The 288,358-nt window shown below is 45.5% G+C and overlaps 2 protein-coding genes across 4 annotated transcripts; both read left to right on the top strand.

The window, feature by feature from the left end:
• Nucleotides 1–71,480: 71,480 nt before the first annotated feature.
• Nucleotides 71,481–185,297, top strand: TMCC3 (transmembrane and coiled-coil domain family 3). Of its 2 annotated transcripts, none has more exons than XM_030215069.1 (4): nt 71,481–71,861; nt 168,759–169,672; nt 181,604–181,739; nt 184,405–185,297. In XM_030215069.1, exons 1-4 carry the CDS (start codon nt 71,784–71,786, stop codon nt 184,705–184,707), a joined length of 1,431 nt encoding a protein of 476 aa, XP_030070929.1. In that variant the 5' UTR covers nt 71,481–71,783; the 3' UTR covers nt 184,708–185,297. The 2 variants fall into 2 exon arrangements, with proteins under 2 accessions (XP_030070929.1, XP_030070930.1); XM_030215070.1 differs by lacking the exon at nt 71,481–71,861 and adding an exon at nt 166,136–166,156.
• A 41,791-nt stretch (nt 185,298–227,088) lies between these two features.
• On the top strand, nt 227,089–287,356 carry CEP83 (centrosomal protein 83). 2 transcript variants are annotated; one of them, XM_030214604.1, is made up of 16 exons: nt 227,089–227,241; nt 236,145–236,413; nt 239,600–239,750; nt 242,341–242,433; nt 245,097–245,228; nt 250,708–250,959; nt 252,729–252,860; nt 258,050–258,164; nt 269,067–269,211; nt 272,545–272,694; nt 273,702–273,777; nt 275,948–276,105; nt 278,507–278,636; nt 280,327–280,430; nt 281,252–281,438; nt 286,542–287,356. In XM_030214604.1, the coding sequence occupies exons 2-16, from the start codon at nt 236,262–236,264 to the stop codon at nt 286,707–286,709; spliced, it is 2,145 nt and encodes a 714-aa protein (XP_030070464.1). In that variant the 5' UTR covers nt 227,089–227,241; nt 236,145–236,261; the 3' UTR covers nt 286,710–287,356. The 2 variants fall into 2 exon arrangements, with proteins under 2 accessions (XP_030070464.1, XP_030070463.1); XM_030214603.1 differs by having other exon boundaries at nt 236,142–236,413.
• Nucleotides 287,357–288,358: the final 1,002 nt, after the last annotated feature.

Here is a 288,358-nt window from a genome sequence, read left to right as displayed (position 1 = left end):
CTTATCATTTCTATAGCACTACTAGACCTGCTGGCTAAACTAGAGAAATACACTTCAAGAAATAATCAGTACAGTTTAACGGCTTAAAACCTACTGTTTTGTCACAGCCTATTTTTTGTATTAATAGGACAGGAACAGTCTCCCCAATTTAGTACCACTAAGACAGCCCTGAATACACTTGAGAAAGTCAAAGAAGTAGGTGTATTGAGGCTGTGAAATAGGACATTTAAGATTCATATGATAGAAGCACTTTTTATACTGTTTAGAAGGCTGCAAAGTGTGACAATATTATCCCCCAGATTCTACATATAAGACTGAGATTCTGTATATGGTCCTGAAAAAAAGCGCTGTTCTATAAGCTGCGCTTAAAGTTAGATGTGGTTTCTAGACTAGTTGCTTACGCTTGGGAATCACACCTAACTTTAGGCATGGTCATTTGAACTAACTGAAATGTGGTGCAAATGTACGCACCTAAATTGGGCATGTATCCCCCCCCCCCCATGCTATAAAAATGCGCATAAGTGCTAGGAATGCCCCCATTCCACTTATGATCCTACTATTTCTGCACTCCCGTTTTGAACTCACGCATAAAATGTAGGCGCAGATCCTGCACCTAAAATTATATTTCGATTACATTTAATTAGTGCCAATAATTGGTTGTTAACAATTAGATTATATCTGCAAATCGGGCATATGCAAATTTGCATTTGTCATTTTAGTGACTTTTAGGGGGTCTTTTACTAAGGGCCCCCAAATTTGGGCACCGTTTACTGAATCTGAATTTATACTCCTACAAACTGTGCAGTAATTTTCAAAAGAAGGGTACATGTGCACTTGAAGTTTGAAAATTGCATAAGTACCACACACACTTCTATTTATTCATTTTATTTATATACTAGCCGTTGAGCCCGTAAAAACGGGCTGGTATTGAGGTTTTCCTCCCCCCGCGGTCACCACCGCTCCCCTCCCCCCCGCGAAGTCGCCACCGCTCCCCCCCCCTCGAAGTCGCCGCCGCCGCCACCCCTCCACCTGGCCCGGGCCCTCTCTTTACTTTTGAACTTACACATCCATTCGCCGAACGCAGCAACGCACATCAGCTGAGCTGCCCCTTCCTTCTCTGCCTGTGTGTGTCCCGCCCTCGCTGACGTTACGTCACAGGAGGGCGGGGCCACAGGCAAAGAAGGAAGGGCTCACTGCAGCTCAGCTGATGTGCGTTGCTGCGTTCGGCGAATGGATGTGTAAGTTCAGAAGGGAAGAGAGGGCCCGGGCCGGGTGGAGGGGTGGCGGCAGCAACCTCGGCGGTGCAGTTTCCCTCTCTGTCCCGCCCCCCCCGTCATCACGTATTGACGCGGGGGCGGGACAGAGAGGGAAGTCGGTCACTCGCCATTTATATGTTTGATTTGTTACATTTGTATCCCACATTTCCCCACCTATTTGTAGGTTCAATGTGGTTTACGTCAGGGGCGTAGCCAGACAACAGAGTTTGGGTGGGCCTAGGCAAGAATTGGGTGGGCACCAAGTGTTCTCCCCCCCCCCCCCCCCAAAAAAAAAAATCTCAGCTGGTGGGAAAACACTTCTTTCCACCTTGGCAACAGGAATGCACTGAGCATGCGCAGGTGCCGGTGTCATGGAGAGTAGCGTTTTCGTTACCATCAGGGGGAAATCTTCAGCTGGCGGAGCCTGGGATTCCCACCAGTTACCACTAAACATGTGCTACTGTTGGGTGGGCCTGAGCTATAAATGGGTGGGCCCTGGCCTACCCAAGCCCACCTGTGGCTACGCCATTGGCTTACGTAGTTCCGGAGAGGAGGTTACGGACTCTGGTGTGATCAAATACAGAGTGGATAGTACAATTAATTAGATATGGTGTGGTTCATAAGTACATAAGTAATGCCACACTGGGAAAAGACCAAGGGTCCATCGAGCCCAGCATCCTGTCCACGACAGCGGCCAATCCAGGCCAAGGGCACCTGGCAAGCTTCCCAAACGTACAAACATTCTATACAATCAAGCCATTGTGACATCACTAATGAGGTTGGCTCTTATTGGTGGAATGAGCCACTATGACATCACAATAGGTTAAATCACTGCTCTATGTAATAAAAGTGAGCCAAGTAGAGGACATAAGTACATAAGTAATGCCACACTGGGAAAAGACCAAGGGTCCATCGAGCCCAGCATCCTGTCCACGACAGCGGCCAATCCAGGCCAAGGGCACCTGGCAAGCTTCCTAAACGTACAAACATTCTATACATGTTATTCCTGGAATTTTGGATTTTTCCAAGTCCGTTTAGTAGCGGTTTTTGGACTTGTCCTTTAGGAAACCGTCCAACCCCTTTTTAAACTCTGCTAAGCTAACCGCCTTCACCACTTTCTCCGGCAACGAATTCCAGAGTTTAATTACACGTTGGGTGAAGAAAAATTTTCTCCGATTTGTTTTAAATTTACTACACTGTAGTTTCATCGCATGCCCCCTAGTCCTAGTATTTTTGGAAAACGTGAACAGACGCTTCACATCCACCTGTTCCACTCCACTCATTATTTTATATACCTCTATCATGTCTCCCCTCAGCCGTCTCTTCTCCAAGCTGAATAGCCCTAGCCTCCTTAGTCTTTCTTCATAGGGAAGTCGTCCCATCCTCGCTATCATTTTAGTCGCCCTTCGCTGCACCTTTTCCAATTGTACTATATCTTTCTTGAGATGCGGCGACCAGAATTGAACACAATACTCAAGGTGCGGTTGCACCATGGAGCGATACAACGGCATTATAACATCCTCACACCTGTTTTCCATACCTTTCCTGATAATACCCAACATTCTATTCGCTTTCTTAGCCGCAGCAGCACACTGAGCAGAAGGTTTCAGTGTGTTATCGACGACGACACCCAGATCCCTTTCTTGGTCCGTAACTCCTAACGTGGAACCTTGCATGACGTAGCTATAATTCGGGTTCTTTTTTCCCACATGCATCACCTTGCACTTGCTCACATTAAACATCATCTGCCATTTAGCCGCCCAGTCTCCCAGTCTCGTAAGGTCCTCTTGTAATTTTTCACAATCCTGTCGCGATTTAACGACTTTGAATAACTTTGTGTCATCAGCAAATTTAATTACCTCGCTAGTTACTCCCATCTCTAAATCATTTATAAATATATTAAAAAGCAGCGGTCCTAGCACGGACCCCTGAGGAACCCCACTAACTACCCTTCTCCATTGTGAATACTGCCCATTTAACCCCACTCTCTGTTTCCTATCCTTCAACCAGTTTTTAATCCACAATAGGACATTTCCTCCTATCCCATGACCCTCCAATTTCCTCTGTAGCCTTTCATGAGGTACCTTGTCAAACGGGTGGAATCGTGCGGCGAGGGATTGAGTATTGTCCGTTTACTAGTTTGTTGTGTTTCATTATTCGGTATGTCTGTTCTGTGGGGTAAGCCTTTTTGAAAAGGTGAGTCTTTAGGTTTTTTTTTGGAAGTTGAGATGATTTTTCGTGGTTTTCAGGTCTTTTGGTAATGTATTCCAGAGCTGTGTGCATATGTAGGAAAAACTAGACACTTTTGTTAATTTATACTTCAGGCCCTTGCATCCTGGGAAGTGAAGGTTTAGGTACGTTCTTGCTGATTCATTTGTGTTTCTAATTGGTAAGTCGATTAGTCCAGTCATGTAGCTCGGAGCTAGGCTATGGATTATTTTGTGAACCAAAGTACAAGCCTATCTCCTTTTTTTCCACTGAAACAACCCATGCTCTTCAGAAAATACAAACATATCTGTGTTATTGTGATTCCCACCCCTCTCCCCAGTCCCTGCCTAGGGAGCACCTTCCCCAAATATAGAGAAAAGTGTGTTCATGAATCTATGTGCATCAATGCACATGGAGGGTGAGGGTCATTTGATAAGTGCTGTGTGTGTAGAGAAGCATTTTACACGGTTAAGTCAGTGCTGATGAAATTGTCCTGGAAAACATAATACCTATTTTTGTGTGATATAGCCAGCGGAGCAGGAGTGGGACTGGCACTTGTAAGCAGCTGTTCTTACAGCACAAACAAATGCAAAGTTCCTCCTGCCGGGAAGCAGATGTAACACTGTGTGAGAGCTTTTGGTAAAACAATGCTATAACAGTGCACTGTTATAGCATTGTTTTATAGTTTTATAAGTAATCCTATTTCAGTTACCTGTTATTTGTTTGCTGATTGCACCTTTTCTGTTCATTGTTCTAATTTTTCATGACAATAAAAATTTTTAGTTTATTGCCTCTGCTTGTCTGGACTAAGAATCCTGGTGGTTTGTGTGTTGGATCTGTGGGTGTTTTCTAGAACTGTGGGACCACTGGAAGTATGACCCCAGTAACCTAAAGAATCACTGGGGATAATCTGAGAGCGAGAAACTAGCCCAGAGGCGGTTGGGACCCAGTAGGTGCATTATTTGCCTGTATGAAATAGGTGCTATGGGAGTGCTAAAGTTACTATTCGTAGCCATTGAACCAGATCTAACCACAGCCTTGAATAACCTGACTGCCAGTCTAACGGCAACTCAGGAATGGGCAAAAAAACAACAAACTCTGCCTGAACCCTAAGCAAAACAGAGATTCAGTGGGTCCATAACACAAGTGGACAAATACCTGACTTTGAAGTACCTTTTGGGAAATATGGACTGCCCCTAAAATCACAGGTCAGGGATCTTGGGATACTGCTAGACTCATCACTCACTCTGATCCCACAAATTCAGGCAACCTTTAAAAATGGTCTCTCTCACCTGTGGCAGCTACAAAATCTCTCTCCATATATTGAAAAGACAAGTCTAACCACAGTAGTCCATGCCATGATAACATCACGACTAGACTACTGTAATGCCCTGTACACTGGCCAAACCAAAAAGAGTTTGTATCAGCTCCAACTAAATTAGAATATTGCAGCATGACTGAGACGGCTGCAAATGGCATGACCACATCACACCCTTTCAGCAAAAACCACACTGGCTACCAGTACCTTACAGGGCTAAATTTAAAACTTTGTTTGATTTTCAAGGTCTTCAAACAAAATGGGCCAGAATACTTAGCCATTTATACTCCTTTGAGACCTCTAAGGGTCCTCTCAAGGAGCATCACTATCAGTACCCTCAGGAAAAGAAATCGTGTGATGTGATACCCATCGATGAGCCTTCTCAGGAGTAGCCCCCAACCTCTGGAACTTACTCCTAGAGAAGCTACATCTAACTCGAGACTACCCCTACTTCAGGAAGCAGGTGAAAGCCTGACTTTTCTTCCAAGCCTTTAATTTATATGGAGATGTATTTTCAAAGCACTCAGTCTTTCAAAGTTACTAGTAACCTATGGAACTTTTTAAGTCTAAGCAGGGCCGGTCCTAGGGTCTCTGGCGCCCCCCTGCAGACTATGAGTTGGCGCCCACGCCCCCCGCCCCCCCCAGCATCTCCTTTCTCTCTTCTCCCACCCTGCCCCTGTCCAACGATTCTCCTTCGCCCCATCCCCCGCCGCCCTTGGTGCTTTAAATCTTTAATTTACCTCCGTTCCAGCAGCCGCGTCATTTGAAAGCCTTGCTCCGTCTCTAGCCTTCCCTCCCTTCGTGAGTTCATTCTGCAGACCCGCCCTCGAGGAAATGACGTCAGAAGGCGGGACTGCGGAACGAACTCACGAAGGGAGGGAAGGCTAGAAACGGGGCAAGGCTTTCAAATGACGCGGCTGCTGGAACGGAGGTAAATTAAAGATTTAAAGCACCAAGGGTGGCACGGTATGGCAGCGCAGTGCTGCAGCGGCGCCCTTGAAGGCAGGCGCCCCCCTGCGGCGCTTACCCCGCTTACCGGGTTTGACCGGCCCTGAGTCTAAGTGCTTTGAAAATGAGCCCCTATATAGTGACTGACGATATACTCATTCTGAACGGCTTCCATCCCCACGGGAACCCCGCAGAACTGCTTCAGTCCCTGCCCGAACCCAGCGGGTTCCGCGGGATTCCTACGAACCCCGTTCCTGTGCAAGTCTTTAACATATGATCCAGGATCTGAAGCTTTGCCTCCTCTTTCCTAAGTCTGCTGGACATGTGCTCTTTCCTGTTATGATAAGACGCTTTTTCCCCATGTTGGAAACCACTGAAAGTTGTGAATTCTTCCCTCTGAACAGCACCATTTCTCTTTCAAGGTAAATAGCATAAAAGGGATTGAACTTTAATTTAGAAGCAAACGTTTCGTCCTGCAATCAGCCTCTGCATGTATTTCAAAGTGGCTAAAATATGGAAATACATTGGGCTACAAGGCAGCAAAATCATCTCTCACGTGTGCTTGCAAGGGCAGGGAGCGCAAATTTCTTAGGGTAAAGGTGAGGTTGAATTTAGCCCTAGAGGGAACATGCGCTGTGTAGGTTAGAGGTCCCCAAATCAGGTCCTCAAAGGCTGAGACCCAGGCTGCAGTGAATACGCAGGCGATAGACCTGCCTGCACCTGCTTCCGTTGTCTTGCAGGTCTATTTTAAGCATATTCTTTGTGGATATGCTGGAGTGTTGAGTCTTTATTTTTTCATTTTTTTCCCGTTACCTCTTGCCATTCGGTATGAAGCCCTGTATATTCCTTGTTCTTTTCTCTCTTTCTCTCCCCCTCCTTCCTTGTATTCAGTTACGCTAGGGCAGATCTCATTTTCCTGCTTGAAAGGCTGCGATTTCCTGCCAGGCCTTTCGAAATGAGACATCAGAACTCAGCCAAGTGGCTTCTGTACTGCATAGGACAGAAATATACATTTTTCAAATACTTTCCGTCTTCACTTAGTTTCATTGGGGTAAGGCTGAGACAGAGGATGCGGAATATTTATTCCGCAGGTGCTCCACAGCCTGGACATTGTGTAACCTGTCAATATGTTGGGCCCCGAGATTCAAATCAAATGCGATACAGAGAAAGGCAAAGGACCTTGTTGAACTGAAAGGAATTATTTTGCTAAGATGAAGAAATAGTTCCCTTTGCTAACAGAATGGGCATCCTGGATCGTTCATGTGCAGCCATCTGGAGAAGGGACTTGGGTGCTTTTCAAAACTCACGTGCCACAGTATCTTTTGATTATCCTTATGTATGCTGCCTTTCCCCCAGGCCCCTGCCAAGTGCTACACTGTCAGGGAAAACCTGGATATAGTCTAGGATCAGGATTCTTCCATGGGGAGTAGCTTCAAGCTGCAGAATCCTCACTTCAAATTACAACCGAGAACAGTCAAGGTGTTACTCTAATGGAATCTTGGGCATCTAACTTCAAACTGAAGCTCAATAAAGAAAAAAACAAAGCTTCTTATAATAACCAATCCTCAACATCCCATTCCCCTCAAACAATTTACGATAGTCGACTTAACTTATCCCTTAGAAACCACCTTGAAAATTCTGAGCCTAACATTTGACCAATCCTTATCTTTCAAATCACAAATCTCTAAAATGGTTTCTAGTGTCTTCAATACGCTTTGGAAATTAAAAAGACTAAGACCCTAGTACCCCTTGCCAGTCAGGTTTCAGGATATCCACAATGAATATGCATGAAAGAGATTTGCATATAATGGAGGCAATGTATACAAATCAAGTTCATGTATATTCATTGTGGATATCCTGAAAACATGACTGGCAAGGGGTTCTCCAGGACTGGACTTGGGAAATGCTGCCCTAGGACTCCTGAAGTCCCCACCCTTTTGAAAAAGGGCAGCCCCTTCTCCATCTGATAAGACGTTAAAAACATCTGCCCGGTGTGCTGCGGCGGCTAAGAAAGCGCACAGAATGTTGAGTATTATTAGGAAAGGGATGGAAAACAAACACGAGGATGTTATGATGCCGTTGTATCGCTCCATGGTGCGACCGCACCTCGAGTATTGTGTCCAATTCTGGTCGCCGCATCTCAAAAAAAGATATAAAGGAATTAGAAAAGGTGCAGAGAAGGGCGAAGAAAATGATAAAGGGAATGGAATGACTTCCCTTTGAGGAAAGGCTGAGAAGGTTAGGGCTCTTCAGCTTGGAGAAAATGCGGCTGAGGGGTGATATGATAGAAGTCTACAAGATAATGAGCAGATTAGAGCGGACAGATGTGAAGCGTTTGTTTACACTTTCAAACAACAACAAAACCAGGGGACACAAGATGAAGCTAGAATATGGTAGATTTAAAACAAAGAGGAGAAAGTTTTTCTTTACTCAGCGTGTAGTTGGACTCTGGAACTCGTTGCCAGAGAATGTAGTGACAGCAGCTGGCCTTACGGAATTTAAAGGGGGTTTGGAAAGATTCCTGAGGGAAAAGTCCATTGAACATTACTAAATTTTTTTTTGTTTTGTGGTGGTAGGGGGAGGGGGGGGGGTTGCCGGGTTTTTGAAGCCTGGATTGGCTGCTGTTGGAGACAGGATGCTGGGCTTGATGGACCCTTGGTCTTTCCTAGTATGGCGGTGCTTATGTACTTATGATCCCACATTTTCTTGAACCCTCTCTGGAAAGTTCTCAGTTCAGTGAATATCCAATGCTTTACATGCCAGAGCCAGTAGAGGCCTCTACACTTACCCGGTCCAAAATAAGCTACTAGGAGTGTCCACTGAAAACATTTGGTTTCATGTTGAAAAGTGCATAGTTGCATTCAATTCATTTTAGTGTATGCATACCCTCATCATCTTACTGTCCCACCTCTCTCTCTCTGTCCTGCTGTTTTTCCTCCCCTACTCCACCCTACCCCACATGAGCCAGCATCTCTCCATCCCACTCTCCCCTTGTTCAGCACTTGCCTCACCCTCCCTTGCTATCTGGGTCCAATATCTTTCTTCTTCTTCCCAACTGCCCTCCCATCTAGCATCTAGCATTTCTCCCTCTCTCCCCACCACTCCTGGGTCCAACATCTTTCCCTCTACCCCACTGACTACCATCTCTCACTCTTGCTCCCCTCTGTTCCCAAGTCCTTCATTTCTTCTTCCATATCCTCCCCTCACTCCCAGTATGGCATATCTCCCTACCTCTAAAAACCCTCCCCTGGTCTACTTTGAAAACTGTTCCAGGAGACCCTCATGGTCTGCCACTTCCTCCTGTTCTCGCTACTCATTATCTGAGGTTTCCATGTCTTCCTTATATTGCATTTTGTGTGTGTGTGTGTGGGGGGGGGGGGGGGTCAACAGTGCATTAGTGATTCTTGTACACTACCTGCGTCTGATCCAGCGCTGTTTCTCTGTTGAGTTCCTCCCAGGAGTACCCAGACTGAAACAGGAAGTTGCAATGCATCAGAAGTTCTGATGTAACTTCCTGCTTCAGCCGGGGAGGAACATGGCAGAGAAACAGCGCCAGGGCAGACACAGTCAATGTATAAGAATTGCTGCCGCACTGCTTATCCACTCCCCCTTCAACAAAAACACGATGTAAGGAAGGCAGGGAAGGGAGGGAGACCTTGGATGGGGATGGTCCCTTGGAGATTTGGAGCTGAATGATACTTTCTCTATCCCTGGAAGGTTCCTTCCTTTCAAGATGGAATGAGAGAACTCTGAATTTTAATTGCATGTCCTGGTCACATGAAGTGAGGAATCAGCGTCTGGGAGGGCACTGTCCCTTGTCTTCCCTTTCCTCTTTTTCCCCCAGAAGGAAAAGAAGAAAATATTCTTAACCAAATGGATCCTCTTTTGTACAGGAAGCCAGAGCAGTTCCTTCAAAATCATGGTGCTATAATCTCTGCTCTTTCTCCTCATCAGAAGCTTTATTGGGGAGGAGTTACAAGTGCCAAAGATTTTTCCATGGAAACTCTTGATATAGGGCAGTGGTTCCCAAACCTGATCCTGGAGGGACTCCAGCCAGTCAGGTTTTCAGGATACCCACAATGAATATTCATGAGAGAGATTTGCATGCACTGTCTCTACTGCATGCAAATCTATCTATCGATTATACTGATTTAGCCGGCTTTAGGAGATCACTGGCCATCTCCCGATTTGTGTCGGAAGATGGCCGGCGATCTCTTTCAAAAATAAGCTGGTTAGTGACCTGCCCATTTCCTAAGGAGCAACATCGGGATTTGAAACTGGGACTCCTGGATATCAAGCCCAGTGCACTAACCACTAGGCTACTCCTCCACTCCATGTTATATTGTTGAATGGCATTTAAACAGTGGCTACCCAAATCTTTCTTTCTCAAAAGTTCATTTGAGATTTGAGATATTGCAGTTCAAGGGTAAGCCCCGACAGCAAAAATAAAAAGATATATTTCCAGTCACACCAGAAATGGTGCTTACTGGGGGTAGCAGTACCACTGGATCCTGTGGTGGGATGACAGTAGTGCTAGATTGGTGCATGCCAAAGCCGCGGTAGCTCTACCATGTCATTGTGAAAGGACTCCAAAGTTAGGAGCATAAAACCTTTGAATATTAGGCCTTTACAGATTACTAGCACTTTCATAGAGGTAAGTGTACAGTTATACACATAATTGCTAGAAAGGTGCCCAAGTGGTACTCTGTAAGAAGTGTAAGGGGCATAGTGTGTATATATAGGGTGTGTGTAAACATAGATGGAGCATGGGCGGTTGAATACCATCTGGTCCAGGTGATTTGCTACTGTATAGTTTGCCAATTTCTCCTATTAAATCTTCCTGGTTTTACTTTCATTAGTTTCAATTCCTCAGAATCAGCACCATCAAATACCATTTCTAGCATAGATATCCCCCTAATTACCTTCTCAGAAAAGACTGACATACCACTGGTAATATCCCTTTCTGTTTACCAGTGCCCTTTGTCATTGCCCACTCAACAGTTATTTTAGGGACCACACTAAGGGTGCTCAGTTGGTTTCTGTGAAATTTATTATTATTCTACTGTCCAGGCAATTTATGATTGTTCAGTAACTTTTCAAAGACCTTTTATCATTATTTCATAAATAATTTTGTTGTTTTCCTTGAGAATTATGAAGTTTGTCTCTGCCTTTGGACACAATATTAATCAATAACCATTTTTGATGATAATAGCAAAATTCGAGGCAGGATTTCAATTATAAGCAAAGGAGGAGGGAGTGATCTCTCCGTGGTGGTGGTGGAGGTGGGGGGTGTCTCTTCTCTACCCTCCTGAAAGCCTCTTCCCAGGTCTTTCTTTCTCACATCTTCCTCTATTGCCTTTGCTACTGTGGTGAAGGCTGGTCCCACATCAACAACCCGTTTTCAGCTAGTAACTTCCGCACATGGCCTTCCAGCTTTCACCTGCTCACTTACACCCACATCTGCTTCCTGTCACCATGGAAATCCATGCAAGGGATGGGATGCTACAGCACTTGTCAGCAGTTGAGGACTGGAAGGCTCAGCGTTGAAATTATGGGCTGATGAAGAGTTGCTGCTTTGGGGCAGGGCATGGCAAATGGCAGCAGTGGTCTGAAACCCGCCAACCTTTGGTGCTGGAGGGATTTGTCTACGCTAGCTATGCCAAAATTCACGCCTGACAAAATCTGACAGAATATTGGGATTTTTTCTGTGATTATGACTTTATCATTTCACACGAGCTGCTTTTCTGAACATGCCAGTTTTTGCTAGTTTGGATCTTCTGAGGTACTCCCCCAGAAAAGGAATTTATTTATTTATTTGTTACATTTGTATCCCACATTTTCCCACCTATTTGCAGGCTCAATGTGGCTTACATAGTGCCGGAAATGTGTTTGCAGAAATGTGTTTGCAGATCTCATTGTTGATGATATGCTGAAACTCTCTGATAAGTGTGTGACGGCGGCTAAGAAAGCAAATAGAATGTTAGGTATTATTAGGAAAGGAATGGAAAACAAAAATAAGGCCATTATAATGCCTTTGTATCGCTCCATGGTGTATCGTACCTCGAATATTGTGTGCAATTCTGGCCACCGCATCTCAAAAAAGATACAGTAGAATTAGAAAAGGTACAGAGAAGGGCAATGAAAATGATAAAGCGGATAGGACGACTTCCCTATGAGGAAAGGCTAAAGTGGCTAGGGCTCTTCAGCTTGGAGAAAAGACAGCTGAAGGGAGATATGATAGAGGTCTATAAAATAATGAGTGAACGTGTATACGTAAATCGCTTGTTTACTCGTTCCAAAAATACTAGGACTAGGGGGCACACAATAAAATTACAAAGTAGTAAATTTAAAACAAATCGTAGAAAATATTTCTTCACCTAATGTGTAATTAAACTCAAATTCATTGCCAGAGAATGTAGTAAAACAGTTAGCTTAGCAGGGTTTTAAAAAGGTTTGGATAGCTTCCTAAAAGAAAAGTCCATAAGCGATTATTAAAATGGACTTGGGGAAAATCCACTGCTTATTTCTAGGATAAGCAGCATAAAAATGTATTCTACTATTTGGCAATCTTGCCAGCTACTTGTAACTTGGATTGGCCACTGTTGGAAACAGGATGCTGGGCTTGATGGACCTTCGGTCTGCCCCAGAATGGCAATAGTTATGTACTTACAGAGTGATGTTGAGATAAGATAAAGTTCATGTGCTACAGCCACATAAGGTCATCGTACAACGGAAGAATTGTGTTTTGTCCATTCCGTCTTTTAGTTTTGTTGTGTTGCAGAGATCAGGCATTTATGTTGGGTTGGTAGGGTATGCCTTTTTAAACAGATACGTTTTTAGTGTTCTCCAGAAGTGTAGGCGGTCGTAAGTCGTTTTCATGGCTTTTGGTAATGCGTTCCACACTTGTGTACTTATGTAGGAAAAACTGGATGCGTAAGTTGATTTATATTTGAGTCCTTTGCAGCTTGGGTAGTGCAGGTTTATTTATGGAACAATATTAGAATATCATAGGTCAGTACTGATAAATGTTAAGAGATATGATAAGACACTTATTCCTGGATCTTTTGCAAGCAATATTTATATACTATCTTTCATTTTATAATCCTCTGCTTAGAAACAAGGAAGACTTTGTCTTGCATTTATGGGACCTGACTCATCCTTAAGTGCTACAGGACAGTGTACCTCCTCCTGTTTATATTATGGGGATTGTTAGCTATTTGGATTAGGCTGTGATGACAGAATTAACCAAGCAACCGCATCTGTCCAGGAAGCTACAATTACAGTATTAAGTAAATGTTCTAGTAGAAACATGGCCAGTCATGTAACGGGGAATGTCTGAAAGGCTACACAGAGGACTTAGGAGGCCAAATAGTTATGCAATAGCCATGCTTGTATTGGTGGCTGAAAAACCTGATCATGCTATGACTTTGTTAGTTTGGGCATGTTGGCTGCCAATATTCTTTTGCATTCATCGAAAAATTATCCTACTACTACTACTTATCATTTCTATAGCGCTACTAGACGTACGCAGCGCTATACACTTGAACATGAAGAGACAGTCCCTGCTCGACAGAGCTTACAATCTAATTAGGACAAACAGGACAAATAAGGGATAAGGACAAAGAGAAGCAAGATTCCGGAATCCCAAAGAGTAGCAAGATTCCGGAATCCCAAAGTCTGCTGTTACTACTACTTATCAATTCTATAGCACTGCTAGACGTACGCAGCGCTGTACACTTGAACATGAAGAGACAGTCCCTGCTCGACAGAGCTTACAATCTAATTAGGACAGACAAACAGGACAAACAAGAGATAAGGGAATATTAAAATGAGGATGATAAAATAAGGGTTCTGAACAAGTGAAAAAGGGTTAGGAGTTAAAAGCAGCATCAAAACGGTGGGCTTTTAGCTTAGATTTGAAGACGGCCAGAGATGGAGCTTGACATACCAGCTCAGGAAGTCTATTCCAGGCATATGGTGCAGCAAGATAAAAAGAACGGAGTCTGGAGTTAGCGATGGAGGAGAAGGGTGCAGATAAGAGAGATTTACCCAGTGAACGGAGTTCCCGGGGAGGAATGTAGGGAGAGATGAGAGTGGAGAGGTACTGAGGAGCTGCAGAGTGAATGCACTTATAGGTCAATAAGAGGAGTTTGAACTGTATGCGGAAACGGATAGGAAGCCAGTGAAGTGACTTGAGGAGAGGGCTAATATGAGCATAACGACCCTGGCAGAATATTAGTCGTGCAGCAGAATTTTGAACAAATTGAAGAGGAGAGAGATGGCTCAGTGGGAGACCTGTGAGAAGCAAGTTGCAGTAGTCTAAGCAAGAGGTGATAAGAGCGTGGATGAGTGTTCTGGTAGTGTGCTCAAAAAGGAAAGGGCAAATTTTGCTGATATTATAGAGGCTTTAGGGCTTTTTACCAGGAGGACCCTGAATATCTCGCTAATCATCGTATTCTAATCACCTCTGCAAGGCAAATGCAGTCTCAGCATCAGAATTTTTGGTGCCTTCCTTTGGTATTGTGTACACATCTTGAGACCACACATCAAACGGCTTCTTTCTTAGTCGCTTCCCCACCCCCCAGGGTGCAAACAGAAACTGCTTCTACAAAGTTTAAAAAAGGGACTAAGACCCTGTTTTTCATCAGAGCTTGCGAGGACACAGCATGTGAGGCTGAGTGTTGCTTACTGATTGACTATTCTACCTTCCCCCCTTTACATAGTAACATAGTAAATGATGGCAGATAAAGACCTGTACGGTCCATCCGGTCTGCCCATCAAGATAAACTCGTATCTGCTACTTTATATGTATACCTGACCTTGATTTGTCTTTGCCATTCTCAGGGCACAGACCGTAGAAGTCTGCCCAGCACTGATTTTGCTTCCCTATTACTGGCGTTCCCACCCAATCTCCACTAAGATTCCATGGATCCATTCCTCCTAAACAGGATTCCTTTGTGTCTACCCCACGCATGTTTGAATTCCATTACCATTTTCATCTCCACCACCACCCACGTGAGGGCATTCCACGTATCCACCACCCTTTCCGTGAAAAAGTACTTCCTGACGTTACTCCAGAGTCTGCCCCCCTTCAACCTCAATTCATGTCCTCTAGTTCTACTGCCTTCCTGTCTCCTGAAAAGGTTTGTTTGCAGATTAATACCTTTCAAATATTTGAACGTCTACATCATGTCACCCCTTTGTACCTTTCCTTTGAATATATTTAAGACAAATGAGGAACAAAACAAAATTGCCCTTCCTAAGGAGAGATATTCTGCATGCAGTCATGCTCTCTGGCTGGCAGCTGTGATGTATTCTTAGCAAAGAAAACAGGAATAACTGGGCAGGTAGGATGGTCTTTCCTGCCATCATTTGCTATATTGCTATATTTGGGGGTGGGGGGGGGGGGGGAGAGAAATCCACCTATCCAAGTGCAAAGTCTCTATAGCTTTGTGCCTAATTTTCAAAGGGAAACTATTTTATTTTATTTGTTATATTTGTATCCCACATTTCCCCACCTATTTGCAGGCTCAATGTGGTTTACATAGTACCGTAGAGGCGATCACCAACATTGATATGAACAAATACAGAGCGAGGTTGTGGTAGAGTAAAGTACATACGTGACAGATTTTCCTGAGAAAATTGCATGTGGGTACAAAGAACACAGACCTTCCATCTGCTTTATTGAGGGCAGAGGTTTGCTAGAAAACAACACAAGTAAAAATGGTTTATGGTTCAATTGTTTATTAGAGTTGATACACCACTCTTCATAAGGGTGCAACAATAATAATAACCATAGGAAAGGAACTCCAATCAATGATAGTGAAGGGAAGGAAGAGCAGGAATATGGGAGTACAGTAAATAAGGAATCCAACCCATGTGTATTGTTCTAATCCCACCTTTAAACATGCCCCCAGAAATAGTCCTATAAATTGTCAAAAACCACACGCACCATGCATCTCCGTGTGTGCACTTTTAGCAGGATTGCGTGAAGACAAACGTATAGCCTGTTGTAAAACAGGAGCAGGGCTGCATATCCAAATCCCTCCATGTCTAGAGGGAGCAGCCATTTTAGAAATCTGGAAAGGGGCAGAGGGGTGGTGGTGCTATTGAGAGAAGGTTGTGGTGTGCTGCTAGGTGGGTTGGGTTTGCTGTGTGTGTGTGTGTGTGTGTGTGTGTGTGTGTGTGTGTGTGTGTGTGTGTGTGTGTGTGTGTGTGTGAGGGATGCTGTTGAGAAAGGCAGAGTTGTTAGGGGCTGCTAGGTGGGCTTGAATTGCTCTGTGTGTGTGGGGGGGGGGGGGGGGTGTGCTAGCATTGGGGTGGGGACTTGATGAGGTGAATGCTGATATTGTGAAGAAACTTTGAAATTTACAGCTGCCCCATACAACAGGCACTTAGACATGCCATGGAGCAGGTGTAAATTCCAACATCCAGTTTTCCCAATGCATATTTGGAATCCCTTTGTGACTTAAGACATGTATGCTTGTACTGTAGTCCCACCCAGACCCCTCCCTCTCCCCGCCCTACCCACACTTCCTTGCCATCTAGATGTACTCAGCTTCCCCATGTCTGAATGGCCCTTCTTCTAAAATGGCATTTAAATGTCTCACCTCTCCAGACGTTTAAATGCTGTCATTTAAACACGGGGATGCCTCTAAATGAAAAGGCCCTAGCATCCTGTTGAACCGCAGAATGTAGGATGATCAGGTGTCACTGTGTCCCAGGAGACCAGCTGACCTGGACTAGAAGTTCATAGACGCCTGTCTCTTGTCTTACTAGTAACCTTAACAGAATGACATATTGCCATTAAACAAAATATGGTTATGCTTCATTTTCATGTCATGTATATGGAAATCTGATGTGACTCATGGCAAAACTTAGATCAATTTAATGTGTATACTTTTAATAGATGTATACAGGTTGGAAGTGGTGTTGTAACCCCTCCACTCTTGCAGGTGGCTCATTCCCCTGTAGCTCTATCTGCGGTGCTGCTCAACCTGGGGACTCTCACCTGCTGTCCTTTTAAATTCTAGGGATAACAAGTGGGGCATGTGGATAAATGAACAGTGAAAGTAATAAATTACATCAAAATATAAAAATTAAAACAATTAAAACCCAACATGGCCATATTTCAGTGATAGCCTGCATCAGGAGTATGAAAACAATTCAAAAAACAGCTTCATATCTGTCTGTCTGAATCAACAACAAATATATTCAGATTCTTGTCTCCAAAGTATAAATTGTAAAATAAAGGAAAACAGCTTTTAAGTCTCAGGCAAATCCATGCAGGAGACAAATAAATCACTGCCAGGAAATGGATGGACATAATCTACCCATTAGGTGATCGCTTTCACTTGGTAACTTTGCAACAGAAGACCTAAAAATGACCACCTGTAAAAGCAACATCTCTTGTCCCTTATACATGTACGAGCACTAAATGATAGATAATGGAACAGTCCTAAAACTAACATTGATTTGACAGTGGTAGAAGAACATGGATTTTATTTTTGTTTGGTTTTTCTGTATTTTATTTTGTGCTTGATGTTTGTATTGCATTTTATGGTTTTGGCTTAGTTGGTATTGTAGTGTGTTACAACCTGAGGAAAGGATGATAAAGAGACAAGAAGATAGAGAAATGTGTTTAAAAGTACTCTTTAACCCTGACCTTAATTTGCCATGCTTCTAAAATTTAGTGTACCCCATGGAATAAAAGTAATTTGGCAACCTGATCAGTTTTCTATTTCTGTAGCAACTACATCAGCATGCATGCTGATTGAAATTCCTGGCAGTGTTTTGAGCTGGCAGGCACAAGAAGCTTGTAAAGATAATTGCTTTGGTCAGTCCCTCTATATTCTTAGATGCAAAACTACAGAAGGTTTCTGAATATAAGTGTAGTAAAATTACAGGTCGAACCAGTGTTTTATTACCTTTAAATCCAATAGGGCTTGATCGATATGATCTGAATTTGGGAAGCTCATTGGAAATACAAAGTCTGAATGACCAGCATAGTAACATAGTAGATGACGGCAGAAAAAGACCTGCACGGTCCATCTAGTCTGCCCACGATAAACTCATATGTGTATACCTTACCTTGATTTGTACCTGTCTTTTTCAGGGCACAGACCATATAAGTCTGTCCAGCAGTATTTCCCGCCTCCCATCACCGGCTCTGGCACAGACCCCGTATAAGTCTGCCCTCCCCTATCCTAGCCTCTCAACCACCAACCCCTCTTCCCCCCGCCACCCAATGTCAGCTAAGCTTCTGTGGATCCATTCCTTCTGCACAGGAGCATGGTTTTATGTTCACTTCTTCTAAACTGGACAAAGCCTATCCATCCTCCTCTAATCATCATATCTGTGAAGAGCGATGGGACACCAATGTGAGAAGATGGTGTATATAAGTACATAAGTATTGCCGTACTGGGACAGACCAAAGATCCATCAAGCCCAGCATCCTCTTTCCAACAGTGGCCAATCCAGGTCACAAATACCTGGCAAGATCCCCCAAAAAAGTACAAAACATTTTATACTGCTTATCCCAGAAATAGTGAATTTTCCTGAAGTCCAATTTAATAATGGTCTATGGACTTTTCCTTTAGGAAGCCGTTCAAACCTTTTTAAAACTCTGCTAAGCTAACCGCCTTTACCACATTCTCTGGCAATGAATTCCAGAGTTTAGTTACACATTGAGTAAAGAAACGTTTTCTCCGATTGATTTTAAATTTCGATAATAACAGTAGAAGTAGGTGAACCAACTATGTGCTACAAGAAGGAAAATGAGGAAGAATGGGCAAAGGATCATGGGATGAATTTTCCTTACCTGTAACCTAATCCACTCTGTCTCCTCTACCTTAACTATGTATTTCTCTTCTCCGGAACTGGTATCACCATTTACGGAACTATGTAAGCCACACTGAGCCTGCAAATAGGTGGGAAAATGTGGGATACAAATGTTATAAATAAATAAATATGAAGGGAGGATAAAACATGGGCCAACATTACACAAAGGAGAGGAAAGTAGTGGGAAGAGGGAAGTTGGAGAATGGATTGGAATAAGATAGGTGTAGAGAAATGGGATCTACAGAACAAGTGATCATTGGGTAAAGACCTAGAAAGGATGGGGTATGAAATAGCTCCCACTGACTCTAGGGTATCTGCATTGCTGTCGAGCTCCTGCTGAGTGGATATATTTCTGCTGGGCAAGAGTGAATTTGTTGGATTTGGAAGCATCTGCATAATACAAAGACAGACTTGTAAGGCCTTGTTGAATGTTGATATTGGGCCACTCCACTGTTTGCAAGAAGTACCTCCATTTCAAGAAATAGGTGAAGACCTTGCGTTTCTAGTAGGTTCTTATTGGAATACTAGTGGAACCCAGCCTGTTTCCTCAACAATGAAACAGGCCCTAGAAAGGCTCTCTTGTAAGCGATTTTTTGTCTCTCCCCTTCCCTCCATGTCCAGTGATTCTCCTCTTCCCTGCTCTCGAATCCGTGTCCCGCATTTCTCTCCTGTCCTTTCCCCCCATCCCATCCCCATCCCATCCCATCCACGTCCATCAATTCTGTTCTGCTCTGCCCTGCCCTGCCCTCCCCTCAATGTGCCGCGATTCTCTCTTCCTTTGTACCTCATCGTTTTCTAGCTGGCCTGGCTGGCTTCCCTTCTGTTGGTAACATCCTGACTTCAGCTCGCCTTCAGCGTTCCCTTCCCTCTCACTGTTCTGCCCTCTGACATCATTACATTTTGACGCGAGGGCAGGGCAGTGAGGGGGATTGAAACGCTGGAGGCTGGCTGACGTCATGAGATGTTACGAACACAGGCAGCCAGACAGCGATGGAACGTTGGAGGTGCAAATTATTATATAGGATGTGCCTGACCACAAACTGTATATACCTTGACTGATATTAGCTGGTAGTCCAAAGAGCATACTTGGCACACAATATCTTTCATACTATTTCATTGCCTATTTATGTTCAATGCAGGGGCGTAGCCAGACATTTTGGGTGGGCCCAGAGTTAACATGGGTGGGCCCTTCCCACCCCTACTCCCTATACATGCATACAGTTTTTTAACCTCCCTCTCTGCCCCTGCATCCATCTCTCCCTCTTTCTTCCCTTCCATCCCCTCTGCCCCTACTCACATGTCTTCATCTTTCTCCCTCTCCTCCGCCCCAGATCAGCATCTGCTCCTCCCCCTTGCCCCCAGCCTGACATCTGCTTGTTTGTTGCTGAACTTCCACTCCCCCACTTCAGAGCCATTGCCAACAGCAATTCCTATAGATTCCTATGGGCAACCTGAGCCAGCTCTGCAGGCTTCCCCACCAGTGAAGAAATAGGAAGTGACATCATCAAGGGCAGGAAGCCTGCATGGCTGGTGCAGGTTGCTTATAGGAATTGCTGCTGGTGCCAGCCCAGATGTAGACCAGAGGGGAAGGGGGGTTCAGAGAGAGACAGGCAGATACCAGGCCACGAGCAGAGAAGAGAGAGAGAGGGGAGTGAGGAGTCGCCACTGAGGTGTTTTGGAGGACTCATGGGCCACTACACTAGGTGGTCCTGAGGCAGAAAAAGGTAGTCCTGTGCCCACCCAGGCCCACTCATAGCTACACCACTGATCTAATGGTAGTGTTTATTTATGTGGTCTATTTTTTTGTCGTATGCATTAGTTTTAAGGTCTGTGTGAGGGAAATTTTATAACAGTGTAGCTAGGTTATTAGTGCAGTAATTACCCTTCTCCATTGAGAATATTGACCATTTAACCTCTTTTTCTAGCTTTTAACTAGTTCTTAATCCACAATAGGGCACTGCTTCCTATTATTTCCTTAGGAGTCATTCATGAGTTACTTTGTCAAATGCCTTCTGAAAATCCAGAAGCATGTTTGCTGTGGATTCCTTTTCAGAATACCCAGTCAACCAGCCTAGCTTTATCTACACATTTATTCCCCCTTCCAAAATAATGGAGTGGAGGAGTGGCCTAGTGGTTAGAGCACTGGTCTTGCAATCCAGAGGTGGTCGGTTCAAATCCCACTGCTGCTCCTTGTGATCTTGGACAAGTCACTTAATCCTCCATTGTGAGCCCTCCTGGGACAGAGAAATATCCAGGTGTAACTCACCTTGAGCTACTACTGAAAAAGGTGTGAGCAAAATCTAAATAAATAAAGATCCCATTCAGAATCTCAAAGAATAACAACATTCCATGTAGAACCCCCAAAGAATATCAAGATTCTGGAATCCTAAAGAGTGACAAGATTCCATACAGAATCTCAAACAGTAGCAACATTCCATGTACAACCTTAAAGAATAACAAGTGGAGGAGTGGCCTAGTGGTTAGAGCACTGGCCTTGCAATCCAGAGGTGGTCGGTTCAAATCCCACTGCTGCTCCTTGTGATCTTGGACAAGTCACTTAACCCTCCATTGTGAGCCAGGACTCATTAATCCATGCCTATATAAAAACTCTGTAATTTTGTTCTTTATAAAGACAAGTTCCTGTGTTCCTTTATAAAATATTAGCACAAATTTTGCAAAGATAGCACCTAGATTGAGGGCACCAACATTTACTTCTGCTCAGAAGCAGGCCTAAATTGATGTCGGAAAAAATCTTCGCTGAGTGCTGTACTTTAGAGGGTATCGCAGATAACACTGGCTTTTCTTTTAAGAACTTGTCCAAAGACTTTTAGTGGAAAGAAGAAATAGGGAGAGATGCTGGTACATGAAGGGGGGGGGGGGGGCATAGGGACACAGAAGAGTTATGTTGAACAGGGCAAGAATAGGGACACAGATTGGGAGATGCTGAACATGGTGGGAAGATAGGGACAAAGACACAGATGTGATACTCGGTCGGATAGATAGAGAGAAGATGGATGATGGACATGGAGAGAAAAGGTGTGCCAAATGGACGAGGAGACCCTGGCAAGACAGTTAAGCAAAGAAAGAGGAAAGCAGAAACCAGAAACTGAGACCAATGGAATAAGAACAATAAAATAACCAGACAACAAAGGTAGAAAAAATAATTTTATTTTCTATTTATTAATTGGAATATGTCAGTTTTTGGAATGTGCATCTATCAGATCTAGTTTTAGACAAGGCTGGGGCCCGCGAGACAAACCTCACTCATTGGCCCTCAATCTCCAGCACTGCAGTGATAAATCTCCTCCTTTGGGATGGGCCACCCTTGGCATCTCTGGTAGTGCATTTTCGTAACTCTATTTATCAAAGCTTGCTGCCAGGCAACAAGATACAACAGATGTTCAACATTTCATAGGGTTCATTGTCGGTAAGAGACAATAATTTCCTGGAGCCAAAACCAGGCTTTTGTTACAGTCTGACTTGTTGCATGTACTATTGATTACAGCATGGGCTCTTCGCCGCACAGATTGCAGTAATAAATATTGTGAAGACTTTGCTTTCTCAGCATTGCATTTCTTTTCTTCTTACCTAGATTGGGCTTTCTCTAGGGAGTTTCTTGAAAGAATCACATTGGCTTTGTTCATATTTAGGTTAAGCTTCTACAATAAATGGTGTTATGTGCTGTAGTGACTTTAATTTGCTTTATTTTGGTACATATTAGAGGAATGGGGAGAGAGAGAGAGAGAAAAGCAACGTTAAACAGGCATAACATTTAAGGAACTGCTTTATCAGCTTAAGTCATTCAAACCAATAACACAATCGATTGACAGGAGTTACATTTATGGTTGTAATCAGTCAGGTCAGTTTTCAAAAGGAAATTATACTGATCGCAGATATCCATATATATCTTCAATCTGTAGATTTAAAAAACTTATATGGACATTATGGGGCTGAATATGTGACCAACTGACCCCATAGTAACCGTACATAATGAGGTTGGGTCCTGGAGTGGACCTGCTGTCCCGCTGCATTTTACATGACCGCATCAGCTGAATATTGGGTTTTGAAAATTCACAGTGCTCAAATGCTGGGTTGTTTCAGAAACTCAAACAACGCACTGTTGAGAATTACGCACAGTGTGTTTTTTTTTCTAGCGAAAAAGGTGCCGGTACTCAAATGCCAGGTCACCCTTCAGGGTTGGGGTGATCACCAAGGGACCCACCCCACAATAGCCAGACCCCCTGCAACGGTTGCGACCTCGGGGGGGGGGGGGGCTGGGGGGCCCTGCCCCAGGCCTGGCCCAGTCTCTCAGTGACCCTGCACCCGAGCTGGTGGGGATCCCCAAGCCCCACCAGGCAGAATTTGTGTATAGAGTCTGAGCTCTTTCATTAAAACTTGGGGACCATGGGTCAATTTTAGCAGACAATGGAAAAGGTGCCGGTACTCAGTACCCCCAAGTACCCCCTCAAAAAAAGCCCTAATTATGTATGACATGAAATAACATGACAATTGTTTCAAATGAATGCACATCCTTACTGTTTGGAATGCTCAAATTTCCTGGCTTACTTTATACATAATACATATACTTTATAAGGTGCCCTACCCTGAGAAATATCTTCACTCATATTGGATAAATCTATGTACGTCAGTGGTGTCGCCAGTCCTTCGAGGGAGAGGTGCCCTGATCCCAAAATGGATGAGCCCAAAATTTTGCCCCACCCAGCTACCTACTCTTTACCCCCTCCCTGCTCTTCATGCTCCCCTCTTCTCCGCAATGTCCAGCTCAAATTGTAAACACCTGAGCAGGGCCGCCGAGAAGGGGGGGCAGGGGGGGGGACAAAATTTCCCTGGGCCCGGGCCTCGAAGGAGGGCCCGGTGCCGCAGTCTCACCTGCCCTCCGCCTCCTTCCCTCCCTGTGTCCCGCCCTCATTCGACGTAACTTCTGTGAGGGCGGGACACAAGGAGAGAAGGAGGGCCGAAGGGAGGCGATCTGCTGCCCTGCTGTCTGCAGCGCTTTCACACAGAGGTGAGAGGCGCTGTGATTTCAATGCAGGGGGCCCGGCCCGGTGGCAGATGGAGGGTGGAGGGGGGAGCGGCAGTAGCAACCTCGGGGGGCCCCTGCCCCAGCCCAGTCTCTTGGTGTCCCTGCACCCGAGCTGGTGGGGATCCCCAAGCCCCACCAGCTGAAAAGGGCTTCTTCTGACGGCCAGGAACTCCCCTATGCTTGCAGTTGAGGGCATTTTCCATGGGCCTCTACCATGCCGTTCCCCCCTTGCATAAGTTCAGTTTTCTCACATGCATGAAAATTGGGTTGGGGGGGGGGGGTTGCAGTGGCTCATGGCAAGTGCCACCAACTACTACTAATAGTAATCATTTCTAGAGCACTACTAGACATACGCAGTGCTGTACACATTATATACAGGTACTTTCACTGTCCCTAGGGGGCTTACAACCTAAGTTTTTGTACCTGGGGCAATGGAGGGTCAAGTGACTTGCCCAAGGTCACAAGGAGCTACAGTGGGAATTGAACCCGGTGCCATGATCAAAGCCCATTAGGCCACTCCTCCACTCTACTCCAACCAACTGTGATTGTAAAGGAATTGCTGGCCATCAAAGGAGGAGACCCTCTTCAGCTGGCAACACTTAGCGATAAATTGCCAGCCATAGCAACAGTGCTGCAATTTATTTGGGTGGGGGGGCTGAGCCCAAAGTGGGTAGGCCCAGGTCCCCCAAGCCCCCCATAGCTATGCCACCGATGTACACACAGACTGTATGCAGATAAACTTATTATCCCAACAATTGTATAAAAGGCTCTTTCTCAGTGTAAAACAGGTTTACTTTTAAAATCACCTCCTGGGTCATCCACAGAAAGTACAAGTAGAAGATAAACAGGTGCTTTTGCAACTAGGTCATTTTGAGATACCTAGAGGGGCATAATCGAACGTGAACGCCCATCTCCATGGGCGTCTATCTCTGAGAACGGGTACGTGAAGGGGCGGGACAAACCGTATTTTCGAAAAAAAATGGGCATCCATCTTTTTTCCGATAATACGGTTTGTGCCAGGCAAATGCATCGGATTTGAGCTAGGCAGTATCGTTTTTCAGCGATAATGGAAACTGAAGGCGCCCAGCTCAAAAACGAACAAATCCAAGGCATTTGGTTGTGGGAGGGGCCAGGATTAGTAGTGCACTGGTCCCCCTCACATGCCAGGACACCAACCGGGCACCCTAGGGGGCACTTGTAACAATGAAAAAAAAATTTAAATACTTCTGAACGCCATAGTTCCCTTCCCGCTGAGCCCCAAAATCCCCCCCCCCCAAAACCCACTGCCCACAACTCTACACCATTACCATAGCACTTATGGCTGAAGGGGGCCACCTAGATGTGGGTAAAGTGGGTTTTGGGGGCGGTTTGGAGGGCTCCCAGTTAGCAGCACAAGTGTAACAGGTAGGGGGGGGGATGGGCCTGGGTCCACCTGGCTGAAGTCCACTGTACCCACTAACAACTGCTCCAGGGACCTGCACACTGCTGTGATGAAGCTGGGAATGGCATTTGAGGCTGGCATACAGGCTGGCAAAAAAAGGTTTTTATTTTTATTTTCTTAGTGTGGGAGGGGGGTTGGTGACCACTGGGGGAGTACGGGGAGGTCATCCCCCATTCCCTCGGGTGGTCATCTGGTCATTTAGGGCACTTTTTTGGGACTTGTTCGTGAAAAAAAAGGGGCCAAAAAAAGTGACTCAAATTCGCGCTAAAAACGCCTTTCTTTTTTCGATTATCGGCCGAGGGCGCCCATCTCTTCTTGGCCGATATACACGCCCCAGTCCCGCTTTCACCACGCCTCCGACATGCCCCCGTCAACTTTGCCCGTTTCCACGACAGATTGCAGTTGAAGACACCCAAAATCAGCTTCCCATTATACCGATTTGGGCGCCCACGGGAGAAAGACGCCCATCTCCCGATTTGGGTCGAAATATGGGCATCTTTCTCTTTCGAAAATAAGGCAGCTAGGCATCTTAGTAAAAAATGGTTTCTATCATTTTGTTTTGATCAGAACCCAAGTGGCCGCATCGCAGAAGTAAACATTCATGCTGTGTATTGAAGAAGCGCCTCTTCCGTCCCCTTGCCCTGCATCTTACGCAGCTGCTGTAAATGTAATGAATACACTAGAAGTAGAAGGAAGTAAATGCTAGGACTCTGTTCCTGCATCAGGAGAGAAGGAAGCATGCAATTCCCGTTTGTCATTCCTGTCAATCAGAACCCTTCAACAGCATCAATATTATGACACATCAGGGCATGTTCAGTAGTATCTAATTGTCTAATTATATGAATAACGAGATATTAAAAGGTATTCTAATTATTTTACATCTAACAGACGGTCTACTAACATAATTGACAACCGTGTTCAAAAGTAGATATAAAACTTTGAAAAAACATGAGGCTGTGTAGCACACTTATGCTTCCATCATATGGTCCTGTTTCCCCCTCCCCCGCGGGTTTGTGGAAGAAAAGCATTGATAATTAAAAGCAGGAAGTCAGCTGGCAATGGCAGCAGTGAAGACCTGATGTAATTAAAGGTTTTCCCCGTTTCGCATCTATGAAGAAGCCGCGTAGTCCATAGGCTCCTTTTCTAGTTCCGAAATACTGATGCCTTGACTTCCCCTCCCCCTTGCGAAAAGCAGCGGTGCAGTCAGGCTCATCAAACAGCTAATGCTGCTGCATCTGGGCATGCAATTTATTTATTTATTTATTTATTGTATTTGTACCCCACATTTTCCCACCTTTTTGCAGGCTCAATGTGGCTTACAGAGTATAGATATGATAATGTCGTTACATGATTTAAAAAACAGTCGATCATAAGCGGAGGTGAGAGAGGGTTTAGATGGAGAGGTGTTAGGTGAGGCCGTGTGAGAGGTGTTTTTTGGTGTACTTGGGTGGTTTAAAGAATGTTTTGTTTCTTTGAGGGTGACTTTTGTAGGCTTTGTTGAAGAGATGTGTCTTCAAAGCATTGTGAAAGCTGGTTAGATTGGTCGTTAGCCAGGAAGATCCCATCAGTAATGCAATGTATGCTGTTTCTGTGGTGGTCCCTATCCTAACCCCCAGACTCTATAACGGTCACCCAAATTTGGGCACAGATCCTAGATCCACATGCACTAGTTAATGAACCATTAACTGGTTGAAAGATAGGAAACAGAGTAGGGTTAAAAGGTCAATATTCGCAATGGAGAAGGGTAGTTAGTGGGGTCCCTCAGGGATCTGTGCTGGGACCTCTGCTTTTTGACATATTCATAAATGACCTAGAGAAGGGGGTAACTAGTGAGGTAATCAAATTTGCTGATGACACAAAGTTATTCAAAGTTGTCAAATCGCGGGAAGATTGTGAAAAATTACAAGAGGACCTTACGAGACTGGGCGTCTAAATGGCAGATGACGTTTAATGTGAACAAGTGCAAAGTGATGCATGTGGGAAAGAGGAACCCAAACTATGGCTATGTCATGCAGGGTTCAGCGTTAGGAGTCACGGACCAAGAAAGGGGTCTAGGTGTCATCGCTAATGATACATTGAAACCTGTGCTGCTGCGGCTAGGAAGGCAAATAGAATATTGGGTATTATTAGGAAAGGGATGGAAAACAAAAATGAGGATATTATTCTGCCATTGTATCGCTCCATGGTGCGACCGCACCTTGAGTATTGTGTGCAATTCTGGTCGCCGCACCTCAAAAAAGATATAGTGGAATTAGAAAAGGTGCAGAGAAGGGCAACAAAGATGATACAGGGGATGGGACGACTTCCCTATGAGGAAAGGCTGAAGAGGCAGGGGCTCTTCAGCTTGGAGAAAAGGCGGCTGAGGGAAGATATGATAGAGGTCTATAAGATAATGAGTGGAGCATCTGCTTACGCTTTCCAAAAATACTAGGACAAGGGGGCATGCAATGAAGTTGCAGTGTAGTAAATTTAGAATGAATCGGAGGAAGTTTTCTTCACTCAATGCGTAGTTAGACTCTGGAATTCGTTGCCGGAAAAAATGGTTAAGGCGGTTGACTTAGCAGAATTTAAAAATGGGTTGGACGGCTTCCTGGAGGAAAAGGCCATAGAATGTTATTGAATGGACGTGGGAAAAATCCACTATTTCTGGGATGGGCGGGACAAATTGTTTGTTCTTTTGGCCGCTGTCGGTGACAGGGTGCTGGGCTTGATGGACCCTTGATCTGTCCCAGCATGGCGATGCTTATGTACTTATGATCAATTATTGATGTTAATTGGCACTAATTAGGCGTACAGGTCTGCCTATGCGCTATCCTTTAATACTGGTGCCTAAGTTGTCTCGTATGCAACTCGAAAAGAGGACATGGCCAGGGGAGGGGGCATGTGTGGGCCAGAGGTATTCCAAAAATTTAGGTGCAGTGCTATAGAATAGTGAAATTATGCACCTAACGTTTGGCCGTCGGGCCTGAGGATTTACACCAACTTTTGGCAGGGATAAGTCCTCATGTCCAAAGTTGAGCATGGGAATCCGTGCTTAGTGCCACTTACTCAATCTGACCCTATGTCATTTCAGAGGGCATTTGGATCTTGGACAGTTGTTATGATATTGAAATAGACTAATGTTCTTCTGTATATATTTAGCTATTTTTGGTTTTATGATTTTATTGTTTGCATTTTACGATGTTTTATTGTAACCCTCCTGGAATGGTGGATTGCGATGGAAAAATAAATATATATTTTTCAAATCAGTATGTGTGCCTGAGAAAGCCCCTGTCAGCAGACCCATATATTCTGTTAGCAAAGAGGACCCACAGTAAATACTGAGCAGGTCCCATCAATAGTACTTGGCATAGAAGAGATCTGCAGAATAAGTAGCAGTTAAGCTATTACTGTGAAGAGCCTCATCAGCAGCAAAAATAATGAACATATTCAGTAGAGATTTTTGCATAGGCACCGACTTAGGAAAGCCCTTTTTCAAAAAGACCCCAAGTATTTGCACTGACCCATGAAGCACCTGCAGAGAAACTTGCCTTAGCTAAGTGAGATCTGCCTTAATGCAATACCACTTGTAATTCTCTATCCAGAAATGGCGATCGCCATTACGGCATAATGTAAGCCACATTGAGCCTGCAGATTGGTGGGAAAATGTGGGATACAAATGCTACTGCTACAACTACTAATAGTAATAATAATGGGGTGTTGACTGCGTGAGTGCTTATATATTAAAGATGTAATATATTGTAGTGACACCAGGTGGCACTGTTCTGTTTTAGTGCTTCATGTATTGACTGTTAGTTGCTTTCTGTTCATTGATTCTTCCCTGAGAAGATGCTACTCATTCTTTGTCTCAAGGAGTTACAAACTGAGAAGCCCTCTATACTAAATAAAATGTTGTCAGCACCAGTGTGCACTATTCAACAACGTAGCACACAAATCCATCTTTGCTAAGCTAAGTTCTTCTCCTTTCATGTGCAGAATTTTATTTAAATTCATAATTAATGATATGGGGGAGGGGGACTTGTATAAATTGTACTAAAAAATCAGTGCTAAAAAAATTGGCACTAAGCTGTATTCTATACAGGGGGTTCTGGGATGACGTTAGTCGATTCCCAAGCCTAAATTTAAGCACCTGTATCTACACCAGCCGAAATCATCTTTTCATTTTATTAGACTTATATCCTACAAAATTCAAATTTCAAATCTGGTTCTATGTGGCTTACACAAAAAATTATATTAATAGACAATATGATCACAAAGAACAGTTCAAGAGCATATAATATGGACAGAATAGAGCAACGGTCAAGACAGAAAAAAAAAAAACAGATGTAGCCCACTATCAGGTCTCATTTAACAGAAGAAATGTCTTAAAAGAAAGGTTTTTAACTTTTTATGAAACTTGTGGAAACACAATGAATATCTTTATGTAAAAAAAAATTCCACTAGTTGCATTATACTTGAAACCCACAGTAAGAGTTGACTTATAGACCCCCCTCCCTTTGCAACTCGGAAAATGAAGAACATGATAATCCGTCGTCCCCTCAATAGAATTGCACGATGGCAATTCTACTAAATATAACTGGGAGCTATACCATAAAGTATCTGGTAAACAAACACACAGATTTTAAAGATTACCCTAGCTCTAACTGGTAACCATTCAATGAATAGTTAAGCTCTGGAGCTCTTTGCCGGACAATGTGGAACAGCGGTTAGCGTAGCTGGGTTTAAAAAAGGTTTGGACAAATTCCTAGAGAAAAAGTCCATAGTCTGCTATTGAGACAGACATGGGAAGCAACTGCTTGCCCTGGGATTTGTAGTATGGAATGTTGCTATTCTGAGATCCTACATGGAATCTTGTTACTCTTTAGGATTCCAGAATCATGCTATTCTTTGGGGTTCTACATGGAATGTTGCAACTCTTTGAGATTTTGCATAGAATCTTGTCACTCTTTAGGATTCCAGAATCTTGCTATTCTTTGGGGTTCTAAATGGAATGTTGCTACTATTTGAGTTTCTGCATGGAATCTTGTCACTCCTTAGGATTCCAGAATCATGCTATTCTTTGGGGTTCTACATGGAATGTTGCTACTCTTTGAGATTTTGCATAGAATCTTGTCATTCTTTAGGATTCCAGAATCTTGCTATTCTTTGGGGTTCTACATGGAATGTTGCTACGATTTGGGTTTCTGCCAGGTACTTGTGACCTGGCTTGACCACTGTTTGGAAAACAGGATACTGGGCTAGATGGACCATTGATCTGACCCAGTACGGCTACACTTATGTTCTTATGCTCAGAGATTGCAACAAAGGAGTGGCATGACCATATCGTGACGCTCCACAGATTAACCGTGCAGCAGTGTTTTGCGCTGTTTGCAGCCTTTTTTAGAATTGTGTCCTTACACCCAATGTAAACAGCATTGCAAAAACCGATCTGGGACAGCACAAAACTCTGAACCGGAATCTGGAGTAAATGCCAGCCCCCAACTCATGACATTTCGGTGCTAACTTGGCACTGTTCTATATCACTGCATGCAAATTTTCAGAATGCCCCTGAGCTGCCCATTCCCCCTCCTCTGGCCACGCTCCCTTTTGAGTTGTAGGCTCTCTCGGTTCTGCCTTATTATTTTTTTATCCATGCTTTTTTTAGAACCCAGAAAAAAGTTGCAAGTCGTATATGCTCACATTAAAGAGAAGAAACAGGCACGAAATCCTCACTAATGATGAGCACAAATACTTACTGTGCCTGAATGTACGGAGCTTCAATAGGCTTCTGACTTATAGGCAGATGTAAGAAACTGAAAAGAAATTAAAACAATGAGAAACTCTATCCAGTTTCCTTTGTTCTATCAATTCACATAAGTTGTCTGTGCCATTGTATTTTTTTTTTTGGCCCTATTCTATCTCGCAGAAGAGGTTTTGAATCTTATGTCAAAATGGATTTCTGCTGTCAATTACTAACAACATTACTGATAACACATCGAGGGACTTGTGGGTTTGAAAGACAAGCACCTCACTGGTAGATGATAATTGGAGGGGGGGGGGGGGGGGCAGAAAGTGGAAATGAAGAAAGAGAAGGGAAAATTTCAGACCCAAAAGGCTGACAGCCCTCATCGGAGCACCTCGTTCCAGTAATCACTGCTTCACCTCTCTTGCAGACAAAACCTCTGTGACCTTAATAAGTGAAATAAACTGCCAGACATGAGATACACCGAGATCGTGAAATAATGAGACAGCTTAGAAGGATGAAAAGCCTTTTGATTTACAAGAAAGAGCCAGTAAGTCAGAGCAAAAGCATTCTGTCAGATCGGCTTTGTTAGATAAGGAGGCATATTTTCAAAGCACTTAGCCTTCCAAAGTTCCATAGAAACCTATGGAACTTTGGAAGGCTAAGTGCTTTGAAAATATGCCTCATAGTCTTCTGTCTACTGGCCGTCTGCACTTTTCTTTTTCTGAAAAATCTATTTGAAACGTTGACCCTTAAATATTTGTGGTTTCATAATATGTTTTTGTGTTCCTTAAAAATGTCCCAGGGGTGTCCCCTTTCAAAATGTATGCCGGTGGTCCAGGCCTATTGGCCTAAGATTCAGGGGCTCTTTTATAGAAGTGCATTGATGGAGCAATTCTATAAACCAGGTGCAAATATTTTTTTTATTACATTTGTACCCCACGCTTTCCCACTCATGGCAGGCTCAATGTGGCTTACATGGGGCAATGGAGGGTTAAGTGACTTGCCCAGAGTCACAAGGAGCTGCCTGCACCTGAAGTGGGAATCAAACTCAGTTCCTCAGGACCAAAGTCCACCACCCTAACCACTAGGCCACTCCTCCACTCTATGTGTGAGTTATATGAATGCACTGATATGCATATACAGTGCAATCCGCTTACGTGCAAGGGTCTGGGACCAAAGAAATACATGCAGTTAACCGGAGCGTGCACTTAACCATTGTGACCCAAAGAGGCTTGACATCTGATAAACATATGTATAGTACTGTTTATTATATGTACAGTATACAACTCTCCATTAATTGACGTTATACAGTCTCCGTTAACTGACATTAGGCTTACTTGAAGTAATCAGTCATAGTCCTCTGTACACTCTTGCGTCTGTGAGTTCCATAGACTACATCTGCCAGACGGTAAAAACTGTCATAGCACTGACATCCAGTGGCCTCCAGATAGGCCCGCACAGTGTTGAGACTCTCCAGCGCTCTTACAAAAGTGCCAGGAGGTTGTTGAATTTCATCAGCATGTGCCTCGCTGCTCATTTCATCATCTGTTCCATCATCAGCCGTTGTTGCATGCGTGTAGGCGCATACCTCGACATCAGTGCTGTCTTCAGCTGCTTGTAGATCGTAACCAACAGCTACGTAGGGATGGAACTCCTCTTCAGTAAAACCGGCTGGGATGTCAACCTCTTCATCTGATGCGTTTGCAACAGCTGCATCTGTTTCGTCCCTCTCCACATCCTTAACAAAGCTTGCCCGCTTGTAGCAGTTCACAATGGTTGCCTGTGAAACATGATTCCAGGCTTCTTTCTGCATATGTAGGGAATCTAACAGTGATAGATTACAAGCCAGTTCAACAGCACGTTTATCCTTGCCAGTCTGGTCATCTATAACGCTCATCAGACGACGTAGCACAAGAGCCCGGTAATGTTTTTTGAAATTGGCTATTATGCCCTGATCCATAGGTTGGATCAGAGAGGTAGTGTTTGGTGGCAGGAAGACCACCTTGACGTTAGACAGCCTGACATCACCACTGTGTGCAGCACAATTATCACAAAGCAACAAAATCTGACGCTTTTGTGCCCGCATTCTAGTGTCTAACTTCTTTAGCCACTGCTTCCAAATTTCCCCAGTCATCCATGAATTTGCGTTAGCCTCGTATGACACAGGAAGTTGCTTAACATTCTTGAAGCAACGGGGCTGTTTGCTCTTTCCATTGACGAGTGGTTCCAACTTCTCACTCCCATCCATATTGCAGCAAAGGAGGATCGTCAGTTGGTCCTTCGACGTTTTACTTCCTGTAGTTTCGGCTTGTTTGAATGCAAGTGTTCCATCAGGAATCGCTCGCCAGTTGAGACCGGTTTCATCAGCATTGAAAATGTCACGAGGTGCAAACTCGTTCAAGATGGTAGGAAGAACTGAAGCAACCCAATTTTCAGCACCAAAGTCATCAGCGTCTTGTTTTTCACCATGCTGTTTCTTGAATTTTATGTTGTTCCTCTCCTTCCATCTTTCCAACCATCCAACAGTAGCTTTGAATTCAGTTAGTCCAAGACTTTCAGCTAGCTGATTAGCTTCCTCCATAAACAGTGGACCACTGACAGGGAACTGTCTGCTCCTGACTTGAGAAAACCGAAGAAGAAGAGCATCTTCTACCTCCTCAGCTTTTCCCGCCCGTTTTCGTTTCCGGTGTGGATTTGTATTGTTTTGCCAGTCTTCCAGAAACTGATCTTTCTGCTTCAAGACACGTGAAATTTGACTGGGATTGACACCATATTCTTTAGCAATAGATGCTTGACTTTGTTTGTTTTCTAATTTTTTAAAGAACTTTTATTCGTTCAGCCAGTGTTAAAGTCTTACAGCTGCGCGACGACGACGTCTCCAGTGTACACTCTAACGACATTCTTTCGCTTCTTCTGCCTGTGGCAGTTAACCAACGAGATTTCAAATTTACCGCCCCTTTGTCACTCGCCAATCGGCTTCCATATTCCACGCTTGCGCTTATGCGGAGTCTTTCCTGCAGAGGAGCGGTCTTAAACCATGCATATAAGCGAATCTTGCACTTATCAGTGGTGCGCTAAACCGAAGTTTGTCCCCATAGAAAACGATGGTGCCAAAAACGGGACCGAAGTACGGCATGCAGTTAAACAGAGCATGTGCTTATCCGACGTGCACTTAAATGGAGTGCGCACTGTACATCAGTGTGCCACCTAAGTTATTCTGAAATTACCTACTTAACTTATATAGTGTGTATTTGCAAGGAAGTGTACATAGAAGTGGAGCAGTGAATAGGGGGACAAGATTCCCTCAGGCCCAGCCTCCAAGGGGGGTCCGGTGCCGGCAATAGAAAAGCTACTTTTTTCAGGCTTCCGGTGACAGGCACAGGCAGAAGGCTGGATTGGTCTCTTGATCCAGGGTGTTGGGTTATCGTGGTAATTGTGATCTGCAGCCACATCCTGCCTCCTATGTGAAATACTTGGCAGGAAAAAGTACCTGTGGCCAGCAGATCAGGCTGAGTGAGCAGTAAACTACTGCCATGTGGGGGGCCGGGGAAGGGGGCTGCAGTGGGCCCACTCTCAAGATCGTTTGTGCCGGGTCTGGCTGTCTCTCGGTGGCCTGGGGCAGATCATGGGCAGAGCTGACACTTGTGTAACTTATAGAGGGCTCCTTTTACTAAGCAGAAGTAATCCCAACGTGGGCTTACCACTCGCTATACAGGACGTACCGTCGGGCTGCGGTAAAAATGGCCTTAGAGCATTGGAAAAACCCACATAAGGGCGTAGTAAGGTCACTTTTTATCACAGCTTAGTAAAAGGACCCTCAAGTGATGAAACCTTAAGCAGGCCCTGAAATGGCGATTCCTCACAGGTACAAGAGAAAGTGCTGAATATTTTAATACGTCCTCAGCGCGGATCCTTAGCTTTGTGGTTTATAATAATTTCTGTCAATTAAAAAAGGTTTCATTTCCACTCCTTAGCTTGGTCATCAGAGAATTATCTGGAGTCCAAGCACAAGACCAGATATTGAATTACAATATATGATCATGCTTGCGTAGCAGAATACCCCACAGAGACCAAATGAATGTTATTAGAAGAACAAGCAGCTGGATACTAATGATTAGACTTTTAAACTAAAAATCTTACTCTGTGTCACTTAGAATTATTGACCCAGCCTTAGGCTGTAGTTTTAACTTTCAAACCATGCTGCAAGTTGTGATTCAGACATACCCATGAGTCATCTCCTATCACTCTCCTTTGATTATATGATTAAGGGGGTTTACAAAGCCAGGCTAGTGTTTTTAGCTCCCAGTAAAAATCAACTGGTGGTAAATACTGAGATGCCCATAGGCAGTGCCGCCGAGAGACTGGGCCGGGCCCAGGGCAAGGCCACCCCTGCCGCCCTCGCCGCTCCCCTCCCCCGAGGTCGCCACCACTCCCCCCCCGAGATCGCTGCAGCCACTGCTCCCCCTCCACCCCCCTTAGGTCGCTGCCGCCGCTCCTCCCTCCACCCCCCCAGGTCTCCACTGCTCCCCCCCTCCGTCCGCCACCGGGCCGGGCCCCCTGCATTGAAATCGCAGTCTCACCTCCGTGAAAGCAGCAACAGAACGCCTCCCTTTGGCCCTCCTTCCCTCCTTGTGTCCCGCCCTCACGGAAGTTACGTCAGATGAGGGCGGGACACAGGGAGGGAAGGAGGCCCGAAGGGAGGCGTTCTGCTGCCTGCAGCGCTGCTTTCACGGAGGTGAGACTGCGATTTTAATGCAGGGGGCAGACGGTCGATGACGGAGGGCGGGTGGGACTGCGGCGCTGGGCCCCCCCTTTGAGGCCCGGGTCTGTGGAATTTTGTCCCCCCTGCCCCCCCCCCCTCTCGGCGGCTATGCCCATAGGAATATAATGGGTTTCTCAGCGTTTACCGCAAGTTAAAAACGCTAGCACGGCTTTTAAAAAGACTCCCTAAGATTCCATGTGGTTGGTTTAAATGTATGAACATTTTCTAATATAGATAACGAACTTCCAGAGATAAGAGCTAATGCAACACAAACATGTTGGTATTTCACACCTTTCTCTTAAAATTTGGCTATTTATTTGGCGTTTGTTCAATGTATATTGGTATAAGGAATCTATTGCTAATATAGATTATTTTTCTAGTGTCTATATCCTGGCTTCTTCAACAGTTTCCTGGGCTCAAAGTGGCTCTTTCAATAGATAAACTAAGAATTTCAACTATTGCTGCCATTACCTACTTACCGGTATATTACACTGCTCATTTCCTCTCTGATAGAGCTTGCAAAAATGCGGATGTTTAAACATCTTATGCTAGATTTATAAATTCATAATCGCAGTCCCCCAATTATGGTGGCCAGATTTTGGTGCGCTCCTGAATTGCCCGTACAACGTAACTGGCTAATGAGCTGTTATCCATCAATAATTGGATGCTAACAGCCAATTATTGATGTTAATTGGCACCAATTAGGATTTGCACGCGCATCTGGCTGCACGCTATTCCATAACGCTGAGGGGCCCTTTTACTAAGGCACATAAGTGCCTATGCATGTACAATGAGCGTCAAATTAAAACTAGTGCCCGGCTACCACGTGCCCCGGGCAGTAATTCAAATTTTTATACGTATCCGATACGCACGGCAGAAAATATTTTTTTATTTTCTACTGTGTCGCGCTAACTGGGCAGTAATCGGCAGTGTACGCGCGCTGACGATTACCTCCCTGTTAACGCGTGAGACCTTACCGCTAAGTCGATGGGTGGCGGTAAGGTCTCAGGCCCAAAATGGACGCGCGCCAATTTTAATTTTGCCGCATGTCATTTTTGGCCAAAAAAGGCCTTTTTTGCAGGCATGCTGAAAAATGGGCCTGCGTGCATCCAATACGCGTGCCTACAACAGCGCAGGCCATTTTTTGGTGTGCCTTAGTAAAATGTGTGCGGAATGTTCAGAGGTCTCTAGTGTTCGTGTTCCTTGGTCGGCTGGCACCCGGGGTGGATCACCGCTGCACACTCCCTGATGCAGCAACAACCCCCTGCCCCGGGTGCAGCATTGTCGTTCCTCCCATCGCATCATCTGAAGACACCTCCCCTGGTGCATTGCCTCTTACCTCCTGGGGTACTGGGAGCTGCCGCACAGCTGTCGGCTCCGCTGGTTCCCTGCTCCCTCTACCCCGGAACAGGAAGAAACATCAGAGGGAGCAGGGAACCGGCAAAGCCGAAAGCCACGTGGCTGTTCCCTGTACCCCCCTGCAGCTTGCACCCGGGGTGGACCGCCCCCAGTATGCTGCTGGGTATTAATTGCAATTACACATAATACAAATTAAATCTTTATTAAACTTGCAAATATAAAAACACAAGCACAATCCTCAGCTGACCTCCCTCTGGATTATTTAATGGCACCAATCAAAAGTCCCAATCAAATTCTTCACTGCACAAATGCAGCAAATACAAATCCATATTCCAAAGGTTCCCTCAAAAGATGATACAACACTTGCAACATCAAACAGATGTTCAAAATCTCCCACAGTCCAAGTGGAGGAGTAGCCTAGTGGTTAGTGCAGTGGACTTTGATCCTGGGCAACTGGGTTTGATTCCCACTACATAACATAGTAACATAGTAGATGACGGCAGAAAAAGACCTGCACGGTCCATCCAGTCTGCCTAACAAGATAACTCATATTTGCTGCTTTTTGTGTATACCCTACTTTGATTTGTACCTGTGCTCTTCAGGGCACAGACCGTATAAGTCTGCCCAGCACTATCCCCGCCTCCCAACCACCAGCCCCTCCTCCCAACCACCGGCTCTGGCACAGACCGTATAAGTCTGCCCAGCACTATTCTCACCTCCCAACCACCAGCCCTGCCTCCCAACCACGGGCTCTGGCACAGACCGTACAAGTCTGTCCAGCACTATCCCTGCCTCCCAACCACCAGTCCCGCTTCCCACCACCGGCTCTGGCACAGACCGTACAAGTCTGTCCAGCACTATCCCTGCCTCCCAACCACCAGTCCCGCTTCCCACCACCAGCTCTGGCACAGACCGTATAAGTCTGCCCAGCACTATTCTCACCTCCCAACCACCAGCCCTGCCTCCCAACCACCGGCTCTGGCACAGACCGTATAAGTCTGCCCAGCACTATCCCCGCCTCCCAACCACCAGCCCCGCCTCCCGATCTTGACTAAGCTCCTGAGGATCCATTCCTTCGGCACAGGATTCCTTTATGCTTATCCCACGCATGTTTGAATTCCGTTACCGTTTCATTTCCACCACCTCCCGCGGGAGGGCATTCCAAGCACCCACTACTCTCTCCGTGAAAAAATACTTCCTGACATTTTTCTTGAGTCTGCCCCCCTTCAATCTCATTTCATGTCCTCTCGTTCAGCTCCCTACAGCTCCCTGTGACTCTGGGCAAGTCACTTAACCCTCCATTGCCCCAGGTACAAAAACCTAGGTTGTGAGCCCTCTAGGGACAGAGAAAGTACCTGCATACAATGTGTACAGCACTGCGTACATCTAGTAGTGCTATAGAAATGAGTAGCAGTTAAGTGGGTCCATCCAAACGCATTGTGAACACAGCAGCTCAAAAGAGGAGCCCATTTCCGAGGTCCAACCGGGCCAGTGCTCAAGTCATATAACTTGAATCCAGTTTCTCCAGGCTCAACACGATACTATGTTTCACCGAAAGGTGTCTTCAGGAGCTGGAACTGTGGGTAAATATTAAAAATGCAATAATATAGAACAAACTACAATAATCGTAAATTCACAGACTCCATAAACATGTACATCTTACCTCAAACTAAACTTCAAAATACTCAGACCACAATGCAGTGGAATAAAACCAGTGAGCGGCACAAAGGATGAGAAGCAGCAATAGGTTTAATTCAAAATCTTTGAGCCTTTCCTATATCCGTCCTCCAATATTTAAAAACATTTCTTCATGCAAGAATAGACCCCCCTGAGCTGACGAATATGTGTACAGTCAGGGAATGAAAGATAGCCCAGAGGTTCCCACTGATAGAAATACATGCATAGTAAAAGTGATGTGGATATAGTTTAAGGTATTATCTCTCTATATAAAACGCACCTCCAACATTCTAATGAAGCCTCACTTTCCCAACGTTGTAAAAGCGAAGTGGCTGAGATAGGCATTCCTGCTCTCTGTATCCATTTCCTGATTTGACATCACGTACTTCCGGGTTCGTCACAAGCAGAAGTGACCAACCACACGAGGTTTCTCGGCTTCAGAATGTTGGAGGTGCATTCTATTAAATAGGATTGGTCAGTTCCTTGAAGCACAGCCAGAGCTCAGCGTCCTGCACAGTAATGCTCAGACACCAGAGAGATAGAGGGGGGGGGGGCCTGACACCAGAGTGAGGGAGGGAGGGGGGCCTGACAGCAGAGAGGGGGGGGAGGTATCTCTGTCACTCACACACTATCTCTCTCACACACTCTCTCTCTCACACACTCTCTCTCATGGTCAATGTCTTTCTCTCTCTCACACACTGACTCTCACACACTCTATGTCTCACACTGTATCACATTCACTCTCTGTGTGTCACACAGTCACTCACACACTCTCTTGGTCTCATACACTCAGTCTCAAAGAGAGTCTGTGTCTCACACACACTCTCTCTCTCGCACACACTGTATCTGTGTGAAACACTCTCTCTCTCTCTCTCTCTCTCTCTCTCACACTGTGTCTCACATACGCACTTGCACACACTCTCATTCTCACACACACACTCTCTCTCTCACAGATACACTCGCACCCAGACTCTCTCTCTCACACACACACACTCGCACATTCACTCTCTCTCTCACACACAGTCACTCTCACATACACTCTCTCAAACATACACACTCCGAGGAAAACCTTGCTAGTGCCCGTTTCATTTGTGTCAGAAACGGGCCTTTTTTACTAGTATATTATATTACACCTTCCATCCCAAATTCAATTCCAACTTAACAACTTCTGATGTGCAAAGGGAACAAGGATCCACATCCTGTATACTGTCTGAAACAAGTCAAGTGGAAAGTTTAAAGTACTGCAGAAAGGTACTGTTAATTGGGGCTTTTGGAAAATACACTAAGGGCTGTGCTGAAAATTGGTTTCTAAATAGCTATTTGGTTAAATTTCAGCTAAAATCCAGCTATTCACCTTTAACTGATCGTTTCAGCAGAGCCGAAGCATAAGAAGGCTGAGAAACTCTCTCAAAAATCTGCAGAATGAGTGACACAACTGGAAGATGACCTCAAACACCTTTCCTTGTTCTAACTGTTTAACTAATCCCCCAAACCCCCGACTGGGCAAGGTAGGGTCACCTCTCTGCACTGCATTGCAGAATAGGATATGAAGTGCCAGACCTAGTAAGGAAGACAAATATTTCTCTCTCCTGCAAATAGAAGCAAAATCCAATATGCACTATAAAAATATTTACCGACTTATTTTCTTTGGTTGAAGAGGCTCAGTTTTAATGCTTTTGTTCCTAGCATACATACATTATTGTGCTGATTTTTTGCAGATGTAATTATAGTTAGCTCGTCCTATGCCATCTTGTGCATTGGGTAAAAACTACCCATGATAATCACCAGAGAAGTGACTTGTTCCATAACTCAATTTCACGCACCATTACTCGTATTATAGAATACTATGAACACAGGCACTTTTTGTGTAAGAACGCAGTGACTGCTAATTTTCCAAGTAAATATGAGCATTGTATTGCTTATAACATTGAGGAGTGGCCTAGTGGTTGGGGTAGTGGACTTTGGTCCTGGGGAACTGAGGAACTGAGTTCGATTCCCACTTCAGGCACAGGCAGCTCCTTGTGACTCTGGGCAAGTCACTTAACCCTCCATTGCCCCAGGTACAAATAAGTACCTGTATATACTATGTAAACCCCACAGAAAGGCAGCATATCCTTTTCCCTATTTCAGATTCTACATGGAATGTTGCTACTATTGGAGATTCTAGATGGAATGTTGCTACTATTGAGATTCTGTTGCTACTAATTGAGATTCTACATGGAATGTTAATGTTGCTATTCCACTAGCAACATTCCATGTAGGAGCCTGCCTTTGCAGCCGCGCAGGCTTCTGTTTCTGTGAGTCTGACGTCCTGCACGTACGTGCAGGACGTCAGACTCACAGAAGCAGAAGCCTGCGCGGCCACATTGGTGATCTGCAAGGGCCGACTTCTACATGGAATGTTGCTAGTGGAGGAGTGGCCTAGTGGTTAGGGTGGTGGACTTTGGTCCTGAGGAACTGAGTTCGATTCCCACTTCAGGCACAGGCAGCTCCTTGTGACTCTGGGCAAGTCACTTAACCCTCCATTGCCCCATGTAAGCATCATTGAGCCTGCCATGAGTGGGAAAGCGCAGGGTACAAATGTAACAAAAATAAAATAGATACTATTGGAGATTCTACATGGAATGTTGCTATTCCACTAGCAACATTCCATGTAGAAGGCTGCACAGGCTTCTGTTTCTGTGAGTCTGACGTCCTGCACGTACGTGCAGGACGTCAGACTCACAGAAGCAGAAGCCTGCGTGGCCACATTGGTGATCTGCAAGGGCCGACTTCTACATGGAATGTTGCTAGTGGAGGAGTGGCCTAGTGGTTAGGGTGGTGGACTTTGGTCCTGAGGAACTGAGTTCGATTCCCACTTCAGGCACAGGCAGCTCCTTGTGACTCTGGGCAAGTCACTTAACCCTCCATTGCCCCATGTAAGCCGCATTGAGCCTGCCATGAGTGGGAAAGCGCGGGGTACAAATGTAACAAAAAAAAAAAAAAAATTATAGTGTATGGGCTAAAATATCTGGCAAATAATGCCAGCTATTCAAACTGCACCCAAACCCTAAAATTCTTTATTTTATTTATTTATTTGTTTGTTTGTTACATTTGTATCCCTCGATGAAATACCAATGAAGGGAGGAGGTGGGTTTGAGACCAATGATTGATCTATGGTGATAGCTCTAACAGGAGTGTAGCCAGCAGTTGCGCTGGAATTTCACCCGTCTGAGGTCACTTCCCTTCTCCCACATATTATTTCACATCCCACACCTTCTGAGAGAAAAGAGCACCGGAGGCGGAGAGGAGGAAAGAAGGGCGGGGCTTGTGCATTACATCACAAAGGAGGCGGAACGAACTCCCCACCCCGCGTTCGGACTGTCTGGGGAGTGCAGCAGCCTGCTGGATTGCTACATTGCCGCTTTAGCAGTGCGGCTAAATTGGGTGTTCGCTTTCCCCTGAAGAAGCCCCTCCGGCGAAACGGATCTCTTGGGCGGGGAATCCCATTACCGAGGCTGCAATGAGCTAAGTGGTTTTTGGACCATCTTTGAAGTTGTGTGACTCACAGTTGATACAGCATAAAAATTGTTTATAAAAAAAATGTATATGTCCACATGAAGGGAGGAGGTGGGTTTGAGACCAATGATTGATCTATGGTGATAGCTCTAACAGGAGTGTAGCCAGCAGTTGCGCTGGAATTTCACCCGTCTGAGGTCACTTCCCTTCTCCCACATATTATTTCACATCCCACACCTTCTGAGATTAGACCCGCTACTCATAGCTTTGTTGCATTTACATTTGTATCCCACATTTTCCCACCTATTAGTAGGCTCAATGTGGCTTACATAGTACCGTATAGGCGTTCGCCAATTCCGGTATGAACAAATACAAGGTGAAATCGTGGTAGAATAAGATTAATGTGTGACAGACAAATTAGGGGATCTTAGAGAGGAAGAGTTAATTTATGTCCATTACGAGCTTTGGTTTCGTTGTGTTGCTGGGATTCAAGCTTTTATGTTGGGTCGGTGGGGTATGCCTTTTTGAACAGGTTTGTTTTTAGTGATTTCCAGAAATTTAGGTGGTCATACGTTGTTTTTATGACTTTTGGCAGTGCGTTCCATAGTTGTGCGCTTAAATAGGAAAAGCTGGATGCATAAGTTGATTTGTATTTGAATCCTTTGCAGCTTGGGTAGTGGAGATTTAGGTATGTTCGTGTTGATTCTGTTGCATTTCTGGTTGGTAGGTCTATGAGGTCTGTCATGTATCCCGGGGCTTCGCCGTAAATAATTTTATGAACCAGGGTGCAGATTTTGAAAGCAATACGTTCTTTGATTGGGAGCCAGCGCAGTTTTTCTCGGAGGGGGTCTGGCGCTTTCAAATTGCGTTTTTCCAAATATAAGTCTGGCTGCTGTGTTTTGGGCGGTCTGAAGTTTCTTCATGATTTGTTCCTTGCACCTTCATTTCCATGTGGAAATCAAAGCGTATTCTGTAGCAATACGCATAATTGGTTAACTAGCTATCAGCGCTGTTAATTGGAGGTTAACAAGCAATTATCACTAACTGGCATTAATTAGGATTTACATGCACAACTCGCTAACTGTATTCTGTAACGTGGTGCATGTAAATTCTAAGTCCCTTAGTTGAAAAGGGGGGCATGGCCATGGGCAGGGCATTTTGCTTTTCTACAATCTATGTGCATTATTATAGAATAAACCCACTCTGCAACTAATGTAGTCGTCAGGATTTACACCAATGAAAACATGGCCTAAATGGATGCAACCAAATGTGGTCACATGGAGAAGTGCTCGGCGTAATTCTATATACTGTGTGGGAATTTAAGTCTATTCTATAAAATATAGGCATAATGAGAAAAAAACAGTGTGTTTTAAGCCTGTAAAATGTATTTGATATTTTCCTGTTTTAATTATGTCCTGAACTGTATTTCTCTAGTTTGGCCAGCAGGTGGTGCATGTTTTATGTTAAAGCTGCGCATGCCCTCTATTAATTTCACTTAGTGCAGAAGTGAATCTACAGTACTGTGAGCAGTATATTTTGAAAACTTGTTGACAGGGCTCTGATTGGCCTGGAGTTTGTAATTACTCAGCAGTTGTTGCTGGCTGTTGCTTCAGTCTTAGCCCGGGAGAAAACTTATCAAGATACTTCCTAAACAAAGATGGGTATCATAGACCCATTGTCGTCTGCTAATTCAGGTTTCCTCCTCGGCTGAAGAATACTGTACCAGTATGAATAAAGACTTCCAGTTTATGAAATACTAATTCAATCACTTTTGTCCAGGCTCAAGTCAATTTCAATCTAAAAGTGTTTAATCCTGGAAACATTTCAAAAATATAAGGGAGACTGTAAATGACTCCCAAGAATATCTTTTCTTTCATTATAAATAAATACATGCCTGTCCCGTGATGGCTCTTCAAAAGAAATCCAATATTGTTTTTATAACCATGGAAACAAAAAGCGCTAAGTATGTTTTTTTCTACCTGCAGCAAAAAAGCCACTTCAGAAATACTCACTATTAGATAGCTGTGAGCTGAGAGTAAACTGCCTTTTTAGAGCTGAACCTCTTCCTTACAATTGAACTCTCTGTAATCCCTCTTCCAAATCTGAACTGGATAAGGGGATAGATCTGGGAGCTGCTGAGCCATTAGGTAAGCCATGAGGCTTTGGGGGATTTCTTTAGCATTCAGTGTGTGAGTTGGTGGGGGGGGGGGGGGGGGGGGGAGGAATCTTTAAGCCTAGTAGGACACTTTCTTGTAAAGGCACCTTCACACCAGACTGCGTTTTTCCCAAAACTAAAGGAGTTTACTAACATAGTAACATAGTAGATGACGGCAGAGAAAGACCTTACGGTCCATCCAGTCTGCCCAACAAGATAAACTCATATGCGCTACTTTATATGTATACCTGACCTTGATTTGTATCTGCCATTTTCAGGGCACAGACCGTAGAAGTCTGCCCAGCACTAGCCCCACCTCCCAACCACTAGCCCCGCCTCCCACTGCCGGCTCTGCCACCCAATCTCCGCTAAACTTCTGAGGATCCCTTCCTTCTGAACAGGATTCCTTTATGTTTATCCCACGCATTTTTGAATTCTGTTACCGTTTTCATCTCCACCACCTCCCGCGGGAGGGCATTCCAAGTATCCACCACTCTCGCCGTGAAAAAATACTTCCTGACGTTTTTCCTTGAGTCTGCCCCCCTTCAACCTCATTTCATGTCCTCTAGTTCTACCGCCTTCCCATCTCCGGAAAAGGTTCGTTTGCAAATTAATACTTTTCAAGGGACATTTGAGTCAGGCTGGCAAATGAGATATTTTAATAGTCAATCTCAATCTTGAATATCAGAAGCTAAGTACTAAGCACAAAAAGTGTCATGGTTCTGATATTTCCTTACGGTATGCAACCTGTACAGAACAAGAGATACAGAGGAAGTAGCATACAAGGAGAAAGTCGTACTAAGGGTTCCTTTTACTAAGCTGCGGTCAAAAGTGGCCTGTGCAAGGTTAGATACATGAAATTGGCACCCGCTGGGCCAGTTTTTACCGCAGCAGGTAAAAAGGCCTTTTCTAATGGGGCAGTAAAAGGCCATACGCTAAAATTAAAAGTAGGGCATGGCTATTTCCTGCCGGAGCCCTTAGCACCACCCGTTTCCTTGGTAGTAAGGGCTCACGTGCTCCTCGTGTGGTAATCAGGCAGTACATGGCAATGTGGCCGCGCTGCTGTTTGCCGCCAGGAACGCCCCCCCCCCCCCCATGGTAGAAAATAGAAAATTATTTCCTACCGCAGGGGACAGCACCAACCAACTTTGGAAGTACAGCTGACTGCTCGTGCTACTCTGGCAGTGGTGTCGATTTGGCATGTGCTACCCACACGCTAGCGTTACTGTGGCTTAGTGAAAGGGCCCCAAAGGCCGCTAACCGTTTTAGCACACACAGGAATAAAATGGCCTTCTCAGCATTCAGCGTACACTAATAGTTAGCACGTTCTAAATCCATTAGCACCCCTTAGTTGAATTCTGATAAGCTGACAAAACCACCTTTTCTTCTGGTGTTGTCCATTAAGTAAATGCAAATACTCAGGGGTGGCCCGATAAAATTTGACAGTTTTGTGAGTAGTCCGCCTCACGCACGCTAAGTTCCTATCTAAGGTTGTATCTGAGTTCCATCTGAACCAGTCGATTATCTTGCCAACATTCTTCCCCCGACCTTATGCCCATCCTAGTGAGGTTGCACTGCACACCTTGGACTGCAAGCGAGCATTGGTCTTTTACTTGGAGCGGACTAGGCCCTACGGACAGTCCACCCAACTTTTTGTTTCTTTTGATCCCACCAGGATGGGGGTCTCTATCAGGAAACACATTATTTCCAATTGGCTGGCAGATTCCATTTCTTTCACTAATGCCCAAGCTGGGCTGAAACCTTGAGTGTCATGTTAGGGCTCACGCCCTGATCGTGACTGAATAGATATGGATGGATTGGAGTGTAAATTTTAAGGGGCTTCGACGTTAGCTTCAGAACTTTTAGTACAAGAACAGTGCTGGGCAGACTTCTACGGTCTGTGCCCTGAGAATGTCAAGGACAAATCAAACTCGGGTATACATATAAAGTATCACATACCATGTACAATGAGTTTATCTTGTTGGGCAGACTGGATGGACCGTATAGGTCTTTATCTGCCATCATTTACTATGCTACTATGTTGTGAAATTTTATCATTTAGACTTCTCTGTTGATTTACTTATGAGTTTTTACACCACCAAGTTATTTATATGTATATTATATTTTTTCATGTATTTATGTTATTTTAATGTTCTTATATACATAGACTCCTGAGGCAGGCCAGTGGGCCGAAACAGCCGTGTCGAGAGTCGTTATTGCTGATCAATAAATCTTCTAGACCATACAGCATCATCGTTTTATTGAGTCACCTTTGCCGTCTCCTGCTTGTTATTATCTCTGCGATGTTTTTTGTTGTTCTGCATTTTGAGTTGGTTGGTGCTTGTGCCATACATTTGAACAGTAACCTGTTTCTCCCCAGCTTTTGCTGATTTGTTTGAGATTAGGACAAGACAAACTGACAGCAGCAGGATCCTTGTGGTCCAAAGCAGTTAAGGTAGCAGACAGTTTCTCCACCTCAGCAAACAAGAAACTTGACCTGAATTTGGAAGGTGTAACTGACTCACAGGAACAGGGCTGGGCCTACCTTTACACTTGATTATTGTGACCCACCCTTTCTATTCTGGTTGGAGCCTCCCTCTGCTATCTCTCCTCTGCAGCTGTGAGAAAAGTTCCTCAAGAAACAATAACAAGCAGTGGGAGAAGAAACCTCCTTCCTTTTTGGGTGTGATCTGTGCCCAACTTTTACTTTCCTTCCTAAAGTTCCCACAATGAGAAATATGATAGAGATATGGAAATACTTTTAAAACAAATAGGAGGAAATATTTTTTCACTCAATGAATAGTTAAGCTCTGGAACTCTGCCGGAGGATGTGGTAACAGCAGTTAGCATATCTGGGTTTAAAAAAAGGTTTGGACAAATTCCTGGAGGAAAAGTCCATAGTCTGCTATTGAGACAGACATGGGAAACAACTGCTTGCCCTGGGATTTGTAGTATGGAATGTTGCTACTCTGAGATTCTGTATGGAATCTTGTCACTCTTTAGGATTCCAGAATCTTGCTATTCTTTGGGGTTCTACTTGGAATGTTGCTACTCTTTGAGATTCTGCATGGAATTTTGTCACTCTAGGATTCCAGAATCTTGCTATTCATTGGGGTTCTACATGGAGTGTTGCCATGATTTGGGTTTCTGCCAGGTACTTGTGACCTGGCTTGGCCACTGTTTGGAAAACAGGATACTGGGCCAGATGGACCACTGGTCTGACCCAGTATGGCTACTCTTATGTTCTTATGTAGATATTTCTGTGGCATAAATGCACAGGCGGTGGGCTCTTTCAATCACAGGAGCCAGCTGTGTGAGTGTCACTGGATGCTGAGTATCCTCAGTATTGAACAAGTTTCTTTAATGTGTCCAGGGAGGAATAATTTGTAATGTGTTTGGCATCCTCTGGAGTGAGGGGGCATAGGATGAGGGTGACATCAGATAGACTCAAGAGTAATTTAAGGAAATAGTTGTTTACGGAAAGGGTGATGGATGCATGGAATGGCCTTCCAGTGGAGGTGGTGGAGACGAGGACTGTGTCTGGATCACTGGCGTAGCTACGGGTGGGCCATTCTTGCTTCAAGCCCACTCAGTCTAGTGGCCCCCAATACACCTCACTGGTGGTGTCTTATTCCTACTACTACTACTACTTAACATTTCTAGAGCGCTACTAGGGTTACGCAGCGCTGTACAATTTAACAAAGAGAGACAGTCCCTGCTCAAAGAGCTTACAATCTAATAGACAAGTGAACGGTCGGTCCGATAGGGGCAGTGAAATTGGCAGTCTTCACTGGCGGCTCAACATTTGCCCATCTCTCTCTGAATTCCCCCCCACCCTGTCTATCTTCAACTCATCGCTGGCAGCAATTCCTGTAGGCAACCTGCACTGGCCCTGCAGGCGTACCTCTACCATGTCCTGTCCTCGATGACATCACTTCCTGTTTCTTCACTGGCGAAGACATGTTAGAGGGAAGCCTGCAGGCTCGGTGCAAGTTGGCCTACAGGAATCACTGTCAGTGACAGCTTGGTGGTAGACCGGGGAGGGGGTTTTTCCGAGATAGACGGGTAGATGCCTGGCGGAGGGGGTGGGAAGAGGAGCACATGCCAGGCTGCGGGTGGAGGGGGACAAAGATGACGATATGTGAGTAGTGGCAGAGGGGATGGGTGGGAAGGAAGAGGGAGAGATGGGGCAGGGGATAGGGAAAGCTTAAACAAAAAGGATGTATGTACGGGGTGGGGGTGGGGGGAAGGGCCCACCCGAAATGGCAGGTCTGGCTACGCTCCTGGTCTGAATTCAAGAAAGCATGGGACAAGCACAGAGGATCTCTAAGGAAGATTAGCAGACTGGATAGGCCTAATGATCTTTATCTGCCATCGTTTTCTGCAATTCTATGTGTCTGTGAGTTTCAGATCCCAGACTATGTCCTATTTCCATTTATCTTTCTTAAAATGTCCTTAGCAAACTGGATTCTGAGACAAATGAGCACAACCTTAATCATAAAATCCACAGGCTGTCATACTCATCCCTCTTTTATATCAAAGCCAAGAGTGGCCTAGTGGTTAGAGTGGTGGACTTTGGTCCTGGGGAACTGGGTTCAATTCCCACTACAGGCACAGGCAGCTCCTTGTGACTCTGGGCAAGTCACTTAACTCTCCGTTGCCCCAGGTACAAATAAGTACCTGTATATAACATGTAAGCCACACTGAACCTGCTATGAGTGGGAAAGCACGGGGTACAAATGTAAGAAAAAGAAAAAATAAATTTTAGAGTTTGTGCTCAGACAACTGCCAAATCACATTTCAGGAGGGACACCAGAAGTAAAACATGTGTGTGTGTGTATGTATGAACAGGAGGCTGGTGGTGGTGGGGGGAGGGTTGCCTATCTTCTTTCCTCATCTCTTGTGCTTTAGTACCTCTCATGTACTTCCAATAGAAGCAGATTATAAGGATCATAAAACCTGAGGTGTAAATGAGAACTGACCCAAAGGTTCTGGAAGCCACCTGGAAGCTCTGTTGTTATGAAAGGTTCTGGATTCGTCCGGCAGTGAGGGGAGTTGTTAAGGTGTATTCTGGGAAAGACAGAACAGAGACACAAGTAAAAGAAAAACAAGAGAATAAAAAACAAATTTAAAAAAGCTGTAAAAAGTAGGAGCTGCCATTGATATTTATTGTTTTCATTTTATGCCATTCCCAAAATGAAAAGACAGAAAAAAAATATGACAAGAAACATTCGATTCACTGAAACAGAGAAAACCAGAAATTGCATATAACTTCCTCTAAAATGACTAAGAAAACATTTGTTCTCGTTCACCCCTACCCCGCATGACAACAGATTTGTCCAGAGAGCAAGAAAGAGGTAACACATCATAGTCTACAGCTTAACTTATTTTGGAACGAACTTCACCAGGGAGAAGCATTTTGGTCTATTTTATTTTCAGATGTGTGCGAAAGAGAAGACACGTCCTCCAGAAAATCAGAGGCCTCCTTTCCTCATGAATCCAAGCGATGTCAGAATTTATGATGTTATTTTGAGATCCTTCTACAGATTTATTTTTTTAATAAAAATATTATATATGGTCTTCACAACCATACAGACAATATCTCACATATTCAATTCTGTTCCTTCCCCTCTTTAAAATTCCAAAACTCTCCCAACCCTCAGCAATAAATTCCCCAAACCAGCAACACCTCTCACCTTATCTACATTTATTTATTATAAATGTTATACCAGATCCAATATGTGTATGAAAATAATGAAGGGACTGGTATAACATTTATAATTTATCAGTCTTTCTTTCACAACATCAGACAGTTTCTAAAACAGCAGGTAGCCAGGTGAGATTATAACTTAAATCATATCTACTCTGTGGTAACTGATTGAGCAACAAGGGGATATTTGTTTTTGGTGAAGTGAGTAGGCATGACCTAAACTTCAAAAAGAAGACCTACATATGGAGGCGTGGCCTAGTGGTTAAAGCACCAGTCTTTTGCAATCCATAGGTGGCCAGTTCAAATCCCACTGCTGCTCCTTGTGATCTTGGGCAAGTCACTTAACCCTCCATTGCCTCAAGTACAAACTTAGATTGTGAGTCCTCCTGGGACAGAGTACCTGAATGTAACTCACCTTGAGTTACTACTGAAAAAGGTGTGAGCAAAATCTAAATAATAATATATATGAACCCTGAAGATACTTTTTCACAAAGTGACACTTGGAGGCTCATTTTCACAGCATTTAGACTTACAAAGTTCCATAGGTTACCACGAAACATAAGTACATAAGTATTGCCATACTAGGAAAGACCAAAGGTCCATCAAGTCCAGCATCCTGTTTCCAACAGTGGCCAATCCAGGTCACAAATACCTGGCAAGATCCCCAAAAAGTACAAAACATTCTATACTGCTTATCTCAGTAATAGTGAATTTCCCCAAGTCCATTTAAAAATGGTCTATGGACTTTTCCTTTAGGAAGCCGTCCAAACTTTTTTAAAACTCCGCTAAGCTAACCGCATTTACCACATTCTCTGGCAACGAATTCCAGAGTTGAATTACACGCTGACTGAAGAAACATTTTCTCCGATTCGTGTTAAATTTACTACATTGTAGCTTCATCGCATTCCCCCTAGTCCTAGTATTTTTGGAAAGCGTAAACAGACGCTTCACATCTATCCGTTCAACTCCACTCATTAAAATAATGGCCGCTGAGGGGAGAGGGGGAAAAGGCGGCTGAGGGGAGATATGATAGAGGTCTATAAATTAGACCTCTATCATATCTCCCCTCAGCCACCTTTTCTCCAAGCTGAAGAGCCCTAGCCGCTTTAGCCTTTCCTCATAGGGAAGTCGTCCCATCCCCTTTATCATTTTTGTCGCCCTTCTCTGCACCTTTTCTTATTCCACTACATCTTTTTTGAGATGCGGCAACCAGAATTGAACATAATATTCGAGTTGCGGTCGCACCATGGAGCGATACAAAGGCATTATAACATCCTCATTTTTGTTTTCCATTCCTTTCCTAATAATACCCAACATTCTATTCGCTTTCTTAGCCGCAGCACACTGAACAGAAGGTTTCAACGTATCATCAACGACAACACCTAGATCCCTTTCTTGGTCCGTGACTCCTAACGTGAAACCTTGCATGACGTAGCTATAATTCAGGTTCCTCTTTTCCACATGCATCACGTTGCACTTAAACTTTATAAGTATAAGTCTAAAAGTTTTTTGAAAATGAGCCTCTCTGTGGGTCCCTTTTACAAAGGCGAGTAAGGTTCTATGCGCATCCAGCGCATGCCAAATCAGCATTACCACCCAGCTGCTGCGTGCCCCAGGTGGTAATTCTGAATTTGGCGCTCATCGAAAACATGCGGTAGAAAATATTTTCTATTTTCCACCGTGTGGCGCTTACCTGGCGGTTAACGGCAGTGGGCGTGCGCTGCATGCCTACTGCCCAGGTAGCGTGCGAGACCTTACTGCTAAGTCAATGAGTGGCGGAAAGGTCTCAGACCAAAAATGGACGTGCGCTGGTTTTTATTTTGCCGCGTGTCCATTTTCTGGCCCCTTAAAAAAGGCCCTTTTTCCAGGACGTGGCAAAAAATGTCCTGACGCGCGTCCAAAAGATATGCTCACAATGCCGCAGGCCACTTTTTGCCACGGCTTAGTAAAAGGGTCCCTGTATCTTCAAAAAGGTGATACACGAGGGAACCCAGCCAACAGGCTAGGTCAAGAATAGCTCTGAGCCATCTTCTGAGATTATCCATTGGCACTGTGCTGTGATGTTAGAACTAAATTAGGATTCAGAGGAAATCATTGACCTGTGTGTTGCTGAATTTAATAATGGGAATTAGTATCTACTAATCATTTCTATAGCGCTACAAGACGTATGCAGCGCTGTACTATTGAACATGAAGAGACAGTCCCTGTTCGACAGAGCTTACAATCTAATTAGGACATACAAACAGGACAATTAAGGGATAAGGACAAAGAGAAGCAAGATTCCGGAATCCCAAAGAGTAGCAAGATTCCATGCAGAATCCCAAAGAGTAGCAAGATTCCGGAATCCCAAAGAGTAGCAAGATTCTGTGCAGAATCCCAAACAGTAGCAAGATTCTGGAATCCCAAAGACTACTACTACTTATCATTTCTATAGTGCTACTAGACGTATACAGCACTGTACACTTGAACATGAAGAGACAGTCCCTGCTCGACAGAGCTTACAATCTGATCAAGACAAACAGGACAAATAAGGGATAAGGATAAAGAGTAGCAAGATTCCGGAATCCCAAACACTACTACTACTACTTATCATTTCTATAGCGCTACTAGACGTATGCAGCGCTATTAGACTACGCAGCACTGTACACTTGAACATGAAGAGACAGTCCCTGAGCTCTGTCGAGCAGGGACTGTCTCTTACAATCTGATCAAGACAAACAGGACAAATAAGGGATAAGGATAAAGAGTAGCAAGATTCCGGAATCTCAATGAGTAGCAAGATTCCGGAATCCCAAACACTACTACAACTACTTATCATTTCTATAGCACTAGTAGACGTACGCAGCACTGTACACTTGAACAGGAAGGATAAAGAGTTTCAAGATTCCGGAATCCCAATGAGTAGCAAGATTCCGGAATCTCAATGAGTAGCAAGATTCCGGAATCCCAAACACTACTACAACTACTTATCATTTCTATGGCGCTACTAGACATACGCAGCGCTGTACACTTGAACATGAAGAGACCGTCGCTGCTCGACAGAGCTTACAATCTAATTAGGACAGACAAACAGGACAAACAAGAGATAAGGGAATATTAAAGTGAGGATGATAAAATAGTACACAATTACATTCATAAAGAGGATCTAGTGTGAGGTTGTGCAAGTTTGACAAAATTTTATACCAGATTTTAACACACACACACACACACACACACACACACACACGACAATAAATACAGCTCGGAAGCCCATTAAGGCCAGAAATAATTCCAAGAGGCCCTTAAAATGCAACTGTGATGCATCATGATGGCAGTGATATTGATGTCTTTTACCATCACTTGGTAAAAGGGGCCCTTAATGATCCTATGTATGTATTTTTATTAAAATTCAATAAAAACTAAAGTTTAAAAAAAAGTAACTGCATTTGAAGGTTATAGGTACGGGGGGGGGGGGGGGGGGGGGGAACGAGGAGGTTACTTGCGAGGATGGAATGGATCTTAGTGGGAACAGGTTGGATTCCAGTGGGGATGGGTTAGATTCTAGTGAGGACTGGCAGGGATGGGAGACACGTCTGCCTCCTTGCAACTCTCTACTCCGTGGTTGGCCACAAGGGTTTGCAGACATTTGATAAACTGGCTCTGGCAACGCATATTAACAATGATCCGAACTGACCTTTCCATAAATATCTGCTGATTGGAACAACTCGACCAAAATACTTTCATGCTTTCCACTCAGATAAATTTAGGCAAAGAACATCTTTAGTCTTTGTCATGTTTTCTGAAATTCTGTATTTTTCAACTGTGGTTTTTTTTTCCATCAAGCACAGGAAGCACATTGTTCCAGTCCAGATAGGAAAACACTCAGGGAAAGCTGATTGATGCCAGTAGCTCAGGCCAAGAATTTCACTGGATAGTCTGTCGGCCCCTCTGCACTGAGATAAGGATAAAACTCCACATTCAGGAGCATACTCCACTATGTTTTAGGTCCTTGGCACTGCATCTGCACTGAGGGGGGTAATTCCATACGTTAGGCGCCTACCTGTAGGTGCAAACACGGAAGATAACAGTAGTTGGAGCCAGGGGCGTAGCCAGACCACGGCAGGAGGAGGGGCCAGAGCCCGAGGTGGGAGGGCCCTGTTTAGCTGCTCCCCTGCTGCCGCCTCCCCCCCCCCCCCGTGCAGGACGTAAGGCGTCAGAAACAGATGATCACACAACAAAAGCACCGGAGTCGACCATCGCTGAAGAAGACTCTTCGGCTGGCGGGGATTGGGGACCCCTGCCAGCAAACAAGGTACCTCATGATGCGGCGGCGGGGGGAGGGGGTGAAATGTAGAGGGGGCCAGGGCGTAATCTGTGGGGGCCCATGCCCCCATGGTCCCACGTAGCTACGCCAATGGTTGGAGCAGCTATAATTCGGGTTCCTCAAATCTTACGTTGCTCTATAACATCCTTAAGTCGCCGCCTGAAAAACCATAACACTGGTAACCAGAACCATCATCTATAGCTAATGTTTGTTACTCCAAAGGTCATGAAACAAAAATATAGAATGAAATATGGAACCCCCAGTGTTGCATAATATGATCACAAAAAGAAAGGGTTTCTCTATCATAAAATATTATTTTTATAAATGAGACCATATCAAAATAAATCTCAAAATAGTAAAAATTGCTGTTTATAAGTTTGGTTTTGCCAATGAGGTCTTTATTATTGCTTTATGTTTTATTTATTTATCTTTCAATCAATAAATAAAGAATCTATTTTTGCCTGCTCAAACACTATATGTAGAGAGATTACATTGTTAATTTTTTTTTAAACCACAGAACTGCTGCAAGAGGTGCACCTCTCCCACCCCATCTCTCCCCTCCCCAAGCTATCCAAACCTTTTTTAAACCCCGCTAAGCTAACTTTAAACGTGGCTTCTAGAATAGCACTTTTTTGGCACCATATATAGATTCTAGCCCATACTTTAGACAGGACCATTAATAACAGCCACAGAGCTGGTGTAAATGTTTGTGTCTAGATTGTTATTCAACACACACATAGTATTCTACAGCATAGCTGGATTATTAAAGCATTTGCTTAAATGCCATTGAAGTGGTATTTTCTTCATGCCTAAATTGACGAATGGCCCCTCAAACTCAGGCTTCCACCCCTCCAAAGACTGACCGTGCCTCTACAGCATCCCCAGCCCTGGTTGACCTGGGGAACTGAAGTCCAGAGGCATGAATTGAACCCCAATTCCTGCATGTGCAGTGCACAGTAGGTGTTGCAGAGAGGTTCATTTCTGTTTGCCACACATTGCACGTCGGTTCTTTCAGCTCCTTAAAAAAAACAAAAACAAAACATGTTTAGCCTTCCCCAGAGGAGTTATCACCGACTAGAAATAACCAGTTAAATCCCCCATACACGAACTTGTTTCTGTGTTGGGGGATTATCTTGTTGCTGTTTAGGGCTGAAAGGCTTAACTACGATTTGTTCCAGGTCTTCTGGAACCATTATCTGTACGAATGATATGCACATAAGCTATGGTTTCCTCCTATTGAGCATTTATCTCTTTGGAAACTAGTGAAATAGGCTACATCTTAGTTGTACATTGTTCAACTGGCTGGCCTGATTGTTTCGGTGCAAACAAACCTGGACATGACGCTTCAAGCGATTTTATTTCTCTAAAGTAGAGGAGTGTGGTAGCCGTGTTAGTCCACTCTTAAGGTTATCAATAGAAATCAAACAAAATAAAACATGGAAAAGAAAATAAGATGATACCTTTTTTATTGGACATAACTTAATACATTTCTTGATTAGCTTTCGAAGGTTGCCCTTCTTCGTCAGATCGGAAATAAGCAAATGTGCTAGCTGACAGTGTATATAAGTGAAAACATTCAAGCATTACTATGACAGTAAAATAGATACCATTGGAGATTCTACATGGAATGTTGCTACTATTGGAGATTCTACATGGAATGTTGCTATTCCACTACCAACATTCCATGTAGAAGGCTGCGAAGGCTTCTGTTTCTGTGAGTCTGACGTCCTGCACGTACGTGCAGGACGTCAGACTCACAGAAGCAGAAGCCTGCGCGGCCACATTGGTGATCTACAAGGGCCGACTTCTACATGGAATGTTGCTAGTGGAATAGCAACATTCCATGTAGAATCTATAGAAATCAAACAAAATAAAACATGGAAAAGAAAATAAGATGATACCTTTTTTATTGGACATAACTTAATACATTTCTTGATTAGCTTTCGAAGGTTGCCCTTCTTCCTCAGATCGGAAATAAGCAAATGTGCTAGCTGACAGTGTATATAAGTGAAAACATTCAAACATTACTATGACAGTAAAATAGATACTTGGAGATTCTACATGGAATGTTGCTACTATTGGAGATTCTACATGGAATGTTGCTATTCCACTAGCAACATTCCATGTAGAAGCCTGCGCGGCCACATTGGTGATCTACAAGGGCCGACTTCTACATGGAATGTTGCTAGTGGAATAGCAACATTCCATGTAGAATCTATAGAAATCAAACAAAATAAAACATGGAAAAGAAAATAAGATGATACCTTTTTTATTGGACATAACTTAATACATTTCTTGATTAGCTTTCGAAGGTTGCCCTTCTTCCTCAGATCGGAAATAAGCAAATGTCTCTGTTGATCACCCTCCCCTCACCTATCCACACCCACCCTGTTAGAATATCAATGATATGCTTTGATGTCCCCATGCATACTTCCGACCCACCCCCATCCTCCCACCCTGTCAGACTGTCATAGTAATGCTTGAAGGTTTTCACTTATATACACTGTCAGCTAGCACATTTGCTTATTTCCGATCTGAGGAAGAAGGGCAACCTTCGAAAGCTAATCAAGAAATGTATTAAGTTATGTCCAATAAAAAAGGTATCATCTTATTTTCTTTTCCATGTTTTATTTTGTTTGATTTCTATAGATTCTACATGGAATGTTGCTATTCCACTAGCAACATTCCATGTAGAAGTCGGCCCTTGTAGATCACCAATGTGGCCGCGCAGGCTTCTGCTTCTGTGAGTCTGACGTCCTGCACATACGTGCAGGACGTCAGACTCACAGAAGCAGAAGCCTGCGCAGCCTTCTACATGGAATGTTGCTAGTGGAATAGCAACATTCCATGTAGAATCTCCAATAGTAGCAACATTCCATGTAGAATCTCCAATAGTAGCAACATTCCATGTAGAAGTCGGCCCTTGTAGATCACCAATGTGGCCGCGCAGGCTTCTGTGAGTCTGACGTCCTGCACATACGTGCAGGACGTCAGACTCACAGAAGCAGAAGCCTGCGCAGCCTTCTACATGGAATGTTGCTAGTGGAATAGCAACATTCCATGTAGAATCTCCAATAGTAGCAACAATCCATGTAGAATCTCCAAGTATCTATTTTACTGTCATAGTAATGTTTGAATGTTTTCACTTATATACACTGTCAGCTAGCACATTTGCTTATTTCCGATCTGAGGAAGAAGGGCAACCTTCGAAAGCTAATCAAGAAATGTATTAAGTTATGTCCAATAAAAAAGGTATCATCTTATTTTCTTTTCCATGTTTTATTTTGTTTGATTTCTATTGATATTTCTCTAAACAAATCGGCTGTGCCAAATTTCCTTGATCCACTTTGATAAACTTCTTGCTAGTCTGGAAAGTGGTGCATTAAATGGTCTGGGAACAGCCTATTTGACAGGTTTGGGGGTTTTTTTAATGTAGCATTTTACTTATGGGAATTTAAGTGAATACTTTAGCGTGCTTTCGTCTCTCTGTATCTATTATTTCACCTCGCTATTCTGATTGCTTTTCTTGGGTGAATGGACAACGAACACACAGACTCTATTCAGTGAAATCTGCCATCCGGACACTGGTGTGATGGATCACACCTTTTTTGTTCGGTGCAGATCATCTACTCAATAGAGCCTGACTCTATTCAAAGACTGAATTAGCCGATGCATGCACAGACGCTTCCGTGTCCTTAGGACAGTCAGGCCTGGTTTTGTCCCACTGCATCCATGGGAGGTTCAGTTTGGATTTCCTTAAGAAGGTTTACAGTATTTCTTAGAATTCTTGTAATCTGGTTCTCTCCTCTCTAGACTGTAATTCCTTTCCTTTTCTCATATTTTTTTTAAATTGGAAACTGCCTCGATTTGCCTTATAGCAAGGCCAAATAAACCATAAGCCATACATCTCCATGAATGTTTTGGTCTGAACCCCAGGCTGCTTTAGCCTCTCCTTGAGAAGGCAGAGTGATCTTGCATGCAAGGACCCTACTATAACGAATAAAGGGATACAGCCTGATTATTTATTTAATGTATTATTTATTTGTTACATTTGTATCCTACATTTCCCCACCTATTTGCAGGCTCAATGTGGCTTACGTGGTACCGGAGAGGCATTTGCAACTCCAGTGAGAACAAATACAATGTGATGCTGTGGTAAGACAAAGTTCATGTGGCACATTCAACGGAAGAGTAGTGTTATGTCCAGTGTTGCCAATTACCCAGTCCCCAAACCCGCCCTAAAAGTTCACACCCCGCCCCTGCTGTCATCAACCCCGCCTCGCCATCATCAACCCCACCCCCATTGTCATCAGCTCCACCCCCGCCGTCATCAACCCCGCCTCCTCTGTCATCAACCCCGCCCAAAACGTCATCAAATCCCCCAAAACGTCATTAGCCCCGCCCCCACGGCCCGAAAAACCGCACAAAAAACAGCACAAAACTCCCAAAAATAGCCCAAAAAACCGCGACCCGCAGCGGACAAAAATTTCCCGCAGCGGGTTGCGGAAAACCGCCCAATTGGGCGGGAAAACCGCCCACCTGGCAACCTTGGGTATATGTCCATTATGTACTTTACTTGTGTTGCAGAGTTCAGGCATTTAAGTTGGGTCTGCAGGGTATGCCTTTTTGAACAGGTTAGGTGGTCATATGTTGTTTTCAAGGCTTTTGGTAGTGCGTTCCACAGTTGAGTGCATATGTAGGAAAAGCTGGATGCGTAAGTTGATTTGTATTTAAGTCCTTTGCAGCTTGCATAGTGTAGGTTTAGGTATGTTCATGTTGATTTGGATGTGTTTCTGATTGGTATGTCAATTAAGCTGAATGCCCCCCCCCCACTCCTAGGAGTCTTTTTACTAAGGTGCGCTAAAAAATGGCCTGCGGTAGTGTAGACGCATGTTTTGGGCGCATGCAGAATTATTTTTTAGCGCACCTACAAAAAAATGTGCATTTTTGGCCAAAAATGGACATGCGGCAAAATGAAAATTGCTGCGCATCCATTTTGGGTCTGAGACCTTACTACAAGCCATTGACCTAGCGGTAAGGTCTCACACGGTAACCGGGTGGTAATGGTCTACGAGCGTCAAATGCCACGCATCAGAAAATAAAAAATATTCTTCAGATGCACGTAGCAGATGCACGCCAACAATTGAAATTGATGCAAGGGCCATGTGGTAACCGGGCAGTAACTCCAATTTGGCACGCATTGGGCGCGCATACGCGGTTCAGTAAAAAGGCCCCCTAATGCTTTATGCTGCTTGAAGCAATGCGTACGACTGGTAGCACTGTACAAATGATTTGTAGTAGTAGCATTAGTGTGATTTCATTTGTCCTCTTGGGATGTCATAAAGAACCGGTCCATTCTGCTATACCTAACGAGTGCACCTGACCCGAACAGCAGAGGAGCACCAATTCTCATTCTCATGTAACTATTAGTGATGTGTTTGTAAGTGAAATGTTCACTGGAATGTTAATGCACAATCCAGACTTTGAAGATTGTTAAAAAAAAATCTCCAGTTTGTATTTCCAAGGTAATTTAGGTCCAGATGCGCAAAACCTAACACCGGCACTAGGAGCGATTAGTACCAGTACTTGCATGTATGTTCATGTGTGTAGTATGCACGAAGCCCTCCAGCGCAGGTGCTAATCGGTGCACTGAAGATCGGAGCAAAATTGTATTTAAATGCATTGTAATGGATTCAGATCAAGTGATCATGTATTCACTCCAATGCCCAGAAGACAGCACAGAAATTAACGCTGGCCTCTATGCCAAAAACACACCGCCAGGCTGGGGATGGCGTTCGGGTTTTGAGGCGAGGATTTCTTCTACTTTTTCACATGAAATTTCTGGGGTTTTTGGCTTCCTTTGAAAAGAGAAAGAAGCCTGTGTAGCCTTTAGTGCTGATAGTGAGGGAAAAAAACATGCCTACGAGGCCGAGCAAAGCTAGGGGTGGGGGCAGGTATGGGCACCTGTTTTCGTGTGCTTTGGTGTGAGCCTTTTAGGGGATTTAAACTGCATACATTTTGTGGGGTGGGAGGGCTTATATTTCATGGCATGGAGGGAGGGTGTCGATGTGCTCTTGCACTTCCTGTTTTCCCTGGCGCACAGGAGTTTCGCAGTAAGCGCAGCTCTTGTGCGCACGTGTCAGTCACATTCCTCCCCCTTGCTTTTGCTTTACTGGTGCATATAAAATTTGCATCCCATTTGCTTTGGGCATTGGGGATGTGCGGTCTTTGCCTCTAGCGCTGCAGTTCTGAGCATCGGAGGAGAGGAGGGGACTCCCTGTAGCCATTGTACAGCCTGGATGATAGCATTAATCTTGCTTTCCATCCGTGTGCTGATGTCTTCTATGTGTACCATCTATACACCGAATACTCTATAACAGGGCATAGCCAGACTTCGGTGGGAGGGGGTCCAGAGCCTGAGGTGAGGGGGCACATCTTAGCCCCCCCCCCAGTGCCGCTGACCCCCCGCCATTGCCGATGCCACCACCGCCAACAACAACTTTGCCCCCCCCTGCTGACAACCCTCTCAACCCCCGTCCCGCCACCAACCTTCCCCCACCGCCGCCATCGCCTACCTTTGCTGGCAGGGGACCCAACCCTCACCAGCCGAGGTCCTCTTCTTCCAGCGCAAGGCTTCGTTCTGTTTCTGTGAGTCTGACATCCTGCACCAAGCCTTGCAGATCAGCCAGCGGCCGCGTTGCTGGCTGATTTGCAAGGCTTCATTCTGTTTCTGTGAGTCTGACGTCCAGGACGTCAGACTCACAGAAACAGAACGAAGCCTTGTGCCGGAAGAAGAGGACCTCGGCTGGCGGGGGTTGGGGTCCCCCGCCAGCAAAGGTAGGCGACGGAGGGGGAGGGTTAGCGGCAGGAGGGGGGGTCGAGAGGGTCATCGGCAAGGGGGTCCAGGGTCAAATCCGTAGCCCCACATAGCTACGCCACGCCCTATAAAAATACTAGTAACTCGCCCTCCTAATGAAGTTGAGAGCTCATAAAGACTGTTACCCTTTTAAGTGCACTGTTGTCTTCCATAGACTTTATTTGCATCACCCACTTACACGTTAGAATCTCTCCAACATCCCCCAAATCTCCATTGTGATTCCTAGGTAGAAAGGGAGGTACACTTTCAATTATGTTTTAGAATCTTTGTTGCTGATGGATCGGCAGTGAACAGATTCATTTTCTGGTTTATGTTTCAACATTTTTATTGACCAACCGATACAGAAATAAAATTTTGCACATATGAATCTACATAGCCAATTGTCGTCTGTGATCATTATCAGCATCCAACATTATTTCCCCCCCCCCTTTTTTCCACCCTCCTCCCCCCACCCCTCTCTCCCTCTTCTTTCCAATGATACTATCCATTTGTTTACTCCTTCACCCCTCTCTCCCCGATCTCCCTCCTGGCTTGTATTCTGATAGCCCTGAGAGATCCCTTCCTTCCCCCCCCCCCCCCCCGCTGTCTTTTGACTACAGAATATGTGTGATCAGAATTATCTTTAACCTTCAGGGTGTCGCATTGTGCCAATTAAGTAGTAAACTACGTCCTCTAGGGCTTAATGCCTCCAAATAAGGACCCCATATCTGTTTAAAATTTGCATATCTCTTCGGGGAGCCCCTAGCCTCCCGTGCTTCCCATGTTGCTAAAAGGTGTACCTGATTTCTCCAGTGCCAGTAAGCCGGCGACTCCGGAGCCGTCCAATACTGCAGAACAGTCTTCCGCGCCACCAAGCTAAGCTTACGGCATAAGGTACGTGCCCCCACTGAATGTGTCCTGAAGGCCCTTTTTGTGTCCAATACATAGTGATCCCAAGTTCCCGTTACTGATGAACCTAGCATTCGGGACAAGAATTTCTCAACCTGTGTCCAGAAAGCCCTTACCCCTGGACATGCCCAAAATGTATGGAACAATGTATGCGGGGTTTGACTACATTTAATGCAACTCGCTCCTTGCGGGGAGCCTATATGTGACAACTGTTGCCCTGACATATATGCCCGCATGATTGTCCGATAGCCACACTCACGTAACCTTTCATCTGACGTAAGGGTTGCTATTCCTTTCAGCATGGTTCCCCCTTCCCAACCCACCAGGGTTCTCCCTGCCTCCTGTTCCCATCTACTTTTTATAACTTCATAATTCTTTACAGGAGGTCCCCGACGGGTCAATGCTTTATGAAGTGCCGACACTGACAGGCCTGTTGCTTCTGTTTCTTGAAAAAAGTCCCTTACTTTTTGCCCCAACCCTGTCTCATCATTTTCTGGTTTATTGCTACCAAAGAATTATTACATACATGCAAGAAGGAAAAAGGAATAATGTAACTCAAGTGACCCTGGTGCTCCTCGGAAAATTCCATCTAAAGAAGTGGCAATAGAAAAAGTAAGCTTGTCCTTGCCAAGCTCTCCACAAAGAAACTCCGCTTTAACTAAATATTTAGTATAGCTGATAGAAGCCTGGCATTTGCAAGCGTTGCCTTCCATGGCTTGCGACTCGGGAATACACTGCGCACTTTTCAAAGGTCGCTTCTCAGACCTAAAACAAAAGGTGCAGAAAGAGCAAAAAAAAATGAACTTTAGATTGTACTAGTCTGTCAATATGATAAGGATAACATATGAAATTATTCTGTATTTACTGTTTTGATACTGTATTTAAATTCATCTTATTGAATTCCTCTTGTTTATTACTTTACAGGGCCTGATGTTGACGGGGCTTAATGTGTTATAATTTCCATGAGAGCCATCGAGGCTCATTTTCAAAGCACAAACTTACAAAGTTCCATAGGTTACCGTGTAACTTTGTAAGCCTAAGTGCTTTGAAAATACACCTCCACCTGTTATATACAATCCTGAAGGGATCTTGGAAGAATTCTCAAATTATTTATGGTATAATATGGGCTTCCCCCATGGCTATCTCAATAACAGACCATAGACATTTCCACTAGGAACTTGTCCAAACCTTTTTTAAACCCAGATACACTAACCACTGTTTCCACATCCTCCGACAGCAAGTTCCAGAGCTTAACTATTCTTTGAGTGCACATATAAGTACATAAGTATTGCCATACTGGGAAAGACCAAAGGTCCATCAAGCCCAGCATCCTGTTTCCAACAGTGGCCAATCCAGGTCACAAATACCTGGCAAGATCCCCCAAAAAGTACAAAACATTTTATGCTGCTTATCCCAGAAATAGTGGATTTCCCCAAGTCCATTTAATCATGGTCTATGGACTTTTCCTTTAGGAAGCCGTCCAAACCTATTTTAAACTCCGCTAAGCTAACTGCCTTTACCACATTCTCTGGCAATGAATTCCAGAGTTTAATTGCACGTTGAGTGAAGAAACATTTTCTCCGATTTGTTTTAAATTTACTACATTGTAGCTTCATCGCATGCCCCCTAGTCCTAGTATTTTTGGAAAGCGTAAAGAGACGCACCCTTTACAGAATATTTATTAGGATTTATTTACTGCCTTTTTGATGGAATTCACTCAAGGCGGTGCACAGTAAGAATAGATCAAACATGAGCAATAGGCAATTATAGCAGTAAAAATATTCAATAGCGCTTAGTACCAAACTTTTCCAGTGCCCATGATTGAGCACGATTTATAGATTCCCCCCCCGCCCCCATAGTGCACATTCTTTAAGAACAGTATGCACTTGTGTTGAAATTCCTTGCAGAATGAAAAGCAGCTATAAAAAATGACATGAAAAATTTCTGGCTGCCCCTCTCTATCTGCTGTACTGCTGGGCAGACTTGTACAGTCTGTGCCCTGAATAAGGCAGGTACAAATCAAGGTAAGGTATACACATATGAGTTTGTCTTGTTGGGCAGACTGGATGGACCGTGCAGGTCTTTTTCTGCCGCCATCTACTATGTTACTATGCTGTGCCACTTCAGGCCATTTTACTGTTTTTTTTTTCACCGCAGGAGCTGTCTCAGCTGCCGCATCTGGCCTGGGCAGAGATTCTTTTCATGCATCACCATTTTATCAAAAGCATTTTACACATGAAGACCACCACTGAACTTTCCACAGATAACTGATCAGGGAAATGCTCTCTTTTCAAGTGATATTTCCAAAGAAAGACGTTGTTCTGCTAGCATACATCATTCCTGTAGCGCTACTAGACATTTGCAGCGGTGTAGACACACATAAGATAAGAGACAGTCCCTGCCCCGTAGAGCTTACAGGCTAGTTTGCTTTTTTTTAGTCACTTTAATCCTGACAAGTGAACATTCCCTGCCATTAATTGACATGTCGGCTTCCAGAAGACAGTAATGGTGACATTTTCTGTTGTAGCATCTGATGCAGCAGGTGTTAATTTAGGAGTAGCCTAGTGGTTAGTGCAGTGGACTTTGATCCTGGGGAACTGAGTTTGATTCCCACTGCAGCTCCTTGTGACTCTGGGCAAGTCACTTAACTCCTCCATTGCCCCTGGTACAAAATAAGTACCTGAATATATGTAAACCGCTTTGAATGTAGTTGCAAAAACCTCAGAAAGGCGGTATATCAAGTCCCATTTCCCTTTCCCTATTTGAGATTCTACATGGAATGTTGCTGTTGCTACTATTTGAGATTCTGGAATGTTGCTACTATTTGAAGATTCTACATGGAATGTTGCTAGTGCAGGGGTAGCCTAGTGCAGTGGCTTAGGAAGGGGGGGGGGGGGCGGGAGGGACGGTCCGCCCTGGGTTCACGCCGCTATTTGGTGTCGGCTCTGCTGGTTCCCTGCTCCCTCTGCCCCGGAACATGTTACTTCCTGTTCCGGGGCAGAGAGAGCAGGGAACCAGCGGAGCCGACGCAGCTCCCAGCGGCATGCACTCAGGGCGGAGGGCCGCCCACTTCCTACGCCACTAGGTAAGAATGTGTGCCAAGGGGGGGGGGGGGTCATGCTGCACCCGAGGGGGGGGGGTGTGCAGCGGTGAACTGCCCCGGGTGGCAGCCGCCCTTGCTAAGGCACTGGCCTAGTGGTTAGTGCAGTGGACTTTGATCCTGAGGAACTGGGTTTGATTCCCACTGCAGCTCCTTGTGACTCTGAGCAAGTCACTTAACCCTCCATTGCCCCAGGTACAAATAAGTACCTGTATATACCATGTAAACTGCTTTGAATGTAGTTGCAAAAACCTGAGAAAGGCAGTGTATCAAGTCCCATTTCCCTTTCCTTCATGACTGTTGGGGAACAGCCCTTAAGAAAGCAGGCACCATTTCTCTGAAATAAAGTAAAATGGAAATGCTCATTTAATCAGGGCCAAACTTAGCAAAATCCAAAACAGACTGGTCACAGTACAGTATCACTTGCACAGTAATGAGGCTCATTTTCAAAGCACATAGACTTACAAAGTTACATAAGTCTATGCGCTTTGAAAATGAGCACCAAGCTGTTTCTTTTCTGTTTGAAAATCTTGTGGTAAGAAAGATAAAATGAAAGAACAGGAATGTTTCCATCCCAGTTGCTTGCCTTGGGCCTTTGGATCTCGTCTAATCTGAACCGTCCACCTGCTTGAGTTAAAGCAGCTATTTTAACAGCATAAAACCGTTCCAGTTTCCTTTGCATATTTCTTCTCTCCTGGGATGTGCTACTTCCCCTTTTCCCCCTTCATTGACTGCATCTCCTCCTCATGCTGTTCTCTGAATGACTGAGCAGAGAAAACATCATTTGCTTTCTTCTTCATGACTCCTACACTAGCAAAGGAAGTTTCATGCAAAAGCCATTGTACACTAGGCCAAAAGGTGGTCTGGGAATTTTATTTTCTAATAAATACACCATTATGAAGTAGGAGAGAAATATCAAAGCCAATTTCACTGCAATGTGTTACACATCTTGTTCTTCAGTTTGCTGGAGGCAGCGTTCAGAAGCTTCTGTGGGTTGAATCAACATTGCCTGTTCTACCATATAGCAGAGGAAGAGAAGACAGTGAACGTTTTTTAAATGTGATATACAAGGCACTGATTATATTTAATATATTATAGAAAATTTATATACTGCCAATCTGAAATAAAAAAAAAATAATTTAAGACAGTTCACCATAAAATACATAACCAAACAAGGAAAAAAATTCATTACAATAAAAGAAGGGGGGGAACCCCCAGACCTTCCCTCTAGATTGGGGGCATAGCCAGACACCCAATTTTGGGTGGGCCTGGGCCCAAGTTAGGTGGGCAGAACTCCACCCTGTCCCACAAATGATTTGGTCTCTCCCTCTTATGCCTGCATGCGATATGGTCTCTCAAACATCCCCCCTTCCCTGCATACCTTTTAAATAGCAGATTTTCACCGGCAGCGAACAGCAACTAATACGCACTGCTCATGTTGGCTCCACAGCCTTCTCTCTGATGCAACTTCTTGTTTCCATATAGGCAGGAATACATCAAAGGGGGAGGCTGTGAGGCTGGTGTGAACAGTATGTGTCGGTCACTGCTCGCTGCAGGCCAAGATCTTCTGTTTACAAGGTATTCAGGAGGGACAGTTGTTGGGAGTTTTTGGCTGGTGGGGCTTGGGGAGCCCTGCCAGCCACATCATAGGTGTGCTGCTACTGGGTGGGCCTGAGCTCAAATTGGGTGGGCCTGGGCCCACCCAGGCCCATCCTTGGCTACGCCATTGCTCTAGAACCTGCCAATTTTCTCATGTTTCAAAGAAAGATGATAGAGGTTTGCTTAATGCTTTCCACCCTTATTTGTCAAGAATTTGTGGGAAGATGATTTCTTTAACTCACCCAAGAGTTCATCTTTCATTGCACCACCACCGAAGAAAAAAGATGTGGCCCTGAGCTGTTGAGACCCAGGTAGGGTCCTGCTTTCAGACTACAAGGTTGAAGGAGACACAGCTACAGCAGGGTGGGAATGCCCACAATAGAATTAAGTCTGTTTCCTTCCTTCAGTCTTGTAGCCACTTCTGAAGGAGGGACTTATCATGTGCTCCCCAACTTTTCTCTTGGTCCAACTAAGGGGCCCTTTCACTAAAGTATGGTAAGCAGTTCCCATGTGAATTAGCACCCTGCCACAGTAACCATTATATCACCTGAAAGACAACGGGTGCTAAGAAAGCACATAGAATGTTAGGTATTATTAGGAAAGGGATGGAAAACAAACATGAGGATGTTATGATGCCTTTGTATTGCTCCATGGTGCGACCGCACCTCGAATACTGTGTGCAATTCTGGTCGCCGCATCTGTAAAAAGATATAGTGGAATTAGAAAAGGTGCAGAGAAGGGCGACAAAAATGATAAAGGGGATGGGACGACTTCCCTATGAGGAAAGGCTAAAGCGGCTAGGGCTCTTCAGCTTGGGGAAAAGGCGGCTGAGGGGAGATATGATAAAGATCCATAAAATAATGAGTGGAGTTGAAAGGGTAGATGTGAAGCATCTGTTCACGCTTTCCAAAAATTCTAGGACTAGGGGGCATGCGATGAAGCTACAATGTAGTAAATTTTAAAACAAATCGGAGAAAATATTTCTTCACTCAACGTGTAATTCAACTCTGGAATTCGTTGCCAGGTGGGTTAGCTTAGCAGAGTTTAAAAAAGATTTGGACTACTTCCTAAAGGAAAACTGTAAGCTCTTTGAGCAGGGACTGTCTTTCTTCTATGTTTGTGCAGCGCTGCGTACGCTTTGTAGCTAAATAGTAGTAGTAGTAGACCATTATTAAATTGGAGTTGGGGCAAAACCACTGTTTCTGGGATAAGCAGCATAAAATGTTTTGTACTTTTTCGGGATCTTGCCAGGTATTTGTGACCTGGATTGGCTACTGTTGGAAACAGGATGCTGGGCTTGATGGACTTTTGGTCTGTCCCAATATGGCAATACTTATGTACTTATGCAACTGTATACCTTGAAACAGGGTGTAAATGAAAGGTTTATGAGCAGTGACAGGGCACGGACTGCACATTGCAGGTAGTGCAAGGTAATTTATTGTGCACTGTCACGGTTGTGGATAATGTGAATGCATCTGCACGCAGCGTGGGAAAGAATTTTTTGTGCAGTGACTATATGGGAAGGTGTTGAAAATACCCCAGTTGCTTGCATGGGTTTCATACTTACTATGCAGTAATCAATGTTTCCTTTAATCTGTGTGGAAGTCCTCTGCCCCTGTTCTTCTGCTGCTGGTGGTAGTAGTGATGGGGGAGGGGTGCGGTTGGTGGGGACAGGAAGGTCCCCTGAGATCATCCTCACTTTAATATTCCCTTATCTCTTGTTTGTCTGTCCTAATTAGATTGTAAGCTCTGTCGAGCAGGGACTGTCTCTTCATGTTCAAGTGTACAGCGCTGTGTACGTCTAGTAGGGAAATAGAAATGATAAGTAGTAGTAGTAGTAGATCCTGCAGAACCTGCCTCCCCCTTGCAGTTGGAAATGCCATATTGAAGTATTACCTTCCACAAGCAGGAATGCCAGGCGAGGATTCCCATGCAGCTTAGAGGAAAGGGTGCCTGGGTTCAGATCTTGGGTCAGCTCTTCAGCCTGAGGATTATGGTTCATAGGACCTTGGGAGACAGTCCCTAGTTGTTGCTCAGTGGTGACATCTATTGGCTTGACTAGAAGGTCACTTTAGCAGAGTTCCAGAGAGAGCTCCAGGGTCAGATGGCTGGATGGAGTTGGGCGGTGGCTATTAAATACAGGAGGAAGAATATCCCTGGGTAGTTACTACTACTACTACTTAACATTTCTAGAGCGCTACTAGGGTTATGCAGCGCTGTACAAATTAAACAAAGAAGGACGGTCCCTGCTCAAAGGAGCTTACAATCTAAAGAACGAAATGTCAAGTTGTGAATGAAGTTGTGAATGTTGCTAGTGGAGGGGTAGCCTAGTGCCGTGGCGTAGGAAGGGGGTGGGTGGGAGGGGCGGTCTGCCCCAGTTGCACACCGCTGGGGGGGGGGTGTCGGCTCTGCTGGTTCCCTGCTCCCTCTGCAGCGGAGCTGACGCAGCTCCCAGCGACGTGCTCTTGGGGCGGAGGGCCGCCCCCTTCCTACGCCACTAGGTAAGAATGTGCGCTGGGGGGGGGGGTCGTGCTGCAGCCAGGGGGGGTGCGCAGCGGTGAACCGCCCCGGGTGGCAGCCGCCCTTGCTACAGTACTGGCCTAGTGGTTAGTGCAGTGGACTTTGATCCTGGGGAACTGAGTTCAATTCCTACTGCAGCTTCTTGTGACTCTGGGCAAGTCACTTAACCCTCCATTGCCCCTGGTACAAAATAAGTACCTGAATATATGTAAACTGCTTTGAATGTAGTTGCAAAAACCTCAGAAAGGCAGTATATCAAGTCCCATTTCCCTTTCCCTATTTGAGATTCTACATGGAATGTTGCTACTATTTGAGATTCTACGTGGAATGTTGCTGTTGCTACTATTTGAGATTCTGGAATGTTGCTACTATTTGAGATTCACAAGGCACAGGATACCAAGTTGAAAATCTACTTCCTATTGGAGTTAGCTAAAAGGCGCAGAAATAAAATGGCAGGCTAAAGTCTCCCTCCCCCATCAAATAACCCACCTAGCATCTTTGCAGCTCCTGGTTCTAAAGGTAGAATGAGGACCCTTTTGAACAGAGGTGTCCAACCTCTGCAAGTCCGGTTTTTAGGATTTCTGTAAATAAATATGCATGAGATCTATTTGCATACAATGGAGGCAGTGTGTGTGAATAGATCTCATATATATTCATTGAGGAAATCCTGAAAACCCAACTGGATTGCGGCCCTGCTTTGGAAAATACAAATTAACACATGCGTCCAGCTTTTCCTACATGAGCACGCAGCTGTGGCAGGGGCGTAGCCAGACAACAGATTTTGAGTGTCCTAGGCAAGATTTGGGTGGGCACCAAGTGTTCTCCTCCCCCTCCAAAAAAAAAAAATTATCTCAGCTGGTGGGAAAATGCTTCTTTCCACCTTGGCAGCAGGCATGCATTGAAAACTGAGCATGCGCAGGTGCTGGTGTCGTGGAGAGTAGCGTTTTTGTTACCATCAGGGGGAAATCTTCAGCTGGCGGAGCTTGGGATTCCCACCAGTTACCACTAAACATGTGCTACTGTTGGGTGGGCCTGAGCCATAAATGGGTGGGCCCTGGCCCACCCAAGCCCACCTGTGGCTACGCCACTGCATTGCCATTTGACCTGAAAACAGTTTATGACCTAATTAACTTTCGTAAATCACTGAAGACTTATCTCTTCAACAAGGCATCCCACAATGATCCATAATAGGAACTGTAACGCATACCTGATTGCTTAATTTTATTATGTCATCCATGTTCTTTATGTAATACTAGCCGTTAAGCCCGTTAAAACGGGCGAGATTTCCAGCTACCCTCCTCGCCGCCACTCCCTCCCCCCTCCGCGCCAGGCCCCCTGCACTGACCTGACAGCGCCTCTCACCTCTGTGTGAAAGCACACGAAGGTGAGAGGCGCTGTCAGGTCAGTGCAGGGGGGTGGGAGCGGCGGCGGGGGGGAGGGTGGAGGTTGCTGCGCACAATGTTCGTTTTCAGGCTCCAGCGGCAGCGTCCGACAGTCCGTCTCCGTTTCCCTCTCTGTTCCGCCCTCTGACGTCATCACGTCTTGATGCGAGGCTGGGACAGAGAGGGAAGTCTCTACTGCGCATTTGCAGGTGAGTCGGTCACTTGCCATTTATATGTTTGATTAATAATGGTATCTTTTACTCTGGATTGGCGAATGCCATGACGGAACATTGTAAGCCACATTGAGCCTGGAAATAGGTGGCAAAATGTGGGATACAAATGCAACAAATAAATAAATAAAGACTGTTGCTTGAAGTAATAGCATTACAGCCTACCAACTCTCATTCTACTTCTTAATTTTATTGAAATTGATGTTGTTTCTTAAAATTCGTACCCAGTTTTAGTTGAAAAGCTCTCAAATTACAGCTTTGGACTCCGTTTTAAAAAGGAATCTCTCTCCTCCCTGTATTTTCCCCATGCCGAGGGGACACTATGATGAGGCCACTCCAGCAGAACCCGATCGATTTGGGGTTTGGGAAAGTAGCAGAGAGGCTCAACATCGGGAACCTTGAAACATTTTCGGGGTACCCCAGAGCAGTTTTACCTACTTCCACATTTTAGGCAGGAGGAACGGAAGTGAAAAGCTTCTCGAGAGGGGGAAGATCTCAGCACTTTTTGAGTCAAAATTCCTTTGTGTCAGGTTTGTTTTGATGGGTGGGTGGGGGAACCTTTACATTTGGCAGCTGGGACCTTGGGGGCGGGGGAGAGGGGGCGGTGCTTTCTCGGAGGCTTCCGAGAGACTCTCCAGAGTGGGGGAAACCGTCTGGCTCCGGCGCTGCTGCGCCTTCATCTTTCCCTGCTGGATCTCGTAGTTGCAACACATATTAGTGCTGTACTTAGCCTGGATCCGGTGTAGGAGCTGCAGCACGGGTCTCCCCGGCCCGATGGCTTCCCTCAGCACCTGAGATCGTCTTCCAGCTGCCCAGCCTTACCTGGAAATATGCTCGTGGGTCCCCTGGAAGAACGGCAGGAGCTCGGGGCACGGTGACCCGGGCTGAGGAAGAGAGAGGCACCGTCCCGGCTGCTCCAGGCTCCGCTGATCTCTCTGCCATCATGCCGGGCAGCGACACCGGGATCGCGGTGGACAGAACCTATTCGGACCCTGAGCGGCACCAGCGCGCCAAGCGCCGGGTAAGGACTGCAGAAGATCAGCTCTCCGGGGCGGGAGACGTAGCTCAGATCGGGCTTCCTAGCCGGGGGTGGAACCAAGCAGGAGCTGGTTTCAAGGAAGCACTTTCTCCGGCTGTGTTTTAGAGGGGCAGAAGGGGATTCCTGAAACTTGTGATTGACTCCTTTTTTGGGGGGGGGGAAGGGAGCTGCCCTAGAAGCTGGGTTTTATGTACGGATTATTTGCTTGCAGATATCTTTACCGTGTTGCTTTATTTATTTATTTCTGTTCTGCAGGGTGCAGGTAGCGAAAAGTCAAACAGCATGGGTCAAAACCTGGGGGGGGGGGGGGGGGGGGGGGGTGACAGTGCTGGAGAAGCAGTTTTTTTTTTAAATCGCAGAAGTCCCCAAAGAGGAAATTAACGCCCCCTCCCCAAGCCCCTGAGAAATTCGGAGCCAGAGATGCTGGCAAAACAAATCTGTTCTCCCTGGTGTGTTTCCTTTCTACCCCGCTTAGTACATAGTTCAAGCTCGCGTTTAAAGGGCGCCTTTCATTCTAGCTAGACACCTATTTTCAAAGGCAGTGAAAGACGCAGTATTTTGAATGCCGAATGTTTTTGAAGAGGAGAAACTTCAGATCACGCTGGCCGTGTGTGAGTGGGGGAAGAGAAATTCAGGCGTCTATAGACTTCTGATGTCACCCACGAGAGCTGATTCTAGGAAAAGGAACTTTTGAATAGGGAGCTGGGATGTGGCAGGAAATCGTGCAGCTACTGTGCTGTCTCCGATGAGCAGAGGAAAGGAAGGAACTCGGCTTTTTCAGGCTGGGTGGAGTGTATTCCTTTTGTGTGTTTGACTCTGGCTGTCAGTAGTCAGTTTTGCTGGAGTGCAGAGCTTGCAGTCATCAATTCTGTAGCTTTTCAGGGAAAGAAACCAGCAGCTTTCTTTCCAAAAAGCTTCTGCTCGAACCTCCTTACCTTCTGTAATGATGGTCGCAGCTGGACCTGGAATTATTAACGTCAGAGTTAGTCAAGAGTTGAAAGAGTTCTGACCTTCTGTGGCATATGGGGTTAGTTTATTGTTAACACGTTTGTCTGCTCTGTTAACTACCGGAGCAGAGGAGGAGCAAAGTTTTATTTGGGGGGGGGGGGGGGTAGCAGGGGCGTAGCCAGACAACAGATTTTGGGTGGGCCCAGGCAAGAATTGGGTGGGCATCAAGTGTTCTTAAAAAAATCTCAGCTGGTGGGAAAACGCTTCTTTCCACCTTGGCAGCAGGAATGCACTGAAAGCTGAGCGTGCGCAGGTGCCGGTGTCGTGGAGAGTAGCGCTTTCGTTACCATCAGGGAGAAATCTTCAGCTGGCGGAGCTTGGGATTCCCACCAGTTACCACTAAACATGTGCTACTGTTGGGTGGGCCCTGGCCCACCCAAGCCCACCTGTGGCTACGCCACTGGGGGGTAGAGGGCACAAATGATCTGTCCCCCACTCCTGCTTTTAACCCCCCTTCCAGCTGCTGTGCAGAGCAAAAAGGGGGTCATAAGAACATAAAAATAGCCATTCTGGGTCAGACTTATAGCCAATGCAGGTCACAAGTACCTGGCAGAAACCCAAATAGTAGCAACATTCCATGCTGCGGCTTCCCCATGTCTGTCTCAAAAGCAGATTATGGACTTTTCCTCCAGGAACTTGTCCAAACTTTTTTTTTTTAAACTCAGATATTCTAACCACTTTTGCCGCATCCTCTGGCAATGAATTCCAGAGTTTAACTATTCATTGAGTGAAAAAAATAGAAGAGAAAATATTTGTTTTAAAAGTATTTCCATTTTACTTCACCGGCGTCTTCTAGTATTTGTACTTTTTGAAAGCGTAGAAAAAATCAATTCATTTTTTCCGTTGTACACCACTCAGGATTTTGTAGACCTCAATCATATCTTCCCTCAGCCGTCTCTGTTCCAAGCAGAAGAGCCCTAACCTCTTTAGCCTTTCCGCATACGAGGGAAGTTCCAGCCCGTTTATTATTAGGTTCACTCTTCTTTGAACCCTTTCTAATTCGGCCAAATCTTATTTATTTATTTAACACATTTCCCCACTAGTTGTAGGCTCAATGTGGCGTACACAGGACCAGGCTACAGTTCAGAAAAATACAATTAAAGAATGTAATAGTAAAATAGTAAACATATAGGGATCAACTTGGACAACAAAGATAGTAAAAGTGAAAAAGATGATAAGGTACATGGATTTTGCTGTATCAAAGTAGAGGTACGTTAGGTTGGGTCAGGAAGGTAAGCCTTCTTAAACAGGGTGGTCTTCAATAATTTCCTGAAATTTAGATGGTTCTGAGTTGATTTTTAGGTAGTGTATTCCACAGCTGAGTTCCTATGAAGGAGAAGCTGGATGCGTAGGTAGACGACTTGAATTTAAGGCCGTTGCAATCTGGGTAATGTAGATTTAGGTAGGATCGGGAAAAACTGGAACGGCTTCTGGGTGGTAGGTCAGTTAGATTTAGCATGTATTCAGGAACTTCTCCCTAAATAATCCTGTGGATCAAGGTGCAGACCTTGAAGGCAATATGTTCCTTAATGGGGAGCCAGTGTAATTTTTCACGAAGGGGCTTGGCAGATTCCAATTTTGTGGTCTCGCTGTTGTGTTCTGTGCGGTCTGAAGTTTCTTGATTATCTGTTCATTGCAACCTGCATAGATTCCGTTGCAGTAATCTAAGTGGCTTAGTACCATTGATTGTATCAATTTGCGGGAAACGTCAAGGGGGGGAAAATGGTTTTGAGATACGACAACCAGAATTGAATGCAATACTCAAGGTGAGGTTGCACCATGGAGTGCTACATAGGTATTATAGTATTCTTGTTTTTATTTACCATCCGTGTCCTGATAATTCCTATCTCATGTTTGGTTTTTTGGCCGCTGCCGCAAACTGGGCAGAAGATTTCAGCCAATTGTCTACAATGACACCTAAATCTTTTTCTTGGGTGCTGACTCCCAAGGTGGACCCTAGCATCATTTAACTATGATTTGGATTATTCTTCCCAATGTGCATCACATTGCATTTGTCTACATCAAAGTTCATCTGCCTTTTGGATGCCCAGTCTTCCAATTTCCTAAGGTCTTCCCGCAATTTTTCACAGTCCGCATGTGTTTTCACAGCTTTGAACAGTTTTGTGTCACCTGCAGATTTAATCACCTCACTGGTTCCAATTTCCAGATTTGATAAAAATGTTAAATAGCACTGGTCCCAGTACAGATCTCTGCTACTACTACTTATCATTTCTAAAGCACTACTAGAAGTACGCAGCGCTGTATACTTGAACATGGAGAGACAGTCCCTGCTCGACAGAGCTTACAATCTAATTAGGACAGACAAACAGGACAAACAAGAGATAAGGGAATATTAAAGTGAGGATGAGTGAATAAGGGTTAGGAGTTAAAAGCAGCATCAAAAAGGTGGGCTTTTAGCTTAGATTTGAAGACGGCCAGAGATGGAGCTTGACGTACCAGCTGAGGAAGTCTGTTCCAGGCATATGGTGCAGCAAGATAAAAGGAACGGAGTCTGGAGTTAGCGGTGGAGGAGAAGGGTGCAGATAAGAGAGATTTACCCAGTGAACGGAGTTCTCGGGGAGGAATGTAGGGAGAGATGAGAGTGGAGAGGTACTGAGGAGCTGCAGAGTGAATGCACTTGTAAGAGGAGTTTGAACTGTATGCGGAAACGGATAGGAAGCCAGTGAAGAGACTTAAGGAGAGGGCTAATATGAGCATAACGACACTGGCGGAATATTAGTCATGCAGCAGAATTTTGAACAGATTAAAGAGGAGAGAGATGGCTAAGTGGGAGACCTGTGAGAAGCAAGTTGCAATAGTCTAAGTGAGAGGTGATAAGAGTGTGGATGAGGGTTCTGGTAGTGTGCTCAGAAAGGAAAGGGTGAATTTTGCTGATATTATAGAGAAAGAAATGACAGGTTTTAGCAGTCTGCTGAATATGTGCAGAGAAGGAGAGCACTTCCGTATTCACCCTACTCCAATGAGAAAAATGGCAATTTAACCCTACCTTCTGTTTTCTGCCCAATAGCCAATTTCTTAATCTACAACAGAACATTGCGTCATGTCCCATGACTCTTTTAATTTTCTCAGGTGCCTCTCATGAGAAACCTTGTCAAAAGCTTTCTGAAACTCTAGATACACTACATCAACCAGCTCACATTTATTGACGTGTTTATTCATGCCTTCAAAGAAATGAAACAAATTGGTGAGGCAAGACTTCCCTTGGCTGAACCCATGCTGACTCTGTGCCATTAAACCATGTTTGTCTGTGTGTTCTGTAATTTTATTCGTTATGATAAGTTTCTACTGTTTTTCCTGGCACTGCAGTCAGGCTTACCAGTCTCTAATTTCCCAGATCATCCTTGGAACCCTTTAAAAAAATCAGTGCTACATTGGCCACCCTCCAATCTTCAGGTACTATGGATGATTTTAACGACAGGATCACTAACAGCAGATCAGCAGTTTCATGTTTGAGTCCTTTCAGTACCCTAAGGTGCATGCCATCTGGTCCAGGTGATTTTACTACTCTTTAATTTGGCTCAGTGCACCTTCCAGGTTCACTGCGATTTTTTTTCGCTTCCTCCACATCGTCACCCTTGAAAACCATTGCTGTGCTCTAAGCGATTAGCTCGTGGCTAGCACGTGGGCCCTTACCACCTAGAAAATAGGTGTCGGTAAGTGTTTATGTGCTAATGGCCACGCACTAATGGGGAAATTAGCACGTGGCCATTAACAGGAATAATGGAAAATGGGGCTATTTTACTGCCATGCTAAAAGTGGCCTCAGTGTGTGGGGAAAGACCCGAGCTGGGGACAGCGCTGGTCACTTTTCAGGACAGCTTAGTAAAAGGGCCCCTAAATTTGGTACAACAGCCGGGATATTTTAATATCTGTGTATACAACAATCTCTCTCGATTATACAGATATTCTGTTATTGTTTTTTTTCCCCCATATGTGAAAATTTCATATATTGAAGCCTGTTTTCCCATTGACTTCCATTAAAAATCTGGAGATGTGCTCCCATGCACTTCCAGAGAGGTATTTGTTGCACTTCTGTATATAATAATAATAAAAACTATCTCCCGTGGGCTGGATGTTAATGTGGAACACTGTTTTCAGTTATTTTATCAGTCACGTTGGACTCTTCGCACTTTGTTTTTTTTTAGCTATTATTCGTGTACTTAATTTTTTCCTTTTACGAAATTTCCATTGTAGATTCTCTCAATTCCTTAAATCAAATTTAGGTTCTCTAGATGCTACATAATCAGATCCATTTCTTTGGTTTCCAATAATTCAGAGACACTTAAACCTTACATTTTCCTTACTATCCTGTCGCTTATTATAACGCCAATCTTTGTTTAATATTTTACTATTTGTTCTGTAGTCCTACTACAGCATATGTAAGCCACATTGAGCCTGCAACTGGTGGGAAAATGTGGGATATAAATGCATTAAATAAATAAAGTAAAGGTGTCTATTCCTTGATAAAATAGGCATCCAAAACCAGCCACATATTTGCAGTGCCGTAACGAGGTCAGCTGACACCCGGGGCGGGTCGCCACTGCGCACCCACCCCCCCCGGGTGCAGCACAGCGCACCCTTCCCCCTCCAGAGTGCACCCTTCCCCCTCCGGAGCTGCTACTTACGAGGGAAAGCGACGAGGAATGGGCGGGAGGGCCGAACCGCCCCAAGTGCATGCCGCTGGGAGCTGCGTTGGCTCTGCTGGTTCCCTGCTGTCTCTGCCCCGGAACAGGAAGTAACCTGTTCCGGGGCAGAGGGAGCAGGGAACTAGCGGAGCTGACACCCCCCCAGTGGCGTGCACCAGTGTTGCCATATAAAAAAAAAAATTCCCACCCAAAACAGCCCAAAACCCGCCCAAAAACTGCACACACCCCACCCCCGACGTTATCACCCCCGCCCCTTCCGTCATCACCCCCACCCCCGCCGTCATCAACCCCGCCCCTTCCGTCATCACCCCCGCCCCCGCCGTCATCAGCCCCGCCCCCACCGTCATCGCCCCGCCCAATACGTCACCTCACCCCGCCCAATACGTCACCAAACCCGCCTCTGTCGCCATTAGCCCCACACCCCGCCGGCCGAAAAACCGCCCAAAAGCCGCATGGAAAAAAAAAACAAGCCCAAAAAACCGCAACCCGCCGCGGGCAAAAGTTTCCCGCGGCGGGTTGTGGAAAACCGCCCATCTGGCAACACTGGCGTGCACCCAGGGCGGACTGCCCCCCTGCCCCCCCTCCTACGCCACTGCAAATTTGCACACATTGACGTACCCAAATTTAGACCTGTTCCAAAGATGGTGCAAAATTGTACGTGTGTTCCAAGCATATTCCCACCTACTTAATAAAATGTGCATCACCACGCCACCTCCGCTGTGCCCAGATTTCGTCCCCAGAAATGCCTACACGGAGTGCATGTAAAAGCAGCACATGTGTATATTTGATGAGAGCCCTTTTTCCACGTGGGAAACGCTTTATGCAATCACTCACCTACTTGTGAGCTTCTGATGAAATGCAGATTTACAGTCCCCCAAATTGGCGCCTTAAGTTGTGCTTGCTAATTTGGCTGCATGGCCAAATTGCGCACATAACTTAATTGATTAACAAGCCAATCAGCACTGATAACCAATTAGCAGCACTAATTGGCTTTAATTAGAATTAACATGCACAACTTTCTAGGTATATTCCAATGGCGTAGCTATTTATTTGTTGCATTTGTATCCCACATTTTCCCACCTCTTTGCAGGCTCAATGTGGCTTACAATACATCATGAATAGTGGAAATACATGAGAAAGTATATATTTAGTGATAACAGAAGGATTTTGGGTAACATGATAGTGATAAAACACGATAGTATTTTGACAAGCAAACATAGTAAAAAATGTTTAAGAAATATATAATAATTATATAAGAAAATATACATTTAGTAAGCTACGGGGGCCTGGGCCCCCTTAGATTTGGCCCTAGACCCCCCTGCCGATGACCCTCTCGACCCCTCTCCCACCGCCGTCGTCGCTTACCTTTGCTGGCGGGGGACCCCTACCCCCGCCAGCCCAGGTCCTCTTCTTCCGGCGCAAGGCTTCGTTCTGTTTCTGTTAGTCTGACGTCCTGCACGTACAACGTGCAGGATGTCAGAAACAGAACAAAGCCTTCACGGGAAGAAGAGGACCTTGGCTGGCCAGGATTGGGGTCCCCCGTCAGCAAAGGTAGCCCACAGCGATGACGGCAGCGGCGGGGGAGGGTCGGCGGTGGGAGGGGGGGTCGAGAGGGTCGTCGGCAGGGGTCATCAAAGTTGGTGGTAGTGCCTCCTCACCTCGGCCTCTGGACCCCCTCCCGCCATAGTCTGGCTACGCCCCTGGTATATACTATAACGTGGTGCGTGGAAATTCTAATGAGCGCAGTTGAAAAGGGGCACAGAACGGGTGCGTTGTGGGCATTTTAAATAAACTTTGCACACTATTATAGAATACACCCAATCTGCGCCAGACGCAGGTATTTCGGCCTGGTTTCAGGTGGCCTAAATGGGTGAACTACTATTCCCAACTACTCCCTCCCTATCTCGGATAGACTAAAGCTACTAGGTGTCACAATTGATCGGAACGTGACCCTGGATACGCAAATAAATTGCACCACAAAGAAAATGTTCTACTCGATGCGGAAACTTAAACGTATAAAACCTTTTTTCCCCCCAAGATGTCTTTCTCAAATTGATGCGGTCATTGGTATTAAGCCATTTAGATTACTGCAACGGTATCTATGCAGGATGCAAAGAACAACTAATCAAGAAACTTCAGACCGTCCAGAACACAGCAGCGAGACTGATCTTTGGCAAATCAAAATTCGAATCTGCCAAGCCCCTTCGTGAAAAATGACAATGGCTTCCCATTAAGGAACGTATTGCCTTTAAGGTCTGCACCTCGATTCATAGGATTATTTACGGAGAAGTTCCTGGATACATGCTAAATCTAATTGATCTACCACCCAGAAACAGCTCCAGTTTCTCCCGATCCTACTTAAATTTACATTCTCCAGTTTGCAATGGCCTTAAATACAAATCTACCTACGCATCCAGCTTCTCCTTCATAGGCACACAGTTATGGAATGTATTACCCCAAATCTTAAAATTAACTCAGAACCATCTAAATTTCAGAAAACTACTGAAGACCACCCTGTTCAAGAAGGCTTAGCCTCCAGACCCAACCTAACTTACTTCTTTGTTACTGCAAAATTCATGGACCTTACTATCTTTTTTTTCTCTTATTATCTTTGTCGTTTTTACGATACCTATATGATTATTATCTTCCATTACATTGTCTAATTATATTTTCTGAATTGTAACCTGCCCTATGGTTTTGTGTAAGCCACATTGAGCCTACAACTAGTGGGAAAATGTGGGGTATAAATGTGTTAAATAAATAAACTTAAATTTTACTTGCAAGAATAGTGCGTAGGCATATTCTATAAACTACTTGAGAAGTAGTTTATAGAATCGCGCTAACTGCACGGTTTCTCGGTGCCAAATTGTAAGGCTCTGTTTATAGAATGTGGCCCAATATGAACAGTTTTATAAAAGCTTTTCAATCCTTTACAGCAGGGGCATAGCCAGACACCCAATTTTGGGTGGGCCTGGGCCCAAGATGGGTGGGCAGAAGAACTCCACCCTATCCCACAGTGATCTGGTCTCTCCCTCTCTTGCCTGCATGCCATATGGTCTCTCAAAATCCCCCCTCCCCCGCATAGCTTTTAAATAGCAGATTTTCACCGGAGCGAGCAGAAACTAATACACACTGCTCGTGTTGGCCCCACAGCCTTCCCTCTGCTGCAACTTCCTGTTTCTGTATAGGTGGGAATACATCAGGGGGAAGGCTGTGGGGCCAGTGCGCAGTATGTATCAGTCGCTGCTCGATGCAGGCAAAAATCTGCTATTTACAAGGTATGCAGGAGGAACAGTTGTTGGGAGTTTTCAGCTGGTGTGGCTTGGGGATCCCTGCCTGCCAAATCATAGGTGTGCTGCTACTGGGTGGGCCTGAGCCCAAAGAGGGTGGGCCTGGGCCCACCCAAGCCCACCCTTGGCTACGCCACTGCTTTACAGATCCGTTGCTTTGAATGCCTACTTGTTCTGTGTTCTCAGATGAGTCTGTAGGGAATACAGCGTCTTTTTTTTATTGTTGAATTACTGATACATAAATTAATGTAATAATTAGTTAGAACACTGGCTCTTTGTTTCACTTATTCTGGCTCTGTAGTTAGAAGAGCAGAAGGACCTTATTGCCTCATGAGCTTGTTAGAGGACACTTAGAAGTCGTTTATGGCAGCAGCTGGGAACCATGTGGTCCATCTAGTCTGCCTGATTCATTCCCTGGTACAGTTCCTGCTAAATCTCTGATTTGTGCTTCACTTTATTCCAGGCTTCCTTGAACTCTCGTACTGATTTTCCTGCATCTTTTCCCTGGAAAAAACATTCCAGGCCTTGGTACCCTTTTGTTCCAACTTATTTTCTGAAGTTATTTTTGATTCTTTGTGTTTTTGTGTGTGTGTGTGTGTTTGGGGTGGTAGCAGTGGTGTGCTGGAGCGGGCTCTCATGGGCTCGCGAGAGCCGTTTGTTAAGTTTTTAAGAATTTTGGGAGCCGGTTGTTAAAGTAGGCCTCCCCATGGCTATTCTAACAACTGACTCCCAAAATGTAGGCTTGGGCCCCCTCCTGAATTCTCTTTTACTTTGCTGGCAGTGACGCTGGCCCCACCAGCCAAGTAAATAGACTGCTGCTGCTCCCTGCTCCTTGTTTCTGACTCTGAGCATCAGGCTGGGACTTTTCATGCAAGCACAAGAAGGTTCCATCATGCTGCTCAGAGCCAGAAACAAGCAGCAGAGAATGGTGGCAGTCCATTTATTGGCTGGTGGGGCTCGGTAAAGGTATGCCTAGCGTGCCCGCACAAGGGAGGGGAGAGAGAGGCATGTATTCCCCCCCCCCCCCCCCCCAAATTTCAGAGCCGGCTATGTCCGGAGAGAGAGCCTGTTGTTAAAAATTTACTAGCACACCCCTTTGTGGGTAGGGTGGGATAGGAAAAGGCATGGTGGTTTCTGCCTGCTTCTTTGGGCTTCCAGCTCACTGGGAGCCTGTGTTGGGACCCAGGGCCATGAGTCTTCATTTGTAACTGCCTGGGGATTGTTATACAGTATCTCCCTACCGACTGGCATAGCCTGGCTTTAATAATTGGCCCTGAGTGTAGTCACTAGAGCATTGCATGATGACTTGGATGGACTCCCCCCCCCCCCCCCCCAGCAGCCTTCAAAGCTGACTCTTGGAGCAGAAGACCTGAGGCATGAATTAAGTCCATGTCCTTTGAGGTGGCAATGTGTAGCACTCTGCAGTGGGCCATCAGGCCAGTCCAATGACTTCTGATCTTACCCGCCTGGGGCTTCATACAACTGATCTCTTGTGTTAGAGCTTCACATGGGACCATACTGAAGCAGTTAGATCTGCATTTAATCTGTTCTTTGTTGCTAGTCTTTTAAATAAAGTATAGGAAAATATTGACTTCATGTACCAGAAGCTAGGAAGAGAAACGTGTTTCAGGAAGTACACTTGACTGAGCTCCTTAGATGAAACTCTTGTTCTTGCATCATTAGTTTCAGTATCTTGATGGAAGTATTTTGGCTGCCTCTTCCATCGTTCCCTTCTTCTTTTATTAACAAAATGAATTTAGTGCTTAGGAAGGCTGTCAGGCTTACAGTCGTGGGACTCCTGGGTCCTCATTTATCTGCAGTACAGATACAATATAGTCAGGGAGTCCCTGATGAGATGATAAGCTACCATCCATGTCTATTCAATGCTTGTAAGGTGTAAATGAAGCACAGGGACGGGAATTATCATCATGACATTCCTCTCCAGCTTAGATGCAAGTAACCATTGACTCAGTTGGTAGTGAGTTCTGTGTATGCCATGTAAGCCCCTGAACAACCTGGGGATATTGTTTGATCGCTACCGATCAGAGCTCATTCATTCTCCTCATTGCTTTTTTTTTTCATTCAGTAATATTTCTGCTTTACCAAAATTAGGAACATTTTGAGTCTTAGGAGGTGAAAAACAGTGTAAGAGCGTCCGAACCTTTTAAGGGCAATTCTATAAGGTGGCCCTAAAGTTAGGCGCCAATAATGCGCACATATTTTAATAGCATATATGCATGTGATTGGCCCCAGCAGTGAGCAGTTACATATATTAAGTGCTAGGCACTATTCTATCAAATGGGGGAAATTCTATAAATGGTGCCCAATTCCGCACCCAGATTCCAGTACAGAAACTTGATCCAACAGGTGCCGGGCAGTGAAACGGGGCTAAACCAGCAGATTGGCACAAATACTCTTCTGTGCCCACTTATAGGATAGTGCTTAAGTGTACCTATATGCAGCTGCAAAAGGGGTGTGTCAGACCTGTGAGTTCTTGTACCAAGTAGAGCGCTGCCGAGCCCAGTACTCGGACCAGGTTCTGCTTGGCGGCCGGAGAACCCCGGGTTTCACATGCGCTGACTGCCGTTCCCCAGAGGTTGAGCCCCTAGGTGCGGGCGGCCTGCAGGGCTTACGAGATGGAGCAGGAAGCGGGGTGATGAACGTGACAGCCAGACAGGCAGCAGGCAAGAGAGTGATCCAGGTACAGGTAGAGTCAGTAGGCAGGCAGCAGACAGAAGAGTAATTCAGGTACAGGCAGAGTCAGTAGGCAGGCAGCAGACAGAAGAGTAATTCAGGTACAGGTAGAGTCAGTAGGCAGGCAGCAGACATGAGAGTAATCCAGGTACAGGCAAGGTCAGTAGGCAGGCTGCAGACACAAGAGTAATCCAGGTATAGGCAGAGTCAGCAACGAAGAACAAAGTAGAGGAAAAGCACACCACTGAGCAAGTAACACCTACCAAAGTAGAAGCCGAAGCATGGAGTCCAGGGAGAGCTCAGCTAATAAAGTGCTGGCGTCTGACATCAGCAGGGAGAAGGGGCACAGCCATAGGACAAGAGCAAGGGAAGGAGGAACAGGAAGACCAATAGGAGAGAAGCAAGGGAAGCCAGGCAGAGGAAGAGCAGACCCAGGTGGGTGGAAGCAAAGCAGTCAAGGAGCCTGGAAGCCAGGCAGAGAGAGAGCAGAGCCAGGTGCATGGAAGCAAAGCAATCAAGGAGCCTGCAGCCAGAGAAGAACTACACACACATGGCTCAGGGCTGTGCCAGTCAAGTGTGTGTGTCAACGGGACCCTGCGCAGCCCAAGGACGTTGCTTGCGTTGAGGTAGGGGACATGACAGTGTGTTCTTACGGGGGGAGCATGGGCATTCTAGAAGGTTCTGCACAATATCGTAGAATACTGTGGATGCGCACCCAACGTACACACCAGAATTTACACCTGTTTTCAGTTGATGTAAGTCCTTTGGACGTGGAATTCTGCAACGCATGCTCATCCCTAGTGTCCTTTATACAATAGCGCTGAGCCGATTTTTATCGGTGGCCATATTTGGGCACCATTTATTGAATCTGGCCCTTACCGTACAGCTGCATGGATGCGTCAACGTGGACGGACCATGGCTGTGTCCTAGGTGTTTTGCCTACTGACGTACAAGTTGTATAATTTGCGCACGTGACATGATGCTCTTAGGTGCACCGACATGCCCGCCGTTGAATTGACATAAGAGAACGCACCTATATTTTGGCACAATAATGCTGCTTTACGCCTGTATTACAAAACAGCTTAGGTGTGCCTAAGCTAGTGGAGTGCTGGAGCGGGCTGTCACGGGCTTGCGAGAACCGTTTGTTTTTTAAGAATTTTGGGAGCTGGTTGTTAAGGTAGGACCTCCCTCCCCCCATTGCTGCTTTAACAACTGGCTTCCAAAATGTGGGCTCGGGCCCCCTCCTGAATTCACTTTTACTGCGCTGGCAGGGATGCTGAGCCCTACCAGCCAAGTAAATAGACTGCTGCTGCTCCCTGCTCCTTGTTTCCAGCTCTGAGCAGCAGGCTGGGGCTTCTGTATGCAAGGGAAGTCCCAGCCTGCTGCTCAGAGCCAGAAGCAAGCAGCGGGGAATGGTGGCAGTCCATTTATTGGCTGGCAGGACTCGGCATCCCTGCAAGCAAAGGTATGCCTAGCGTGCCTGCATGAGGAAGGGGGGAGAGAGTCATGCGTTGCCCTCCCCAGTCCACCCCTGCCCCCCCCAAAAAATTGCAGGTCTTACGCCCAGCGAGAGAGCCCATTGTTAAAAATTTACCAGCACATCCGTGGCCTAAGCGCTGTTAAAAAAGATATTTTTCTTTTTATTCATTTTAAAACATTTTGTCTATTTTTAAGGCTGACATTGAAATGTAGACTCTGACTGCAGACAACACCCCTTCAATCTGCTCTGTTTACGTCCTGGTACAGTGCCTGTAGACCTAGGTGACCTCTGGGTTTCCTTTGCAGATTTGTAATTAAGGATCCCTGACTGTCCTTAATAACCACTTCCACTCTGCTTCCAGCACCGGCGATTCAGCACAGATTTCTGTTTTTAGACTTGCGTTTGATTGCTGCTTGAGGATAAATAGAATGTTTGTTTCTTGTTATCTGATTGGCAGGACACATGATGTTAAGGTTCTCAGCAATGTCCTACTTTTATAAATGTGAGCTGTAAATACCAAAAACTGGTAACAGCCAGCGTGGTTTAGTGGACTTTTGCCTCCAGGTATTGCTCTGTTTAGATCAGGGGCCTGAAACAAATGTAGATGCTCCAGTTGGGATATCAACTAGAAATAAATCAAACCCATCAAGGCTACTGGGAGATAAATGAATATATAAATATATTTGTTTTCTGTCTGGTATTTTCTCTCAATTGTAACTGGCCCTGTCGGAACATGGCATCAAGAGCCTTTAGTTCCAGATACTCAGGGATTCTCCCCCATTTTGGAACCAACTCACTCAACCCGGTTATTTCAGTGACGGTTCTTAGCTGGGGTCGATGCACTAGAGATCCTTCTGGAACCTTGCAGTCCTGGGCTCTAAGTCCTACCACCAAGTGCCATTGTTTCATGACGGATGGGCCTTCATCTCCTGCGGGAGCACTAAACACTGCCTGTTCGACATTCCTGTCCAACTTGGCAGCAACCAAACACTGCACAGTATTGTCACTGAGCCATCCGCCTGAGCTAGATGAATACTTGATGAGATGAATACTTCATTTGGCTCTGACGGGAACCACTGTATTGAAGATATCGCAAATGACAATATGTACTCTGATCACATGGCTTGTGTAGAGGCAGGGGAGTAGCGTGATCAACAGGACATTTCCAAACAAATCAAAGGAGACGAGAGATGGCAAAATATTCTTTAATAGTAGATAAGACTGGACACGGCACCGTGTTTCAGCGAACACCGCCTGCCTCGGGAGTCTTTGAAAAGGCTGTTGATGAGTAAATAAAGCTGAGGGAAGAGTTGAGTGCAAAAATTGCCAAATAGCAGTATCGCTGTTGATCACGCTAATCCCTTGCCGCTGCATTTCTTCTCATAGCGGATCCAGTTTCTCCACCCGTGGCTTTTTTGATGTTGTTTCCGAAACGATCACATGGCTTGTGTACCATAGTTTTGTGATGGGCCATGTTTGGTGGATGGGCATGAAATGCAGAAGTGATTTAAGAGGCATATACCTTCAACATATGTAGGAGAAAATAGCCTTATACTGGGGTCTATTTACTGAGCTGTATTTGAGGGTAGATTCAGTAAATGGTGCCTACAAAATCGGTGCCAAAACCCCCTCCCCCCCTCCCCTGTTTAAGTGCTATTCTGTAAGCTGCACCTAAAGTTCGGTGTGGTTTATAGAATAACGCATAAGTGTTATGGTCGTGCATAAATGTAGGCATGAACATTTGCCCCAATGAAAATTTATTTATTTATTGCATTTGTATCCCACATTTTCCCACACATTTGCAGGCTCAATGTGGCTTACATTGCTCCGTCATGGTATCACCATGACTGAATAACATATACAATTAGTAATTACATAAGAAACATAGGAACTAATAGTGTATAAAAGTAACATGTGTAGAGAGAACATTAATGGAATAACAGATGAGGCGGTACTGTACTAAAGTTCAAATGATGGATCATTATGGTATGTTCTATTAAAGAGGTGGGTCTTCAAGGATTTCCGAAAGTTGAGTAGGCCATGTATTTTTTTCATAGCAGTTGGTAGTGCATTCCATAGCTGCACGTGGAGCACCGCTATTCTGTAATTACGTGCATAACTCAAAGCCACACCCCTGTTCCGCCCCCAAAAGCCCTTGACTGTCCCCTTTCCGTGCCCCCTTTTTCAGGCTGCGCGTAACGTTTAGGCGAGTAACACCCAATTAAATCTAATCAGTTCCAATAATATCTTGTTTTTAAAAAAACGCCAAGTTTTGGCACTAATAGGTTTGTTATTCAGTTAAATTGCTCACGAAAAAATTTAAAATGCAGCTAAATTTGTGTGCACATTTTTTCATGACCTTTACAGAATCAGGGGATAAGTGTTCAGTGCAGTTTCTAATGTGCTTTTTCACTCAATGCAGTGAGTTAACAGTATGTGCTAAGCGTCGCTTGAAACACCTAACATGGAAATAGTGTGGAACTGCACCTTTATTATTTGTTACATTTGTATCCCACATTTCCCCACCTATTTGTAGGCTCAATGTGGCTTTACTGTTCAGAAACTAACACTGCATTAATGCAGTGCATCAGTGGCGTTCCTAGGTCTGCTGCCACCTGGGGCGGATCGCCGCTGCACATCATCCCCCCTCTCCAGCGCATCTCCCGCACCCCTTCTACCCCGTAGCGCATTGCTCTTACCTCCTGGGGCAGGGAGTACAGGGAGCAGTCACGCGGCTGTCGGCTTCGCCGGTTCCCTGACCCAGAACAGGAGGTAACTTCAGAAGGAGCTGCACGGCTCCTCCCTGCACCCCCTTTCAACATGCACCTGGAGTGGACCTCCCCCACCATTCTGCCCTTGGTATGCCACTGCGATGCACTTAGCTACTACTCAAGGAGAGAAGCTAATGGCGTTCTGTATTATCAGCTGGGCTATTAACATGTGATATTGACTGTCGCTCTGTGTTACCTGCACCACTACTTTCCCAAAGTGCTGGGAATGCCCCCAACAGTTAACACAGAGTTTTGCACTCAACACAGAGAGAGTGGTGGATACTTGGAATGCTCTCCTGTGGGAGGTGGTGGAGTTGAAAACGGTAACGGAATTCAAAAATGCGTGAGATAAACATAAAAGGAATCCTGTTCAGAAGGAATTGGATTCTCAGAAGCTTAGCGGAGATTGGGTGGCAGCACCGGTGGTTGGGAGGCAGGGAAAGTACTGGGCAGACTTCTACGGTCTATGCTCCGAAAATGGCAAGGATAAATCAAGGTCAGTTATACATATAAAGTAGCACATATGAGTTTATCTTGTTGGGCTTTCTCTGCCATCATCTACTATGTTACTATCCAGCTTATTTTCGAAGGAGAAGGGCGGCCATCTTCCGACACAAATCGGCAGATGGCTGACCTTCTCCTACGGCCGGCCAAATCGGTATAATCGAAAGCCGATTTTGGCCGGCTTTAACTGTTTTCCATCGCAGGGCCAGCCAAAGTTCAAGGGGGCGTGTCAGCATGACAGGGCATGGTTAAGAGATGGCCGTCGGCCGATAATGGAAAAAAGAAGGGTGGCCCTGACGAGCATTTGGCCGACTTGGTCCCTTTTTGTTCACGACCAAGCCTTGAAAAGGTGCCCGAACTGACCAGATGACCACCGGAGGGAATCGGGGATGACCTCTCCTTACTCCTCCAGTGGTCACCAACCCTCTAACACCCAAAAAAAAAAGTAAAAATCATTTTTTTGCCAGCCTCTATGCCAGCCTCAAATGTCATACCCAGCTCCATCATAGCACTATGCAGGTCCCTGGAGCAGTAGTGGGTGCAGTGCACTTCAGGCAGGCAGACCCAGGCCCATCCCCTCCTATCTGTTACACTTGTGGTGGTAAATGGGAGCCCTCCAAAACCCACCTGAAACCCACTGTACCCACATGTAGGTGCCCCCTTCACCCATAAGGGCTATGGTAGTGGTGTACAGTTGTGGGGAGTGGGTTTGGGGGGGGATTTGGGGGGCTGAGCACCCAAGGGAAGAGAGCTATGTACCTGGGAGCAATTAATGAAGTCTACTGCAGTGCCCCCTAGGGTGCCCGGTTGGTGTCCTGGTATGTGAGGGGGACCAGTGCACTACAAATGCTGGCTCCTCCCATGACCAAATGCCTTGGATTTGGCTGGTTTTGAGATGGCCACCTTTAGTTTCCATTATCGGCGAAAACCAATGTCGGTCATCTTTAAGGGCAGCCCAAATGTTGAGATTTGGCCGGCCCCGACGGTATTATCGAAACGAAAAATGGTCGCCCATCTTGTTTCGATAATACGGTCAGAGACGATGCCGCTTTCCGGGGCCGTCCCTAGAGATGGGCACCCCCGTTCAATTATGCCCCTCCACGTAACACACATTAGGTGAAAACCCTTATCAGAAATGTATAAATATATTAGGGTATAAGTCGTTCCAGGGTGATAAATTCAGCATTTTAATATTTTGTTAATAAAGCAGTATTGCATAGTGATAGAAACAGAGAAAAATGTAAGCAGATAAAGACCATATGGCCTATCCAGTTTGCCCATCCATGCCATCTATTCTCCCTATTACTCCCTTACAAATCCTAAGGGATTTACTGGTATTTTGAGAGAAAGTTGTTGGTTTTAAACATGAAAATATTTCATTCTCTTCTTGTGTTAGGGCTATAGAATTTCAATCCCATCAACCACCGAAACCAGGAAGTATTTTTCTAGTATCTGAAAACAGGGTCGCGTGAAGCAACAGTCACCAAACTGCTTCCTTCTAGACTACCTATGAAGGAAAGTTTCTGTACAGCACACAAAGAATGTATTGCCTATCTAGCTTTTGTGTCAATTTTAATCAGGATTTTGCATTTCAAAGACAAGGAAAGACCAATATTTTATTTAAAAAGTGGTGGCCCAAAACTAGACCCACACCTCGGAAATGTGGCCTCTTTTTCAGACATATTAAGGGCAGTATTTGGCAGCAGAACTCCTGCCTACTGATATCTATATATCTTATCGTTATGCGTATTTTCATCCACTTTATCTAAGTTGGACTGTTGAATACATGGCCCTAAACCTATAGGTCTCAGCATCTGGAGTCCTACACAGACCAGCCTATCTCTGACTGCCATCTTCAGATAGTCTCTGTTATTTATTTATTTATTTCAGTACATTTATACCCCGCCTTTTGCCATAGTGTTACGGCCCCAAAGCGGCTTACAATGAACTAATTAAAATAAATCAAAATAAATACATTACAGTTACATTTTAGTAATTAGAGTGGGAGAACAGGAGAGGAAGGGAAAAAAAGACAAAGATGATCGGCGAAAGTCTTGGCGGGCCAAGGGGAGAGATGAAAAACCAGGTTGACACAGAGAAAACCAGCAAGATGATCCCCAATTCGGGACTGCAGCAGGGCCCAGATGGAACAAGTGAAGTTGGAGACAAACATCCACAGCAACACAGCCATCAGAGCAGGAATTAAGATGGCGGGCCAACGGTCGTCCTCCGCAGCCTCAACCGCTGGGGCACTCCAGCCAGGGACCTCCATCACTGCAACTCCAAGGGAACAGCTGATTAGCGTCGAGATGGGGCTCCTCCTTCGCAACGCAGGAATGGAAACTGAAGGATGCAGCGCCGGAACCACTCTCGGGCAGGGAGGCATGCAGGGAAAGACACCAGAAAGGAGTCCAGCGGCCCCGGAAAGGAAGCCCGATGTACAAGCGAAGGGAAGCGCGATGTGCAAGCGGTGACCCGATGTAGCCCGGAATCAGCTATCAGCGTGATGTTTTGGCTGAGCCCGATTGTAGGCCAGATCTGCCTCAATGATCGGTCAAGGTAACGGACGACAACCGTCAGCGCGGTGTACAGTCTGTGGATCGGTGGCCGGATCTGGCCTGCTGTCAGCTCAATTTCTTCGCAGTAACAGACCCCTTTCAGCCCGAAATCAGCCCTACTGTAGCTAGCTATCTGCGTGATGTACAGGATGCACCGGTTTGGCTCTATTTTCAGTCTGGTGAAACTAAGGCACCCGGAGCTAGCCAACAGCGTGATGTTTAATCGGCGGCCATCTTGTTATCTTACCTTTTCCCTGTGCCTTCTCACTCTGTTCCTTCCCTCCTATTTCATGTCATGTAATTTCATGTAATTGTATTTATACACCCTTGTAAGCCACTTTGAGTCTGCATCCCTGTGGAAAAAAAGTGGGGTATAAATGTGCAAATAAATAAATAGGGGTGATCAATTATATACATAACGTTTATCCAAATAGCAGCTGAATATCACCACTCTCTGGATACATTTAGTCCTCAACCCTAGAATGTCATTACCCCCTCCCCTCCTTAGGTAAAATGAATACACTTTGGCAGTATTTCAGTGTTTACAGACAAAATGTATCCATGCAGCAGCCTGGGAAATTTAAGGCAAAGAATTTGTGTGATCAGCACTCCATGCTGGCTGTGTAAGAGGTTTAAATATTGACCAACTTTGTTTTTTACCTTTCCATTCTTCCATTTACTTGTATTTTACGTTTTATTCTTAAATCTGTTACACCTCTAAGCAATTATCATTCCCCAAACACTGAGAGTACACTAAGAGGGTCATATACTAATCAATAATACATGCTAATGCTGTTATTTACCGTTTTATGCGATCAATTTTGCAGCAGATACTGTGCAATAATGGTGTTAGCATGTATTAACCCTTAGAAATGATGCTTATAATGTCAGATCAACTCTTATGTTCTCCTTTCGGGCCATTGCTGAGTGGAACTCTCTCCCAGATGTAGTCCGTTCAGAATCGAACTACATGCGGCTCCGCAGGAAACTGAAGACCCTATTATTCAACAAATGTTAACCGTTACCTGCCTCTCCCGTCAATTTGCAATACATTCGGTCGTGTAGAAACTGAAGTCATGACCTTATCCTAAATTCATCCTTCTGCTCTGTAGAATCTCTTAACTCTGTAAACCGCCTCAAACCTCTAGTTGGGATTTGTGCGGTATACAAGCTGTAGATTAGATTAGATTTTTTTTAGCTGACTTGTAACCTCTCCTATCTCCGGTATCCATAACAAGTTTTTGGATTTGATATGTGACATTGAGTTGATGTCCACTCATGATTTAATTACATCTGTTCCTAACTCAAGTTTTACTAGTCTAACGTTATATGATGTATTTTATTTTCTGTTAGTATATTTTGAACATGTTCATGCTTTTCTAATTGTTATGTAAGCCACATTGAACTTGAGTTCTACTCAGGCTAATGTGGGATATAAATGTCATAAATAATAGTAAATAATATTGATTGTCCTTTGCTGTGTTTGGTCTTCAGTCTAGTGGCTAATTGTTGATAGAGGGGCATCATAGCTGTCATTATTGTATTGATCCATTACATTACTGGTATTCCTCTTTTGCGTTGAGCTTTGAGCATGACGTCTTTCTCTAATGATCTTTCTCTTCACATGATGTGTCCGAAGAAAGAAAGTTGAAGTTTTTTTGTTATTTTAAGCTTTCAAGGAAAGCTTAGGTTTGATCTCTTATAATATTGATTGATTTGGTCTTTGGGTATTCAGTGTTCTTTGCCAGCACTATAATTCGAAGGCAATGGTTTTCTTCATTGTCCAATTTTCTCATCCATATAATCTTATTCACAAAACCATAGCTTAGACAAATTGAATCTTTGTATGCTGAGATACATCTCTGCATTTGAAGATCTTTTCTAGGTCTTCCATTGATGTTCTGCCAAGAGTGATACGTTGTTGGATGTCTTGACTGTTTGATGTTTCATTATTGATTATTGATCCAAGCAGATTGAAGTTCTCCACTGTTTATATTGCTTCTCCAACAAGGATGAGCTCATAGGCGGTTGGTGGCCCAACTGTTTGGGGAGGCTAAAGGGGGCGGGGTTAAGGGTGGGGCCAGGGGTGGAGCTTAAATCCATAATTGTCTGATAACACACACAAAAATAAATAAATAAAAATAAAAGTCACAATTAATACCTTTTATTAAATTTAGATATTAGATATGTATCATATGCCAAAGAATAAAGTGGTTGCTCAAAGCATATGCTAACCACAATCGCTCAACTGCAAAACACTATGCACAACTTTGTGCAAAAACACACTCAGAACCTTACTGTACCATAAATATTACACTGGGCAGAGCCTAATACACCAATATACCACCCATATGGAAAATGCAGACCGTCAACAATATGAAACAAGGGATCATAATATCACAATTCTCATGTAGAAAAACACCCTAATTCATGTTTAATGTGGGATAAAATGCCATAAATAAGTAAATAAATAAATGTAAACTTTTAATGTTGAGCACCTGATTCTCAAAGTGGACATATTCCAAACACTATAATGAAAATAAAATGATCTTTTCTACCTTTGTTGTCTGGTTGTCCAATTCTGCTGCTATCTGTTCTCAGTGCAGGTCAGGAAGTCATCCTTACTCCCTGGCAACCCAGCCAACCCCCCCTCCCCCTGCTCTCTCAGCAGTAAGGTAAACAAACCATAAACCCATTTCTACAATTGGTTACACAAGGCTAGAGGGCTTTCACTGCAGCTCCTGCTGTGAGGATGGAGGTAAATCAACAATTTAAACTTCTCAGAGCACAGCAGGGGAGGCTTAGCCTGTCCAAGCCTCTTATACCGGGCGCCTATGGATGAGCTTATTGATTTTACCAGTGGTCGTGATTTTTGTCTTCACATTAAGGTGCAGGCCCATTTTGAGACTCTTCCTTAATTGATAAGCAGATGTTTCAGATTATCTTCACTTTCAGCTAGTAATGTGTTATCATCAGCATAGCAAAGGTTATTGACGAGTCTTCCATCGGTTTTGGATTTACTGGGCTGTAAAAATGGCTTCAAAATTAAACCAGTTTCTATCTTGAACAAAATAGTAATCCATTTTTGTTTTACCTACGCCTGAAATTGTCTGTCTGTTTCCCCTACTAGCACCTTTCTTTGAGTTTTGAGTGAAAATTAATCTGCCTGGTCTGAAGCAACTTAAAATCCTCTACAATCGTCAAATGAAATTCATGCATGCCTGTATTGCAAATAGAAGGGAACAAATGCCATTATGAGTGATATTTTTGATAAAGCCTTATGCTTGGTTGTGTACCATATGCTTATTATTAAGAAATTCCTGTAAACACCAAGGAGATGTGTGAACATTTCATGCTGCCTGGTTTCTTCTCTTGGTGCTGAAATTTGCATCTGCTTATGATAACTAGCCAGTGGCAGGGAAGCTTTCAGAATACTCTGTGATATTGCAGTGTGCTGAGTCCTCCCTGAGAGTACAAAGAAGGTATATTGACCAGTTTTTCTGTTGAAAACTAAGGGGGAAAAAAAATCCAATATCAGCTTTCAAAGGGTGGGGTGGGGGGAAGGATACGGCCATATGAAAAGTGTGAGCTCAGAGCTGGGGGGTTTCCAGCTGCTCTATTCCTTTTGGCAGGAAGGTGAGTGAAAGTTTTCTGACAGGTAGTCATGATTTTATAAGCTCAGGTTCATTGGAAGCAACTAAGTTGAAATAACTGGGTGCATTTACTCAGCTCAGTGTAATCAATACATTTTTAATATTGTTTATGTGGTGTTGTTAATACACAGAGAACGACTGTACAAGTTGCTTGATATGCCAGTGGATAAAGTCCACCGAGCTGTGTAAATCTGAGAGCAGGTCCAGTGAATGGCTTGCACGAGATAGTGGTTACATCAGGTGAATGTAGCAGATGTTACCAACTCTTCTGTAATCACCACACCTTGAAAAGTCCCCTGGAGGTTTCACCTGCACACCTGAGATGGAAGAGCAGGGAGCAAAGCAGTGCACTTGTACTTTAATCAGCAAATATAATGAGAACTGATTTTCAGGAATACTCCAGTGGGAGCATGGCAGCCTTTCATCAGGGAAATGAATAGAAAATTGTATTAGTCAACTTGGATATGTGGAAATGAGGGGGCGATATGGTAGAGGTCGTCACTCAATGTGCAATTCCTCTGGTATTTGTTGCCAGAGAATATGGTAAAAGCAGTTAGCAGGGTTTAAAAAAGGTTTGTATAATTTCCTAAAAGAAAAGTCTGTAAGCCATTATGAAGATGGACTTGGGAAAATCCACTGCTTATTTCTAGGATAAGCAGCATAAAATCTGTTTTACTCTTTTGGGATCTTGTCACGTACTTGTGACCTGGATTGGCCACCGCCGGAGACAGGATTATGGATACTGGGCTTGATGGGTCTTTGATCTGTCCCAGTGTGGCAATGCTTATGTTCTTATGTAAATAAGGGTTAACAAGCAAGTTGTAGGTGATACCTCTTTACTGGATTAACTTAATGCATCTTTGACAAGCTTTGGAGAATTATATTTTCTTCATCAGCTTGGTGAAGAAATAATGCAGCGGAACTGACCCAACGAGGAGGAGATAACTCTCGAATGCTTGTAAGATACATTAAGTTAATCAAGGAATGTATGCTGTTGTCTTTGGGTTTTTAAATTTGGTTGTAATATTCTTTGGGGCAGATAATCAAGATGGAAAGAAATACAGATAAAATAAATCCTACAGTTCCTCTAACAATGCAGACAATAGTCACAGGCTTGCAAATCCATCTTTATTCAGTCACGGAAAAGGGAATACCTACCAAACTGACTGAAATCCCCGAAGGTGTTACACCAGAGATTGTATGATTGTTTATCTTCAGTGCTATAGTATAATTGGAAATGAATGGTAGGTTTGGCAATTGGAAATTATGCACAATATGATATGAGATAGTGCTTATATCCCACTAAATCCCAAATCAAATGGTGGTTCTAAGTGGGTTACACATATTAAGGGAAAGAAAAAACAAAATTTCTATAGAATTCAGGCATAATATTTCCTAAATAAATAGGTTTTAAAATCCTTACGAAAAGCAGTGTAAGAGGTAACAGAATGCAGGTCTTCAGGTAACGAGAGCCAGAATGGAACAGCTTAGTAACCAAAAGGTTTTTCTAGAATTTTCTTATGCCCCGTTTTCAACTATGTGACTTAGAATTTAGGTGCACCACGTTATAGAATACATTTAGCGAGTTGTGCGTGTATGTCTCAATGCCAATTAGTGCTGATAATTGCTTGTTAGCATCCAATTAACAGTGCTGAATAAGCTAGTTATACGCATTGTTATAGAATGCACTTCGATTTCCTCGTGGAAACTGAGGCACCATATATAGAATCCTGGGAATGTGCCACTGTAAATAACCGGTTAGCGCCAAACTGAAAACTGGTTATTGTGGGGGCAGTGGCGTAGGAAGGGCGGTGGGAGCAGTCTGCCCCGGGTGCACGCCGCTGGAGGGGTGCAGAGAGCAGCCACACGCCTGTTGGCTCCACTGTCTCCCTGCTCCCTCTGTCCCGGTTCCGGCAGGGAGCCAGCGGAGCCGAGAGTCTCGCGGCTGCTCCCAGCAGCCAAGAATGTACCCCGGGGGGTGGGGAGGGGGGGTTGATGCGCTGGGGGGTGTCATTGCGCCAGGGGGGCCTTGCTGCACCCGGGGGGGGGGGTGCATCGGCTGGGTGGCAGTCGACCTAGGATCGCCGCTGTGTGGGGGAGTTCTGGGATGGGGTTGACAGTTGGTTGGTTAAGTTCCGCTATTCAGCACTTAACTGGCCAGGTTAAGCATATAAATACGACTGCATAAAAGTCAGTCCTATCTTTATGCGGTAACCCATAGCTGGTTAAGTGCTGAATATTGCACTTAGGGGCTTTTTACTAAGACGCGCCGAAAAATGGCCTGCGCTGGTGTAGGTGCGTGTATTGGACGTATGCAGGTCCATTTTTCAGCGTGTCTTTTTTTTGGGGGGGGGGGGAATGGACGTGCGGCAAAATAAAAGTCAGCATTTTGGGCCTCAGACCTTACCACTACCCATTGATTTAGCGGTAAGGTCTCATGCGTTAACTGGGTGCTAATTGTCAGCGTGAGTACACTGGTGATTACTGCCCGGTTAGCGCCACGTGGTAGAAAATAGAAATTATTTTCTGCCGTGCGTTTTGGATATGCGTCAAAATTAGAATTACCGCCCGGGGCACGTGGTAGCCAGGCGGTAGTTCTAATTTGACACGCTTTGCAAAAGAGTACTAGCATAAAATACAGTACCCCCAGATTCTATAAACGACTAAAATTGTGCGCGCAAATCAGCGTGCATAGCCAATTTGTGTGTGCAACTTAATTAACTTAACAAACTAATCAGCAATTGACCCCTAACAAGCATTTATCAGCACTAATTGGCACCAGGGCCGCCAAGAGACAAAAGCTGGCCCAGGGCAAACACTCTTAGGGGGTCCCAGCACCAAACGCAGGGGAGTAGCCAGCAGCCCATGGGGCGGGGACTTTGGGGCCACCAGCGGCGATCCTAGCCGGCATGACACCCGGGGCGAATCGCCGATGCCCCCCCAGGTGCAGCGCCCCCCCCCCCCCCGGCGAAATGACACCCCCTCCCCCGGGTGCATGCCGCTGGGGGGGGGGTGCCGCGGCGCGCGCCTGTCAGCTGACTTCGCTAACTTCGCTGCAACTCCCTCTGCCCCAGCCAGAACAGGAAGTAACTTGTTCCGGGGCAGAGGGAGCTGCAGTGAAGTTAGCGAAGTCAGCGAACTCAGCTAACAGGCGCGCGCCACGGCACCCCCCCCAGCGGCGTGCACCCGGGGCGGACCGCCCCCAACGCCCCCCCCCCCTTGGTACGCCACTGGGGGCCACCCATTCCTTTTTCCTCTCTCCCTGACGCCATTCCCTCCCCCTCCCATTAAAATTGTTACCCTTGCTGGCAGGGCTGCCCAAGCCCCGCCAGCCAAATAGCTCCACGGCCCGAACCTCACCTGGTGTAAGGAAGTCGGCAGCATGCTTTCCAACCACTGACGCCAGCACTTCTCACATGTACTCAGTTCATGCGTGCGAACTGAGGATGCGGGGAGTGCCAGTGCGGGCTGCTAGAAGGCATCCTGCCGACTTCCTTTCATTAGAGGAAGTTTGGGCTTTGAAAGCTATTTGGTTGGTGGAGCTTGAGTATCCCTACCAGCCATTCAAGGTATTGTAGTTGGGTGGGCCCGAGCCCAAAATGGAGGGGCCCATGGCACCGGGTCAGCTGGGCCCCCTTGGAGGCTGGGACAAGGGAATCTTGCCCCTCCCCTCAGTGGGCCTGATCGGCACTAATTAGAATTTATGTATGCAACTTTCTAAGTGTATTCTGTAAAGTGTTGCCCGTAAATTCGAATGTGTGGCTCAGAAAAGGGCGTGGCCATGGGAGGGGCATGTGTGGGTCATGGGCATTTATAAAATTACATGCACTGTTACTGAATACACCTGATCTTTGCCTAAATTAAGGTGTGAGCATTTACACCAGGTTTTAGTGGTTGTAAATGGTCATGCCTAAATTTTAGTCATGGGGACGGGCGCTACGCGTGTTCTATAAACTGCGTCAAACTTTAGGTGAGGCTTATAGATTAGTGCTAAGCGTGTTATTTTCGGTGCTGAATTTTCAAGGTTCCATTTATAGAATCTAGTCCTGCATTTATTCCAGCCATAGAGCTACCGTAAATCAGCCCAACTAGACTTGGGAAATAACGCTTGTAACTTCTACTATTCTATAAATTATGGGCTCCCTCGTATAAACGTCCACCTGCAAAGTGCTGGCTATTGAAGATATGCACACACTTAAGAGAGTAGGGCATATCTGGATTATTAATGTGTTTGTGGTCACATATATACATAAATAACTAGACTACCAGCATTTATGCACCTGCGTGCCTCTTAAATCTATACAGCTCCATATAGAATGACTTCCTAAGTTTGTAAAATGAACCAAATAAAGATCAAAATTTAGGCAAAAAAAAGTTCAAATAGATTGAAAACCAACCAAAGATTTTTGCCCTGTGCATATCCCTATTGGAGACTGTAGAGGTTAGAAGCCGTTTGGGGAAGATTTGCAAAGAAAGATTTGAGACACTTGCAGGACATGAAAAAAAACAAAAAACCTTTCAAATGTTTGATAGGTCTCAAAAACGTAATGGAAGGTGGACTATTATAGAAAAAGGGAAATTCAAGAGCAAGTAATGGGAGCAGGATGTGAAGGTTCAAGGGAAAAGCTTCAAAGTAAACAGGAGAAAATTTTGAGAGGATGCAAGACATTTGGAATAATTTGCTGGCAGAAGTAATGACACTGATGGCGTTCCTAGCCAGGATGGCACCCGGGGCGGATCGCCGATGCACCCCCCCCCCAGCTGCAGCGCCCCCCCCCCCAGCGAAATGACAACCCCCCCGGGTGCATGCCGCTGGGGGCGGGGGGGGGGGGAGGGCCTGTGGCGTGCGCCTGTCGGCTCTGAAAAGTTTGCTAACTTCGCTCATTCACTGCAGCTCCCTCTGCCCCGGAACAGGAAGTAACCTGTTCCGGGGCAGAGGGAGCTGCAGCAAACGAGCGAAGGTAGCGAACTCGGAGCCAGGCGCGCGCCGCAGCACCCCCCCCCAGCGGCGTGCACCCGGGGCAGACCACCCCCACCGCCCCCCCCCTTGGTACGCCACTGGTCGGAGAGAGGGTGCTGGGCTAGATGGACCTTTGGTCTGTTCCACTGTGGCAATGCTTATGTCTTATGTCTAAACATATTTGGGACAGACAAAGCACAGTGGTATGGACAGGTAATGGGAGCTGGGGCTTGAGTGTTGGCTTAGTCATAAGAAGCCTTAGAGGCAGTGGTGTACCTAGGTAGTTGACACCCAGGGCTGGTCATTTTTTTAGCACCCCCTCTAAAATCCAGTACTAGGCATACCGAGAATACAAAACACTCAGGACCTATAGAGCAATTCTACCATACCATAAACAGTAATTTCTACGAATCACACAAGGAAAAGGAAAGCATCTTAAACACTACAGTGAGCACTAGAACATCCGTCCTTGCGGAAATAGGAAGTTACATCAGAGCAGGGCGGGACACAGTGAGGGAAGGCCCGATGAGGCGATCCGCTTCTTTTACATGCAGACGCGAGGCACTGCGCCGCTGCTTCAGAGATTTTTTTTTAAAAAAAGGCAGGGTGCCGGGTGGCAGGGAGAAGAGGGCTGTCGATGGAGTTGAGGGTAGCAGGTGGGGACTGCGGCGCCAGTGGCCTTTTAGTGGGAGCAGCGAAAGCGGAGCTCCCTCCCTTGTGCTGACACCCGGGGCAGACTGCCCCCACTGCCCTGCCCTTGGTACGCCACTGCTTAGAGGGCAGAAAGAAAATGCAATCCATGGACAGAGTACGATAGCATGAGTTCATCAGACTTCCAAGATGGCCGAAGTAGCACGCAAGGGGAGCGGTCATGGTGAATGGCTAGTCCAACTGGTCTCCATCCTAACTGTGTTACGACGTGTACATATCCTCAGACTTTCTCCTGAGTTTTCCGAAATCCAGAGGCAAATCTGGAAGCTTGCCCCTTTTGGGGCAACTCCTTTAGAGACAGATGAACCGAATCAGAAATGTAGTACAGTATGGAGTGTTTATCCTAAAAAATCAGAATTCTGTATAGATGTAGATTAGGCTTACGAATGCTAATAAGCTGATGACTAATGAACTAGAGAGAGAGAGCTAGGTGGAACTTATCTTCAACCAAAGGGAGATTTGATCTGAAGTCTGAACAGCAAGAATACATTAGTGTGCCAACGTAGTTTTGGAGACGAGGTTGTCACATCCTGCCCCAGCTTATGATTAATGTTCCTCTGATTATTGGTGCTGCATTTAGCATATAATTACCTACCTAATTTGTTTCCAACAGTTCTACTGAAGACATACTTTAGAAAATTAGTAAGCATAAAGGTTTTATGTGTGCTGAGGATTTTTAATGGGCTTATCTTATTTTCTGTGATCGTTAGACTGCCATGTGATTTGATGGTAGAATATTCCTGTTTTTTCTTTTAATTATAATGATAATATATTCCAGAACTACAGTATCCATGAATAGTTTTCCATTTGCCTTTTAAAAATATCTTTCAAGTTCTGTATTGCATTTGCTCCCTGCAATATCCTGAGCGAGCTGGGCTCGGGGCCTGGATAAAGTGACACCACGCAGCAGGTTCGAGTGAGTGGAATTAACATTTATTAAAGGTACTACTACTACTACTACTATTTAGCATTTCTATAGCGCTTCAAGGCGTACGCAGCGCTACACAAACATAGAAGAAAGACAGTCCCTGCTCAAAGAGCTTACAATCTAATAGGCAAAAAATAAAGTAATCAAATCAATTAATGTGTAGAGGAAAGAGGAGAGGACGGTAGGTGGAGGCGAGTGGTTACAATTCAAAGCAATGTTAAAGAGGTGGGCTTCCAATCTAGATTTAAAGATGGCCAAGGAATGGGGCAAGACGTAGGGGCTCAGGAAGTCTATTCCAGGCGTAGGGTGCAGCGAGACAGAAGGCGCGAAGTCTGGAGTTGGCAGTAGTGGAGAAGGGAACAGATAAGAAGGATTTATCCATGGAGCGGAGTGCACGGGAAGGGGTGTAGGAAAGGACGAGTGTGGAGAGATACTGGGGAGCAGCAGAGTGAGTACATTTATAGGTTAGTAGAAGAAGTTTGGACAGGATGCAAAAACAGATAGGGAGCCAATGAAGCGACTTGAGGAGAGGGGTAGTATGAGTAAAGTGACCCTGGTGGAAGACCAGACGGGCAGCAGAGTTTTGAACCAATTGGAGAGGTGACTAAGTGGATTTGCAGGACCTTTCTTCTTAAGTGTGAGGGGCAGTGTTCTGTATACCCCCTAAGGTGTTAGGAAGGGGGTCCTGTTGAGTTCACAGGGGAAGGAGAAATCCAGTGTAAAATTAGTCTTTGAACAGAAGAATGTCCTCCTTGGCCTGCCCCTGCAGGACCACTGCATTCACTACAGTCTCTTGGTAAAACAGTACTTCTTGGCTCTATGCTGGCTTCCCATAGTTATCAGTACAGTTCTTAACATTTCACTAGTCAGCCTGCCTTAGGCTGGATCCAATATGCAAAGCTACAGGGTCCAAGCTAAACTTTGCTTACCTGGCTGTTTTGGTTCCAGTTCCACAGGTATGCAGTGAATATGTATGCGGTAGCCTTCGCTCCATCCCTCTGGGCCCTCTTGACCCCACTCTGGCCCTGCCTTTTATAGTTCCTGGTTTCGGCTCCACCCCCTCCTGTCTCACTTCCTCCCTGGGCGGGGCTAAGGGTTTTAAGGTGACTCGCAGTACCTAAGGGATTCTTCTTAAGGGTGAGGGGCAGTGTTCTGTATATCCCCCTCACACTCCCATTTTCAGTCCCAGGGCTTTACAGACCTTCCTGTACATATCTTGAGATTGCAAGCCACTGATGGGATAGTTTTCTTCCTTCTTCTTTCCTTCCGCATCTCCTCTCGCAATTCATCTCGTCTTATTCTATTTCCTACTAGAACAATTCTGTTTTATTTCTTTGGCTAAGGAATGCAACATTAGTTGTAAAGAAACACAGAAAGTATTGAGGGTGTGTCTGGCTCTGGTCACACAAATGTTGTCTATAGATAGTAGTACACACTATCCCCCAAATTCTGTATTTGGCGCCCAGATTAGGGTGTGCTACTGAGGTGCATATGCAACGTAATTGGCTAACAAGGTTGAATCCACCTTAAATAATTTGTTTGTCCTTGAGATAGTCTAAATGCCTGGTTACTTAAGTGCATAAGTTCATAAGCACTGCCACGCTGGGAAAAGACCAAAGGTCCATCAAGCCCAGCACTCTGACAGCGGCCAATCCAGGCCCCAAGAACCTGGCAAAAACCCCAAAATTAATAACGATCAATGGACTTTTCCTTCAGGAATCTATCCAGACCCCCTTTAAACTCAGCAAGGCCAGCTGCCGTCACTACCTTCTCCAGCAATGAGTTCCAGAGTCTAACCACATGCTGAGTAAAGAAAACCTTTCTCCGATTTGTTTTAAACCTACCACATTCTAATTTCATCTTGTGTCCCCTGGTTCTATTATTGTTAGAAAGCGTAACCAAACGCTTCACATCTGTCCACTCTATCCCACTCATTATTTTGTAGACCTCTGTCATATCACCCCTCAGACACCTTTCCTCCAGGCTAAAGAGTCCTAGCCATCTTAACCTCGCCTCTTAGGGTAGTCGTCCCATCCCTTTTATCATTTTTGTCGCCCTTCTCTGCACCTTCTCTAATTTCTTTATATCTTTTTTGAAGTTATTGTAATTTGTGTTCTATTCTGTACATTATTATTTTACTAGTAAAAGAAGCCCGTTTCAGAGCAAATGAAACGGGCGCTAGCAAGGTTTTCTTCGCCAACACCCCCCCCCCCCCCCCAGGCCAACCCCTTCATTGTTCTGGCATTGCTCCGCCCCCAACGTCATAACGTTTGACGTGAGGGCGGGGCCCGGAGCGATTTCCCCCCCCCCCCCGCCTCCCTGCCTCCCTCCCTGCCAACCCAGCGATCCCCCCCGCTTCCCTCCCTGCTAACCCCTTCGTTGTTCTGCCATTGCTCCGCCCTCGAGGGCGGGGCCCGGAGCGATTTCCCACCCCGCCTCCCTTCCTCCCTCCCTGACAACCCCTTCGTTGTGCCATTGCTCCGCCCTCGAGGGCGGGGCCTGGAGCGATTTTAGTGGCTTCACCACCATGAACCTTCGAACCTTTTTGAAGGAAGTCAGAGCTTGGCTTCACTGACGTCAGTGTCCTCAGAACGTTGAGGGTGAGTTTTATTATAGTAGATATTTGCTTTATTGTTTGTTTGTAAGCCACATTGAGCTTGAGTCTGTTTCGGGCTAACGTGGATTATAAATGTCAAGGATCAATAAATAAGTGCCGTATTCTATAACCTGCATGCACTTATCCTGGACACGCCCTTGGACCACTCATGCCCCTCCCATATCCACACCCTATAGAAGTTGCACACGAATGATTTCCAGAATACTGACTAAGGGCAGCCGCGTGCCAATTAACACCAATTAAGGCCATTTTGGTCTGTTTTTGCTTAAGAATAATTCACTCCTCAGTGTTAAATTGATTTGTGCACATTACTGACCTAATTCTATAATTTGCGCATGCTAATTTGCGCGCCGAGCATAAATTTGAGCATGCAGCTTTATAGAATTTAGGGGATATTGCACACTCTTCTACTGGGAAAAGAGGCACACTATTACTGACATTCGTTTCAAATGGCGAAAAAAAGGACAAATGATACAAAGAGGGATATAGCCGTGGGAGGGCCTAGGCCCCTTCACTTTTGCCTCAGGTTCACCCAACTGTCGTACTTTAGCTGACTCAGGGGAAGATGCACTAAAAAATCGTTAAAGCCCTTCCCTTACCGATTCCCTTAGCGCATCGGTAAGAAACGGGCAAGCATCAAGGAAAAGGAATGCAAATGAGCTGCTCGTTGTAGCTCACTTGCATTCTCTATTCCATCGGTAAACAGTCACGGTCGAGCACGTGCAGAGCAGCCAAGCGTTATGCTGGCTGCTCTGCGCATGCCAAATACGCCTCTGTGCTGCCCGAAAGGAAGACGCCGCGCCGCTCACCCCCTCAACGGCCTGCTGCAGGAAGGCTCCGATGCGGCTCGATCCTAGCAGGAGAGTGCAGTTGAGGACGTCCATCCAAAAAGACGTCCTTTTTGGACGTCCTCCCCCTCCCCTGCAACAATAAAAACGTCCTTTTGGACGTGCTTCACTCAGCTGAGAGACCTGGAAGTCTCTGAGCCAATCACAACGCATTTTGCACATCAGAAAAAAGCGGTCTTAGGAATTACAGCTAATGGTACTTCCTTTAATGGAGGTGGGATAGATAGGGGAAGGGGCTCAGAGGTGGAGGTATTGCAATACTCCATGAAATGGATGTCTCCTTGCAGACCTCCACCAGGGGTAATCTGAATGCATTATATCCTGTTGCCATCTTCTGTGCATGGCATTTCTAGTACAAAAGCTGGATCTGTATTTAAGTACAGTTGGTTTCCCAGACCCCCAGCTAGAAGATGTAAATATATAGCTTCTCAAATTGGGCTGAAATTCTGGCACCTTTTGCCAAAGAGATTTATGGATTTTATGTCATTTGCATGCAGATTGGACATTCTTTCTCACGGAGGTGTAAAATGGAATTTTACTGTACATGATGGGTTTCATTACTCCCTGTTCAGCACAGAGGAGAGCTGACAGAAGAATGTAACAGATGAGGAAATCTGCTTTCTGGGATTTGGTTGTTGAGAGCTTTAGAAGACTGCGTGGATGGTGCATGATATGTTTTTTTTTTTTTTTTGCCATCTGCCTTTCCTTTATGAAAAACTGGTATTGGTCTCCAGTGTCATAGTTGTTTTTTAACACCGTCTTTCTTTTCTTATTTTAGTCTCAAATGTCTGGTATAATGGCCAGAACTGTTCTGGAATTGAAAAAAGGCTGGGCCAAGCGCTAAAGATTGTTTGGTTAAAGGGAAGGGTTGGTGGTGTAGGCCTCGTGGTCCTTGTAACCATTACATCATGTTTTTTTTATTTTTTTTTTATTTTTTTTGCTTTAGCTCATCTGATATATATTCTGTCTGAATAAAGTAGGTTCTTTCTGGACAGCTTCTTAGCTCTCTCTGGTAATTCACCTGACTGCATACATCTGTAAACATTTTGGAGACAATTCAACAACTGGGTGCCTTCATTTAGGCCAGCAGAAGCCTATCCTTTAATGCAGGGGTGGCCAACCTCAGTTCTTGAGGGCTGCAATCCAGGGGCGTAGCCAGACAACAGATTTTGGGTGGGCCTAGTTAAGAAGTGGGTGGGCACCAAATGTTCTCTCTCCCCCCCCCCCCCCCCCCACCACTAAAAAAAATATCTCGGCAGCAGGAAAATTGCACCTTGGCAGTCTGCAGCAGGCATGCGCTGAAAACTGAGCATGCGCAGGTTGCCAGTATTGTAGAGAGTAGAATTTTGTTACCATCAGGGGGAAGTCTTCAGCTGGTAGAGCTTGGAACCCCCATCAGCTACTGCTAAGCATGTGCTACTGTTGGGTGGGCCTGAGCCCTAAGCGGGTGGGCCCTGGCCCACCCAGGCCCACCTGTGGCTACGCCACTGCTGCAATCAAGTCATTTTTTCAGAATTTGTCCAATGAAAATGCATGAGATCTATTTTGCATACAAATGGAAGCTAAACATGCAAATAGATCTCATGCATATTCATTAAAATACCAATATCTCCTGGCTAATACAATCTCAAAACAAAATAACCATGCCAAAACCCATTCACACATGCATTTCAAATTACAATCTTTATTACAAAACTCTTATACTAACAATTAAAACACTCTCAATTCCATCAACCTGTACTTAAAATTCTTATACAGCCTCTATTCTCTGTCAGGCACACTGTTTGGAGGTTTCCTAATGAAGTTTTAAGGAAACACGGCCAGTGTTGGGACTAAAAACAGATATATGGGACCAGTAGAATTTTAAGTAAAGGTTGATGGAATTGATGTCAGATATCCTATACTTCACCCGAAGATTTGAAGTTCTTCTAACGTAATGGAACTTGCAATGGATTCATGATTTAAAGGTCAGCGCTCCTAATTGGGCGCACGCCAGAATTTAAAACAGAGCCTTGAAATATTTAATGGACTTGGAACTTTCAACAGTTGTTTTTGGAGAAGGACATTAGCACATTGAGTATTTGTGGATGGGGTGGGATACCATGAGATCATTCAATAGAGAGTGTTTTAATTGTTAGTATAAGAGTTTTGTAATAAAGATTGTAATTTGAAATGCACGTGTGAATGGGTTTTGGTATGGGTATTTTGAGATTGTATTAGCCAGGAGATATTGGTATTTTGATGTACTAGGGCTAATTATTGAGAATCTAACCCTGTGTTTGGTATTATGCATATTCATTAGGGAAACCAAGGTTGCCCCCCCCCCTGCTCTAATGGAGCCTAGGTGACTAAGATGCCAGTGTAGTCCGGTATTGGCATGCCTAACACTTAGAAACCTGCAGATACACCAGCCCTAAAGCTGGCATAAGTGCAGGCAGCTAATTGCAGCAGGGATATTCTGTAAGTTGCATGTGTAAGTGGGAGCCCCGCCCATGTTCCACCCATGCCCCTCCCCTCTATATGCCTCCATGCAAATACATGCTATATAAGTTATGTGGATATTTGCATGGGTATGTGCATAAGTTCTAATATTCTAGACATTTACCCATGCAAGGGGTACAAAATGCAGGCACCTAAATTCTAGACCTGCCCGTTTCATTCTTAGTGTTGGAGCTAAATTCCTACAACCAGTAAATGGACAAATAGCTGGAAATACTGAACCCATGATGTTTTGTTTTCAAATTGTTGTTGTTATTTTGCAAGCATATGCTATTTATTATAATGGAACAACATTTCAATTTTTGTGGTCCTAATGCTATATTGTAACGAGCTCTTTCTGCATATTTACTAAGGAAACAAGCTAATTCAATAGTGCAGAAAATTAAAGGTCGGCGTCTGGATTCTAATGCACTGCAATCTCAACAGTTTTATGCTGCTGTTTGAAATAATGTTATATGTAAGCTTGGTCACAAACAACTGCGACTCAAAATGATCCTATTGGTTTGGCATTTGCAAACCTTTTAGCATACCGTGTACCTTGCTGTTATTTGCTCTTAATGTCGACGTGGCTAATACATGGTTGAGAGAACGCAGAAAGTTATTCTTCTGCTCTCGTTTGAAATGCTCAAGACGTGAGTGAATGCAGGCTGCGTTATTAATTCTTTTGATAGAGGTTCTCAGCATTTTTAAAGTGAATGAATTTCACCTACTCTTATCTATGAATGGTAAATATTAGCCGTAGGGGTGTACAGATCTTCAGAAATAAAGGGCCAATTTTGTAAACTGTTCACGCTTTCCAAAAATACTAGGACTAGGGAGCATGTGATGAAACTACAGTGTAGTAAATTTAAAACAAATCGGAGAAGATTTTTCTTCACCCAATGCATAATTAAACTCTGGAATTCATTGCCGGAGAACGTGGTGAAGGCGGTTAGCTTAGCAGAGTTTAAAAAGGGGTTAGACAGTTTCCTAAAGGACAAGTCTATAAACCGCTACTAAATGGACTTGGGAAAAATCCACAATTCCAGGAATAACATGTATAGAATGTTTGTATGTTTGGGAATCTTGCCAGGTGCCCTTAGCCTGAATTGGCCGCTGTCGTGGACAGGATGCTGGGCTCGATGGACCCTTGGTCTTTTCCCAGTGTGGCATTACTTATGTACTTATGTACCTCTTCCCGTACATGCCAGCATAATCATAGTTTCCATGGCTATTCACTAATAAAAATATTGTGTGCTGATTCATGTAGTAACTGCGTAGTGTGCTTTCCGAAAAAGGCCCCTACGTTTTTATTGCACAAAGTGTGACCAACAGAAGAAAGGAGGAGTTGATGCCCCTGTACAAGTCGTTGGTGAGGCCCCACCTGGAGTATTGTGCTTGGTTTTGGAGGCCGTATCTTGCTAAGGATGGAAAAAGAATTGAAGCGGTGCAAAGAAAAGCAACAAAAATGTTATGGGATTTGCATTGCAAGACATATGAGGAGAGACTCGCTGACCTGAACATGCATACCCTGGAGTAAAGGAGAAACAGGGGTGATATGATATAGACGTTCAAATATTTGAAAGGTATTAATCCGCAAATGAACCTTTTCCGGAGATGGGAAGATGGTAGAACTAGAGGACATGAAATGAAGTTGAAGGGGGGCAGACTCAAGAAAAATGTCAGGAAGTATTTTTTCACAGAGAGAGTGGTGGATACTTGGAATGCCCTCCCGATGGAGGTGGTGGAGATGAAAATGGTAACGGAATTCAAAAAAGCGTGGGATAAACATAAGAGGAATCCTGTTCGGAAGAAATGGATCCTCAGAAGCTTAGCACAGATTGGGTGGCAGCACCGGTGGTTAGGAGGCAGGGCTAATGGTTGGGAGGCGGGGCTAGTGCTGGGCAGACTTCTACGGTCTGTGCCTTGAAAATGGCAGATACAAATCAAGGTCAGGTATACATATAAAGTAGCACGTTTGAGTTTATTTTGTTGGGCAGACTCATATTTGGCCGAATAGTGATTTAAATTCAAATATGAATAATCTGGGGCTCTACTGTGCTAAATCCTACTTAAATACCTACTTGATTTCTGATTTAATGTTGCTTCTTTTATTTGTTATGTTAGCTCAATGCCCATTACTCATATTTGGTCGAATAATATTTTTTTAAATTATTTGTATTTGGCCAAATAGTCAAATATCCTATTCGGTACATCTCTAATTAACGCGTTGTCCGTTTCCTTCTGTGGAGAGGATAGCGCTTGAGTACTGATAGGACAATATCACAGTAGATGAAGAAGCTGATACCTCACATTGGAAAACCATCCCTTCGCTTTCGTAGCGCAGAATTTGTAGCTGTAATTGTAGCTTATTACTGGCACATACTCAGCTGCTCAGTAACATCTTATAATCCAACTTATAAAGGTTTACAAATTGCAGTGTTTTTGAAAGCGCGCATGACAACATGAAGTGCTCGTTAAGTGTTCTGCTTGAAGGACTGCCAGAGCCAACCGTAATATCTTTAAATGAGTATTCTAGTTTTTCTTTGAGAAAATAGTCAATGTGATGTAATCTGCCTTGTACTTTGTGCCATATTGAAAAGGCGGATAATAAGCTCCTGATGAAATGAAATGAAATTAAAAATGTACTGTTGTGTATTATTTCCATGTGCCTCTCCTGAGGGAGATAAGGCCTATGCCAGTCATGTCGTGGCGAAACAGAGCCTGCAAACCTCCCGGTAGTCAGAGATGTCTGTTTCTAGAGAACATTTTCCTCGCAATTAACTCAGATGCATTTTGTCAAGAAAACATTTGTTAATGTTCAAGTATTTCATTTATCTCTCGATTTTGCTAACATAATGCTACAAATTCAATTTCATGTCTCCGCGGTGAGTTAAGCAAGAGTTACCTTTATTATCTAAGAGCAAACGGCTCTGTAAATTAGTTTGTGGAATGAAATAAGGGGGACATTATTTTGTCATTACAAAATGCTGTGGAGAAAAATGCTAAACACAGGGTGGGCCTACCTAGGGTTTCCCAAATTTGAGACGATTGGATTACTAACAGCTGGGTTGCATGAGTGCACATCAGCCCTGCTGGAGGTTTCTATATGGCAGTGATTCCCAAACTGGGTTCTACAGACTGTCTTTGGGGGTTACTCAGGAAATTATTATTATTATTTATTGCATTTGTACCCCACATTTTCCCACCTATTTGCAGGCTCAATGTGGCTTACAGAGTGTTGTTATGACAAGGCCATGACAGAATAATGGATACAATCAAAAGTATGCAGAAAAAGGATGTGGAATTAGAGAGGGTGGTGTTAGGTAGGATAGATTGGGAGGTGAGTTTGTGTCTAAGATTTCTTTTTGTAGGTTCTGTTGAAGAGATGTGTCGTCAGAGATTTGGGGAAGTTACTTGGGTTGTCTATGGTTTTTAGGGCTGGGGGTAGCCTGTTCCATATCTGTGTACTTCTGAAGGAGAAGGTAGAGGCGAATGCCTGCTTATATTTAATTCCTTTGCAACTAGGGAGATTCAGGTTGAGGAATTTGCGGGCTGATCTCTTGGCGTTTCTGGGCGGGAGGTCCACAAGGTTAGCCATGTACAGTGGGGCATCTGCGTTGATGATCTTGTGTACGATCGTGCAGATCTTGAAGTCGATGCGTTCCTTGAGTGGAAGCCAGTGAAGTTTTTCTCTTAAGGGTTTCGCACTTTCGTATTTGCTTTTTCCAAATATGAGTCTGGCTGCGGTATTTTGGGCTGTTTGGAGTTTCTTAATAGTTTGTTCTTTGCAGCCAGCGTATAGTGTTGCAGTAGTCCAGGTGACTAATAACCATGGACTGGATTGTAGAATCTGTTGTACGAACATGTGTATATATATATTTGCGTACATTGAGGGTTCCTCGGGAGTTATTACTTGAAGCTGCAGTGGTTGCCGATCACAGCTCGCATTCATTTCAAATTGAATATTATAGTGTTCAAGATCTTATTTGGGGAAGCTGCTCTCGACATGACAAACATGGCCTTACAGGGTGCTATGACTAGGTATAATACCCGAAACCAACTTCTATTGTGTTCTCCAGACACAGTTACTTTAAAAGGCGATTAAGCATTTTCCCTCTTCGTTACACTATCAGATGGCCACATTGTGAACTCTTTCCCTCTATCACTGGGAACTTGTCGTTGCTACTTAATATTTAGGAAAAAACTGACAGCTTTTTGTTCCAGGATGTTGGTCTTGTAGCTTAAATTTCTAATTGATAGGGGTGTATTGTTTGTGACCTGTGTTACTTGTTAGTTATTTGCTTGTATTATAATTTCCTGGATATTTTGATCTGGTCTCTTTGGATGTAATCCACCCTGGACTGAGAGGTAAAGAAGGAAAAGAAGTCCCGGTGTAACATAATATAACATAAAAGGTTTGGGATCACTGCCACAGGGCTTGAGAATAACAGATATAGGTGGGATTTGTACACAGAAGGGGGGTGAGAAGAAGGCTGTCGAGAAGGGGGTCCGCAAGCTACAGCTTGTAGACTGAATCCAGCTCATGGAGCAGATCTTTCTGTCCTACCAAATTTCCCCTGCCTGTGGCCAGATTGGCTCGTGGAGCAAAGTTTAAAGCTTATGTTTCTAGGCCCACGTCTTTGGGCTGGGGGCAGGAGAGGCTGTGAAGCTACCAATTCTGTAGTGCTGGCAGGGTTCCCATCCTCCTGGCAGCAGGAGATAAAAGAGGCCTGGGATTTATTGAAATGCTGGTGGGGTTTTCACTCCCATCAGCGAAAGTAGAAAATCAGTTGTGTGGGGTGGAGGAAGGAAGGGGAGGGGAAAAGGAAGTAAGGAGGAGGAAGGGGGAAGGGATCACACTTGCCAGGGTTGCGGTTAAGCCGCCGAATTGGGCAGCTTTTCGGAAACGGCTGCGGGGAATTTTCTAATCGCGTGGGTTGCGGGGATTTGGGCGGGTTTTCGAGCGGCCGCGGTGCGGGATTGGGTGGGTTTTCGCGGCCGCCGATTGGCCGGTTTTCCCGCTGATGGGGCTTCTATTGGTCCAATTTGGTCCAATAGAAGCCTTTCGGGGAGGGGTTGACGTCAGGGGTGACGTCGGGGGCGGGGTTAGTGACATGGGAGGCGGGGTTAGTGACACGGGAGGCGGGGTTAGTGATGCGGGGGCGGGGTTCGGTGACGCGGGAGACGGGGGTTGGCTGCGGGCGGTTTTTGGGCGGGTTTACGGCTGGTTTTGGGCTGGGAAAATTTTTCCCAACTGGCAACCTTGGAAGGGATGGGAAGTGTGAGCATGAGAGAGGTAAGAAAGGGGAAGAGTGTGAATGAAAAGGAAAGAAAAAAATGGGTAAGGAAAGAGGTTAAGAAAGGAGAGAGAAGTATAGAGGAAGTTAATGTGTGGGAGATTTGGGTGGGTGGGTGGTACACTTTTTTTGCCTCACTCATACACACAGCAGGGGCGTAGCCAGATGGTCAAATTTGGGTGGGCCTGAGCCCAAGGTGGGTGGGCATGGAATTCACATCCCCCCCAATCTCCCTCTGGTTTGCTCCTCTCTCCACCCTTCCCTGCCCACAGACCCCAAATATCAAATACTTGAGCAGGTGGGGATCCCCAAACTCTGCACCCTGAAGATTTCCTCCTCCTCCTCGAGGCAGCTGGCAGCACTTGCCTCAAACGGATGCTGCTACCGGCTTGTCGTGCATGCTCAGTGCTTATGCATGTGCGAAAACTGAGCATGTGCAGAAGGGCCGGTCTCCAGGCAAGTGCCGTTGGCTGACATTTGGAAGAGCGCTGGTGCCCAAGGAGAGAAAATCTTCAGCTGGCAAGGTTTGGGGATCCCCACTAGCCACAGCAAGACTGTCACAATTTTGGGTGGGCCTGAGTCCAAAGTGGGTGGGCCCTGGCCCACCCAGGCCCACCTGTGGCTACGCCACTGACACACAGGTCCTTGCCATTCAAACACCCCTCCCCCTCAGGAGGCAGGTGCTGCAATAGGTAGCAGGTATTGTAAGTGAGCAAGACTTCCAACATCCAATATGTGCCATGCCAGTGGCAACCCTGAGCCTGTCTCCAACCTTCCACAGCATTTCAAATCGCTGAAAGGATCAGACTCCAACCTCAACAATACTTCCATGAGGCAAACCCAGTTGCACTAAGCAAAACTCAGAAGTACTTTCCTGGCCTTCTCAATGGCTTGAAATGTCTTATGTGGCTCTTGTCTTGTAAAGTTTGGGGACCTCTGTTGTAGAGTATGTATGTATGTATCACATTATCCCAAGAAAACTTGAGTTCAGCCCAACAATAGTAGCACAGTAAAGATAGTATGTGATGAAGTTTAGTAGTATAAAGAAAATGGTCAATTTTGAAAATGTGTGAAGGCATTCCTTTTTAGGGAGGTGTGACAAAATACCTATCCACTCACCTGGGGTTACCCCACAGCCACTTAGAGGGTTTATCCCCAGCACAGCTCAGGTCTGCCTGCACCTGTCGCTTGTGCTCTACACACTAGCACCCTCCTCTCACCGACCGGGTCACAACCACTTCTGAGCGAGTCTCCTACACTCAAATTATCCCCAGTGATTTCTAGGTTACTGGGGCCACACTCCCAGTGGTCCCTCAGTTCCCAGAAAGCACTCACAGATCCAACACACAAACCACCAGGAATCTTTATCAGTCCAGACAGGCAGAATGAACAAACCATTGTGTTTATTCTCAGAACTTGGAACAATGAACAAAAATGTGCAACAAATATGGATTAATTATAACACTAACTAAACACTATAACACTAACTAAACATCACTGAGTCTCAGCAAAGAGATCTGTCTCTCTTTCTTCCTGGCTAAGACTGAAGCAACAGCCAGCCACAACTGCTGGGTAATTTCAAAACTCCAGGTCAATCAGAGCCCAGAACAGTCAAGTTTCAAATAAAAACTTGTTACATTACTACAGGCACTTCCTATTATCTGTGTACCAAATAAAAGAAAGAGAAGTCAGTCCTCTGTAACAGCTTTAAGCATAAAGCATATATATATATATATATATATATATATATATATAGCCGTCAGTAGTCACTAGTGGGCACATTCTTTAGGAAGGGGATATGGGGGGGTTCATACATCAGTTAAAGGGTGCAAGAATTTGTGCTAGCTCAGTGGCAGTTAGGCATGTAAATGACAGTATTCTGTATTTCACTCAATGAATAGTTAAGCTCTGGAACTTGTTGCTGGAGGATGTAGTAACAGCAGTTAACATATCTGGGTTCGAAAAAAGTTTGGATGAGTTCCTGGAGGAAAAGTCCATAGTCTGCTATTGAGACAGACATGAGGGAAGCCATTGCTGGCCCTGGGATTGGTAGCATGGAATGTTGCTACTCTTTGAGGCTCTACATGGAATGTTGCTGCTCTTTGAGATTCTGCATGGAATGTTGCTGTTATTTGAGGTTCTACATGGAATGCTGCTGCTGCTCTTTGAGATTCTACATGGAATGTTGTTGCTAGTTGAGGTTCTACATGGAATGTTGCTACTCTGTGGGATTCTGTCAGATACTTGTGACCTGGATTGGCCACTGTTGGAGACAGGATATTGGGCTAGATTGACCATCAGTCTCACCAGTATGGATATCTTTATGGTCTTATGATCTAACCCACTTGCCTAACTGCTGTACATGCCATGTCATACCATGTGCTTTTCAACTAAGTGGTATTCTGTACATAGTTATTTATGCAGGAATGTTGCCACAATGGTGTGTGAATGATTAAAATACCCTAAAGTTTGTGTGTACTTTACTGCTTAAAGTACACACCATGCCGCCTTATAGAATTCTCTCCTTATTGAATTGTAATGCACTAAATTTTGGTTATATCGGGTAGGCACCTTCCCCACTGTGCTGTGAATCTAACTGCTAATAATAGAAGACAGCTGGAAGTCGAAACGTGCTGTTAGATTTTGGGACTCCTGGCTGTTGGGTGGAATACATTCGCTAACACTCAATATTTTCATTTTATCCATGCTGGTGAGTCACACACCACATAAGTGTGAAACTGTGAAAACGCTGCCTTCAGAGAGCAGTAATAAAATAAAGTAATTTGCCTGTTTGGTTCAATAAGAATTTTTTTTTTTAAGAGCAGTGAAATGGGTCAAACACTTTTCTTGAGTTTATTCATGAACCTTTCATTCTTCTACCTAAAATAATTTCAAATACAGAGCTACCAATTCCAGGAGGGAGACTTTTTGGGCAGTCCTGGTTTTAAACTTGCATCCCAAAACAGTGCAGTATTTATAGTCCATGATTCTGAAGGCGACGAAACAGTGTGACAAGGCAGTGACCGTAAGTAGAAGGTTGCTAGGCTGTATAGAGAGGGGAGTGACCAGCAGAAGAAAAGAGGTTTTAATGCCCCTGTATAAGTTGTTGGTGAGGCCCCACCTGGAATATTGTGTTCAGTTTTGGAAGCCGTATCTTGCTAAGGATGTAAAAAGAATTGAAGCGGTGCAAAGAAAAGCTACGAGAATGGTATGGGATTTGCGTTACAAGACGTATGAGGAGAGACTTGCGGACCTGAACATGTATACTCTGGAGGAAAGGAGAAACAGGGGTGATATGATACAGACGTTCAAATATTTGAAAGGTATTAATCCGCAAACGAACCTTTTTCGGAGATGGGAAGGCGGTAGAACTAGAGGGCACGATATGAGATTGAAGGGGGGCAGACTCAAGAAAAATGTCAGGAAGTATTTTTTCACGGAGAGAGTGGTGGATGCTTGGAATGCTCTCCCGCGGGAGGTGGTGGAGAGGAAAACGGTAACGGAATTCAAACATGCGTGGGATAAACATAAAGGAATCCTGTTCCGAGGGAATGGATCCTCAGAAGCTTAGCTGAGATTAGGTGGCAGAGCCGGTGATGGGAGGCGGGGCTGGTGGTTGGGAGGCAAGGATATTGCTGGGCAGACTTATACGGTCTGTGCCAGAGCCGGTGGTGGGAGGCGGGGCTGGTGGTTGGAAGGCGAGGATAGTGCTGGGCAGACTTATACAGTCTGTGCCCTGAAAATGACAAATACAAATCAAGGTAAGGTATTCACATAAAGTAGCACATATGAGTTTATCTTGTTGGGCAGACTGGATGAACTGTGCAGGTCTTTTTCTTCCGTCATCTACTATGTTACTATAATTCTGTCCCTTAAAATCAGTGCTGCAGATCCCATAATGCACCAGGATGAGGTTGGCAGAAATCCAGGATCGGCCAAAAAAGTCTCCCTCCAGGAATGGTTAACTTGGTAGCTCTGCAGATAGCTGTAGAAACTTATGGTAAAGTTGTATGCTGAACAGGCATCACAAAACTGGTTAGGTGAGGAGGACTCTCGCAGCTGGTTTGGAGTTTAGTAAATTCACTGCTGGAAGATGGTGCCTTATCAGCCCTCCTTTTGTTGTGATTAGCTCTGGATTGGTGGGTAGAGCCCCATGCCAGCTCACATTTAAATTTCTGCTTCATTTTGGGTCAGTTTTCAGTGGGGCTTTTCACTCTCAAGGAAGTCTGTTAAACAAAATCCTGACCCAGGCTTCCCAGGGTAAATATACAGTCGCTTCTTCTTAACTCTGAAGTTCAAGGAAACTTCTTCTGCCTCACTTAGGCTTGACCTGCTGACAGTTACATGATTCCGGGAGTCGTCTGTGCTCAGGTTCCTGCTCGCTTTCTCTTGGAAACCTCAGTATTAGGGCCTCCCTCTCTCTAATTGACTCAGGGTATTTAACCTTCCTTCCCTCTGAGCTCCGCCCTTCTGACTCAGGACCTGCTTGGGCAGTTTAGCGCCACCTGCTTTCAGGAAGCTAAACTGCACCCTCTTAGCGCCACCTGCTGTGAGGTGGTTAACCTGCACCTTCAGTGAGGGAGTGTTCCTAGGGACATCTGCCGCTGTACCACTCACTCTCTCACAGTCCCCCTAATTCTATCTGTCAAAACTACCCCTGAAGAGAGAAAAATATTAACTTTTCAACAGTATATGTTTTTATTTGTAATGTATAAAAACCTAGAGAGGATATATTTTTAAAAAATGGCATGTTTGGCAACGATGTGATATTTGGTTCTTGAGTCAACTGATATCTGATGGTACTCCCAAAACTTTTGCTCAGTTGCAAACCGAGTTTCAACTTCCTAATTCTCAGTTATTGCACTGGTATCAGTTACGTAGCGTTATCAGTTCTAAAAAAATGGCAACTCGCAGGCTTTGTTGATAATCAGTGCAGGCTGCAGCACTCAGCCTCGCTGTTTTACAAAGCTATGAGGTCCAATATTGTTGTATCATGTAGTTCCACGCAACATACGTGGTGGGAATTGGATCTAAATGATTCATTGTCTGATGCTCAATGGTCTCGTGTTTGGTCGACTGGCCCAAGGGCCTCCTTGTCGGCTGCAATAACACAATCTCTTTTCTTTATGTATCACAGGACCCTTTGGACGCCTAGAAAAAGTAAATTATCTGGGTCCTCTGGGTGTGATTTGTGTTGGTCTTGTGCATCTATTGTTGGAATGTCCTCATCTTGTACTATTTTGGTCAGATGTCTGGGATAAGTTGAAAGAGATTTTTGGATTTCAAGAATCTTTTTCGCCTAAGTATGTCATATGGAAATCTGCTTGCATCTCATTTCTCTCTACTGGTCTCAGTTGCATTGAAATTGATCATCTTGCACTGGAAAGACAACTGTCAAGTAAATGTGGTGGCATGGTGGAATTGGATTTTGCTATACAAAAAGTATGAACAGTCTGCAGTAATTTCAATGCTTGGTCCGAAGCCTGTTTCTCAAAAATGGAAATCTTTGGACCTTTTTCTTTCAACTACGGTCTAACTTTGTGACTTGAACTCAGCTTTGTGTATCTTGTTGTGTATTTCCTTATGTGTTTTGTTTTGATGTAACTTTAAAATCTAATAAAAAAAAAAAGTTAAAAAAGAAGAAAAAAAATGTTCTTAAAAACTGCACGGCCCTTTTACTAAGCCACGGCAAAATCTGGGCTGAGCACATGCCAACATGGGACTTTTCCGTGCACTAAGCCCAGATATATTGCAGCCTATTTTTATAGGGGTTTTTTTTTTTGGGGGGGGGGGGCAGGTCATGTGCTAATATTCACATTAGCGCACATACCTTCAAAATATTTTTCACGGAGAGAGTAGTGGATGCTTGGAATGCCCTCCCGCGGGAGGTGGTGGAAATGAAAACGGTAACAGAATTCAAACACGCGTGGGATAAACATAAAGGAATCCTATTCAGAAGGAATGGATTCTAAGGAGCTTAGCTGAGATTGGGTGGCAGAGCCAGCCGGTGGTGGGAGGTAGGAGGATAGTGCTGGGCAGACTTCTACGGTCTGTGCCAGAGCCAGTGGTGGGAGGCGGGGCTGGTGGTTTGGAGGCGGGGGTAGTGCTGGACAGACTTATACGGTCTGTGCCCTGAAGATGACAGGTACAAATCAAAGTAGGGTATACACAAAAAGTAGCACATATGAGTTTGTCTTGTTGGGCAGACTGGATGGACCATGCAGGTCTTTTTCTGCCGTCATTTACTATGTTACTGTTACCTTCAAAATATTACTGCCTGCTATGTAGGAGGTGCCAACGGCTCTCATATTGTCTAGTGAGCGCATGGTAATGTGAGCGCACTAGCAGGATAATGTTTCCATGCCCATTCCCCACCCATGACACGCCCCCTCCCCAAAAATATATTTTTAAAAATAGCACGCAATCACCACATGCTAATAGGTAAATTGAAGGGCTTATTTCCAAAACCCGCTAAGTCCATATATTGGAGCTATGCCCTTCAGTTATTGAAAGAGGTCTTCTGTCCCTCGTTAAGCATGCATTAGTGCGTAATGTGGTTTAGTATAAGGGCCCCTATTTCAGTTAACTCATAAGCCACTTGTCAGGGGGTCAAGCAACAGTGCTGTCTACTTGCTCAGTTGTGGTTACGTTTAAATGAAACGTACACTGACCTTCTCATAGATCATCCAATTTCTTTCTCTTGCATACCTATGTTTCCCTGAATTAGTAGGGAGACCATGATTAATACGTGTTATAGATCGAATTTATATATAATGGCACACACAGTTTTCAGATTGCTCCAGTTTGCAGTCAAGCCTCTCAAAGACTGATATTTTGATTAACTGTTGGCTAAATTACCAGCTCTGTAGGGAAATGCTATTTGCCCTTGAGGCTGTCTTCCTAATTACAAAAGAAAAGGTTGCAGATCAGGCCTAAATCAAGCCTGCGCTTGTCTTGAACTTCAGAACGGCAGAATTCTAAAGCATTCCTGTGAAATGCAAGAGCTTCTGTGAGTGAGATGTGGCGAAAGGAAGAGAGGAATGGCTTTTATCCCATTAAAATGCATCTTAGAAGGGAATTGAAAGATGGGAAGCAGTGGGAGAATGGTAATGCTAGTGGATGACTAAAGGTGGTGAGTTAGTAACAGTAACATAGTAGATGATGGCAGAAAAAGACCTGCACGGTCCATCCAGTCTATCCAAGAAGATAAATTCATATGTGCTTCTTTTTTATTTGTACTGTCCTCTTCAGGGCACAGACCGTATAAGTCTGCCCAGCACTATCCCCGCCTCCCACCACCAGCTCTGGCACAGACCGTATAAGTCTGCCCAGCACTATCCCCGCCTCCCAACCACCAACCCCGCCTCCCACCACCAGCTCTGGCACAGACCGTATAAGTCTGCCCAGCACTATCCCTGCCTCCCACCACCGACTCTGGCACAGACCATATAAGTCTGCCCAGCACTATCCCCGCCTCCCAACCACCAACCCCGCCTCCCACCACCAGCTCTGGCACAGACCGTATAAGTCTGCCCAGCACTATCCCCGCCTCCCAACCACCAACCCCGCCTCCCACCACCAGCTCTGGCACAGACTGTACAAGTCTGCCCAGCACTATCCTCGCCTCCCAACTGCCAGTCCCGCCTCCCACCACCAGCTCTGGCACAGACCGTATAAGTCTGCCCAGCACTATCCCCGCCTCCCAACCACCAACCCCGCCTCCCACCACCAGCTCTGGCACAGACTGTATAAGTCTGCCCAGCACTATCCCCGCCTCCCAACCACCAACCCCGCCTCCCACTACCAGCTCTGGCACAGACCGTATAAGTCTGCCCAGCACTATCCTCGCCTCCCAACCACCAACCCCGCCTCCCACCACCAGCTCTGGCACAGACTGTATAAGTCTGCCCAGCACTATCCTCGCCTCCCAACTGCCAGTCCCGCCTCCCACCACCAGCTCTGGCACAGACCGTATAAGTCTGCCCAGCATATCTGTCTGAAAATATCCTATGGTTGTACTTGTGAGGCAGTCTTGTTTTCTCACATATACGAAGCTTATTTTTAAACGCATTAAACAAAAGACAATAAGGCATATTGTTGAGGTTCAGTCCGCCTGTCTGCTTAGGAGACAAAGAACAAAGGGGTGTTACAGGGGCGTAGCCAGCCCTTGACAGGAGGGGGGGTTGGACAAAGGTGGGAGTGACACATTTTGGCCCGCTTCCCTGCTGCCACCCTCCCGCCATCACTTCTGCCCCCCCCCCCCCCGCCGCTTCTTCCTCCCTGCTGCCGCTTCCCCCGCCGTCGCTGCTGAAGAGGTAACTTGGCTGGTGGGGGTCCCCAACCCCCGCCAGCTAAATCGTTTGTCCCACGCTGGTCTTACATTGCTGATGCCCTGTACTGCTTTTTTCGAAGGATGGGGGCATCTTTAGCCATTGTCATTCTGCTGTTTTTTTCGATGATAGCATCTGGACTCCCTGTCGCCCACTGTCCCCTGCCGTTGCTCCTCTGAATCATTGGGTAGTGGGGCCTGGCTTCCTCAATGCCCCAGTGGCGTAGCTACGGAGGGGCCATGGGGGCCTGTGCCCTCTCAAACTGGCTCCAGGGCCCCCAGTTTGGCTGACGGGGGTCCCCAACCCAGGCCAGCTAAAGTGTCTGTCCCGTGCTGGTCTTTTATTGCTGGCGCCATGTCCTGTTTTTCAGGGCCATGCACGCTCGTTTTAATGAAACTAAGCATGGATGAGGATGCTCAGTTTCATTAAAACAAGCGTTCCCGGCGCTGAAAAACAAGACATGGCGCCAGCAATAAAAGACCAGCACGGGACAGACACTTTAGCTGGCCTGGGTTGGGGACCCCCGTCAGCCAAACTGGGGGCCCTGGAGCCAGTTTGAGAGGGCACAGGCCCCCATGGCCCCTCCGTAGCTACGCCACTGGGGCATTGAGGAAGCCAGGCCCCACTACCCAATGATTCAGAGGAGCAACGGCAGGGGACAGTGGGCGACAGGGAGTCCAGATGCTATCATCGAAAAAACAGCAGAATGACAATGGCTAAAGATGCCCCCATCCTTCAGTGACTGGAGGAATCTGGGAACTGTATGCATCATCATTATATCTGAATTAGATCTACAACATGCATTATTGATGGTCTCCCCACTAATTCAGGGAAACATAGGCATGTAAGAGCTATCTGGATAAACTAGCTATGAGTTGGTCGGTGTCTTACTCAGATCTATTGAGCAAGAAGAAGGCTTTGTTGTCTCAACCTCTAACACTTGGCTAACGAATAGCCAAAGTCTTCGATCTCGCCCAACCACAATCCTACCATCAGGAGTGGTAGAGCGATATCACGGTTTCAGTCGTGATGGGAAGGCTAGTGTATGTGGAAGGAAGATAGCCCCAAATCATTTCTCTTCTCTCTCCCTCCCTCATTAACAGAGAAAGGTGGAGGTTTCCCATAAGGCATTTGAGAAGAATGGATCAAAGTAAAACTATAGGTGACTCAGACTGGTCTGATGACTAGTGTGTGATTCCTTAGTAGAAACTTAATTACCAGAAGAATCTGGTTGGGTAACTTAGAAGCTTGGCACATATTCATAGAGGGCACAGGGCATAGGCGCCAACTTTTCAAAATGATTGGGGGTGCTGAATTTTTTTTTTTATAGGTGGTGCATCCCCCTCCCTCTCCCCCTCTTCTCCTCCTCCAACCTCCTCTCCCCTCCCCCTCCCTCTCCTCCGAGTTCCAGGCCCCCTCCCTCTCCTCCGAGTACCAGGCCCCCCTCCCTCCCTCCCTCTGAGTTCCAGGCCCCCTCCCTTCCTCCCTCCGAGTTTCAGGCCCCCCTCCATCTCCTCCGAGTCCTAGGCCCCCTCCCTCTCCTCCAAGTTCCAGACCCCCCACCCCTCTCCTCTGAGTTCCAGGCCCCCCCTCTCCTCTGAGTGCCAGTCCCAACCCCAGCCCGACCTCTTCTTCCACAACAGTCCTCCACCCTTGCCTTCCTGTGTGCCGCCCAGAATTTAAAGCTCATCTTACCTCGGGGTCACGGCAGCAGCAGTGAAAGGTGAGCAGGCTCAGCGGCACGCAGGAAGGCGAGCGCGGAGGACTGTTGAGGGAGAAGAGGGCGGGCACCGGGTAGGGCGGGCACCTGGCAGGTCGGGCTGGCTGGCAAGGGAACTTCCGGCGGGTCAAAATATTGGGGGTGCTTGAGGACCCACAGCACCCATGGAGTCGGTGGCTATGGGACAGGGAGGGCAAAGCAGACAATTTCTTTCTAAGTTTTTACAGGGGCAACCCTCTGTAATTATTTCCACAGTTCTTGCCCTAGTGCAGAATGCATTTGGCTCTGTAGCTTGTCTGGAAAGTGTGGCACAAGATTATTGGCTCTCCTATCTGCTAAGCCCACCAAAGTTCAGTCATGGTATGGAGGTGACGTCTGTGGGGGTGAAGGGGGTAATAGCTGTTGTATCAACAACCCTCACTAGCTCAATAGCACCACCTAGGGGATTCAGCCTTGAGCTTCCTAGGGTGGGGGGAAGGGAGAAACCTGGGGGAGAGCAAAACCGGAAACCAATCGAGAGCATCTTACTGATTCCATGCGTTTTCATTGCCAACTGACCTGTTTTTGCATTTTTCTAATACTGCTGCATTTGCTTGTTAAACTGAGCTTTTGGACTGGGTCCATGGTCCTAATGGATGACAGCACGGTGAGAAGTTAGGAATTATTTAATTAGTATGCAGTGCTCCGAGCTAGTCTTGTACTTTGTTATGGACGTGGTTGTGGCGTGCTGCAGAGGTAGGTTGTGAATGATTTGTTCTGGCTTTGGCTGACTAAGCATGACAGATTGACTCCTGAAGTATTCTGTACAGGAAAGAAGGAGTAGGGCGGATATCTGAGCACAGCTGATAGAGAGGCATTTCTGGTCTGTGCTTGAGATGCCATTCCAATGGGTGAGATCACTAAATTCAGCACTATGAGGGGAATTGTATAAATAGTGCCCAAAGTTAGGCCCTGGGAAGGTCTGTGCTAAATTTAGTATTCTACACAGAGTGCTTAGAACCCGATTCTATATGGCACAAAAAATTAATGCGCATTAGGCAATCACGCCTAAGTGTGTACTACATACCACGTGTAAATCTACGAGCGGTATTTAGAATACGCTTAGGCGTAGTTCATGCGACTAAATCTATGTGCGTCCATTTACATCAACTAAAAGCTGATATAAATCCCTGCGTTTACGCACATTGGCCCATATTTTATAACAACGCTTGTAGATTTTGGAACGCCCGTGAAACACCCATTTCCATGCCTCCTAAGCACGCCCCTTTATGGGTGCGTTAGAATTTAGGTGCAGTACATTACAGAATACGCTTAGCAATGTACGCGCGTATATTCCAATTTTTGCCAATTAGTGCTCATTATTGCTTGTTAAGAGCTGTTAACAACTCTTAACAGCTTGTTAAAACAGTTAATCTATGAGCATAATTATAGAATATGCTTAGATTTGCACGCGGAACTGTGTGCTATTTAGAATCCGGGGGTTAGTGTGGATCTTGCGCCTAATTTTGGGCGCAGCACTTACACCTGCTGAAACCTTGGTTAAATGCTGGCACGCAACTAATGGCAGTTGGAGGCGTAAATACGCTATTCTATAACATCACGCTGAAGTTCTGGGAATGTCCTGCCCCACTGTGCCCCTCCCATGGCCACACCCTCTTTTGAGTTGCACGCTATAAAATTTAGCCAAGCATTTTATAGAATAGGCTGCAGAGCAGATCCGCAAGTAAACCCAAATAGTGCCAATTAACACCAACTATTGATTGTTAATGGCACATTATCTAGTTAGTTTGCTAGTGGATCTGGGATCTGCACCCAAATTTGGCCGACGTTTATAGAATCCAGGGGTGTGGGCCTCTAAAGCATGCAACTCAAAAGGCCCTTAAAGTAAATGACCCAAGTACTTGAAGAAAAGGATCTCCTTCTATAGGTCACTAAAGTCCTCCCCCCTCCCTCCAGGGCCCCTTCCCCCCGCCTCCCCCCTCCCAGGGCCGCCCCTTCCCCTTCGAGTTCCAGGGACGGCCGCGCCATGGTAAAAGAAAGCACACTTTTTAAACCTACCCATTCGCCGACGTGCATCATGACGTTTCAGCTGCCACAGCGCTTTGCCCACCCCTTTGTTCTGGGAATAGCTTATTGCCGCAGCAGCTGCCGCCTCATCCTGTGGAGGGTTACGCGATGCTTGCATCCGGCCTCCGCATGTTCGCTGATTGACTGTTAGCTGCTCTGTAGCCGCACTTATGAAAAGAGCCCCGGGGCCGAGAGCGTCCTATTCTGTGCTTGAGACGCGTCGCGGTTTCCCAGGCAGCACAGTGATGTCACCGGAAGGCTTCAGACATTACGAACCGGGCTTCAACTTCCTGGCAGTCAGCTTCAGAACGTTGGAGGTGCAAATTATTATAGTAGATTTTGTTGACATTATAATGTAGCATACTATGCCATACTTTGTATTGTTGTTTGATTATTTTTTACAGCTGCAATTGTCTGTTGCTTATGTTTGACTTATTCTTGCTGTACTCCGCCTTGAGTGAATTCTTTCAAAAAGGCAGTAAATAAATCCTTAATAAATATATACATAAATAAATAAAAGGATAAGTACATAAGTAATGCCACACTGGGAAAAGACCAAGGGTCCATCGAGCCCAGCATCCTGTCCATGACAGCGGCCAATCCAGGCCAAGGGCACCTGGCGAGTTTCCCAAACGTACAAACATTCTATACAATCAAGCCATTGTGACATCACTAATGAGGTTGGCTCTTATTGGTGGAATGAGCCACTATGACATCACAATAGGTTAAATCACTGCTCTATGTAATAAAAGTGAGCCAAGTAGAGGACATAAGTACATAAGTAATGTCACACTGGGAAAAGACCAAGGGTCCATCGAGCCCAGCATCCTGTCTATGACAGCGGCCAATCCAGGCCAAGGGCACCTGATGAGCTTCCCAAACGTACAAACATTCTATACATGTTATTCCTGGAATTGTGGATTTTTCCCAAGTCCATTTAGTAGTGGTTTATGGACTTGTCCTTTAGGAAACCGTCTAACCCCTTTTTAAACTCTGCCAAGCTAACCGCCTTCACCACGTTCTCCGGCAATGAATTCCAGAGTTTAATTACGCGTTGGGTGAAGAAAACCTTTCTCCGATTTGTTTGAAATTTACTACACTTGGCTGAGGAGCAAGATTCCTTACAGTCATGGGATGTGCAAAACTAACCTATTTGGAGGCATTACCCCCCCCCCCCCCCCCCAAACACACATACACTCAAAAGACTTCTAGAATAAAGTTACATTTGTGTCCTTCTCTAGGTCTGGTAAGGTTAGGAGGTGGGGGTGGGGAAGGACATTAAGTTGTAGTTTGGGCATTGTGTGAGCAGTGCACATTGAACACAAAGTCCTAAATTGTGAAAGAGATAACTTTGACTTAAATATCTGCAGACTTGCAGAACATCCCCAAAAATGATTTTGAGCAAATAAATCCAGGCTTCCAAGTTTATTAAGGATTTGCTATCCCGCCATCATCAAACAAGAGAATTTAGGTGGCTTACAATTTAATAAAAGAAAGAGAAACGTGGGGAAGACCAGACATGACATATGGATTAGCACATGGGGGTGGGGGAGGGGGGGAACGTTTCCAGAGCATTTTTGATAAACTAGGTGCTAACATTTTCATACACGTTATGGGCTCAATTCTATATATGGTGCCATTCAATAAGTTGCATTTAAAGGGTCCCTTTTACCAAGCTGCGACAAAAGTGGACTTGCGTTGGCGTCGGTGTGTGTTTTTTCACATGCGCCGAGGCCCCTTTTTACCGCACTGGGTAAAAGGGAAGTCTCTATTTCCTGCAGGAATGGCTGTGTGGCACGCAGCCCTTTGAGGTGACTGTAAGGCCTCCCGCGCTAACCCAGCAGTAACTGAGCAGTAACTGTGCGGCACTGCCCGATTACCGCCGGGTACACCCTGGCGCTACAAAAATAAACATAATTTTGTACTGCTGGATATGACAGCACGCTAGGGGTAGGAAGAACAGGCGGGCTGCCTGGCGGTACTTCCTGTTTAGCCAGCGATAAGTCTGCATTGGGCTTACCGCTGCTTAGTAAAAGGAGCCCAAAGTTAGGTGTGGTTTACAGACTAGAACTTATGCCCAGGACTCGCGCTTAACTTTAGGCATCACCGTTTACACCAACTGAAATGATGTGCAAACGTATATGTCGAAATTAGGCACATATCCGTGTTATTCTAATAATACATGTAAAGGCTACAAATATCCCTGTTCTACCCATGACCAGGGGCGTAGCCAGACTTTGACAGGAGGGGGGTCCAGAGCCCGAGGTGAGGAGGCACATTTTAGCCCCCCCCCCCCCCCCCCCCGCCTGCCTCCAACTTTCATCCCCCCGCCACCGCCGCAACCCTCTCGACCCCCGTTCCCGCCGCCAACCCTCTCATGCCGCATACCTTTTGCTGGCGGGGGACCCCAACCCCTGCCAGCCGAAGTCCTCTTCTCGGTCGCGCAGTGTTGCCAAATGATCTGATCAAGTTTGAATCTGTTTCTGTGTATGCATCAGACGCACGCACAGAAACCTGATCAGATCATTCAGCAAGCAACGCCACACGGCCGAGAAGAGGACTTCGGCTGGCGGGGGTTGGGGTCCCCCGCCAGCAAAGGTACGCGACGGCGGTGGGGGAGGGTTGGTGGCGGGAAGGGGGGGTCGAGAAGGTCATGGCAGGGGGTCCAGGGCCAAATCTACAGGGGCCCATGCCCCCGTGGCCCCATCATAGCTACGCCCCTTTTTTGCGCATAAAATTTAGGCACAAATCCTGCGCCTAAATTTACACATTTAAGTGCCAATTAAATCTAATTAGCGCCAATAATTGCTTGTTAAAATGTTAGGAGTATAGATACTCAGTTGCACTATTCTGTAAAGGAATATAGGTAGTTAAAATTAATGTAGCTGGGTTTAAAGATTTGTATAAATTCCAGGAGGAAAAGCCTATAAACTATTATTAAGGTAGACCCAGAAAAAGCTACTGCCTCTCCTTGGGAATCTTGCCGTTTTGGGGACTCTGCCAGGTGCTATTGGGCTAGATGGAGCCTTGATCTGATACAGTTTGTTTATGTTTATTAAAATTTATTATACCGCCCTATCTGTACAAGCAGGTCGGGGCGGTTTTCAAAAACTAAACTATAAATAAATAAAAACAGAGAAAAGGAATTCCATTAGGATACGAAAGAAAAACACAAACCTGTAAAAAAAGGGAAAAGAGTTAAGACAGACAAACCAGCTGGGATCGCAAGTCAAGAAAAGCATCACTGATAGAGTCAAAAGCAATAGTGAAATAATGTGTTTTAAGTGAAGAGCTGAATTTATTGAAAGAAGGTTCGGAGCGAATAGAAGTGGTAGATCGTTACAGAGCTTAGGGCCGAGAAAATAAAAGGAAGAACAACGTGTAGACTCAGTGGCGTTCCTAGGGGCGCTGACACCCGGGGCGGATCGCCGATGCGCCCTGCCCCCCGAGTGCGGCGCCCCCCCCGGAACACCGTGACCCCCCCCCGGCGAAATAACTCCCAGGGTGCAGCGCGACCCCCAGGCGAAAGAACCCCCCCCCGGGTGCACGCCGCTGGGGGGGGGGGTTTGTGTGCTGCGCGCCTGTCGGCTCTTCGTTTCCATGCTCCCTCTGCCCCAGAACAGGAAGTAGCCTGTTCCGGGGCAGAGGGAGCATGAAAACGAAGAGCCGATAGGTGCGCGGCACCCCCCCAGCGGCATGCACCAGGGGAGGACCGTCTCCACCACCTCCCCCTTGGTACGCCACTGTGTAGACTCTAAGGACCAGATTCACTAAATGTAACGAGCCAGCAACGTGGTTTTTAAACCAGTTCTAGCCAGTCTAGCGAGCAAGTAGTGAAACAAGACATGCACAAGAGGGTTTTCCGAGCCATTTTCCTGTCATGGTAGCATCTAACGAAAACGGAATGCAAATGATCTAAAAGTTATTATAATGAGCTAATTAGTATTATAATGCGCATGCAAGGCAGATGCACAGCTGTTTTCCAACCCCATGCACCGTGGAAAACCTAACGGGGAGGTCTGCACCTCTCGTTGGGGCTGCTGTGAGCGGGACCCATGCAGAGGAGGACGCCCATCGCAAAAATCGGAAGAAGAAAAACCGTCCAAGTGCTCGTCAGGGACGCCCTTTCAAGTGCCTAACACTTGGACGTCCTTCACTCAAAAAGAAAAAAAAAAAAAAAAAGAACGTCCCTGACGAGCACTTGGACGTTTTTCCCTTCAGATTTTGTGATGGGAGTCCTTCTCTTGGACGCGTTTTTCTTATGTGCCCGAAATGACCACCACTGGAGAGAATCAGGGATCGGGACGTGCGAGGACATCCAAATCAAAACTATTTGGATGTCCCTTTCGATTATGCCCCTCCAGGTCTCTCTCAGCCAATCACAGCGCGTTTAGCTGACACCAGTAGTATGCAGGTCCCTGGAGCAGTTTTAGTGGGTGCAGTGCACTTCAGCCAGGCAGACCCAGGCCCATCCCCCCCCCCCACCTGTTACGCTTGTGGTGGTAAATGTGAGCCCTCCAAAACCCACCCGAAACCCACTGTACCCACATGTAGGTGCCCCCCCTTCACCCCTTAGGGTTATGGTAATGGTGTACAGTTGTGGAGAGTGGGTTTTGGGGGGGGCTCAGCACCCAAGGTAAGGAAGCTATGCACCTGGGAGCAATTTCTGAAGTCCACTGCAGTGCCCCCTAGGGTGCCCGGTTGGTGTCCTGGCATGTCAGGGGTACAAGTGCACTACGAATTCTGGCTCCTCCCACGACCAAGGGCTTGGATTTGGTCGTTTTTGAGATGCGTGTCCTCGGTTTCCATTATGGCCGAAAACGGGGGGACGACCATCTCTAAGGTCGACCTAAATGTTGAGATTTGGGCGTCCCCGACCATATTATCGAAAAGAAAGATGGACACCCATCTTGTTTCGATAATACGGGTTTCCCCGCCCCTTCGCGGGGGCCGTCCTGCGAGTACGCCCTCATGAAAACTTGGGCACCCCGTTCGATTATGCCCCTCCATATTATCTTTTGAACCACAGATAAATTATATTAATAGTATGGCGTTTTTGAAATTACATCAGCTCCGTATCAAACATTCACTATTCTTGGAAGAGAGTTTTTCGCTGCTATTTCAGGCTCTCATTCTGTCTTCTGTTTATTCTAAACTAGTAAGAAATGCCCGTTTCGGAAACAAATGCAACGGGCGCTAGCAAGGTAGTACCCCCACACACACACACCACCCTCCCTCCCTCCCTTCCGAGTTCCACACCCCCCTGTCCCTCTCTCCCTCACTTCGTTGCGAGTTTCAGCTGCCATCCACGTACCTGATGCGAAGGGGAGCGTGTGAAACGGGCAGTAGCAAGGTTTTCCTCGAGGGCGGCGGAATGGCGGGCGTATTTCTTTACTCCTGCCCCTGCGTGGCTCGCGTTTTTGTTGAACTCGTGCCTTGTGCCTTCCCCGGCCAGCCCTCGACGTCATGGCGTTTTGACGTGAGGGCGGAGCTACACTGCAGGCCAGCCAAGCTGGATATCTCTGGCGCCTCAAGTTTCCGGCTTGAGGCTTCATTGGAACGTTGGAGGTGCCTTTTATATAGAGAGATTACAGCTCTTTCAAAATGCAGCAGCTAAAATGATCTTCCTTTTGAAAACGTTTGATAATGTAACTCCTTCCGCGATTCTTTTACACTGGCTAACGGTGCATTCTAATGTCCTCTTTAAATGAGTGTGACTGGTATATAAGATCTTTGAATGGACGAGAGCCGAGTATTTAGTGGATTTATTTTCCTTTCCTAATCAATCTGAGTCAACACGAGCTATTGATTAATTTCTTTTCCCTTCACCATTAGGTGTCCGTTACAACCAAATTTTGAATAGTTCAGTTTGCTATCAGGCTGTACATGCTTGGTGCACCTTACCAAAGGAACTGAGTGAGATCTCTTAGTTCCTAGTTTTCTTTTCGATGGAAGTTGAAAACATATTTGGTTAAAAGTTATTTACTGCAACTTATTTTTTGGCTGTATTTCATTTGATTGTATTCCACTTTGGGCCTTGTTGGGAGCTGGTGGGCTATAAATAGCACATTACTTAACGTTTTATGCATGTAAAAGAGCTTTTATAAAATTATTGCAGGGGTTATGTACATACATAGTAACATACATAGTAACATAGTAGATGACGGCAGAAAAAGACCTGCACGGTCCATCCAGTCTGCCCAACAAGACAAACTCATATGTGCTAGTTTTTGTGTATCTCTTACCTTGATTTGTAACTGTCATTTTCAGGGCACAGACCGTAGAAGTCTTGCCCAGCACTAGCCCCGCCTCCCACCACCGGCTCTGGCACAGACCGTATAAGTCTGCCCAGCACTATCCCCGCCTCCCTCCACCGGCTCTGGCACAGACCGTATAAGTCTGCCCAGCACTATCCCCGCCTCCCTCCACCGGCTCTGGCACAGACCGTATAAGTCTGCCCAGCGCTATCCCCGCCTCCCAACCACCAGCCCCGCCTCCCACCACCGGCTCTGCCACCCAATCTCGGCTAAGCTCCTGAGGATCCATTTCTTCTGAACAGGATTCCTTTATGTTTATCCCACGCATGTTTGAATTCCGTTACAGTTTTCCTCTCCACCACCTCCTGCGGGAGGGCATTCCAAGCATCCACCACTCTCTCCGTGAAAAAATACTTCCTGACATTTTTTTTGAGTCTGCCCCCCTTCAATCTCATTTCATCCCTTCAGCAATATCTCCCACAAATATATTAAACAGAATAGGCCCCAGCACCGACCCCTGAGGAACTCCACTGCTCACCTTACCTTTCCTCCGAGCGGATTCCATTTACCACCACCCTCTGCCACCTGTCGGTCAACCAGTTTCTTATCCAGTTTACCACTTTCGGTCCTAAGTTCAACCCTTTCAGCTTATTCAGCACCCACTTCTTTTTACTGCGGCCCACTTTTCTGATGTAACTTCCTGTTTCCTCAGAGGCGGCTGCAATAGAGAAGAGGATGGTGCTGGCGGCAGGGCAGCGTATGGGACTCGCTGCTGTCACCGGCGTTTGAAAAATGGAGAAAGGTGAACATGGGGAAGGGAGTGGAGGAAGAAAGTGTGTGGGGGGGGGGGGGGGGAGAGATGCCAGAACTTGGCCTGGGGGGGGGGGGTCAGCATCTCAGCCCTATCTCGGACGGCATCTTGCCTTGGGCGGCCCCTGCTTCTATGCACCACTTTATAAAATTTCCCCCCCTGTATCCTTATAAATTCTTTTCTCATGAACTCTCGTGAAGCAGCTTCTGGAGATTGAGATTCATAGGTGCATTGGATGTACTATCCAACTGTGGAAATGGAAATTGGCTAAATATAATTATGCTGCATTGGAAAACAGAAAAGTTGGAAGGTAGTATAATTGGGTTTTAATATGCACAGAGTCTGGAAGAAGCCCTTTGTCTTTCAGAGGCCTGGCTTGGCTGACCTTTTGTCTGACTGTAATTTAGTTTCCTACAGGAACCAGAGGCTGGAGACTTAGGCACTTGGCTTCCAGTTAATAGTCTGGCAACTGCAGGAACTAGAGGGGAGGGTTGAATGAGGAAGGCATGGGGAAAGGCCTGCAAAAACTGAGACCCTTCCTTGCATTCCCTTAGCATTTTTATTTCTCTGATCATCTCCCACGTTTTGACGCAGCCTTTTCTTTCTCAGCAGTAGGGAAAATTCTCTTTGACAAGCCCAGTTTCTTACAGTGTTTGGATTTTTCTAAATGTTCACTGTCAGTTCCCAAGACCTATAAATTTGCTAATAACAAGGCAGCAGACACTAAAGTTGCTTTAGTAATCCCAGTCGCATTAATACATGCTCTGAGGGTAATTTTCAGAGCATTACAGTGAATACAACAGTGCTTTACCCACGCAAATGAGTTTTAAAATGCAAGTTAGCGAAGTTTACAGAGATAGAGCAGAAGGGTTTGCGTGTTTGCACCTACTTTTCATGGGCAACATTTCAGAATGATTGGGGGGGGGGGGGTGCTAAACACAAACGGTTCCTTTTACAAAGCAGTGCTACTGATTAGAGGCGCATTGAATGCAAAGAAGCCCATTCAGTTCCCACGGTCCTCTTCATATTCAGCGCACGCTAATCTGTAGCACCACTTTGTAAAAGGAGCCCAGAGTAAATTACCCCTCCCTGGACAGGGTGAAGGAGCTTGCTCAATACTGAGCTGGCTCCTATGTCAGGTATAAATGCAAAAAAAGGAGTCAAATTTAGAAAAGATACTTTGGAAGGCTAAGTGCTTTGAAAATATTCCTTCATAGTAACATAGTAGATGATGGCAGAGAAAGACCTGCACGGTCCATCCAGTCTGCCCAACAAGATAAACTCATATGTGCTACTTTATGTGTATACCTGACCTTGATTTGCATCAGCTATTTTCAAGGCACAGACTGTAGAAGTCTGCCCAGCACTAGCCCCGCCTCCCAACCACTAGCCCCGCCTCTCACCACCTGCTCTGTCACCCAATCTCCGCTAATCAATAAAAACAACCCAAAGTAGTTGAATAAAGACCTCGTTTAGGAAGCACTACTTGTGAGAGGACTTCTTTTGGATCCACTGTTCCGTCTTCTTTGACGTTTAAAAGACAGGGTCAGACTAAGGTTAAGGAGGCCCAGGGAAGGAAGAACTGAAACATAAGTACATAAGTACATAAGTAGTGCCATACTGGGAAAGACCAAAGGTCCATCTAGCCCAGCATCCTGTCACCGACAGTGGCCAATCCAGGTCAAGGGCACCTGGCACGCTCCCCAAACGTAAAAACATTCCAGACAAGTTATACCTAAAAATGCGGAATTTTTCCAAGTCCATTTAATAGCGGTCTATGGACTTGTCCTTTAGGAATCTATCTAACCCCTTTTTAAACTCCGTCAAGCTAACCGCCCGTACCACGTTCTCCGGCAACGAATTCCAGAGTCTAATTACACGTTGGGTGAAGAAAAATTTTCTCCGATTCGTTTTAAATTTACCACACTGTAGCTTCAACTCATGCCCTCTAGTCCTAGTATTTTTGGATAGCGTGAACAGTCGCTTCACATCCACCCGATCCATTCCACTCATTATTTTATACACTTCTATCATATCTCCCCTCAGCCGTCTCTTCTCCAAGCTGAAAAGCCCTAGCCTTCTCAGCCTCTCTTCGTAGGAAAGTCGTCCCATCCCCACTATCATTTTCGTCGCCCTTCGCTGTACCTTTTCTAATTCTACTATATCTTTATAGTACAGAATGTTTAGCCGCTGTGACCTGGTTGAGGTAAGCCAACTTTTGCTTCTTGTTAAGAATTGCAAGTCATGCTGCAGGACCTGAGAAGTAGCGGGCTGTGTTTGGGACGGGGCAGCCCCACCAGCCACAGACTGCTTGGCTTACTAGCCAGAGGCCTGCTCAAAGACTATTACTAACCCAGGGAAACTGTTGCATCGGACTGAGGTTCCTGGCCTGTGATGTAACAGGTCCCAGGGCTCAGGTGAATAAAACATTTATTTTCAAGTTATATACCTTGTCTGGCTGAGTTATTCCCAGGGCCACCCCCATGACTCTCACTCGGAGTCTCACAACCCTTAATAGAAAAAATAGAAAGTGGCCATTTTTTATAGCTGCGGTAAAAATTGGCCTTAGCACGTGGGTAAAACCTGCATAAGAGCATGCTAAGGCCATTTTTTACTGCAGCTTAGTAAAAGGTCTCCTAAGTTTGAACCAGAAGGAAGTGGAAGGTTAAATGGCTTGGCCAAGTTCAGGAGCCGCAGCAATGGGGTTTGAACTCTGACTTCTTTGGGTCTCAGCTCACTGTTCTGATCATTAGGCTGCTACACTACTCCAGCTGTTTTCTTGCTCATCTGATGAGTTGCCTGATTGAATCCCCAGAAAGGGTACCTGGGCTCTGAATGCAACCAGCATGCAAATGCATGCAAAACAGGGCTCTTAGCACAAGTAGCATGCAAATACATGCTAAATGTATTCCCAATGATCAGTGCGCCAAACACTGTGCCAGCTTGGAACTAGCGTTAGGGTTTACAGAACATTGGGGAGGAATGGTGAGCCCTGTTCAGCATGCATTTGTATGCTAGCAGGCCCCCCATTCCCTCCAATTCAGCAGCCCCCCTCCCATAGGAGCAGGAACCCTGACCCGACTCCCCCCAGTAACCTTGAGTCCCGCCGACACAAGTTCAGGGGGGCTGGAGATCTGGTGGATCTCCAGCCCCCCCAAACCCCCTTGCATCCCCTCAGAGCCCTGGTGGCCCAGTGGGCTGCGAGTCAACACCCCCCTTGACCTGGTGGTCTAGCAGCTCTCTTTCCCACCCCTTACCTTCGTTGGAGGAGGGAGGTGGCCTCCCTCCTCTTCCATTGGCGCCATCTGGGAAATGGTGGCGTCCAGCCCTGCCCAGTGCATTCTAGGATGCACTGGGCGGGGCTTCACACCATATAAGGGAGAAACTAGGGGTGGGGGTACTAGGCCTCCAGCCCCTATGTTTGACAGGTGTGGGCTTTTGACAGCCCAGACCTGTCAAACAAGTACGGGAAGATTGTTTCTGAGCATGCGCACACTTTACCCTATGATCAGAGATAATAACATGCTTAAATTTGCATACTATTATCTCTGATCATAGAGGCAGTAAAGCCCTGTGCAGTTCCAGCGTTATTTTTATAGCGCTGTTTGGAACAGCGCGTGGCTTTTGATCATCTGCCCATAAATATTGCCCCCTAAATTTTTATTCTTCATATTTTTTTGTTGTTTTTTTGCAGTCCATCCTTCATAAATGAACAAATGTTATTCTTGTGTTGCAATCCAAAATGACACTTATCACACCGTGTGGTTACATGGGTTACTGATGTGTGACCTGAGATGCAATTCAGATGGGAAGCATTTAAAAAGTCTTTGATACATTCCCTGAGGTTTCCAGATAGTTTTAATCAGATCACAGTCTAACAAACCATGATAGCAAATATCAGAATGACAGATGGGTTTCAGAATTGTGGAATTTTCTGCTCATTTTTATTTTAATATAAGCAGTCACATTGCTGCATATTTTTCAGCTCAGATTGAATTGGTGGCCTTGCAGGATTACAATAAATATATCTCATTGCATTTAGAATATAAGATCATAAGAGCATAAGAGTAGCCATACTGGATCAGACCAATGGTCCATCTAGCCCAGTATCCTGTTTTCCGAACAGTGGCCAAGCCAGGTCACAAGTACCTGGCAGAAACCCAAATTGTGGCAACACTCCATACTACAAATCCCAGGGCAAGCAGTTGTTTCCCCTATGTCTGCCCCAATAGCAGACTATGGACTTTTCCTCCAGGAATTTGTCCAAACCGTTTTTAAACCCAGGTACACTAACCGCTGTTACCACATCCTCAAAGAGTTTCAGAGCTTAACTATTTGTTGAGTGAAAAAATATTGCCTCCTATATGTTTTAAAAGTATTTTTATATAACTTGGTTTCCGTATAACTCTGGTATCCAACTCTGCTGTACCATTTCGCAGCCCAAAGCAAACCGCTGTACCTCCAACTGAATTTTTTACTCTTGTCCTGTTATTCCCTGAAGTTCAAAATGTACCAATCAGAGATGGCAGATGTCATCCATGTGGGAGGGGTTAAATCAGTCCTGACCTCCCTCTTGCATTTCCTGGTTTAGGGTATCTATAGTCCTGTATGATTAGGAAAAGCAAAACTTTGTACTCTGGAAAGCCAGCAATACATTGTTTATGTAATGCCCCTTTACCTGGGCGCTTCTGGGTCTGGGCTCCGAGTGGGCTGGAGCCCCCATGAAAGGCAGACTCTGTTGGATCCTCATTCACTCACTCATTCGGTACGCGGTGCCTCCACCAGGGGAAAGAAGCGTTAGTGGGTGGGATTTGTGCTGCCTGCTAGTTCATATATAAATGTTCAGCTCCTAACTGTTAGACAAAGTACGTTTCAGACAACTTGACCATTACAGAGTTGTTCAAAAGTTTAGACAACCTTAGTCAAATTTTGTGTTTAAATGAATCCCAAGGTGAACAGATGCTGTCCCAATCCACATAGTACAAGCTTAAAATACAGCATCATTCAGCAAATTTTAATGCATAATTGCTATTTGCTGATTTTAATAGGTTGGAAACAATAAAAACATAAATATAGCAGGCATTGGACACCCTTCCAGTTGGTAGTTGTTACAAGTAGCTTCTAAACTTTTCCTGTTGCCTGCTAAGAGTCTTTCTGTTCCTGTATTTGGAATTTTTCCCCACTTTTCCTTGCAGAGCTCAGACGTTTCCTTGCATATATGGAATGTCAGAACTCTCCCCACAGATCTAATATAATAATTTGCTCTGCAACATTCCAATGTCTCTGCCTACGTTCGTAACCATCTCCTGACGTCACTCTCCCACAGTAGAAGCCTGCTTGCTTGACTATATAAATGACCGATGTGCCGTGAATGCGCAGAACAGCAATTCTCCTCTCTCCCCTGCCCCCCCCAGTCACCCAACGATTCTCCTCGCTCCCCTGATTACCTCTGTCGAAGCGGCCGCGTCATTGAAAGCCCTGCCCGTCTCCAGCCTTCCCTTCGAGTTCGTTCCCTCAGAGTTCCGCCTTCTGATGTCATTTCCTCTTTCCGCGAGGGTGGGTTTCTGAGGAAACGATCTCGAAGGGAAGGCTAGAGATGGGCAGGGCTTTTCTATAACGTGGTCGCTTCGACGGAGGTAATCAGGGGAGCGAGGAGAATCACTGGGTGGCTGGAGGGGGGGCAGGGGAGCGAGAAGAATCGCTGGGTGGCTGGAGGGGGGGCAGGGGAGAGAGGAGAATCGCTGGGTGACTGGAGGGGGGGCAGGGGAGAGAGGAGAATCGCTGGGTGGCTGGAGAGGGGGCAGGGGAGAGAGGAGAATCACACACACTCTCTCTCTCACAGACACACTCACACCCAGTCTCACTCTCTGTCACACACACACACTCGCACATTCACTCTCTCTCTCTCACACACAGTCACTCTCACACACACTCTCTCAAGCATACACACTCTGAGGAAAACCTTCCTAGCGCCCGTTTCATTTGTGTCAGAAACGGGCCTTTTTGACAAGTTTTTAATAATAAACCTGGGAACCATGAAGACCATTCCAAAACTTTCATCTTTCTTTCCTGTGAGTATTTCATGGTTGACACAGAGGTATGTTTTGGATCATTGTCTTGCTGAAATGCCCAGCCTCGTGTTTGTTTCAGTTTCTTCGACTATGAGGCATTAGCTTCTTGCTGCGTTAATATTAAGTTGAATCCATTCTTCTTCCACTCGCATCATATTTCCTGAGCCACCAGCTGCCACGCAACTCCAGGAGTCCAGGGCTTAATACATCCAGCCTGTCTTTAACATTGGCAAGATATTTTTTTCTTCAGATATTCTTTTCCCAATTGTGGGTTGTGGCTGAACAGTTTAATTTTCCTTTCAGTAGTCCAAAATCAGGCTTACCAAGATTTACTTTTGCATACTTTAGATTGTGATGAAGTTGTAGATGAAAGGTTGTTTTTTTTGACAGCGTTCCCATCCAGATCTTTCTTGTGTAAGCAACGCTGTATCATGGACCTGTGGGCAACCATTCCAGAGCCAGCTAAACTTGTCAAAAGGTCATTTGCAGTGATCTGTTTTGAAGATCTGACCAGTGTTTGGGCAATTCTGTTAGAGACTTTAAGGCAGCCGAGACCCCTCGGGCTTCATGGTATTTGTGATACAAAATAACAACAGGAATCATGGTATTTCTTAAAATGGCATAACTTGGCCGCAGCTTTATTTTAATTACAATCAACCTTCAGGCTTACTAGCCAACCCAGTCCACCGCTGTTAGCAAAACTGACCAACTAGATACAGAGCTCCCCACCGCACAGCAAGGGAGCTCAACCGTAAGCGCAGCTACCCCGGCTGCCTAGCTTACTCCTTTAGGCTTGGGTACCCCGCCAAAGCTGCGACATAGTACATTTGTTTTCACATCGACTTTCTTTTCGGGGGGGGGGGGGGGTGGAGGCTGGGTGTAGGCTGGATGCCCGAACGTCGGAAGAGGACGTCCGGGCTCCGGCTCGGGGTTATATTCCCCTTCTTCACCCCACCCATCCCAGCGGGGTGCTGCTGCACGGCGGGAAGACTTCCCGCTGCTCCTTGCTCGCACCCAGCTGGGGTCCTCGCGCATGCTCCCGTCGGGGCACGGCGCCATGTTAATGGCGGTTCCGCGCACCCAGGGGAGGGGGGCACTGCGCCTTGCTTTTCTTGGTCTTTGAGATCTTTCCTTGGCTTCAACAGCTCAATCTCATTTCCATTTCTTAGCAATGTTTATGACAGTTGAAATTGCTAGCTAAAAACATTTTAGAGGTTTTTTAAAAATAACTTTCCCAAGAGTAAGTTTTCTTCATTTTCAAATGCTCAGACAGTGGCCTAGAGAAGATCGTGGCTGTTGAAAAGTAGATAGAACTACAATCACAAGCTGAGAGGTTGGACGAGTTAGAATATTATTCAACCACAGAATTTCCTTTACCTGTAAGGTTAATGAGTGGTTACTTACATAAGGGAACCAGAGAAGACAGGGTTCAATTCAACTAACTCTCCTTGTAACCATGGACAAGTCACTTCAAGTGTTAATTTTAAGTCCACATACATACATATGTGGAGGAGTGGCCTAGTGGTTAGGGTGGTGGACTTTGGTCCTGGGGAACTGAGTTCAATTCCCACTTCAGGCACAGGCAGCTCCTTGTGACTCTGGGCAAGTCACTTAACCCTCCATTGCCCCATGTAAGCCGCATTGAGCCTGCCATGAGTGGGAAAGTGCAGGATACAAATGTATCAAAAATAAAATAGATACTATTGGAGATTCTACATGGAATGTTGCTATTCCACTAGCAACATTCCATGTAGAAGGCTGCGCAGGCTTCTGTTTCTGTGGGTCTGACGTCCTGCACTTACGTGCACAGAAGCAGAAGCCTGCGCGGCCACATTGGTGATCTGCAAGGGCCGACTTCTACATGGAATGTTGCTAGTGGAATAGCAACATTCCATGTAGAATCTCAAATAGCACCAACAGTGGAGGAGTGGCCTAGTGGTTAGGGTGGTGAGGAACTGAGTTCCATTCCCACATAGGCAGCTCCTTGTGAGTCTGGGCAAGTCACTTAACCCTCCATTGCCCCATGTAAGCTGCATTGAGCCTGCTATGAGTGGGAAAGCGCAGGGTACAAATGTAACAAAAATAAAATAGATACTATTTGAGATTCTACATGGAATGTTGCTACTATTTGAGATTCTACATGGAATGCTAATGTTGCTATTCCACTAGCAACATTCCATGTAGAAGCCTGCTCTTGCAGATCAGCTGCACAGGCTTCTGTTTCTGTGAGTCTGACGTACGTGCAGGACGTCAGACTCACAGAAACAGAAGCCTGCGCGGCTGCAAGGGCAGGTTTCTACATGGAATGTTGCTAGTGGAGGAGTGGCCTAGTGGTTAGTGTGGTGGACTTTGGTCCTGGGGAACTGAATTCAATTCCCACTGCAGGCACAGGCAGCTCCTTGTGACTCTGGGCAAGTCACTTAACCCTCCATTGCCCCAGGTACAAATAAGTACCTGTATACAATATGTAAGCCACATTGAGTCTGCCATGAGTGGGAAAGCACAGGGTACAAATGTAACAAAAATAAATATATATTTTATATTTTGTGTTTTTATTAAGGCTGCAAGCTAGTCACAGTTAACTATGCGAGTAATGCATTAATCATTAACCCCAATTTAAAAAATTAATCACGGTTAAAGAATTTAATCACATTGCAACATCTCCTGTATCCTCTAAATGTCTCTTCTGCTCTCTTCCACTCTCGACCCCCTGTCCTTAGCATGATCCGGCATCTTTCCCTCCAACCAGGATTCAACATTACCCCCAGCACGTCAGCCTACCTTAAAAATGGTCTTCTGTTGGTCCTCAGCAGGCACATGGTCTGCTCCGAAGCTTTCCCTCTGGCCTGTTCTGCCTCCTCTGATATCAGCAGGGTTGCCAGGTGGAAAATTTTTTTCCAGCCCACTGGAGCCCAAAAAACAGCCCAAAAACCGCCCAAACACAAACCCCGCCCCTGACACCCCCACCCCCGCGTCATCACCCCCGCCCCCGCCGTCATAAACCCCGCCCCCGCCATCACCGGCCCCGCCTCCCCGTCATCGGCCCCGCCTCCCACGTCATCGGCCCCGCCTCCCACGTCACTAACCCCGCCCAAAACGTCATTAACCCCACCCAAAAACGTCACTAACCCCGCCCCCCCGCGGCCGAAAAAACCGCCCGAAGCACAAAAACCAGCCCAAAAAACCGCAACCCGCCGCGGGCAAAAATTTCCCGCGGCGGGTCGCGGGCAAAAATTTCCCGCGGCGGGTCGCGGAAAACCGCCCAATTGGGCGGTAAAACCGCCCACCTGGCAACACTGGATATCAGTTCCTGTTTCTGCAGGATGGGTCAGAGGGAAAGCTTCTGACCTGGCTGCAGGCAGCCACTGCCAGGGACCAACAGAAGACCACCTTGAAGGAAGACTGAGGGGGAAGGGGAATTCAGAGAGGACAGATGCTGAACCCTGAGCGGGGGGGGGGAGTGGAATGAGCTGCAGACCTGCAAGCAGAATTGGAGGGGTCACCAGTGGAAGCTGTTGCCAAAACATTAAGCTCCAGTAGCCATGAAAAGAACTTTGTACTGCTCTCACCACCAAGTTTGTATTGCTACTCATGAGGGTGGAGGGGAGGGAGAGAGAAAGAGATAATGCACCTGGGGGAAGAGGAAAGGGAGGGAAAGAAGAGAAAGGGAGATATGTTGGATCAAGGGTGGCAGGAGGGAGTTAGATTATCAGTCCTTTAGAGAAGGGGGAAGGACTTGATATACCAGCTTTCTGTAGTTACAATTAAAACAGTTTACATATTATCTACAGGGCCGCCGACAGGGGGGACAAAATTCCCTGGGCCCGGGCCTCCAAGGGGGGGCCCGCGGCTGCAGTCCGGCCCGCCCGCCCTCCGTCGCTCCCTGGCATTGAACTTAAGCGCCTCACCTTCGAAAGCGCAGCAAGCAGCGGCAGACCACTCCTTCCTTCCGTGTCCCGCCCTTGCCTGACGTAACTTCTGCGAGGGCGGGACACAGAAGGAAGGAGTGGTCTGTCTCTGCTTGCTGCGCTTTTGAAGGTGAGGCGCTTAATGTCAGTGCAGAGGGCGGCCCGGTGGTGGGTGGAGGGGGGGCCCCGGGGGCGGCCTTGTCCCGGGCCTGGCCCAGTCTCTCGGCGGCCCTGATTATATACAGGTACTTATTTTGACCTGAGGCAATGGAGATGGAAATGATTTGCCCAGAGTCACAAAGAGCTACAGTGGGAAATAAATAGATGTGTAAACAAACGTTAATCAAGCAATTAATCACGATCCAAAGGGTTTAATTGTGCGATTGATCCCGATTAAAATTTGTAATCGAACCGCAGTCCTAGTTTTTATTAAACATTGCCCTTGAGTTGGAATGTAATGGTCGCTCCCCTTTCTATTTGTGTCAAGTCACTTCGCCCTCCGTTGCCTTCATTATAAAGGACAGAGAAATATCTACTGAGCCTGAATATAATTTGCCTTTAGCTACTAATGAAAAAGCATGAGCCAAATCATTAGTTTGTTTTTGGGCCTGATTAAAAAAAAAAAGGTAATGAATTAACTGGTCGCGTGCGCCTGCTATTTTTAAAAATGTATTTTCAATGGTTAAAATTAGCAACTGAATATTAATTGCGCCCTCAACTCTCTACTATTTTACAGCTTTTGTCCGTGTCTGTCCCTTTAGGGATTCACTGGAACACGTAATTTGAACAGGGGTGACTAACCATCTGTATTCAATTGTGTATTTTTATTTGAAAGCAGGTTGCAGAATCTAAAAATAGCAATATTTCTACCATATGCTGGGGCGGAGGGGAGGAGGGAGAATTTGAGGTGCTGTGAAAAATACCACAACTGAAGAAACTCACCATCCAGATGGTGTTCCACAGCTTTGAAACACTTCTCATTGGCTATGTTGGAGAAATGATTTTTTTATTTTTTGTTACATTTGTACCCCGCGCTTTCCCACTCATGGCAGGCAGGCAATGGAGGGTTAAGTGACTTGCCCAGAGTCACAAGGAGCTGCCTGTGCCTGAAGTGGGAATCGAACTCAGTTCCTCAGGCACTAGCAACATTCCATGTAGAAGTCAGCCCTTGCAGATCACCAATGTGGCTGCGCAGGCTTCTGCTTCTGTGAGTCTGACGTCCTGCACGTACGTGCAGGACGTCAGACTCACAGAAACAGAAGCCTGCGCAGCCTTCTACATGGAATGTTGCTAGTGAAATAGCAACATTCCATGTAGAATCTCCAATAGTAGCAACAGAATCTCCAATAGTAGCAACATTCCATGTAGAATCTCCAATAGTAGCAACATTCCATGTAGAATCTCCAATAGTATCTATGTTATGTTTGTTACATTTGTACCCTGCGCTTTCCCACTCACGGCAGGCTCAATGCGGCTTACATGGGGCAATGGAGGGTTAAGTGACTTGCCCAGAGTCACAAGGAGCTGCCTGTGCCGGGAATCGAACTTAGTTCCTCAGTTTCCCAGGACCAAAGTCCACCACCCTAACCACTAGGCCACTCCTCGTCCTGTGATCACACTCTCTCCTGTGCAGATCACATAAACGTGGTATACAGAAGTTGTTGAAACCGGTTAGAGCTAGTGCTGAGATTCGGGGCATTTCAGAGAGGGTTTGCGCAGTGATATGAAGTGTTCCGTGAGATCGGTGGGATGTTTATGAGGAAAGTGCTTTCTGACATTGGTTTATAGATAGTATCAAGGAAGGCTCTCCACAGAGTGGATGAACAGAAAATCCCACGGGGTACAGATCCAGAAAAACAAAGTGGGAAGCGGACCAATGACTTCAGGACGCCGAGACTAAAGTGATATAAAGTAGAATAAACTTTATTGTAGACTCGACACAGTACTGTGTTTCGGCCACAGGCCTGCCTCAGGAGTCTTGAGTGGTGTAAATAATTTTTTCCTTTTGAAGCTACAAGTGTTTTCGTGCTGCTACACTTTTGTTGGATGATCTTGGAAGTCTTTGATTAGACCATCCAACGTTGGATACAAACATTTTTTTGGGTAACGTAGAAGACGAGACAGTGATACAAACAATTATTTACACCACTCAAGACTACCACCTTGTTTTCCCTGGCCCTAAGCAAGCCTCACTTGAGTCAGCATATTACTTCGCAGCCCCATTTTTCTGGATCCATTCCTTTGGAGGGGAATGAGTGCTGGATCCAGCCCTTTGGATCCAGAGCTGGATCCAGATGGATCTAGCACTTCGGAAGAGAACGAGCGCTGGATCGAGGTGGATCTGGACTTTTGGTGAATGATTTCTGCATCTGGGTGGATACAGCACTTTGGTGGGGGATGAGTTCTGGATCTGGGTGGATCTTGGATTAGATAGTGGCTCTCTCTTTTCAGTCCTGCCCCCTTCATCTCTGACATTTTTATAAAGCGTCAATCTTCTTCCTCTGCCCCTTCCTCACGGTTTTTAAATGTCTCCCCTCACCCTCCCCACTGACAGTTTGAACTTCGTGGGTGTGGCTTGGATCTCTTTCAGGGAGAGAAAACTAACAACTTATAGCAGCAGCTTCAGAGAGCATTTTCCATCTCACAGATAGGCTGCAGAGAATACCTTCTCCTGCTTTAGACTTACCCCTCTACCCACCCACCCCTAGAGTGACATGTCTTATATAACCTCCCTATCAACCCACTCATTACTTTACCTCACCCATTTCTATTCTTCTATCACCTTCTCCCACTACTCCAACCAGAGTTACACCTAATCACACTGACCACCCTTCAACATCTTCTGTCCTTCTGTGACTGTTCTCTTGTGCTTGACTGCTTAAATATTTTAAATTTAAATGCTTTACTTTTTGTCTATTAGATTGTAAGCTCTTTGAGCAGGGACTGTCTTTCTTCTGTGTTTGTACAGCGCTGCGTACACTTTGTAGCGCTCTAGAAATGTTAAATAGTAGTAGTAGTAGTAGTCTCTCTTTCCTCCTTGGTGGAAGCTAATTTTTATCCAGCTCATGCCCTCTCTCTCACTTACACTTCTGGCCCCGGACAGCAGCTTCCCCTGTCCCAGCGGCAACAACTGAAAACTGAGAAGCAAAAAAAGGCACAGTGTGCTGTTTTGACTGCTACTCGTGCCTTTGGTATGCGGTAAGTCCCTGCGCTGTCCTGTTCAGTCACTTTCCGCCAGGTCCCACCCTCATAAGAAGAGAGAAGCGCGTCAGAGGTTGCGGGACCTGCCAGAGAAGGACTAAGCACACCAGCACAGGGGAACACCACATACCCAGAAGCATTAGCGTCAGTCAAAACGAAACAGCAATCCATTTTTAAGGTTGTGCGCTGAGGGTCCAGGAGATCCATCTTTTACCCAGACCTTCAGTTGTGTGGGAGTTATAGCATGAGATATAGCAGGATCTAATTGAAGTTTTGTGTTCCATAAAGGAATTTCCTTCACTTATATTGCTGTAGTTAAATTTATATACACCTACACTTTGGAAGCATATCAAACTACTGCATTCAGGGTAGTATTTATGATTTTATTGGTGCAGTAATTATGTTTTATTGGTAAAACATGGGCATGTCACACCCCCATCTGCCCTTTCTCCTATATGTACTATGTGGAAGTGCTAGCCACAGCCCTTTTTAACACACACAGGGCCGTGTTTACTAAATAGTAGCCCAGGCTATAAACATTCATACCCATGTTATTCCCATGGGGAGGTGGCAGTTAGAGGTCAGTCCTCGGGGCACACCTAAGCCCATTGGGGAAATCTATCTCATGCATATTCATTGTGGATATCCTGAAAACCTGATGGGACTAGTCTGCCCCAAGGGCTGGGTTGGGAATGGCTGAGTTAGCCAGTGCTAACATTTAGCAAACATGATCCACAGTCTTTGCTCTTTTTGATTTACCATTCAAGTCAACAATCTTATCAAACCTTACTGGCCAAGGAGAGCATCACCTGGCTTTACGACTAGCTAAAGAGGGTACCAGGTACCAATGTGCTTTTTATTAGTTGGACAGTTACCAAAATACATTCTGTCAGCCTGTGCTCAGTGATGCTGGGATTTTACTCAGTCCAGCCCTGTTTTCTCCAGGAACTTCCCCAGACCTCTCCTGTCCAGATAGGCTGTGGTAAAACATCATTTTGTTTCACTGCCATGATTTCCCCCCCCCCCCCCCCCCCCCCCCGGTTTACCTCTTCCCCTGCTTATAGGGTTGTAGGTTATTTCACCAATGCTTGACTAACTTTTAGAGGTATCACCTACCTCAGCTTTGACTTTTTCCTCCCTTGCTTTCACCTGTTTTTCTTATCGCCTCTCCCTTCATTTTGACTCTGGAGGGAGTAGAAATTGGGTTGCTTGTAATATTGAAATCCCTGTTATCAGCTACTCCGTTTTATATCTCAAGTGGCCTGCTCCTATTTGCCTATTTCACCCCTGCCCTTTATAAATCCCCCAGACACTTTGAACTTTTTAGTCACTGTTATTTCGTGGATCTCTTTCCCTCCCTCCTCCCCCCCCCCCCCCCCATTTACCCAGGAGAGCCAGGAGTGGTGATCAGGTCATGCAGCTCATCACGGACCAGCCAGGCAGCCCCTTCGGGTTCTGTCGGAGATTTCCAGCGTGCCTTTGGTTTGAAAATTACGATTGCTTTCAATGCAAACAGCTGAAGCAGAGATGAGTGTTTCATACAGAAATGCCAACTTGCCCATTTCCAGGCTGGAGATTTGGAGACAGTGCTGGATTTCTGAGCACCCCATCCTGGTGCATTATGGGACTTGCAGCACTGATTTTAATGGGCAGTATCAGGCACTACAAATCTCGCATTGCTTTGGGATTTAAGTTCAAATCCAGGACTGTCTCAGAATCTCCAGGCTGGAACTGGGTAACTTGGCATCTCTCCTCATGTAGTCTCACTTAAATGTCTTTTTATGTAGAATATGAAAAGTAAGGTTGACATTCTATTTCTGTAAATGATTTTCAATTTGCATATATAATCTTTCTCGTTCTAAAATACATGTGTGTGTATAATGAACCCACGTGCTGTGGTGATTCAACAGATTCTTGCAGTTGACTAAATAGCTCTCTTCCTTTTAATTATTTTCTTGAATTCTACGAACAACCTTTAAGGTCTTCTAAATAAGTGGCAATTAGAAAGTGGTCCATCACTTGGCCAACCAGTACCCTGGGCAGTGCAGGGGGGGTTGGGTTGGCCAAGGGGGAAGAGGAAGGGACAGGGCCCGGGCCCATAGGGGTGTAGGAGCTCAAGCCTCGAGTGCCACAAACAGGTCAAGTGTTCAGGATATCCCTCATGAATATGCATGAAGTAGATTTGCATATTCATGAAGGATATCCTGAAAATCTGGCCTATTTGCAGCACCCTAGGCCTGAACTCCTGCATACAAAATATACAGTGACTCCAGGAAGCAAAACTTCAAAAAAGTGTATAAGAGTGGAGAAAAACCCTCAGAAACCTGGGGCAAACTGTCGCAGGTTTACAGCGAGGTTACTGATAGCAAGAGTAACCCACGCCCAGATTCTATCACTGGGTATAAAAAACTCCACAAAATAATTTTTAAAGATTTTTTTCAAACATTAAGCTGCCTTGTATGTTAGCATAATTATTTTGCTTTAACTAGAAATGTGATTCTTAATTGCTGAACTATTAAATTTACGGCATCACTTGACTTGATAATGTGAATAAAGCACTCTTATCTTTATGTTCGACGGGGGCCACCTCCGTTTCACCCCAACATCAAGGCTTCATCAGGAACAGAGCGCTAAAACATGATGCTGAAAATAGCTAAACGGAGCACCAAACAATTCAAGACGCCATTTTGAATTGTTTGGTGCTCCGTTTAGCTATTTTCAGCATATTTATTTTATTTTTTATTACATTTGTACCCTGCGCTTTCCCACTCATGGCAGGCTCAATGCGGCTTACATGGGGCAATGGAGGGTTAAGTGACTTGCCCAGAGTCACAAGGAGCTGCCTGTGCCTGAAGTGGGAATCAAACTCAGTTCCTCAGGACCAAAGTCCACCACCCTAACCACTAGGCCACTCCTCCACTGTTGCTACTATTTGCTATTCCACTAGCAACATTCCATGTAGAATCTCCAATAGTATCTATTTTATTTTTGTTACATTTGTACCCTGCACTTTCCCACTCATGGCAGGCTCAATGCGGCTTACATGGGGCAATGGAGGGTTAAGTGACTTGCCCAGAGTCACAAGGAGCTGCCTGTGCCTGAAGTGGGAATTGAACTCAGTTCCTCAGTTCCCCAGGACCAAAGTCCACCATCCTAACCACTTTGTTTCTTTATATTGCTCTTTTTGTGGGATTTTTGTTCAGCCACTTTGTGGTTGAGGGATATGATAAATACAATAATTCTATACTCTCGACCATAAAGTTAATGGTATTTGCCAGGATTAAGACCAATGAACAGAGCATCAGGAACCTGCTGAGCCATAAAGAGCTGCCTTCAGAAAGCCTGAAAAGCCATTTATTCTTTCGTGCACTGCATTATAATTTGGCACGTGGGCTTCTTATGTGCTCGGTGGTAACATTGAGTGAACGCAGCTGATAGAAGTATAATCCATGAATCCATGAAATGGGGAGCCTCAGAAATAGTACTCCAGTCCTGTGATCACACTTCTTTTCGGAAAGGAGAACAAGCCAGACTGCTAGAAATCTCTATGCAGAAGCTACATGCTTACAAAATAGCTCACTTTGGTCAGCTGTATAAAATATCAGAAGACCCTTACTAAATACAGAATAAGGGGTCGGTTCTCTAACTGGACATGCTTGAGGGTATGAGGCAGAGGCGTAGCCAGACACCCAATTTTGGGTGGGCCTGGGCCCAAGATGGGTGGGCAGAAGAACCCCACCCCATCCAATAGGTGATTTGGTCTCTCCTCTCGCCTGCATGCCATATGGTCTCTCAAATATCCCTCCGCCCCTGCACACCTTTTAAATTTCAGATTTTCAGTGAGGAGCAACTAATACACACTACTCATGTAGGCCCCACATCCTTCCCACTAATACAGCTTCCTGTTTCCGCATAGGTGGAAGATCTGCTATTTATAAGGCATGCAGGAGGGACAGTTGTTGGGAGTTTTCAGCTTGGGAATCTCTGCCGGCCACATCATAGGTGTGCTGCTACTGGTGGGCCTGAGCTCAAAGTGGGTAGGCCTGGGCCCACCCAAGCCCACCCTTGGCTACGCCACTGGTATGAGGTCAGAGCCAACAAGTGTCACATCAATATCCACCACTAACGTGGCTATAGGAACGCTGGTTGATGTTGATGTGACACTTGTTCATGGATGCCCCTGGTTGGAGACCCCTGATAGCCTGAGGGAGGGGAGGGTTCTCATGCCCACCAACTTTGGGCTCAGGCCTGCCCAGAATTGAGTGTCTGGCTACATCCATGGTGCAAAGCCTGGTCTCTTTTATTAATGTTTGAGGATCATGAGTCAGCTTTAGCAGCTAGTGGGACAGTATCCCCTGAGCATGTGAAACCTAAATGTGCATCCTGAGTTTATTATAATTCATACAGTGTGAGATGAAAAACAGTTGTGCGTTGTTCTAGCAGGTGTGTGTCTTTCTAGGCTCAGCTTGTGCACAGTCCATGAATAACCTTTCACGTACTGTGTGGAGCGAACCTCGACCTTGTGCTTATTAGAAACAGATGTGAAGCGTCTGTTCACGCTTTCCAAAAATACTAGGACTAGGGGGCATGCGATGAAACTACAGTGTAGTAAATTTAAAACAAATCGGAGAAAAGTTTTCTTCACCCAACGCATAATTAAACTCTGGAATTCGTTGCCGGAGAACGTGGTGAAGGCGGTTAGCTTAGCAGAGTTTTAAAAAGGGGTTAGACGGTTTCCTAAAGAACAAGTCCATAAACCACTACTAAATGGACTTGGGAAAAAATCCACAATTCCAGGAATAACTTGTATAGAACGTTTGTACGTTTGGGAAGCTCGCCAGGTGCCCTTGGCCTGGATTGGCCGCTGTCGTGGACAGGATGCTGGGCTCGATGGACCCTTGGTCTTTCCCAGTATGGCATTACTTATGTACTTATATACTTATTTGTACATTGATTTCTGGAAGCTTAAATCAGCGAAAGGTTTTCCAAGCACAAATAAGAGGTCAGATGCACAAAACTCTTTTATAGCGAGCAGTGATGGCTTGCAAAGCACTGGAGAGCATCTCCATTATAAAACTAAGGTCAGTACGCAATGTTTAAATAAAAGAACATTGAAAAAAGGGCAGGAGAGAGCAGAAGAGCTCCGGGCATCTAATACTAGGCACCACGGTGCCAGCAGTCTTATCTCTGCTCCCTTTTGGATTCATTAGACTGTTTTTAAATGTTCTTTCTAAATTCTGCCCACTGAAACGCTGCATCCTTTTGGGATAGTTCAAGTTGGAAAAAGATTGAATAATGATTGCCTCACAGAATATTTTACTGTTAAATTAGAAGGTGGAAGGATAGAGGTCTATAAAATAATGAGTGGAGTGGAACGGGTAGACGTGAAGCATCTGTTTACGCTTTCCAAAAATACTAGGGCTAGGGGGCAGGCGATGAAGCTACAAAGTAGTAAATTTAAAACGAATCAGAGAAAATTTTTCTTCACTCAACGTGTAATTAAACTCTGGAATTTGTTGCAGAGAATGTGGTAAAGGCAGTTAGCTTAGCGGAGTTTAAAAAAGGTTTGGACGGCTTCCTAAAGGAAAAGTCCATAGACCGTTATTAAATGGACTTGGGGAAAATCCACTATTTCTGGGATAAGCAGTATAAAATATTTTGTACTTTTTTGGGATCTTGCCAGGTATTTGTGACCTGGATTGGCCACTGTTGGAAACAGGATGCTGGGCTTGATGGACCTTTGGTCTGACCCAGTATGGCAATACTTATGTACTTATGTATGTACTAAGAATGGGGGGGGGGGCGGTTCTGGAGTACTCTAGAGCAATACTTTTCAGCCTTTTAAATTTTGCGGCACATTTTTTCAGTTTGTTAAATCCTCGCGACACTCCAAACCAAATTTTGTGTGACCTCACTTCTTCCCACCGGTAGAAGGACAGAAGCTGCAATTGGCTGCCTGAATATAGAAGGCCAGCAGGTCCTGTCAGATTACTGGACTTTACACTTTGACATCAGATTAAAGTAGGGGGTCTCAACCAGGTCCTCGGGATACACCAATCCAGTCTGTTTTTCAAGGTATCTTAATTGAATATGCATGAGATAAATTTGCATGCATTGCATCCAGTGTATGCAAATGTATCTCATGCATATTTATTGTGGGTATCCTGAAAACCTGACTGGTTGATGTGTCCTGAGGACTGGGGTGAGAACCCCTGGATTACAGCCTAGTATATTAGAGAAGGTAATATACTGTATGACCACTAGATATTGCTTTTCTGTGTTTGTCATTTTCTGTTCTTTTCCTGTTCTCACAGATCCTTCTGGGAAGAGATACTACCTACTCCCTATCTCAAACTGTAACGTCATAAAGCATTCTGTCTGCTAAAAGTCCTGTTTCAAATTTCCTGCACTATCTTGTTCTTGAGTATGCTGGAGCAAGCTCACTCAAGAGAACATGTATCCTCCTACACATAACTTCATGCTAATGTAACCTTGGTTTACCTCCTAAGTCAGGGCACTGGCTAAACTCCCAGAGTGAGGTACTTGGGACCAGGATTCACAAAATAGATTGCACTTCAGATGAGCTAGGCGCAGGCCAGGGCCGAGAAAAATCGCTGGTAGGCCAAAGAGTTTCCCCCCGGGGAATCAAGAGTCCACTTTCAAATAACAACCAGCAGTCTCAATAGATAAACTTCAAACATTCTTTTACTGGATCAACATCAAATCAACAAACAGTTCATGAACCAACCCTCATTTCTTCAATTCAAGTGCATAAGGGGCCAAAGTTACATCCATCTGTCCCATCCCAGATTAGAGATCCTCTGGCTGGCAAGTTCCTGCTGGGAGCGGGGCTCCTTCACACTCATGTCCCTCCTGCCTGGGGTGTCTTTCTTCCGCCAGAAACTCCTTTCTTCTTGCCGTTCCCCTCAATGGGGACCCAACTTGGACCCCCTCTGCCCCCCTGACAGAGGTTTCAGCAACCAGCCATGCTAGAGTCTACCTACTCAGTTCCAGGACTCCCCCTCAGTACTCAGGGTCTCAGTGGGGTAAGGCAAGCAAAGACCCCAATCCACTGCTCACAGTCCTTTTCTTATTCATTCTTCTGCCCTGCCTCCGGAGGCTGGGCTCCCCCTATATCCACCCACTAGGCCAGATTTACCAGCCCCCTTTTACAATAGTGACTCCTAGAAAATCCTCCCACCTCCTGCCCACAGGCACTGGGAGAGGGGTTGACACCCCCCCCCCCCCCCACTGAAGACATATTGGCATATGCAATGGAGGCCCTCTAGAAATAATCAGAACATGGAGATTTCCCTTGCCCAAATCTCCCCTCTACTTCAGATCTTTACTGGGTGCAGGCAGAATTAACAACAACTTGAAGAAAAGGTGTAATATGAGGCATGCACGCAGAGGTCTAAGGTGGCCCAGCCTGGCCTTTCTTAGGGTTTCCATATTTTGTCCTCTGAAAAAGAGGACACATGTCAAGCCCCCCTGCCCCGCCCCTGCCCCACCCACACCACGCCACCTGCCCCGCCCACACCACGTCCCTTTTGGATCTTTGCCCCGCCCTTTCTCGCTCTCAACCCGCCCCCTGTCACATATTCCCCTCCCCCCGGTTCACATATTCCCTTCCCCCGGATCACATATTCCCCTCCCCTGTCCCCCCGTCACCTCCCCTCCCCCTTGTCACATATTCCTCTCCCCTCCCCTCCCCTTACTTACTATCTACTGCCCTGGTGGTCTAGTGACCTCTTCAGGGCAGGAAAGAGCCCCCTCTTTCCTGCTCGGAGCGTTGCCTTGCCCTGCATCCTTCTCAGTCTCGGCTCGGGATTAAAAATGGCCGACAAGAGTTGAAGTCTCGCGAGGCCGCTTCAACTCTCAGCGGCCATTTTGAATCCCGAGCCGAGACTGAGAACCATGTAGGGCAAGGGCAGGCAGCGCTCCGGGCAGGAAAGAGGGGGCTCTTTCCTGCCCCGAAGAGGTCACTAGACCACCAGGGCAGACAGTAAGCAAGTCCGCCTGCCTGTCCAGAAATCCGGACAAACAGGCGGGTGGGCAAAACCCGCCGGACGCCCCGGACACGTCCGGGGAAATCCGGACATATGGTAACCCTAGCCTTTCTCATTACCACAGGGCCTATGGGCACACACACTGGCTCACAGTTGCCGCAGCACGAGCTGGCAGGGCCAGACAGAGGCATAGTCATAAGTGTCAGAACGGGGGGTGGGGTGGGGGGGGGGGACCACAGATACCATATGTGAAGAAACAGTGTGTTTTAAGCCTGTAAAATGTATTGGATATTTTCCTGCATTATGTCTTGAAGTGTATTTCTCCTATTTGGCCAGTAAGTGGTGTTTCTCTGCTGTAACGCTGTTACAGAGAAAAGATACAAAGTTAAAGAAGACAATTGCATTCTCTGAAGACTGTGAAACTTTACGTTAGATCAACATACAAATTATCCATCAGATCAGCCAAATTAAACTGTATCTATACAATGCTCTGGAGTGGAGGAGTAGCCTAATGGTTACTGCAGTGGACTTTGATCCTGGGAAATGGGTTCAATTCCCACTGCAGCTCCTTGTGACTCTGGGCAAGTCACTTAACCCTCCATTGCCCCAGGTACAAAATAAGTACCTGTATATATGTAAACCGCTTTGAATGTAGTTGCAAAATACCACAGAAAGGTGGTATATCAAGTCCCATTTCCCTTTCCCTATTTGAGATTCTACATGGAATGTTGCTGTTGCTACTATTTGAGATTCTGGAATGTTGCTACTATTTGAAGATTCTACATGGAATGTTGCTAGTGGAGGAGAAGCCTAGTGGTTAGTGGAGTGGACTTTGATCCTGGGGAACTGAGTTCGATTCCCACTGCAGCTCCTTGTGACTCTGGGCAAGTCACTTAACCCTCCATTGCCCCTGGTACAAAATAAGTACCTGAATATATGTAAACCGCTTTGAATGTAGTTGCAAAAACCTCAGAAAGGCAGTATATCAAGTCCCATTTCCCTTTCCCTATTTGAGATTCTACATGGAATGTTGCTGTTGCTGCTATTTGAGATTCTGGAATGTTGCTACTATTTGAAGATTCTACATGGAATGTTGCTAGTGGAGGAGTAGCCTAGTGGTTAGTGCAGTGGACTTTGATCCTGGGGAACTGAGTTCAATTCCCACTGCAGCTCCTTGTGACTCTGGGCAAGTCACTTAACTCTCCATTGCTCCTACTAAGTAGCTGTATATGCTTTGAATGTAGTTGCAAAAACCACAGAAAAGCAGTATATCAAGTCCCATTCCCTTTCCCTAAAAGCTCAAAGTGGGGAGCAGTAACCAGAAGACAAAACTACATGAGATGGACCCCCCCCACTAAAGGTCACAGAGCATGAACAGAATAATAGATTAAAAAAAGCACAATCAGTATTCAAAGTATCAAGCAATTTATTGTAATGGAAAAGCTGAAATAAATAATAAATTGCAGGCATCAGTCATTAAAAGCAAAGAAGATGCTGCCTTGTGACCTTTTGAAGTCACATAAGACCATTCTTCAGATAAAAGAGTTGAAATTTTGAAGATGAATTTATTTGAGCAAGTGGTGGGGCTTTGAAGTGTCAGAGCTCTCTCTCTCTCTCTCTCTGCCTGGCAGGACTTAGTTGATTTATAAAGCTTCTGAATTAGGACGAGCACGGGAGGCTCTGGTCACTTTCCTGTTTATGTCCAATTCTTTCGGCAGACTTGTTTTTCCTTGGCAATGATTAGAATGGAAATGAGTTTCTCACTGGCATTTTTAGTAAGTTTTCAAGTACAGTGGCTAAGAATTAGATTCGTAGCTAAGTCACAGGTTGAACTTAAAATAGAAGCGCTACATGTACATATGACTGGCTTTCTGGGTGTTTTTTTTTTAAACCACCATCAATGAATCTTAGAAACTGAGGAGCCCTTTTACAAAGGCGCACTGGAAAATGGCCTGCGGTAGTGTAGACACGTGTTTTGGGCGCATGCAGAATCATTTTTCAGCGCATCTATAAAAAATGCTGTTTAAAATTTTTGCCGAAAATGGATGTGCGGCAAAATGTAAATTTCCGCATGTTGTTTTTGGGTCTGAGACCTTACCGCCATCCGTTGACCTAGTGGTAAAGTCTCGTTCAGGCGATAATGACCTATGCACGTCAAATGCCACTTGGCATGCGCCCAATACGTGTGTCCTAAATAAAAATTATTTTTCGGATGCGTGTATCGAACGTGCACCAAAAATGAAATTCGCACAAGAGCCATGCGGTAGCCAGGTGGTAACTCCATTTTGGCGTGCATTGGGCACACGTAGACACTTACGCGGCCTAGTAAAATGGCCACAGAGAAAATGACAGCAGATAAAGTCCATATGGCCTATTCAGTCTGCCCATCCCCACCAACTCCTAAGCTCAGCAAACCTTTCCTTTCTCTTAAAGATCCTATGTGTTTATCCCATGCTTCCAGAATTCAGACACAGTCCTTGTCTCCACCACCCACTACGTACAATGCAACAGCTGCACCCATACCCCATCCTGCACTAAGCACTTACCCCCTAATTCTGTAAATTTGCATGCACAATGTAATGGTTAGCGCACAAAGTCGTGCACTCAAGTTATGGAATAGTGTCAGTTAATGCATAATTTAATTGAATAATTAACTGTTAATTGGCCTTAACCACCAATTATTGAGATGGTCACTGCATCTCAGAAAAGATATAGTGGAATTAGAAAAGGTACGGAGAAGGGCGGCGAAAATGATAAAGGGGATGGGACGACTTCCCTATGAGCAAAGGCTGAAGCGTCTAGGGCTCTTCCACTTGGAGAAGAGACGACCGAGGGGAGATACGATAGAGGTCTACAAAATACTGTGTGGCATGGAACGGATAGATGTGAATCGCTTGTTTACTCTTTTAATTGTTTCTTAAAAATAAAGATGTCTTTAACTGTAAAGATGATAGAATTGTATTCCAAAGGCAGGGACCAGAACATTAAACATCTTGACCCTTAAGGTATTGAGCGTAATTACACGAAATGATAGATCTGTCTCACAAAATCAAGCAGTAGTCCTAAGTGTGATCTTTTGGGAAATACGGGATTAATAATCTGGATAAATACAGTGGAATACCTGAGGGGTCCTTTTACAAATAGAAATATATAGGCGTCTCTAACCCTTGAGTTATGTATCTTGTGAACTAAATAGAATCTTGAAAGTTATCCTGTGACTGACTAAGGAGCCAATGTTCATCCCATAGTAAAGGTGTGACACGATTGTGCTTTTTCTAATATTCAGCTCGTGGCAGTCAGCGGCTTGTAAACAGCTCACAGCCGTGGGCTATAATATTGGATATTAGTTAACTGGATAATCAAATGGATTTTCTATACCAGGCCATGTGTGGCTCCTGGCATTGAAATTGGGTGGCGGAGCAGGTGGGGGAAGAGAGGTTGGTGGTTGGGAGGTGAGGATAGTGGAGGGCAGACTTATACGGTCTGTGCCAGAGCCAGTGATGGGAGGCAGGATTGGTGGTTGGGAGGCGGGAAATACTGCTGGGCAGACTTGTACGGTCTGTGCCCTGAAAAAGGTAGGTACAAATCAAGGTAAGGTATACACATATGAGTTTATCTTGTTAGGCAGACTGGATGGACCATGCAGGTCTTTTTCTGCCGTCATCTACTATGTTACTATCCACCTTATAATTGAAAGAGAAAAACACCTAGATTTCGACCTAAATCGGGAGATAGACGTTTATCTCACAAAAACGAATAAATCGGTATAATGGAAAGGCGATTTTGGACGTTTTCAACTGCACTCCATCGCGGAAGCATACAAAGTTGATGGGGGCGTGTCAGAGGCGTGGCGAAGGTGGAACTGGGGCATGGTTATTGGCCGAGGAGAGATGGGCGCCTTTCGCCGATAATGGAAAAAAAGTATGCGTTTGTAGCTAGAATTTAGGGCACTTTTCATGGACCCTGTTTTTTCACGAATAAGGCCCCAAAAAGTGCCCTAAATGACCAGATTACCCCCAGAGGGAATCGGGGATGACCTCCCCTGACTCCCCCAGTGGTCACTAACCCCCTCCCACCACAAAAAATGATGTTTCACAACTTTTTATTTTCACCATCAAATGTCATACCCACCTCCCTGCAGCAGTATGCAGGTCCCTGGAGCAGTTGTTAGGGGGTGCAGTGGACTTCAGGCAGGTGGACCCAGGCTCATCCCCCCCCCCTACCTGTTACAATTGTGCTGCTTAATGCTTATTAGTCGTCCAACCCCCCAAACCCACTGTACCCACATGTAGGTGCCCCCCTTCACCCCTTAGGGCTATAGTAATGGTGTAGACTTGTGGGCAGTGGGTTTTGAGGGGGATTTGGGGGGCTCAACACACAAGGGAAGGGTGCTATGCACCTGGGAGCTCTTTTACCTTTTTTTTGTTATTGTAAAAGTGCCCCCTAGGGTGCCCGGTTGGTGTCCTGGCATGTGAGGGGGACCTGTGCACTACGAATCCTGGCCCCTCCCGCTGAATATTGCCGGTTAGCGCTCAGTGAATATCTGGTTATATTGCATGATTTAACCATAAGTACATAAGTAATGCCACACTGGGAAAAGACCAAGGGTCCATCGAGCCCAGCATCCTGTCCATGACAGCGGCCAATCCAGGCCAAGGGCACCTGGCAAGCTTCCCAAACGTACAAACATTCTATACATGTTATTCCTGGAATTGTGGATTTTTCCCAAGTCCATTTAGTAGTGGTTTATGGACTTGTCCTTTAGGAAACCGTCTAACCCCTTTTTAAACTCTGCTAAACTAACCGCCTTCACCACGTTCTCCGGCAACGAATTCCAGAGTTTAATTATGCGTTGGGTGAAGAAAACTTTTCTTCGATTTGTTTTAAATTTACTACACTGTAGTTTCATCGCATGCCCCCTAGTCCTAGTATTTTTGGAAAGCGTGAACAGACGCTTCACATCCACCTGTTCCACTCCACTCATTATTTTATATACCTCTATCATGTCTCCCCTCAGCCGTCTCTTCTCCAAGCTGAAAAGCCCTAGCCTCCTTACTCTTTCTTCATAGGGAAGTCGTCCCATCCCCGCTATCATTTTAGTCGCCCTTCGCTGCACCTTTTCCAATTCTGCTATATCTTTCTTGAGATGCGGCGACCAGAATTGAACACAATACTCAAGTTGCGGTCGCACCATGGAGCGATATAACGGCATTATGACATCCTCACACCTGTTTTCCATACCTTTCCTAATAATACCCAACATTCTATTTGCTTTCCTAGCCACAGCAGCACACTGAGCAGAAGGTTTCAGTGTATTATTGATGACGACACCCAGATCCCTTTCTTGGTCCATAACTCCTAACGTGGAACCTTGCATGATGTAGCTATACAGCTGTCCACCAATATTTAGCACATCGCTGGCCACGTTTGGTGGCCAAATTAGGCCACTAAAATAGCTGGAATATCTTTGGCCAATATAAACTTAACCAACGAGCAGGGAATATCAACTTGAGGTTAAATTTAAACTGGCCAAACAACACCCAAATATTCAGTGCTGGTCACTGGAAATGACCCAGCATTGACTATCTGGGCTCAGCTCCAAGCATGAGAGGCAACCCAGCTACCTCCCACGGTCTGAATATCGACCCCTCAGTATCTCAAAGGAGCCTAAAGATTTAGTCACCTGTATAAGCTTCTGAAGGCTATTTGGCCAATAGAATCCAGAGTAAAAGGACTCATCACTGAAATAACCCCAGTAACAGCAGCATAGCCAGACCACCAATTTTGGATGGGCCTGAGCCCAACCCCGTCCCCCCCCGTCCCCTCAGCTGGCAGGGATCCCCAAGCCTCGTCATCTGAAGGCTATTTCCTATGGTGAGCAAATCTCCTACCAAACTCGGCAGTTGACAGCATTGTCTCTGCTGCAAGCACTCTGCACACGCTCAATTTTTTCCAGTATGGGGGCCAGGGGTGATGATGGAGGAGAAGAATGCTGGAATATAAACCCTCAGTTTATAGTCAATTGAACATTTCCTCCCCCCCCCCCCTTGCTTTTTATGGGAAAAATGTTACCTTGATTTGTATTCAGATGAGTTTATATTTGAGTATGCACAGTATCTGATTAGCAGTCTTGAGGGTCGCCACTAACTGGATAACCTCCAGCGCCACCCATGGACAGAGGAGCTAACTTTTCAAAATTATTGGGGATGCTAAGCCCAGTGGAAATAACCCCTCCCTGGACACATACAAGGAATTTTCTCAATATTGGGGGTGCTCAAGCACCCACAGCACCCACAGAGTTGGCTCCTATGGCCATGGACCATCCCAGCCAGTGGCGTACCAAGGGGGGGGCGGTGGGGGTGGTCCGCCCCGGGTGCACGCCGCTGGGGGGGGGTGCCGCGGCGAGCGCCTGTCGCCCTGTCTCCGAGTTCGCATGTATTCACTGCTCCCTCTGCCCTGGAACAGGTTACTTCCTGTTACTGCCACTGAATATGCCTCCTCCCAGTTCTTATCCGGTTATTGTCACTGAATTTCCCTCCTCCAAGCTCTTATCTGGTTAGTGCCACTGAATATCCCTCCTGCCAGCACTTATGCCACTGAACGTTCCTCCTGCTAGTACTTATCCGGTTAGCTATATATATATATATATATATACAGTGGTGTGCTGGAGCAGGCTCGCAAGAGCCGGTTGTTAAGTTTTTAAGAATTTTGGGAGCCGGTTGTTAAAGTAGGTCCCTCCATGGCTACTTTAACAACTGGCTCCCAAAATGTGGGCTTGGGCCCCCTGCTGAATTCTCTTTTACTTTCCTGGTGGGGATGCTGAGCCCTGACAGCCAAGTAAATAGACTGCTGCTGCTCCCCACTCCTTGTTTCCAGCTCTGAGCAGCAGGCTGGGATTTCTCAAGCATGTGTGAGAAGTTCCAGCATGCTGCTCAGAGGAAGACTTGTGGTGACAGTCCATTTATTGGCTGCCAGCAAAGGTATGCCTAGCGTGCCTGCAGGAGGGGAGGGAGGAGAGAGAGACAAGTGTTGCTCCCCCCTCCCCCCCCCCCCCCCCCCCCCCCCCCCCGGCCACCCCTGGCCCATCCAACTGCAGAGCTGGCTACATCCGGAGAAAGAGCTTGTTGTTAAAAATTTACCAGCACACCCCTGTATATATATATATTTGCATTTAAAAAATGTTTTCCTCATTCTACTCAAGATAATAGTTCCCTTTCTGCAGAGATGCCTGCTACAGCAACCAATTAAAAAAATCATGATTCATGAAGAGCATGATGCGGAGGTTCAAAAACTAATTAGAACAGTTAAATTCAGCAGTGAAAGTGAGAAGGAACATGAGAAGAATGAGCTTCTGCCCATTTTTCCTAAACTTAATACAAACGAAGCACTAAGACACTAGTTATGATGTTTATCTTTTGAGGAATGGTGTTTAACTTTGCCATCCCTTTCCCTTCCAGCAAAGATGTCTCCCAAATGGCACAACTTCTAAAAGCCTTTGAAAGGTTAACCGTAGCATCCACTCTTCCCTGCAAACTGCTGTGTGCTACTATTGATCTCCCACTAATGGACTTGTCCCGACACAGTTTCCTGTTCAGTGTAATTTTGCAAAAGCACTGCAGCAAGACGGTGGAGCATAACCAGTGCGTTTTTTTCTAGCAAAAGAGGTGCCAGTACTCAAATGCCTGGCCGCCCTTCAGGGGGTGGGGTGAGCACTCAGGAACCCACTCCACAAGAGCCAGGACCCTGCAACCAGTCACGGAATCTATGGCAAGGCAGACTTGGTGTGTAGAGCCTGAGTTCATTCATTAAAACTTGGGTTCCATGGGTCAATTTTAGCAGACAATGGAAAAGGTGCCGGTACTCAGTACCCCCTCAAAAAAAGTCCTGAGCATAACTGTAGTGAACTTCTGGAATGGCAGGTGTCCAGGGCACTTCTTCCATTGCTAGGAAAGTCTTGAGCAAGCCTGAAGAAAACATGATTTATACACCTTCACTTCAAGAGCTGACCTGCTTTTGTTAGTAAAGTCAATTAACCAAGCACTAATTGGATGAAAAGGAAATTGATGTTAATTTAACACATTTTAAGTAATGAGAAATCTCTTATAAATCCCTTAGGGGTCCTTTTACAAAGGCACGCTGAAAAATGGCTCACGTGTTTTGGGCGCGCACCGATCAATTTTTCAGTGCGCCTGTATAAAAGGCCTTTTTAAAACGTTTGCCGAAAATGGACGTGCGGCAAAATCAAAATTGTCGTGCATCCATTTTGGGTCTGAGACCTTACCACCAGCCATCGACCTAGTGGTAAAGACTCGTACGGTAACTGGGCGGTAATGACCTATGGGCATCAAATGCTACTTGGCGCGCGTCTGATACGCGTGTCCAAAAAGAAAAATTATTTTTCATACGCGCATTTCGTACACGCGCCAAAAATGAAATGACCGCAAGAGCCACGCAGTAGCCAGGTGGTAACTCCATTTTGGCATGGGTTGGGCGCACGTAGATGCTTACGCGGCTTAGTAAAAGGGCCCCTTAATTTCTTATTTATGTAGTGGGTATGAATCATAGGTAGAGCTCTTTGTTGAACAATTGTGCATGTTGTATGCATTGAATTTAAATATTTTAAAATTTTTTGCATAATACAAATTATGTTAATGGGGTAGATTTTCAAAACTATTTAACCAGGCAGCAGTGGTGTAGCCAAGGTTGGGCTCGGGTGGGCCCAGGCCCACCCAGTAGCAGCACACTGCCCCTCCTGCATATCTTCACCTGCAGCGAGCAGCAGCTGATACATACTGCTCGCACTGGCCCCACAGCCTTCTCTTTGATGTGTTCCTGCCTATACGGAAACAGGAAGTTGCATCAGAAGGCAGGCTTAAAAGAAATGTGGGGGAGGGGAGATGTTTGAGAGACTATATGGCATGCAGACGAGAGAGGGAGAAACCAAATCACTTGTGGGGCAGGGTGGAGTTCTGTCCACCCATCTTGAGCCCAGGCCCACCCAAAATTGGGTGTCTGGCTATGCCCCTGCCAGGCAGGAGAGGCTTTTGCCCAGTTAAATTGCCTTAGCTGAGTCTGCTGTTGATATTCAAGGCACTTCACCGGATAGTGTCACTCAATATCAGCTGTGACCATTGTAGCACTATCCGGGTAGTGTTGGGCTGGTCAGGTTGAAGCAAGGACTTACCTAATTAGCAGCAATTTTCAGTCCGCTAGCAGGTTAGTACCAAAAAAGCTGTCCTAACTTTACCCGCTTAGATATCCGGGCATCGGTCTGAATGTTGGCTAGGGATCAGCAGCCAGAAAATGTTTGTTTTGTGTCATATCCTCTGTCGTTAGGGAAATGTTTGTTTTGTTCGGGTCCCCTCATCCTTGTGTCATCATGGGAGATGACACAAAATGAAAATATTCTGGCCGTCCTTCCCTGTGATCCAAGCTCCTCTCCCCCACAACCGACCTCCCCAGTGAATATGACCTGCATCCAGTATGACATCTGTAGTACTGCAAGACTATGGACAAAGGTTGTAGAGAGACAAAAAAATTTTATTTATTTATTTATTTATTAGCATTTATTTACCACCTTTTTGAAGGAATTCACTCAAGGCGGAGTACAGCAAGAATAAGTCAAACATAAACAACAGACAATTACAGCAGTAAAAATATTCAAACAACAATACAAAGTATGGCATGGAGGCGTATTTTCAAAGCACTTATATAAGTACATAAGTACTCCACATCGTCTCCCTCTCCTCTGCGGCATCCCGGCATCTGTGCTTCTGTCTCTGAACTCCGTCCCTCCCCGATGTTGGTACAGGCATCCTCGGTGCCTGCATTGATTCATTCTTGCTGCTTGTGCCGGCCCCCCAGGCTTTTATCTGCCATGTCCTGCCCTCGCTGACATCACTGCCTGTTTCCTGTCTGACGGAATGCGGCAGATGGAAGCCTGCAGGGCCGGCGCAAGCAGCAAGAATATAAATCGCAGCAGTACACCTGTACTGACACCGGGGAGGGAATGGTTTCAGAGACCGGAGTGCAGATGCCAGGACGCTGCGGAGGAGAGGGGGGAAAGAGAGCAGTGTGGCACTGCTGCTGGGTGGGCCTGTGCCCACCCAGGCCCACCCATAGCTACGCCTCCGCTTTGAATATGCTGATAACATGTGGTATTGTGATGTGCAAATCTCTAACTGTTCCTTCTCTGCAGAGCAAAAGCCAGGCAAGTTTGTTTGATATTCTCATGGCTGTGAAGTTAATTGTGAATAACTGGAAGAACAAAGCTGAGGTGTCAGTGCAATTATGGTGGAGTTTGGTTTGTGAAACATAAATATAGAAGGGTGATTTGCTTCTGAAAAGGCCTTGCCTTCACCTGGATCCTAGAGGTAGGAGAGAAAATGATTTCCTCAGGGGCAGACAGAGCACCAGGAGCAGGAGGGGAGTCTTGAAAGCATGTCTTAGTACTCTATCCACTTACACTATAAGGATATGCCCCTAAATGAGGGGAAACACCCCCTTGACCTGGCCTTTCATTCGAGATCACGATCATACAAGCAGCTTGAAAAACCAAACTTGGCAAACAACATTAGTATTATTCCTTTTAAACCTTTAACGCAAAATAACATTCTGTACGTCATGCTGAACTTCCTAGAAGACTGATGCATGCGAAAGGTACAGCGTGTTCTGGAAACATCACTGACGCTGGACTCCCAGGCATTATCTGGACTCTGGAGTCTCCGGAATCCTGCTCACTAATTTATTTTGGTACGGTTCCTTGATGTTTCCTGTAGGAAGAAATTGTTTCAGGAAGATAGTGGCATGACTCGTGTTTACATATACCCCTTATGTAAAGTACTGAACTTAACTAAGCATCGGACATAAAATTAGTAATTACTTTGTAGTGAGATTCTAGCATTGCATGTAACAAATGAATTACCCCTGAGACCTTGGGGTGATGGTGTCCGAGGATCTGAAGGTGAAGAAACAATGCGACAAGGCGGCGGCCGTGGCCAGAAGGATGCTAGGCTGTATAGAGAGGGGGTATATCCAGCAGAAGAGAGGAGGTGTTGATGCCCCTCTATAAGTCGTTGGAGGCTGTATCTTTCTAAAGATGTAAAAAGACTGGAAGTGGTGCGAAGAAAAGCTACAAAATGATATGGGATTTGCATTGCAAACCGTACGAGGAGAGACTTGCCGACCCGAACATGTATATTTATTTACTTATTGCATTTGTATCCCACATTTTCCCACCTTTTTGCAGGCTCAATGTGGCTTACATAGAGGGGCATAATCGAACGCGAAAGCCCATCTCCATGGGCGTCTATGTCCGAAAACGGGTACGTGAAGAAGTGGGACAGACCGTATTTTCAAAAAAAATGGGCGTCCATCTTTTGTTTAGAAAATACGGTTGGGACAGACCAAATGCCATGGATTTGGTACTTTCTGAGCTGGGCGTTTTTTGTTTTTTTGCGATAATGGAAAATAAAAACGTCCAGCTCAGAAACGTCCTAATCCAAGCCATTTGGTCGTGGGAGGGACAAATGTACAACACTGCCATAGCTCTTAGGGGTGAAGGGGACAACTACATGTGGGTAGAGTGGGTTTCAGAGGCCTCCCATTTACCACCACAAGTGTTACAGGTGGGGGGGGGGGGGAGATGGGCCTGGGTCTGCCTGCCTGAAGTGCACTGCAGTACCCACTAAAAGTGCTCCAGGGACAGGGCTTGTTGCTGCTGTATAACCTTGGCACAGCAGTTGACACCTAAAGACTAATCTCTTTTTTTCTTTAATTAAGGTGGGGGGGTTTATCAATATGGGCTACCATTAAAATGTGTTATTGTACTGTTAACCCCAGTTATTAGTAACTATGTTTTACTGCATAAGGGCCCTGTTAATTAAGCTGCGCTGTAGGTGCGCTAACGTTTTAGTGCACGCTAAGAATTAGTGCGTGCTAACGATAGAGACATCCATAGGAATAATGGGTGTATCTATCGTTAACGCAACTACAGCGCAGCTTAGTAAACAGAGCCCTGAATTTGGTCTTGTGTTAAAATAGCATATGTTAGTGATAAAATAACACATCTTAACGGTAACTACATTGACAACTGTGCCTCTAAATGGATATTTTTAAAGATATTTTTTCTTGTCTTTGGGGCTTTGATGGCATTTTATACTATGAGGGGCATATTCGAATGGCGCCAGCGAAATCAATGGCCGGCCATCTTCGGGGCCGGTGCCATAAGCGGGCGGAGCCAAGCGTATTTTTGAAATACGCTTGGCGCCGGCCAAATCGCTCGCTGGGTTTGCAACAGGATTGCTGGGTTTAGATGAGATGGCCGGCTCCGATTTTCAGCCATAATGGAAACTGGACCCGGCCATCTCAAACCTGGCAAAATGCAAGACATTTGGCCGTGGGAGGAGCCAGCATTTGTAGTGCACTGGCCCCCCTGACATGCCAGGACACCAACCGGGCACCCTAGGGGCACTTAAAAAATCTTTTAAAAAAATTAGCTTCCAGTTGCATAGCAACCTTCCCTTGTGTGCTAAGCCCCCCCCCCCCCATATCCCCCCCAAAACCCACTCGCCACAACTCTACACCATTACCATAGCCCTAAGGGGTGAAGGGGGACACCTATATGTGGGTACAGTGGGTTTTGGGGGGTTTTGGAGGGCTCAACATTAACCACCACAAGTATAACAGGTAGGGGGGGGGGATGGGCCTGGGTACATCTGCCTGAAGTGCAGTGCACCCACTAAAAGCTGTTCCAAGGATCTGCATACTGCTGTCAGGGAGCTGGGTATGACATTTGAGGCTGGCATACAGTCTGGCAAAAAATGTTTTAATTTTTTTTTTTTTTGTGTGGGAGGGGATTGGTGACCACTGGGGGAGTAAGGGGAGGTGATCCCTGCTTCCCTCCGGTGGTCAGTTGGGGCTCTTTTTTGGGACTTGGTCCTAAAAATACATGGACCAAGTCCGGCCGGCGAAATGCTCGTTCGAGCCGGCCTTTTTTTTTTCATAATAAGGTGAAGCTGGTCATCTTGTAACCCCGCCTTGCCCCGCCCCTTCCCGCCTTCGCTACCTTACCAACACGCCCCCTTGAAGGTTGGCCAGCGCCGCAACGAAAAAGCAATTGGGGCCAGCCAAAATCGGCTTTCGATAATACCGATTTGGCTGGGATTGAGAGATCGCCGGCGATCTCCCGATTTGTGTCAGAAGATCGCCGGCGATCCCTTTCGAAAATAAGCCTGTATAACATCTAGTACAGAATTAGTCTAAAAATGCTCTGAATTGTTCTGTTGAATGACGTGACTTCAATAGTTCTTAATCTCTTTCTCAGGGTCAGTTTAACAGTTCTGACTGGAATAAATTGATAACAACTGTGAGCGTGAGAGCTGCTTAGCACTTCATACATCAGACTCATGAATCCATATCTCTGCTTGACCACAAGATGTGAGAATATTACTTGGCTACACAATGGCTTGCATTACGTTCAAAAAAAAGTTCAATGTTTGGTTAGCAGTATAGTTCTATATAGTATTTATCATTAGAACAATAATCTGCCTTCTGAATACTCAGATATGTTAGAATGGCCAAGTCTAAAAGTAAGAGAATTCCAGCTCATACATTTATGCTAGTAAGAGGTCCAGTTTCTCTAGATGCTACAAAGTCCGTCTCTGGTTCAGAACCTGGACTGTCAGAATTGCAGGAGATGGCCTAAATACATAAGCACTTAAGTATTGCCATACTGGGACAGACCAAAGGTCCATCAAGCCCAGCAACCTGTTTCCAACAGTGGCCAATCCAGGTCACAAATACCTGGCAAGATCCCAAAAAAGTACAAAACATTTTATGCTGCTTATCCCAGAAATAAGCAGTGGATTTACTCCAAGTCATTTTAATAATGGTCTATGGACTTTTCCTTTAGGAAGCCATCCAACCCCTTTTTAAACCCCGCTAAGCTAACTGCCTTTACCACATTCTCTGGCAACGAATTCCAGAGTTTAATTATACATTGAGTGAAGAAACATTTTCTCCAATTCATATTAAATTTACTACTTTGTAACTTCATCGCATGCCCCTTAGTCCTATTTTTGGAAAGAGTAAACAAACAATTCACGTCTACCCGTTCCACTCCACTCATTATTTTATAGACCTCTATCATAGCTCCCCTCAGCCATCTTTTATCCAAGCTGAAGAGCCCTAGATACTTCAGCCTTTCCTTATAGGGACGTCGTCCCATCCGCTTTATTATTTTTGTCGCCCTTCTCTGCACCTTTTCTAATTCCACTATATCTTTTTTGAGATGCGGTGACCAGAATTGAACACAATATTCAAGGTGCGGTCGCACCATGGAGCAATACAAAGGCACTATAATATTTATTTATTTATTTATTGCACTTGTATCCCACATTTTCCCACCTATTTGCAGGCTCAGTGTGGCTTTCAAAGACCTGTTATGGCACCGCCATTCCAGGGTAAAAGATACAGTTGGTATTACAATGAGATCGAGGATGACATAGAAGAACTAAGCAGACAGTTATAAAAGGCGTCATTCAGAGTCGGTGGATTGGTGAAGTGTTATAGTCATTTTTGTTGTCCATTCCTTTCCTAATAACATCTAGCATTCTGTTTGCTTTCTTAGCCGCCTCCGCACACTGAGCAGAGGGTTTCAACATATCATCAATGATGACGCCTAGATCCCTTTCCCGGTCGGTTAAATCATTTTCAATATTGACCCCCCTTAGATATTTGGTTACAATGTAAAAGAGTGAACATCTAATGGGGAGATTGTTTCTGTCCGTCAGTGACCTCGTTTCATACCAGAGGATCAGCCAAGGAAAGGATAGAAAGGGAGTGGGGTCCCGTGCTGAGGCATTTGAATTATTTGTGAGAACCAAATAAGTGGTTTTGTAAGGCCACAGACTGCAATAAGAATTAATTGATGTTAGGATTACAGGTGTAGAGAGAATTGATATAGGCCAATTTGACAGTTTGAATATGCTTGTTGCGTTACATCAGGGTCCATTTCATTTTGGTGACTCAACTTAAAAGGCTGATGAAGACCTGTTTCTGTGAGCATATCCTCTGGTGTCATGCTTGGAACAAACTCCCTGAGCCCATACGCCAGGCCCCCTCCCTGCCCATCTTCAAATCATTGTTCAAAGTCCACCTCTTCAATGTCGCCTTCGGCACCTAACCACTACACCTCTACTCAGGAAATCTAGACTGCCCCAACTTGACATTTCGTCCTTTAGATTGTAAGCTCCTTTGAGCAGGGACTGTCCTTCTTTGTTAATTTGTACAGCGCTGCGTAACCCTAGTAGCGCTCTAGAAATGTTAAGTAGTAGTAGTAGAGTACAGGTATAGTGTGAGACAGCTTTTTAGTTTACTTTTTGTTTAATGTCGAATTTTACTGTTGTGTATGTGTCAAGATTTTATAGATGTTTTATTGTGAGCCACCTAGTATTTAAGTGGAATATAAATAAATAAAATTAACAGTTTTTAACACGTCCTGATTTGTTGTATGTGTTAAAATGTGTTGGTATGCAAGAAAGAGATTTAGTGCACACTGTTTGAAAGAGGTGCGTCTACTGGATGCAATACGACCCTGATAAACCTATGCCACTTTGTGATATCATCATCATTTATCATTTACTAGGATTGAATTGCGTCGATTTCCAACCTGTCTCTCCAGAGGCTCATCTAATAAGTCTGGTTTTCAAAAATATCCCCAGTGAATCTGCATGAAACGTTTGCATTTTGGATATTCTGAAATCCAGCTCTGTTAGGTGAGGCTCCAGTAGTGGGTCTGCAGGGCACTTGACTTTCCTTTCTATCAACATTGCAGTTCTGCCCTTTCTTCCCTTCACTGTGATGTATTTTTCAGGCACTTTTCCTAGTTTTGTTTTTTTTTTATTTTTTAGATTGTAATAGCATTGCCGTAGAGCGGGGTAAAAAGTGTGAAATAAACTTGAACCATTAGATTAGAGAAAGAGCGAAAATTGTTCCTTAAGTTTAATACTGACAATTAATTTCTGATATATTCTTTCAGGTCGACAGGTCTGATATGAACACCCTCAGCTTGCCGCTCAATATTCGACGAGGGGGATCGGACACCAACCTCAATTTTGATATCCCCGATAGCATTCTAGATTTTCACAAAGTCAAGCTTACCGCAGACAGCCTGAAGCAAAAAATTCTTAAAGTTACCGAGCAGATCAAAATTGAACAGACAGCCCGTGATGGAAACGTGGCAGAGTACTTGAAGCTGGTGAGCAGTGCGGACAAGCAGCAGGCTGCGCGCATCAAGCAGGTGTTCGAGAAGAAAAACCAGAAGTCAGCTCATTCCATAGCTCAGTTACAGAAGAAGCTGGAACAGTATCACAAAAAGTTGAAGGACATTGAGCAGAATGGGTCTTCTAAAAGCTCCAAAGATCTCTCCAAAGATAGCTTGAAGGACCTGCAACATTCCTTGAAAGATGTCAGTAGCGGTACTCGGATTTCGGGGCACGGTGAGAGCAGCAAGGCAGGTGTGCCTGGGGTCTCCTTGACGCCCCCTATGTTTGTTTTCAACAAGTCCAGAGAGTTTGCAAATCTGATCCGTAACAAGTTTGGCAGCGCTGACAACATTGCTCACCTGAAAAATACACTGGATGACTTCCGCCCGGAGAACACGCCAAGGAACCTGAGCGGCAGTGCCACCCTGGTAGCCAAACAGAAATATATTAGTGACGATGACTGCTCCAGTGGGACCTCTGGCTCTGCTGACAGTAACGGAAATCAGTCCTTTGGAGCTGGGCGAACCAGCACCCTGGACAGCCAAGGGAAGCTCTCTCTGATCCTGGAGGAGCTGAAGGAAATAAAAGAAGCCCAGTCCCAGTTAGTGGAGGATATAGAGACATTAAAAATTCAGTTTAAAAGAGACTATGGATTCATTTCCCAAGCAGTACAAGAAGAGAGATACAGGTATTCCATTTTCAACACAGGCACGTTTTTAAGTGCAAGGCTCAGTGAAGGTACAGAATGAAATGATGTATAATTACGTGATGTGTGTTATAAACAGAGTTAAAAGCCTGATTTTTGCATAGAGTGTCTAGGTGGGAGATAGGATGGTTAAGTCAAGATGTGCATATTTTCCACTGTATTATACAAAAGGCTTTTGTGAAATAATTATGTGGAAGCGCAGGAATACACATGTGAGTGCTGGCACATCCAGGAGAAACAGCCAATTTAGTAAGCAACACGTACAAAAAGAAACTGCGACATCACTGGCGATTTTGCTTGTCTAAGTGCCTCCGTTTATCTATGTATCTGCTGATTTTTCAGTCTACGCATATAAACGTTGGCAGTTAGGTGCGTACATACTAGATCTTCTGAAACTGGACATCCAGAAAGAGCCAATTAAGTTGAGAGCAGTATAACACTCCTTTTGTACATGTTGAAGTGGTTTTATTAAACATCAGAGAGGTCAGCACACTTGCCATTTAAATCTCTGGTGCATCTGTCAAAGGAGCTGCCTGATGCGCAAATGTTGATGTCCAGATTTTTTTTTTTTTTTTTTGCAGTATTCGTGTATTTCTGTTGTAAAATCAGAAACGCACACGTAATTTTTTATGGCCTGCCCACAACACCCTTTTCCTTGATGAGTGTGTGTGTCTGCAGTGTTTAAATGGCGGCTTTCTAAAATTGCTATTTGTAGGTGAGTAGATTACATTTGTAAGCATCATTAGTGCCCTAATTCTGTAAACTTGTGTGTATAAGTCAGGGGCGTAGTCAGACTTTGGCAGGAGGGGGTCCAGAGCCCGAGGTGAGGGAGCACATTTTAGCCCCCCGCTCCTGGTGGCGCGACGCCTCCCCTGCCATTTTTACCCCCCTCGCTGACATTTTTGACCCCCCCGCCGCCACCACCACCTTTGACACACACCCCCCGGCGCCAACCCTTTTGACCCCCTCTTCCCCCCGTCACCAACCCTCCCCTACCACCGCCGTCGGGTACCTTTGCTGGTGGGGGTCCCCAACCCCCGCCAGCCAAAGTCCTCTTCTCCGGCTTGGCCGCGTTGCTGATCTGCAAGGGCAGGCTCTGGTTCTGTGAGTCTGACGTCCTGCAGACTCACAGACGTACAATGTGCGGGACGTCACTCACAGAAACAGAAGCCTGCCCTTGCAGATCAGCAATGCGGCTGCGCCGGAGAAGAGGACTTCGGCCAGCAAAGGTACCCGACGGTGGCGGGGGAGGGTTGGCGGCGGGGTGCAGGGCCAAATCTACGGAGGCCCATGCCTCCGTGGCCCCACATATCTATGCCCCTGGCATAAGTTATAGAACAGTGACAGTTACATGCATAACTTAATTTAAGAATTAGTTGTTAATTGGTGTTGACCAGTTATTGGCTATAATTGGAGTTAATTGGCACTAATTGGTATTAATTAACAGTCCCGTGTGTAACTGTCATTTGTTGGGATTCTACAAATTGTGCACATAAAATCCATAGTGCGCAACTGTAAGGGGGTGTGGAACTGGGAGGAGCGTGCCTAGCACTTACACACATGGGTTCTAGAACACTACAAATTAGCTGCCGGATTCTACATGTCACGCCTAATGTTCTGCGCCGAAATCCAAGCGTATTCTATAACAATGTGCGTAACTTATTTGGCTTAACAAGCCAATCAGCGTTTTTAACAGCACTTAACAAGCAATAATGAGCACTAATTGGCAGTAGTTAGACTTTACACGCACAACTCGCCAAGCGTATTTTATAACACAGAGCACCTAAATTCTAATGCATGCAGTCAAAAAAGGGCATGGTTATAGGCGGTGAAATGGGCGTTTCATAGGCATTCCAAAATTTACACTCACTGTTATAGAATATGACCCTCTGCGCCTAAATCTACGCACCGGTGTTTATGCCACATTTTCCTTGGTGTAAATGGATGCACGTAGTTCTATGCACTGGGATATCAACTAAGCATATTTTCTATATCACACCTAAATCTAGGCGCCGCTTATTGAATACGCTTTGGCGGAAATTGATTCTGCACTGATTTTTCAGGCGCCATATATAGAATCTAGCCCAAAGTGTCTAACTGACCGCAGTTAGGCGTGAGCATTTATACCAGACATTGTGCTCACACCTAAAGTTAGGCACATAACTTCATACATATGCTAGTATTATATAATGGCAATTATGTGCACAATTGTTAGGCATGTTGAGGTAGTGTGAAGAAGATGCCGCTTACCGAAGGAGTATGGCAAGGCTATACAGCAATCCACTGCCTCCAAGGGTATAGGCTGAGGCTTCAGCCAGGTTGGGTTCACAGTAATCCTCAAATAATCGTTTCACATCCCAAAGTCCTGGTCAAGGCTCCCTTCCTGACTCAGGATGAGTTCCCAGAGTACTCCCTACTCCACCCTTTCTGGGTGCTCTCCAGCCTGGGAAATTCCCACTCTACTCCCCTAGGCTCCCTGGCCTTTAACAGGATCCAAAACATAGGTGAACACTAAGCTCGTTGGCCTATGCAAAACATATGCAGATCAGTCTTTCAGTTTCACTTCTCAACATTCCTTGGTTCAGGGAATGGGCTCAACATCTTCAGAAGGAGTTCTGTTTTGGCCTGCCACCACCCACCTAGCCATCCCTGTTGGTTCCTGTTGTTCACCCTAACTGTTCTAGGGTGGACTACACCCTTTTGAAACGCCTCTGACACAGCCATGGCTGTGCCCCCTTTTGAGTTAGTACTAGCAGTGTTAGGCGCTATGCCTTGTAGAATAACACACAGCCAGATGCATGCACAAATTTTAATGAGTGACAATTAGCTTCAATAATTGGTTGTTGGCACCCAATTATTAGTGGTTAAGAGCTACTACTACTACTACTTATCATTTCTATAGCGCTACTAGATGTACGCAGCGCTGTACACTTGAACATGAAGAGACAGTCCCTGCTCTACAGAGCTTACAATCTAATTAGGACAGACAAACAGAACAAACAAGAGATAAGGGAATATTACAGTGAAGGTGATAAAATAAGGGTTCTGAACAAGTGAATAAGGGTTGGGATTTAAAAGCAGCATCAAAAAGGTGGGCTTTTAGCTTAGATTTGAAGACAGAGTTTGATGTACCGGCTCAGGAAGTCTATTCCAGGCATATGGTGCAGCAAGATAAAAGGAACGGAGTCTGGAGTTAGCGGTGGAGCAGCAAGGCGCAGATAAGAGAAATTTACCCAGTGAACGGAGTTCCCGGGGAGGAATGTAGGGAGAAATGAAAGTGGAGAGGTACTGAGGAGCTGCAGAGTGAATGCACTTACAGGTCAATAAGAGGAGTTTGAACTGTATGCGGAAACAGATAGGAAGCCAGTGAAGTGACTTGAGGAGAGGGCTAATATGAGCATAACGACACTGGCGAAATATTAGTCGTGCAGCAGAATTTTGAACAGATTGAAGAGGAGAGAGGTGGCTAAGTGGGAGACCGGTGAGAAGCAAGTTATTAATTTGCATGCACATTTTGGCAGCGCACACAAAATTTGGACCCCATATATAGAATCTGGAGGATAGTGCATATATGCGTGTAAGTGGCACTTTTTTGTGCACTTACACATGCCCAACTATAGAATTGTCCTTGTCATCTTACGCATGTTAGTGCTTACAGAATCATCAGCACTACGCAAACACTGGTTCTGTGGCGTACCGTTTGCAAAAATAAGCCAGTAATGTTGTGCATGAGTTTTCCACCTGTGGGAGCTGAAACGATAAAGTGCGCCAAGCTTTGCACAGCCTTAGTGCGGCTTTAGCACACAATTTTGTGGGCACACAGATGAAAACGGGGGTTTAGAGTACAAGCTAGCACTGTGCAGTGTCATTTTTCAAGATGGCGGCACAGAGGCAAGAGTGCGTGGCCATTATTCTAGTCTCGCATCTTTATGGTACGTAAGGGGTGTGGGAGAATCAGGGGTTGCCTGCGTTAGAGGTGTGAGATAATCAAGGGTTACTAGGGCAGGCATTTGTGGGGCTTGGGGGTTGGGAGCCCACCAACATTTGGGGGGGGGGGGGGTAGGGGAGTCTGGGGGACCCACTGGTGCTGTAGGCTCAGGGGATGAGGGTCTGGGGGAGGCCTGTCAGCATTTGTAGGGGTAGGAGCCCTGGAGGGCTTTTGAATTGCTGCATTTGTGAGGTAGAGGAAGTTGGGGGAGGGGTCCAGTTGTGCTGTCATGGAGGTCATAAATAGCCTGAATGTCGCAAATAATGTAGATTTGTGCGTATTTGTCCGGTAAGCTCTCCCGTGTTAGCACACATTTTTTTTTTTTTGCACCCAGGCTATTTGCTTGTTATTTGGTGCTCCATTGGGGAGCTAAAGCTTTGCATTATTTATCTATTTACTAGCCGTTGAGCCCGTTAAAACGGGCTACTATTGGAATGGGGGCTTTCCAAGGCCCCCCCCCCCCGAGGTTGCTGCTACCAGTACCCCCCCCCCCCCCCCCGGAGTCGCCACCACCCCTCCACCCGGCCCGGGCCCTCTGTTCACTATTAATTCACCTTACATCGCCGCAGCACGCAGATCAGCTGAGCTCCCGTCAGCCTGGCCTTCCTTCTCTGCCTGTGTCCCGCCCTCGTGTGACGTACCGTCGGCGAGGGTGGGACACAGGCAGGGAAGGAAGGCCGACCGGAGCTCAGCTGATCTGTGTGCTGCGGCAATGTAAGTTGAATTAATTGCGATCAGAGGGCCCGGGCCGGGTGGAGGGGTGGCAGCGGCGACCTCGGGGGGGGGGGGGGGGGGGAGCGCAGTTTCCCTCTCTGTCCCACCCCTGTCATCAGGTATTGACGCAGGGGCGGGACAGAGAGGGAAGTCTGTACTGCGCATTTGCGAGTGAGTTCGGTCACTCGCCGTTTATATGTTTGATTGGGATTTATTAACCGCCTTAATGAAGATTATTCACCCAAGGCGGTGGTCAGTTTAACATCAAACTTACAATTTTGTTAACAGCATAACAATAATAAAATATACAAGTATAAACATAAATACAATGAAAGAGGAAACCTGAAAACAGCAAATTGAAACCTAATAATAAGACTACCATGAAACAGGATCAAAAATGTACACATTTAACACACTGAAATTCAAATAACAGAGATATAATACGATGCAAGCATAATAGTGATGGAATCCTATATAATAATTCTCACCTCCAACGTTCTAATGTGCCTGGGACCATGCCTTCCTCGCGTGTTTCCCTACTCCTCCACCTGCCTGGGAATCAGCTGTCAGTGCGCCGCTCCCTGCCACTTCGGAGCAAGTGGCAGGGAGCGGGGCATCACCAACCTGCCCCCCCCCACCCGACGAGCATGAACACCCCGTGTCCCCCCACGCACCTCCCACCCGATCTTCTGTTCAAGTTCCTCACGCAGAGGAACTTCAACAGAAGGTCATTGAGGAAGCAACGCCGCGAAGGCCAGCACAGGACTTCGGCTGACGAGGGGTCCCCCGTCAGCACAAGTACTCCACGGCGGTGGGGGATGGTTTTCGCCGAGAAGGGGGGTCGACAGGGTCGCGGAAGGGGGGTACAGGGGTCCGTAACGCGGAGGGGGCGGGGTGAAAACGGAGGGAGGGCAGAGTCTGGAACAGCGAGGGAGGGTGGGGGATGGCCTTGCTAGCGCCCGTTTCCTTCCCTTAAGAAACGGGCATTTTTTACTAGTATCTAATAAGCACACAATTAGAACATTCAAATAAATTGCTATGATACTATCCTAATGCTTTTCTACAATACAGCTTGTCCTATAGCTGAGAGCCAAATGCAGATACACAGTTGGGGACAAGATGCATGGTACAGAGTCAGCTGGGATAAATAAATGGGTGGCTAAACTATAAAGGCAAGTTCTTTGTACATTTAATCAAGATGTATGGAACTGGTCTAAGTTAGCGTTGGAAGTCATGCGTTAAATGCCAGCAGCTGGCTCTGATGCAGGCTTACTGCATGGACACCTTGGTGGTCTAACTCTCTTCTCTTTTACGTGCAATAAACATTTGAATATGTTGGCGTATGTTATAGTCATCAGAGTGGCTTCCCTTGCTGCCGTGTTGTGTAATTCGGTAAGCAACTCATCAAGGAACGAAATTGGCTTGCACACAGATCTGCACGTTTGTTCTGATATCTGCATCCCCCTGACTGAAATGATTTCCTGCTGTTTTGTTTTGTGAACATTATCGAGCTGTTGGAAGGGAACCCGGCTTAGCTGGGAGGCAGGTTACGGAAACCAGCAAATAAAAACATTTGGTTTCCGAATACGGCAGAGCACACGAGCTTCCTTTTTCTTTGTCCAGCATCTACTTGGCAAAACCCACATAAACGAAACGAGGGGAAACCAGGCAAGGGAGAGAGAGCTGGAGTGAAATCCATCCTGTTAGGAAAGTACTGTTGAATACACAGCTGAAGTAATGGAGTTTGTAACAAAAATTAGGGGCCCTTTTGCTAAGCCGTGTAAGTGTCTATGCGCACCCAGTGCGTGTTGATTTGGAGTTACTGCCTGGCTACCGAGTGGCTCTTGCGGTAATTTTATTTTTTGGTGCACTTCCGATACGCACGTCCGAAAAACGACCTACGTTCGCAGGTCATTACTGCCCGGTTAACGCGTGAGACCTTACCGCTAGGTCAATGGCTGGCGGTAAGGTCTGAGACCCAAAATGGATGCGTGCTTATTTTTATTTTGCCACGCGTCTATTTTTGGCAAAAATAAGAAAAAAGGCATTTTTTTTTGCAGGCGCGCTGAAATATGGATCTGTGCATGCCCAGAACACACGCCTACACTACCGTAGGCCATATACTTCAAGTTCAACCAGTCCTAGATATGTTTATCTCCACCACTTTCGACTATTTTTGTGTTTTTATATTGTATTCGAATATCCCACTACTTCAATTTGCCTCAGTGGTGCTCATTGGCCAATCAATATTTCTTTTGGAATTTGTGTAGCACCAAGTTCGTCATCAGCTCTATACAATCATTTTAAATATAATTCAGACACTTATCTTTATGAGTTTTCGGACTGGGGGCTCAAAGCTGTCCGACATGCATGTTTCGCTTGCTAAGCTATGTCAAGGACTTCCCCCTTTCTTCCGTTTTAGCGCCAGCTTCGCTATATATATGTATATGCACCTTAGTTCACAAAATCATCCACGGTGAAGCCCCTGCATACATGTCTGGTTTAATAGACCTGCCACCCAGAAACGCTAAAAGATCATCCCGAACTTTCCTCAATCTCCACTTCCCTAAGTGCAAAGGCATAAAATACAAAGTACTGCACGCATCAACCTTCTCTTATATGAGCACGCAATTCTGGAATACACTACCACGCAACCTGAAAACGATCTACGAATTAACCGACTTCCGCAAACTATTGAAGACTCATCTCTTTGAGAAAACTTATCGCAAGGATCAAAACACATGAAGTCCATACACACTAATAGAAATACATCAATACACTCTCTTCTGAATTCTCTTCCCCCGTATTTTCACCACACTTAAAACTCTACCCACAGATAAAATTGTCATACCCAAATGTTCTCTCATTGTTCTATCGCCCTATCTTTTCCCCATTGTTACATTCCACTGCTCTATTCCCCTAATGATATTTTGACTTTGTCTTCCCATAACTCTTCATAATGTAACCGAATTGTAACAAACTGTTTTTCCATCATTCACAATGTATTGTAAGCCACACTGAGCCCGCAAATAGGTGGGAAAATGTGGGATACAAATATAATAAAATAAATATATTATTTTCGGGATTACTACCGTAGGCCATTTTTGAGCACACCTTAGTAGAAGGACCCCTTACAGAAAACCATATACCATTAAAAAAAAATAAACACATACAAATTATACACAGTAAAAAATTCCATTAAAAAAAAAAATAGTCAAATGAATGTATAAAGGCTTTACATAGGACGGATTGCGTGGAACCCACTAAGAGCTGGATCCAGGGGCCCTTTTACAGAGCGGCGGTAAGCCCCACGTGGGCTTACCACTCATTCTTACGGGACTACCGCCGGCCCAACGTGGCTGCCGGTGGTAGTCCTGCCCTGAGCGCGCGTCATTTCCGTGGGGAAAAAGAAAATCCCCAGAAATGGCTTGTGCGGCGGTTATCCAGCGGTAACCGGGCATCGTCGTGCACTGCCCAGCTACTGCTGGGTTACTGCGGGAGCCCTTATCGCCACCTCAAAGGGTGGCGGTAAGAGCTCCCTGTCTATGGCCATGTGGTAAGAGTGGAGGAGTGGCCTAGTGGTTAGGGTGGTGGACTTTGGTCCTGGGGAACTGAGGAACTGAGTTCGATTTCCCACTTCAGGCACAGGCAGCTCCTTGTGACTCTGGGCAAGTCACTTAACCCTCCATTGCCCCATGTAAGCCGCATTGAGCCTGCCATGAGTGGGAAAGCGCGGGGTACAAATATAACAAAAATAAAATAGATACTATTGGAGATTCTACATGGAATGTTGCTACTATTGGAGATTCTACATGGAATGTTGCTATTCCACTAGCAACATTCCATGTAGAAGGCTGAGCAGGCTTCTGTTTCTGTGAGTCTGACGTCCTGCACGTCAGACTCACAGAAGCAGAAGCCTGCGCGGCCACATTGGTGATCTGCAAGGGCCGACTTCTAGTGGAATAGCAACATTCCATGTAGAATCTCAAATAGTAGCAACAGTGGAGGAGTGGCCTAGTGGTTAGGGTGGTGGACTTTGGTGCTGAGGAACTGAGTTTGATTCCCACTTCAGGCACAGGCAGCTCCTTGTGACTCTGGGCAAGTCACTTAACCCTCCATTGCCCCACGTAAGACGCATTGAGCCTGCCATGAGTGGGAAAGCGCGGGGTACAAATGTAACAAAACAAAAAAAAAATGTATGCCTGGGGTCTTTTTACCTGCTGCGGTAAAAATGGCCCCCGCTGCTAGCACTGGGCCCTTTTTCCCGCAGCTTGGTAAAAGGACCCCCTAGAGATTGGCAAAGGGCAGTGGTCAACAAAGAGTTGCTAAAAGTCAGGTGGCTTGCGTAGTTTTAAAAGGGCACATCTTTGATTTTATGCTGCTACTGGAAGGGGAGAAAATGAACTTCCACAACAACAACAAAAACTGGACTTCCAATCATTGTTTTATACTTGGGAGGCTTTTGCCCAATTTTTCGGTGCAACTCTGAGAACACAAACCCCAATGTTTTTCATGAATGTTGGCAACAATCGCTTTGGCAGAACTTGAATTTGGTGGGGGGGGGGGGGGCACAAAAGTTTTCACCCAGCTCCTCTGCCCCCCACCCTGCTCTCCATGCCCTCCCTCATGACCCCCAAATAGCTGAGCTGGTGGGAATCCCCAGTCCTGCCAGCAGAAGCCGTCTTCCACCCACATCTTTATTTAAATGTGTTTTATTGGTATCAACAATCCGTAACCCGTTATCTGTATACCACATTGACAAAACAAATCACCAAGGTATAATTTTTAATTTTTCCCCCTCTTATACCCTCCCTCCCCCTCTAACCCCCCCTCCAACCCCCCCAGACCCCCTCATTATCCACCCAGACCCCCTCATTATCCACCAACTGCACCATATTGTTTTGAATAGCCAGGGTATAGAACAGTCATCTCTGTGTTGAAAATCAGGTGAGTCTTCAAGAAACAGAACTATTCCCCTGTCAACACCCCCCCTCCCAACAATCCAGGCCCCTCTCTCCCCCTCCCCCCATCCCGCCACACTATCTATCTTAAGCATTCAGGATCCTGCTGCGTGCTACTACAGTCAGTGAGTCCCAGAAAGGAGACCATGTTTGACAGAACTGGTCTTCCTGAGGCGAGGACAAGTCTTCCACTCCTCTGCGCTCCAATGCACAGAGAGTAATCATGTTGGATCGTCGTTGCTGCAGTGATGGTGATTCTGCTACTATCCACTGTTGAAGAACTGATTTCTTGCCCACCAGAATTGACCATTTAAAAAAAAAAAAAAACAGTTTAGGCCCCTGGGTGAGTACGGGGACACCCTAAATACCTCAAATAGTTGAGATGGAGTTGGCCTCCGGGCGACCCCCCCCCCCCCCCCACCACCATAACCCGGACACTTGCTGACACACTTGCCGCCAAAAATCAAGGATCCGCGGGCAGGTCCAAAACATATGGCTTTAGCAGTCAGCGGCACTTTGCATAGGCTGCCACCGCCGCTCTAGGCCCCCCTCCCCCCCTCCCCCGATGCATGCTCATTTTTTTGCTCAGGAGTGAAAGCCGAGCATGCGCAGGGCAGACAACCCCTACCTATACATGCTCAATTAAACAAAAAAAACTGAGAATGTTGTGGGAGGGGACCTGGGGCAACCCATAGAAAGAGCCACCGACTGCCAGGCAGGGCTTGGGGATCCCCATCAGCCATAGCCACGGATGGTTCTGCAATTTTTAGAGGCCTGAACCAAAAATGCAGGAGTCCAGGCCTCCAACACCCTCATCCCCCACCCCCCCGTGGCTATGCCATTGATTGGAAAGGTAGGACCTGTGGTCTTGGAGATGTTTTTTGTTGTTGTTGTTACATTTGTACCCCGTACTTTCCCACTCATGGCAGGCTCAATGCGTCTTACGTGGGGCAATGGAGGGTTAAGTGACTTGCCCAGAGTCACAAGGAGCTGCCTGTGCCTGAAGTGGGAATTGAACTCAGTTCCCCAGGACCAAAGTCCACCACCCTAACCACTAGGCCACTCCTCCACTGTTGCTACTATTTGAGATTCTACATGGAATGTTGCTATTCCACCAATGTGGCCGCGTAGGCTTCTGCTTCTGTGAGTCTGACGTCACGTCAGACTCACAGAAACAGAAGCCTGCGCAGCCTTCTACATGGAATGTTGCTAGTGGAATAGCAACATTCCATGTAGAATCTCCAGTAGTATCTATTTTATTTTTGTTACATTTGTACCCCGCGCTTTCCCACTCATGGCAGGCTCAATGCGTCTTACATGGGGCAATGGAGGGTTAAGTGACTTGCCCAGAGTCACAAGGAGCTGCCTGTGCCTGAAGTGGGAATCCAACTCAGTTCCCCAGGACCAAAGTCCACCACCCTAACCACTAGGCCACTCCTCCAGGTTTTTGCAACTACATTCAAAGTGGTTTGCATGGTATATACAGGTACTTATTTCTACCTGGGGAAATGGAGGGTTAAGTGACTTGCCCAGAGTCACAAGGAGCTGCCTGTGCCTGAAGTGGGAATGGAACTCAGTTCCCCAGGACCAGAGTCCACCACCCTAACCACTAGGCCACTCCTGCACCATATCTTACTTCTCAGTCTGAGAGTCCCATTTCAGTCTCTGCTGAATTCTCAGGTGCTCCTGTTTTACATCCTTGTTACTGGATCCCTGTGGCAGGAAGCGCTGTGCATTAATATTAATGATAGGGCAAGTAATAAAAAATGTATACACGAACTGCTATTTCTTTCCTTGGCATATTCCACCCTGAGGTGGTTGGGTGCCCCAAATGTGATATATTTCCTTTAATGGAATGGAAGATCCAAAGAAATGATTATCATTAAAGAACTTACACATAGTACAAATTCTGCTTCCAGCTATTAAGTGATTTGTCATTAGTATCTGAGTCAGTGAGTCTCAGTCTAGTGCTCAAAGCCCCCTTGTACAGGTCTGCTGTGAGGATATCTATAATGAATCTGCGGGAGGTCAAAATACCTGCTAATTTGCATGCTTTGGTTACCATGGAAACCAGAGCTGTCGGGAGGGGGGGGGGGACCTTGGGACTGGGTTGAAAACCACTTTCATTACTTGTTGCAAGGACCAACGCATTGCCAGTTGTTCATACGGTACTGTAAATCCCTTAGAATGAGAACTGTACAGTTGCTTAAAAACCAGTGAAATGCTGCCTGCGTTGTTTCTTCTGAGTAGGTACGAGCGCCTGGAAGACCAGCTCAATGACTTGACGGATCTGCATCAGCATGAGACGGCCAATCTGAAGCAAGAGCTTGCCAGCATAGAGGAAAAAGTAGCCTACCAGGCATATGAGAGGTCCCGTGATATTCAGGTAAGGATCTACCAGCCTGCTGTTTGGAAATCTCTCTGGGGCCCTTTTACTAAGCTGCGGTCAAAAGTGGCCTGCGGCAGTATAGGCGCAATGTATTAGTCGCGTGCTGGGCCAGTTTTTTACCGTGTCTACAAAAAAGCTTTTTTTTTTTTTTTTTATGTGACGGGAAAAGGCCATGTGGTAAATCTGAAACCAGCGCGCATCTAAAACCAGCCTGAGCCCTTAACGCCACCCATTGATCTAGCGGTAAGGGCTGATGCGCTACACGTGTGGTGACCGGTCGGAGTGCGCCAAGTGCCGATTACCGCCGGAAGCCGCATGCGTAAGGAAATAAATAATTTATCCAGGCATTATGGGTGCGCGCCAAATCTTAAATTACCACCGGGGGGGTGCTCTGGCCTGGCGGTAGTGTCATTTGGGCACATACTGCACTCGTGTCGAGCCCTACCACGGCTTAGTAAAACGGCCCCTCTATTTCTTTCAGCTTGGATGGTCTCCACCATCCCTTTACTTCCAGCTCATTCAAAACCAAGATTGGGGATCCTGCCACCATGAGCCTTCATTCACAACCAGGTGGGGATGATCTCCCCTTCTTTAAAAGGCCTTGAACTGCTCCTGGTCTGCCCATTGCAGCAACGGTCCCGAGGCCAAGAATACTTCCAGGAACCTTGAATCATCAGTTCTAAATTTGGCCAGCAGGTGTCGCAGCTGAACATGGCCTTGTGAACACTGGCTCTGCAGCATTCCCTGTCAGCCTGAGGACTGAACTGGGGACCTTCTGTTGGCAGTGCCACCGAGTTGCCAGCCCAGCCCAGAAATGTTATGTTTTCTGGCTCATTCAAAGAAATGTGATGATTTGGAGGGTAGTTTTTTTAAGCAAGCTGCCCTGCATGTGCGATGGAAATGTGCTTAATTACAGCAGTTTGAAAAGGGAAGTATACACATATTTCCTCTTTCAAAATTATTCCTTGGAACGTACCACACGTTTACATTTGCTGTCAGGCATGCACAAATTTGCTGGTTTCTTCTGCGTTCCTGTGCACATATTTTATTAAACTATGTGCATAATTACAAACCCTGCTCTGGATATAAGATTATAAAAGGACTTGTAGGGGTTCAAAGAAAAGCACCGAAAATGATATGGGGTTTGGACCAAAAGATGTACGAGAAAAACTTAAGGAATATGTATACCCTGGAGGAAAGGAGGGATGGGGTGATATGATTCAGATGTTTAAATGTTTGAAAGTTCAACTCCCTCCATGTTCCAGAGTGTGTGTGGAAACAAAGCACCATTGGTAGACCTTATGCCTCTGTTCTCATTTCCTCCATCATGTGTTTTCTACCTTGGCAGTATCACCGGTGGTAGGAGGCGGGGATAGTGCTGGGCAGACTTATACAGTCTGTGCCAGAGGCGGGGCTGGTGGTTGGGAGGCGGGGCTAATGCTGGGCAGACTTGTACGGTCTGTGCCCTGAAAAGGACAGGTACAAATCAAGGTAAGGTATACACAAAAAGTAGCACATATGAGTTTGTCTTGTTGGGCAGACTGGATGGACCATGCAGGTCTTTTTCTGCCGTCATCTACTATGTTACTATGAAAGATATTAGTATGCAAACAAATCATTTCCAGAGAAGGGGAAATGGTAGAATTAGAGGACATGGACTGAGGTTGCGGGGGGGGGGGGGGGGGGGGGGTCGATTTAAAAGTAATATTAGGAAGTACTTTTTCACGGAAAGGGTGGATGCCTGGAATGCCCTGTTATTTTTAGTCTTTTTATCACCACCCCAAATTATTATGTACCAGCCTCCCATCCCTGCGGGAGGTGGTGGACATGAAAACAGTAACAGAATTCAAAGACGCGTGGGATAAACTCAAAAGATTCCTATATGGAAAGAGAATGGAAGCAAAACAAAACTTAGCGGTGCTTAGACCAGGGGCGTAGCCAGACCTCGCGGTGGGAGGGAGCCAGAGCCCAAGGTGGGGGGGGGGAACATTTTAGTCTGCCACCCGCTGCCTCGCCTTCCCCCACCACCTCGCCGCCTCCCCCCACCGCCTCACCGCTCCCCCCGCTGCACCCCACAGCAGCAAATACCTTTACTGGCGGGGGTCCCCAACCCCTGCCAGCTGAAGCTTTCTTCAGCGCCGGTCTCCGGCGCCGCCGCATTCGCTGCCCTGCTTTCTTCCTCCTGACGTCCTGTGCAGGCTCCTTTAACTGAAACTGAGCATGCCACATGTCCATTTTGGGTCTGAGACCTTACCGCCAGCCATTGACCTAGCGGTAAAGACTCACGAAGTAACCGGGTGGTAATGACCTACGCACGTCAAATGCCCATACGCGTGTCCGGAAAAGAAAAATTATTTTTCGGGTGCTCGCATCGGACGGTAACACCTTTTTGGTGTGCATTGGGTTCGCATAGACGCTTACGCAGCTTAGTAAAAGGGGCCCCTAAAGCTCTTGGGTATTTTTGAAAATTGACCCCTTTAGCGACAAGTTAGCAGAAAATTAAACGGCCATGAAAAGTCAAATCTACTGAAGAGCTGAATGGTGTTGAAGGATGCTGAAATAGTTGAAGGGACATGTTTTTTACATGAATACATTGATAACGTTACATTTTCTTTTTTTTCTTTTTTTTATTTGTGTGTGTGTATGTTTCTTATGGTGGTAGGAAGCATTAGAGTCTTGTCAAACTCGGATTTCTAAACTGGAGATCCATCAGCAAGAGCAGCAGGCCGTGCAGTCAGAAACCGTGAACGCCAAGGTCCTCCTGGGGAAGTGCATCAACATCATCCTGGCCTTCATGACGGTCATCTTGGTGTGCGTCTCCACCGTTGCCAAGTTCATTGCGCCCATGATGAAGAGCCGGTTTCACATCATTTGTACTTTTTTCGCTGTCACGCTCCTGGCCATCTTTTGTAAGAACTGGGATCACATCATTTGTGCCATAGAGAGGACAATAATATCCAGATAAAGGGGCAGTTACGTTCTTTTTTGTATGTATATATATACACATGTAAATATATAGTTTTATTTTAAAGGAAAGCTACAGAATTTTAGTTTTGATGTGTACATATATGGACAGGAAGAGAATTGCATGAACTATCAAATTCCCAAGGTGTAAATATTTTAAATAATAAAGATGTTCTACTGTGCCGTAATTAGTTGAATAGTTAATAGATGACATTTTTAGCATGAGCTTTGGCACCTGTGCCTGCCTTAATGGAAGATAACCAGAATCCCACTTTATTCACCAGCATCGTGTTATTGAGTCGGCATGCCTTTTTTAACGTTGATCCGGGTTGGACACAAACCTTCCTTTGTCTCGCTCTTCAAACCACCTAACAGAAACACAGTCATTTTCGTTACTGTGGAATTTTCACATCACATAACCAAATACTTGTATTCCGTGTGACCACAAGTGCTTATCACAGTGGGGTGCTTATGTTTACACTTTATGAAATGGAAAATTTAGGCTGAAGATTTTCTAAATTCAGGTATTACTAGTCTTTTATTTTACTTTAGAATCCATTATTATTACTTTTGGTGAGAGATTCCAGGGCCGCCGAGCAGTGGCGTTCCTAGGGGGGCTGACACCCGGGGCGGATTGCCGCAGTGCCCCCCCCCCCGGCGAAAGACCCCCCCCCGAGTGCATGCCGCTGGGGGGGGGGGAGGGGGGTGCCGCGCGCCTGCCGGCTCTTCGTTTTCATGCTCCCTCTGCCCCGGAACAGGAAGTAACCTGTTCCGGGGCAAAGGGAGCATGAAAACGAAGAGCCGACAGGCGCGCGGCACCCCCCCCCCCAGCGGCGTGCACCTGGGGTGGACCGCCCCCACCGCCCCCCCCTTGGTACGCCACTGCTGCCGAGAGACCGAACCAGGCCCGGGGCAGGGCCACCGCCGCTGAGCCCTGGGCAGCGCTGCTGCCCCCCTCCCTGGATTGCTTCTGCGGCCCTCTCCCCCAGATTGCTGCCGCAATTGAAATACCTTGTTGGCTGGTGGGGATCCCAAGGCCCCGCCAGCAGAAGACGTCTTCCTCCAGCGCTGCTCTTCTGCCGATTGCCTGCCCCTGCGGCTGCTTTTTCTCTCGGGGCGTGCTCGGTTTCAAAACCGAGCATGCGCACCTGAGAGGAAAAGCAACCGCTCAGCTGGGCAGGAGAGCAGCGCTGGAGGTGCTCCTCCGGGTCCTCCCCAGCCTTCAAGGGGGGGCCCGGGCGCGGCGCTGGAGTTTCCTCTCTCCTGCTCCTGTCGGGACGCGATCACTCGGGTCCCATCAGGAGCAGGAGAGAGAGAGAGAGAGACCCCCGGTGCCGGGCCCCCCTTGGAGGCCCAGGCCGGGGGAATTTTGCCCCTGTGCCCTCCTCCCTCTCAGTGGCCCTGGCAGATGCACAGTTCAGTCAATATTACTGAAAATAACAGTAATGCTACTGCTCTGTACAAATGTCAACCCTGTTCTTAGCAGTTCAGTGCTTTCTCTTTTGAACCCTTGCTGGATTATGTTACTTTTTTTTTTGGCAACTTTTAGGGTTTTCTCAGGGCTGGATTAAGTCCAGCTGATTCCCTAAGCACAGCCCAACAATGATGCCCCTTGGCATCATATATATTTGTAATGATTAGAAAAACACTGAAATTCTTGTTAGACCTCATGCATATTCATTGGGGAATTCCTGACCACCCTCGAGGGCCGAGGTTGCCCACCCCTGTGATATAGGGTAGCACCGCACTTCTCTTTGCCTACGTTCAAATAGTGAAAATAGTAACAAGACCTTTCTTGATCTTTAAACATCACTAAAGATTCTTCCTCCCCCGAAACTTTAGTAAATTGGCCCCCAGAATACACTTAAAAAAAAATAAACAGCACCAATGCGCTAACGTGCATGAAACATTCATTAGCGCTTAATGTGGCGTTCCATTATGTAGCCACTAATCCAGAACCCGTGGGATGGTTGTGTCCAATACCGCAACCAGATTTGCCAAATGCCCGATTCGCTTGCACATTTTAATTGAATAATGAGCTAATTAGCGCCAATAATTGGCGTTTTACTAAGCAGTTATTGGCACTAATAGATTCAATTAACATATACGCGTGAGTTGGAAAAATGGGCGCAGAAATTGGAGGGCCATGAATGGATCAGGGGAATAACTTATAATAAGTACATAAGTATTGCCATACTGGGAAAAACCAAAGGTCCATCGAGCCCATCATCCTATTTCCAACAGGTCACAAATACCCGGCAAGATCCCAAAAATGTACAAAACATTTTATACTGCTTATCCCAGAAATAGTGGATTTTCCCCAAGTCCATTTAATAATGGTCTATGGCAATACTTATGGACTTCTGTGAGATTTCTCTTCAGCTTGTCAGACCTGTGTGAAACGTAAGTGCAATAGAACAGTTTGTTATGAAATGCTTTTGTCCTGAACAACGAGGAAAAGATTGTTTCTTACAGACCTGTAAACAGGTTTGAATATTTCTATGTCGCTCACTTTGGAGAACTGTGAAAAACTGCATGCTTAACAGTGCAGATAGGGTGTTGGCTGTTCTGTCTAACAAGGACTGACGTGAGCCAAACCACACTGTGAGGCCTGTTTACAAAGTGCGGTAAGATTTTGCAGTTATCACAGGTTAATACCAAAATTAATGTGTGATAACCGCAAGGCCTCCACATTTATAGGAAAAAAGCTCTTTACTATGCATTAGCTGAATGACGGATAATGCGATTCAGTTTGCTTCACTTCCCACGTATTAACTGTAACATGCCAGCTCTGCCCCTTCTCCCCAGACCACATTAGCTGTTAATGTGGCTATTACTGCATGTTAATGCTTGATATAGCTTCTTAGTGAATGGGCTTTTGTATTCTCTTATGGGAGAGGGATATTTTCCTTCCATGTGCATATATATGTACACCATTACACACACACACACACATATATATATATATATATATATATATATATATAAACACAGGGGCATTTCCGAAAGAGAAGGGCACCCATCTTCCGACACAAATTGGGAGACGGGCGTCCTTCTCTCAGGATCGCCCAAATCGGCATAATTGAAAGCCGATTTTGGGCGCCCTCAACTGCTTTCCGTCGCGGGGATGACCAAAGTTCCCAGGGGCGTGTCGGAGGCGTAGTGAAGGTGGGACTGGGGCGTGCTTAACACATGGGCGTCCTCGGCCGATAATTGAAAAGAGAAGGCCATCCATGACGAGCACTTGGGCGACTTTACTTGGTCCATTTTTTTTCACGACCAAGCCTCAAAAAAGTGCCTGAACTGACCAGATGACCATTGGGGGGGGGGAATCGGGGATGAGCTCTCCTTACTCCCCCAGTGGTCACCAACTCCCTCCCACATTAAAAAAATTATTTTTTAATTTTTTCCCAGCCTCTATGCCAGCCTCAAATGTCATACCCAGCTCCCTGACAGCAGTATGCAGATCCCTGGAGCAGTGCACTTCAGCCAGGCGGACCCAGGCCATCCCCTCTACCTATTACACTTGTGGTGGTAAATGGGAGCCCTTCAAAACCCACCTGAAACCCACTGTACCCACATGTAGGTGCCCCCCTTCACCCCATAGGGCTATGGTAGTGTACAGTTGTGGGGAGTGGGGTTGGGGGGGGGGGTAAGGGAGGTATGCACCTGGGAGCAATTTGTGAAGTCTACTGCAGTACCCCCTAGGGTGCCCAGTTGGTGTCCTGGCATGTGAGGGGGACCAGTGCACTACGAATGCTGGCTCCTCCCATGACCAAATGACTTGGATTTGGTCATTTTTGAGATGGGCGTCCTCCGTTTCCATTATCGCTGAAAACTGGGGACGAAGGACGACCATCTCTAAGGTCGACCTAAATGTTGGGATTTGGGCTTTCCCGACCGTATTATCGAAACGAAAGATTGACACCTATCTTGTTTCGATAATACGGGTTTCCCCGCCCCTTCGCCAGGGCGCCCTTAGAGATGGGCGCCCTTCCTGAGGAACTGAGTTCGATTCCCACTGCAGCTCCCTGTCACTCTGGGCAAGTCACTTAACCCTCCATTGCCCCTGGTACAAAATAAGCACCTGAATATATGTAAACCGCTTTGAATGTAGTTGCAAAAACCTCAGAAAGGCGGTATATCAAGTCCCATTTCCCTTCCCTTCCCCTTCTCAAACAAATGGCTATAGTGTCCACACTGGTTGAATATAGGTATAGTGTCCACATGCCAACTCAAAGTGAACAACATAGATTCACACCTTATGTTATCCAGGAGGAAAAGACCTCGTACGTTGCAAGAAACTTACACCTTCCCTATTCTGATTAGATTGGGGAAAGAAATAACTTTATCGACAATTCAATTGTGGGTTGGGATCCTGCCATTTCAAGGTAAGTGTCACTTAACACTGCTCCCAACTGCTTTATTTTATTGGGAAGTGCCATCTTTGAAGGTTTGACTTAAGTGTGATTGTTTTCCATTTGAGAAGGTTGTTGCCTGCATACCACATTAAAAGACCCTTTTATTAAGCTGAGTAAGCGTCTACGTGCGCCAAAATGGAGTTACCGCCTGCTTATCCTATGGCTCTTGCGGTAATTTCATTTTTCTCGCACGTCCGATACGTGCAGCTGAAAAACAATTTGTGTTTTTTTGACGCGCGCCAAGGGCTATTTGATGTGCTTAGGTCATTACCGTCCGGTCACTGCGTGAGACTTTACCGCTAGGTCAATGGCTGGCGTAAGGTCTCAGACCTAAAATGGACGCATGGCAATTTTGATTTTGCCACTCGTCCGTTTTCAGCAAAACATTTTTTAAAAAGGCTTTTTTTACAGGCATGCTGAAAAATGGATCGGCGTGCGCCCAAAGCCCATGCCTACACTATCGCAAGCCATTTTCTGGTGCACCTTAGTAAAAGGACCCCTAAATGCCATGTTTACATAAGCATGCTAACGTTTTTAGCACGTGCTAACAGTGTAGTTGCCCATAGGAATATTAGGAGCATCTACGCGGTTAGCGCATGCTAAAAACGGTAGCGTGACCTTGTAATATGGGTTTGCTTGAAAAAAACTGACTAAAAGAAATAAGCTTAATGAGTAGGAAGGAGGTTTTTGACCCATGATTGAATTGTCGCTAAAGATCTCCCCCCCCCCCCCCCAAACCAAATCACATTAGGGCGGGTGTAAGTTTCTTGAGACGTCTGAAATGTTTTCCTCCTGCATAACTTAAGGTGTGAATCTATGCTGTTCACTTTGGGGTTCCTTCACCAAGCTGTGGTAAAAGGGGGCCCTGTGGTAGTGACAGCACATGTTTTTGCCAGGTAAAAGGCTGATTAGATGATGGTAAGGGCTCCAGTCAGGTCCGCCGAAAGACTAAGCTGGGCCCGGGGCAAGGCCCCCCCCCCCACCTCCGCCCTCACCCCCCTACCGCTGCCGCTGCAGTCCCCGGTCTCACCTGCCTGCCCTTGGCTCCGTCCGCCACCGGGCCCCCTGCATTAAAATCAGCAGCGCCTCATCTCCGTGTGGAAAGGCAGATCGCCTCCCTTCGGGCCTTCCCTCACTGTGTCCCGCCCTCGTCTGATGTAACTTCCGGTTTCCGCGAGGCCGGGAGACAGGGAGGGCCCGAAGGGAGGCGACCTGCCTTTCCAAACGGAGCTGAGGCACTGCCGATCTTAATGCAGGGGGCCCGGTGGCGGACGGAGCCGAGGGCAGGCAGGTGAGACCAGGGACTGCAGCGCCGGCGGCCTGACCCCGGCGCCGGGCCCCCCTTGGAGGGCCAAGGAATTTTGTCCCCCTTGCCCCCTTCTCTCGGCGGCCCTGGCTCCAGCGCTAACCCGACGGTAAACCAGGCAGCGTGTGACACTGCCTGATTACTAAACTTAGGATCTGGGTTTTGGCTTTCTTCGGTTTCTTACAGCATACCGCTAAGAAGTTAGAGAAATCCCTATACAACGATATGTCATGTGAATATACTCCCACCAATAATTTTTTCTTTTTTTAAAAGCAATGTAGAAATTCTCTACTAGAGTGCGTTTGCAAGTATGTTGATTGCTTTTTGGATCCAGTTGTTCCTCTATTCCCTCATTTATAAAAGACACAACACATTTTTAAAAAATAAATTACAAGATTTACTGGAAATAACGCATGAAGCTATTCCTGTGACACTGGATGTCCAATTGTATATTTCTATCCCTCAGATGGAAGCGATTGGGGCTATTCGCTCTGTATTAGATCAGCGCTGTAAACCTGTTACAGTACTGACAGAATTCATTCTTCAACTGGCAAGTTTGGCGCTACAGAATAATCACTTAATGTTTAATTTCGAGCTTTTTTTTTTTAATACAATTGTCTGCAATAGCAATGGCTGCTTTGTTTGATCCTTCAATCGTGAATCTTTTTAAGGCCAAATGGGAAGAAGGTAAAATCTATACATTGCCTTTATTCAATCAAATCCTATGCTGGTGGCGCGTTATAGACGATATTTTTTAATTCGATTGAGTTCAAAATCTATGTCTTTGCAATTTTTTGAAGAACTGAACGATAGTCATCCTGCTATTAAATTTCAATATTCTATGCATCAAACAGAAAATTATTTTTTAGATGTGAAAATTATGAAGATGGATTCTCATTTAGAGACAACCGTTTTTTCAAAGCCTTCAGATAGAAACACCTTGCTTGCATATGATAGCACGCATCCCCATCATGTTAAAACCAGTCTACTGTTTGCATAAGATATCGACAAATTTGTGATTCCTCAGATAAATATAAAGAGGTTTCTATGCAGTTGAAAAATAAATTAATGGAGAGAGGCTATCCTAAAAATTGTGAGCCCTCCTGGGACAGAGAAATATCCAGAGTACCTGAATATAACTCACCTTGAGCCAGTGGCGTACCAAGGGGGGGGGGGCGGTGGGGGCGGTCCGCCCCGGGTGCACGCTGCTGGGGGGTGCCGTGGCGCGCGCCTGTCGGCTGCGACTTTGAATCGCTACGCTAAATTCTCTCGTTTGCTGCAGCTCCCTCCCTCTGCCCCGGAACAGGTTACTTCCTGTTCCAGGGCAGAGGGAGGGAGCTGCAGAGAACGAGAGAATTTAGCGTAGCGATTTGAACTCGCAGCCAACAGGCGCGTGGCACCCCCCCTAGCGGCGTGCACCCGGGGGGGGGGCTCATCGGCGATCCGCCCCGGGTGTCGTCAACACTAGGAACGCCACTGCCTTGAGCTACTACTGAAAAGGTGTGAGCAAAATTTAAACAATAAATAAATGTGCTCAGTGTATTACAATTGACCGTCGCCAATATTTAGTAATAGCGCCGTTCCAACATCACTGCACAGGAGTTCTCCTGCCTACCACAGATAACAATTAGTCAACAGTGTTGAAGTTGCCTGTGACCTTATAGACAAGTTTGAAGCATTTATCCTCCTGAAGACGCTACGGACGAAACATGGTCCATGTAGGGGATAAGAAACTATGACAGTACAGTGATTTATGAGGCTTCATTTTTAACGCACAAGGGAACGGTTTCACGAGAAGTTTTGGTGTTACAGTGACCGAGCAATCATTTTGAAAAGCAGACGCGCCGACACCAACACAAGACTCCAACACAAGATAAGTGACCGTTATGCTTATTTTCACAGCATATGAACAAACTGTTGACTAATCGTTTTACATGGTAGGCAGGAGAACTCCTGTGCGGTGATGTTGGAACGGTGCTATTAATAAATATTGGCGACGGTCAATTGTAATACACTGAGCACGTTGCATTTAAAAAATAATAATAATGATTGGTGGGAGTATATTCACACGATATATCGTTGTATAGGGGTTTCGCTAACTTCTTAGTTGACTGCCTGATTACTGCCAGGTAAGCTCGGTGCTGCAAAAATACAAAATATTTTTTGTAGCGCTGGACATAGCACGCGCTGGAGGTGGGAACTACTGCCGGGCTCCTGCTGAAGCCTGGTGGTAGTCCCGATTTGGCACACAGCAAAGAAGCAGTAGCCTTACCGCCACTTTGAAAAACAGCCCATTGAATTGTATGTCACACATATATATACACAGGGTGAGGGGAAAAAGAAAAGAAAAAATTAATCCCCTAGATTTTTTTGCCATTTTCTCAGCAGCTGCTTTGAATTTCAATGAAGACATTTTTTTGTTACATTTGTACCCCGCGCTTTCCCACTCATGGCAGGCTCAATGTGGCTATTCCACTAGCAACATTCCATGTAGAGGTCGGCCCTTGCAGATCACCAATGTGGCCACGCAGGCTTCTGCTTCTGTGAGTCTGACGTCCTGCACGTCAGACTCACAGAAACAGAAGCCTGCGCAGCCTTCTACATGGAATGTTGCTAGTGGAATAGCAACATTCCATGTAGAATCTCCAATAGTAGCAACATTCCATGTAGAATCTCCAATAATATCTATTTTATTTTTGTTACATTTGTACCCTGCGCTTTCCCACTCATGGCAGGCTCAATGCAGCTTACATGGGGCAATGGAGGGTTAACTGACTTGGCCAGAGTCACAAGGAGCTGCCTGTGCCTGAAGTGGGAATCAAACTCAGTTCCCCAGGACCAGAGTCCACCACCCTAACCACTTGGTATGATGAGGACCAAGTACTCATCATACTTACATATTACTATTAAAAAAATCCATTTAATTATCTTAAGCTTTGTTGATGTTACTGACATTTTAGTATTACTGCCTAGCGATTTTTGCGTGTTAAAAATGTTTGAGCTAAAACAGAGTAAAATAATGACACTCAAACAATACAATAAACAATGTGTCAGAGAAACTCCCTTATATGGCATGAAGCCCCGCCCAGGAAGCACTGGGCAGGGCTGGGTGCCACCATTTTGCAGGCAGCGCCAACAGAAGAGGAGGGAGGCCATCTCCCTCCTCCAACCTAAGGTAGGGGGGTGGGGGGATTGACCGCGGCCCACTGGGCCACCAGGGACATCTGAGGCATGCTGGGGAAGAGGTGGGGGGGGGGGGGGCTGGAGACCCCTTGGATCTCCAGCCCCACCTAAACCTGTGTTGGGGGGTTGGGGGGACCAGAGGTCTGCTGGATCTCCATCCCGCTGTTGCTATGGGGGAGGGGCCTGTCAGTCAGGTCAGCTTGGCTCGGGCTTCCTTCGGGGGCTGCTGCATTGGGGGGAATGGGGGCCTTCTAGCATGCAAATGCATGCTGGACAGGGCTCACTACTCCTCCCCAATGGTCTGCAAACCCTAACGCCAGCTCTGAGCTGGCGTAGGGTTTACCGCAGCAAGCGAGCCAATTTTTGGCGCATTGGTCGCTGATCATTGGGGATGAATATGTTTAGCTCTGTTTTGCATGCATTTGCATGCTAGTTACATTCAGAGCCCGCGAGCGCATTATTTCACATGCTCGGGGGCTCTGATCAATGGGTGGTAGCAAGCGCAGGCGCTAGTATGGCGCTAACAGCCTCTAGAGCCTGCGTTTGCTTTTGATCATTGGCCCATAAGAGACGCTAGGCGTAATATTTGCCAATCTGACAAATATCAAAACAGAGCAAGTAGGTGAATAGAACTCAACTGAGCACTTCTCAAAAAGCAGGAGGAAAAGACTTCAGATGCTCAGTTTACAGTGCAAGGTATGCACAGTTTTAATGAGGAGCTTCTTCATGAGTCTAAAAAACCTCATATTCAACTTTATTTTAAATCAATGAGGGGCCATTTTACTAAGCTGCATAAGCGTCTACGCGTGCCCAACACACGCCAAAATAGAGTTACCACGTGGCTCTTGCAGTAATTTTATTTTTGGCGTGAAAATAATTTTTATTTTCAGACACGTGTATTGGGCACGCACCAAGTGGCATTTGACGCGTGTAGATCATTACAGCCCGGTTACCGTGTGAGACTTTACCACTAGGTCAATGGCTGGCGGTAAGGTCTCAGACCCAAAGTGGACATACGGCAATTTTCATTTTGCCGCATGTCCATGTTCGGCAAAAATTTTTAAAAAAGCATGTTTTGCAGGTGCGCTGAAAAATGATTCTGCGTGCACCCAAAACACGCGTCTACACTACCGCAGGCCATTTTTCAGCGTACCTTAGTAAAAGAACCCCTCATTTCTTGATATTTTCATTCAACTTGAAAAACAATTTCTTATCTAGAAGACACTTATCTGGTACACATTTATTGTCAGAAAAGTGGTCTTCTAGATAAGAAATTGTTTTTCAAGTTGAATGAAAATATAAAGAAATGATTGATTCAAAATAAAGTTAAATAGGAGGTTTTTTAGACTTGTGAAGAAGCTCCTCAGTAAAATTGTACATAAATTGCACTGTAAACTGAGCATCTGAAGTCTTTTCCTCCTGCTTTTTGAGAAGTACTCAGTTCAGTTTCATTTACCTACTTGCTCATGAGTTTTACAGTGCAAGCATTTTTGAACACCCGAAAATCGCTACGTGGTCACACTAAAAAGTCTGTAACTTTGCTATGTTTATAGAGAATCTCATTCCACTCGGCATATAAATGTTGATAGTAACAACAAATAAAGCTGTCAAATTTCATGTTGAAATTGGACTTATATACCACCTTTCTGAGGTTTTTGCAACTATATTCAAAGTGGTTTACATATATTCATCTACTTATTTTGTACCAGGGGCAATGGAGGGTTAAGTGACTTGCCCAGAGTCACAAGGAGCTGCAGTGGGAATTGAACTCAGTTTCCAAGGATCAAAGTCCACTGCACTAACCACTAGGCTACTCCTCCACTAGCAGCAGTCTGTGTAGAATCTTAAATAGTAGCAACATTCCAGAATTTCAAATAGTAGCAACAGCAACATTCCATGTAGAATCTCAAATAGGGAAAGGGAAATGGGACTTGATATACTGCCTTTCTGAGGTTTTTGCAACTACATTTAAAGTGGTTTACATATATACAGGTACTTATTTTGTACCTGGGGCAATGGAGGGTTAAGTGACTTGCCTAGAGTCACAAGGAGCTGCAGTGGGAATCAAACTCAGTTCCCCAGGATCAATGTCCACTGCACTAATCATTAGGCTACTCCTACAAAAAACTCTATGGGTCCTGTTTACTAAGCCACACTATTGGTAAGTGCACTAGCATTTTTAATGCACATTAAAAATGAGGGCGTACTAATGCTAGACACCCATAGAAATATATGGGTGTCTCTAGCATTTAGCTCATGCTAATTTTAGCATACGCTAAAAACGCTAGCGCACCTTAATAAACAGGGCCCTAGGTTACTTATTTTTTGCCTCATGTGTTGTGTGTGTGTGTTTTTTTTTGTTTAGTTGCTGCTTTCTGTAAAGTAAGGTAGCAGAATATTAAGGATTTACAATTTTGTACTGTATAGACCAGGGGAATGATACTGGTGTGTTCATGATTGCATATGACAGGAATATTTATTGTAGTTTCTTAATATTTCAGCTCAGTGGTGTTCCTTGGCCGGCTGCCACCCAGGGCGGATCACCGCTGTGCACTCCCCCCGCCCCCCGTGCATCACCTTCAAGCCCCCCCCCCCCGGGTGCATTCATCTTACATGCTGGGGTGCTAGGAGGAGCCGCGCGGCTGTCGGCTCCACTGGTTCCCTGCTCCCTCTGCCCCGGAACAGGAAGTCACAGCAGAGGGAGCAGGGAACCAGCAGAGCCGACAGCCACGTGGCTGCTCCCTGCACTCCTCCTGCAGCGTGCACCCAGGGCGGACCGCCCCCACCGCCCCACCCTCGGTACGCCACGGTTTCAGCTACTGTAAGCTAAATGAAGTTCCTTAGAATTCCTCTATTTCATCTGTATACTTCCATGTATAAATGTTTTCTAGTCAGAGAAAATGAAACTTTAGGAATGGTTGGCATCTGTTGAGCGGTCCTGGTTGCCTGTCACTTGCGGTTGACAGTTGGAGTCTAAGATTCATGGTGCACCTATTGAAAAATGATTCAGGGGCCCTTTTACTAAAGCTGCGCAAGGCTCTACACGTGCCTAACATGCACCAAAATGGAGTTACCGCCCGGCTACCATGTGGCTTTTGCGGTTTCATTTCATTTTTGGCGCCTGTCTGATACGTGCGGAAGTAAAATAATTTTTTATTTTCGGCCGCGCGTAACTGACGCGCGTCAAGTGGCATTTGGCGCTCGTAGGTCATTACCACACGGTTACCGTGTGAGACTTTACCGCTAGGTCAATGGCTAGCAGTAAGATCACATGCCCAAAATGGATTTTGCCGCACGTCCATTTTTGGAACAAATTTTTAAAAAGGCATTTTTTACAGGTGCACTGAAAAATGATTCTGCGTGCGCCTAAAACCCGTGCCTACACTACTGCAAGCCATTTTTCAACACACCTTAGTAAAAGCCCCCTCGGTGCTTAAACTGAGAGAAAATCTTATCCTCTCTGTCTCAACTGTTCGTCCTTAGTCTTACTGAGCTGAAATAACATTAGTAACATATATTCCATTTTATTAACTTGTATAATCTCCCGTTACCAGCAGACAATTTCCAGGCTGAGTCATTTCTTATCCCTGTTCTTCCTTGACTTTTGCCATTTCTTATATTAATAACCCCGTGACAACTGCGCTAGCTTAACAATGACTTTGCTGTCTGTTTTGGCCATCTGACCCTCTTGGCTGCATGCCCCTTTGAGAATACAGATTAAGGAAAAGTCATTTTTTAAATATTCATGGAGGATGTAGATTTCTAGTTTATAAGACAGAGCATGTCTTTATATTTTTCAGAACAACTGGAGCAGATGAGTGCATGTTTACTAGAGGATTTGACTACCTGAAAATGCACTAAAGGCTGGCTTCATAACTCAGGGTCTAGTGTTCATCAGAACAGAAAATGGCTGCTGCCACTGTGTCCATGTGGACATGCTATTTGGGGATCTGGGTTTCAAAAACGAATGGTGAATAAGACAACAAAAGAAATGCTTAGGGGCCCTTTTACTAAGCCGCTTAGGTGCCTATGCACGCAGAACGCACGCCAAATTGGAGTTACCGCCCAGTTACCGTGTGGCCCTTGTGGTAATTTCAATTTTGGCACGCGTCTGAAAAATATTTTTTTATTTTCTGATGCGTATAATGGACGTGCGCCGAGTGACATTTGACACGCATAGGTCAATACCGCCCAGATTATTTACCGCTAAGTCAATGGCTGGCGGTAATCTCTCAGACACAAAATGGATGCGCAGCAATTTTGATTTTGCCGCATGTCCATTTTCGGCAAAAAAGAGGCCTTTTTTACAGGGGTGCTAAAAAATGGATCGGCGCACACCCAAAACCTGTGCCTACACTACTGCAAACCATTTTTCAGCCCGCCTTTATAAACAGCACCACAAAATAGTATTTTCTAGTGTTTGTCCATTTGCACTTTAGATTAGAGAACGAACAATTGAGAGAGACCGGACTCATTTGTAGATTGACTTAAATTATTGTCAAAGATTCTGATGTCAAAAACCTAGAAGCAGCAGATGACAAAGGTCAGGGTATTAGGCAGGACACACCAAAGCTTCACTGAAAGAGAGGAGCAAACTAAAACAGAGCAGAACAAGCCAAACGTGAAAACACAGCACAAAGAGTGTGGGAAGTGGTTGAATTGTCCGATCTATCTACAGCTTGAGTATTTAAGGCATGTGATGTATATTCAGTTCTATGTGCAGAGAGAGCTTTCACACAAAGCTTTCCACCGTGGTATGTAAACATGATGCATGTCAAGTTGGAAGGTCAACTGTATGGATGAAAGGCAAACTTGATTCACAGTCTTTTCTTGGTGTGCAACCTTTGCATTATTAGAATGGGTGTTCGTTTCATGTACATCTGCACAGTGAGAAAGGTGTCTGTAATTTTGGAAAATCTGTATGTCATTTCATTGTGTTTCTACAACTGACTCCAGGTGCAATTTATCAATGTTTTTTTTTCAATAAAATTATTTGTGATGTTATAAGACCAGTGTTGGTATATGATAACAGATGTGTCGACTATCCTAAAATGCACTGCTGAAAGTAGAATGTCGTCAAATCCGAGAATAATGTCTCTGCCTTCAAAAGAAGGTGTTAGCTTGACTTGATATGAAACGCCAAGAGAAAGATCATTTTCCTTTTCAGTCGGCCCACAGCAATTTGATAATACTAAGATTGCATCTTTCATGTGTTGACACCATGGCGTAGCGAACAGGTAACTGAACTGCATCATGTGCTGTAAAATTAAGCAGTATAGAACTCTCTCATGTAATGGCAAAAAAATAGTAATTTCAGCAATAGACTATGGATTCTGTAGAATGCATCTATTTTTAAAGGGAGTTAAGGGAAACGCCTCTGAATTTAACCCAACCTCCAACCCAAGTAGTCATTTAGTAATAACAAGGGTTGAGAAGACTTTTGCTGGGAATTATATCATCATAGGCAAAACCTTTTAATTCCAGGATAAGTAAAAAAGAGATGCTAACGCTTGACGGAATCAGCTCGGGATCCATACAGCATGTGAAAGTCAAAGGAGTAACTTAGCTTTCAAGTACAGATACAAAGCAACAGGTGGGTCATCGGTTCAACACACCGACTGCGGCCAAGGTTTCGCAAGTAACGCTGTGTCAGGGCATGAGTAACCATAATTATAAAATCTACCATACTGTCATCAATTAAATACTGAAAATATCCCTCACTTAAGACACACATGCAATATGATTAAACATGCCCCGGAAGCACATATTTCCAAATTACTTATGTTTTGGATCACTTTTGTAAATAGGTTGAAATTAATTAAAAGCCCAATTTCTTTGGGCAAACGGGACCAGTTATTTGCTGCTTGATAGGAAAGTAAAGCTGAGAATAATTTCTGTTTAAGGATACCTTTGGGCTGAGGATATGATTATAGATACTGGATCACGACAAGAATAAAACTAATTCTTTGTCTACAGACAAATTGTAGCATGTACTGTGGGTTTATGCTATACACGACTTTGAATAGCCAAGAGTACAGCTTGTAGAGTATTCTTGCCTCCACCAGAAACCAATGCAATATTACAAAAAATGGAATTATCCTATCAGACTATTTTAGACCAAACATTTGTCAAACTCGTGCATTTTGAACCGATTGCGGTTTTCTCTGTATGATTTTAGAAATCCCCTGATAAGACTATATTACAGTAATCAAATTTACTTAAAATTAATGATTGGATTACTAATATAAAAGTCTCTAACTGTATGTATTTACAAACTCTTCTTCACTTCTTCATAGCCCCCAAAAGCACTTTTTACCAAATGGTTAGTCTGCATTTCCATAGTAAGAGTTGATAATACCCTAGTATTTTTAGTAACTTTTCCACATTATATTTATTATAATCTATCTCAATAGTTAAATCTGTGATTATTCTGTTGTGGTCTCCAACGCACAGAGACTTTGGTTTGTCTGTTTAGTTTCAGATGTCCTCCTCTCCTCCAACTGCTAATCAGAGAAATACAATGAGTTATAATTCTATATGTAACATAAGAGTAACCATACTGGGTCAGACCAATGGTCCATCTAGCCCAGTATCCTGTTTTCCAAACAGTGGCCAAGCCAGGTCACAAGTAGCTGGCAGAAACCCAAATTGTGGGAACACTCGATACTACAAATCCCAGGGCAAACCTTTTTTAAACCCAGATACGCTAACCGCTGTTACATATCTCTCTCACACAGACACACATATGCAAATGACATCACTATTCTTTTCACAGTTGAAACATAGCTGAGAGGTACACAGTGGCGTAGCAAGGGCGAGGCAGTGGGGGCGGTCCGCCCCAGTTGCACACTGCTGGAGGGGTGCAGAGAGCAGCTGCGCACCTGTCAGCTCTGCTGGTTCCCTGCTCCCTCTGCCTCGGAACAGGTTACTTCCTGTTGCGGGGCAGAGGGAGCCAGTGGAGCCGACAGGCGTGTGGCTGCTCTCTTCACCCTCTAGCAGCCAAGAATGCACCGGGGGGGGGGGGGCTTGATGCGCCAGAGGGGGGTGTCGTGCTGCACCCTGGGGGGACGGACGCCGCTGCACCCGGGGGGGGGGGGGGTGCGCAGCGGCAATCCGCCCTGGGTGGCAGGCGACTTAGGAACACCACTAGAGATACATACAGAATTATAAATCATTGCATTTCTCTGATTACAAATCTAGAGCCCAAAGCCAAAATATGTGGCATACCTAGAGATTTCAGACATATTTATTGGGATTTGTTAACTGCTTTTATGAAGAGATTCACCTAAGATTATGTATAGCTTGTTATAACACTTACAACTTTGTTAACAGCATAGCAGGAGTGTAAATGATCAAACATAAGCATAAATCCAGTCAATGGGGTAACCTTGGAGAAGGCAAACTGAATCCTAGAAAGAGGAGTAACATGATCTGAGTCCTTCCTCCTTCCAGCTCTGTTGCCAACTTCCAGCACATCCTCAGATGTGGCCTTTACATTTGGTGTCAGAGAATGAATCATTTCTAACACTGTGAATCTGCCAGCACGCACTGAATAGCCAGAGGAGCTGGCAAAGCTCACTGCAGTAGGAGTCAATAAATTGATTCTAATCTGCAGTTAATTCAGTACTCACAGATTTTGGCTTTGCTAATTTTAGGCTAAGAATCAGTTCTAATGCTTTTTAATAATGCTATCAATGATTTTAGCACTTCAGTGAAAGCACGCTGTGCCACTCCCAAAATTCAAACACTATTGGCAAAGAAATGGCTAAAGGATGCTGAAGTCTGCTTTAGGTCGCTTTGTGGATGTGATGGGAAACAAAAATGCATAGAACAAAAGACCAGAAAAATCCTTGATGACTTTTTTGTTTCACAGTTTCACACAGGAAAAGCTGCTTGAAAAAGTGAGCCCAACTAGGTTACTCTGCTAACACAGGGGTCGATGCAGAAAGCCACACATGCCGATAACTTAGCCTGCAGTTTGTAGTGTGAGATTAGCGAGAAAATATTCCACAGTGATAGTAATGTGGAGGGGCATAATTGAAAGGGGCGTCCAAGTTTTCCTGAGGACGTCCTTGCAGGAAGGGGCGTCCATCTTTCGTTTCGATAATACAGTCAGGGACGCCCAAATCTCAACATTTAGGTTGACTTAAGAGATGGTCGACCTAAATGTTGAGATGGTCGACCCTAGAGATGGACGACCTCGGTTTTCGCCGATAATGGAAACTGAGGATGCCCATCTCAAAAATGACCAAAGGCAAGTCCTTTGGTCGTGGGAGGAGCCAGCATTCGTAGTGCACTGGTCCCCCTGACATGCCAGGACACCAACCGGGCACCCTAGGGGGCACTGCAGTGGACTTCAGAAAAAGCTCCCAGGTATATAGCTCCCTTACCTTGTGTGCTGAGCCCCCCAAAACCCACTCCCCGCAACTGTACACCACTAACATAGCCCTTATGGGTGAAGGGGGCACCTAGATGTGGGCACAGTGGGTTTTGGGTGGGTTTTGAAGGGCTCACATTTACCACCACAAGTGTAACAGGTAGGGGGGATGTGCCTGGGTCCGCCTGCCTGAAGTGCACTGCACCCACTAAAACTGCTCCAGGGACCTGCATACTGCTGTCATGGAGCTGGGTATGATATCTGAGGCTGACAGAAACAGAAGGAAGCCTTTTGCGAGCAGAAGAGGACCTTGGCTGGTGGGGGTTGGGGTCCCCCGCCAGCAAAGGCAGGCGACGGCGGGTTGGCGGCAGGAGGGGGGTCGGGCGGGTCATTGGCAGGGGGTCCAGGGCCAAATCTATGGGGGCCCTGGTCCCCCTGGCCCCACGTAGCTACGCCACTGGTCTCAGCACATCTGTGCATGAATATCAACTTGGCAGAAATTTCTTGCATATAAAATGTTCGTGAGGCTAATATTTATGCACAGATGTGTCCTAGTACTTCAGTGTTCTTTGGACATGTGACGTGAAGCCATTGTTACCTCCATGCGCAGGTGTCACTTCTGTCATAAGTTGCAGGTATATACAGTCACAGAAAAAAAAACTCAGTAAATCCCCAGAAATCGCATAAATATTATTATTATTATTACATTTGTACCCCGCGCTTTCCCACACAATGCAGGCTCAATGCGGCTTACATAGTAATTTGAAATACAAAGTTTATAGAATTTTAATAAAACAGTAGTAAAACAATGTAAAGTTGGGCTTAGTAGTGTATGATAAGTTGAGCTAGATAATATATGACTAGGATAAAAGAGGGTAGACAGGATAGGATAGTGTAATTTGGGAGAAATGGTAAGGAGGGATAAAATTAAGGAGAGATGGAAAGAGAAGGATGGGAGGTTGGTATTTAAGTCAGAACAGAATTGGGGCCAAAGTATCGACCTGCTTATCCGACATTGCTGCCTGGATGTCCAACCGCCACTTGAAACTGAACATAGCCAAGACCGAGCTTATTGTCTTCCCTCCCAAACCCACTTCTTCTCTCCCTCCACTCTCTATCTCAGTTGATAACACCCTCATCCTCCCCGTCTCATCTGCCCGCAACCTCGGGGTCATCTTCAACTCCTCCCTCTCCTTCTCTGCACATATCCAGCAGATAGCCAAGACCTGTCGCTTCTTCCTCTATAACATCAGCAAAATTCGCCCCTTCCTCTCCGAGCACACCACCCGAACTCTCATCCACTCTCTCATTACCTCTCGCCTTGACTACTGCAACCTACTCCTCACCGGCCTCCCACTTTGCCATCTATCCCCCCTTCAGTCCGTTCAGAACTCTGCCACACGCCTTAACTTCCGCCTGGACCGATATACTCATATCACTCCTCTCCTCAAGTCACTTCACTGGCTTCCGATCAGGTACCGCATACAGTTCAAGCTTCTCCTATTAACCTACAAATGCACTCGATCTGCAGCCCCTCCTTACCTCTCTACCCTCATCTCCCCTTATGTTCCTTCCCGTAACCTCCGCTCTCAAGACAAATCCCTCCTTTCAGTACCCTTCTCCACCACCGCCAACTCCAGGCTCCGCCCTTTCTGCCTCTCCTCACCCCATGCCTGGAATAAACTCCCTGCCCATCTTCAAAGCCTTGCTCAAAGCCCACCTCTTCAATGTCGCCTTCGGCACCGAATCACCATACTTCTATTCAGGAAATCTAGACTGCCCCAACTTGACATTTCGCCCATTAGATTGTAAGCTCCTTTGAGCAGGGACTGTCCTTTTTTGTTAAACTGTACAGCGCTGCATAACCCTTGTAGCGCTCTAGAAATGTTAAGTAGTAGTAGTAGTAGGGTGGAAGTTGGCGAGATTAGGTTGGGGCATTTGGGTAGGCTTGCTTAAAGAGATGAGCAAGAAGTTGTTTATTAATCCTCTTGACTAACCCCTTCTACACTGCCACAGACCTGGCGGTGAATTTCTTGCATTGTGTGGGTACTAAAATCCCCTGTTTCCTTTTGTCCATGGCAAAGGAATACTTAATGGCCTCACTACCATTCATTTTAATGTACTGTGTGAGTTAACTGCCATGGTGACCCCTTTCTGCATGGTGGAACCAGTTATGTGGGCACAGAATGCTTGTTAACCACACAGTTCTGCCCATGGCAGCTTTCTGCATCAGCCTCACAGTGGCAGGGCCGCCGAGAGACTGAGCCGGCCCCGGGGCCCCCGCCCCCCCCCCCAATCGCCACTACTGTCGCCTCCCTCTCCTGCTCCCAGGCCGCCGGCGCCGCAGTCTCCGGACTCCACCTGCCTACCCTCAGCTCCGTCGACAGCCCCTTTCTGTCTGCCACTGGGCTCCCTGCATTAAAAAAAAAAAAGTTTCTAAGTCAGCAGCGCAGTGCCAGCGAGCAGAGCCTCACCTCTGTGTGAAAGCGGCAGATCACTTCTCCTCGGGCCTTCTCTCACTGTGCCCTGCCCTCGCGGAAATAGGAAGTTACATCAGACGAGGGCAGGACACAGTGAGGGAAGGCCCGAGGTGATCTGCCGCTTTCACACAGAGGCGAGGCGCTGCGCTGCCAATTAGAGATTGTTTTTTAATGCAGGGGGCCCGGTGGCAGACAGAAAGGGGCTGTCGACGGAGCTGAGGGTAGGCAGGTGGAGACTGGGGACTGCGGCGCCGGTGGCCTGGGAGCAGGAGAATGAGAGAGACCCCGGTGCCGGGCCCCCCTCGGAGGCCCGGGGAATTTTGTTCCCCCCCCACCCCCCCTCTCAGCAGTCCTGCACGGTGGTGCGCAAACCAGTAATTGGCCCGGACCCCCCCCCCCCCCTGTCAGTCTGGTTTTCCAGATAGCACTACTGTATGTATATAAATTATATTGGCTAATCTGGGCCCCCATTGAATGTAAAACAAGAGTATTCCTTAGGGCTATGCTAAATTCCCAAGGTGATGAGGCAAAGGAGGGTGAATGGGTTCCAGCCCTTCCCCCCCCCCCCCCCCCCCTCCGTACCACCATGTTACTTCACTAACAGCTTTGCAGCTTTATTCAATAAAGCAGGTGGCACAGCAAAAAGGTGTCAGAGAGCAAAAGCTATTTGAACTGCCTGGAGGAATTGCTTAAAGTGACAAAACAGTTACATGAACTCACAGAGGCCCAGCACAAAAGCGATGAGAATTACATTTTATACCAAGACAGATTGCACCCCCTTCCAGGCAGCCAGCCAGTGGTATTTATTTATTAGGATTTATTTACTACTACTACTACTACTATTTAGCATTTCTATAGCGCTACAAGGCATACGCAGCGCTGCACAAACATAGAAGAAAGACAGCCCCTGCTCAAAGAGCTTACAATCTAATAGACAAAAAATAAAGTAAGCAAATCAAATCAATTATTGTGTACAGGAAGGAGGAGGGTAGGTGGAGGCGAGTGGTTACAAGTGGTTACGAGTCAAAAGCAATGTCAAAGAGGTGGGCTTTCAGTCTAGATTTAAAGGTGGCCAAGGATGGGGCAAGACGTAGGGGCTCAGGAAGTTTATTCCAGGCGTAGGGTGCAGCGAGACAGAAGGCGCGAAGTCTGGAGTTGGCAGTAGTGGAGAAGGGAACAGATAAGAAGGATTTATCCATGGAGCGGAGTGCACGGGAAGGGGTGTAGGGAAGGACGTTTTTGAAGGAATTCACTCAGGTGGTGTACAGCAATAATTCTGTTTATGAGGCAGGATTACAGATTAGGCGTCACCCTCCTAGGTAAAGGAACTTGCAATCATTATTGGCCATATGTTGAAGTCCTCAGCTCAAAGTACACCAGCAGCCATAACAGAGTGCTAGGAATTACTTGCAAAAGATGAAGAACAAACAGAAATTTGTTCTATACTTTGTATCATTTCTGTGATACATCGTACCATACTGAACCTAATCTAAGTAATTATGTCATCTCTTTGATACATTGTTTCCATCCCTGTATTATTTCTGTGACACTTTGTACCACACTTTGTAAGCCGCACTGAACCTGCTATTGAGCGGGAAAGAGCGGGGTATAAATGCCACAAATAAATAAATAAATACATTTATAATGCATTGGTATTAATTCATGTACCTTGAGTACTGTGAGCAGCTCTTGTTGTTCCATCTCAAATAAGGCATAGCAGAACCACAATAAGTTTACAAAATACTAGGACTAGGGGGCATGCGATGAAACTACAGTGTAGTAAATTTAAAACAAATTGGAGAAAAGGTTTCTTCACCCAACGCATAATTAAACTCTGGAATTTGTTGCCGGAGAACGTGGTGAAGGCGGTTAGCTTAGCAGAGTTTAAAAAGGGGTTGGACGGTTTCCTAAAGAACAAGTCCATAAACCACTACTAAATGGACTTGGGAAAAATCCACAATTCCAGGAATAACATGTATAGAATGTTTGTACGTTTGGGAAGCTCGCCAGGTGCCCTTGGCCTGGATTGGCCGCTGTCGTGGACAGGATGCTAGGCTCGATGGACCCTTGGTCTTTTCCCAGTGTGGCATTACTTATGTACTTAGGTAATTACTCACACATTGGTTGCACTACAGAAAGGCAGCATATCAAGAATCTAAAAACATAAACACAATATCATCACTGCCTTTGAGTAATAAACCATTTCAATTGCAATAAACGAGTCATTTACAGATGCAGAATCTGTGGGGATTTTTTTTTAACAGAATTTGCTCAAGTACTAATTAAAGCATCTTAAGCTGCAGCTCCTCCTGTTCACCAGCTTGACATTGCTCCCAACTTCCCCTCTCCACAGATTTGATCCTTTTACTTGTATTTGATCCTCTTTTCCCCTCTCCCCCCACCCTCTATTTCCACCCCACCACACCAGTTATTTGTGCTTGGCTCCCTTCTCCAGGTTCAGTTCCCCTTCAGCTCACTCTTGCCTCCCAATGCATAAACTTCCTTCCCAGACTCAATCTCCCCCTACAGCTCACTCCTGTACCCCCATGCATTATCTCTCCTTCACAGACTCAAATCCCCCTCCCCGGTCTCAATCTCTCCCTATAGCTCACTTCTGCACCCCCTCCCCAGGCTCAAACTCTCCTTCCCAGACTCTCCTCCCTGGGCTCAATCTTGCACTCCCATCTCACTCTTAACATCCTCAGATTCGCTGGTTCCCTCCTCTGCTGAAAACTCAACCCCCCCCCCCTATTCCCTGTCCTTCAGTGGCTCTGGCTCTGTCCCCCAGTCTTCCAGTTGTGGTCTCATGCTAACAAAAGCTTCCTTGAACAGGTAACTTCCTTCTCCTGCCCCCAAATCCTTCCTGTGGCTAAACAATTATCCATGTTGCATTCCTTCAAATATTCCCTGATCTGTACGGGTCAGATACCAAGAGAAGTTAGTTTCTTCAGCTTGCTTGAGATATATAAAATTCAAGATCAATAGTATCTAGTTCTTTTTTCTTATAAATTCAAACAAAATAAAACATGGAAAAGAAAATAAGATGATACCTTTTTTATTGGACATAACTTAATACATTTCTTGATTAGCTTTCGAAGGTTGCCCTTCTTCATCAGATCGGAAATAAGCAAATGTGCTAGCTGACAGTGTATATAAGTGAAAACATTCAAGCATTACTATGACAGTCTGACAGGGTGGGAGGATGGGGGTGGGTAGGAGGTATGCATGGGGACATCAAAGCATATCATTGATATTCTAACAGGATGGGTGTGGATAGGTGAGGGGTGGGGTGGGGTGATCAACAGAGACATACAGCTTTATGGTTTATAATGGGCTAGGAACCCCAGATCCTTGTTAAGTCCTTTCTGTTGGGTGTTAAAATATTCAATCATTCTGACTTCAAAGGTCTTACGTTCTTGTATGGTTTTAAAGTTACCTTTCAGGATTCTCACTGTGAAGTCACTGGTACAGTGTCCTGGTCCTGTAAAATACTGACCAACAGGGGTGGTATTATGTCCAATAAAAAAGGTATCATCTTGTTTTCTTTTCCATGTTTTATTTTGTTTGATTTCTATTGATAACCTTAAGAGTGGACTAACACGGCTACCACACTCCTCTTCTTATAAATTCAAAATGCCCATCTATTGTTTCAAAACTCAAATAACAATTCACCTTCTGAGAAATATGTACAACACTTTCCTAAAGAAATAAAGTAACCTAGCTAAAGGCCTGCAAGAAACTTCATAACGTGTGCATAAAGCTCATCCATTCATGTTGATGTGAGGTTCAAAACATATAGAAGACTGTGTTTTTGTACCTCCTGTTTTCATTTGTCTAGGACAGAATCAAGCATATAATCTTTCTGTTCCTAAGGTCAGAGCGGCCTCTAGGAATCCAAAGTATTACTGCAAGTCTTCGGTTCTCTACTCACATCTCTCTTCTCTCTATATAAAAGGCAACACCATCTCTCTATATAAAAGGCAACACCAACGTTCTATGAAGCCTCCAGCCGGAAGTGTGAAGGGGGCGAGATATCCGGTTTCCCTATGAGTGTCTGCCCCGCCCTCTCTGTAACACAGTCAGTGAAGGAAAACAGCAGAGCACGAAATCAAATCGCTAGCTCTGTAACAGTGAAGGACTCAGAGGGGGGAGGGGAGAGAGGCCAGAGGGCAGGGACACACGCACTCCCATATGCACACAGAAGAAAACATTGCTAGCCCCAGAGGGGGGAGGGGAGAGAGGCCAGAGGGCAGGGACACACACACTCCCACATGCACACAGAAGAAAACATTGCTAGCCCCAGAGGGGGGAGGGGAGAGAGGCCAGAGGGCAGGGACACACACACTCCCACATGCACACAGAAGAAAACATTGCTAGCCCCAGAGGGGGGAGGGGAGAGAGGCCAGAGGGCAGGGACACACACACTCCCACATGCACACAGAAGAAAACATTGCTAGCCCCCCCCCCCCCCCCCCCCCCGTTTCATTTGCATCAGAAACGGGGCTTTTTTACTAGTATATACATAAATAAAAAGACGAAGCAATCCAGAGGAAGGAAACAAAAAAACGTGTTTAAGAGACTTGAACATCTGAATATGTGTAGCCTAGAGACAGGGATGATATGATATTTATTTAAATAAATCTTTGAAAGGTATTAATGAGCAAACAAATCTTTTTCAAACAGGGGGAAGCTGAAGAACTAGAGAAGCAACACCAAGAAATACTTTTTCACTGAAAGGGTGGTGGATGCCTGGAACACCCTCCTGGTGGGTTGGGACAAAAACAATGAAAGAATCCACAAAGGCGCAGGATAAACATAGAGGACCCCTAAATAGCAAAGGGATGGGATCAACACAAAACAATGCCATAGAGGGGTGCAACTTGCACACAGCCAAAGGCACAAAGGAGGTAACCTGCACAGAGCAGCGAGTAGGACAAAAGCTGCCTTGCTGGCTAGACTAGACTAGCATGCTTCATCTGGCACCTGTTACTATGTTGCAAAAGAATGACAATGACCAGCTTCTAAGAATGTCATCATCTTTCTATCCCTAAGGTCAGAGCGGCCTCTGGAAATCCTACCCAGATATACACACCTTCACCAGCCTCTATCATCTCTTCGGCTAATCAGCAATGATGCATCAAGGTGTAAAAGTCTGTGTGGTGTAACGGTTGCCAATTGCATGCTGCATTTAAGATATTTTGGACGTTATTTGTTTCAGGGTCAAGACTCATGAGGACATAGAAACATGATGGCAGATAAAGGCCACATGACCCATCCAGTCTGCCCATCCTCTGTAACCCCCAATTCTACCTGTTCCTAAGCGACCCCACATGCTTATCCCATGCCTTTTTAAATTCTGGAACAGTCCTCGACTCCACCACCTCCACCGGGAGGCCATTCCACGCCTCCACCACCCTTTCTGTGAAATAATACTTCCTTAGGTTACTCCTAAGCCTATTCCCTCTTAACTTTGTCATATGCCCCCTCATTCCAGAGCTCTCCTTCATTTGAAAAAGGCTCTCTTCCTGTACATAAATGCCCTTGAGCAGGGGCGTAGCCAGACAACAGATTTTGGGTGGCCATAGGCAAGAAGTGGGTGGGCACCAAGTGTTCTCTCCCCCCCCCCCCCCCCCCACCAAGACCACCACTAAAAATATCTCAGCTGGCAGGAAAATGCTTCTTTCCACCTTGGCAGTCTGCAGCAGGCATGCGCTGAAAACTGAGCATGCGCAGGTGCCAGTACCGTAGAGAGTAGCGTCTCCGTTACCATCAGGGGGAAGTCTTCAGCTGGCAGAGCTTGGGATCTCCACCAGCTACTGCTAAACGTGTGCTACTGTTGGGTGGGCCTGAGCCCTAAATGGGTGGGCCCAGGCCCACCTGTGGCTATGCCACTGCCCTTGAGATATTTAAACGTCTCTATCATTTCTCCTCTCTCCCAGAGTATACATGTTGAGGTTCATAAGCCTGTCCCTATAATTTTTGCATTCAAGACCGCATACTTATTTCGTAGCCGCCCTCTGGACCGAATCCGTCCTGTTTATATCTTTCCGTAGGTGCGGTCTCCAGAACTGCACGCAGTACTCCAAATGGGGCCTTTGTTGTACTTTAGTCGCTTAGTAATATTCAGTCTACGGTGGTCAGCATTTTTTTTTTAAAGGTGCCGACTGCTAAAGACAAATAATCTGGATCTTCAGCATCAGTATCCAGAAGTGGCCTGCTGCTGACTGTCTGGAGAATAGCAACATTCAGTCGCTATCCAAACACCCCCTACCACCGGGCACCAATATTTGGGTACTCAAATTTGCATGCAATTGATAAATGAGCCATTAACAACCAAATAGAACGCATTGCTTTCAAAATCTGCACTCTGGTTCACAAAATTATCTACTGTGAAGCCCCGGGATACATGACAGGACTTGATCGACCTACCAACTAGAAACACATCCGAATCAACACGAACGTACCTAAATCTGCACTACCCAAGCTGCAAAGGACTCAAATACAAATCAACTTACGCGTCCAGTTTTTCCTACATAAGCACACAACTGTGGAACGCATTACCAAAAGCCCTGAAAACTACGTACGACCAGTGCCGTAGCGAGGGTGGCTGACACCCGGGGCGAGTCGCCGCTGCGCCCCCCCCCCCCGGGTGCAGCATGGTGCCCCCCTCGGCGTGCACCCTCCCCCTTTCGGAGCGCACCCTCCCCCCCCCCGGAGCGCATTCTTACTTGAATTAGGAAGCGAGGGGCGGGCGAGAGGGCCGATCCGCCCCCGAGTGCACGTCGCTGGGAGCTGCGTTGGCTCCACTGGTTCCCTGATCTCTCTGTCCCGGAACAGGAAGTAACCTGTTCCGGAGCAGATGGAGAGGGAACCAGCGGAGCCGACACCCTCCCAGCGGCGTGCACCCGGGGCGGACTGCCCCACCGCCCCCCTTCCTACGCCACTGCGTACAATCACCTAAACTTCCGGAAAATACTAAAAACTAACCTGTTTAAAAAGGCATACCCTACCGATCCAACATAAATGCCTGATCTCTGCAACACAACAAAACTAAAGTACGTAATGGGCATAAGACAACTCTTCCATTGTACGATTCCCTAGTGTGGCTGGGCCACATGAACTTTATCTTACCACAATATCACTTTGTATTTGTTTACACCGGAGTCTGCAGACGCCTCTCCGGCATTATGTAAGCCACATTGAGCCTACAATTAGGTGGGAAAATGTGGGATACAAATGTAACAAATAAATAGTTGACTGCTAACAATTATTGGTGTTAATTGGCTGTAATTTGGAGTTGCGCACTCAATTGGAGGAGTGGCCTAGTGGTTAGGCTGGTGGACTTTGGTCCTGGGGAACTGAGTTCGATTCCCACTTCAGGCACAGGCAGCTCCTTGTGACTCTGGGCAAGTCACTTAACCCTCCATTGCCCCATGTAAGCCGCATTGAGCCTGCCATGAGTGGGAAAGCGCGGGGTACAAATGTAACAAAAATAAAATAGATACTATTGGAGATTCTACATGGAATGTTGCTACTATTGGAGATTCTACATGGAATGTTGCTATTCCACTAGCAACATTCCATGTAGAAGGCTGCGCAGGCTTCTGTTTCTGTGAGTCTGACATCCTGCACGTACGTGCAGGACGTCAGACTCACAGAAGCAGAAGCCTGCGCGGCCACATTGGTGATCTGCAAGGGCCGACTTCTAGTGGAATAGCAACATTCCATGTAGAATCTCAAATAGTAGCAACAGTGGAGGAGTGGCCTAGTGGTTAGTGTGGTGGACTTTGGTCCTGAGGAACTGAGTTTTGTTGGAATGTATTGTATTTTGCATGCATTGCCTGTCACCTATTATTTCTCTGTGATTACTCTGTGACCTCTGATGTGAATTACTTAGAGAGGTCACACAGCTATGCAACTTCCTGTGGGGGTTAGACACAGCAGATGCAGCAGACACAGCACATGGAGCACATGGAGCTCATGATCTCTCCTAACCTGAGAGGATCTATGGTGGTGTGAGCATCCATTACCATCTAAGCACATGGAAGGAGCTGATAAGACAAATGTATAGTAATATGTATATATAAGCCTGTCTGATTATAATCTAACTACAACTGTGAGTAAACAGATGTTTTGTTACTTCAACTTTAAAGTGACTCAGCAGTGAATTATTCAGGGGTGTATGAGAGAGAGATGAAGAAAGAAATTAACATTTCTAAAGCTGAAGCTGTGTGTACTAAATCTGCTAATTATTTACTACAAATAATCCAACAAAAGGGTTATGGGCCCAGGGCCAGAAATTGAGAAAGAAGAGAAATATTACCAGGCAGAAAAAAAGGCCACATTTTTCTCTTAAGTTTTAAAGGAAAGATTCAGTCTGTCTCTCTCTCCCCCCACACAGCAGACAGAAGGCTAAGAAAATGGCTGAGGGAAGAAATTCACCATTGTTCTATTCTCTCAAGGTGCCTAAATTAACTGAGTTTAATTATCAGCAGTGGGAACTAAGATTCATATGTCTCCTTCGAGCAAAAGGATTATATATATGCTTAGATCAAGACAGAACAGCTGAAAATATGGCTGAATGGGACAATGCAAACTATTATGTGAAGTGCATGCTTTTGGAAGCTCTCTCAGAGAAACAAGCCATATTAGTGGAGGGAAAAGATACACCAAAGGACATTTTATATAAACTGAGAACTATGTATGCAACTACATATGCAAAGCAGCAACCAATTTGGCTGGCAGAGTTGAATGAAACCAAATTAAGGGATAAAAGTAAATGTAATGATCACATTATGCATCTTATGTCTTCATTTCAAAAGCTAGAACTTTCTGGAATTCCCATGTGTGATGCATTGAAAAGAGCATTTCTTTTTACCTCACTATCAAAGAAGTTTGATGTTTTTAGGTCTGTAAATGAGGCCATTGAAGGGCAATCTTTTGAACAGACAACATCAAAACTAAGGCAGGAATGCATAATAAATGATTCTGAGGAGATGTGTTCTCAAAGTCAGTCAGAGAGAAATGAAACAAATTTCTTGGCAAAGAACAGAGGAAGGCGGAGCTATGGAAAAACTCCACCCAAGGGCAAGCTGATTTGCTACTCATGTGGAAAGGAGGGACATGTATCTAAATGGTGTAAGGAAACACAAAACACTCCCTCTAGCTCACCTAAGCCAATGGAACTAAAGAATTTTCAAACCAGGAAATGTATGAAGGACAAAGATAAACACAAGGGCTTTCTAATGGCAGAAAAATCTTTGACTATGGTAAATAATAATTCAAATGAGAGTACTTGGATTTTGGATTCGGGGAGCACATGCCATTTAACCAATTCTAAAGATTTCTTTCAGGAAATGTGTCCAGAGGAAGGTATTCTTAAAACTGCAAACGCAGGGACTGCTAAGATCCAAGCAAAAGGTATTGGATTCTTAAAATGCAAAGTGTCTAATGAAGTTAAAGAAATTCCTGTAAGTGATGTCTTGTATATTCCCCAAGCAGTTTGTAATATGCTTAGTGTATCTACATTAGATAAGAAGGGATTTGCAATTCATTTTGAAAACAGTAAGTGCACAATCTCTAAAAATGATGAAGTGTATGCTGAAGCTTTTATGCATAATGATGTTTATAAACTGAGCATTTCAGGTGAAGCCTCACATATGGCGCAAGTAAGGAAGAATGATGGAAAATGTAGTCTGGAAATCTGGCACCGCCGCCTGGGACATCGTGATTCTAAGGTGATCCAGGATCTTTACAGTAAGCAACTAGCCACCGGCATTCAGATAAGTGCAGATGCTGGTAAAATGGAGAAATGCATAGACTGTGTTACTCAAAAAGGTGTGAGACCCTCATTTCCTGCATACACAGGAAATAGGAGTAATAAAGTACTGGACTTAATACACAGTGACTTATGTGGACCGTTTAATATCCCATCATTGGGAAATAACAGATTTGTGCTAATATTCTTGGATGATTTCTCTAGATATTGTGTGGCCTATTTGCTGAAAGAGAAAAGTCAAGTCACAGACATGCTGAAGAAATACGTAGCCATGGTGAGCAATAAATTTGAAAGAAAACCAAAGGTTCTTCAGACCGACAATGGTGGTGAGTTCATTTCACAAAGCATGCGCACATTTCTAGAACAAGAAGGCATTCAACATATCACAACAGTAGCTTATACACCAGAGCAAAATTCTGTTGCAGAGAGAAAATTTAGGTCACTTGTGGAAATGACCAGATGTATGCTGTCAGATAGCAATCTCCCTAAAAGACTATGGGGGGAAGCCATTCTCACAGCAGTGTACCTACAAAACAGAATGCCAACTAAAGGCGCTGAGCGCACACCACATGAGACATGGCATGGTAGGAAGCCAAACCTGTCACACATAAGAACATTTGGAAGTACAGCATATGCTCATATACCAAAGCAAAGAAGGCATAAGCTGGATTCCACAACAGAAAGGGGCATTTTAGTTGGCTATGCTCCAGGACACAAAGGATATAGAATTTTGAATCTGAAAACTGGCATTGTTGGCATAAGACATGTTACATATTTTGATGAAAACAAAAGGGTTGATAAAGGCTGGATTATCCCAGATGAGCCTTATCATCCAGAATATGAAACTAGAACCATAATAGACATGCCAGTGTATATAAATGCCATACCAAGGCAGATGTCTGAAAGCAACTCATCTGTATCTAACGAGGAACAGGCAGAGGAAGCAGACACAGAAAGGATCATTGAAGAAGACAGTACAGTTGGAGAAGGGGAATCAATTGGAGAAGGACTCTCAGATTTTGAGGATGCGGAAAGGTCAGACCAACCTGTTGTCAGACGCTCATCCAGGGAAAACAAAGGTGTTCCACCCCCAAGACTGTCTTACCTAACAAAGTCAGCAGAAGCTCAAGAGCCCTTAACATGGGATGAGATTGAGAAAATGCCAGCAGAAGAAGCTGCTGAATGGCATAAAGCTGCACAAGAAGAAATTGATGCATTGGATAAAAATAATACTTGGATTCTTACAAAATTACCTCCTGGCAAGAAAGCTATAGGATGCAAATGGGTATTCAAGTTAAAAAGGAATGCACAAGGAAAAGTGGAAAGGTATAAAGCCAGATTAGTGGCAAAGGGATATCTTCAAAAATATGGAGAAGATTTTGATGAAGTGTTTGCACCTGTAGTGAAACACACGACAATCAGAACACTTCTGAGCATTGCAGTCTCAAAAGGCATGCAAGTCAACCACATTGATGTGAAAACAGCGTTTCTTCACGGAGATATAACTGAAGACTTGTACATGGAACAGCCAACAGGTTTCATAAATACAAAACAAAGACAGCTAGTGTGTAAATTAAACAAAGGTCTTTATGGATTAAAGCAAAGTGCAGAATGTTGGAATGAAAAATTGCATGAAATATTGACAAATTTAGGATTTAAGCAAGGTGAAGCAGATAAATGCTTGTACACTAGGTGCACAAATGGACAATATGCATACATTTTAGCTTTTGTTGATGATCTGCTCATTGCAAGCAAAAGTGAGCAAGAGTACAAGGACATTGTAAAGTGTTTAAACCAGAATGTTGAGATAAAAGAACTTGGTAATGTGTCATACTATCTTGGTATAGAAATTGAGAAACAAAATGATGGTTCTTATCTTCTAAGCCAGAAGCAGAAAATAAATGAGCTTATTGAAAGTTTAGGTATGCAAGATGCCCAAGTTGTAAGCACTCCCATGATAACTGATTTTCTGAAGGATGAAACAGTAAGAGAACCTTTACCAGATAACATCCAATATAGATCAGCCATAGGTAAGCTTTTATATCTAGCTACCACATACAGGGCTGATATAGCAAATGCAGTAGGAATTTTGAGCAGAAGGGTCAGCTCACCTACCAAATCAGATTGGACTGCAGTTAAAAGGATGGTAAGGTATTTAAAGGGTACCATTGATTGTAAATTAAAGATTTCAGCCAATAGTAATCCAAAACTAATATGTTACTGTGATTCAGATTGGGCAGGGGATCATTCTGATTATAAGTCCACAAGTGGATATGTGTTATGTATGGAAATGTACAAATTTCATGGGCCAGTCATAAACAAAGTATTGTGAGTTTGTCTTCTACAGAAGCTGAATACGTGGCTGTATCGGAAGCGTGCAGAGAACTGATGTGGATTGAAAAACTTATGCTGGATTTTGGTATAGCTGAACAGAGACCAATCCAGATAATGGAAGATAATCAGAGCTGCATCCGACTGTCACAGAATGACAAGGTTCAGTCACGCACCAAGCACATCGCAACGAAATACCACAACGTGCGAGAGTTGGCGAAAGAAGGGGTCATCAGTCTACACTATTGTCACACCAGTGAGATGACAGCTGACATCATGACCAAACCGTTACCCAGAGAACATTTTGTGAATCTGCGTATAAAGCTTGGACTTTGTATGAATAAATAATTGCATGACAGTTATGCATGAGAAGGGGTTTGTTGGAATGTATTGTATTTTGCATGCATTGCCTGTCACCTATTATTTCTCTGTGATTACTCTGTGACCTCTGATGTGAATTACTTAGAGAGGTCACACAGCTATGCAACTTCCTGTGGGGGTTAGACACAGCAGATGCAGCAGACACAGCACATGGAGCACATGGAGCTCATGATCTCTCCTAACCTGAGAGGATCTATGGTGGTGTGAGCATCCATTACCATCTAAGCACATGGAAGGAGCTGATAAGACAAATGTATAGTAATATGTATATATAAGCCTGTCTGATTATAATCTAACTACAAACTGTGAGTAAACAGATGTTTTGTTACTTCAACTTTAAAGTGACTCAGCAGTGAATTATTCAGGGGTGTATGAGAGAGAGATGAAGAAAGAAATTAACATTTCTAAAGCTGAAGCTGTGTGTACTAAAATCTGCTAATTATTTACTACAAATAATCCAACAAGTTTGATTCCCACTTCAGGCACAGGCAGCTCCTTGTGACTCTGGGCAAGTCACTTAACCCTCCATTGCCCCATGTAAGCCGCATTGAGCCTGCCATGAGTGGGAAAGCGCGGGGTACAAATGTAACAAAAATAAAATAGATACTATTGGAGATTCTACATGGAATGTTGCTATTCCACTAGCAACATTCCATGTAGAAGGCTGCGCAGGCTTCTGTTTCTGTGAGTCTGACGTCCTGCACGTACGTGCAGGACGTCAGACTCACAGAAGCAGAAGCCTGCGCGGCCACATTGGTGATCTGCAAGGGCCGACTTCTAGTGGAATAGCAACATTCCATGTAGAATCTCAAATAGTAGCAACAGTGGAGGAGTGGCCTAGTGGTTAGTGTGGTGGACTTTGGTCCTGAGGAACTGAGTTTGATTCCCACTTCAGGCACAGGCAGCTCCTTGTGACTCTGGGCAAGTCACTTAACCCTCCCTCCATTGCCCCATGTAAGCCGCATTGAGCCTGCCATGAGTGGGAAAGTGCGGGGTACAAATGTAACAAAAAAAAAAAAAAAATTTGCCTCTGCATAATTCTATAAAGAACCATGCCTACATCCTCTTGCGTGCATCCCAAAAGGGGGCATGACCATGGGAGGGGCACAGGCAGTGGTGTGCTGGTAAATTTTTAACAACGGGCTCTCTCTCCGGGCATAGCCGGCCCTGAAATTTGGGGGGGGGGGGGGGGGGGGGAATACATGCCTCTCTCTCCCCTCCCTTGTGCAGGCACACTAGGCATACCTTTGCCGAGCCCCACCAGCCAATAAATGGACTGCCACCATTCTCTGCTGCTTGTTTCTGGCTCTGAGCATGATGGAACCTTCTTGCGCTTGCATGAAAAGTCCCAGCCTGATGCTCAGAGTCAGAAACAAGGCGCAGGGAGCAGCAGCAGTCTATTTACTTGGCTGGTGGGGCCAGCATCACTGCCAGCAAAGTAAAAGAGAATTCAGGAGGGGGCCCAAGCCCACATTTTGGGAGTCAGTTGTTAAAGTAGCCATGGAGGGCCCTACTTTAACAACTGGCTCCCAAAATTCTTAAAAACTTAACAAACGGCTCTCGCGAGCCTGTGAGAGCCCGCTCCAGCACACCACTGGGCACAGGTGAGTCAAGGGTGTTCCAGTAGATTAGCATATGCACTGTTACAGAATTTCGGGGATGCAGGCCCAACTTGTGCGCCAGGATTCACATCTGGTTTTAGCAGGCATTAAGTCCTCATTCAAAGTTGGACACAGGAATTGTTTCTCATCCAGAGTTGCCCTTTATAGAATATCACTGAGGGCCAATTTTTCCTTGCAACCAAATTTGGACATCGTTTATTCAATCCAGCCCAAAGTGCTTTGGACAGATTGTGTTGCTGTCCTAAGTTTCCATCTGGCAAAACAGAGACTGTGAGCAAAGAAAAAACGAGCCAAGGAAATGCGATAAAATGGAGACACTTCCAATACAAATATCTGTTTAATAGTCCACCACACACACAAAATAAAACTGGACATAGATCCTCAGTTTATGATGAAACAATTGGGGGTCTTTTACTAAAGCTTAGCTCGAGTTATCTGCAGCAGGAAACCCGTATTATCGAAACAAGATGGACGTCCATCTTTTGTTTCGATAATAATGTCGGGGACGTCCAAATCTTGAAATTTAGGTCGTCCTTAGAGATGGTCTTACCTAGACTTTGGTCGTTTCTGATTTTCGGCGATAATGGAAACCAAGGACGCCCATCTCAGAAACGAACAAATGCAAGCCCTTTCATCGTGGAAGGAGCCAGCATTCATAGTGCACTGGTCCCCCTGACACCATGCCAGGACACCAACTGGGCACCCTAGGGGGCACTGCAGTGCACTTCAGAAATTGCTCCCAGGTACATAGCTCCCTTACCTTGTGTGCTGAGTCCCCCAACCCCCCCCCCCAAAAACCCACTTCCCACAACTGTACACCACTACCATAGCCCTTACGGGTGAAGGAGGGCACCTAGATGTGGGTACAGTGGGTTTCGGAGGGCTCACATTTACCACCACAAGTGTAACGGGTAGAGGGGGGATGAGCCTGGGTCCGCCTGCCTGAAGTGCAGTACAGCCACTAAAACTGCTCCAGGTACCTGCATACTGCTGTGATGGACCTGAGGCTGGCACAAAATATTTTTAAAGATGTTTTTTGAGGGTGGGAGGGGGTTAGTGACCACTGGGGGAGTCAGGGGAAGTAATCCCCAATTCTCTCCAGTGGTCACCTGGTCAGTTTGGGCACCTTTTTGTGCCTTGGTCATAAGAAAAACTGGACCAGGTAAAGTCATCCAAGTGCTCATCAGGGACGTCCTTCTTTTTTCCATTATGGGTTGAGGACACCCATGTGTTAGGCACGCCCAAGTCCCGCCTTCGCTACGCCTCCGAAACACCCCCGTGAACTTTGGTCGTCCCCGCAATGGAAAGCAGTTGGGGACGCCCAAAATCGGCTTTCCATTATGCTGAAGAAGTGACAGGTCTTGGCTATCTGCTGGATTTGCGCAGAGAAGGAGAGGGAGGAGTCGAAGATGACTCCGAGGTTGCGGACAAATAGACAAATAGTACACTGTAAAATGTGTTTCATAATAACAAATCACTAACTTTGATGGTTATAGATTGTTTTGATACACATATAGCTAGTGTGTGCTTTGACTTCACTCATACTAGCCACGCAATCTCTACAAGAAGCTGAAAAAATTATGATTGCGGATCACCAACCCATAAAATATTGTTTAAATTCTAGGAGGAAAAAGACCTCAGAAGCCTCACGATGCCCTGTAAGAGGTGCACAGGGCTGTACTTACTTCAATCATTGGTCTAAAAACACCTTCAAAAATTGTTTTTTTTTCCCTCCAGTATTGAAAAAAATTATTGGAGGATTTTTAGACCACTGACTGAAGTGAAATACAGCCCTGAGAACTATTCGTGGGGCATTGTGAGGCTTCTGAGGTTTTTCCTCTTGACATTTAAAATTTAATATTTTAAGGTATGATGACATATAATCATATTATTTCCAGTTTCTTGTAGACACTGTATGGTTGGATAAACTGGAAATGATTTCCGTTTATACACAGCACGATTTTGATATTCACTCGTACTTGTGTATTTGTGAAAAGGTTGTAGAACTATTGTATTGTGACTTACATTCCATTTTAATGATTTGCTGTACTTCCATGACTCTGGTTTTTATTAAATGGAAAAAAAAAAATCCTCAGCATGGCTGATATCAGCCAGACCAGCTTGTACTTCCCACTCAGAGGAGCCATACCATCTGGGAAAAGTCAGAACGGCTGGCCGTATTCGCTGATACAGCATTCTCTGCTTTTCCCATCTCAATTTGTGGGGGTAAAGAGAAAGCAGCCTGGCAACATTAATTTGGGATGACTATACATAATTAGTAGATGCTTTTAGGCTAGCTAAATGTGTCCTTTTATCAGCAGGTATGACTTAATCAGGTGTTACAATAACTGTGTTTATATTGAGGGATAAGTGTTATTAGTAACATCTTTGTTACTTGATATGCTAGCTAGAGGCCGACCGAATTTCGGTTTTGGTGCCCAAACTGGCCCAAAATCCTTTTTCTGCCCAGTTTCGGAAAAAAAGCTAAGATCATATTTTTGGTTTTGGCTGAAAAACTGATCGTTTTGTTTTTGGTGGAAGCTGAAAATTTGTGCTTTGTCCTATTTGTCTCCACCCTCCTTCTCTTGGCACAGGAGTTGCCTCCCCCTGCCCCCCACCCAGCTGTAGATGCCCCCCTCAGGCATGTCTTACAATCCCCGGAGATCTAGGGATGTAGGTAAAAAGTGGGATGTTTGACCACGGAAATACAAATCCTGGAGACAATATCATAAAAACTTCTTTATTGAAGAAAAGACTCGACACAACTGTTGTGTTTCGGCCTACAGGCCTGCATCAGGAGTCTATCCTTCCTATATAATAAAACTCACCTCCAACGTTCTAAAGTGCTTGGGACCGTGGCTCCCTCAGCACGGAGGTGGTCTGCTAGGCAGCATCGAACTCAATGACGTCAACAAACAAAGCTGAACGCAGGAACTGGCCCTCCGGTCCCGCACTAACCAAAAAAAAAAAAAAAGTGAACACAAAGGCTCCGGGCACCCCAGCAAGCAGCAGGAAGCTGAACAACCCTCTGGACCTGCACTAACAAAACAAAAACAAAGGTGAAGACACAGCCTCCAGGCGCCTCAGCAGGGGATGTCGACTACAAAACAAGCTGCATAAAGCTTAGCAGACGGACCAACTTTCCTAACAGCAGGTACAGGGCAGGAAAAAAAGAGCACAATCGCGAGATTAAAAAAAAAAAGAAAAGGAACTGAAAAACCAAACACGAAGGGGGGGGGGGGGGGGGACGACCCTGCACCTCAGACAGAAGGAAGGGGTCATACACACACACACACACACACACACACACACACACACACACAACACATGGAGAGGGGGGGAGAGAACAGAACCGGAGGGAAAGGGGAGAGGACAAATGTTAAACAAGGATGGATGGAGGGCATGGGCAAAAGAACACAATCACAGGATTAAAACAAGGGAAAGTTACTGAAAATCCAAACACATGGGCGGGAGGGGTCGACCCTGCAACTCGGACAGAAGGAAGGGGTCATGCACACACAAAAACACACACACACAGACAGACACACTCTCTCTCTCTCTCTCACACACACACACACACACACACACACAGTCTTTCATTCTTTGTGTGTCCCTGTGACACACTCTATCAAACTCACACACTCTGTCTGTCTGTCTGTCTGTCAGACACACACTTTCACACACACATACTCGCACTCTCTCAAACATACACTGCACCTGGAAAGACAGTGGCTTCACATGATAGTACAACACAGCAACAGATGATTTACAAATGTAACAATTATTCCTTCTCATTATACCGTAATACTTTACTAACAACTCTACAGTTACCAAAAAAAAAAAACCCCATTGCTAGTGCCCGTTTCCTTACAAACAGAAATGGGCCTTTTTTTACTAGTAAAAACATAAATCAAATAAATCTTTCAAACAAATACATATAAAGAATTAAATAATCAAATAAAACATTCAAATAAGTAATAAATATACAATAAGAGGTCAACATATAATAAAATACAACAATAAAAATAACGATAATAAATAATGATGAACTTACTTATTTTTGGATTTGAATCTATTAGAAGGCACCAAAGACTGGATAAATATGATATGATTCTACCCCATATGTGTACAATTGATATTGGATCAATGAAGTGATGTGCTAGCTTACCATCTACAGAAACTTATAATAATGGGATATGTAAATTTTTATTTGTTCCTGAATATAAATAACAGAGGAAGCACTGTCTCTTGGGCATTTTTGGGTGCCATGTTTTCCTGTCTCTCTGCTTCTGCAGTTTTGCCTTTCTTTCTGCAAATATTTGCCGTTGAGTTCCAGACAATAATAAAGAGATACCTGAAGCCTGTCTCCTTATGATATCTGAAGAAGATAAAGGGCCTGGCAGATGGAATCTCAGATTTCAGGAGCTTCTCTCTGTGCCAGCAGGTACAGTGCTAGAGCAGAAAACGATATGAACGGATTACAGCAGAAGTATCGGTGTAATGACTCCAGAAAAAGCAAAACAGTCAAGCTGCCCCCCTACATCGGTACCCAAGAAACTATTCTGTGTTATGAGTGGTGAGACAGACAACCATCAAATGCTAGGGGGCCCTTTTACAGAGCAGCAGTAAGCCCAACGCGGGCTTACCGCTCGCTCTTCCGGGACTACTGCCTGCCCAATGTGGCTGCTGGCGGCAGTCCCGCCCCGAGCGTGTGCCATTTCCGGGGGAAAAAGAAAACTCCCCGGAAATGTCTTACACAGCGGTAACCCAGTGGTATAATTACCGCTGGGTTAGAGCGGGAGCCCTTATCGCCACATCAATGGCTCCCCATCGCACAGCTATGTGCCTGGGGTCTTTTTACCCACTGCGGAGGGCCCTTTTTCCCCGCAGCTTGGTAAAAGGACCCCTAGAGTTACCTGGGTATCAGCACTGAATAGCGCTGGCTGGGAGCTACAGAGTGCCACAGATATTCAGTGCTGGTTCTTGAAAAAGGCTTAACACAACATCAGGGTACAAATCAGCTGGCAGCAGTCAATGTTTACAGAAATGTTGACAGTTGCTGGCTGAATGTTGACTGGTAGACCTTTTATACAGTGAGCAGAAAGCATCCCCACCTCATGGGTCTAGCATCTCCCCCCACCCTAGGGTCTAGCATCTTCCTCCCTCCCCACCCGTACCTGTCTAGCATCTCCTTCCCCACCCCCACAGATCCAGCATCTTGATCCCTCCCCCCACCAATGACCGTCTAGTACCCCTTTTCCTCCTTCTCCATGGGTCCAGCATCTCTCCCTTGTTTCAGCTGTCTTCCCCCGCCACTGCCTGGCTCTCTTTCTCTCCCTCTTTCTTCCTCAAACTACCTGGGTCCAGCATCTCTCTCTTCCCTTACTCCCTCCCCAGCAGGTCCAATTTTTTACCCCTTTTCCTTCCTCCTAGCCCCCATAGGTCCAGTATATTCCCACTCCCTTCTCTCACCCCCCTCTCACACTGCGGGTTCAGGGCATAGGAGCCAACTTTTAAAAATTATTTGGGGGTGCTAAGCCCAGTGGAAATAACCCTTCCTTGGACACACACAATGAATGTTCCCAATACTGGGAGCACCCACAGCACCCACAGAGTTGGCTCCTATGGTTCAGGGTATCCAACTCCATCCCCTCCAAGCTCAATATTATCTCTTCCATTTCTGCCGCTCACCGCAAATTCACCGTTAATCTCTCTTCCTTTCCTACTCCTCTCTCCCCTGCCTTGCCTTCCTTCAAGCGTGCCTATAGCAGTAGTGACGCAGACGAACACTCCCTCCCTCGGTCAATGAGGCTTTCTCAAGGAGGTTTAATAGACAGGAGCTGAAGTGGTGTAAGAACGCTGAAACCAATTAGTTTCCCCTTCCCAGTGCAACTGTCATCCCCGTTCACTCAAAACAAAGCTGCTGCATCCACCTTGTCATTCTTTATTGTTGGTAGCATTTTTATTTAATCTCACTTATATTTTCAAACATGCCAGCAGCATATGGATGTACACACCGAGGAAGTATAATAACGGAATAACTTTTAATAGGTATTTGTTATAAATCTTAATCAGTGGTCAGTTGGAGGGGCTGGTTACAGAGACACCCTAGCACGTGTTATATTTATGTAGAGATTTTTTTCTCCTGGTAATGGGCCACTAAAACAGATATCATGATATGAGAATCAGTTGCTCAACATTCAGAGTTTCTATCTATTTATTTATTTATGACATTCATATCCCACATTTAACATGTATTAGGTTGAAAGCTTCGCTTTTTTTTTTACTTGTGCCTAGATGGTTTGTGGGAACTTGCTCCTTCTGTTTTGAAGAATGCAGTGGTATATTATAAAAATGCACTTAATATTGTTTATTACTATTATTTACTACTGGTTGATATACAGCAGAAGTTAACCAAGTCACCTTCATGCTTTGTAATATAATTTTTAATAGCATTTTCTCAGTTATTACCCAAATACAAATAAAATTATAATGTTAATTATATGACCGTGTCTGCCTCCTATGGTAGTTAGGATAACCTGGTCCTGGAGTTAACCAAGGCAGTCAGGTTTGTCAGGATATTGACAATGAATATTCATGAGAGAGATTTGCATGCAGTGGAGGCATTGCTTGTTATGAATTGCTTCGAGTCCTGCTGATCTGTACATCTGTTGTGTTATTTTGGCGGGTGGAAACAGTCAGGTGGGCTTATAGGGAGGGAGGGAGGGAAGTACAGGAGGGGAAGGGTTCTTGGGGTACGTTCTCTGTAAAATATTTTATTGTGCCATGTTGGATGGTTTACTGTTTTTTTTCTTGTTCTGTATGAAGCTTATCAACCAACATGTTTTGTTTTTAATAAAGATGATTAAAATATAAAAGATAAGTTTTGGATGTTACTCTGTCTCACTGTATTCCCAGTTTTGGCACAGTATAAGCCATTACCAGACCAAAATGTAAGAAAACCAATGGACTACATTAGAGGCTTATAGCCCATTTAGTTACGTTTCAACAAATGAGAGATCTGTTTGACAGAAAATATTTTTATTATTTTAACTTATAAACCACTTGTCCTTGAAACATGCTCAAACAACAGAATAATCCATTTGTGTATCTAAAAGGCAAACTTCTATAAAACAGATGAAGATGTGATTCCATGCAGGGCCATGCCAAGAGTCTCTGGCGCCCCCCTGCAGACTACCAGTTGGTGCCGCCGCCCCCCCCCCCGCACCTGCCTGGCTCCAAGGCAGCGATTCCCCTCTCTCCCTGAGCCCTACCCTCCCACCCATCCATGCCCATCTGTCCCCTGCCCCCGCCATTCATCCCGATCAAGCAATTCCCCTCTCTCCCTACCATGAACCCTGCCCTCCCATCGATCTATGCTCCTCTCTCCCCTGCCCTCCTGCTCCCATGTAGGAACTGCCCGCCCTCTTCTCCCCCCCCAAGATCCCTTTCCTTTTTTTTTTCTTTTAAATTTACCTTCCTCAGCGCAGCGTCAGTGAAGGAGGCGGCGCTCCCAGTCCCGACGTCTCTAGCCTTCCATTGGTTCGCTCAGTGTTCCGCCTTGTTCTGACGTCAAGGATGACGTCAGAAGAAGGCGGGACATTGAGCAAACCAATGGAAGGCTAGAGACATCGGGACTGGGAGCGCCGCCTCCTTCACTGACGCTGCGCTGCCGGAGGAAGGTAAATTTAAAAGAAAAAAAAAAGGAAAGGGATCTTTGGGGGGGAGAAGAGGGCGGGCAGTTCCTACATGGGAGCGGGAGGGGCAAGGTAAGCACGTACTGGTGGCGCCCCCCAGAAGATGGCGCCCCCCTGCGGCGCTTACCCCGCTTACCGCATCGGCACGGCCCTGATTCCATGTGCCCCAATGAAAGGAGAGTTTAATTCTACTTCTATTTAATTTCAATATATTCCATCATCTTTATAACCAGGCTTCCCAGGCAGATTACAAACAACATTTAAGATGAACCCATCAGGAAACACTGAAATTTGGCCATCTGTATTGTATACAGTGTATTTATTTAGTTTTTAGCGTAGAAAAATGAGCACAAAATGCAGAGTTTAAAATTGCTGTTTCTACCAGCTATAATAACTTTTTAAAGTTGTTTTAGTGATATTCAATTGTTATTTCATGATATTTATATCTACGTATGGGGAGATTTCAAATAAATTAAAAAGCTGTCCAATAAGTAAAAAAACAACAAAAGCTTTTGTCCTCCACCTTTTAAGGCGCTGCCTATCCAATTGGAACAGCTTTAGATGGACCCACACAAAACGGCAATGTGGATGCAGCAGCTCATGGGTTTGTTGCTTTGTTTTGAGTGGACGGGAATGACGGCTGCACTGGGACAGGGAAACTAAGATTGTCCTAATTGGCTTCCTTGCTCACAGTGGACGAGATAGGCTCCCTTCCACTCCTGTTTATTAACCTTCCTTGCCTACTCCGATGCGTCCCGCGGCCCGGCCTCTCTGATTCAACTTCCTGTTTCCGGCGTGGGCGGGACGGTCGCGGGACGCTTTGGTTGGAGCGGGAAGGGCTCGTAAACCTGCGGGAAAGACAGTTTGGGAATGGCTGTCACTGCTGGTCGCTGCGGGAGATACCGGCACGTTTGAAGGACGGCGGGGTGGAGGAACGAGAAAGAGATGTTCGACCTGCGGTGAGTGGCAGAACAGATGGAGATGCCTAGAGGGCTTGGGAGGGCAGAGAGATGCTGAGCTAGCCCGGGTGGGGGTGGGGGGTGGGAGAGGAGATGCTGAGCTTGGCTGGGTGGAGGTGGGTGGGAGAGAGAGAGAGATGCTGAGCTTGGCCGGGTGGGGGTGGGTGGGAGAGAGAGAGAGAGAGATGCTGAGCTTGGCTGGGTGGAGGTGGGTGGGAGAGAGAGATGCTGAGCTTGCCCAGTGGGGGTGGGTGGGAGAGAGAGATGCTGAGCTTGGCTGGGTGGAGGTGGGTGGGAGAGAGAGATGCTGAGCTAGCCCGGGTGGGGGGGGGGGGGGGGAGAGGAGATGCTGAGCTTGGCTGGGTGGAGGTGGGTGGGAGAGAGAGAGAGATGCTGAGCTTGGCCGGGTGGGGGTGGGTGGGAGAGAGAGAGAGAGAGATGCTGAGCTTGGCTGGGTGGAGGTGGGTGGGAGAGAGAGATGCTGAGCTTGCCCAGTGGGGGGGGGTGGGAGAGAGAGATGCTGAGCTTGGCTGGGTGGAGGTGGGTGGGAGAGAGAGATGCTGAGCTTGCCCAGTGGGGGTGGGTGGGAGAGAGAGATGCTGAGCTTGGCCGGGTAGGGGTGGGTGGGAGAGAGAGAGAGAGAGATGCTGAGCTTGGCTGGGTGGAGGTGGGTGGGAGAGAGAGATGCTGAGCTTGCCCAGTGGGGGTGGGTGGGAGAGAGAGATGCTGAGCTTGGCTGGGTGGGGGGGTGGGAGAGGAGATGCTGAGCTTGCCTGGGTGGGGTGGGAGAGAGAGATGCTGAGCTTGGCTGGGTGGAGGTGGGTGGGAGAGAGAGATGCTGAGCTTGGCCGGGTAGGGGTGGGTGGGAGAGAGAGAGAGAGAGATGCTGAGCTTGGCTGGGTGGAGGTGGGTGGGAGAGAGAGATGCTGAGCTTGCCCAGTGGGGGTGGGTGGGAGAGAGAGATGCTGAGCTTGGCCGGGTAGGGGTGGGTGGGAGAGAGAGAGAGAGAGATGCTGAGCTTGGCTGGGTGGAGGTGGGTGGGAGAGAGAGATGCTGAGCTTGCCCAGTGGGGGTGGGTGGGAGAGAGAGATGCTGAGCTTGGCTGGGTGGGGGGGGGGGGAGAGGAGATGCTGAGCTTGCCTGGGTGGGGTGGGAGAGAGAGATGCTGAGCTTGGCTGGGTGGGGGGGGGGGGGGGGGAGAGGAGATGCTGAGCTTGCCTGGGTGGGGTGGGAGAGGAGATGCTGAGCTTGGCTGGGTGGGGGGGTGGGAGAGGAGATGCTGAGCTTGCCTGGGTGGGGTGGGAGAGAGAGATGCTGAGCTTGGCCGGGTGGGGGTGGGTGGGAGAGAGAGAGAGAGATGCTGAGCTTGGCTGGGTGGGGGTGGGTGGGTGGGAGAGAAAGATGCTGAGCTTGGCGGGGTGGGTGGGAGAGAAAGATGCTGAGCTTGCCCGGGTGGGGGTGAGAGAGAGAGATGCTAAATTTGCCCAGGTGGGGGGCGCCAGAGAGATGCTGAGCTTGGCTGGGTGGGGGTGGGTGGCAGAGAGAGATGCTGAGCATGGCCGGGTGGGAGAGAGACATGCTGAGCTTGGCCGGGTGGAGGTGGTTGGGAGAAAGAGATGTTGAGCTTGCTTGGTGGGGGTGAGAGAGAGAGAGATGCTAAGCTTGCCCAGGTGGGAGGCGCCAGAGAGATGCTGAGCTTGCCCAGTGGGGGTGGGTGGGAGAGAGAGATGCTGAGCTTGCCCGGGTGGGGGGCGGCAGAGAGATGCAGAGCTTGGCCGGGTGGGGGTGGGTGGGAGAGAAAGATGCTGAGCTTGGCCGGGTGGGGGTGGGTGGGAGAGAGACATGCTGAGCTTGGCCAGGTGGAGGTGGTTGGGAGAAAGAGATGTTGAGCTTGCCCGGGTGGGGGTGAGAGAGAGAGATGCTAAGCTTGCCCAGGTGGGGGGCGCCAGAGAGATGCTGAGCTTGCCCAGTGGGGGTGGGTGGGAGAGAGAGATGCTGAGCTTGGCCGGGTGGGGGTGGGTGGGAGAGAGACATGCTGAGCTTGGCCAGGTGGAGGTGGTTGGGAGAAAGAGATGTTGAGCTTGCCCGGGTGGGGGTGAGAGAGAGAGATGCTAAGCTTGCCCAGGTGGGGGGCGCCAGAGAGATGCTGAGCTTGCCCAGTGGGGGTGGGTGGGAGAGAGAGATGCTGAGCTTGGCCGGGTGGAGGTGGTTGGGAGAAAGAGATGTTGAGCTTGCCCGGGTGGGGGTGAGAGAGAGAGATGCTAAGCTTGCCCAGGTGGGGGGCGCCAGAGAGATGCTGAGCTTGCCCAGTGGGGGTGGGTGGGAGAGAGAGATGCTGAGCTTGCCCGGGTGGGGGGCGGCAGAGAGATGCTGAGCCTTGCCGGGGGGGGGGGGGGGCCGGCGGCGGCGGCAGAGAGATGCTGAGCTTGCACTGGGGAGGGGGCAGTGGCGGTGGCAAAGAGATGCCCCCCCCCCCCAAGTAAAGCAGAGAATCTAGTTCTATGTGCATTTTAATTGGAGAAAAAAAACTTTTTACAGGACAAATGACAAAACATATAGAAACCATACATGCAATACTTATGTACTTATATTATGCGTCAGCATAATATAAGTGCAAAAGTATTGCATATATGGCTTCTATATGTTTTGTCATATGATATCATATTATATCTCCCTTATTTGAATTTCAGAGCTGTTAAAGGTGTATCTTTTTGATCCTGTTTCATGGAAGTCCTGTTATTAAGTTTGTTTGCTGTTTTCAAGTTTACCTCATTTCTTGTATTTATGTTTATACTTGGTCATTTTGCTATTGTTATGCTGTTGACAAACTTGTAAGTTTTATGTTAAACTGTACCTGCTGTAGACCGCCTTGGCTGATGAATCCCAATAAATAAATATAGAAGCCATACACCTTTACACAATAATGTGATAGTAAAATGTTGTTTTTTATTTGATCTGATTCATAAGGTGAAAGGAAAATGCATGTTACAAGAAATTGTGAATTTTCCCCTCGATGTTCAGCCTGTGGTGGTCAGTGGTTTTAAAGACACTGACCACCACAGAACGAATCTAACCAGACACCAGCATTGAATTTCCAGGTCAGCTGACCCAGAAGTTAGGTAGGTACTGGCCGATACTCAGTGCCAGCACCCACTTAGCTAAGTGGGCAAATCTAGCACTGCCTTTTGTGTGGTCCTGTCTGCCCTTTTGGCTATCTGGGCATGGGCGCTGAATATGCCTGATGCATACATAACTGCCAGCTCTTTCCTGATTCTGCCTATGGACCACCCTGGCACTTATTACACAGTGCTGTGATTGTCCGAGGGGTTATTCAGTGGCGCTGTGTGGTTTAAGTGCTGCTGAATATTCATATTGCAGAATAATCGAGACATAACCGAGAACTGGGATCTCTGTCCTTTAAGCGTTTACTACATGTATGTCGAGTTTTGTCAGTAAATATTGATGGATCTTTATAGAGTAACTCATATAGAAGCATAGAAACATGACGGCAGATAAAGGCCATATGACCCATCCAGTCTGCCCATCCTCTGTAACCCCTAAGCGATCCCACATGCTTATCCCATGCCTTTTAAAATTCTGGAACAGTCCTCGACTCCACCACCTCCACCGGGAGGCCATTCCACGCCTCCACCACCCTTTCTGTGAAATAATACTTCCTTAGGTTACTCCTAAACCTATCCCCTCTTAACTTTGTCATATGCTCCCTCATTCCAGAGCTCTCCTTCATTTGAAAAAGGCTCTCTTCCTGTACATAAATGCACTTGAGATATTTAAATGTTTCTATCATGTCTCCTCTCTACCAGCGTATACATGTTGAGGTTCATAAGCCTGTCCCTATAATTTTTGCGATCAAGACCGCTTACTAATTTCGTAGCCGCCCTCTGGACCGACTCCATCCTGTTTATATCTTTCCGTAGGTGCGGTCTCCAGAACTGCACGCTGTACTCCAAATGGGGCCTCACCAGAGTCTTATACAACGGCACTATCACCTCCTTTTTCCTGCTGGTCATGCCTCTCTTTATGCACCCAAGCATCCTTCTGGCTTTGACTGTCGCTTTTTCTACCTGTTTGGAAGCTTTAAGGTCATCAGACACAATCACCCCCAAGTCCCGCTCTTCCTTTGTATACTGAAGCACTTCACTCCCTATGCTGTACCATTTCCTTGGATTTTTGCGACCCAAGTGTATGACCCTGCATTTTTGGGGATTAAACCTTAGTTGCCAAATATCGGTCCATTCCTCCAGCTTCGCTAGGTCCTTCCTCATGTCATTCACACCCTCCAGGGTGTCCACCCTGTTGCAGAGTTTAGTATCATCCGTAAAGAGACAAACCTTACCAAACAGCCCTTCCACAATATCACTCACAAAGACATTAAAAAGATCCGGCCCTAGGACCGATCCCTGCGGTACTCCACTGCCAACATCCTTTTCTTCAGAGCAAGCTCCATTTACCACTACCCTCTATCTCCTACCATTCAACCAATTTTTAACCCAATCAGTTATTCTAGGTCCCATACCGAGGGCACGCAATTTGTTTATCAGTCGCCTGTGTGGAACCGTGTCAAAGGCTTTGCTGAAATCCAAGTATACCACATCAAGCTCCCCTCCCACATCCAACTGTTTGGTCACCCAGTCGAAGACGACAGATTTGTCTGACACGACCTGCCACTAGTGAAGCCATGCTGCCTCGGGTCCCCCATTCCATTTAGTTCAAGAAATCTCACAATCCTCCTCTTTAGAAGCGTTTCCATTAGCTTACTCACCACCGAGGTCAGACTGACAGGTCTGTAATTCCCAACCTCATCCTTACTTCCACTCTTGTGCAAAGGAACCACATCCGCCCTTCTCCAGTCCACCGGGACCACTCCAGTTTCTAAGGAAGCATTGAAGAGGTCCGTCAGCAGAGCCGACAGAACTTTCTTAGTTCCTTAAGCACCCTCGGGTGTATCCCATCAGGCCCCATCGCTCTGTCTACTTCTAGTTTGGCAAGTTCCTCACGAACACAGTCCTCCGTAAAGGGGTCTTGGTCTACCGTGCACCCATCCTCTTTAGCCTTTGTTTTCTGCAGCCCTACTCCCGGTCTTTCACTCTTGAACACAGAACTAAAATAATTGTTAAGCAGTTCAGCTTTATCCTTATCATCTTCCACATATTTCTCTCCCTCAGCTTTGAGCTTCACAATGCTATTATGGTACTTTTTTTTTTTTATTACGTTTTTACCCCGTGCTTTCCCAATCATGGCAGGCTCAATGCGGCTTACATGGGGCAATGGAGGGTTAAGTGACTTGCCCAGAGTCACAAGGAGCTGCCTGTGCCTGAAGTGGGAATCAAACTCAGTTCCTCATGGCCGCGCAGGCTTCTGCTTCTGTGAGTCTGACGTCCTGCACGTACGTGCAGGACGTCAGACTCACAGAAACAGAAGCCTGCGCAGCCTTCTACATGGAATGTTGCTAGTGAAATAGCAACATTCCATGTAGAATCTCCAATAGTAGCAACAGAATCTCCAATAGTAGCAACATTCCATGTAGAATCTCCAATAGTATCTATTTTATTTTTGTTACATTTGTACCCTGCTCTTTCCCACTCATGGCAGGCTCAATGCGGCTTACATGGGGCAGTGGAGGGTTAAGTGACTTGCCCAGAGTCACAAGGAGCTGCCTGTGCCTGAAGTGGGAATCCAACTCAGTTCCTCAGGACCAGAGTCCACCACCCTAACCACTAGGCCACTCCTCCACTGTTGCTACTATTGGAGATTCTACATGGAATGTTGCTATTCCACTAGCAACATTCCACGTAGAAGTCGGCCCTTGCAGATCACCAATGTGGCCGCGCAGGCTTCTGCTTCTGTGAGTCGACGTCAGAAACAGAAGCCTGCGCAGCCTTCTACATGGAATGTTGCTAGTGGAATAGCAACATTCCATGTAGAATGTCCAATAGTAGCAACATTCCATGTAGAATCTCCAATAGTATCTATTTTATTTTTGTTACATTTGTACCCTGCGCTTTCCCACTCATGGCAGGCTCAATGCGGCTTACATGGGGCAATGGAGGGTTAAGTGACTTGCCCAGAGTCACAAGGAGCTGCCTGTGCCTGAAGTGGGAATCGAACTCAGTTCCTCAGGACCAGAGTCCACCACCCTAACCACTAGGCCACTCCTCCACTGTTGCTACTGTTTGAGATTCTACATGGAATGTTGCTATTCCACTAGCAACATTCCATGTAGAAGTCGGCCCTTGCAGATCACCAATGTGGCCGCGCAGGCTTACGTGCAGGACGTCAGACTCACACAAAAAGAAGCCTGCGCAGCCTTCTACATGGAATGTTGCTAGTGGAATAGCAACATTCCATGTAGAATCTCCAACAGTAGCAACATTCCATGTAGAATCTCCAATAGTATCTATTTTATTTTTGTTACATTTGTACCCTGCGCTTTCCCACTCATGGCAGGCTCAATGCGGCTTACATGGGGCAATGGAGGGTTAAGTGACTTGCCCAGAGTCACAAGGAGCTGCCTGTGCCTGAAGTGGGAATCAAACTCAGTTCCTCAGTTCCCCAGGACCAAAGTCCACCACCCTAACCACTAGGCCACTCCTCCACTACTTCCTCTTGTCACTTACATATCTGAAAAAGGTTTTATCCCCCAATTTTACCGTATTAGCTATCTTTTCCTCCATTTGCCTCTTCGCTTTCCTGATAGCTTTTCCAGCTTCTCTTCGCTTATTCAGGTATTCTCTCCTGTCTTCATCGTACTGAGTCGTCTTATAACGTGCTAAGACTAGCCTCCTTACCCTTATCTTTTCAGCTACTACATTCGAATACCAGAGAGGCCTTCTTTTCCTCTTACTTTTATGTAATTTTCTAACATAAAGGTTCGTTGCCTTTAATATAGCTCCTTTCAGTCTTGTCCATTGCTGTTCTACGGTCTTCTCTGACAGGTTCACTAGGAAACCACACACGATTCAGCATTCTTCTATTTAGTCACCACTTTGTGGAACAATCTGCCAAGGAACATACATACATTTATTTATTAATTCATTCATTTACTAGTAAAAAAACGGCCCGTTTCTGACACAAATGAAACGGGCGCTAGCAAGGTTTTCCTCGGAGTGTGTATGTTTGAGAGAGTGTATGTGAGAGTGACTGTGTGTGAGAGAGAGAGTGAATGTGCGAATGAGAGTGTGTGCAAGTGCGTATGTGAGACCCAATGTGAGAGAGAGAGAGTGTGTTTCACACAGATACAGTGTGTGAGAGAGAGAGTGTGTGTGAGACACAGACTCTCTGTGAGACTGAGTGTATGAGACCAAGAGAGTGTGTGAGTGACTGTGTGACACATAGAGAGTGAATGTGATACAGTGTGAGACATGAGTGTGTGAGAGACAGTGTGTGAGAGTGAGAGAAAGACATTGACTGTGAGAGAGAGAGAGTGTGTGCGTGACAGAGATACCTCCCCCCCCTCTGGTGTCAGGCCCCCCTCCCTCTCTGGTGTCTGAGCGTTACTGTGCAGGACACTGAGCTCTGGCTCTGCTTCAGGGAACTGACCAATCCTATTTAATAGAATGCACCTCCAACATTCTGAAGCCGAGAAACCTCGTGTGGTTGGTCATTTCTGCTTGTGACGAACCCGGAAGTATGTGATGTCAATTCAGGAGATGGATACAGAGAGCAGGAATGCCTCAGCCATGTAGTCAGCTTCAGAATGTTGGAAGTGCGTTTTATTATAAAGGATTCTTGTAACCCTCAATTATTCAAAAACGAGTTTCGGTTCAATATTGCTTACATGTAACAGTTGTTAGAGATTACATTGATTCAATTACATTTACAGGATTGTATGATGCTGTGTTTTACAGTGGTTAGTAAGAGAACTGTTAGTTCATATGGAATAGTCATTGAGCTTCTTGAGAAGATATGTCTTAGTTCATTTCTTAAATGAAAAGATGCATTACAGTTAGAGGTTGTGTTGTGTATTGTTGTTCCAGAATAGTTAGTGCATATTTTACTCGTAGTGAAGAGTCGTTTGTTAGATTTAAGACTTTCAGCAGGCGTTCGGCTGAAGTGTGCATCTGCCTTTGTCCTTTGGTGAATTTATTGTATTATAGCGTCTCTCTGAATGAATGAATATATGTCCTTTGTCCTATACCAGGGTAGGCAACTCCGGTCCTCGAGAGCCGCAGGCAGGCCAGGTTTTCAGGACATCCACAATGAATATGCAGGAGACAGATTTGCAAGCACTGCCTCCATGGTATGCAAATCTATCTCCTGCATATTCATTGTGGATATCCTGAAAACCTGACCTGCCTGCGGCTCTCGAGGACCGGAGTTGCCTACCCCTGTCCTATACTCATTGGCATTCCCTTTTCTTTTGTGTTTTTATGTGATCTGATTGTATTGTACACTGCTTAGACCCTTGTATTACTTGGACTGGGCAGTGTAGTAAGTTTTAATAAACATTTTGTATCTTCCTCTTAACCTATAAACTTCTTTTCTGCAGTGCAGTTTACTGACATATTTAAACCCCAGCCCTGGTGATTTGCACAGAGGATTTGCCTGTAATTTCACGTTGATCTGTCTGGCTTTGGAGAATTTTTTTTTTTTTTTTACAATTTTGCTGGAGAAATGTGCTTAAGGCAGATAGTTGTGGTGCATAAGTATCTTCTTGCTGTGTTATGATTATATATAAAAGTAATAAATTGGCTAAATGAACTTCATTAAATATTCCTGGGCTATGTCTAAGAGAAATTTCCGTTGTATACATTGTGGTAAAATTCCTTGCAGAACTTCTGCCAGATTTGTATGATGAAACCATCGAACATTAACATCTAGGCAAGCCTTTCTAGTTAGGAATATCCTGTTTACTAATTAGCTCTATTTCACTTGTGCAGCAGGTAATTTGATCACCTGGGATGCTTTTGGAGAGCAGGTGGAAGAGTGACTGTCCTTCAGTCACAGAGCTGGGCTGAACATAGGGTTTTACATGGTTGTCACCTCACCTGTCTACAAGGATGGATGCTTTTCCTACCTCTCTTCCTCAGGCTGCTGGAGCTGTAGGCTTTCCCACTTCAGATACAGAACTCCAAAAAATGTTAATTGATGAAAGAATGAGATGTGAACTGCATAAAACACATTATCAAACCCTAAAGGCTGAACATACAAGGTACGGTAATTTGAGTTTTCCTAGTTTAGTTTTATAACACTTCTGAATTACTCTGTAGTCTGTTTTCCATCCTATCTGCAAAATAATTGTTAATATGTGAGACTGTAACATTTGAATAACTAACTTATGAGAAATTATGAACATTTGTTGTGACAACACATTATTTTAATTATAAGTTTCACGAGCTTTGAGGTATTTGAAAGATGGTGTAGATAAATGTGCGTGAGTTTTTTTGTTTTAAAGAAGCAGGGATTCAGGGAAGGGTAGGATCATGGATTTTGATGTACCTTTCTGTGGTGTAACCAAGGTGGTTTACATATGTCTGTCCCTAGTGGGCTCACAATCTAAGTTTTGTACCTGAGGCAATGGAGAGTTAAGTGACTTGCTAGGGTCACAAGGAGCTGCAATGGGAATTGAACCCGCTTCCCCAGGTTATCAGCCCACTGCACTAACCATTAGTCTACATCGAGTCTAAAACTTTGATTCATTTTCTTTTAGACTTAAGGACAGCATTGCTTGGGTTTACACTTGCTTGATTGAAGATAATCTCAGACCAGTACGATACTGCTTAACTAAAAAGCCTTCAGGATAACTTTATAGATCTAGGGGTATGTTTACTAAGGTGTGTTAGCGTTTTTAATGCGCCTGTAAATTTAAGGTGCGTTAAACGCTAATGTGCCTATACATTTCTATGGGCACATTAGCGTTGAATGTGCGTTCACCACTTATGCACGTTAAAAATGCTAATATACCCATAGCGCTTATTAGTAAACCTAGTGTCAACATTTGGAATATTTTCCTCTTGTTTAGAAATAAAATACCTAATCCCACATAAAATTGTGATATGCTATAGAAAACCTTTTGTGTAGGTTAGCGCTCAACTAACATTTTTTAATTGCAATTAATCGCACAATTAAAGGTATTTTTACATAGTAACATAGTAAATGACGGCAGAAAAAGACCTGCATGGTCCATCTAGTCTGCCCAACAAGACAAACTCATATGTGCTACTTTTTGTGTATACCCTACTTTGATTTGTACCTGTCCTCTTCAGGGCACAGACCGTATAAGTCTGCCCAGCACTATCCCCGCCTCCCAACCACCAGCCCCGCCTCCCACCACTGGCTCTGGCACAGACCGTATAAGTCTGCCCAGCTCTATCCCCGCCTCCCAACCACCAGCCCCGCCTCCCACCACTGGCTCTGGCACAGACCGTATAAGTCTGCCCAGCACTATCCTCGCCTCCCACCACCGGCTGGCTCTGCCACCCAATCTCGGCTAAGCTCCTTAGGATCCATTTATTTCCAACTACAGCTCCTTGTGACTCTGGGCAAGTCACTTAACCCTCCATTGCCCCAGGTACAAAATAAGTACTTGTCTATAATACGTGAACCGCTTTGATTGTAATCACGGTATATCAAATCCCATCCCCCTTCACTTCCCACATCATCTCTTTCTCTTCCTCCCCTCCTTCTCCTCTTCCCCCAGGCACGTTATCTCTTTGTCTTCCCTGGGGCCAATCCTTCCCATTGTCCTACTCTCTCCCCTCCACCTCCACATGAGGAGCGACACGGAGAGCAGCACCAAACTGTTCTTGTGGCTGCTGGAGATCATCTCCTCAGCCATAACTTCCACTTGCCGCACAGCCATTTCCCAGGGGAGTCCTTACTGCCACCTATTTAGGGCAGCTACCGTGGGGTAAGCCCCTGGCATAGAAAATTAAAATAAAAAACCGACTTGCTGGAAATGGCGTGCAGAGGGAACAGGCACTTCTGCCGGGCTAGTGTAGCACCTGATTGACACACGCAAACACTGCGGTAACTGTACTGAGGCGTTGTAAAAGGGCTCCTTAGACGGTGAAGCCCCAGCCTACATGTCTGAGTTAATAGACTTACCACCCAGAAACACTAAAAGATCATCCCGAACTTTCCTCAACCTCCACTTCCCTAATTGCAAGGGCTTGACATACAAGACGCTGCACGCGTCAACCTTTTCTTACATGAGCACGCAGTTCTGGAATACACTGCCGCGCAACCTGAAAACGATCTACGAGCAAGCCACCTTCCACAAACTATTGAAGACCCGTCTTTTTGATAAAATTTACGGAAAGAACCAAAACACATAAAGTCCACACTCACTGTTCAGTAAGGTATCAATACGTCCACTTCTGAACTCTCATCCCCCGTAATCTCATCTCACTCATACCTTTACTCACAGAAAAATGTATACCATATGTCTTCCTGTTATTATAAATTGCCCTTTTAGCTTCCCGTTGTCTCCTCCCAATGTTTCACGGTTCTTTTCCATTGTTATATTCCTTAACGATACCTTGATTTTGTCTCGCATAACTCTTCTCAATGTACCGTATTTTTCGGACTATAAGATGCACCTAGGTTTTAGAGGAGGGAAATAGGAAAAATTTTTTTTTCCTTTTTCCCTCCTCTAAAATCTAGGTGCTCCGGTGCGTCTTGTCCGAATCCCTCCCTCCGAGTTCGGGATCGCCCTCCCCCCGGCCCTGTCACCACTTCTCCCTACTCACGCGATCTTCCCTGGTGGTCTAGTGACGTCGGGGCAGGAAAGAGCCCCCTCTTTCCTGCCCAGCGCGCTGCTCTCCATCCTCCTGTATGCATTGCTGCCTGACGGTCTCAGCGAGATTAAAAATGGCCGCCGAGAATTGAAGTCTCGGCGGCCATTTTGAATCTCACCGAGACTGTCAGGCTGCATACAGGAGGGGGGGGGGAGGAGGTAACCCTGACGGCGATCCGGAACTCGGAGGGCGGGCGGCCTGCCAGCCAGCCAGCCAGCCAAATCTACCTTCGGACTATAAGACGCACCCCCCATTTTCTTCCCAAATTTGGGGGGAAAAAAGTGCGTCTTATAGTCCGAAAAATATGGTAATCCATAACCGAGTTGTAACAAATTGTATTCCCATCGTTCATAATGTATTGTAAGCCACACTGAACCCGCAAAAAGGTGGGAAAATGTGGGATACAAATGCAATAAAATAAATAAAAAATAAAGAAAATAAAATGTTTCGAAGTAACCTGTGGAACTTTGTAAGTCTAAGTGCTTTGCAAATGAGCCCCTAAATCTCATCCTTTTGTTTTGTTTTATTGTTTATGCAAGTTTGTTCTGAGAAAAGGCTATTTCTCATCTTAGGATGATTCTGAAATGCTTGCTTTGCAGATTGCAAGAGGAGTATAGAAAGTCCCAAAATGAACTCAAACGGTTCCTTGTTGAAAAGCAGACGGTTCATGATAAATTTCAGCTGCTTCTTGCGGAACTCCGAGGGGAATTATTAGATAAAACCAGAGAACTGGAGGAGCTAAAGTTGCAGGTAAAGCACTAAACAGTGCTGAGAAATGCTGCCTTGTGCCGAAGACTAAAAGGGTTGGAAAACTGCATTTCTTTGTGTGCTGTTGTTGGCTTGCAGTTCATAGCTTCTGATTTCCTATAACACATTACATTTAAATCCTTTTTACTGTTGCATGCATACTTTTAGTGAACTTCGATTTTGTACATGTTGAAAATGTATTAATACCCACCAGAGCAGGATTTGTCAAAGAGAAACTCTATATAAAAAAGAAAAAAAATATATATATAATCAGAGTAAGAGGAAAACAAGCAAGCATTTCAAATGTCTTTATTGTTCCTTCTGTGCCCAAAGGATTGATTTATTTCTGCACATAAAGGTTGCTTTACATGCAAATGAGGCTTTTTATAAAATTGTCCCAGGGTATACACGCTTTTAAGTATGTGTAGTGACAAGATGGCACATGTTATGCATTATGAGCTAGAGTCTATGGTGCCAGAAAAATCCGCCTAGGCGTATTCTCTAAAGCACGCCTGTATTTTATAGAATAGACTTAAATTTCCACCAGGGGCGTAGCTACATGGGGCCCTGTAGATTTGGCCCTGCCCCCCCCCCCCCGCCGCCAACCCTCCCCCGCCGCTGTCGGGTACCTTTGCTGGCGGGGGTCCCCAACCCCCGCCAGCCGAAGTAATCTTCTCTGGCGCAGCCTCGATGCTGATCTGCAAGGGCAGGCTTCTGTCTTGCAGATCAGCAACGTGGCCGCGCTGGAGAAGAGGACTTCAGCTGGCGGGGGAGGGTTGGCGGCGGCGAGAAGAGGGGGTCGAAAGGGTTGGCGCTGGGGGAGGTCAAAGGTGGTGGTGGCGGTGGGGAGGTCAATGGTGGGGTGGGGGGGAGTCGGCGGTGCCGGGGGGGGGGGGGTTGGGGGCTAAAATGTGCCCCCTCACCTCGGGCTCTGGACCCCCCTCCCGCCAAAGTCTGGCTATGTCCCTGATTTCCACGCGATCAAATTTACTCGTGGCCATTTACATCATGTTTTACTTGGCGTAAATCCCGATGCCTAAATTAGGCGCAGAATGGGTGTATTCTGTAACAAAGCACATAGATTTTGGAAACACCTATGCCCACACCTCCTTTTCGACTATACCACTTAGAATTTAAGCGCACCATGTTACAGAATACACTTGCTGAGTTGTGCGTGTAAATCTTGATGCCAATTAGTGCTGATAATTGCTTGTTAACATCCAGTTGACAGCACTGATTAGCTTGTTAACCAATTAAGTTACATGCACGGCTATAGCATATGCTTTGATTTCCCTGCGGAAATTAAGGCGCAATATATAGAATCCCAGGATATGTGTAGGCGTTCACCAAATAAGAGAGAGTTGTGCTGTGTCTGTAGAATACAAGAGTTCACATGCTCAAAACACGCACACATTTATACCTGCTTTGGGTCAGATGTAAATGTTTGTGTCAGCTTTTACGCATTAATAATAATATATAATTTTTACATACTGTCTGATACCAGGAGCTCAAGATGGTTTACAGAAGGCAATTTAGCCTAAAATGTATAAACAACAATTAATGCAAAAAGAAAAAAGAAAATTATTAATAACTAGAGGGTCTTTTACTAAGCCATGGTAACGTTTTTAGCTCATGGTAGAAATCAGCGGTAAATGCCGAGATGCTGTTTATATTCCTATGGATGTCTCGCTATTTACCACTAGCTGATTTCTACCGCGAGCTAAAAACGCTATGGCTTAGTAAGATACCCCCCTAGATCATAGTAATGCGTAGAAGTTAACAACTGGATACAAACTTTCCACCAAATTCTATATATGGCGCCTTAAGTTGTGTGCGCTGATTTGGCCACATGGCTAAAGTGTGTGCACGTCAGTGCCAATAATTGGTACTTAACCAATTAGCAGTACTAATTGACTTTAATTAGAATTGACGCGCACAAGGCGTATTCTACAATGCTTTGCATGTAAATTCTGATGCGTGTAGTCAAAGTAGGTGTGGTTATGGGTGTGGAATGGATGGGTGGTGGGCATTTCAGAAAATTGTGCACACTGAATACACCCGATCTGTGCCTAACTTAGGTGCAGGTATTTAGGCCTGGTTTTAGGTGACCTGATTGGGTGCACCCAAGTTTTAGTTGCAAGAATGGTTAGTGCACAAATTCTATAAACTACACCTAACTTTAGATGTAGCTTATAGAATCACAAGCATGTGGTTTTTCGGCCTCAGTTTAGTGATATTTTTATTGACCGGTGATGATTCTGCGTAAGTTCTGGACGGCATTGAATTTACCAGCCAACCAGACACCCATGCTGAGTTCCTTTGAATCTTGAATAGAAAGAAATTGTTAAAGCTTCTGGATATACAAGTGCTTATGATTTATGATTAGTACAAGTTATCATAACATTTGTGAAGGGTCTTTTAAAGTTTAGGCCATTTACCGGGGCTTTCGGTACCAGTATAAGCATAAGTCATTTCTTCCTTGTCTGCAACCCTCTTTTGCTTTTAATATGCTGTGGATTGGGGCATTGTTCTCTTTATTTGCATACCACAGTCTTCCGTTTCATTAAAACCTGTTCTTTTCTGGAAATACCAGGTGCTTACACCCCAAAAGCTGGAAGTCCTAAAAGCACAAATACAGCAGGAACTAGAGATGCCTCGGAGAGAGCAGTTTCGTAAATTAGATGAAGTGAGTAAAAAAACCAAAGCAATATTTCTTAGTCTTATCATAAGAACAATACTACTGTATTTCATTGTAATTTCTGATTAGCGAGTGCAAAAAAGAAGTCAGGAATTTGTGAGCCAAATTTTGGGCCCTGTTTACCAAGGTGCACTAGCGTATTTAGAGCGCGCTAAATGCTAGAGACACCCATATATTCCTATGGGGTTGTCTAGCATTTAGCGCATGCTAAAAACGCTAGCATGGCTTAGTAAACAGGGCACTTTGTGTGTTGCGAGCTTTCTTTGATTTGGAGCTCAGGATGTATTAAAAGGCTTGAGTGGATAAACGAGGCAGGGCCGCCGAAAGGGGGGGACAAAATTCCCCGGGGGCGGCACCGTTGCCGCAGTCCGGCCCGCCCGCCCTCCGTCACACCCGGAACTGACCTTAAGCGCCTCCCTCACCGTAGCAAGTAGCGGCAGACCACTCCTTCCTTCCGTGTCCCGCCCTCGCCTGACGTAACTTCCGTGAGGGCGGGACACAGAAGGAAGGAGAGGTCTGCCGGCGCTTGCTGCAAAGGTGAGGGAGGCGCTTAAGGTTAGTGCAGAGGGCCCGGGGACCTCAGGTGGGGGGGGGGGGGGGGGAAGGGAGGGCCCAGGGGCAGCCTTGTCCCGGGCCTGGCCCAGTCTCTCAGCGTCCCTGATACGAGAACAATGGTTATAGAGACTGTTGAACTATGGAAGGTTGGCAAGATCATGTCAGCTTCCTGTACCTGCCTATTGTGAAGCTACAGGACTTTTTTAAGTCTCTGGTTATCTCCTGTCCTTGACCACTGAGGTTCTTTTCTGTCTATCTAACGTACGTCTGAAGTCTGCCACTGTTTGGCTCCAACCAGCTCTGCTGAAAGTCTATTCCAAGTGTTCCTCCCAATGCTAAAGTATTTTCTCACATTCCCTTTGAGTCTCTTTCACGTCAGCTTTGGGAGGAAAATGGGGGGTGCGTCTTATAGTCCGAAGGTAGAGATTTCCCTCCCTCCCTCCGAGTTCGGGATCGCCCGCCCGCCCTCCCTCCCTCCGAGTTCGGGATCGCCCTCCCCCCGGCCCTGTCACCACTTCTCCCTACTCACGTCACGCGATCTTCCCTGGTGGTCTAGTGACGTCGGGGCAGGAAAGAGCCCCCTCTTTTCTGCCCAGCGCGCTGCTCTCCGTCCTCCTGTATGCAGCCTGACGGTCTCGGCGAGATTCAAAATGGCCGCCGAGACTTCAATTCTCAGCAGCCATTTTGAATCTCGCCGAGACCGTCAGGCAGCATACAGGAGGACGGAGAGCAGCGCGCTGGGCAGGAAAGAGGGGGCTCTTTCCTGCCCCGACGTCACTAGACCACCAGGGAAGATCGCGTGACATGAGTAGGGAGAAGTGGTGACAGGGCCGAGGGGAGGGCGATCCCGAACTCGGAGGGAGGGATTCGGACAAGACGCACCGGAGCACCTAGGTTTTAGAGGAGGGAAAAAGGAAATTTTTTTTTTCCTATTTCCCTCCTCTAAAACCTAGGTGCGTCTTATAGTCTGAAAAATACGGTAAGTACTGTAGATAAGAAAAACATTCAGGGATTAGATGGCAGTGGAGGAGTGGCCTAGTGGTTAGGGTGGTGGACTTTGGTCCTGAGGAACTGAGTTCAATTCCCAATTCAGGCACAGGCAGCTCCTTGTGACTCTGGGCAAGTCACTTAACCCTCCATTGCCCCATGTAAGCCGCATTGAGCCTGCCATGAGTGGGAAAGCGCAAGGTACAAATGTAACAAAAATCAAATAGATACTATTGGAGATTCTACATGGAATGTTGCTACTATTGGAGATTCTACATGGAATGTTGCTACTGTTGGAGATTCTACATGGAATGTTGCTATTCCACTAGCAACATTCCATGTAGAAGGCTGCGCAGGCTTCTGTTTCTGTGAGTCTGACGTCCTGCACATACGTGCAGGACGTCAGACTCACAGAAGCAGAAGCCTGCGCGGCCACATTGGTGATCTGCAAGGGCCGACTTCTACCTGGAATGTTGCTAGTGGAATAGCAACATTCCATGTAGAATCTCCAAGAGTGGCCTAGTGGTTAGGGTGGTGGACTTTGGTCCTGGGGAACTGAGGAAGTGAGTTTGATTCCCGGCACAGGCAGCTCCTTGTGACTCTGGGCAAGTCACTTAACCCTCCATTGCCCGTCGCATTGAGCCTGCCATGAGTGGGAAAAGCGCGGGGTACAAATGTAACAAAAATAAAATAATAGAGTAGGAATAGGACTGAAGTTCATGTTTTTCTGAGATGTACAAAGATGGGCAGTTCTATTCAGCATGTTTTTAAACTGTTGGCCAGTTTTGTGATTTTAGCATAGCTGCTTTTAAGCATAAATAAGATACCCTAACATAACAAAAGTTTTTATATACCATCTCAACCTGTGGTTCTAAACGGTTTACGAAGTAAAACTAATCATAATAATGATTACCAAAAAATAAAACTATGAAACAAAAGAGAAACGTAGTCAATACATCAAAATACATAAGACTTAAAAGCCAGAATTTCAATTGTTCAATTTGTTTGAGGTCTGTGGATTCATGTAATAAATATATTATTCATGGTTTTAGAGATTTAGAAATGGACGTGAGTGAACAAAGATCAACTGATTTTTTTTTTTAACTTAGGAAGTAGAAAAGTACAGAGGAGAATACAACAAACTTCGCTATGAGCAGACATTTCTCAAGTCGGAGTTTGAACACCAGAAAGAGGAACATGCACGTATTTTAGAAGAGAAGAAAATCAAGTATGAAGCAGAGGTGGGTGGAAATAATACTGTTGGGCTCATTTTCAAAGCACTTAGACTTACAAAGGTTAGTCTATAGGTTACTAGGGGGCTCATTTTCAAAAGAGAAAGCCATCCAAAATGTGGCATAAAGCAGCATTTGGACATTTGTCTGACAAAAATGTCCAAATTATTATTTTCAAAACCTGTTTTTCAGACGTTTTTCTATGCTGTTCTTCTGCAATGCGTCCAAATCTCAAGGTGGTGTGTAAGGGGCGTGTTAAGGGCGGGATCTGGGCGTTTCTAAGACTTAAGACTTTTTTCAGCCATAATGGAACAAAACAAAACCGTCCAGGACTAAAACTAAGACGTTTTGAGCTAGACATCTACTATAATAAAACTCACCCTCAACGTTCTGAAGACAACGTTCTGAAGTCACTCAGTCACTCCCTGAAGGGTTCATGGATTCATGGTGGTGAAGCCACAACACTGACCATGTCTCTCTGCCCCGCCCTCGCATGACGGACCAATCAGAAAAAACACCCTCAACATTCTGAAACACAAAGGACCATCACAACACCGTTCCCAGGCAACACTAGGCAACGTAAGACGGACCAATCAGAGGAAACTACGTGACAATAAGGGAGGAGCATTCCCCAGCAGAATGGCTCATTATCTGTGCAGCACGGAGAGCACAGAACCACCGCTGGAACGAGAGAATATTTCTGCTGTGGGTATGTGCAAAAATAGACCGGGGGAGGGGGGGGGGAGAAATTTTTAAATGCCTAATGCCAGTACTGAAGAGTGCCAGAGGGCCTATAGCACAGACTATATTTGGGATCGCTTGACATGGAGTCAGAGGAGCCGGAAAACAACATGCCCGTCACCATCTGGGACGTGGGCGAACAGGACAAGCTGCGGCCCAGCTGGAAGGATTACCCACGACCCAGCCAGCAGCAAACAGCGACCAAGGAAGGGGGAGGAGTACTCCTTCCCTGCCTAGGAATCGCTGGAGACTGGCTGCCAAACTAACGAAACAACCGCACACCGACGCACCACCTCCATCATCAACAACCTGCACACACACCGCACCCTCACAAACACACACACACACACAAAAAATAACTCTGTGACACATACACACACACACACACAAAAAACCCACATGCTAGCGCCCGTTTCATTGGTTTCGGAAATGGGCCTTTTTTACTAGTGTTTTTATAATGAATAAGGCAAAACGGTGCCCTAAATGACCAGATTAACACTGGAGGGAATCAGGGGTGACCCCTTCCCACCCCCCAAAAAATATGAATAAAAATATGAGTTAACGGCCTCTATGATAGCCTCAGAAGTTAAAATCGGGCCTATTAGAGCAGCATGCAAGTCCCCGGAGTAGTGTAGTGGTCTGTGCAGTGCACTATAGAGTAGGGGACTTGGGTCCCTATCTCCCTCTACCCGTCACACTTGTGGTATAAACTGTGATCCCTCCCAAAGTCACAAAAACCCTACTGTACCCACATATAGGTGCTACCTTCACCTATAAGGGCTATTGTAGTGGTGTACAGTTGGGGGTAGAGGGTTTTGGAGGGCTCAGGGGACATGATAAGGGAGCAAAGGTGATGTGTACCTGGGAGCATTTTTATGACGTGCATAGAAGTGCCCTCTAGGGTGCCCCATTGCTCTCCTGGGATGTCTGGGGGACCAGTCTACTAAAATGCTGGCTCATCCTACAACCCAATGGCATGAATCTCTACGTTTTGCACTTAATCTTTTTTTTTTTTTTTTTTTTTAAATGGACCAAAAAAACAAAACATCCAAAGCACAAAACCTTGTTCGAAACAGTATTTTCGAAAAAGAGAGATGTTTTTCTTTTTCAAAAATGACCTTCTTTCCTATTCGGATTTTGGATGTTTTGTTCAAGACGTCCAAAGTTGGACATAGACATCATATCAAAAATGCCCCTCTATATAACTTTGTAAGTCTAAGTGCTTTGAAAATACACCTCCATATGTGATAAATCACGTGACTTTGATTTGGGACTCTTAAAGCTAAAATTTTCTTCCTTTTCAGTATAATTTTCTTAGGCTTCTGTTACGGTGAACTTTTAAGGCTAGGTTCAAATACTGTGCAGTTGCATATTGGGACTTTGTTACAAAATGCCCAATCAAAATGATGGGTTTGGCCTTTATTGGTGAATAATTCTTGACACATACACAGTTCAGATAAAATGATGGATTTGGAAATTATCATTAATAGCCCATTGCATGTTATCTTATACTGATGACTTTTGGCATTTTCAAATTAAAATAGCAATTAAATGGATACCATGAGGAAGAATATGAGTTATATACCACAAAGGGGCTGACCAATGGCAGTGCTGCAGGTTTCCCTGTGGAAGACATGAGTTTGTGCCTCAGTCTGACGGGATCAGAGGATACTAAGGAGAGAATCCCAACCATGAAACGACAGTGGCAATTAGTGGTCAGGTTTGGGTGTGTGCATATCAGTTTGGGATTGAGCTGCACTTTATAGCTTCTACCAAAAGACCTTCCTTATCCTCCTGTTAGACCAGTCCAGGTAAGTGGATTTTGCTCCACAACCAGCAGATGGAGACAGAGGCCATTGACATTCAGTGACATCACCAGCAGTATAAGGATTGGTGCAGTTCTGAAACTTGCCAGTAATCTCTGCAGGAATGGTGTAACAGAAGATTTTAGGGTCAGCTCCTGGTGACCTGAGTTACAGCCGAGGTCTCCCAGGTTGAGCCCAGTACGTAGCAATAGTTGTCAGAGATTGGGCATGGGAGGAGTGTCCTGGAGCAGGGGGTCTGACCTATGAGTTTCCTGCTAAGCTGGCAGTAGTAGCAGTGTGGTCCTAAGGGACCCCCACCTAGGGGTGGGGAATTAAGTAGTAAGACTTGAACTGTTTGTGCATGGTGTGCTGCTCTGTCTGTGCTCTTTTCCTCGCTCTCTCCCCCTCTTCCTCTAACCCTCCACCCCCACCCCAGATTCACTTGATTCCTAGCCCAGGAGTGGAAATTGTTTCTGGGAACCAGCAGATGGTTGCAAGGGCCTGCCAGGCAGAATTGGGCATGCGCCTGGATGAGACTGCCAATGTACTGTATGCGGTGCACTCCAGTTCAGTTGTGTAGCAGATTGTTTGCACCCCACCTGTGATGGGGATGCATGAGGGCAGGCTGCAACTAATTTTGCGGACACGCTGGAGTACAACATGAGCGCCATGACTACCAAACATTCAGCCGACATGGTTTCAGTGACTTTCCTACAAGAAATCAAGCTGCAGGTCTCTCACTCGGCAGGGCACAATGACAAGGCTAGGCCTTGATGAGTGAGGGCTAGGCTTCTTGAAGAGTAAGGGTCTCTTGGGCTAGAGGCAATGCAAGGTCTGGGAGCCCTATCTTTTTTTTTTTTCTTGGAGCTGCACCTGGTTGAAGAGCTTACAGGCTGTTTCCAGATGGTACTTGTTGCCCTTCAAGCTTCAAGCCCCTGGGCAGGCAGAGGGCTAGAAGGGGGATCTATTTGGTAACCTAGAGTTGAATGAACACCCCTCCCCCTCCTCCGGCTCCAGAGGTGTTAAGTGAGTCGAGCTCAGAGCCCCATTCCTGGTCAGGCCTTAGTGGATACTTGGCAATACGTGGAGAAGGAGGGGGACCTCTCCCCTCTAGGGAGCCTCTCCCCCTCAGAATGGGAAAAATTTCTTCTCCGAGGGGACTGAACTTCCAATAATAAAGCTGTTTCAGTGGGAGAGAGATTCTTTCCGATTTCTTCGGTGGTGTCTTTTTTTTGTGGATGGCAGATGTGGAGGGTGACCTGATTTTAAAAAACCCGAGGGGGCCCTTCATAGTCCTTCCCTGTTCATAAGGCAATACAGAGGATGGTCATCGACTATGGGGCTTCAAATTTGGTCCTGCGGGCAGCAGATTTATGGACAAGCTCTTTACGGAAGAGCTTCAGCATAGAACATGTTTGAAATCTGCAGGGCAGGAAATTCAAAAGGTAAGATTTGTTGGGTAACTCCCCAAATTACCAGACAAATCTTGACCATCAGCCCAACTTTTCCTGTTTTTAGATTGTTTATAGCTAGTGACGTGGAGAAGAGTAAAACTGGAATCTGGATTTTTCTCAGTGCACCTGGTTCTGCTGTACCTGAGAGAAGCAAATGTGTGGACACACATCTGAGTTTTATGAACTCTTATTTTTCCTGGGATAACATGGATAAAGTAATATGGTTCAGGATCTACCAGGTGCTTGCAATCTGGACTGGCCACTGTTGAACACACTCGATGGACCTCGGTCAGACTCGGCATGGCTTTTCTTATGTTCTTACTAGCCTTTGAGCCCGTAAAAAAGGGCTATTATAGGAAGGGGGGGTTGAAAGGCCCGCCGCTGCCCCCCCCCCCCCCCCGAGCCGTCACCACCCACCTTCCACCCGGCCGGGCCCTCGCTCCGCTATTGAAACAGCGAGGGTCCGGGAACGCAGCACTGAGCTCTGCTGAGCTGCCGACGTCGGCCTTCCTTCTTCTTCTCTGCCTGTCCCGCCCTCGTGTGACGTAACGTCGTCGAGGGCGGGACAGAGGCAGAGAAGAAGAAGGAAGGGCGATGTCGGCAGCTCAGCAGAGCTCAGTGCTGCGTTCCCGGACCCTCGGTGTTTCTATAGTGGAGCGAGGGCCCGACCGGGTAGAAGGTGGGTGGCGGCGGCGACTCGGGTGGGGGGAGCGTTAGACTGCAGTGTCCCTCCCTCAGAAATGCGCAGTACAGACCCTCTCTGTTCCGCCCCCCGTCATCACGTATTGACGCGGGGGCGGGGCAGAGAGGGTCTCTACTGCGCATTTGCGAGTGAGTACGACACTCGCCTTTTATATATATTGATGGTTGCTGTGCTCTCTAGAATGCATGCAACTAAAAGTGAACAGAAATGTAAAGCTAACTTTAAAAAAAAAAAAAAAAAAAGATCTTTTCATACATGTACTTAATGTTTGTATTGTCTACTGAGAGGTCCTTTTACTAAGGTGCGCTGAAAAATTGCCCACGGTAGTGTAGACGTATGTTTTTGGCGCGCACAGAATAATTTTTCAGCGCACCTACAAAGAAATGCCTTTTTAAAATTTTTGCCAAAAATGGACGTGCGGCAAAATGAAAATTGACGCCCGTCCATTTTGGGTCTGAGACCTTACCGCAAGCCATTGACCTAGCGGTAAAGTCTCACACGGTAACCGTGCGATAATAACCTATGCGTGTCAAATGCCTCTTGGCACGCATCCATTACGCATGTCTGAAAATAAACATTTTTTCGGACACGTGTAGCGTACGCGTGCCAAAAATGAAATTACCGCAAGAACCACGCGGTAGCTGGCCGGTAACTCCATTTTGGCGCGCGTTGGGTACACGTAGACGCTTACGCGGCTCGGTAAAAGGGCCCCTGAATGTTTTTCGATTCCTGTGCTAGTAGATTGCAAGCGGTTAACGGGCTCCCATGCTTTCTATCACGTTCAGGTAGCAAGACTGGAAAAAGATAAAGAGGAGCTCCATAAGCAGCTGATTAGTGTGGATCCCACGCGAGACAGCAAGCGAGTGGAGGTGCTGCTCAGGGAAAAGGCTCAGCTGCACCAGAAAGTGAAAGGATTAGAAGGTGAAGTTGCTGAACTGAGAGCCGAGAGAGAGAATTCCGGCATGCAGGCGGAAAATGTCCAAAGAATTCAGGTGCGACAGTTGGCCGAGATGCAGGCTACGATCAGGTCTCTGGAGGTAAGACTGCTTTAATTGTCTCCCTGTAGACAATCGCTGGCAGCTGACTTTCCTAGCTTAATACGGGTGTGCAGGACATTTTGTTCAGGGCTGCGAGTTGGAAGGATAATTTTTAAAGCTGATGATTAAGAAATGGTTATTCACATCAGGATGCTGTATAATGTAGAAAGCCGTACACTTTGTAAGCACTCTGATGATATAGTAAGGGTTTATGAGGGTGTACAAACCTCTCTGCAGTGGAGTTGCGGTGTTCTAGAGCGGGTACAAAGTACAAAGCAAAGTCCAAATAGCAAAAGAAAGCACCAGGAGCCTTCAAAATCAGGACAAAATTCCTTTAATCACACAACTTAACTCTAATACTGAGGGACAGCGTTTTTATCTCGATACACTTGCGGAGGAGCAAGCCTTGCTAGAGCACAAGGTCTTTATGACCCTTGTGACACCTGACGCAGGCGCTGAGCGCCAAAACACGGCCCGTGTCGGATCCTTCTTTGAAGATTGTTTTCCAAATTGTGTGATTTAAAGGAATTTTGTCCCGATTTTGAAGGCTCCTGGTGCTTTCTTTTGCTATTTGGACAGTGTTCTGCAGTGCACTATCTCTGTTTGCACCAACACAACTGAAGTGATTCTTGTGCAAATTCAGATGTATCCCTGTGGTGGTTGCTGGAATTCCCCTTTGAATCTGTAATACTTTTAGGACATGTCAGGCGATTGCACTGCTTTAGCCAGTAATTTCACAATCTAAATCAGGTCTTTTTAAAATAGGTTGAATGCAGCTCAGCTTTCAGCTAGTGGGAGCTATACCGTCTTGCATCTTCATTGAGAGGGTCTTTTATTTTTAGTTAGTTTATATCTTTTATACCCCACAATTTCCCACCACTGGCAGGCTCATTGTGGCTTACAACATTTAGTTATGAAACAGGAAAGTACAATTAAAGGAAAGTGATATGTGGGGCGGAAAGTTCAGGGTTAAGAAAAAGTAGTTAAGTCCACAAGATCTTTAGAGGAGTTGGAGTCCAGGAATCACAGAGGCAGGACGGGATCTTTAGGGTAAGCTTGCCCAAATAAGTAGGTCTTGAGAGACTTCCTGAAAGTCAAATGATCTTAAACTGTTTTTACAGATTTAGGTAATATATTCCACAAACGAGTGCCGATATAGGAAAAGGTGGAAGCATATGTGGTTTTATACTTGAGACCAGAACACGCAGGGTAATGGAGGTTTAAGTATGAACGAGAAGATCGAAGCGAATTCCTCGGTGGTAAGCTGACAAGGGCATCCATATATGCTGGAGCTGCTCCGTAGAGGATCTTATGGACTAGGGTGCAAATTTTAAAAATTATTCGCTCCTGCACAGGAAGCCAGTGCAATTTCTCACGAAGAGGTCTGGAACTAAGATGCGCTCACGTTTTTGGTGTGCGCTAAACGTTAGAGGTGCCTATGCATTCCTATGGGCGTCTTAGTAAAAGACCCCCTAAAAGAAATAATCTGCAAAATACCTGCTCCAGAAATATCTGAAAGACTAGTAGTGGTGTCCTGTAAAAACCTCCTGTTGACCAGTCTCTGAAAACCACCCCGTTTTATTGTTAGATTAATGAAAGCATATCAAAGAATATTCCATCAAATAATCCTCTGATTTACAAGCCCCAAAGTCTGATATTTATTTACTATTCTGCTGTGAAATCTACGTAATGAGATTTAGTCCGTATTAAGGATATTTTAGCTTTCATAATTACATTTTCCCTCTTTTTTTTTTTTTTTTTTCTTTAAGTCAGAAAAACAGTCTGTTAAACTACAGCTTGACCGTCTGGAAAAGGAACTGAAGATGGCAAATGAGCAAAATGCTTCCATGACCAGCAAACTTTACAAAGCAGAAAGAGAAATCAATACCTTGAGTAGCAAAGTAAGCAGCCTTATTTGTTTCCAATGCCGTTAAGACAAAAAAAAAAAAACGTTGTAGAAAAGATGAACTTGGAGTCATCCGGGTTCAAACTACTGAAGTAGCAGCTGCCCTAGCTAAACCAGGGAGGAAGACCATTTCTTTGGCTTGTGGCATTACTTATTTTCCCTTTTTTCTTTTCTTTATTCTGTCACAAACCCCAATTCTCTTCTTAAACCTAAATCTCCCACTTGAAAATGTTTTCTTTTCTTGCATTATCAAGCTCAACATACTTCTTCGTGTTATGGAAACTATGAACCTGAGACTAGCAGAAAGTTATTTGAAAACAGTTTTATTTATTGGGATTTATTAACAGCCTTTATGAAGAGATTCACCCAAGGCGGTGTACAGCAGGCACAATTTAACATAAAACTTACAGTTTTATCAACCGCATAACAATAGTAAAATGACCAAGTATAAACATAAATACAATAAGAGAAATGGGATGGGACTTAATATACCGCCTTACTTTGGTTACAAGCAAAGCGGTTTACATATTATATACAGGTACTTATTTGTACCTGGGGCAGTGGAGGGTTAAATGACTTACCCAGAGTCACAAGGAGCTGCAGTGGGAATTGAACCTAGTTCCTTGGGATCAAAGTCTGCTGCACTAACCACTAGGTTACTCCTCCACTCAATGAGGGACCTCTTTACCAAGCTGCGGGAAAAACGGACCTGCTTTGGCAGCAGGGGCCTTTTTTCCGGCACGCCAGGGCCTTTTTTATCGTAGCTGGTAAAAAGACCCCAGGCACACATGGCCATGCGGTAAGAGAACTCTTACCACATAGCCATCCAACAGGGAGCCCTTACTGCCACCCATTGAGGTGGCGATAAGGGCTCCTGCGCTAACCCGGCGGTAACCGGGCATCATGCTGTTATGCCCGATTACACCCAGGTTATCGCCGCGCAGATCATCTCCGTGGGTTTTCTTTTCCCCCCGGAAATAGCGCGCACTCGGGATGGGACTACCGCTGGCAGCCATCTTGAACCAGCAGTAGTCCTGAAAGAGCGAGCGAGCATTGGGCTTACTGCTGCTTTGTAAAAGGGCCCCTTATTTATTTATTAGGATTTATTTACCGCCTTTTTGAAGGAATTCACTCAAGGTGGTGTACAATAAGAATAAATCAAACGAGCAATAGGCAGAGCAGTAAAAATATTCGAACAACAATACAAAGTATGGCATGGTATACTACTTGCAATGACAACACAATACGTACTAGAACATTATAATTGGTAGTGAAGGGTAAGGCAAAGTTGTAACAAATAGATGAGTAAGAAAGTAGGAAGAATTAGAAAGAAAGTTGCACGTGAGGTCAGAGAGATGGTTAAATATTATCTCAGCTAGGCTAGGAGTGGATAAACATGTCCCGCTGCAGTATGTGCAGGCCGAGCCAATCCTTGTGTGTGTGAGTGAGACTAACAAGTTAGTTACTTCTTCCATTAAAGACTTGGTTGAAGAGCCAAGCTTTCACCTGCTTCCTGAAGTAGAGGTAGTCTTGTGTTAAGCGAAGCCTTTCAGACAATGCATTCCTTGGTGGTGTGTGGAGGATCATCCTATTCTTCAGGTACTCAGGGCCATTTCCTTTCAGGGCCTTGAAGATCAGACATAGAGTTTTAAATTTAGCCCTGTATTGTACTGGTAGCCAATGAAGTTTTTGCAAAAATGGTGTGATGTGGTCACGTCGCTTGCAACCTTCTATGAGTCTTGCTGCTGCATTCTGAATCAACTGGAGCTGGTGCAGGCCCTTTGTAGTCAGACCATTGTATAGTGCATTGCAGTAATCCAGTCTTGCACAACTGGGATAAGATTTTCCTTCTCGATGTAAGGAGAGAGGCAGCATAGCTGTCACAAATAGTAGAAGCAGCTCTTGAAGGTTGCTTGAATTTGGGAAATCAGAGTAAGTGTTGAATCTAACTGTGTTCCAAGGTTCCTGACTTGTGATTTGAGGGGGAATTCATACTTCCCGAAAGGGATTTTGATGTCAGGTATGTATCCAGTTGTGTTAGGGGCCCAGAGAAGCTCGGTTTTACTTGGGTTCAGGCAAAGTTTGTTGTGTTTAGCCCATTCTTGAATTGATGTTAGACAAGCGATCAGTTTATTCAAGACTGTAGGTAAGTCAGGGTCAATGAAGTAAACTTGAAAACAGCAAATTAAAACCTAATAATAGGACCACCATGAAACAGGATCAAAAATATACACATTTAACAGCACTGAAATTCAAATAACAGAGATATTAGATGTTTCATTAGTATTATATTTTATAAGCACTACTACTACTACTATTTAGCATTTCTATAGCGCTACAAGGCGTACGCAGCGCTGCACAAACATAGAAGAAAGACAGTCCCTGCTCAAAGAGCTATGTAATAAAAGTGAGCCAAGTATAGGACAATCAAGCCATTGTGACATCACTGATGAGGTTGGCTCTTATTGGTGGACTGAGGCATTATGACATCACAATATTAGCTCTGGTTACAAGAGACTACTACTACTACTATTTAGCATTTCTATAGCTCTACAAGGCGTACGCAGGGCTGCACAAACATAGAAGAAAGACAGTCCCTGCTCAAAGAGCTTACAATCTAATAGACAAAAAATAAAGTAAGCAAATCTAATCAATTAATGTGTACAGGAAGGAGGAGAGGAGGGTAGGTGGAGGCGAGTGGTTACAAGTGGTTACGGGTCAAAAGCAATGTTAAAGAGGTGGGCTTTCAGTCTAGATTTAAAGGTGGCCAAGGATGGGGCAAGACGTAGGGGCTCAGGAAGTTTATTCCAGTCGTAGGGTGCAGCGAGACAGAAGGCACGAAGTCTGGAGTTGGCAGTAGTGGAGAAGGGAACAGATTTGAAGGATTAGAACATTCAAATAATATAGATATGATGCTAATACTTTTCTACAACACAGCTTACCAAGGGGCCAAGTGCAGATATATAGACGGGGGGAAAAGATGGATGGTACAGAGTCAGTTGGGATAAATAGATGGGTGGCTAAACTAAAGGATAACATTGAGAATGCAGAGAAGAACTGCCGTCTGGATAATGATTCGGGACCCAGGACTGGCAGCGTTGCTAAGCTCCCGATGAAGTGGTATCGAAACAGAAGCGCTCTGTAGCGCTAGCGTTTACTAAAAGCTAAGTTGCCTGGTTTTTGTACTTCCATTAAATTGGAAGTTTTAAGAGGGATATACATATGTTCAATAAGATTGAAAATGCTATAAAAAAAATCAAAAATCGAAAAAATTCATAATTAAAAAATGGAGGTTTTTTTTTTTTAGAATAATGGCAAAGCAGCTCTGAAGGGGGATTGCTTAAGTTAGAGCAAAATATGTTGGTTTTTTGAGCTTCTGAAGTCTTTTCCTCCTAGAAACAGAGGGAACACATTGGTGAGTTAATTGATCTTGAAGCGATTATATGTTGTGAATGTTCTCATTCTACGAGACATAAGCCAAGGATTTTGAGAGTGGCTAAACTGAAGACAAGTTCTTTTTAAGGAACTGGTCTGTTGCAGGGTTTGTAGGAAGCTAGTACAGGTGCAGAATCAGTGTATAGTCAGTGGGAGAAGGACCTGGCTTTTACCTTCTTTCTGAAGTCGAGGTAGTCTCGAGTTACACGTAACTGCTCTAGGAATAAATTCCAGAGCCTGGGGGGAGGGGGGGGGGGCTACTCCTGAGAAGGCTCGCTGGCGGGTATCATATTGTACAATTTGTTTTGATGCGGAGACAGATAGTGATGCTCATTGAGAGGACCTTAGAGGTCTCAAAGGTGAGTAAATGGCTAACTTTAAAACTGCAGACTTCTGAGGCCTTTTTCCTTCCTTATTTGGATAAGAATATAAGCGAAGTGAAAAACTTTAAAATCGCATCGTTTGTTTTCTTTTTATGGCTTCCCTTATCTTTATGTTTCAACAATTTTTATTGATAATCCAGCATGTTAAACATTTTCAGTACGTCAACCTTACAAAATTTGGAATATCCAAGCATGCTGCATATAAACAACATAATATTATTCAGGATCCAAAATTTAACATTTTCTCCCCTCCCCACCCGATCTTCCCCCGCCCTCCCCCCCTCCCAAGTAGTGCATCCACCACTTTAAACATTAAGTAGTAATAACACTATATCCCAACCTGAATTGGTCAATAGCTCCAAAGATATAATACAGCCAGACAGTCTTATTGAGTACTAACCTACCCCAACCTTGAGATCCCCCCCCTACTACAATCTCTCCCCCCCCCCCCCCCCATCTAAGCCCCAGGGGCTGCGTAACCCTAGTAGCGCTCTAGAAATGTTAAGTAGTAGTAGTAGTAGGGTCTGGACTCTTAATGACCTCCCGGAACGATGGACGGGATATGGCTTCCCTTATCTTTAAACGTCTTCTTGCACCTCGAGAATTTGAACGGAGCCGCATTAGCTTCACTCTTGAGCCTGGCCAATCCTTTAGCAACAGTCTTTCCTCTGGGAGAGGGCACCATCTTTATGACATCCTGCAGGCCCCAGTGATCAGAATGTAGAACCTTTAGTTCTGCTTTCTATTGGTGACCCATTCACAGCAGATGTGGCAAGCAGTGAATCAATATTTTTAAAAATGTTTGTCAAGTCCGCAAACCCCCAACTCACTGGAGCCACAGGCTAAGTAGTACAGCAACTTCTTATGCTCAAAGGAGACAGAAGGCCCCCTTTGAGCTGCTCCTGTGCTGCTTACTGGTTCCACTACTCTGTTCCCAGTTTGATTGCTATCTCAGTTGTACTTCAGGCTATTTTAAATGGCAAGAAGTTAATCCCAGACTGTCAGATTATTTAGTTGCCTGAAAACGGTAGCGGAATTCAAGCATGCGTGGGATAAACATAAAGGAATCCTGTGCAGAAGGAATGGATCCTCAGAAGCTTAGCCGAGATTGGGAGGCGGGGCTGGTGTTTGGGTGGTGGGGCTAGTTCTGGCCAAGACTTCTACGGTCTGTGTCCTGAAAATGGCAGATACAAATCAAGGTCAGGTATACACAAAAAGTAGCACATATGAGTTTATCTTGTTGGGCAGACTGGATGGACCGTGCAGGTCTTTTTCTGCCGTCATCTACTATGTTACTATGTTTTAGATCCTTTGAAACATAAGTACCTTATGACAATGCCATCTTAACTGATTTTGTCCCCACCAGGTGGAAGAACTTAAACATTCACACAAGCTAGAAATAACTAATATCAAACTGGAAGCAGCGAGAGCCAAGAGTGAGACCGAGAGAGAGAAGAACAATATTCAAAGCCAGATGGATGGTATCATTTAAATTGGATCTAAATAGAGCGTTAATGTTGCTTGGCTTAGGAAAAATAGCAGGAGGCAAAATTCTAAAGTGTACTGTCTGTGAAGCTTATGAGCTGCACAAAACTTAATTTATATACTGTCTCCGGGCACATATTGTCAACTGCCCTTTATGCCTTAGAGATGCCTGAAGTGGCTGATTTGATTAATGGTTTTGAGGTTTTCTGGTGCATAAAGTTTCAATTTGTGAGCAGAACTGCCTGAAGAAAAGGTGTGAATCAGTACGTAGAGTACATAAAATTCACAAATGTCACTCTAAAGACATAGATTTGGTCCAAGATTAGATAAAAGGTTATGTAAGCCTTTGGGGGGGGGGGGGGGGTTGCCGGGTTGCCGGGTTCTTGAAGCCTGGATTGGCCGCTGTCGGAGACAGGATGCTGGACTTGATGGACCCTTGGTCTTTTCTCAGTATGGCGGTGCTTATGTACTTATGTACTTTTTAAACTGATGTAAACCACATTGAGCCTGCCCATGGGTGGGAAAATGTGGATATAAACGCTCTAAATAAAATAAATACAGCTGTTTTATATTAAACTGAAAATATATTTGAGGCAGTGGGGGCTAATATTTAAAGTTGTGACTGCTTATGATATCATTGGAAAGATTGTGCCTCTCTAACGTACCAAGGGCGGGGCGGTCTGCAAGGAGGTGCACGGAGCAGTTGCGTGTCTGTTGGCTCCGCCGGTTCCCTGCCCTCTCTGACATTACTTCCTGTTCCGGGGCAGGGGACCTGCGGAGCCGACAATGGTGTGACTGCTCTGTGCACCTCCAGGTGATGAGGATGATGCGCTTCAGGGGGAGGCACAATGCACCTGGGGGGGGGAGGGGGGCACAGCAGTGACCCGCCCCAGGTGGCAGCCAGCCTAGGTACGCCACTGCTGTGCCTGCCAGTGCATTGTGCAGTATGTCAAAGCAGTAATAATTGTTCTGTATGATACCTTTTAACTTTTTTATGTATGCTGCTCTTAAAGCAGATCTCCTGTTCTTTTGAGCCCCTGGGACAAATCATGTGTGGAAGAAGGACACAAGTAGCTTCAGATAAATTGATCTGGGTAGTTCTTATTACGATATCAAACATTACATGTCACGTGCACAGAAGGAAATAGATATAACATAGTAAACTAGTAAAAAAGCCCCGTTTCTGATGCAAATGAAACGGGGGCTAGCAATGTTTTCTTCTGTGTGCATGTGGGAGTGTGTGTGTCCCTGCCCTCTGGCCTCTCTCCCCTCCCCCCTCTGAGTCCTTCACTGTTACAGAGCCAGCGATTTGATTTCGTGCTCTGCTTTCCTTCACTGACTGTGTTACAGAGAGGGCGGGGCAGACACTCATAGGGAAACCGGATCTCTCGCCCCCTTCACACTTCCGGCTGGAGGCTTCATAGAACGTTGGTTTTGCCTTTTATATAGAGAGATGATGACACACACAGCAAAGGTGACACAAAAAAAAGCCCTCTCGGATGCTAAATGTCTTTTATTGTCAATAAAACAAAACTCAACATGGGTCAAATCTTGTTTGTTGACAAAGACTTGTAGCGCCTGAGAGGGTCTTTTGGTGTCACCTTCGCTGTGTGTGTCGTGGTTTCTGGTTCTTGTGGAGGCTTGTTCCTTTTTTTTTTTTTTCCTTCTGAACATAGTAAATGATGGCAGATAAAGGCTCACATGGTCCATCCAGTCTTCCCAGAAAGGTGGCCAGGGTTGCATTTGCTGCTCCAAGCAGGTTACCCCCCCTCTTTTATTGTTAGGGTTGTACCTGTCTCTCTCTTCAGGTTACCCCCCCCCCTATACGTCTCTCTTTTATTTGTTTGAGTCATTTATGTTTTGCTTTCAGTGGACGTACTCAGTGCTTTTATTCCATCCTCTTGCCATATAGGGATCCTCTGTGTTTATCCTACATCCTTTTGAATGTCATCACTGTTTTGTCCCTACCACCTTCCACAGAAGACTATTCCAGACATCCTCTGTGAAAAATATTTCCTGATGTTGCAGCTTCATTTCTTGTCCTCTATTTCTGTAGGCTCCCAATGTTTGGAAAAGGTTTGTTTGTTTATTTACATCTTTCAAGTATTTTAAATGTCTGTATCATATCTCTCCTATCCCTCCTCCCTTCCAGTGCATATATATTTATATATAATCAGGGCCGCCGAGAGGGGGGGGACAGGGAGGACAAAATTCCTTGGGCCTCCAAGGGGGGCCCAGTGCCGCAGTCCACGGTCTCACCCGCCCACCCTCAGCTCCATCGATAGCCCCCCTCCATCCGCCACTGGGCCCCCCTGCATTCAAATCACAGCGCCTCACCTCCGTGGTGAAATCGCAGCGGCAGATCGCCTCCCTTTGGGCCTTCCCTCCCTTTGTCCCGCCCTAGTCTGATGTAACTTCCTGTTTCCGTGAGGGTGGGACACAGGGAGGGAAGACCCGAAGGAAGGCGATCTGGCACTGCACTTTCACACGGAGGTGAGGCGCTGTGATTGGAATGCAGGGGGCCCGGTGGCGGACGGAGGGGGGCTGTTGACAGGGCTGGGGGTGGGCGGGTGGAGACTGGGGACTGTAGCGGGGCGGCCTTGTCCCGGGCCCGGCCCAGTCTTGTGGCTGAGACCCCACACCATTTTGGTTGCTTTCTTATGACCGCTTGTGTATTTATGTATTTAATGATTTTGTATGTGATATTGTACACCACCTACAATGTTAGATTGCATGGTGTAGAAATTTAGTAAATAAATGAACAAATACATACATCACTCTATATTTCTTCACATTAAAACGTAACTGTCAAGCATTAGCCCATGCTTCTAATTTTTGTAGGTCATTTCTCATGGTGTCCACTCTGTTGCTAATCTTTGTGTCTTCTGCAAAAAGCAAATTCTGTGTACCATCACCCTCTTGTTTTCCTCTCAGCCAATTTCTGATCTAGTTAACCACTTGGGATTCCATCCTGAAGCTGCTCATTCTGTTCAGGAGACTCCTATGAGGAATAGTATTGAAGGCTTTACTGAAATCTAAGTGGACCATATCCAGTGCATGTCCTCGATCCAGTTCTTTTGTCACGCAGTCAGAGAAATCGATTGTATTCCTTTGGTATAATCTACCTTTGGTGAAGCCATGTGGCCTCAGATTTTGCATCCCATTGGATTCTAGAAAGCTCACGCTCCTTTCGTTCAGCAGTATCTCCATTATATTTCCACCACCGAGTTAAGACCACCAGCCTGTAGTTTCCACTTTTGTGAAGAGGGACCACATCGACCTTTCTCCAGTCCTGGAATGTATCTCATTGGGCCCAATGGTTTTGTCCACTCTCTGTTTTCCAAGCTGTTCATAAATGCTATCTTATGTCAATGGTGTAGTATGCCATCCTCATATGTCAGTTATCTGCAGGCCTTGTCCAGGTTTTTCTTCCATTAACACTGAACAGAAGTGTTCATTGACCATTTCCACTTTTCCTTCATCACTTTCCACACATTAGCACTCAGCACATTTGAGTTTCATAATTCCACCTCTGTCTTTCCTTCTTTCCCCAATATACCTGAAAATGTCTTATGACCTTCTTATATTTCTTTAGCCATATTTTCTTCTGTCCTTGCATTTGCCATCCTGATTTCTTTCTTTGATTCTTTCAGCTTTATACAGGATTCTTTGTTTTGTGATATTCTGTATTTTGTGACGGCTACCTTTATTGTCTTGACTTTCACAGCCACTTCTTTGGAGAACCATATCAGTTTTCTTTTCCTTTTGCTTTTCTTTATTTTCTTTACCTAAAGATCAATAGTCCTTTTCATAGCCCCTCTCAGTTTAGCCCCACTGTCTTTTCACTTGCCTTATTTTCTCATACCTTGCTAGTTCCTCTTTTAGGTACTTTCCATTTTGCCACAATATTTGAAATTCAGAGCTTGGTGGTATTTTTCTCAGCATGGTCGTTATTCAACTTTAGTGCTGCAGCTCGATTTAAATTTTTAATCGCGATTAATCGCGTGATTACAACCTTTAATTGAAATGCAGCCATAAAAAAAAAAATTAAAGAATAAAAGGTATGAAAAGATAAGAAATACAAAATAAAAATTGGAAAAATTACACATTTAAAGAATCTAAAACAGCATGCAGAATGAAGGGGGGCAGACTCAAGAAAAATGTCAGGAAGTATTTTTTCACGGAGAGAGTGGTGGATACTTGGAATGCCCTCCCGCGGGAGGTGGTGGAGATGAAAACGGTAACGGAATTCAAACATACGTGGGATAAACATAAAGGAATCCTGTTGAAAAGGAATGGATCCTCAGAAGCTTAGCCGAGATTGGGTGGGGGAGGCGGGGCTAGTGCTGGGCAAGACTTCTATGCTCTGTGCCCTGAAAATGGCAGATACATGTCAAGGTACGGTAGACACAAAAAGTAGCACATATGAGTTTATCTTATTGGGCAGACTGGATGGACCGTGCAGGTCTTTTTCTACCGTCATCTACTATGTTACTGTGAATAGCTATAAACAGCCTTATAGTTTTCACAGCCTACTTCAGAATTGCAAGCTTATCTACTATTGCTGCTTCTAAAAACATGATACTGCTTTAACATTTGGAAGCACCCGGAATTTTCTGTTTCATTTTGAAAATGCTTTTTTCCATTAGCAAGCAGGATTGAGTCAGGCATACAAGCGATGACATTATCTGGTGGTGCCGGGACAGAACAACTCTTTCGAAGCTCAGAACGAATGTAAAGCTCTGAGCATGTTTGGGCCTTCTGCGCTCGATGGTCTCCCCTGTCTTGCAGATTTGTTTTCGTTGTTCTTCCAAACAGATGCAAAAACAGAGCTGTCCATACTGAACAGGTTTGTTTGTTTGTTTATTTATTGAGACATTCACCCAAGGTGGTTACAGTTTTTAACAATAGTAAAATGACCAAGAATAAATATAAATACAATAAATGAGTTAAACTTGAAAACAGCAAATTAAAACCTAATAATAGGACTAACATGAAACAATATCAAAAATATACACATTTTTTTTAAATGTATTTATTTATAATTTTTAATTACATACCAAGCAAAACACGCTTGTACAGAAAGTAGTTAAATACAGAATCATTTAAGGAGAAATAAAGAAAGAAAAAAAAAAGGGAAAAAGAAGGGAGTGAATCATGTTCATTCCCTCAATTTATATTTAAACCACTAAAGTCCACAAGTACAATTCAAGATTTACGACTTGGAGAATTAGTTCAAATAATAATATTAACAAAGAAAAAAAAGAGCAAAAAAACTGTGGAGCTACAAGGAATATTTCTCTCTCAGGACACATGAGTCTCTCTTTTAATTCTCTTGGTTGCTAAGAATTCAGTGAGATGTTTAGGTTCAAAGAACACATATTTGATAGATTCAGTGCCGTAGCGAGGGCTAATGGCACCCGGGGTGGGTCGCCGCTGCGCACCCCCCCCCCCCGGACCGCATTCTTACCTGCGGGAGGGCCGCCTCGGGTGCACGCGCTCGGAGCTGCGTCGGCCCCGCTGGTTCCCTGCTCTCTCTGCTCCGGAACAGGAAGTAACCTGTTCCGGGGCAGAGGGAGCAGGGAACCAGCGGGGCCGGCACCCCCCCAAGCGCTTGCACCTGGGGCGGACCGCCCCTCCCGCCCCCCCCCCCCCTTCCTACGCCACTGGATAGATTGATATCTAACTATGCATTTACATGGGTAATGCAAAAAAAAAAAAAAAGATAAAATATACACATTTAACAGCACTGAAATTCAAATAACAAAGATAGAAAGTATAATACTAATGAAACATCTAAGAAGCATGCATTAGAACATTCAAATAACACAGATATGATACTAATGCTTTTCTACAACACAGCTTACCATGTAGCTGAGGGGCCAAGTGCAGATATATAGATGGGGGAAAAAGATCGGTGGCTAAACTCTAGGCAAGTTCTTTATACAGTTAAACAAGATAACGTATTGGTCTAAGTTACAGTGCGTGTAACAAGGTAGTCCAGGTGCAGAGTGGTGTATAGTCAGTCACCCTATGTATTAAAGGCTTGGGAGAAGAGCCAGGCATTTACCTGTTTCCTGAAGTAGAGGTAGTCTCGAGTTAGACGTAGCTCCTCTGGGAGTAAATTCCAGAGCATGGGGGCTACTCCTGAGAAGGCTCGCTGACAGGTATCACATCATACAATTTCTTTTTATGAGGGGACAGATAGTGATTCTCATTGAGAGGACCTTAGAGGCCTCTAAGGTGTGTATATTATTATTATTAGCATTTGTATAGCGCTACCAGACGCACGCAGTGCTGAACACCTGGCACAGAGAGACAGTCCCTGCTCAATAGACAAGACAAATAAGGGCGAGAGAAGTACTGGGTGAGAAGGAACAAGGGGGGAGGGCAAATGAGTAGTGGCTAGGAGCCAAAACATTCCATCTAGAATCTCAATAGTAGCAACATTCCATGTTCCACTGCATTAACCACTAGGCTACTCTTTCACTAGCAACATTCCATGTAGAAGCCTGCCCTTGCAGATCAGCAATGCGGCCGCGCAGGCTTCTGTTTCTGTGAGTCTGACGTCCTGCACGTCCTGCCTAGACTCACAGAAACAGAAGCCTGCGCGGCCGCGTTGCTCATCTGCAAGGGCAGGCTTCTACATGGAATGTTATTATTATTAACATTTGTATAGTGCTACCAGACGTACGCAGCGCTGAACACCTGACACAGACAAACAGTCCCTGCTCGATAGAGCTTACAATCTAAAAATACAGACAGACAAGACAGTTAAGGGCGAGGGAAGTACTGGGTGAGAAAGAACAAGGGGAGGGCAATTGAGTAGTGGCTAGGAGCCAAAAGCAGCGGTGAAAAGGTGGGTTTTCAGCCTAGATTTGAAAACAGGTAGAGATGGAGCTAGACGTACAGGCTCAGGAAGTCTATTCCAGGCATAAGGTGCCGCGAGAAGCCTGGAGTTAGCAGTGGCGGAGAAGGGGGACGACGAGAGATTTGTCCAGTGAGCGGAGTTCACGGGGAGGAATGTAGGGAGAGATGAGAATGGAGAGGTAAGTACTCTGGCGCATTTTGTCTGAGGACCTTGAAAATCAAACATAGAGTTTTAAATGTAGCCCTGTAAGGTACTAGTAGCCAGTGTAGCTTTTGCAGGAAAGTTGTGATGCAGTCACGCTGCTTACGGCCTTCTATCAGTCTTGCTGCAGCAATCTGAATTAGTTGGAGCTGATGCAAACTCTTTTTGGTTTGACCAGTGTACAAGGCATTACAGTAGTCTAGTTGTGACGTTATCATGGCATGGTCAGACTTGTCTTATCAATATATGGAGAGATTTTGTAGCTGCCACAGGTGATGAGACAATTTTTAAAGGTTGTTTGAATTTGTGGGATCAAAGTGAGTGATGAGCCTAGCAGTATCCCAAGATCCCTGACCTGTGATTTTAGGGGGAGTTCATATTTCTTCAACTCTGGATTCAAGGATAGGGGGGATGTAGGTGCCGCATGGAAACTTTCTTCGTGTTTTTTCTTTTTGCGTTTTTCTTATTCAGTGCCTTAGAGAGGCATTTTTGAAAGGATGTCCAAGTGAGAACATCCCAAACGGACTTCCATTCCACATATATTTTCAAATGGGATACAACCTGTTCGAAAATACGTGAGATTGACGTCCATGTGCTGAAAATGTTCAGCATGAATGAACATCCATTTTATAAACTGAAATGTCCAAATTTTGAATGGGGGGGAAAAAACAAGGGACATGGACATCTGTATAGCAGCATTCTTAGAAAATGGCTACACAGGTGTCCATGCAGAGCATGTTTAGCACAGTGGACTGTAAACCAAGGGGCCTAGGTTAAATTTTTGTTTTTGTAATTGTGAGCCCTCCAGGAACAGAAAAATACCTACTGTACTTCAGTAGCCGTCAGTCTTGCAGGTGTCTCATATATATATATAGGTACAGTAGGTATTTTTCTGCTTCTGGAGGGCTCACAATTAAAAAATAAATAAAATAAAAAAGTAGGATTTGAACTTTGATCCCTTTGGTTTACTGTCCATTGTACTAACCACTAGGTTACCTCAGACCTGACCTGCTTCCTGCTTTGTTAAGAATGTCCATAATACCTGAAATTATCATAGAGCCTGGTATCTCCTTCCAGTTTCACTTTCAAGTGAGAGAGACGGGGACTGCAACCACTAGGGGATTAAGGAGGTGTCGTGCCTTAATCCCGCCGCTGGACAGCTGCTCGATCAGAGCACCTTTCTCTAACCTGGACATTCCTGAAACAGGTCTAAATAAGGACGTCCTTCTTTTTAAACATGGACATTTCTTCCCCTTTTGGTAATTGCTGTTGGATGACCAGATTTCAGGCCCTCCGTAGTCCCACCCAGAACACACCCACTTGCTATTTGGACAAATGGGTATGATGCTCCTATTCTGCCTTTGAAAAATCGGGATTTGGAGGTTTCAAGTACATGGATGTCCATTTTGGCCTTTTGAGACGTCCATATGCTTAAAAAATGAGTGCCGTAGTTTGTCAGTATATTCTAAACTGCCTTGTTTAGTGAAGAACGGTATATCAAGCTTAAAATAAACATAAGCAGAATAGAACCTGTTCCAGTTTAGGAAAGGAATTGAGGATTTTTCTCCGGGTGCTTCCTGATCCCCCAGAAAGGAGGATTGCTTCCCATACTAGACCTCAAGGACGTCAAACTATTCCGGTGCAAAGAAAAGTTCAAGATGAACACTTTTCCCTCCATCCTTCCCTACATGATGATGAGAGATTGGTTGGCTCTCAAAGATGCTTACACACATATCTTGATTGATCCCAGCTGCAGAACCTACCTCTAGTTCCTTCTGCATCACGACCATTACCAGTACAAAGTCCTTCTCTTTAGCATCTCATTGGAACCCCCAGTTTTCACCAAATGCCTCAGGGTGATGGCTGCTCACCTACACAGGTAGGGATGTTTATTTTGCCATACCTTATCGACTGGTTTTTGTTGGCTACCTCAAAACATCTGGCCCTTATCCTCAGAGGTGAAACAATATGCCTTCTTCAGAGCCTTGTGTTTATCATCAACGTTTGAGAAGTCAGTGTTTCAACCCAACAGCATTTTGTTCATAGATACTGAAAGCTTTTCTGCCACAAGATAGATAGATTATAAAGGCTAATGCTTCAGGTCCTCAGCGTTCTGTTTGGCCATATGGCCATTGTGGCTAATACTGTATTCTGAGCCTGCCTGAAAATGAACCACAGTGGGAAGGCCCATGCATGCTCAGAACTTTACACTAGTTCTGAGCTCTGGAAGAGCTATTCCATTCCTCTGTCATCAGATGATGTCATCCCCTGGTGTACCTGATGAATCCGGCAGTCTGTGAAAAAATGCCATTTACAGGTAAGAAACAATGCTTTCTCTCTCTGCCTTGGGACCTGTCTACATAGTAAGTGACGGCAGAAAAAGACCTGTACGGTCCATCCAGTCTGCCCAACAAGATAAACTCATATGTGCTACTTTATGTGTATACAAGACCTTGATTTGTATCTGCCATTTTCAGGGCACAGACCGTAGAAGTCTGCCCAGCACTAGCCCTGCCTCCCAACCACCAGTGCTGCCACCCAATCTGTGCTAAGCTTCTGAGGATCCATTTCTTCTAAACAGGATTCCTTTATGTTTATGCCATGCTTTTTTGAATTTCGTTACCGTTGTCATCTCCACCACCTCCCTCGGGAGGGCATTCCAAGTATCCACCACTCGGTCCATGACTCTTGACTATCTCACTGTAAGCCTTAATTTGGATCTACTTGGGGAGAGGAGTAACCTAAAGAGTAGTGGACTGAGAACCAGAGAAAACAGGGTTCAAATCCTACTGATGCTCCTTGTGATCTTGGGTATGTCACTTAACCCTTCATTGCCTCAAGAATAAACTTAGGGACCCTTTACTAAATTGCATAAGCGTCTACACGCGCCACCGCACGGCTACTGTGTGGCTCTTCCGGTAATTTCATTTTTGGTGTGCGTCCGATACGCGTGTCGGAAAAATAATTTTGGACGTGCGTATTGGATGCATGCCGAGTGGCATTTGATGCATGTAGATCATTACCGCCTGGTTACTGCTTGAGACTTTACCGCAAGGTCAATGGCTGTTGGTAAGGTCAGACCTAAAATGGACACATGACAATTTTGATTTTGACGTATGTCCATTTTCGGCAAAAATTAAAAGGCCTTTTTTTACAGGCGCGCTGAAAAATGGACCAGCGTGCGCCCAAAACCCGTGCCTACACTACGGCAAGCCATTTTTCAGCGCACCTTAGTAAAAGGCCTCCTTAGGTTGTAAACCCTCCGGACAGAGGGGAACTATGTACTCAACCTGCATACAGCTTGTTTTGGGCTACTTCTGAAAGGCACGATGCTTTTTCCCAACTTGCTTAGTAGTCATTGTAGGGATAGTCTTTATCATAGGGTCAAGCATCAGAACTCCTTCCAGAATTCTGCTGTCATGGGCTCTAAATCTGTCCACTAGGTGTCACTGTTGCACAGTGATGTGACTTCCTCCTCCAAGGCATTGTGAATGTTGTCTCTGCAGCATCTCAAACCCTGGCTGGTCCATGGAATGGAAGCCTTGATTGAACCCAGGCATTTCTCATGGCAGCGCAAAGCACTGCAAAGTGAACTCGTGTTTGATAAATCTGCATTTAAAAATAAGGGAAATTCATGGGGTACAGAGTTTTTCATATCTAGTTGCTGTTCAGGTCCATGCTAGTCTTGCAGTGATTAAAAGCAGTAACCGCCTATGAGCTATTTAAAAGATCATATGTGATGAACTGTCACTGTTTAGTTTCTAATAGATTTAAGTACAGTAAAGTATAAATGTTTGCTGATATTTTGTCATATTGCATAAAACAGAAATGGTGTCCGAGAATGAGATTCTGAAGGCAGCAGTGGAGCGCCACAGAGCTCTCCTAGCAGAAAAGGAACGCGAGTTGATACGCAAAATCCAGTCGGCCAAAGAAGAAGGCTTTCAAAACATCGCAGCACTGCAAGATGAAAAGTGAGTGCCCCATAATCAGCTGCTTATTTAGGACTTAATGCAGAGCTCTTGATTTAAGTCTTAGCAATAGAGGGCAGAGAGTCAGTTCCAACCACGAAAGACAATCAAACCTGAGCAGATATTACTTTGAGTGTTTTGACTTAAATTGTTGGTACTGAGTCTCACATAAATATTCTGTTCTGTTGTGCGTACTTCATTGACCTTAATGTAATAAACCCGCCCCTTGTTCATCACAGCTATCATATAGCGTCATTACTTGTACATTACTTTGGAGCTCATTTTCAAAAGAGAAAAACCTCCAAAATGTGGCATAAATTTGCATTTGGATGTTTTTCTCACAAAAATGTCCAAATTGGTATTTTCAAAACCAATTTTTAGACGTTTTTCTATGAAGTCCATCAGACGTGTGTTCAAATCACAAGGGGGCGTATCAAGGGCGTGTTAAGGGTGGGATATGGGTGTTCCTAAGACTTGGATGTTTTTCAGCCATAATGGAACAAAACAAAAGTGTCCAGGACTAAAACTAAGATGTTTTGAGCTAGACCTGTTTTTATAACGAATAAGGCACAAACGTGTGCCCTAAATGACCAGATGACCACTGGAGGGAATCAGGGGTGACCGCCCCCCCCCCCCATACACAGTGGTCACTGACCTCCTCCCACCCTCCACAAATATGAATACAAATATGATTTAGCAGCCTCTATGACAACCTCAGATGTTAGAGCAAGGTCTGTTAGCGCAGCATACTGGTCCCTGGAGCAGTATAGTGGTCAGTGCAGTGCACCATGGAGTGGGGGACTCTGGTCCCTATTTCCTGCTACCTGTCACATTTGTGGGAGAAAAACTCACCAGAAACCCACTGTACCCACGTATTGGTGCCCCCTTCACCCATAAGGGCTATTGTAGTGGTGTACAGCTGTGGGCATTGAGTTTGGGGGGGGGGGGGGGCTCAGCAGACAAGATAAGGGAGCAACGGTGAGATGTGTACCTTGGAGCATGTTTTTGAAATCCACTGCAGTGCACCATTTACTTCTGGATGTTTGGGAGACCAGTCTACTAAAAATGCTGGCCCCTCTTACATCCCAGTGGCTTGATTTTCTACGTTTTTCACTTGGACGATTCTTTTTTTTTTTTTTTTTTTTTTTAAATGGACCAACAAAAAAAAAAACAAAATGTCCAAAGCACAAAACCTTGTTAGAAACAGTATTTTCGAAAACAAAAGATATTCATTTTCAAAAAAGAAAAATGTCTTTCTTTTCTGTTCAGATTTTGGACTCAAAACATCTATGGATGTCATATTGAAAATCTCCCTGTACTTGTATTAGAGAGATATATAATGTACTTTTTGTCCCCAGACACAATTATTTCTCTGTACTGGGGGAGAAGAGGTATTGTGCTGGAAGGAGTTGTGGAATGTTGAATGTATGTTGTATTTGTGTTTTAAGAGAATATTTATATACAGATACATAAATATATTGTTTTCATTTAAGTATATTTGGGACCTTATCTGCTAATGAATAAAAGATTGGTTACCGTATTTTTCGGACTATAAGACGCACTTTTTTCCCCCAAAATTTGGGAGGAAAATGGGGGGTGCGTCTTATAGTCCAAAGGTAGCGTGTTTTGGATCGCCGTCCCCTACTTACGCGATGCCATGTTCCCTGGTGGTCTAGTGACGTCGGGGCAGGAAAGAGCCCCCTCTTTCTTGCCCATCGCGCTGCTCTCCGTGCTCCTGACTGCTTCCTGACGGTCTCGGCGATATTCAAAATGGCCGCCGAGATTCTCGGCGGCCATTTTGAATCTCGCCGAGACCGTCAGGAAGCAGTCAGGATCAGGAAGCAGTCAGGAGCACGGAGAGCAGCGCGATGGGCAGGAAAGAGGGGGCTCTTTCCTGCCCCGACGTCACTAGACCACCAGGGAGCATGGCATCGCGTAAGTAGGGGACGGTGATCCAAAACTCGGACAAGACGCACCGGAGCACCTAGGTTTTAGAGGAGGGAAAAAGGGAAATTTTTTTTTTCCTATTTCCCTCCTCTAAAACCTAGGTGCGTCTTATGGTCCGGTGCGTCTTATAGTCCGAAAAATACAGTAATTGTCTGTTATGAAAAGGAATATATAAAGAATATGTGGCCTGATATTCAGAGCTCATACATTAGATGGTGTTGCTATCAAGATAAGTAGCACTTGCCAGGGCCATATTTGTATTTTTAATAGTATTTTCTGGATAGCTTCAGCTTGGTCCAAGAGACCAAACCTTTGACTCCGACTCCTATTGATATTAGGCTTTAAATTTTGTGTCCTGGATCTAGAGTAGTGGTAAATATAGTTTACCAGTACTTTAGATCCAGGATAAAATATATATATATATTCAGTATAAGTTGATAAATTTACCCTATATAATGTAAGTTTTTTTGGTTTTTTTTTGAAACTGAAGTCAAAGTTGGTACATTTTTACCAACTCCACCCAAAATTGTTTCCAATTCCGCCTTTTACTCCTCAGCCCTGCTAGAGACCAGCAATATTCAATGCCAAATTCTAAAAAAAGGTTGCCTAAGGTGACCAGATGACCATCTGGGTAACAGTGCTGAATATCACTGTTATCCAGGCAGGGGTGTGCTGGTAAATTTTTAACAACAGGCTGTTTCTCCGGACGTAGCCAGCTCTGCAGTTGGAACGGCCAGGGATGGCCGGGGGTGGGGGAGCAACACTTGCCTCTCTCTCCTCCCTCGCTTCATGTGGGCACGCTAGGCATACCTTTGCTAGCAGCCAATAAATGGCCTGCCACCACTCCCAACGTCTTGCTCTGAGCAGCATGCTGGAACTTCTCTCACATGCTCGAGAAGTCTCAGCCTGCTGCCCAGAGCTGGAAACAAGGAGCGGGGAGCAGCAGTAGTCTATTTACTTGGCTGGCAGGGCTCAGCATCCCCACCAGCAAAGTAAAAGATAATTCAGCAGGGGGCCCAAGCCCACATTTTGGGAGCCAGTTGTTAAAGTAGCCATGGAGGGCCCTACTTTAACAATCGGCTCCCAAAATTCTTAAAAACTTAACAACCGGCTCTTGAGAGCCTGCTCCAGCACACCACTGTATCCAGGTACCTTTTGGCACTGCCCCCCTTATACCCAGATATCCATCATCGGTGAATTGCTGAATATAACCTGTCCATGGTGGCTGGCTGATTACTTCAGCTGAATATCATGCAGTTTTCATCTTGATTTTACCAAAGTTTTTCTCCTGTTCTGTGTCTTTGAGAAACAAAATAGTGATTTGGACCCAAAGACTTGCATTGAAACATAACAGCCTCTGTTGATATGTTTTGCTTTCCATTGTTTCAGGCTAGAATACGAGAACAAAATTGCTGATTTGGAGACCATGAAAGTAGAAATTGATAAAATGCGGGAAGCTGAGATTAGTCAATGGGAAGAAAAATTGCGTTCTCAACAGTTGACGGAAGAATCGGCCAGGAAAGAACTTCAGAATGCTAGGTTAAAATTTTCATTCCAAATATAAACTACTAGTCGTTCAGCCCGTAAAAACGGGCTAGTATAGGAAGGGGGGGGGGTTGAAAGGACCCCCACCCCGCCGCCGAGTTCGCCGCCGTCGCCACCCACCTTCCACCCGGTCGGGCCCTTGCTCCGCTATTGAAACAGCGAGGGCACGCAGCACACGGCTCTACTGCTGAGCTGCCGTGGCCTTCCTTCTTCTTCTCTGCCTGTGTCCCGCCCTCGTGTGACGTAACGTCGTCGAGGGCGGGACACAGGCAGAGAAGAAGAAGGAAGGCCGACAGCAGCTCAGCAGAGCTGTGTGCTGCGTGCCCTCGCTGTTTCAATAGCGGAGCGAGGGCCCGACCAGGTGGAAGGTGGGTGGCAGCGGCGACTCCGGGTGGGGGGAGCGTTAGCGATAGCGGTGTCCCTCGCAAATACGCAGTAGAGACCCTCTCTGTTCCGCCCCCGTCATCACATATTGATGCGGGGGCGGGGCAGAGAGGGTCTCTACTGCGCATTTGCGAGTGAGTACGACACTCGCCATTTATATATATTGATTCTATTCTTTTGTTATATGTAATTGATGTTTGTTTTTGATTGTTTATCATTGCAAAGTAACTCCAATTCATTTACAATGATCTGAATACATGATTCTGAATCTTTCATTCAATAATTATTAAAGTGCAGCTTAGATACACTGAAATAGTCTGATATCTTTTCTTGACAATTCAGGATTTTATGCAGTGATTATCATTGTATTCTAATTTGTATCTAGAGGACTGTTAAAACTGTGTGTTTATCACCTAACAAAATGGTAAAAGCGATCTATACAAAACAAGTTTTAAAGATTACAAAATCATCAATGCATAAAATAAAACAGAAATTAACAATATATCAGTACCTGATCGCTTTTTACCATTTTATTAGGTGATAAATTACATTTGAGTAAATAAAATGATGAAAGATGTAATTGGATGAACTGATTTATTTGCCCTGCTAAATTTTAGATCAAAACTTCAACAACAAAGTATTTACGTCGAACAGCTAGAAAAAGAGAAAACTGAAACTGCAGATCACAAGCAGGTAAGTGTACCCTCTTGAGGTAACAGGTGTTGGAAAGAAATTATACAGAAGAGGTTAATTTGTTTGTGTGGAGGCAAAATAATTCTCCAAAAACATAATGGAATGGAATTAAATTTGGTGTGGGGGATAAAATGGTAAAAATTATACACATAATTCAAAAGTGGCCAGATTGGAGCAGGGTTCTGGACAAACAAAGCCCCAGTGCATTTTTGTGGGAGAAACAGTTCCATCTTTTGCAGCATAGAAACTTGAATTCACTGAACCGTAGGAAATGACTGCTTCTTAAATGCCTCTCTCCTCTCTTCTACACTCCCAGTCACAGATAAGCATAGCGCCCACAGCGATACAGCAGACACACAAATATATACAAACACACGCACAGATGAACTGGAAGTAATTTTGTGAGTGAAGCCCTTCCACACCATATGCACAGATGTACACAGACACACTCAGCAGTAGAAAAGAATTCCATGAGCCATGATAGTCATGCTTTCCCCACTTGTTCTCTTTGCTTTGAGTCATTTAAGACTCATTTGCAACACTTTGTCTTAATGTATATTTACCTGTGTGAATATTAACAAAGAACACATAGAGGGGCATAATCGAACGAAAACGTCTATCTTCATGGGCGTTTATCTCCGAGAACGGGTCCGTGAAGGGGCGGACCGAACCGTATTTTCGAAAAAAAATAGACATCCATGTTTTATTCAACAATTTGTGAGCTGGGCGTTTTTGTTTTTCAGTGATAATGGAAAATGAAAGCACCCAGCTCAAAAACGAATAAATGCAAGGCATTTGTTCATGGGAGGGGCCAGGAGTCGTAGTGCACTGGTCCCCCTCACATGCCAGGACACCAACCGGGCACCCTAGGGGGCACTTTTACAAACACAAAAAAAAAAAGGTAAAAGAGCTCCCAGGTGCATAGCACCCTTCCCTTGTGTGTTGAGCCCCCCAAATCCCCCTCAAAACCCACTGCCCACAAGTCTACACCATTACTATAGCCCTAAGGGGTGAAGGGGGGCACCTACATGTGGGTACAGTGGGTTTGGGGGGGTTGGACGACTAAGCATTAAGCAGCACAATTGTAACAGGTAGGGGGGGGGGGGGATGGGCCTGGGTCCACCTGCCTGAAGTCCACTGCACCCCCTAACAACTGCTCCAGGGACCTGCATACTGCTGCCAGGGAGGTGGGTATGACATTTGAGGGTGAAAATAAAAAGTTGTGAAACATCATTTTTTTGTGGTGGGAGGGGGTTAGTGGCCACTGGGGGAGTCAGGGGAGGTCATCCCCGATTCCCTCTGGTGGTAATCTGGTCATTTAGGGCACTTTTTGGGGCCTTATTCGTGAAAAAACAGGGTCCAGGAAAAGTGCCCTAAATTCTAGCTACAAACGCATACTTTTTTCCCATTATCGGCGAAAGGCGCCCATCTCTGTTCGGGGTGATAACCATGCCCCAGTCCCGCCTTCACCACGCCTCTGACACGCCCCTGTCAACTTTGTACGCTTCATCGATGGAGTGCAGTTGAAAACGTCCAAGTTCGGCTTTCGATTAAACCGCGTTATTCGTTTTTGTGAGATAAACGTCCATCTCCCGATTTAGGTCGGAACTTGGGCGTTTTTCTCGTTCGATTATAAGCAGGAAAGTGACTTGCACCCTGAGCCAGCCTTAGATGTTTGATGTTAAGAAAAACCCTTGGCAAAAGCATGTCGCCTTTCTAGAGCCGAGATCCAGGTAGGGCCATAATTTGCTTATCCCAGGGTCAAAAGCATTTTTGGGTGCTAGTCCAGGTCATAGTAATACTGTACCGCAGGAGCTGGTTGATAATGTGCAGTTCCGAAGGGCCTTAAAGACCTTGTTCAGAGATATGGGTGTGCAGGGAGGATGAGTTGATCTGGTTTATTTATGTGATTGTGTTTTTAAGAATGTTTAGAGTATTGTATGTGAAGTACGTGGATGTGTTTTATGTTAATTTCAATGTATGATGTTTGTTAAATTTGTGACCAATTTGTATGCTTATCGAAAAAGGTGGATCATCAAGGTTTAAAATTGTATTTTTATATTCACAAGAAAAACTTGTTATTTCAGCTCTTTATGTTGCCCTTAGCCTCCTACATTTCTGCGTTGATAGCTGATATATATTCTGATGTACGTATGTTTTTCTTTTATAGCAAATACATGACTTGCACATCCAGGTCACTTCACTTACCGAGTCGGAAAATGATCTGATCAACACCAACCAAAAGCTGAGGGAGTTAGTGGAGAGATTGAAACAGGACAGTCGTCTTGCAAGAAGTCAAGCAGAGAAGGCTCAGCAAGAAGCAGAGAAGTATGTCTTTTTATGGTTCTTCACAAGGTTTCCCCCGGGTTCTATATATGGCCCGAGATCCCACATGCAATTTAATTGAATAACGAGCTCAAAAAACATCAATAATTGGGTGCTAGTTTATAGCTATTTTATATCAACCAGCAGAGCCGGTAGTGGGAGGCGGGGCTGGAGGTTGGGAGGCGGGGATAGTGCGGGGCAGACTTATACGGTCTGTGCCAGAGCCGGTGGTGGGAGGCGGGGATAGTGCTGGGCAGACTTATACGGTCTATGCCAGAGCCGGTAGTGGGAGGCGGGGATAGTGCTGGGCAGACTTATACGGTCTATGCCAGAGCCGGTGGTGGGAGGCGGGGATAGTGCTGGGCAGACTTATATGGTCTATGCCAGAGCCGGTGGTTGGGAGGCGGGGATAGTGCTGGGCAGACTTATACGGTCTATGCCAGAGCCGGTGGTGGGAGGCGGGGATAGTGCTGGGCAGACTTATATGGTCTATGCCAGAGCCGGTGGTTGGGAGGCGGGGATAGTGCTGGGCAGACTTATATGGTCTGTGCCCTGAAGAGCACAGGCACAAATCAAAGTAGGGTATACACAAAAGTAGCACACATGAGTTGTCTTGTTGGGCAGACTGGATGGACCGTGCAGGTCTTTTTCTGCCGTCATCTATTATGTATGTATGTTATAAGGTATCAACCACCAAGCTGGAGGAACAGGGACCACTACGAACGTGACAAGTTAAACAAAGGAATAGCCTGGTTTCGATGTTGCACCGTAATCACAGCAGTACACTGCTTTTGTTTGAGTTTTGGATTTGTAGTCTTTTTAAAGATTGTATCCACTTTTAGCATCTTGTGAAGCCTTTTGGGCTTTTTATCTACATGCAGACTCTTGAGGCAGGCACTCTGGCGAAACATGAAACACGGTGTTGTATCGAGTCCATGCTACTCCTTGGGCACCTATTGCACATAGCACGTGGCCATGGGAGGAATGTGGGCGTGTCGGGTGTCCTGAAAAGTTGTGCATGTAGTTATGGAGTAGGTAAGCAGCAGACTTTTAAACCAGGTTTCAGCAGGTGTAAGTCTGGCACCCAGGGCTTTTTTCGAGGGGGGTACTGAGTTACCGGCACCTTTTCTATCGTCTGCTAAATTTGACCCGTGGTCCCCAAATTTTAATGAAAAAGCTCAGGCTGTACACACCAATTCTGCCTTTGTCATAGATTCTGTGACTGGTTGCAGGGGGCCTGGCTATTGTGGGGTGGGTCCCTCAGTGATCACCCCACCCCAGAAGGGTGGCCTGGCATTTGAATACCGGCACCTTTTTCGCTAGAAAAAAAATGCACTGCTGGCACCTAACATTAGGGCGTGGGAATTGGCAGTAAGCACAGTTCTATAAAGGTGTCTGCTCTTTATAGAACAGCGCTTAGCGCCATTTATAGAATCTGGCCCTTTGAGAGCAATTTTATAAAGGAGGTGGGTGTGTGTGTGTACAACAAATTTCTACACGTATAAGTAAGTTCTTATAAAATTGCCCCCAAATTTATACATGCACAAAAGTCTGCCATCATCAATAGTTCATATGTTTGTGCAATATATAACATAGTAACATAGTAGATGACGGCAGAAAAAGACCTGCATGGTCCATCCAGTCTGCCCAACAAGACAAACTCATATGTGTATACCTTACTTTGAATTTGTACCTGTCCTTTTCAGGGCACAGACCATATAAGTCTGCCCAGCAGTATTTCCCGCCTCCCAACCACCAGTCCCGCCTCCCATCACCGGCTCTGGTACAGACCGTATAAGTCTGCCCTCCTCTATCCTCGCCTCCCAACCACCCCCCCCCCCCCCTCTTCCCCCCAACTGCTCCGCCACCCAATTTCAGCTAAGCTTCTGAGGATCCATTCCTTCTGCACAGGATTCCTCTATGCATATCCCACGCATGTTTGAACTCCGTTACCGTTTTCATCTCCACCACCTCCCGCGGGAGGGCATTCCAAGCGTCCACCACCCTCTCCGTGAAAAAATGCTTCCTGATATCTTTCCTGAGTCTGCCCCCTCTTCAATCTCATTTCATGTCCTCTCGTTCTACCGCCTTCCCATCTCCGGAAAAGATTCGTTTGCGGATTAATACCTTTCAAATATTTGAACGTCTGTATCAAATATTTGAAAGGTATTAATGCGATAACCCGGCACACAGGAGCAGTAAGGTACTGCCGGGTGGGGAGGGGGGGGCACTCCCTCAAGATTGTTTGCCCTGGGTCCGGCTTGGTCTCTCGGCAGCCCTGACTAGAATACCAGCATTTAAGTTTGCTCTGACTACTTAAATCTAGGTGGCTACTTATAAATTTACCATCTGTCTGCATAAAAGACATTAATCTTGTTCTCTTGTTTGATTTTTTTTTGTGCAGAGCATTAGAAGATAAACATGTAGAATGGCTGGAGGAAAAGCATAAGTTTCAGCAGCATCTCACAGAAATAGAAGAAAAGTATGGACAGACGAAAGAGAGATTGCAGCGTGCAGCAGTGGCTCAGAAAAAGGCATGTGTAATGCTGTCCTCAGAGCAACGGCTATCGGGAACAGCAGACAGCAGCCAAAAAAAATAAGTTTTTGTTATCTCTGGCGAAAAATAAAGAAAAAGAATGACAAAAAAAAGAGAGAAATATTTTTAAAATATTAAAATGAAAGAAAAACCAATAAAACACACAAAACTAAGCATTAAAACAGACATTGAGAACAACGGATTTTCAGAACGATGGCCGCTGCCTCCTTCCAGATAGCCCTTTGCTCAGAGGCTGGGCCGTGTTACAATTGATACTTCCAATCCCATCTTTGTAGTCTCAAGTTTTCATGCTCCCTTAAAGCTTTGCAATCCCCTTGCTTTAAAATTCGAATATCTTTATTAGAAAAATCCACTGAAATCTTTAATTAGGCCCACGTAAAAAGAGATGATATCTGTCCGTGATACATTGTTTTGTCTCTTCAGTCCTGAAGACCACAAAGACATTGAGTAGAAAGGTTCAGATAAGAGCCACATGACTCTTAAATGTATGCACTTACATTAGGCGCTTATCCCTGTTATTCTACAACGAAGTGCGTTCATTTTAGGAACACCCCTGTTGAGCTCATGACCCACCTATTTCCATGCCCCTTTTCCAAATTGCACATAAATTTTAATTAACTTTAATTAGTGACAATAATTGCTTGTTAAGCCAATTATTGGCACCAATTTGCTTGTACGGCAATTAAATTGCGCACGTTAATTAGGTGCACGCCCAAATTTGCACGTGCAATTTTTGGCGACTTTTACAGAATTATGAGGCTTCGGGTCTAGCCCTTTGTGAGTAGTGTCCTTTGATAAGATTAAGTACATAAGCATCGCCATACTGGGACAGACCAAGGAGGCATATTTTCAAAGCACTTAGCCTTCCAAAGTTCCATAGAAACCTATGGAACTTTGGAAGGCTAAGTGCTTTGAAAATATGCCTCTTGCAAGGGTCCATCGAGCCCAGCACCCAGTCACCGACAGCGGCCAAAAGAACAAGCAATTTGTCCCGCCCATCCTAGAAATACTGTATTCCCTCGTCCATTCAATAACATTCTATGGCTTTTTCCTCCAGGAAGCCGTCCAACCCTTTTTTGAAGTCCGCTAAGTTAACCGCCTTAACCACCTTTTCCGGCAGCGAATTACAGAGTTTAACTATGCGTTGAGTGAAGAAACATTTCCTCCAATTCGTTTTAAATTTACCACACTTCTGCTTCATCACATGTCCCCTTGTCCTAGTATTTTTGGAAAGCGTAAACAGACGCTCCACATCGACCCGTTCCATTCCACTCATTATCTTATAGGCCTCTATCATATCTCCCCTCAGCCGCCTTTTCTCCATGCTGAAGAGCCCCAGCCTCTTCAGCCTATCCTGATAGGGAAGCCGTCCCATCCCCTGTATCATCTTTGTCACCCTTCTCTGCACCTTTTCCCAATTCCACTGTGTCTTTTTTTGATGTGCGGCGACCAGAATTGAACACAATACTCGAAGTGTGGTCGCACCATGGAGCGATACAATGGCAGAATAATATCCTTATTTTTGTTTTCCATCCCTTAAACTAGTTGCTTATCTTTAGATTCAAATGTGACATTTCAAGTAGAACTGTGATGGATATGTTACTTTTACAAAGCAATATTTGAAATTACTGTATGTACTTAAATCTATCAACATTTATTTTTTGCAGAGGAAAACTTTGAATGAAAATAAGCAGAAAAGACTGCAGGAGAAGATTGAGCTGCTAGAGGCGAAGAAAGAAGAACTTGAAACAGAAAGGCAAATACTGAATAGGTAATACTGATACTTATTTATTTTTTTAAACTATGACCGGCTTGTTGCCTAAAGTATAATGGGGGCCCTTTTACAAAGTGGCAGTAAGCCCAACACGGGCTTACCGCTTGCTAAAAAGGAAGTACCCGCCGGGCTACCGCAGCAGCCCGGCGGTAGATCCTTCAGCGATTAAAGCTCAGGTATGCTTTCTTGCGACCGTCAGCATACTGAACGGATTTTGACAATTTGACTGGTGGTTCTGAGACAGCATTGGTGAAACGTTGGCCAACGTTGACCACGGTCAATAAAAAAGAAGACTTAGAAGAGACAGAACAATGGCGAGATTCAACATCCTAAGCTAAGTGTTTATTGAAATTTGTTTCACTTGAGCTTTAATAATGCGCTGAAGGAGGCTTTATATCGTAAAAATAGGAGGTTTTTTGCCCATGATGAAGCAGTCCCAGATCTCTTAACACAGTTGTGTATGAAAGAGGAGCTTCTTGAGGCTTTTTCCTCCTTTTATAGATATATCTTTTCTCCTCCTTCAGCAGAAGTCATTTTCCTCCTGCAATGAATGGGCTTACTATAAATTGAGTTTTCCGAATTATATAATTAGTGATTAACTTTCGTGGATACTCATTTCTCTATTGAAAATTTAGTTCATCTCTAACATTAGCACATGGCCATTAATTTGGAAAATGGAAAATCTGCCTATTTTCCGGCAGCAGTAGAAAGCAGCCTTCACTCCCTTATCTGGGTCTTTCCGCACGCCCAGACCACTTTCTAAGGCGGCTTTATAAAAGAACCCTTAGGTGTTTTATACCCAACGTCTTGTTTTGCAGACGGAACATTCCCTACGAAGAACACACACGACTTCAGAAAAGGTTAAGGGATCTACAGCGCAGGCATAATGAATTTCGTAGTGTAATACTAGGTTCTAATCTGCCGTCTTCAGTCCAGCTGAATCCAGGTCGTTTTCTGTCTTCCACTATGATTCCTGGGTCTGAGCCATCGTTTCCTCTTCTTCAGGTAAGAAGCTAGTTGATTAAAGAAATTGTTACACGAAGGAATAAAAGAACAATGATTTGCGTTAATCTATATCTATCTATCTATCTATCTATCTATCTATCTATCTATCTATCTATCTATCTATCTATCTATCTATCTATCTATCCTATATAATAATTCTCACCTCCAACAGGATGTGCTTGGGACCGTGCCTGCCGGAAGTGGTCTGCTAGGCAGGCACGCACTGACCTCAGTGACAGACAATTTGGCAAAGCAAAACAATCTGAGTGCTGGCCATTAGGACACAGGGTTGATAGGAGAGTTTTAAAAGACTGAAGGAAACGAAAGTGTTAAACTGGAGAAGGGGGGGGGGGGGGGGGAGTTGTGAATGACTGAAAGACATGCAAATTTGGGACAGGAAAACAATCTCAATGCTGGCCATTAGCACACAGGGTACATAGGACAGTTTTAAAAGACTGAAGGAACCAAAAGTGTTCGGGGGGGGGGGGGGGGGGGGGGGGGGGGGAAGTTCTGAATGAATGAAAGAAATGCAAATTTACGAGACGAACACAATCTGAATGCGGGGCATTTGTACACAGGGTAGATAGGACACTTTTTTTAAAAAATGAAGGACGTGAAAGTATTACATCTTGGGGGAGGGGTGAGGAGGAAAGCGGTGGGGTATCCGGATACTGGGCGTTAGGGCCTCGGGGGTACATAGACTTTTGAAAGCCTTAAGGAACCCAAAGTGTGGGAAGGAGGAGGAAAAGGAGGGGAGGGAACGGAGTGAGGGGCATTAGGAACAGGGGAGGGGGCCCTGTCACACACTCTCATTCTCACACACACACTGTCACACAGACAGTCTCACTCTGTCACACCCGCACATTCACTCTGGCTCTCTCTCTCAAACATACACACTCCCAGGAAAACCTTGCTAGCGCCCGTTTCATTCGTTCCAGAAACGGGCCTTTTTTTACTAGTATATATATAATATATTTATTTGTTGCATTTGTATCCCACATTTTCCCACCTATTTGCAGGCTCAGTGTGGCTTACATTGTTCCGTCATGGCGATCGCCATTTCCGCAGTGAGAGATACAAGTGGTATTACATTAAAGATTATGATTGACATAGTAGGTTAAGCAGTCAAGTATAAAGAGTTCATATCAAATATATAAATGGCAAGTGACCGACTCACCTGCAGATGCGCAGTAGAGACTTCCCTCTCTGTCCTGCCCTCGCGTCAAGACAGAGAGGGAAACGGAGTCGGACGCTGCCGCTGGAGCCTGGAAACGAACATCGCGCGCACCAACCTCCACCCTCCCCCCCATCCCCGCCGGCCCCCTCCGAATCGGGCCCTCTGCACTGACCTGACAGCGCCTCTCACCTCCGTGTGGAAGCGCTGCAGACAGCAGCAGAGCGATATGCTGCTGCCTGCAGCGCTTTCACACGGAGGTGAGAGGCGCTGTCAGGTCATTGCAGGGGGCCCGGCACGGAGGGGGGAGGGAGCGGCGGCGAGGAGGGTAGCTGGAAATCTCGCCCGTTTTAACGGGCTTAACGGCTAGTTCATATATAGGTTACTGGTGTCTTAAGGAGTTTTCTTTTTTTTTTTTTTTGCAGTGATTGTTACTAACTTCCCATTTGATCCTTGAGATTAATATGATGGGTAAATAAGCTTGCATGCACTATTCTTCATTGCTTTGTTGTGTCACAATAAAACAAAGAATAATTCCTTAACTTGTAATGTTTGAAGGCACTGTATATGATGAGAACAGTAAGGTTCTTTTCCCCTTTCAACATCTGTCTGTGAATGTTGCCTCTTGACTGCAAAGGTGCCCCAGTATTCTGAGGCCTTGATCTTCTCTGTCCTGAGCCATCAATGTACACAGATTTGTACAGGGAAGCAAACTGAATCCTGGTACCCAGATGGACCTAATTTACATAAGAACATAAGAGTAACCCTACAGGGTCAGACCAATGGTCCATCTAGCCTAGCGTCCTGTTTCCAACAGTGGCCAAGCCAGGTCACAAGTACCTGGCAGAAATGCAAAATTTAACTAATGATACATTTCAAAAAGTCTGAATCTCTTCATTGTATGAGTCTGGCAGTTTTGTAGTCTAAAAATAATAAGATCTGGATGTTTGCAAATCTCAAGTATGGAGATGATTTTGGGGGGTTTTGTTTTCTTTTTGCTCTTTTTTTTCCATTGCCTCTTGTGTGTTCAGGTCGCATGTCAGCGTCTCAGCGCTTCCGAGCGTATGCAACTTAACCTGTCCTTCCACTCACTACTTTAGAAAGGTGTGATGACAATGTTAGAAAACGGCCAGGAAAGCACAAAAACTGACATGAAGAAAATATAAGGAAGGTGCTGCGGAGGAGGGAGCTAGAGAGAGATGAAGTTTAAGGGGTCCTTTTACTAAGGTGCACTGGAAAATGGCCTGCACTAGTGTAGGCGCGGGTTTTGGGCGCACGCAGATCCATTTTTCAGTGCACCCAAAACCCGCGCCTGCAAAAAATGCCTTTTAAAAATTTTTTGCTTAAAATGGATGTGCTTCAAAATAAAAATTGCCACATCTCCATTTTGGGTCTGAAACCTAACCACCCGTCAAAGACTTAGCGGTAAGGTCTCTCGCATTAACTGTGCGGTAATCACCTACGCACATCAAGTCGGACTTACCGCCCGATTTTTGCCGTGTGCCAGAAAATAAAATATATTTCCTGGCGCTAGTAAAAAAGGAAATTACCGCAAGGACCATGCGGTAGCCCAGCGGTAACTCTGAATTGGTGTACGTTGGGCATGCGTAGTCACCTACGCGGCTTAATAGAAGGGCCCCTTAGAGAGCTGATTTAGCCCCTGCACTGAAAGTGAATTTTAGAAGGATGACAGTGCTGAAAAAACTCCAGTGTCTGCTTCTTCAAGCAAGCTATTTTCTAGTTTGTTTTTGGCTGATTCAGAAATATGCGTTTGAGGGAGAAGAGGGCAGCTCCAGTGGAAGGGTCAGCACAAAGGTATCTGACACCTAGGCAAGCCTCTCCCCTCAGAGCTTTGGTTGGGGAGCAGGGAGGGAGTGTTCCCTCACTCAGAATACTGGCTGGGGGTTTGCCCCAAGAAAAAGATTGCAACTTATAGTCTCAAGCTATAAAGAAATGAAAGTTTACACTCGCTGGTTATACGCAGCAAAAACTGTACAGCTGCTGAATATATTCAGCCAAAATTGTAGCAGTTAAATTATACAGCAGTGGGCTATCATGTTGTTAAGTTATAAACAAGTATTCTGCATCCACACATTGTCCCTCTTATCCAGCAATGAGTGCAGGGCAGAACGTAGGGCATTTTCCAATAGTACTCGCCATACAAAGTAAAGATGCCTAATGCTGGTGTTTCATCTCAGTAACTCCTGCACCTGGCATATTATGAAGTAATACAAAACCGTACGAATGTCCTAAGTGACTTTTGTGCAGTGAGCTCCAGAACATCAATACACTTACTGGAAAAACTTAACTAGCCAGATTACTGTAAATCCCTACTTTGTAAATACCACGTTAACAGATACCTGCTGTCTGTCACCAAATCTTAAACGAGAACTACGGAGATAAAAATAAAAATTGGAATCCAAGAAGTCACTGCATGCAATGCAACACCAGAGAAATGGGAGCAATGAAGCCAGTTCTGTGAAAGAATATAAAGCTAGCAGATGTATTTTCCAAAAACCAACACATTTCTGTTATTAAATTGGAAATGCAATTATACTTTCTACTTTTGTTGTCTAGTCATTTTATTTTTCAAATTGTCTCATTTTCTCTTAACTCTGTTTTCCTGTCCATTTGCTATTTCTTTTCTTTCCTCCTATCTTCACTTCTTCCCTACATAAATCTCAGACATTGATCTTTCATTTTTATCTTGCTTCCACTTATTTTTCTTCTCTGTATATTCATATTTCACTTGTCCTACTTACTGACCCCCTCTTTTTTTTTAACTGCATGTACTTATTGCTTTCTATATCCTTCATTCCAGCCTCTCATTCTACCATCTTTCTCTCTCCCTTATTGGCCTCTCATAATTCCCCCCTTTTCTCCATATTACCATGCCCCATGTCCAGCATCTCGCTTTCTCATCCCTTCCTCCTGTTTTGTATCCAGCATCTCCCCTTCTCTTTCTTACTCCTCTCCCTCAAAGATATTCAGCATTTCCCCTTTACTTCCCTACCTTCCCCCATGTCTAGTATCACCCCTTCCCTAACTCTCCCCAAGTGTCCAACATCGCCTCTTTCCTTCCCTACATCGTCCTCTAGGTATCTGCATCTCCCCTCTTCCATTCCTACCCCTGTCGTCGCTGCTGCTGACCTTTGCCTGGCAGATGTAAAGCAGAGGGAGGGCAGCTGGTGTGGGGCCTTGAGCAGACACGTGCTCATCTGAACAAGAATTTTTTTTTAGGAGAGGGAAGGGATGCAGCAGTCCTCACGCTGTTTTAGGACTGCCTGGCCTGCTGATGACTGCTGTAATGGTGCCACTCCCAGGTTTGTGCCACCCTAGGTGGACACCTGTTTTAGTAGTGTGCTTATTTTCACTTACAGATGCTACTTTAAGTTCTTTGGTTTAGTTGTTTTAATCAGAAAAATCAGTTCCACAAAGCAATTCTCAAATCATAATCTTCAATATAAACCGTAATCAGTAAGTGAAATGGAAGCATGTAAACAAATCCCAAATAACCAGGGTCTGGACGCCATATTGACCATCTCTGCCCTGATTTCCCGCACAGGCAATCATCGTAACAGAATAGGTTGTTCAGACGAAGGCCAGCACTGGCCCAGGGCACCAAAATCCCAGTCCAGTCTACCTTCAGACTTCTAGAGGAATAGGTACTGGACTGGGATTTTGGCACCCTTTACCTGGTCCAGCAGGAGGAGGAGGCGATACTGGATCACAGGTGAAAGGAGAGAGATACCAGATTGCAAGGGGGCATCAATGCAAAAGTTAGCTCAGGGAGCCACAGTCCACTGAGGTGTCATTAGTTCATACATCTCCTTATAAAATAAAATTCTTCGGTAAAAATATTTAAAACCTTCTCAGTGTGCAAGAGTTGGGCTTTGTCTTTGTTTTGTAAACATCTTGTGATTTTACAGGAAGAGCAGCATCAAAGAGATCTTTTCTTTCTCCGTAAACGGTTGGAAGAGCTGGAAACCTCACAGAGAAAGCAGATGGAAGAACTTGGGCCACCCGGAGAATCCGTTAAGATGGAAGCTTGGACTTACGTGGAGGAACGCAATACAATGGAAGAGAAGGAGAATTGATGAGATGGTGACCCAAATCAAGCTTCAGTCCTTGAGATCTCTATTTTCAGTGTTTTGCACATGAAAATTATTTATAAATGAATCAATATTTATAGAAGGAAAGATGGCAATATTGTATCTGCATACACTTGTGAAGAAATGGATCAAATGTGTTTTTATTTTTTTATTCACTAAGTATATTTTACATTGAACAAAAATAAGTCTTCCCTTTGGTTTATATATGCTATGTAGGTGCCATGAAGGTTTTGTGCGAATAAAATGATTTCCTAGTGTATGAGAACTATGCCTTTCTAAAATGTTTGTAAGTGCTTGATGAAAATCAGGCTTCTAGTGACCTGAAATCAAACATGACGCACAAACTTTTTCTTTTAACCTCCTCAGTAAAATGTGTTTACACTAATTTAAAAGTTAAATGCAATGATTATGTGTACGATTTAACATTTGTATTGCTAAATGTATACAAAAGATTTATTCGATTTTTTAATAAATATTTTTATACCACACTTTCTATTTCAGGAATCCTCTTTTAGTTTTCTTTGTTGTTCATTTTGTGAAAAGATTGGACAGTGCTCTGTATAGGTAAAAGAGGTTCTTGTACTGCCTCCGAGAGCGACGTATGATGAGAGAGACTTGGGGGCTCATTTTCAAAAGAGAAAAACGTCCGAAAAGTGGCATAAATCTGCATTTGGACGTTTTTCTCACAAAAACATTCAAATTGGTATTTTCAAAACCAGTTTCTAGACTTTTTTTTCTATGAAGTCCGTCAGAAGTGTGTTCAAATCACAAGGGGGCTTGTTAAGGGCGGGATCTAGGCTTTCCTAACGCTTGGACATTTTTCTGCCATAATAAAACAAAACAATACCATCCAGGGCTCTAAGTTGGACATTTTGGTGTAGACCTGTTTTATTAACAAATAAGCCACAAGAAAGTGCCCTAAATGACCAGATGACCACTGCAGGAATAGAGGAATGACACCCCATTACTCCTTCAGTGTGACTCCCTCCCACCCCGCAAAGATGTAACATAGTAACATAGTAGATGACGGCAGACAAAGACCTGCATGGTCCATCCAGTCTGCCCATGACAAACTCATATGTGTATACCTTACCTTGAATTTGTACCTGTCCTTTTCAGGGCACAGACCATATAAGTCTGCCCAGCAGTATTTCCCGCCTCCCAACCACCAGTCCTGCCTCCCATCACCGGCTCTGTTACAGACCGTATAAGTCTGCCCTCCCCTATCCTCGCCTCCCAACCACCACCCCCTCTTCCCCCCAACTGCTCCGCCACCCAATTTCAGCTAAGCTTCTGAGGATCCATTCCTTCTGCACAGGATTCCTCTATGCATATCCCACGCATGTTTGAACTCCGTTACCGTTTTCATCTCCACCACCTCCCGCGGGAGGGCATTCCAAGCATCCACCACCCTCTCCGTGAAAAAATACTTCCTGACATCTTTCCTGAGTCTGCCCCCCTTCAATCTCATTTCATGTCCTCTCGTTCTACCGCCTTCCCATCTCCGGAAAAGATTCGTTTGCGGATTAATACCTTTCAAATATTTGAACGTCTGTATCATATCACCCCTGTTCCTCCTTTCCTCCAGGGTGTACATGTTCAGGTCAGCAAGCCTCTCTTCATACGTCTTGGAA

This window comes from Microcaecilia unicolor, chromosome 9 (genome assembly GCF_901765095.1).
Source record: "Microcaecilia unicolor chromosome 9, aMicUni1.1, whole genome shotgun sequence".
Taxonomy (NCBI): domain Eukaryota; kingdom Metazoa; phylum Chordata; class Amphibia; order Gymnophiona; family Siphonopidae; genus Microcaecilia; species Microcaecilia unicolor.
The sequence above is the reverse complement of the archived record's forward strand: the minus strand, read 5'-3'. Positions and strand labels throughout refer to the sequence as shown.

Bases quoted from the DNA above. Each gene is read 5' to 3' on its own strand.
- TMCC3 (XM_030215069.1), top strand. From the start codon at position 71,784: ATGCCGGGCAGCGACACCGGGATCGCGGTGGACAGAACCTATTCGGAC. The intron at 71,862-168,758 runs GTAAGGACTGCA...ATATTCTTTCAG, and splicing joins ACCAGCGCGCCAAGCGCCGG to GTCGACAGGTCTGATATGAA. The intron at 181,740-184,404 runs GTAAGGATCTAC...TTATGGTGGTAG, and splicing joins AGAGGTCCCGTGATATTCAG to GAAGCATTAGAGTCTTGTCA.
- CEP83 (XM_030214604.1), top strand. From the start codon at position 236,262: ATGGATGCTTTTCCTACCTCTCTTCCTCAGGCTGCTGGAGCTGTAGGC. The intron at 236,414-239,599 runs GTACGGTAATTT...CTTGCTTTGCAG, and splicing joins CTAAAGGCTGAACATACAAG to ATTGCAAGAGGAGTATAGAA. The intron at 272,695-273,701 runs GTTAAAATTTTC...GCTAAATTTTAG, and splicing joins AAAGAACTTCAGAATGCTAG to ATCAAAACTTCAACAACAAA.